We start from the raw sequence: 264,839 nt of genomic DNA, 5'->3' as shown, positions 1-264,839 counted from the left end.
TCAGATGTCCTATTTAGTGCATCCAGAATGCTAAGAGGTTCTCGTAAATATTTGTGGAGTTTCTGTGAGAGTAATTTTTGTCATCCCACAGCTGAATAGGAGTCATTGAAACTGTACTACCATGTTGTATTGAGATAATACTCCCTATTTCTCAGTAGGCCTCTCAGCTTGGAGTCCAGCTAGGATTCCTCAGTGCCAATCTGAATCGTCTCACAAAAAGTAGGAGGCAGGAATGGTCTAACTGCTCTTGTTTTGCAGGTGCATCCTGAATGCCCTACACAAACAAGTTTTGAGCTTTCTGTAGGCATTTCCACTGTGGTTGTGGCAGGTCACTGTAAAGGGAAAAGTCTGATCTTGTATTAAATTGCAGTTTGTTGTACACAAACTTGTGTGGTTGCAGCAACAGTCTCTCCTCCAGGCATATCTCTTTGATCAAGTAATAATTGTGGCTCCTGACAAGAGATGGTGCAGGTGTTATATGTGTATTATCTGATATGATCTTAACTAATAAGTAATAAGTGCAAGTTTGTTCTAAAAAATTTAAATCATAGTAGGAAAAATAAGTTATAGAGTCAGTGAAGAAGAAATGATCAGTTATTTGCCTTTAACTAATAATTGCTCAACAACCCCTATTAGAAACAGTTGCTATTTAGATGAAAAAGCAGTGAAGTATAGGAAATGGCAACATTAGAATCAATATATAACTTCAAGTGTCTTTTTATGTATATACATGGTTATATTTTGCTAAATTGTTTCACATCTGATTTTTTTTCACAAAATCTGTTTTCCCAGTGAACCATGAGATATATGAAGTTCACTTATTCTGTAGATCCTTTGTATTTTATTTTCTCCCAGATGTTTAGTGGAAGGATCTGCAGCTTAGTTATGCTGAAATATTTAAACCCAGCTCAAAAACTAAAAAAAAAAAAAAAAAGAAAAAAAAAAAAAGAAAAAAATTCAATATAATCTTTTTGTCTGTGGTCCTTTATCCACAATGTCATATGAGCAAAATTTATGTACATCAATTTAGTAGCAATCTCTAATCTTTTTCCCCACCAAACTTACTTGGAAACTAAAGCTACCAAAGTTTTCTGGTGTTATTAGAAATGCAGTTGGGTCCAGCAGTGCAAGATAATAGATTCATTACTACCTAATAACTACTTACAACATTTAGGCACTTATTTACCACTTAGGTTGTTTGTGGTTTAGAGAACAGCACCTTCCAAGAATCTTTAAAAGTCCTTAGTTCTCCTCTGAGTAGATATATTCCAGCCATGTCCCAGAACGATTCTTTCCTGTTGGATTGGATGAGGCACAAGTAGTCTGACTCTCCAGGTCCCATGCTTCTCTGTCTTTCCAAAGAGTGACAGCTTTAACTTCAGGGCAGTGGCTGTATCCATTTACACTACTGTTAAATCTGTGACTTTAGTCATTCTTTGGGGTCGTTCCAAGCATGTATTTGAAATTCTTCCAACTGAAGAGGGAATTGAATCCTTCTCTTTACTTTCAGGTTGAGCACTCTGGTCAGTAGGCTATTATAAAAGGGCTGTGTGCCTTAGCATTTTAAAACAGTGGTCCCCAGCATCTTCCTGTGAGGGCCAAGTGCATGCAACATGCAATAGTCATACTCTGGGAATGAGCTTCATGGGAATCCCCACACCTAGTTTTTGACTCCAGAAGCATTTGTCCAGCCTGCATGCTCCTCACACGGCAATGATTCTGTACATTTGAAGTCTAATTCTTCAAGGAATTTGAGTGTAGAGATGCCAAGTGTATTCAAACTTTCGGGTTAATGGATAGCTAGACGGGATTCCAGAAGGGAAATTAGCTTCTGCCTGAGAGCTTCGATATGTAATTATGTAGTTTCCTGGCTCATCGGAAACAAAGTAAGCTCAAAACCACGCACTCTCTGGGTCCCAAACTTGAGACATTTCAGTCTTCTTTTCAGATCAGTTTTTCTCGGGAGAAACTCTCTGCTACCATCTTGTGGTAATCTAGAGGAAGAGACATCAAAAGCAAACATTTTCGGTTTACATGGGAGTCAAGGGTTAAAATTCATTCCGTATTTGGACTTAGAAAACGTGGAGAGTGTGATGTAGCATTTCAGGAGAGGAGAGTAAACAGCACGGTGTGGTGGAACAAAGTAGTTGTCCACTTTTGTATATTGAGATTGTGTGCTCAAATATGCTGGATACATACTTGCTTTGTTATTGGGTTTGTGGGTTTTTTTTCTGTGAGGCAATTTGCAAGGGTGAAAAAGGAGCACAGTACTTCTCTCTGTGTGACCAGAACATTATTTATAGTAGTAGCAGGGCTACTTGATGACCTTTATGGTTACGTTAGACAGCACTAATTCTGGACATATATACAGTACATATCTGTATCCAGATAAAACTGCGTTTTTTGAGTGGATGATGGATTTGGGCATATTCAAAAGGAGAAGAAGAAGGTTCCCTGTGGATTTTTGCTGTGCTACGGATGTAAGAACAGATCTGCCTGATATCTGATGGAGAAATCATACTGGTGTTTGAACAGTAGTGCTTTCAGATGCAAATCCGGCATTCTAGTTGGAGATAACAGCCAGCAGGAGACGACACGAAGACACTTGTCTGTGAAAGTCCCCCTGGTGGCACAGGACTAGCCTAAAACCGTTCCTGAGTTCTAGGGCACAGCAATCCACTGCCAAGACGTGATGGAGTACAGGCAACAACTGAGACTGAGGCAAAGGACTGTTTTCCACAGGGTGAGGGTAGGAAGTGAGGTTTGCTACAAAAAATAGTTGTTTCCATAGATGCTCCACTTTCCTGAATTAATACTATGCTATTCTAGCTCATAGGACAATTATTTGCTTTACACACAGTTTCAGCATATGTCTCCTGTAAACCACATGGAAAAATCGGAATTAGTAGCTTGAATGGGCTGCTGCAACTAGATGGTTTCAGGCTTCTCAGCCAGTTATTTAAAATGAGCATGGGGATTTCCAATCAAGCATTGAAGACAGTGGGACAGCTCTAAACAAGTCTGGGTTTCCATTAAATATGATTACTAGAAACTGCAAAGTCACTTGGACTGAAGTTTAAGAAAACAAACAGAGGCCTGCAAGAGACAACTGGCATAGAAAATTTTAACCCTACTGAGTTTTTCAACTGAATAAATGACTGACAGTAGCATCTTGAAAAGGTAGTGCTACATTTATATGCCTGTTTTTCAGTTCACAGTAGTCAATAAAATGAATTGGAAGAGGACTTTATAAACCCACTGGTGATGCAAATGGAAAAAAAGACAGTTTGTTTTGTTCCATGTCTTGTCTTTGAATTGCTGTATTCAACGTTCTTGTAGAAGGTCTGTGAAAAGCAGAAACAAGCCTTAAAAGATGAGGTAAGTTTTCTCAGACGTAACTCCGAATACCTCAGCAACAATCAGGATCTTATCTTTATACATGATGAAAACCTACTGCATTTACTGGAAAAATGAAGAGAGTCAGGTGTTATGTGAATGTGCTAGAAGTAGAAATTCAAATTCCTGCCAATGAGAATTAATGAGTTATCTTTTTCCTCTTTCCCCAGAATGTAGAGTCTGGCTTAGGATGTGTGAAATTTAAAGGAATGGGAGGGCAGGAGGTCTTGAAATTTTAAGTATGTTAGTGTCATGTACTATATCTTCAATAGGCTGAGATGCTTAGATTTAAGTTATACACCACGAATAGTTTTATTACTGGTTGAAACTTGAGTGTGTATTTGGTGAATGAATAAGGTAATTAATCAATTAGAAATTAATCATAAGTTCACAATAGAAGATGATATAGTGTGAATGTATGATGTAATGTATAAAAGGCTGGCTGTATTATTTAAAGAAAATTGCAGCTTTGATTTTTTGGATGCTTAGGCTCGGTGGTTTGATGAAATTTAGTGCAGTATTTCCTGTCTGCACACTGAATAAAAGAATCTCTGGCAAGGCCAGTGTTGTGTTGTGTTGCACAGTGCACTTAGGTGATGCTGAGGCAGTCTGACTTGTGGAGGCATTAGAAGCACATCCTGGATTAGTGAACTGAGAGCACCAAGCAATCATTCCTAAGTGTGGGGTGCCAGGGGCTGGGAATGCTGTGGCTGACAGTGCCAGTTAATGACCATTAAGTAGGGAGGAGGCAGACTCTGCAAGGAACTGCCCAAAGAATATATGTCATTAGAGCTGCTCATGGGCATACTCTCAAGTATTGTCCGTGCCTCAGGGGATGGTGGGCATTCCGGCAGCCGCTGTTCCAGCCCTAAAGTTGTAACAGCAAGCCTCTCCTGGAGGCAGAACTTTGTCATGGTATAGCCTGAGCAGCTAAGCACTCACCTACCCCGCTCCCGGTGGAATGGGAAGGAGACTCAAAAGTAGAACTTGGAGGTTGAGGTAAGGAAAGTTTAGTAATTGAAATGTAAATTGAAAAGTAAAATGTAAAATATATGAATGATAGCAAATTAAAAAAGGGAAGAAACAAAACTCAAGGAAAAACAATTGATGCACAATAGTTACTCACCCCGCATTGAGCAATGCCAGACCCACTCCTTGCACCCTGATCAGCACTGCTTCCAGGTAATTCCCCAGTTTATATACTGGGTATGGTGTTCTATGGCAGACCTGAACTCTGTCCAGTTCAGGTCACCTGTTCTGGCTGTGCTCCCTCCCAACTTTTTTTGTGTACCTCTTCACTGGCAGAGCATGACAAAAAAAAAAGTCATTGAATTAGGACAAACATTAGTTGGCAGAAATCAAAACATTAGTATGTTATCAAGATGATTCTCATATAGAATCCAAAACACAGCATGGTATCACATACAGAGAAGAAACTAACTGTATCCCAGAAAAAACCAGAACAAAAAAGTTCTGTTTTCTTCACACTGCTTCCCTGAAAAAAAACAATTGTGGCCAGCTGGTGACGTAGGGAGTGTTTGCATAGGGTGTAGGTCCCACACAAGGTTGCACTTGGGCCACTTAGCAGCATGATGGTTTTTTCTCTGATGACATATGTATAGAGGTTTGCAGATCATGTCTTTTTCTAAAAGGGTAGCTTTTCTGATTTAGCTATAAAGCCTTTAGAGATGAGAAACACACGCTCCAAAATACCACCATCATACTAGGATGTTTCACCCATGGAAATACTCCACTGTGTACTCAATATTTAAATATACTTCTTGATTGATATATATTGTTCCATGACAACAGATTCCAGGGGAAAATGTCCTCCAGACGAGGCTAGGTGGCGCAGTAGGTCAATGCATTGAAGTTTTTCAGCTGTTTAAAGGTCCACAGATTCCTGTAAATTTCCACAGCCTCAAATGTTTATTGACATATTGATGCATTGATCAATGTGGAAGAATCTCATTACCTTTTGTGGCTTTTCTGAGTCATTATGTTTCATAATCATCCAAGTAAAAGTCCACATAGAAGAAGCTCCCAAGGTAATTTCTGGACTAAACAACGTAAATACTTTCCTAAGTTTTTATACCTTGCCTTCCAAGCAGAAGTGTAGTTGAGGGCAGAGTCTGGCTGCTTCTAATTTGGGAAAATTAGAGTTTATTTCATTCTTACTTCCCTCTTGAATACCACAGGAGTGTGTTTATAGATGTTTTGTATACCAATAAACCACTGTCTCCAAATACCTACCAAACATTAAAGAAATCTTCAGTGTCAGTTGTTTCCTCTAAGGAAAAAGAAAGATTTTTGAAAATACATTACTAGTGTGCCCTCTACTTCTTCTGTCTATGAATAAGAAAGCAGAGTCTAGTAGTGAAAATTTTCTGTTTTGCTTAGAAACCTCAGGAGAACTACCCAGACAGTTTTGTGAAGCTACTTAGTAAGCATTAAGCGGAATATTTTTTGGTTGCCAAATTAGGTTGTAGCAAACTGCCATTTTCTCAGATAGAGAATATTGTTTACATAAGAAGTCCAAGATAAGTGTCCATTTCATGCATTGTTATTTGCAGAAGATAACTAAGTCATGATTGGTGAGTTATTTATATTATTTAGAAGAGATCAGGAGAAGAGTTATTAATATTTGAGCAGTAGTATGTAGCATTTTAAATAACCCTATTATCAAAAAGGTTGAGGGTAACAGTTGGATGGTTAATGTACTGAGCATTTAGCATCTGCTCCTGTGAGGTGTCAAGTGCCTTTGCAAGGCTCTGAGTGCACTCAAATTACATTAAAATAATGATGGAACTCACTTCCTTACAGGAGATTCTCAGCGATTGACAGGATAAAGCTATTATCATGCAAGCAGTAATGGATAGAAGGAAAAAGCCATTTCCTTCTTTCAATTTTTTTTTTTTTTTTTGGTGTGTATTTAGCTTTCTGTTCCTGAAATGGCTTGTGGAAGTTACCAATGCTCTGTAAACACCAATGTGAAAGCTGAGTGCCTGCAAGAAAAGTATCTTCTGTCTGCTCTGAGACACAGGGTAAGCACAAAAGCTGAAGATAACAGAGGGAAACTGAAGAGAGCAAGAGGCCACGAAAACCTTTGTGTGGTAGATTTAAGCCCTGCACTGCAATCTGTTTCTAGCACAGTGTAGCTCCAGACATCTCTGTGCAGTGTGGCCACTCCTTTGCATGTGGACACATTGGTGGGAGCTCTCTGCTGCCAGTCTCTGCCCCGAGATAGAAATGCAATTGCTGAACAACGTAGCCGCACAAATTTCAGGAATCACAGCACACAGCTGACCAGCATTTACAGGTCATATTCCTGACTTGTTCCAGGATAATCCGCTTGTCCTGTCATGGGATTGAGGAAGGTGCTGGTTTAGACCCACTTTTTGAGGGTTCCTACTCCTAAAATAGCAAGCGCTGTGCCAGCTGCTTGTAGTATTTTCGATTGATACAAGACTGGTTTTGGAAGGTTTAGACCAGAAGGAAAGTAACAGCTGTATTCCACAGGAAAGCAACATCAAATGAAAGAACCTGAACAGATCTAAAGAAGTGTGAAGCAAGGTGATGCTGCTTTAGAACAGCAAATACCTTCTATTTAAGTATTTTTATTGAGGCAGTGTCCACACATTTCACACAGTGTAATCGTAAGAGACACATGCAGAAATGTGCAGGAGGAAATACTCGAGTTTGAATGGCACCCTGTTGTTTAAATTATTATGGAAGCTCTCTCCTGGAGCCTCAATCTCTTCTATGCCAAGTCCTACACCCATATTGGACAAAATAAATGCAAATTCCAAACAGATGTGGAAATTTGAAGTAAAAGACAGCTGATGATTATATGCAGAAAGGGGAACACAAAGAAACAATATCTTTTATGTGTTAAGTAGTCATAGCAGGATTATATAATACTCCAGCTATGGTTGAAATTTCAACCACTTTACGATATTGAGTGTGAAGTTGCTCTGGGGAAGCAAACAGACTACATGAATTTCTCAAGCTATTGAAGTATAGTGTCCATTCTAAGTCTACGTCATGTCACCAGGGCTGGGGTGGACAGGCTGCTGAGTATTGTCAGCTCCTCTCTGTGGGAGAAAGTAAGCCAGCAAGTGTTTCTGAAGCTGGCACTGTGAGACAATGCTAGGACCCAGCTTAGCCCCAAACCACAGACAGAATTGTGAGTCTTCTGGGGAGCTACTGTCATCTTTGTAGAATGATGTTCTTGCTCTACTCAGATCTCAGAGGGATATGGTGTCTTGTGGTTCCTAGCCCTCTGGTTTAAGGGTCAGCTAGGGTGTCTATGCTTGGGTTAGTCCATGAAAGGCCTTGAAAGACAAGGAAAGGAAGTCAGAGATGTGGTACTGAAAGAAAGATAACCAGTCAAAATGAAAGATAATGATAAAACACTGGCAATAACATTCGGGATAGATATGAGCAGGTCAATCTGGAAAAGGCCAGGGAGGAAAGTTTCTTAGGGACTGACATGAGACACAGCAGTCTTTTTAGAAGAGTTTTAGCTAGCTATGTAGAGGCTAAGCTGTAGAAATGTTATGTGATAACGATGCTCAGAATTTAGCTCTAACCTGCCAGTAAAGACATGGGAGGGTGTAGTCAATGATAATTCCTGGGTTATTGATGTGAAAGACTAAGTGGCATTCACATTCACTCAGAAAAGGAGAGTGAGGGCCACGTAGTGGATTTATGAGAAGGTTAAAAGTGCCATCAATTTACCCGGAAATGCTTTAAGATTGGAAAAAAATTGTGAGTAATATGGGAAAGTAAATATCAATTAAAAGAACTGGATAAATTTTTAGTATGTCTGAGCGTCTTCTGCTGAATGGGCCACACAGCAAGCTTGTTTTTACAGATTGGGTATATATGCCTTAGCTCATTCTGTATCTCTGCTAGGAATTATCCCTCATATTCTGTGGTACATGGTAGCATCAAGACTATACCAGGGAACACATGGTTTCTGAGAGTTTCCTACCATGGTTTATAACTCAAAACTTACCTGTTAAACCCATGGACATCATTGAAACACCAAGGCTTACTCACTGATGACACAATCATGTGTCATGCCCTTCTTTCACTTGCCCTCAACATCCTCTCATCTTCTTTGCTACGCTGTGTCATCTTCTGTTCAATGAGGATAGTGTATCATTACTCATCCACTGCTTCACTATCAACTTCTGTCTTCCGTCCCAGACACTGAATATTCTACTAATTACCAGCTTACAGTTTTACATGTATAATAACTTGCTCTTATTCTTAGCAGTGACAGAAAAGAAATGAATTCCTCTCAAATTCATGTCAATTCCTTTTTATACGAGTGCAAGTGATAGGTTTTATATAAAAAATAATTTTTTTCCTTACTCATTCTTGTGAGTCATTATCCAAGGATAAAAAATGAAAACTTCATTTCATCAGTCTACATAAAAGGAAAGTATTCCTTCAGCAAATTTGTGTTATCTACTGTTTCTGACCGTAATGCCACCTCATCTACTTTCTCACCAATTCTGTTCACCCTGAAAGTTTTCTGAAGGAAGCATAAATCCTACATAATACATGAATACCAGGTTGATGGTACCAGTTTTTCTGTTTTGACCTCACTGAATGTCATCTTGTAGCAATACCAAACATCCTATGTGGGCAAAGAAAGGGAATGGTGAGAGACAAGTTATTTCTTTCTTGTGTGGTTAGCAGGCATTACTAATTCTTTGAGCATCTAGTGAATGTTTAGATATACTTTGAAGACTCTGTGGTTGGACTGGGTTTGGTTAATTTCGACTCATGGGAAGACATCAAAGGATCATGATAACTCTGTTGTGGTTGCCCAGAGCTGCACGTTTTCTTTGTGGTGATGTGCAGTAATGAAATGCTTTGAGATTTGCCCAGTGGCTTACCTCGTGATGGATGTCTCACCTTGTAGCAGTGAAAATGAAATGCAGTTGGGTGAATGTTGGGTAAGGAGGAAACTGTGGATGAGAGACAGAAGAAAACAAAGATGTTACAAGACTAGCAAACAGTTACAGCAACATCTAGGGTATTAGAACTAACAATTGAAAGGAGATACATTATATTCAGAAATTTTTTGATCTTCTGGATTATATTCAGACATCGAAATCTGTATGACCTAATGGGTTAAAACCTCTTAATCTGCTTTGTGTGATCTGAGCTGCACAGATATATGATTTGTATTTTGGCTATCATTTTCTTCACCTGTCATAATCACCATTCGCAATGTAAGGATATAAAAAGATCTTGTCTGTGTCTGTGCTTTTCCTGTGTCATTTGAATCTCCTTCAGGTTAGCAAAGTGTGAGTGGACCATTAGGTTGTTATTACTACCATGGGTACTTGGGCCTTCCAAATCCTTTGGGAGTAAAAGGTGAGTGGATCCTTTGAACAGCCCTGTGATGGTGTAATAGTTCCATTAGTATGTGGTGTTTCCATCACCAGTCAAAGACTTTTTTGAGATACCTTTCTGTCAAAATCTCCTGAAAATGTGGACTGTAGTTTTACACTGATCTCATCATTTTATATATAGAAGCATGTGCTACTACTTCTCTCTGTTTGGATTCTTCCTCCTTTATTGTTCTGTCACTGTATCACTGAATTTCTAGTGAGTTCCTTGTCCATTTGGCCCCATGCCTTTTTCAAACTTGTTGTAGGACACTTTTGCCTCCTTTTGTTCACCTAAACCTGCTTAAGTTTAGAGTGTGACGGAATTCAGCTCACCCAAGTGATTTGAGGCTATTCTCTGCTTACTTTTGTTTTCACTTGCCACACCCCTAATTTTATGTCATCCAAAAAAAAAAAAAAATTGTTTTCAAGTTTAAATTCTTTCTGAAAATGTGAAATAGCATGTAGTAATGGAAAACCAGTGAAAGCAGTTTGGTGCAATCTTTTTTGAAATTATAAAAATGTTTTCTCTGCATCTGCAGAAAACATTCAGCAGACATCTTCTAACACAGCATATATGCCTAACCATTGTAACAGCTTCTAATAAGTTGAATGTTTACAAAGTGTTTCTGTATCACTTTCTAGATGAGCGCCCCTTACCTTCATTACCTTCTAGGGGGTTATATTAGTGAACTGATTAATACGTATATTCTTTGTTATTTGAGGTTTCAGTAATTCCAGAGTGATTGATCTCTTTCGTACAGGTCTTTCCCACTGTTCCTACCAGTTACAGGGTGGTTTTACATTTCAGTTTCCTGGAGTTGCTGCTTTAGCATGTGAGCAATTAAGAAATTTCTTTGTATCATTTGCCACAAAGATTCAGTTTCTCTCTTAAATACAGCTTTTTAGCTTGCATAGTACTTGATTCCTTTTTCCCACTCTTCATATCTCTGCCCTTTCCAGTGCTTACCAAAGATATCAGGTGCTACCAGCAGTTTGGACCAGATGGACTTTCAAGAAGCACACTGAAACAATGCAGCTGTGTTTGCATTTTACGGAAGACTTTTGGAACATTATAAAGCATAGGGAAGTCAGGTTCTGCCTGGAATTATAATCTCAAGCATAAACAAAAAATGCCTGCAGTCAAACTTTATCAACAATATCCTAATTGTACTGTATGAGATTAGTGATGCTACATTGAAAGAAACACTTTCTTTTTTTCTTTGTAGTACACATACACACAGATGCAATGAGAAGGCAAGCAGAGTTTTCCAGTGGTCATATTGTGCTTTGACACATAGTCAACTTGCTAACTTCTTATGGAGAAGATCAGCTTTCTTCCAGAGAAAATACAAACTTAATAGAGAGCATCCCGATTGTGCGTCTCAAGTAAGACATTAATTTGAACTTTAATAACCACAGCTCTGTCTCCACAAATCACCACTGCAAGCATTTAAGAATCACAGGCTAAAGTGGGAAGCACTGGATCGGTTTATTTCCTAGAGTAGAGCTGAAGGAAGTTTAATGGGTCACCTGCAAGTCTTCTGAGAAATTAGGATGTTATGGCCTGCCAGAAATGATTGAATTTTTTATCTGCAGTTAAACTCCCCAGCACAAATGTCATGTCTCATCTTTATCAGTGTGTGCATGTGTGAGTAGAGGATGCTACAGGATATGACTGTTTCTCAACTGAAAACATTAAGTCAGGGATTTTGCATGACATTTGTGTACACTGCAGACTCATCACAAGATGTCCAGTCTCAGCAGGATTCCTTTGCATTTGACCAAGATGTTTGGCAGTTGTATCCAGGTCTGCAACAGGGATAGTGCAGACTTTCTATGCTTTTTAGACAAGAAAAATGCAATGCAGTGAAATCACACAAGAATAAAGAACAGGCAGGAATGGATCCCTTGCCCTCTGCAATAAAATTTCCTCAGTAACTCTCATACTTTGTGTGGAGGCTGGTGTGCAACTTTGCACTTTCACAGAGGATCTTTGACTACCTAGTTCAGCATCCACATAAATTTGTACACATGAAATTGCAGTTTCATATATAGGGCAGCAGTAGGCAGTAGCTTCCACAATTTTTCATTACAGGCTCCAGTCACAGGCAGATGGGAAAGCCAGAAGTAGAAAGACCATGTTCAGAAGTGAAAGGCACATCTGCTGTCATCTATCTTGAGCAGAAGAAATGATTTCAGCTTCTCTCTACATACTCAGATCATTGCTGGGTCAGGGGATAGTTGGGGTGGAACAGGCTGCTCAAGTTCTCAAAGTTGCATGTGACATAGACATGTGTTTAATTGGTCCCATCCTGATGCTTGGAAAATGGCTTTGAAAACGTTGATTTTTTGTAAAGATTGTTTCTCTTCATTGTGGTACCTGAATCTCTCTTTTTGGAGCACTTAGAGGAGAAGTGCATGTAATTGTTAGAACTTGTGTGTCAGATCTGAGGTTGCAGTGAGGCAAAGCCTTCTCACAGCCCCTTTCTGATGGCAGCTTTATAATTACTGATCTTGCTTTTCTTTCTAAGTATGCTGTGCAGTCACAAAGATGCAGGATTTCTCGCCATAAACAGTTGCTTATGGCCATTTCTTCTGAGACTGAGCTAAGAATGGAGGATTTTTCAACATGAGTCAATGCCTCTATTTGAGAAATACAGCCTGCCTTTTGAAGTCCCCCTTATTGCAAACACAGGCTGTCTTTAAAACAGCAAATCTCAAGACCATAAACCATAGCTGACATGCCTGTGATCTGCTTTTGTTTAATTAGTCACAAAATCCTTCTGCTAGCCACTCACCCCACTTGCCATTGGTAGCAGAGATTTATGATGTTACGAACCACTTAAAATCTGTTTAAAAAAATAGGCCTGAGATTTTTATAGAAAAAGGAAAGTCTTTTGGGCCTTAGACACTACACTAGCAGGAGTGTATTTCCTGTTTTTACACTAGTACTCATAAGCCAGCCATAAGTGGGCACTCCTGAAGGGCAGCATGTGGTCACTCAAGTAGGAGACTCAGAACTAGTAAACAGGACTTTAATGAGTGAAATGGAAACATACTGCCACCAAGAATTTTTTTTTCTTTCCTTTTCCTTTTTTTTTTTTTCCTGAAAGAAATAGAAAGAGCATATAGGAAATTTTTCATTTATTAAAAAAAGCAAAATGTAGGCTAATTTCTAAATTATATTGCCAGCATTTGTTTTTTAAAATGATTTCTGTAAAAAAATTATTTCTAATTTTAGAGTATTTGGTAGACTTTATTGCTATTTAACATGTAAGACCTACATGTTATGGAGAGCCATTCAATTTCCACATCCTGGTGTAAAAATACACATAAGGCTCTCCTGTGTATTTTTCAGTTTTTTCTAGAAATATGAGTTTCTTTTGTATCTTGATTCTAAAAGCACTACATTCACACTTTTTTGGGGGTTCAGTTGTACAGTTTTCTTTGGTCATCAGTATTACTAAAACTTTCCATTTCCCTAGGTCTTAATAAATATATATATAAAATATATAAAAAGTAATAAAATAATGCAACTTAGTATGCAGTGTAAATCTATCTGTGATGTAATTATGGTCTTCATTAATCAAATAATTCTATTTTTTAATGTATCTTATAACCTATTTTGAATGCTCACTGCTATGCACAATTCCTTTCTGATATTTAAATAAGCAAATATAGTCTAATTTACATCATCCTTTTGCTGGTATTTTGATTTCCTTCTCACTACCTTTGTTTTCCTATGGACAGAGGGAGTAATTGGGGTTATATATAAGGACTGACTGGTTTTGGATTTGCTTCAACTCTGATTAGGAAATATGGCTTGTCTTTCTCACATGACCCCAAGCAAGTTGTTTTCCCCTTTCAGTTTAATCTTTGTGGATAAGACATTTTTTGTAACATAGTCCTTACCCACAAAATCTCTATATTTAGGTCAGTGGGGCCTGTTTCTTGGAAAATAACATTGATGCCACATCTGAAAAGCATTGATGCTAGGTTTTATGGCAACACCTGACATTTAGTTTCCAGCTGATAAATGTCTCTGGAAGCTCTGTTTTGTCAGCATTCCTTCACTGGCCATCTGTATTAGGAACATGAAGACTCAAGTTCTTCTCAGCATGAGAAATGTTTATTTTGGCCTGATAAATAGCCTCCAGCTTATTATTATTAGAAATTTAAAAGTTAATTTTCTATTTGTACCTGAGAACCTGTGCTACTTTTGATCAACCAGGATTAAGAAATGTTCTAAATGTCAGACTTTATCCATTTGGTTTTTTGCCATTGAAGTCACTGAAAAAGAGATCAAATTACTTAGTACAGGTTGCAAAGAAATTTATTGATTGATCTGAAGTCCTCACAATTTACCTTTTCTTGGGCCTCTTCTCTGACCAGCAGTCAAGTTCTCTCTCGCATGTAGTAAGACAGGTTTATTTGGAAAGGAATGTCGTCAATAAGCTCTGAATGTTTAAGTCTTTTGAGTACTAGAATAAAGAATAATGGCTTTTATACCAGAGGTTAATTTGTTTTGGCGACATAGCAGAAATGCACATTCCAGCAGCTTAACCATATCACAGGGATAAACTCGTTGATGGAGCTACTTTGTTGTAGCCTTGCCAATTCATTCTTGATATAATGAGCACCATTCATTAACTGGAGCTGCCCAGACTGTGTCATAGATTCTGGTTTTTCTCAAGATGTTAGGTGAAGGAGGTGGCCTTCCTTACTTATCAGTATAATTGGAAAAAAAAATTGTGGCACACCTTTAAATGGCTTCAAACTTTCTGTGGAACTGCAAAATCATTCTGATCTTCCAAAGAGAGAACAGGGAGAAGCCCAATCCAAATGAATTAGTTTATTTAGTTTCAAAGGTTTTTAAAAAACCAATTGCAACACTCAGGGCATCTAAATAATTTTGTGAAAATAAAGTTTGTACATATACTCTGACAAAATAGGTTTTCACAGTCACTCTGATAGTGCTCTTGTATCTCTCACTTTCCACTGATTTCAAGGAACTGGAACACTCTTCAAGAGTAAGACACAAGGCTCAAGCAGAGGACAGAGGCAAAGAAACTCAGGGGCAGCAGTATAGATCCTAACACTTCTTAATCCTATCTTCTGCATTTTTTTGTAAGATGGTCTTTTGGAAAAGTCTGAATTGAAGGGAAATAAATATGAGAAAATTTTTCAAAGAAAAAAGCCAAATTGTGGCTTAATTGAAATTGGAGTTGACAGCAAGTGAGATTTATGCTTTGCATTCTAGTAAGAAAGCATAGAGGCGAGGAGGCGTGAAAAATGTACAAGGACTGGAAGCAGGAGGGCACTCAGTGGTAGGTAAGAGTAGAGAAAAGAGCTCCAAAGAAAGAGCCATTCAAATTTGAAGAGATTAAGAATGCTTGTGATTCCAAAATTAAAAATAGAAATCTAGATGTTTTCTGACCCAAAAGCCAGATCTTGTTGCTTGCATCTGAAGGCAGCTGGAAAGGCAGTATTCAAATGCCTGTCAATAAGTGTTGAAAAAGGAGACTTAAAACATAATCTCATCTTCCCTCATAACATTTCTTTACAAGACCATTTTCCTTGTAGAATAGATTTGTGTTTACCTCCTAAGCACATGCCCTTTCCCCTGAATACATTCCTTCTAATACAGCCTTATTTTTTGTAATGATTTTTTTCTTTTGCTGCTGAAGTGAAGCACAAACACTACTTTTAAAAAGGAGTAATAACTACCTAAACTACCCATGGTTTTCCTTTTTCTTTTTTGAATGCTGAAACAATTTATTTGCATTTGTTCTTGAGATTGTCATGTGACCAGATATAGGTACTTGCTAAGTGTTGCTGCTGTCAACATTCAGAAACAGAGACAATGGCTTGGCTAAAATCCAGCTGTCATTAGAAAACTCTTTCTAAAAAGAGCTCTGTGGGATTTTAATTCCATCTGTCCTTCATCATGACTTCAAACAACCAGTATTTCTAAAAGCCAACTAAGTTCCTTTTAGGTCAGTCATGATCCCTAGGGACAAAAGTAAAAAAGAAAAGCTTTAGCTGACAGCTTTATCAATGATATATGAGGGAAAACAGAATTCAGTGTTGTTTTTTATAGCTGCATTAGTTATGCATTGATGGCAATTAAATATCATTTTCAGCAGTAAAATAAACGAACATAGCTATGGGTGATTTCTTCTCCCTTGAAAAGCTTTCCCATACTGATGAACTGCAAACTGCACAGTGAAAAGAAGAGAGCTGGTGGAAGAAATGCATGAGACAGAATGCATGGGACAGGACAGGGTGAGACAGGATGGGATGGTGTGGGATGGAATGGAATGGGTTGAGATGGTCAGAATCCTAGTGGGATCTTAACAGAGTTAAAACACTGCTTCACACCAGGAACAGATCTCTTTACAGGTAGTTAGAAAGTGATAATGGAGTAAGACAGTAAAACTTCCAGTGGTTTCTCTGGGAAAGATGCAGAAGTATCCTTTGAGAAAAGACTGTATTAGGGTTGTGTAGTTTCTCCAGGACCTGGAAGCAGTGTGCTGGTACCAGACATACACAGCCAAAACTGGGGTAGAACAAGGGGGATCTCCACATGCGTTTTTGCGTAAGGTTGGTGGGGTCCCTGACACTGGCTCTGAGTTATTAGCTAGTCTGTAGATAGGACATCCATCACTTTCAGAGGGCCTTACTTGAATGTCAGTAAACCAGCCACGCTTCAGATATTCAGAAGCTCAGCCCATGTGCAGTGAAGCAATACTACTTAAAATAGCCAGTCTACTGATATTCTCTGAAGATGGTATATTTTGAATTGAAGAATATTGAATAGGATGTAATATCCAAAGCAGAACAAGGGAATATGATCTAGAAGATACAACAGCTTAGTTCTGGTACAAAGCTAGGCTGCAAGTAATAGTGAGTAGCTTTTTACTTTTGCAGTTAGTATGATGCCTCATCATTTAGCTTTGGCATCTGGAAGCAAAAATTTCTGGTCCACAAACACAAGAATGCTCTTTAATTGTGTCAAATTTATTTAGTGTTGAAGAAAATGATCCTTTTCTTGGTCTTTTGTTCAAAGCTGTAGTTGCCTTACTTGAGGATTGAGGTAGTGTCAACAGTCTAAAAGCTGTGAATGAGAGAAAATGTGACACAGACTTTTGGGCACAGCCAGCTAGTGGTTTATGCTTTAGACTGGGCTTTCACAAGGGGATAATATTTCAATTTAAGCTTTCAGTTTAAAATTAAACTATTGTTCTGTCTCAGGATTGATTGAGCATTTGAGGTAAGTATTATATAGTAGCCTTCAAAAAAAGAAACAAACCCAAACCCCAATCTGATAAATGCAGGGGAGGGTCACTAGATTTTCCCAAGAAGACCAGAGAGAGAAGAGAAGGAAAGGCTATAGCTATGGGACCCAGTGAAATCCCTCAGCTGTTTTTTGGCTAATCATGACTGACTTTGAAGGGATTAGTTCAGTGCAGGAATATAATCTTTTTCCCTATCTGTTTAGGGAAGGTGGAGTTCAGGCTTTTAACATAGGATCAAAAGTTTCCTTGAAATCCCTGGGTGATGTTTTGAGATTTAAGGACTTTTGAAGATCCTTGTCTTTCTATTGCCTCCAGTTTTATACAGTCCATATCCATTGATGCCCATCTAAAATACAGAAGCCTTCCCATATAAATGGGAGGTGCTTATGCCATCAGCGAGGATGTTACAGTATCACATAATTTTGTCCCATTTGCTTCAGCAGGATATTTTATGGATTGAGTTATTACTTAACACACACATGGGTTTTTTGTAAGCTTTCAATAGTTCCACAGTTCTGTTAAGCACATTGAAGAAATAGCCATGTGAATTATTTCTGAGATCTGACTTTTCCTGAACAGAACTGCAGAGTGCTGTACCAGCCTGGCTATATCAATCACTGAAGATAAAAAAAAGTTAGGTGTCTATATTTAATGTTGTTCTGTGTTGAACTGTGCCTTTGCTTTTGGGATGATGTTTCAGAAATGCTTTCTGTCTTCTCACATAATGTTTCTAGAAATGGAGTCCATACTTGTGATATTCCGCCTGGAAGAAAACCACATATTCAAAATCATGACTGCCATCCCCAAGCAAGTATTGGGAGAATGAAGAACTGCCTGCTGTAGGACATGACTGGGTTCATGAACATCTAAGGAACATGAAGGTACACAATCCATGATGACTTCCTTGAGTCCTGAGGAAGTTACTAATCCATCAACCTTCATATTTGAGAAGTCACGGCAGTCTAGTCAAACACCCACTAGGATAATGCGCTATTTTCAAAAAGGGAAACAAGGAGCACCCAGGGAACTACAGGCCGGTCAGTCTCATCTCAGTGCTTGGTAAGATCATGGAGGAGATTCTCCTGAAAACTGTGCTAAGGTACATGGAAAAGAAAGAGGTGATTGTTGACAACCAGCATGGCTTCAGTAAGGGCAAACTGTGCCCGACAAATTTGGTTACCTTCTATGATGGGTTTGCAACAGTGGTGGACAAGGGCAGGGTAACAGACATCCTCTACCTGGATTTGTGCAAAGCATTTGACGCTGTCTGGCACAACATCTCTGTCTCTAAACTCTAAAGACGTGGATTTGATGGATTTTTAACCCCTTGGTGGTTAAAAAATTGGCTAGATAGTAACACTCTAAGAGTTGCAGTCAACAGCTCAATATCTAAGTGGAGACCGCTGGTGCCCCTCAGGATCAGTGTTGGGACACTATTTAACCTCTGCCAGTGACATGGACAATGGGATGCACCCTCAGCAAGTTCACTGATGACACTGAGCTCTGTGGTGTGATCACTACAGTGGAGGGAAGGGATTCCATCCAAAGGGACCTGGACAGTCTCAAGAGGGTCTGTACAAAGTTCAACACAGCCAAGTGCCAGGTCCTGAACCTGAGTTGTAACAATCCCAAACAGAAGTACAGTCTGGGTGGAGAATGGATTGACATTAGTCCTGGGGAGAAAGATCAGGAGGTGTTTGTGGACAAAATCCTCAATATGACTCAGCCATGTGCACTTGCAGACCAGAAAGCCAATTGTATCCTGAGTTGTATCCAGAGCAGTGTGGCCTGCAGGTTGAGGCAGGTGATTCTCTCCCTCTACTCCGCTCTGGTGAGACCCACCTGGAGCACTGCATCCAGCTCTGGGGTCTACAGCATAAAGACTTGCTCTGGCAAGTCCAGAGGAGGCCACAAAGATGATCAGGGGGCTGGAGCACCTCTCTGTAAGGAAAGGCTGAGACCTTTGTGTTGTTCATCCTGGGGAAGCGAAGGCTCATGTGAGACCTTACAGCACCTTCCAGTACCAAACTACCCCTACCAAAGGGGTCACAAGAGAGCTGGAGAGGGACTTTTTGCAAGAGAGTGTAGTGACAGGACAAGGAGCAATGGTTTTAAACTGAAGGAGGGTAGGTTTACATTAGCTATTAGGAAGAAATTCTGTAATGTGAGCATGGTGAGGAACTGCAACAGATTGCCAAGAGAAGCTGTGGACTTCATAACCCTTGATGTGCTCAAGACCAGGCTGGATGGGTCTCTGAATAATCTAGCCTAGTGGAAGGTTCCCTCTCCATGCCAGAAATGTTGAAAAAAGTTCATCTTTAAGGTTCCTTCCAACTCAGGCCATTCTATGATTCTCTGTTTCTATGATTCTATGATCTAAATTGAGCACCAATAGCTTGCCATGCAGTTTACCTTCAAAAAATCCTAAGATTTCAGCTTATGATTTTACTTGCTGGGCTAAACACCAGTTCTGTGTCTCTATTTTCCAGACTTTCAAGAATCCATTTTTCACTTCTATGACTAACATTAATGCTACTCCTGACACCGCCTGAATTTCTCTGTAAATGTTTGATGAGAGAAGGAGGGCTTTTAATTTGCCAAACGGTAGTTTCATAATGCAAAGTTTAGAGATAAATACCACTTCCATCTTTCAAACATCTGAAGTATAATTAGACAAATCTTAAGTACTTCTGAGCACTCCGTTCTAGGATGACAGCCCTGATCCCATGTTAGAGCACAACTAATGCAAGCCTCGACATACTGCCTTTGAAAAGTGGAAGAGGTTGGAAGAAACATCAAATAATGATCCTTATCTCTTGGACCACTTTTTGGCTGTAGATAAACAGAAGTTCTCCAAGTATTGTTGCAGCATACTGAACTACAGATGATAAGCACAGGTACCTCCTCCTTTTTCTTACTACTCTGGCATTAACATTAACATTAACATTAACATTAACATTAACATTAACATTAACATTAACTAACATCTCCCAGGAAATTGGTCACTCTGAGGAATCAAAACTCCTCCTTGTTGGATGCAAGGTGGTCTTATTTAAAGGAGTTTCTTCTTTTTAGAAAACGTTGGAGCTCATAATGCCTCACTCCAGGCAGACACACAGAACAGAGACTGTTTTGTCTTCTCTTGAATTTTGCTTTACATCCTATCAGAGGATAGGAGAGAAAACACAGACCAGCTAATACTAGGAATGCTAGCCTGCATACAGATTTTGGAAGAGGTATAATTAGAACCATGTCCTCCTACACTGCATGTAGGCAACTACATAGCTTTTATCCCTACAGGCTTCTCTGTATGCCAGGAAATGCCTAGGAGCAGCTGAAGGCTTCTGACAACTCCTGCAGAGAGATAGCATTTCATGGCTCCTCCAACGCCTGTCAGCTACTAACACAGGTTTCACTTCCTTGTCCTCATGTTCTCCATAAACCATATTTCTTGCTTTTTTCTACACAGGAGGTAAAGATAAAAGGGTTGATTCTCAGACACTCAAAGATCCATTTCTTATAGACTTTGAGAAGTAAGACATCATCAAGCTACATGGTGAAAATAAAAGTTAACCCTGAAATATTTCCATGTGTTATTATTATTGGTATCAGTTCATTATCTATTATTTTAGAAGTAAATATGTGCATTAGATGCAGCAGTTTCCAGCACTAGTTTTCAACTCTACTTGATTCCTGATCTATTTCTGACTCCTGCTTTTTCTCCCAAATGGAATGTCCTTCAGCATCACTGCCTTGTCCCCACTTGAACATTAAATTTAGCACTTTTGGCTATAACCAAGAGAATCAGAGCATACTTAGAACACCAGCAACTCCCAGCAAATCCTGTCTTGTCCTTAAACATCTTCAGAAAGCTTCAAAAGTTTCAGAGAATTAAACAGTTCTTCAAAATGGCTTCAGTTTGATCAGCACATTCCTCCCTCCAAAGGGAAGGATGAAGCTTCAGGTGTCCCAAACACACAGAATTGTTCTCAGGCAAGATTGTCAAAGCTGTAACATAGGAAAGCTAGGACAAGCTTTGCCTGCAAGACATCTAGAGCTTTGCAATACATCTTCTTTGTTCTGGGAAAATTCAGACATGGAGGTTATTGCTCTTTTAGGAGAAATTCAGAACCACCCATAAAACCATGGGTATTTTCTGCTGTGCAAAAACCTCACAAAATACGATTAGTATTTTTAATGTGGTGTAGCCACCCTATAGGAACATCTTCATTTGCTTTTAGAACAACTAGGATTTTATACAAGTTTGTTCTGCATCTGGACTAACAGCAGACTGAGTCAGAGGGTTCAAGTAACATCACCTTTAGAAAAAGAAAAATAATTTTCTGAAAACCTTAAAGTAATAATTTGCTTAGAAATTCCAAGACAACGCAAGTGAAAGTAATGAGTAAGTGAGTGTTCTAAGAGAGAACAGATCTTGTGGGAAGGTCTCCTGGGAAAGAATTGTTCCAGGCACTGAAAGCAAATACTGTTTAATGTTTAAAAACATGTTTTATTTCCTTTGGTCTGGCTTCCCTCTAGAAAAAGTTCCAGTGCAACTGAGTGGTAAGGAAAAGAAACTGACTGTTTTGGAGCAGTTTTATTAGGTTTTGTACAGCAAATATGTACTGGACCATGGAAGTGCACAAGTAAGATCTCACTTGTGCAGCAGAGATGAAAATACTTTCTATCCATCTACTCTTACAGTGATTTCAAAGTCATCCACCACTGCAGTAGGAAGTAGCTTTCCCATTTTCTGTATATACAGACAGCCTAAAATACATGAATCAGAAGGTGGTGTTTGAAATTAAAGCCCCTACGTGTCTGCATTCTGGTTCTACTTCGTGCACATAGTTTCTACCAATTTGTTTCTTTAGAGCAGCCAAAATGCTAAACTCGGCATCCTCACCAAACCCATTACTTTGATTATAATGCAGCACTACCTGTGTTTCATCCTCATAAATCTGTATGTTTCTCTTACCCCTCTTCAACCCTTTGGAACTCATTGCATGCATAGCTAGAACTACCTAGCACTCTTAGCAGTGTTCAGCTCTGATCTCTATCCATAATGAAAATTTCAGTGTGCTAGTATGGAAAACAAAAAGGATTTCAGGAAAAGCCATTGAACTTGTCAGACCACAACAGGGAGATTCAACTCTTCTCCAGGAGAGCTGGAAAGATGCCAGGGAGAAATTATTAAAAAACCTTTGATCAGGCTTTCCACCTGAGTGCTGCTGAGCGATTTTGCACAAACAGTATATGAAGTCAGGCACCTGTCAAGCCTGCAAAAGGGCTTCAGCTATAACTCTGGATGCTATTAGATGTCTATATAAAGGACCATGGGAATTCCCAGTAGGAGGTGTGTGTGGCTTGGCGGTGCTATGTGCTGCTCAGATATATTGGGAAGAGGATTAAGAAGTTTATGATGACATCCAACAGATGATTAAAACAAACAAACTGGCAGGCTGAGGATGAGGAATCAGCAACACAGGAGCATGGTTTGTTGCCTCCACTGGGCAGCCTGTCTAACCTTGGTATATCCGAGTTACATAATTTCAGGGAATAATGTCCTTGAGTGATTAGTATTGCAGTAAAGTTACAGGTCAAAAGGTCTGAAACATGACCTGTTTGGAAAGATGGAAGAAACAGCAGTTGTTTAGTCTAGAGGAAAAAAGACTGTGGGAAGGCATGGTACAGCTTCAAATTTGCAGGAAAAAAGGAAAGCAATACAATGTTGCAGAGAAGACAGGAAGTAGTGGGTATGAGTTACAACAACAGAGATAATGTGGTAGAAGCATTAGGTAATCTGTCTCTGGCTTAGGTTTCCTAAGATAGTGTTGAATCCTCATCAATTAAACTAAAAATGAATTAGACAAGTATCACCAAGTGACATGGATACTGTAGATGGGCAGGGAGATGACCTAGATGAACTCGTGCTTTATTCTGGCAGTAATTTGAGTAATTTTGTGGTATCTCTGCATACTGAAAGACACAAAGTCTGTGTATTGTAGTAGTTATTTATGAAGGGCCTCTCCTAATCTCTAGGGCTGCTTGATTTTAGAGAACTGCACTGAACATTTTGCACATAACAATGAGGTTTTTTTCTCTTTCAACCTTTTTCAGCATCCCATATTTGAGGAGAATATGGTAGAGTTTTGCAATTTTATCACTCGTGATAAAAGCAGATCATTGTTTTGTTTCCTTCTTTGTGTTTGCACCTCTTGAGTTTGTTTTGCTAGCATTCATTGCCAACAGACTCAAAGCAGAGAAGCTAGTAAGAAGAAACCTTGTAAAGCATTGGCAACTGTTCATCATACAATATCACTAATTGCAGTCTGTAAGGTTTTTCCTGATTCTCAAGACTGTATATGATAAACAAACATACAACTACAGTAATCAGGGCTGGTCTAAACCCAGCTGGCCCAAATGTGTAGAGATTCACAGGGAGCAGAGCAATCAGGGAAGCAAGCAGCTGTCTAATTCTATAGTAAAGTAACATAACAAGAGTACAGAACTGACAGCTTGCTTATCACTACTTGTTAGTGTTTTACTACAAAGAAATAGGTCTCCTAGCTGTTCACTGCAGTCTTTTCCTGCACAGTCTACTTCCCTTCTGATCTGATGATTCATGTTTATGAAACTTTTTAAATTAATGGTGTGACTTTCTGCTTAAGACTAAGGCTGTCTGCCAGCTCCAATTAGGGGAAGTGCTCAAATGCATACAACCAGATGGTGCTTGCTTGCTTTACTGATTGCGCAGAAATTTAGGCAGCAATAAGGTGCAAATACAATGCAGTGCCTCTCAGAGACAGGGACCCAAATAACCTTGTTTGCATGGCACTGCATTGTGTTCAGACTTAGCTCAAGTGTTCCTATATTTTCCTATAAACGGTATTTCTATTAGTTTGTGATTTGGTCAAATCGGGACAGATTTTCATGCAAGTAACACAAGATCTAATATTCTCAGATTGCCCCTTATCCAATTGCAAGACTAAGTCTAAATCTTGAGGGTTTTGAAATGAATTTTTAGATCTGATACAATCTGTTTTCTCCTTAATTTACTCTCAGGAATGGAGGTGGTGTTTTGCCAAAACCAGGAACAAACAAGAATGTTGTAGCAATGTTCCTAAATTATAAACTTTTGGCAAAAGAAAAAGAAGGTATGTAATAACATAAATGAAACTACTTTATATTGCCAGGTCTCTTGCTTATGGTCAGTATCATTTAAGATCTTTATTTCATAGAGAAAGGACAACAATAAATCAATTGATTTCTGGTTCTTAGAAATGCTGATAACTTTAAGTTTATATCTTGCTCTGATGAAAAGTAAAGTTTGAACATGGTACCTTTGCATTTCTTATAACAGCCAGGTAAGCCAATCTTATTAATAACAAAGTATTTATAAATGTTGTTCTTGTTCTGGGCTGAGAAGTGGCATGTACTGTGTTATCAGTTGGCTCTCGCCTGCATACCTTCTTAGGGAAGTAAAGAGCTGGCACACTTGGAAACCTCTGGTTAAGATAATCTGGGGACATGAGCAAGGAAACTGGAGGTGTTGGAGATAGACAGGCATGATATCTGGCAAATACCTGCCTAAACTATTTGTGGTTATAGTCTTTGCTTTTTATTCTTCCCTAATCACTAGCCTTGTTAAGAGTTTTAGTGAAAAGTTAAAGGAAAAGGTTAAGAGAAACTCCTTTCATCTTTTTTGCAGCTGGTAGTTCTAAAACATAAAGAACTCTATGACAGTGTAACTCAGAGAGAGGAGAGAAAGAGAAAATGTAAATCAAAAGGACAGTGACATTTGCTACTAGAGTCTTAAAAAGTACAAGAATATTTTAAGATGCCTTTGGTGCATGACCACCTTCTAAAAAATACAGAAGACCTTGAGAGTGAGTTTCCAAAAAAATTTTTAAAAGCTAGCCACAATTTTTTCCATTTTTGGTGTATTCTGCGGAATGTATTCTGATGTGCTCAGCTACCCAGTCTCATCACAGACACATTCTGTTGTCTGTCCCCCAATCACAGAAATACACATGTTTTATAAATCAGATTCTCACAGAAATGAGCTTAGCACAATGGCCTCTCTCCTCCTACATGTACAAGATGCAGCTGGTTGGTCTGATTTGTTTGCTCCTCTAATCTAAGCACTCAGCACCTGTGGCCCTGAGCAGGGTAGTGATCATTCTAAAGTGCTGTAGCCAAGGCAAAAAGGGACAATTTTTCTGTACCTCATAGCATGTCCCTTGAAATAAAAGAGCCTTGCCAGAGACACATTGAAGAGCTGCAGCCAGACTCCCCTGTGCCATGTGTGGCATGTGCCCTGTCTTTCAAGGAAATACTCCCCATCATGAGTCCTAGCATGCCTCCATCTGTGAATAGCGAAGAGAAAGTCACCTGCAAGGTCTACAAATGTCTTGTGGTGAACAGCTGATTTTCCTAAACATTGAGTCCTTCCTTTCTTCTTTCAGAGAGTTCTCAATAAGACCACTCTCTGACTTTTTCCAAAGTAAATGGTACATTGGGCTTAATTCCCATATTAAGTATGAGCTTCATGGGCTGTGTCAGCCACAGGTTTTACTTGTGATACCTACAGTCTAATGTAATGTAGCTAAAAAGCTACAACTACCTAGGAAGAATAAAAAAAACTCAACTTGTTCTGGTATAGATTTTCTCATGCCTGTACTGGGAAAATTATAATAAATTGATAATCTGTCACTTTGGGTGGATCTCATGTCTTTCTTTTTTTTTTGAGTGACAATTTTTTAAAACATATCAGGTGGAAAAAAGGTGACTTATCTCTTCCTAAAAATAAATGCATGTATTATTAAATGCTGAAAGACCTTTTATGCACAATTTGCTGTGCCCCAGTACCAAGTAAATATCATAGAATCATTGCATGAGTGCACACAAATGAAAAATTATGACAGGTGATCTCTTTCATGTGTTTTGCCTTTGGGTAGGGATTGTCTTTGAGAAGGGTATGATTTTCTAAAACTGAGTCATCTGTATGCAAAACAGCTAGAAATAATATTATAACAGAGGCTTAAGATAACAGCATTCATATATTTAGAAGCTGTTTTCTTCCTAAGAGGCCAGTGTTTATAAACACATGAAAATCCTTATAACATGCCTAATAATAAGACTACACTTAAATTTGATATTGGTTAGGTGAAATTACGGGCCAAGGTCTCCCAAGACAGAGCACATCTGGAATTCTTCTACTCAAACTCAACATGATAGACAAGATGAAGAATATGTTTTCCCCTTCCTCCTTCTCTCTTGAAGGTCAAATCATTACTCTGGTTGCTTCATGTGAACTGTCATGCTGACAAGCCTGTTAAGTTCTGACAAAACCTCTTGCCCAGTATCCTGTCTCTTACAGGGAGCAGTAACAGATGCCTAGCAAGGGCTTGAAAAGCGTGACCTGCTGCCAGGTACACTGTCCTAGCTGTTGGTCTTTGGCAGCCTAATGCCTTCCTGAGCCTGTGGCTGTATCTGGACAGTGCCTGACAGCCACTGACAGATGCAGTAGTGTACTATTTTTCAGTCTTTTCTTCAGCCTGTAAGGGTTGCAATTTACTGTAACTTTCTGTGCATTCCTCTGGGAGATGCAGGTCAAATAACAGAAAGGATGTCTGCTTTTGATGGCCAAAAAAGGGTCATTCAATGCCCTCTTTTCTTGGAGAGCACCTGAATGTGCTTGACGGGAGCAAGATAGAAAGATGGGCAAAGAGTCCTTTCCACAATAGGGGGTGGAACAGGCAGAAATGAGTCACTAAAGCCATGTTTCTGTTTCTAAAAGAGACTGACTTAGGAGAGGAGCTTAGCTGCTAGCACAGTCTGGTACAGCTGTAGCCTGTGTCAGCTAGCTCCCTCTGAAATACTGACTGAGCATGGTGCAGGCTATAGCACGTGCCAGGCTATTCCCAAGCTATTCCCAATAGGCATTCATATGTTGAATCCCTACTCTTGAACACAGTCCTTTTTCTAGTTTTAGACAACTTACTCTGAAAAAAAAAAAAAAAAAATTAGAGCTGCATAATTACCACATGGAACACGAAGGGGACCCAGAGCCAGCTCTGTGTAGTGTGAACCCTGCCATTTGGCACAGGGTATGGGAACAGTCCCTGCCCTTGTGTCACTTAGCAGAATGAATGAATCCAGAGAGACTGGGAAGCTGATGAGAAAATCAGTAAGCACACCCCAAACAGAACTCAGAGATGGTAGGAAGAGTGAGTTTTTTATGAACTTGAGTAGCTCTATGGAACTGGTTGTATGTTAGAAACCACCACACTGATGGAGTAAGAGGAAGTCTGAATCCAACACCAAGATAATTAGGATACTTCTAAACCTTGTTGTATCTCTTCCATCTCAGTATGACCTTCTCTACTTTGAAACAAGTTTATTCCCAAAGTTTATCATTAACATCCCAAAAATGTTAAAGCTTAGCCAAACTCAAATTAATGAAGCCTTCACAGAGTCATCCTGAGGTCTCCACTAGACCCATGCTCTGACACACTCAGGGAACACTGGAAAGAGCTGTAAATTTCAGCTGTTCTGAACAGGACATGTACCTTGCTCCACAGAATGTACTACCAGTAAAATTTTACTCACTTTTCTCTATGTGAGTTGTCTTCTATACTACTTCCTTGTAGAGTGCTTCATTTAAACTTCTGTTTCCATTAAACTTCTATAGCATGGTACTCAGGAATAGGGCCTGAGTCACACAACATATGTAATGTAGTCTTCAGAGGCTGATAGACAAGAGCTATAAGTAACTTTTCCTTAATTAGAGTTACAGTGGCCATAAATTTCTCCTCAAAAGGACATTGGTCTTCCAGATTGTCTCTCATCATAATCCTGATTCAACCAAGTTCTGCCAAGCTGTGGTAAGCACCATTTTCGGACAACTCAGCTTGACACACTGAATTTAACTCCATCTTTTCCAGATTCTTCCTACTGGCTAAAACAAGCTACATGTGGTTAAATACACATTGGTTCTATGAGTTCCTTGTTTTCAAAAATCTGAATATGTTTTTTCTGAAAATGGAGAAGTTACCTCTCAGCAGACATAAATTCCTGTAACCATATAATCTGTCATTGAATCAATGCATTTCACAGTACAACTTATCTCATAAAAGTTGATTTCTCATCTCTTTAACAAGAAATATTCAATCAGGGAGAAGAAACAAGAAATATATAAGCCTTTAAAAGGAGAAGATATGGTTGCTGAAAGCACTGCATATCATACATATTTATAACAAATATTCACACTTTTCATTTATCTTCTCAGTGGCCGCTTCATTCCTACAAAAGATAGAAGACAGCCAGGATAAATATAGATATGTAATCTAAGAAAACAAGAAATCTCAAAGGTGCTAAATATATATAAATATATAATCACTTCAGATGCCTCTTTCTCTAAATCCACAGCCCTGTCAGTGCTTTCCAACACTTCATCATTTGTTGTGGACAAAGGAATGGAATGCTTACTTGGGAGGGTTCCTTTTTTTTCATTGGCGTTTCCATTTCCATTTTCCATTTGTCCATTTTGGTGCCAGTACATCACTCACCCCCTAGGTTGTCATAGCAGAGATGTCAACATACCGAACTTAGCTAGACAAATTTGGGGCCTAATTTGAAGCATTCAGCTCAGCTCTTATTCCACATGTGGAATATGCATAGTGAGAACATTAATAAAATTCATGAGCATGATGAGAAGAGGCAAAACCAATCCCTTGAGTAAAAAAAATGAAAGGAATTGGCTCATTTCCTGGTTGAGAGTGGTTAACAACATACAAATTATTTTTCTCTACTGCAAATGGCATATCCTAACATGCAGGTCAAAGCTGACTGATAATAACTATATGCTCAAGAAGAAAGGTTTTAGATGTTCAGAGCCTATAATAGGGTGAAATCGCTGTTTTCACTCTCTTCCTCAATGCACCTACAGAAGCATATAGCCATACTTCAAAGAGTAATTAGCAACTTGATGCACAGGGACTTTACACTGTGGCACCAATTAAGCTTAATAAGAGTCCTACAGCTGAATTCCCTCATGCCTTCAGCTGAAAATGTACTTCTAATGTGTTTGAACTTATTTCCCTCTATAAATTTTTCTCTGTAAGTTTTTTACCTTTTATGGTATTAAAAATTGCAGAACAATTTGCATATTTTGCAGTCACTGCAAATGTCTATCTTTCTTAATCATGTGGTTTTCCTCCTTAATTGAATTTCAAGGGAATTGCTCTGCATGCTGTCATGGGTAGGGCAGAAAGTATTGACATATGGCATTGATCTCCACCACCATCACCATCTGCCAAATTGGATCCTGACTTTGTTCATTTGTGGAAGGTTCTATTAATTTATTTACTGCCTTCACTTTTTTCTGACCATGTTTTGTATCTTGTTTTTCTCTAAGTGCTCTTCTCCTCCCTGCTTTTTACCTACTATCTCGATTTTCTTCTCAACTGCATAATCAACAGAGTATTTTCTCATTATATATTAATGGCCTGCATGTTTCAAAAGCTTTTATCAGATCTTTTTAATTGAAAAAAAAACCACATGGGGAAGCCAAATTACAGGTCTTCAAAACAGAGCTCTTCCTTTTTATCAGTGACACCTACCTTGTTCATTTAACCATTTACGTAAGGTTATATGCCATTCTGGACAAATTTTGGCTTCTCATAAGTTTCATTGTGTACAGGAGAACTTCAGGAAACTTCTTTGTTTTTACAATGCAGATGTTGAGATTGCAATCTGACCAAATGTTGAAGAGAAACATGCAAGCATTTATTAAAAAACCACTAGTTTGTGTTTGATCTAACATACACTCATTCTAGTAGGAGAAGAATTCATAAAATCTGGCTCTGTCTTTTGTTCCAAGGAATATCAAGAGCATACCACTGTAGAAGGTAAGAAAAACCAAGACAAACCAACCACAATAGGCTGGGCAGAATGTTCCATCAACAGCTCCTCACCTGGGGAAGAGATGAAGAGGTCCAGGAACCATTCAGAGAGTCTCATCAGGAGCAGCAGGAGATGGGATGAGGGAAAAGACTAAACTGGGCTACAGCATAGCCCCAAGAGTCATTTAGGAGGCAGGGCTGAAGGCAGATGTGCTAACAACCTAGCTCAGCCAGGGAATGAAAGGCCCAGGTCTCAGCCTACAGGGAGTTCCTGGATGTGGGCAAAGGGTGGAGGTCCAAGATGATCTTGTAAGATCTACTGGTACTCACAGTCCTGACAGTGGGGTCTTCCATGAATTTCCTAGTGCCAGGTTTTTCATCTGTGTCATCTAATTCCTACCTACTTCATAATTAGAATCTAGTGAGCTCTTTAAATGTCTTTAGAAACTTGGCTGCAAGTGCAAATGATACTCAGCTGTTAGGCACCTAAGAAGCTTTCAAACACATTCCTGAGGTCAGTGAGGCCATTTAGCTGGTCAGCAAAGGTTTGCATTGCATTTTAGCTTTAATCTCTCTGTCTCTTAGCTTCGTTGTCTTCAAGATGGCATTCTCATGCAGATTAATTAGCCCACACCTGCATTGCAGGCTAAGCACAAAAAATTTCTTCAAACTGCAAGGAGTTATGCTAGGAGTCATTTTACATGCTAATGCTAACATTAGAATTGATCTTTACACCATATAAACTGGTAAAAGAGACCAGTAGTGGCCATTCAGAATTTCTCCACTTCCATGTGCTTTTGCTTTAATCAGTTTTTCTGCACTAACAGTCATGTGGAAAATCAAAACCAGAAAAGTTTCCTTACAGTGTTTCAATAGGTGAGACAGAGGAGCAGTGGCAAGTAAGCATGAACAGATATGTGAAACTTGGTAACAGATCTGTAGTTTTTTGAAATAAATAGCCTGAGCCCCCCCCAGTGCTTAATGAACCCTCTTGGGATAGCCGGAACAGAGCATGTGGGAGCATGAATATGAGATGAGACTGAGTTCAGGTGGAATGTACTTCGTAATGGATAGGGACTGCTCCTCAAAGTCCATGTGACAGATTGTTTTGCAGTACTGATCTTGCAATTCCAAATGCCATTATTCTGTTTGACTGAAAAATTGCAGCCGGCACATTTGGCAGGGCATGGAGGACTTCTGTGGAAGAAGAAGACTGTCATACTCGAAAAGTAAAAATGGCAAGGAATAAAGATAAGCTTCTGATGCATTCCTTGATGTCTGTATCTAGGGACTATTATGCATGTATTTGTCATTTTCAAGGTTCATTTTGGATTTTTAACAGTTCAGCTATGTGGCTGTATAGCTGAGTTACTAATTTTGTTGTAGTGCTATCTTTGGACGGTGAGCCATTACTAGCTGATTGCTATAGCAGTATGTTGAGCCAAATTTATTCTGACATGACTGCTTTGCTCATAGCAGCCACAGAGGTCTGTTTATGAGATTTTCAGACAGCAATTCACATCTTCGCAATGCTCAACAATTTCTATTTCAGGTCCCTGTATCCAGGCTTGGCTCAACACTGCATTACTCCGCAATTATGCTGGTAGAACTACTTTGGACAAGTTGGTATAAACTGGAAGAACTCAATGATAAAATAGGCTTCCTATTCTTATTTTCAAGACAGTAAGGCTACCATCCTATGATAAGGATGAACAGAAATATCCTGTTCCAAATTACTTCCTCAGCATGTGTTTTTCTCTTGTTGTTTTGGACCTTTGAAGCTTTTAAACATTTGCTGTATGTTTGTGAGCACCCCTATTGGATTAATCTGTTTTGGTTTTTCCCACAGAAAACTGACATTAAGTGGTTCTTTTCCCAGCAATAATAATCTCATTTACTATAAATTATTTTATTTGGAATGCCTGGAGACGCCCTAATGCTTTTACATAACGAAAGGACCATTTATTTCCAAATATTGTAAAGCTTGTTTTCAATTTTTTCTCCTCATTTTTAAAGTGAAAATAATTGAATTTGATGGGGAAGGAATTGCTTTTACAAAAGAAATCAGTTATACAAGTGTATGTATAACTTATGTGCAGGCAGAGATACAAGGAAATATCTATTTCTTAAACATATAAAGGGAAATGTGAACTTGTATAGATAAATAAAGTGAAAAGTACACAAAACAAGTGAACTATGCATTAGGTTGAGTTTCCTATTGACATTTACATTAAAGTGTACAGCTGTCTGCATGAAAGAGATATCTGATAATAAGGCATGTTTTTGAAATCTAACTTGCACCAACATGACTTTGATTTTTAGGCACGTCTGGCAAAGGGAAGAAACTTCAAAACCCAGTTATAGAGGGAGGGTGAGGTAATGATACAGGCATTTATATATTTTTTTTTATGTAAACCAAGCAATAGAGCAGTCACGTAGAACTGTTCACTGTATACTGGAAAGAGAATATGCAAGGCACTGCAGCAGTGTAAAAGTAAGGGAAAACAATTTTGGTTCCCTCATCTTTATGGAATACATTGCAGATACAGAATTATTCTGTGACCATCTGAACAGCCCCAATGTATTTTCTGGAGAAAAGAACCAGCTGGCCCAGTCCAGTTCCATGGTTCCCACTGAGCTGCTGGGATCTGCTTTGGCAGCGTGTGCTAGAGTGTGATTTCCAGAGTATGACTCTAAATAAACAATCCTCTCAAGCTGCATAGATGACAGCTGGGAGGTTAAAAGGATTAAGCACTGTCCGATGAGCACTTCTTAAATCCAGGTCAAGTGTAGAACAGGTGCAGATGTTGCTTCTTCAGAAGACCCTGTGACCAGTGACTGTGCAATGGGAAACTGCATGCCTAGGTATGGACCAGGCAGCAGTGAGGCAGTGGATCATCTTATGGAAAGGGTGGATTGTGTAATATGGAGAGGCTGAATGGGGTCTGGGCCAGGGATGTGAATATTTTTATATAAATGCCATAAATTTTATTTCTGATTATTTGGTTCCTTGTAGCTGCCTTCAGTTCAAGGCTTAGACCTAGACAGACTTGAGACATGGGCTGCTCTAAACCATGTGACATGGCCTGGTGCAAACGACCTGAAGTCCAACACAGCCAGGTGCCAGGTTCTGCACCTGGATCAGGGCAATCCCAAGGAGAAATATATGTTGCATGGGGAATGGACTGGGAAAAACCTTGCCAAGACAGACTTTGGGGGTAAGAAGCTTGACATGAGCTGGCCCTGTGCACTCACAGCCCAGAAAGCCAACTGCACTGGGCATCCAGAGAACTGTGGGCAGCAGTTGTGGGAGAGGATTCTGCTCCTCTGCTCCGCTCTGGTGAGACTCACCTGGAGCACTGCATCCAGCTCTGGGGTCCCCAATGCCAAAAGAGTGTGGACCTGTTGTAGTTGGTCCAGAGGAAGCCAATAATATGATCAGAGGGCTGGAGCACCTCTCCTTGAGGACAGGCTGAAAGAACTGGTGTTGTTCAGCCTGGAGAAGACAAAGCTCTGGGGAGGCCGTATAGCACCTTCCAGTACCTGAAGGGAGCCTATAAGAAAGTTGGAGAGGGACTTCTTAGAAGGACATGTAGTGATAGGACAAGGTGAAATGGCCTTATGCTGAGAGAAGCCAGGTTTAGGTTAATGATTAGGAAGAAATTCTTTACTGAGAGTGACGAGGCACTGGAACAGGCTGCGCAAAGATGTTGTGGATGCCCCATCCCTGGAAGTGTTCAAGGCTAGGCTGGATAGAGCTTTGAGCAAACTGGTCTAGTGGAAGGTGTCCCTGTCCATGGCAGGAGGGGTTGCAACTAGATCATCTCTAAGATTTCTTCCAATCAAAGCCATTCTGTAATTATGTGATTGTATGATTTGATACCTAGGAGAGAGCATGATAAATATGTGTAGATGCATACAGGAGTCAGTTTTTTCTTTGAACAGTTATTAGTACTGTTCAGCAAATGCACTCTATTCCCATCTGACAGCAATGAAAAGCCACCACAAACACAGATTGGTGGATTTGATGTTCTGGGCATACAGCCTTTTTTTTGGGCCATTCCTAATTGAAAGACATTGTCCTACTGGTGATTGTCAAACCTCTTTTTATGTGAAGGGCTAGCGAAATTGAAGGCAGAATTATAAATCAATGTTTACCCCATGAGTCATGGTACACATTAGAAATCATGCATGACATTATCAAAAAACTGCCTTTACTTAATTGGCAGTAAAGCTTGAAGCATAATTAATAAAAAGGTCAGATTTCCCAGGCTGTAATGATTTTGCTTTGATCAGTCTACCTTCCTGTCACTTTGATGATGAGGTTGTTTCCTATGAACCTTCGATCACTTGATTTTTATGGAAGTGGTTGCCAGCATTTACATTTGTTCTTATCTATCACTATCATTATCCTTTGATATGACTATTTTTTAAATTATGTGTGTATTAAGAGTGCGGTGTTACTGCTGCAAAGCTAAACATCCCATGTGAATTATAAATAATTACTGGTATAGTTTGTCTTCCTACGTACTTGGAAAACATGTACATTTTTCAAGTTAACTGACATGATTCTGGGTTAGAGGAAGTAAATGCAAAAGTAATTAGGAACAGTTTAACAGTGGAACTGGAGGATTTTAATGTCACTGTGATGCCTTTTCCTGGTCTTAAAATCAAGAGTCAAACACGGTTAGAAGGGGAAAAGGGATTTTACCTTGGTATTTATTTTAAGGATCCTTAGCTGCACACATCCAGGTCAAATGCACCAAAAATGCACACCACAATGCCCACCTCCAAAGATCTGGTATAACATTATAGGTCTTACTAATTAGAATACCTATCAAAAATTCCCCAGCGAGAGGCTTGAATGAGCCCCCTCCCCAAGGAACCTTCCCCTGGATGGTTCTTAGTTCACAGAGTGTGTTCTGGAGAGGACCTTGGGGTCTGGGGCACACTAACCCCTACCTACAAAGCTTCTAGAATGTTTAGTCTCCTAGCTGAACAAACGAATCCAAGAATGTAGGCAAAAGCACTAAGAATACAGAAGTTGTAAGAAGGTATAACAGGGGTATAAAAGAAAAGGTAAAATATCTTCATGGCATCAACTGGATCAGTTTTGCAAATAGTGTAAATGTCTAAGTTTCAACAACTGAGCGGGCACATAAGTAGCAGTGGAGATGCTCTAGGAAGCTGCAGTACACAAGAAATAGAATCTCCTCTACTCGCCCAGCAGTAGATGCTGCAGTACTGCCTTTTACTTTGTGGAGTGCTGTCAAAATAGTGTACAAACCTTTGCATTCAATATATGTGCTACGCAGAAGATACAATTAAGAGGAAGAGCCACATTGATTTTTCCGGTAAGAATTCTACTTCTTTTAGTCTTAGCTCTGAGAGAGCCAAGTTATTAGCTATCGGTAGAGGTTGCAGGACGTTTGAACTCTGCTTTTTAGTGACAAGAAAGTGAGATTAATGGGAATTCTAGTATATCTCTGCTGAAAAAAAGCCCATTTTCATTTTTGCTTTTAAAGGAAAGAGCCACATTTCTTGTAATTTGCAAGACAGCCATCAGCTACATATAAGGAAAAGAATATATATTCAGCCTCCCTTCTGAGCTATGGCATCCTGGTTGTCACACTTACTGGCAAAAGAGCATTCGAAAGCACTGCACTGCTGTGTTTGTTGAGCAGTTAAGTGCAGACTTCAGAATACTGGGACTTCATAACTCACGCATTCCACCCTCCAATTAACCCACATGTTGACTTTGCATTCTCCTCCTGGGCTTCTGTCCTGCATGTTTTTCCTCTGCTGCAGATAGTTTCACTGAAATATGTGTTGAAACAAGGTCAGCCCCTGTGTCCTTCGTCAAACACTTCTTCCCAAGTGAAGCTTGCCTTTGGGAGCTTGGGCTGTGGGCAGTGAAACACTGCACAAACTGCTCTGTGTCCCACCGGTTTGTGTGCACAGATCAGTCATACTGACTTGTATTTGCCCTGAAAACTTGTCTGGCACCTTTTGATTGATTGTGCAATGACTAATTTCCTCTTTTACTTTTCCCAATCCACACTTACTGGCACTGACAAGAGACTCTACACAAAACTTTTTAGCCTATGTGTTTTTTGTAAGGTAGTGCATACCTCCGAGGTTCCTGTATTTCACAGTCATAGAAGATCTCAGGTTGGAAGGGACCTTTAAGGATCACTATGTCCAACTCCCTGATCCTCACAGGACAACATAAAATCATATCACTAAGAGCATCATCCAGATGCTTTCTTGTGAACTGTAGGGGAGTTCTCAATAACAAGCGTATTGAAAGCCATTCTTGGACTGCCATACCTAGAAACTACAAGGTGGAATGGAAAGGAAGAAGCTATTTATTAGGAAGTGGATGAAGCCTCATTCTGGCTAACTAAGGCCTCTTGGTGCACTCATGGCCCTCTAAGGATATAATAGAAGTAGTGGTGAGTACTGCTAGGAGAAAGAGACGTTTTAGACTGTTGTGGCAGTGAAGGCAAAGAGTTGGGAAGAAGGGAAGTGGTGTATTTGGGACGTGCTGTGGAAAGCATGCAGTAAGAGCACAGGGGAGATCTGGATGGAAGGCATAACCTTGTGCTGAGAGCTTGCCACCTTTACTCGCTCAACTTCTAGTGATAAAAAAGCATCAGTGAAATACTAAATGAAACACCACCATAAAGTTTTTGACTGTTTCATACTGGAGATCTCATTTGCCTAACTTTGGTCTGAAAAAGTTATCCATAGAGGATAACCTAGAGAATGCTGCAGATGTACATAGTTTCTAGTGGGATGGTCAAGATCTAAAGTAAACAGTTTCTAATTTTTGTTTCGCTGAAAGCAAAACACACAAACTTAAAAAAAAAAAAAAAAAAAGAGAAAAGCAAAAAGCCATGCTCAGCCAAGTTTTGTTATTTCCATACATGTTTTCTACAGTCACTCTCTGCACTAATTTTAGTCCCTTAAAACAATGGGAGGAAAATTGTACATGGCAGAGTATTGTAGATTAGGCAGTAGGGAAGATTTTGCAGCCTACCCAGCTTCTGAGTCACAAATGAGATATCCAAATTTGCCATTCTTCAGAATTCCCTTTGCTGTTTGAGTACAGCTTCCCTGACATTGCCCAAGTCTGAAATTTTATTCTCTCATACAACATTGTTATTTCTACTACCTAATAAATCCCCATGGCTTAGTACATTTACTGATCTGCTTAACAACATTTTGATACGTTGTGCTGAAGCATCTCTTACTGCATCTCTTAATGCAGTCATCTTTACTCAGAAAGTGGCCTCAGATTAGCCCAAGTTCTGGACAATTTTAGCTTTCCTGTTATAGTCTAATAGATATAAACCAGGCTCTTCAGGCCTTATTTATAGTAGTTACAGTGGTGCACTTCCTCCCTCAGGGAAAAGATATGTACACTGGCAAATGGGTTGTTTTGCTGTTACTGCCCTTACCAGTTCCTGGAATTCAATGACTTTACTCACTTTTAGGCTGGTATGACCATGGCTTTAGACCTTGGGTCAACCTCAGTGAAAGGGAGCTAAGATGATTCAAACTACCTTGCTTCTCATGCAGGCAAACCATACACAGACAGCTGCAGTTATGCTGCTTGTTTTGTCTATCTAGGGACTCCTCTGGAGTGTCTGCCAGCACAGTTGTCAGAGAGGTGTGTGATGGTTTTTCCCCACACTCTTAACCAGCATCTCTCTGCCAGTAAAATGTCCAAGTTTAGACTGGCTGTGGTGTGAATGCAGCTATATCAGTAAAGCTCATTTCTGTATTAGAAGAGAACAGTGTTGTACTGTTGTAAGGAGCTTTATCATCACACTTACATTAGGGGCTGTATCAGCATAAGCACTTTGGCACAAGTGAGAATTAGGCCATTTATCTAGTGCACACCCCACTCTTGACGAAAGGGCCCAGTTACAATCATCTCTGAACGTCTTAGGAAGAACTGAAGGATTTGGTGATTGAGGCAAGTTAATATATCACTAGAGAGATTCACAGTGTCATGCACTTTGAGTGGTGGTTTTGAACAAAAGCATGGAAGCTAAAAAAAAAAAAATCTAACCATTACCATAGCAACCTGATGGGCCACTACATGTTTCCTCGCTGGTGGCATCACCCTTGTTTGGCGGGGCTTGTTGAGCTGGCCAAGTTTTTTTGGTCTTGATCATTCATGCATTTCTTAATAAGATGTGATTCTGAGACAACCTCAAAGGGGTTTTTTTAGCTGGAGACAAGGCTGCACCTAGATTTGATGCATTTTATTTTCAGTAAGGTTATTCAACAGGAAAAGACTCAGTTGACAAAACACTGGAGTGAAAGAAGAGCATGACAGAATGAAGAGACATGCATTGCCCTAAAAATTTTAGTAGCTTTTCTATGAAGTTATGTCCCTGTAGTATCTGGCTGTGTAGGCTGAGTATCTTTTCATTTTATGTCCCTTACCTGTTGTTGAGGGGCACGTCGTGTATGTGCTTTTTATGAAGACTGTGAGGGATTGCAAAGTATTTTAGTAGTCGTTCTGTGTACTCTGAAGTTGAGTGGGAACTGTTTTCTCCATTTTCTGGGGAATTCCAAAACTGCATTTTCAAAATTGTTTCCATCACAAAACAGTTCAGACAAACAGGCAAATATCTGCCAGGCACCAGAATTGTCCAAGATTTGTCCTTTACCTGAGAGCCTTAAGCCTTGAGTTTGAAGAGTTTTCTGGCAAGTACATAACTTTTTACTCAGTGGTTTCAGTAAGACATGGAGAAGCTGAAGGGGGCAACATATCTGTTTTTGCCATTGCTCACACAAGAGGCTATATAGAAGGTATTTGCAGCAGTAGTACCTGACCACCCTCAGAAAAAGATTTCTAAGCCTTTCCTAGTACCCAGGGTGTAGGCCCTAGAGATGCTGTTTCTGATACACCTCACTCTCCCCTGTCTGCACACAAAAGATTGCAGTAGTAGCATTTAATAGTATTGTGAGGAATCATCTATTCCTTTAACAGAAATGCTTTGCAACATGCCAGTGCAGGGTGAATCGTGCCTCAACCGCGCCAGGAGACGCTTCAGAGACAGAGTCAGAGAAGCGGGTATTTGCTTTATTTGGCACGCTGGGTGTGTGGGGATCGCTCCTCCAAACACACACACCTGGTGCTCTCTACAGCACAGTATTAAGGGTTAAATTATGAATATTCATCACATTCCTTGGGACAGGTGTGGTTACACAAATTATTTCTCGGAAGTCATTAGCATATGGGCCACGCATGCGCTGTGTGTCCTGGTGGTCGCACTGAGGAAGGCCTCTCCTCTTCCTCGGGGGTCTTTCTGATGAAGGCCAGTACTCATCCTCCCAGTGAACTTTTCACCTTTCTCCCTGGGCATGCGTAGTCCTTTGTGGAATGATTCAGCAGTCTCTGAGATGATCCTTGTCCCCTCTATCTTGACAAGATTAGGGTGAATTCGGCTTCTCAGGCTTTGTAATTAACATCTTCTGTCTGAACTAACATTTGCTGTCTCCCAATAGTTCACTTGTGCTTACATGAGTTAGTTATTGACTGCCCCTTCTTCAAGGGTCCTGGGAAAATGTTTAAAAACAATTGGCTCTTGTCTCCCTTAAGCAGTAGTAAACTGGTTTGGATGGGCAGTAGCAGGGTTTAAAGACAAAGATTGCCATTTATCTGAACCAGCAAAACTTCTGCCATAGTCTAGGATGAAACCAGACACATCCTAAACTGAAATGGGGGAAGCCCAAGAAAGTATTTGCTTATCTTGCTTGACTCTGACTATGGAAGTGCACTTCAGGCTCCCACCTCAGTACCCCATCACAGGCTGGGAGGTAGTCAGGCATGTTCTTGCTTTGCTCACAGAAATAACATAAAACAAATCTACCAGGAGAGTTAAAGCAAAGCCAGCAGCTGAAATGGATTCACTAGTGTTTCAGTTTGGTTGTTAGCTGGTTTGGATTACTTTTAAAAGAAAAATACGACTGTCTAGTTCTCCTTCTTAGGTGAATGAACATCAAATGATGAAATCTTAATGATTTTTTTTTTCTCAGAACAGAAACGCTGTCCATCATGTACAACAAACTAGGCAAGTTGTCTCTGGATGTCTCCACTCATGAATTCAAAACACTTTTGCCCTGTCTTACATAAACTTGCTATGGAGCAAAGGCAGAGACCCTCAAGAGTCTCCAGGGTCTTCCCAGGCCTTAGTAAGTGCATGCAGGAGCAGGACACCCCATGTTTCTGGTACTGTCCTTGGCACTCAGGTGGGTCTCAGTTCAAGCACATGTTGATAGTCCATCACTAAAAAAAGACAGGTAATACAACACTGAGAGCAAGCTTCCATGTCTCCATTTTCCTCCTCCAGGTCTTTGCATATGAGGTTCTTTTTGGTTGGAGCAGAATTTTAGAGGTCATGTTGTTTCAGCCCTTTGAACCCCAGTGTTCTCTATGTCCTTTGAAACATTCTGTTCTTACACACAGCTTCCAGCCTCTTTACATCAGGACATTTGGTCTAGGAATCTGCTCCTTGGATGTCAGTAAATATGTCCTATCTGAACTTTCAGGATGACCATTTGTTTAATCATGAATTCTCCAGTCAGCTTTTCTACTCTAGACCCATTTCTCAGGGGATGAAGTGGAAAAAGCTAGTTTCTGTAAATGCCTGGAGCTGGTCTGAGGAACTTGGAAAAATTCAGGGGATTTGAATATAAAGGCTACAGTGTGTTTTCTGCTTTTGATTTTTTTCTGCCTCTACATTCATCTATAATTTGTGGCATCACAGCTAAATCATGTTATGCCACTGACATTTTTGTATGGTGTAATCATTCCTGATTGCTGTCTCTGCCCTTTGCTAGCTGGTTTCTGTCTACAGTACAGCTCTCTTGAGAAACCACAATTTAAGAAAAAAAAAAAGAAAGGAAAAGAAAGGAAAGGAAAAAAGAAAAGAGAAAAGAGAGAAAAGAGAAGAGAAGAGAAGAGAAGAGAAGAGAAGAGAAGAGAAGAGAAGAGAAGAGAAGAGAAGAGAAGAGAAGAGAAGAGAAGAGAAGAGAAGAGAAGAGAAGAGAAGAGAAGAGAAGAGAAGAGAAGAGAAGAGAAGAGAAGAGAAGAGAAGAGAAGAGAAGAGAAGAGAAGAGAAGAGAAGAGAAGAGAAGAGAAGAGAAGAGAAGAGAAGAGAAGAGAAGAGAAGAGAAGAGAAGAGAAGAGAAGAGAAGAGAAGAACCAGAAAGACAATTTTTAAAAATTTCTGAATCTTTGAGTAAAACAGGTCTTCCATGGAAAATAAAGCCACGTGAAATACTGAGATAAATTTTGGGTCACCTTGTAATCTTTTTTACTGATTTCTTACAAAGCAACAAAAACTTGCTCTCATCAGCAAGTCTTAAGAAACATTGGTTCCTGGAAGGGACTCAGTCTACATTCTAGTAAGGCTTTGCCTCACCATGAAGGAAATAAAGGAATGAATCACATAAAATCAGTTCTGTTTCTGCATTACACTGTGTGAACCTCTCTTGAACTTCTGGCAGGGGCATAGCACATATGCCTTGCTCTTTCCAATTGCTCTCAGTGTGCTGGGCTGGGCAGGTAGGCAGGTCATGAAGGAGCCTGTCCACCCCTACAGACAAAACATTCTGACACTTCTGTCCTATGGCTGGCCTCAAACAGTGCAGCAAGGAAACTGCTTTCTGAACAAAATAGCTCATAGGGAAGATGAAAGGCTGTGTTGTGGCCTGGCTCTGGAAATGTCAATTGAGTCTAGCTGGCTTGGAAACATTGGGAAGCTTTCTCTGCTCTGGCCATATGCCCACAGTCTCCACTGCACTGCTGTCCCTATCCAGATACCTGTATCTTCAGGGTCAGGAAATCAGTAGACAATCCTAGAGCCAACAGTGTTTGCTACTTTGGAGGCATTGCTTAGGACATACAGACAGTGTTGGAGTAGGATTTTTAGAAAGGGGTAGTGTCAGGTAACTTTTAACTCCAGATGGGTTTTAATCATTAGTCCAGCACATCTGTCTCTAGAACAAAATAAAATGTGTAACATCTTTTCCATCCAGATTCTACAAAATGGTGAGCTGTGTGTAAGATCTTTTCAATTGCACTTTTAAACAAACACATTCTGGCCTATCAGCTTGGTGATACACCAGCTGAATACCTGCTCGATTCTTTCTGAGGTAGCATCTCTTCAGACTCAGCCAATGTAATCCAATAAGTCATTAGCTGGAGCATTTGTGTGACAGGACTGTGAGCAGCGGTGAGAGAATTCACTGACAGCTTACTGTCAGTAGCTTACAGGCACTGGTTATAGCTACAGTCTTATGTAACTCATCAGTACGGAAAGCGGCAACCAAAGGTGCTGAAGTCCATTATCACAGAGCATTTCTCCACAGCATGGAAAACTTTGGTCAGTTTTCATGTGTTTATAAGTCAGAATCATTACACAACTCTTCCCTTTGGATGATTTGTTTAATGAGAAAACCTCCTCATGAGATTATTTCAAGATTTAGGTTTGTTTTGGTTGGGTTGGGTTTTTTTTGACTATGGATATTGTATAGTCCTAAAATTTAGCTTTTGCTCATTTTTAGCCACACTAAGTTCTTCCTGCAAATTACAACATCCTGCATCCCTTGTCAACTTTATTACCTGTACTAGTAGGTAATATAAATAACAAGTCTTTCAAAGAATGTGTTACCTATATCAGCCTCATAAATTTGAAAAATCTGATCTTTATTATCGCTGTGCATTAATTCTGATTTGTAAAAACGATGAGATCTAATTGGCCTCGGTAATTTCTTTTTTTTTTTTTTTTTTATTAATAGAAGCCAGATGTGGATGGGACTAAATTACTTTAGTAAAATCTGGTGTTTTGCAGATGACTAACTGATGTATGGAGCTCTGATGTATGAAGACCATGGGGAATTAATTTTGATTAATACAGTTAAGGAGAAGTATAAATTCCTCCTTGCAGTTGAGCTATACCTTACTTTTCAGAAAACACATCAATGTAAAGACCTTACAGGTGAAATTTGTTTTACATCATTCCAGCTTTAGTGTTCAGTGGTTGTATAGTTCACTCTCCAGTTAACAGAGAAACAGGTATTGAAGCCTGACATTTCTAAGAATGATGGGCTCTATCACCTCAAGGGCCATCTATCTCTCCCACTGACTCTAGAGGGGACCTAGACAATTAGTTGAGGACAGATTTTCATAAGCAATAATGTTAAAGGCCACCCCAAGTGCTACTGTGGGAATGTGTCATCAGCACTCTAATGACTGTTGCTTACATATCATATTTTAATTCTTTCTAATAACAACTTCCCACAACAAACACTTGCCCAGCCCCCTGATATATTAAATTGTGACTTAGGTAAATGAGAACTATCCTCTTTGCGGTACATCCTAAGACAATGACCCTGTGGAGTTCCTAATCTCTTTCACAAATTTTGAAGATCAATTTCTTTTAATCTCCTTTAATAAGTCCATTTTTCCAGGCTGTGTATCACCTCTGCTGACAGAGAAAGAACCTGAAAATAATCTTGCAAAAAGACCCTTAGAGGCTGTTTCAACCTTCTCTTTTTCCTGGGTTAGTATAACCTTCTTCCTTAAGACAGAGCATTTGCCATTCCTAATAGAAATTTTCATAGCTTATTTTTAAATCATCAAAACATGGAGATTTCACCATTGAATTCTGTAACCTAGCCATGCTGTATCTTCACAATTTTTCTTAGAAGAAATTTTTCCTTAAGATTTAAGCTTCATTGTCGTGGCTACACTTTAGAGTCCATTGTTACTGCCTTTGTAGTCTCCCACTCCCAGGGTATAGAACAGTCGTGCTTTTCTCAGCACCATACACAGGACAAACCTTACTTCTCCCCCCTTCCCTTGTTTCATAGAAATGCAAAAAATCATGAGTATTTTCTCTCTTTACTGTTGTTGTTTGGGGTTTTTTAACCTCTATGCAGAATATATGTGTTACCTGACAATGTAGCTGTCTGTCTATGCACCACTAACACAATTCCTTGTTAGTCTTACACTGAGGAGAAACTGAGGTATACATAGGTGAAACAGTCCTCCTAATGCTGGGATGGACAAAGCATGATTAATGGTTCTTAATAAGGAAAGGCATAGTGGAAAAGTAGCCACCAGAATAAGTAAGTATAGAAATAAAAGGCAGGGCTATGGAAAAAAGCATTCTGCTGATGGGTTCAAGTCTGATTTCTCCAGAAAAGAGTGTCAGACTGTAGCAGCTGACAGGCTATTGTTCTTTACAGATATAGAATCTTCTGAGATGTGAAGGAACGTGAGGAGATGGATATCTAAGTTTTAACTTGCATGCAAAGCACTGCCAGGACAAACAAGATTTCTGAATCATTCCCTAACAAGAAATCAGGATATTGTTTTACTTCAGGGATATATTAACAAGAGAAGGCTGCTGAACTAATGATTTCCATGTCATACACAATGCCACAAACTTCCAGAGTTGAAACAAACCAGTGAAAATTATGGTGCTATTCAGCAGAGAAAATGCTTGACTATATCCAGCTAAGGTGCACTTACACTATTTGGCTTACGTTTCTGCAGCTGTGTGTGGTATAAATGGAAATGAAATGTTTTATATCCCTTCTACTGTGCTCCTTCTGAGTGGTGTAGCAGCTGCAGCTGGATGTATAAGAATATAGTAGCTCCTAAAGCTCAAAATTTATCTTTGAAAAAAAGATCTTATTACGGTAATAAATCTGCAAGTTCTCCCATTCCTTTAACCTTCAGCCTATGTGTACACTGGCAAGGGACAGGGTCTTCTGGAGCAATGCCATACACCCTGTGCCTGTGTCATACAAATGCATAAACAAAAGAGATGGTGCTTGGTATAACTGGAAGCATCTTGACATGAACTGTATGTTAATAAACACGGAATCTTTGTAACAATTCCAAAGTAAGACCCTGCATTCTTGAACTCTTGATTGTGTTTAACTCTGAATGAGAGCCTGAAATGAGAGTGCTGACTGTAAATGCTACTGTGAAATACTGGGTTGTTCATTTGGAGACTCAAACCAGACATGCTAGAAAGAACACAGGACCAAATATGACAAAGCTGTACTCACACAAGACCTGTTCTCAAATTCTTTGAAATTTAGAGACAGATAAAACAGCCTTTTATTTTTGATTATTATTCTGAGTCCTCATTTTCTTCTCTGTCCCTGCTGCAGTGTTACTTCTGGTGCTCCTGTCATGGAGAGTCTGTTTCATTATCGAGGTCATGGCTGAATACCATCATAAACCCCTTCTTTAGAGCATGCAGTAAAAAACAGAGCATGCAGTAGGTCTGACCAGACATCTCTATTTCTGAAGAAGTTTTTGGCTGAAGCTTGCATCCAAATATTCACTGGTTGAAGACAATTCTTGAGTGACAGATGGCTGATTGACTGTGAACAGTAATACATCAGATAACTCAATCCACTAAAAACAGTAGTATGGTTATAAGGCCATGGAGAAAAAATGTTTTCTTTTGCTACTGAAAATTATTTTTTTTCCAATAATGTCAGCATGAGAGTGAATGAGCAGAAGGCAGGAGTGAGTCAAACTGCAGTACAAAAATAGTTAAGGAAAAATCAAATCACATCTTTAAAATATGCTATACATTCATTATATAAATAAACTCATAATGCAAAGATTTAAAATATTATACGTGGTTTATATTAAGAAATTATACTAGCAGATGATGAATTTAGGAGGAACTGACTCCTCATACATGCAGGATCAGTAGTCACAGACTGAATTGCTCAGTTAATCCTCAGGACTGTGGCTACTGAGACAGGATCTTGTCAGTCCCCATGGTGTACCCAGAGCCCTTAACTGCATTGGCCAGCCTCCCCTGGGGTCTCCAAAACACTCTGCCCTTGCAGCTAGGTTCCTCTTTTAAGCTCATGTCAGGGATTTAGTCCCTGCTGGAATTTAGTCCCAGTTGTGGGAATACTGATCTCTACCTCAGCCACAGCCCAGCCTAGCAGTGGATCCCATTGATCCTTTTCTGCAGACTGACTCCCTCGCTTGTTCTCAGACCTGTCTCATTATTCTGGACCTGCTCCATTTTTGCTGAGCTGTGTCCTGCCCTCATCAAATCTTATCCTGCTCCTGATCTCTGGATTTACTTTGTGGCTTGACCTCAGACCTGCCATATTACCATGAATTCACACGATAATCTGGATCCTTTGCTGACTTTGGCTACCATCTCTGAGCCCATGCTGCTCATCTTCCTTGGCGAGTGTGGGATCTGAGCTTTGCCCTGACAGTCTTGTATTATGCTCAACTCCTGGCTTCCCTTCCTTCAAGGAACAGCCAGTCCTCACTGTACCCTGCAAGGTCTAACCAAAGCACTGCTACCACTGTTGTTTTTCCAAGTGACTCTGTTCCAATCACAGGAGAACTCAAACTATCTATGCTACATTTCAAAGACATGATTTCAATCTCATTTCTACATAAAATACTGCATAGACTTTATTGCAGAATATTTTAATGATTGGTAATGAACAAAATGCTCCAATACAGTATAATTCTGTATTCCTATTAGCTCATATGGGGCTAAAACCAGTGCATCCTAACTCTTGGGTTGAATATACTGCTATTTTGCACAGATTATTATCTATTCTTTTTTCCCTCCAAATATATAACTCTGTGTGTGCCAGTAATGAAGCCCCATTCTTTTAGCCAGAGTCCTACAGATTTATTCTTGCCTACATCTGTGATACTTATGCTGGTAGGATGGCACAAGTTGCTTAAATGAGAAGGAGACAATTAAACTGACAGCTGTCTACTGGAATGTAGTGGAGAAAATAACTGCCTGTACTTGAAAAAGAAATTGTGATACAGATACATGACAACATAGCCAACCTCCTTGAACAGGGAGAATAAAAGCTGCCTGTTCCCTGAATAGTGTCTGACTATATTGGAAACATTCAGGTATGACTTTGAAAGCTGTGGCTTCAGCAAGCAAAAAGTGATCACAGAATAAATAAAGAAATGAAAATACACACATTCCCACACACTCAAGCAGAACAGGGAAAATAGAAAGGATAAACACAGAGTTCAGTTTATTTACTTGGTTGAGAATGAAAGTCAGTGTCATAGCTAAGAACAACAAGGGCCTTGGATTGTTTTTCAAATAGGTGAGGCAGTCTTTTGGTTAGAACCAGAAGAGAAATGGTTTGAGCCTCAAGAAATAAGCCAGACTTTCAGCGTGCCCAAGTCTCACTTCAGTTTAAAGCCTTAATTAAGTCATTATGTTACGGTCATTACTGGAGACTTCTAAATTTAAGTACTTGGGACTAGCAGTTATCCAAAGTAATTTAGGTCAATAGCAGCTCCATGGACTTCAGCAAGCATCAGGTCAGGTCCTTAATGGGAGTTTTTAGTTGCTATGTACATACACAGAATAAATACATAATATATGTGTAATGCATGTATTACTACAGAATAAAGCTATATATTACACACAGCTTTTCCCTGCCTACCTAGCATTAATAAAGAGGGTTAAGCATGCCATTTCTCCTTTTTTTTTTTCCTCCTACGACAACCCGTTTCAGATATGAACAATCACATAGTTAAAGATTACACAGTGAGTTATTAACTTTAAACACCCTTCATTCCTGAAAGCTATGTGGTAGAGACATTTGAGGCTGGGGCAACTCCTCTTACATAAGTGAGTTTTTCTGCCAAGTTATTACCTCAGACAGTTTTTGTGTTGTAGGTGAATATTTGTATAGAGATTTCTCCTCCTCATACAAGGGCTACTTGAGAGCTTGGCTATCCAGAACATGGCAAAAGCAGAAATAAGGCAGTCTTGGGCTTGATAAAACTGAAGAAAAACATCTACAATGAGAATAGACAAAAGGAAACCAAATGCTGACTTGTAATGCTGTCTCCTGTGAAGCCCTACTCCCTCCTACTGCTTCCAGCATAAGCAGAGATCTCTTGACACCTTGCAGAAACATAGGAGTACCTGGCTGGCTCTCAAGGGTAAGTCTCAACTTGTCTATGAGTTCACTAGAAAAACACTAGCATGTTGTTCTTTTTCCACCTGATATTTCTTTTCAGTTTGCCTACAAAGGCTCTGGTCAGTGCAGTTTCTACTTCTCAGAAATTCCACCAAATAAATGCTGATATGCTTGACTTGCAAGTTAAAGTGCCAAGTCAAGCAGCTGTCCTGAAGGTTTTGGCTCCCTTGGGTGCCTGAGGTTTTTATGTCCTTACAAAAAGAACAGAGAAGATGACAATAATACATATTCCTTTATTTTTCTCTTTTCGCTGGTTTGTTGGTCTGGGGACAGCATGTACTAGTTAACAAGTTCTGCCCTTTGCTATTGTTATCCTAAATTGGTACTCTTTGGTCAGACAATTAGATCTGGCAACTAGAGTGTTCTGTTGTTAGGCTCCCTTCTAATGTGTATTTAGATTACGGGCAGCCTAAAAAGATTACAGTGGGTGTCTGTCTAGATCCATACAATAGCTTCAGAACTACTCAGTCAAATTCCCTCTTTTCCCTCCAGTCACTAAGAAATATTAGGGTGCTTAATGGAGAGGAAAGCGAGGGGTTTCTCACTAAGGTGTAGTCAGACTATTAAGGAGTGGTATCTGTGAATGAACTGAGGGAAGGCTGAGAATTCCTGCAGAAGAAAACTGCTTTGGTCCTGAAAAAGAGGTGTGAGCGAAGAACCTTTCAGACATTGGCTTGCTTCTCACTCCCACTGGAGTCAGTGAAGATGCCTGTAATTGATTTCAAAGGGAGAAAATCATGACAGCATTTGTACAGAAGTATTTTTTGTATACTTCAATACATGGGACCAAAATTCTGGCCCTTCTGTAGCTTGTGTAATTGAGTAATCTCCAAGAAAAGGGAAAATTGGCTGCTATATAGACATGGAAATATTCATTAATCATTGGATCAGCACTCTAAACATTTCCTGTTTATATCCAGAGTAACACATCTTTAAATGATATTGCCAGCTTCAATTTGGCATCAATGTCTTATTTTGTAAAAACAAGCTGTTATCAAATTTAACAGAAATAGAACAGTTTCCATGAAGAAAATTATTTTGAATGGCCTTTGGTTCAGATCTTGTTTCAGAAAACAAACTTTCTTCAAAAGTTTTGATCCAGTCACCTCAGGCTGAAAAAGTGAAGGGAAACTGATTGGGAAAAAAAAAGTTTGGAGTTGTCCTGCATTGTCCACTTCAGAAGAAAAAAAAAGAATTATTAAAGAGATGTGCAATTCCCTGGCTCATAGTAAATGAGCCTGTGGTGGATATTTTTCTGAAAAGAAACTGCAGTTGTACTGCTCACACACAAAAATGTCCATTCTTATTATTGCTGTTTGTCACTTCTGCTCTCTCAGGATTTCCACGATCAGCAGTTCTCGCTATGTCCCACCCCCAGCCCCCTAGACTTAAACCTACCTCCTTTTTCTTATCAGGACCCAAATAACACACAGATTTTAACATATTTCAGACCACTGCATGACTGTACAAACAGATTTTGCAGGGAGAGAGAGAGAGCAGGAGGAATCGGGGGAAGGAAAAAAAGCATCTGAAAGCTAAACCTTCTAATACTCCATTTCTGTCAGTGTCTTCAGTATGACAAGGCCAGGCTTTTCAGGCTAAATGTATACTAGCAATTTCTTATATTAGGAAACAAAAAGCATTTTTGGCACTGAGTTTAACTGGTGCAGAACAGCTATGTCTATGCAGTTAAGTAGTTTTGCCCTCCAACAACGCATGTTGGCTGTATCCAGACCACTAGTTGTGACTGATTCCTGGAAGCATACCTGGGAATTGTCTGGGAGACCCCTACCTGGCTTCAGCTGAAGCCATGGCCCACTGCCCAACTGCTTGAACAGTTAAACAGCGAAGGCAGTTGATCAAGAATCACACAAGTTTCCTGGATCTGCTTAGTTTACTGGTGTAAAGACAACCTAGTTATCCCCTGGACTGCAACCACTAAGGACACTATACCTAAAGAAAAAGTGCAGTAAAATTTAAATTATAAAATATTCTGGGTTCCAGGGTCTCTGTGTTGTAATCATGAAGTTTCATCTAGACAGTCTGATGTATCTCTCCTCTCCCCCTACACACCTAGCCAGGAAAGATCCTATATGGTACTGGGGGCACTGGCAAGCTCTGTATTCCCTAGGCCTTATAAAGGAAGAAGGAAAGGAGTTTGTGAGAGAATATAGTGAAGAATGCACCCACCCTCCCAGGTCTTCCCTTGCCTGTGTGTCTTAGCCATCACGTCAGTGCCCGAAACACCATACCTAAATATCAAACTCCCATATCTCTCACCCCTTGGAAAACAGGTGGATGACTAATGCACCTAAGGCATGGTTGGCTAAAATATAGTAAATACCAGAACACTGTGTCTGTTCCTACTTCTTATCTGTTCTGCTGTTTCAGCACATGAAAGAAACAGGCTTTAGTGGCATATAAATTGCTGATGAAAGTTGTGTCTCCTGTCATATTTTGTGTGAAGTAATGGTGAATCTCAGAGTTCTCCTTGCAAAGTAAAACTCTCTTTAGTAATCTCAGCAGAAAATCACTGATGTGCCAGTGTCACGGCATTTTTAAATCAAGTCATAAACATTTCAATAAGGAAGGATGTATTTTAATCCCAGTGAATTCTTTCCAGTGTAAGAGAAACAGTTTTAAATTCAGTGGGTTGTATCAAAAAAGTCTACAGAATAACTTAATCTAGTAATCATTTGTGAAGTTCAGGTCCCAGGATACAGCCAGCAGAACTGTAAAACTTTGGCTGTCTGTTAAAGCTGTCCTGACATACATTACCCACAACAAAGCATTTGGCCTGTCCCTTTACAACACTGGCTTGTTCTGTGGCAGAGCCAGGAATGTAGGAATGTGGCTTCCAGCCAAGCTGGTGGGGAGAGAATGCCCTTGACCTGGAGGATTCTAGCTCTCTCCATGTCTGCATCTTTTATCCAGCACTTTATGCCATTTGAAGTGGGTGCTTCTCCATGCTGCCCACAGCTGCTGCCCTCCCTCCTGCATCTGCCATTCTCACACTCCCAACCTGGGTGGTCATGCTGGGTTTGTGCATTGTGGGCTAGCCAGGATGTGGCTATTGAAAGGGCAAATGTGGGGAAGGCCAGAGCTTGGCTATATGTGCGTAATAGCAAGTCAGTCAGTGTTCACAGGCTGAGAATACCACAGTGTTTGTAGCTAAGGGAAGCTCTTTGTTTGCTTTTCCTTGCACTAGTGACTGGGTTACTGCAGCCTAATAGAAGGCTCTTTATTTTATTTTATGCTCTGTGAACCTGACAGATCACAAATCAATTACAAAAAGCTTATAGGTTCTTTCATCCTGCTCCTCCCAGGAAGGGCAGCTGAGAATAATTCATGATGAATACATCTGATAGTTCCCAGAAGACTGTGCTTAGTGAGCTTGAAGTTCTTCCTTCTGCTTCAAACATTCACTGAAAGAGAGAGTTGAGTTTCAGGTGAGGCACTGGTAGTAGAAGAAAATATGTTTTACACTTCATTTTTACCAGTGGTCAATTTCTGACTGTCGCTCTGATATACTCTGTAACTTTGGAAAGCATCATCACCCAGGGTCCTCCAAGGAGGTAAAGTCAATAATAACCGCAGTGCAGCAGGGCTCCAGACTCTTGCTTGACACTTCACAGTTCACCCTGGCATGTGAATGTACCAGCTTCTGGAAAGTTTAGGGTTAAATAAGTGAGTAATTTATTCTGTTGTAATGACAAGAACTATTGTGAATTCATCCTGTGGGTGTAGGTCCAGATGTTAAAATTGACTGAGGCCCATCTCTAATTCTAAACTCAGTGGTAGTCTACAGAAGAATTAAATTTATCAGCAAGAATTCAAATTACATCTTTTTCCAAAGCTTGTTTATATTCTTTTCTTTAATCGTACTTTCATTGGGCCAGCAAATAATAACATTGCAATAACATTGTGCCAGATAAGCCACTTCAAAACCAGGAAGAAATAAAAATTACAAACACTGAACTGGCAAAGAAGACAACCACTAGAGATTGCCCAAATGGTGCCACAGTGTCTGCAGACATTGCAGGGAGACAATAGGATACTGTAGAAGGGATAAGAAACAATTCTGGAGGCAGGCTGTTTGTTCAGGACATGGAGAATCACAACCTCTGAGATTTCTATTTCATGTGCCTTATTTAAGGCCATGTTTAAAAAGTATGTAAGTATCTGAAGAGTCAGGTTGAACTTGTGGGATTTTAGATGGGAGATGTAGATGCTTTCGAGACCTTACAAGTCACTATTCTGCTGCTTTAAATACTTTAGGAGTTTGGCTTTTTGAGACTGAGGGGTGACATGAAGGTTGCATAAGTACCAAGTAGCCTTCATTCCCATTCACACTGATGGGGGTATGGAGATCCTGTCCTCTCCCTCAGTGTTGCTTTGACCCATTACTTAAAAACCCTAGACCCAAAGATAAGCTCTGACCTACATAAGATTCCTCCAACAAGTGATGGTTTGTTGTCAGCTTTTTAGTTTCCTTTCCACCTTGCAAGGGTGTTGTGATACATAATTTGAGTTTGCAAATTACTCTGGCAGGAAAGCACTCTGACAAGCAATATTTTGTGTATGCACAGCTTGGGTTTAGGCCAAACAAACAGAAAAGAAGCAGGAAGGAGATCAAAATTTTATTTTATCCCTTGTATTTCTGAATCCATATAGAAAGCAGCTAGGTGGGTCCAGAAATCTCTGTATGCTGGAGAACCTGAAAATAGTCTTCACTTCTTTTTTTTCACTTCACTTTCACTGCTTATGAAACTGCATTGGAAATCTTTCTCATGCCATTTAGTCTTGCAGGTCCAACACACTTAGTGCCTCCAGCCTGAGAGCAGAGTGAAGCTTAGGCTGAATAATGCAGATTGAAGAGATGCCTCAAGGTGTCAAGGGAGGGTAAGTCCCAGAACCTTCACCTGTTGAGGACTGCACACTAGCCAGGAAAAACACTGAAGAAGCCCAGAGGTCTGGCTGCACCCTCTGGTTCACGGCGGCTTCACACACAAAAAGAGTTCAGAGAGAGTGAGTTCCTCACCCAAGGGAGCTACTCCTGAGCTGGTTGTCAGGCACGCAGGGGGAGGCAAATAAGGAGAGAGGGGACTCCTCGTGTAGATTCCACATAAAGGGTTTACAAACATGAAAGGACTAGGGACAAAGAGCTGAAAATACTCAAGGGACCAGGGATTCTATACTGAGGGATGGAAAGGCGGGGATAAGGGATACAGTCAATGGGACAGAGGGAAGGAGGAAGGGCTGAAGCCAAGAGAACCAATGGGAGCAACACATAGGCGGGAACAAGGGAAGTAACCAATGGGGTGTCGAGGAGTACAGTACTCTCTAGAACTAATACAGAGTTAACTAAGGGAAATGAATACTTACAACTTCATACATAAAAAAAAGAGAGGGGAAAACATTAACCAATCAACATAGAACATGCAAATAACTGCACCAAGGGGTGATAGGACCTCGCCCTAACCACAGAGACAGTCTTTGGACATTGCTCCCTGACCACCAAAGATTAGCTTCTAATGCTTTATCTGAGGTCAGGGTTGTTGCAGCCGCCTGCACTGCCACAACCTGTTTAAATGTATGTGACTGAAATGGGTAGATTAACTCCCAAGGCGTAGGAAAGGGTAGCTAGTTTACTACTAGAGTATAGTGAAGGAGATATGAATGTTTGTGTGAGAAGACAGCAAACACAGCACCCACAGCAAATAACCTCTGAGTTACTACATGGTTATTAGCTAACTTCTTTAACTTAAAATTTCTTCTCAGTTAAAGGGAGAACACTGGAGTTTGGAACATTTGGAGCTTGTACATCCTTACGTCATTTAATAGAGCTCACAAGGAGGTGTGCTTAAATTCACTATTGCAGCATGGATATCCAAGGACTATCTGCCTTTTATGCTAATTCAAACACTTGTTGCTGTCTTGATTTTGTGCTTAGGCAGTGCCAGTAACTGAGTGAAAGGCGAGCACTGTTGCTAGCAGTTGAACCTCCAGGTTAGCAGGTGTGAAGTTGGAGGACTTGGGCAAGAGAAGGAAGCCTGATCTGTTGCCTTTCTTCTCAGCTTTGAAGAATGCACATAATTTGTAGCACATATCAAGGTCACTTTATAAAGAGAAATCTTTGGCAGCAAACCAGAGGGGAAAGGGCTCATACATGTGAACTAACACATACATACGTGTATGTTACCTCGGAATTAATTGTGTGTGTATGTATGTAGGCATGTGCCTGTGTGTGCCTATGCTCACACACACATGCTTGTGCCATGGCTCTGCCAGGAAAAGCAGGGAGGAATTCATAGCTGTCTCTAATACAGATTCCACAACTAAGCTAGTGACTCCACACTTCCTTACAATCAGTGGTGAGAAACAGGCACTTAGCAAAGCACAATTCATCTTATCATCTGTAAATCACCTTTTTAAAAGGCTGTTTCTGTCCATTATCTGAAAATGAGCAGAGATCCATGTTGCAGAGTTGTAACATGAAGTGAGATGAATCCCACCTTTCCTGTCTGAGCTCTCTGGAGTATTCCATACTCAATTTACTTTATAATATGTTACTTGGAGTGCTCTCTGTGTGACCTGAGTGTTCACTTGCCAAAGCCAATGAGTAAACCTGATCTGAATCCAGCTGAAAATTGTAACAGATTTTTCCACACAGCTACCTCGTTATTTATGACAGTGGTATGTGCTTTCTTAAATACAATCTTCAGTGTAAGAGATTTTGAAGGGTTCTTTCTAAAATTAGTTGTTCATTGATCTACATTATAATATGATTGCACAGACAGTAGCGTTAGCATAATCAAAAGAGCTCTGGACCATGTAGTGGGACAAGAGGCAGGAATCTCTTAAACCAATATTTCTGCTAAAGTTTCTGTTACTAGAAAAAGTGTGAAGAACTGATTTGGCAGACAGTTGTTACAAGGTGAATGAATTTATTCATCAGTAAAATAAGCAGAGTAGATACCTGCCTCCTGCAAACACAGCTGGCTAGAGTATTAGAGGGCATCCCCCAGGAGGAGTTAAATAAATGGTTTGATGCAAATGTTCATGTTTCAGTAGCACTGATCATGGTTTAACGTGACAGAATTGTTGCCCATGGCAGAGGGCTTGGAACTATATGACCTTTAAGGTCCTTTCCAACCCAAACTGTTCTGTGGTTCTGTGATTCTATGAGGTACATCTCAGAGATGCTTAGTGCAGTTCAGTTCCTCAAATGACTCAGAAGAAATGTCAGATGATGCCAACCTGGTTATACATCCTTTGCTTATTCATACACAGAGATAATGATATAGGTGAAAAACAGGGATTCCTGAGACACGCCCAGATTCATCCTACCTAGCTTCAGATGCTGAGATGTCCAAGTCAGAAGTCCAGCTGTTTTAAGTCACTGTGGATTTAGTGGAGAAAGAGACAGCCCCAAAGACCAACTCAGATTTGGATTTAAATTGCTCTCCCTAGGTATCTCTCTCCCCTGATGATAGAAGGAGTCTAGAATAAATAAGTACCAAATGCAAGTGCTCTGGTTAAATGGATTAACATATTTCTGTTAGCACCTTAGCAGTCCTGTACGGCATTCATAGGGTCCTCAGCAAGTCCATCCAGATTTGGTATGTCAAGGGAAGAGCATATTTTTCCTAGTTACTCAAGCACAAGTTATCAGTTGCTGTGTTTGCTAAAAATCTCAAGATCTCAATCCTGAGAGTGCTGACAGAGGCATTTGTGGTGCGGATCTGAGGCTGTGCTAGCTAGAGAGAACAGTACTTACAAACAGTTCATTAACTCCACTTGCATTAGGTACTTACACAGCGGATGTTTAGAGGCTGTCTTGGCTCGAGTTGTAATGGCAAGTGGTTGCTAGGAGGCAGGAATGGATTAATCCTAAACAGAAAGGAAGACAAGAGAATCAGATTTTGAAAGGGCAAGAAGGATGACCATGGAAACTACAGGCCTGTCAGTCTCACTTCAATGCCTGGTAAGGTTATGGAGAAGATTATTCTGGGAGGTTTTGAAAAACACCGGAAGGACAATGCAGTCGTTGCTCATAGCTACCACGGCTTCATGAGAGGCAGGTGCTGCATGTGGAAAGCACTACTGTCTGCAGTGCTGGAGAATAGACCACTGCATCAGGAAGACACTTTAACCCTCCCTTCCACTACAGAAATTAATTAAGAGGGAATTCTATAAACCCTACCTCTTTCAGCATGTTTGTGGTAGAAAACAGAATTTCAATGACCCCATAGGGTGCTCTTTGCTGTTGCTGGAAATAAAGAGCCTTGTGCAGAACTACTGGAGAGTCCAGAGAAGGACCACTAAGATGATTAATGTGTAAGATCATTGCCCCTGTTAGGACAGGCTGATAGAGCTGGGAATGTTCAGCATGGAGAAGGGAAGGCTCATGGAGGGATCACATCAACGTGTATAAAACTGTAGGGAATCTGTAAACAGGGTGGAGCCAGGCTTTTTCCAGAGGTGCCCCGTAACTGAAAGGAAATCGGCACAAACTGAAGCACAGGATGTTCCCTCTGGACATCAGGAAAAACTTTCATTTTTTTACTCTAAGGTTCACTGAGCACAGGAACAGGTTCCCTAGAGAGGGGGTGGAGTTTCTAGCCTTGGAGACTCTGATAGTTTACATGGTCCATGTAACTCTACATGGTCCATGTAACTCTACATGGTCATCACAAACTGCTGACCTGCTTGTGGGAAGTTGGACCAGATGACCTCTAGACGTCACTTCCAACCTTCATGTGACATGATTCATTCTGATATTCTGTATTTGTTAGCCTGGCGGTCATCTGTGGATTTGTGGTTGTCAAAGCTCAAGGGAAGAAAGCTGTCCTTGCATATGTAAGAGGATGTTAGTGGGGAAGAGATCACTTCCAGCTTATCTTTGGATGCCACTGTCCTTGCAAGCTGTTGAGGAATTAACACACATGGCAGCACTAACATTTGCTGGAGGATTTGGGGTCTGTAGAGCCACATGCCTCCTACGCAAGAGGAATAGCTGAGAAAAATTGTTTCATTGTTCCTGATGCTTGTTTTCACACTCGGCAATCAGCTTCCCTTGGCATCTTTCCATCTCTGGGACCCAGCTGCCAACAACCTGGTTTGGGTTTAGCTGACCTATTGTTTGCTTGTCATTTTAAATATCATAGACCAAAAAAAAAAAAAAAAAAAAAAAAAAAAAAAAAAAAAAAAAAAAGAGGATAAGGGTAATTTCACTACAGAAATGAATAAGTGCTAACTAGATTTTCTTTCATATGTGGTATGTTCATACCACGTGTGTTTGTTACATACCTGGTCTATATCCTCCTTACATTCACCCTTGAAAAGAAATGCTGTAGGTGCTTTTAGGTAACTCCTCTTTCTCAAAAGTGGCAGCCTGTGATCCAGGATACATAGCAGTAAGGAGACCTGCTGGATTTTGCAAGGAACCTTAGATCGTTTCCATAGCCTTTCCCATGCAAATTCATCAGATAAATAATAAGCCGTAATTTTGCCTACTTGATAGGAAAAAATAGCTTTCATAAAACTTTCAAGTAAATTGACATTCTATTTGTTTAGACTGAACAGGAGAAAAGAGATCATGTGAAAATGACCTAGGGATAAATCATTTTGGGGGCTCTGGTATGAGGATGTAGTAGTTTTCTTACTGAGCAGAAGCAGAACAAACACAGAGGAAGATCTCAGATTATGTGGGTGAAATAACTCTGCAAGTGGTGGACCCCAACAATCCTGGCACAGCACACATCTTTCACCACCAGTTGCTCTCAGAAGTTACAGTTCTCATTCTCTCAGTCACATCCTCTACAATACAATCTTTTCAGCATGATTCACATGCCACTTCCCAAGTCAGAGACCTTCCCAAGCAGTTCCCTAATATGGAAAGTATATTTGAAGAGTGGGCAGAAAATGAAAATGTTGTGTGGTCCAGAATCCTCTGTTTTCATACCTTATCCTGTTTATATGTATATATATATATGTATAATGTGCCAAATCTGGTTTCTCTGTATGAAGTGAGCATTGTAGAGTAGCTATGATTTGTGTAGGGTAAATGCTTCCTGTTGGTATTTTAAAGCATACAGAGGCAGGCTTAAAATAATGCACCAGCCCAAAAAGTTCTTTAAATAGCACAGGAAATATTATGAACTCTGAGTCCACCAGTGACAGTACAGGAAAAGGAAAAACAGAGATCAGATAAGACTTTGGTAACAGGAATGACAGTGAGATTATATATTCTTCCAGATGTTATCACAAGCTTGATTCTGATACAGGTAGAATATCACTAATAAAGAGAATATTCTACCAGGACGGGTTATAATCTCCTAATTATGGAGCTGTTTCTGTGGCAACAGACAGAAACCACATTTACCCTGGTTTTGGTGTCTTGTATATCTTTAATGATATGCTTCCAGAGAATTAAGGAGAAAATGAACAGTGACTTGTGGAAAAGGTCAGCATGGGAACACTTTTTGTCCTGTTGTCTTGCTTGAACACACTGACTGCTGGACAGAAAAACTCTTGGTATCAGACACCATGCTTGGTTACAGTTTTAATTATAGTCCTACAACTAGAATAGTATTCCAGTTGGGAGGAGAGGGCATGGGAGGGGAGAGCCTTATTCTTATGGCTGCTACATTGCTGCTATTAACAGTTACTGCAGAGTCCATCTCCCTCCCCTTTGTTTGTTCATTTATGTGGGTGTTGCCAAGAGAATTAGTTTATAATCTCATTATATATACCTAATCCTGTTTACTCCTACAAAGGAGACTGGCAGATCTCCCTTGTTTTGCTATTTCTCTTTTCCTTTAGTTATTTCAGAGATATTCTCTATAAAGCATGGACTTTCAGAGTGAATGCTTATCCTGTTTACTGTCCTTAATTCCAGACTCATCAAATTCAGCACCCTGCCCTATCCCTTTCAGTAAATATTTTTTTTGAGTCAAGCATAATACAAATATTAGCTGTAGCTCTTCTTATGTTCAGTTCATGTAATTGCACTATTCTGAAGCAATTAAACTTCTCAAATGACATTTTGGGTTTACATTATCTTTTGTGCCTTTAAAAAGCAGTCTCCCTTACAAGATTTCTTTATGGGCAATGCAGTAAAGAAGACTAAAAGCTGAAAATGTCTACACATATTTTTGGTACTTGAATACTAAGGTGCTTAGTAAGGTAGATTCACTTAATTCAGAATATTTCTAAAGCACAAAGAATCACAAGTATGTTTTTGGTGACTAGGAGTTCTTAACAAAGTTACTAAAAGCATGTAAGGGTCGTTGATGTGAATACAGGCATTAGGAGCATACCCACAGTAAATATAAATCTCGAGAGCAGTTGTAAGGCAAGATAACTACATCTACCTGTTTACCTTTTTAAGTACTAAATGTAGTTAACAATAGCATGTTTGACTTGATAAAGATTTGCATAGATAGGCTTAATAATTTTTGTTTTACCTATTTAGTGCTTGTGAAAAGTCCTAAGGAAAATGAAGACTTTATCCTTATTTATATAACCTAGACAGTGAATAAACCCATTTCCTGAGTTCATTTTAATCAAATAATCCCATTCTGAAGTGATGGCTTTCAAAAGTACTTCAGTACACACTATTTAGCATAATAGGTTTTGGAGGAAAGAAGGCTCACAAGTTCGTAATGATTACTTTTACATGGTTCCAAAAGCTATATTACAGCTAGCTATACTGTAATCCTTCATCATTAGCTATCATAGAATTTCTATGCTACATGGGTCAAGAATTGTAGGGGAGAGTAGCATCACATTTTTGGCTTGAAAAAGCAGATGAGCTTTCCTGGAATGGAACAAGACAGTTCTACTCAAAAATCTTATCTTCAAACTTTGGACCAAGATATGTATGTAACAAGACTATTTGCAGCTTAAGCACTACATATGTCTTACTTAGTTACTTATTTTATGTGAGAAAACAATTTCAGCATAGTCACACGCAAGCTGCCATTCCATCAACTTTCAGCAACCAGTATGTCAAGACTGCCTGCCCAGAACTACCACACTAGGCATTAAGCATTGTTGATCATTTTATTGCATTTAGGAACACACTGAGGCTTTGATAAGGATCTCCACCAGGTAAGTTTTTAGTCTAAATACGAATGATTATCTGATTGTGGCAGTGCAGAATCTCACTGAGGAGGGGAAAGAAAAAAGTTTCAGCGCAGCCTCTAAAGTTACAGAACCTAATGTTAAGAGAACAATAAAGTTCCTATATTTTAGGCCCCAGATTTCAGTACCATGTTACCACTAGGAGCTTCTAGAATCAGTTGCTATGTAATTGTTTATCTGCTTAAAATCACTGTGTTTGACCTCCTGCCTTTAACATTTCTGAAATTTCCACCATCAGGCATTAGGCCTCTCTATCGACCTTCACTCAAAAATCAGATAGCAAGAAGAAGTCCCTGTAAATGGAAGAATTGGTTCTACATCCAAAGCATTTAAAGAAGAAAGATTTTTCCATTGGTTCCTGCCCTGCCCCAGCTGAGGTCTCCAGTCACTGCCCTCTGAAGCCAATACTGCTTCTCATAAAATGCTGTAGTACCTGCTGGGAGGAGGGATAGGAATCACAGCACTCCAGAATTGTGTCCTCAGCATCAAGACACAGAAGCAGTTCTCTTTTTCTTGCCCAAAGACTATTTCCAAAGTTTGTATGGAGTGAGGTAACTTCTACAGGAGAAATGGAAGACAATTGCCCCATTTGACATAGGAAAGATCTGCTCTCAAATTTGAACCAGAGGAGATCCCAGGTCACAGGCTGAGTGTTTTAATTAACAGGCTATTAAGTTATTAATGGAGACTTTTTTTCTTTTTTTCATGAGAACAGCTTATCTGGACACAAATGGATCCAGCTGAGATGCTGATTCACAGAAATTGGAGGTATACACACACAGACTCCCCCACCATGTGATAGAAATACATCTCACTAAATGGTGCCAATGGGAGGGACAGTGAGGCTGTGACCAGTGCTGTCAATACACATACTCTTACTCTTTCCTAAGCTCCAGTCCTCCTGGCTCTCTCTTGGCTGCTGGACCTCCAGTTCTTGGTTTGCCACATGCAAAAGATGCTGGGTGTTCAACCAAAGCCTATTACTTTTATCTAGGTGATGGAGAAGTTACTCATTCAGAATGGTGAACGTTGTAGTAGTATTCAGAATCAGTGATGTTCTCAAAGATTTACAGCTGTGGAATTATGTAAAGCTGTGCCCAGACCTAATTTCCATGCCAGTTTCTTATTCTTTTCCTCTACTCATCTTGTTGTCCTATAGAAATGATTCTTAAAGTACAGAGACCAGATTTGCAATCAAGTATATCCTGTGGTTGTATTACTGTATAATAATTTACAATAAGAATCCATTAGAAATGCACCTATTAAAATGGCATAGGAACCATCCCAAGTACATATCCATTTCCAAATTTTCCTCAATTTCCCTTGTTTCTCTCCTTTAAAATTTGAAAGCTTTTAAAGCACAGAATGTGAGCAGAGCATATTCCCTGGGTACTTCAGGATGTTGGCTTCTGAGGTAAAGGCTTTTTGAGACAGCTGCTGTTCCTTCTGCTGCCCCTCTTGCCAATGCCCACCTGTTTACCTCATCTCCCTTTGCTTTTACCTGTAGGAGTCTTGCAGAACTCTTCACAGCTGGGCAGTTAAGAAGCAGAGCCAAGGAATCTTCTGCAATTGATGCCTGGGTGACAAACACATAGAGAAGCTCTCCATGTGCAACTTAGGGGTTGTAACTTGGTTCAGGCTGCAGAGTGCTCTGTAGCAGACTTTGTAAAGTCTTCTCTATTGCACTGAATCATTATTAGTTTTGATATAATGACTCAACAGAGCACTTCACAATAGATATATGCTTTATTTTCAGATCCATCTGTGTTCAACAAAAAATCTAAATAGCCACTTGAGTTAGAAAATGCTTATATAATTTGCAATCCTTTACAAGCAGACTGATTTTACCTTGTGCTGCTTCTCTTCCTACTCCATTGTAGCTGTGATCCTGGAATCTCAACTGCAGGAAAGTACGGCTATGCCCTAGGAATACAAACAATGGAATTTGAGATAAAAAACCTTCTGAGGAGAAATTCTAAGTCATGGTTTCCTTTCATTAATTAAATTAGATCTACGGTGGCAATACCACCCTGCAGATACACATAGCCAGACACAGATATACAGACAGATATCCAGAGAAATGCTGGATGAGATATCCAGAGAAATGCTCTTTTTACTTAGCAGGCCACATAGTGATTTTTTGCTTTGCAGGAATTCCCACAGACTTCTAGACATGACATGATGAGAGATCTCTTGCCTAAACAGTTTCAATTGATTTTATTATGAAAAAGGAATATTGGAATAATAACTGCTGTAAAAGGCAATATGCCTCTTATTCTGACATAAGTGCTGACAGAAAGAGCATGAAAATGTATTTTCTGTAAGGCATCTCAAAATCTCTGACAGCTGCATTTAGTGTTGTGTTTGGGCTGTAATTTTCAAAGGGGAGCAAGGACAGAGGTACTCAAATTCTGTGGAGTGTGGCCTTCATTCATTAGGTGCCTTAGAAGCTTAGACTTACTGTTCCATTCAAGCTGCAAGAAGTATCCTTTGCTGTAGAAATCCTAACCAGGCATGCAAGGAACATTGTTACCCGGGGCAGGAGTACTCCAAACTATAGTGCAGAAAATATAGAATGACATGCATGTGACAGCCTTGTTAATAAAGTTTCTTAAATCCATGCTGATTTTCTCAGACAAAACAATCAATAGTGTAATTTAAATAAACTTCATGGTGAGTGGTGCCATGAAGAGCGAGATATCATTCACAGATTGTTCTAAGGGAACTGCCAAATGGAGGGTAAGGTATCCAAGATTACTTCTGCTTCTTAGGGAGGATCATTACTATTTTAGCAGCAATGGTCAGAAGAAGGAAGAAAGTAAAGGAGGGTAGGATTATGTCTCCCTATATTGCCACTGATATATTATCAATTCTCTGAAATTGTATTCTCAATTTTTATAATATTTGAAGGAAAAAACAAGCAAACTGTCAGTACCTCAAGCCAGTGGAGCATCCCAAACATTGGGAATATAAAAATGTCCTCCCAGAAAAGAAATCCCTAACAACTTACAAGATTAATTCTACCTGATTGTGATAATAGTCTTCAAGGGTATTGCAAAGCGTGGTACCAAACACTGCTGTATGGCTCCAATATGAAAGTAGTAAAGGTAGATGTGGAAGACAGGGAACTAATGTTTATTAATTGTTTTTGTCACAGTTAAGGATACAGCTGAATAGCACAAAAATGTTCTTAATAAAAATGTTCTCAAGCATATTCATTTATTGAACAAAGTGGTTCCTACTAATCAGATTGCATATTTTATCTCAAGAAGCAAAGGAGAAGAGTGATAGCACAAAAATTGTAAGAAAAATCAGTAGACAAGTTACAGATATAACACAACTTTCTGGACGTATCTGTAAGACAGGCTGAAATAGGCAGCAATTGAAAACAGGCTTCAGAAGATATCATGACAGACCAAAGAAGATAATGCAGGAGCATTCTAGGTGTAAGGTCAAAGAAACATTGAAAGAGCTCATGGGAATATAACTGGAGACAGGCATGTAACAATGAGTATAGAACTCCCAAGCTGCTCTCGTGCTGGGTGTGATATAAACATGATAAGGCAAACAAGCATCTAGAGGACCATGCAGGGTTTTCAGGATTTGGTGAAACAAATTAAGCAAGAGGAAAAGGCATGAAATGTGGGAGTATTTAATGAGAGCTATAACACATGGAGACAAGATCAGCTGTGTGTGATAGCAAGAATGCAGTTATGGACAGAAGGAGAGAGGGAGGGAATTTTTAGTGACTTTCTTAGTATAGATGTGTTAAAGATAGCTGAGCTTTTTGAGGAAGATAAGTTAAAAAGAAATTTAAAAGGCAGTTTTAAGCTCTCATTAAGAAAAAATAACAAAATGTGGGGAATTTTAGAACCGAATAATTGTAACCAGAGAGATGATGGAAAGGACTTTGTGGGATGGTGGGATAAGATATCTTAAAGACTACTCAAACTGACTTTGTTGGACTGCAAATAGTTTTTCTCCAGCATAATGAGCAGTGGAATTGTCATAAAACTTCCTGCTCATTGTAAGTTCCCATCTGTGACATTGTATGTACCTTTTCCTTACACAGAAGAAAACAGCTGAATAGAAATGTGGTTCCTGGAAAAAGGAGTGGGAGTACACAGAAAAACTGACTTTGTTGTGTCTTTTTAAGATGTCATGGGAGTCATGGCACAACTATAAAATTTTCTGGAGGAACAGAAATTAGGTGATCTTCTGTAGTCCTCTGATGTCACTAGTAATTTTGGTGCTTGCAGAAGAAAGAAAATAAGATACAAAGGGTAATTGGACACCTCAAGGAAGTAGAAAGAAAAATTTGACTTAAGATAAACGAAGATAAAGCCAACTCTGATAAGAAAATTTTAGACAAGATTGTCTAGCAGCTGATAACTGTAAATACCAGAACATTGATAGCTAAAGTACCTCAGATCATTGACCATCAGAATGTCAGTGAGAATACTGATACTAATACCAATCTGAGGCGGTAAATGTATTAGGAACATGTTACTTTATTTTTAAGTCAGAAGACCAGAATTTATAATATACCGGACAATTTTAATGCATCCTGTTTTACATAGAAGTGACATTTGGTCATTTACTAAAAAGACAAATAAAGGAAATAACTTCAGAAATAAAATACTGCTCAAGGATGTGTGGGTAAGAAAATTAATTAGGAATAACGAGGGGTCAATAAAGAACATGAATAGTCATTTAATCCCCATAGCTTCAGCGGTCAAAGTGTGTGGTTAAGATGACACAAGGCAGATCAAGAAGCATCTGAGTAAAGCTCTTTCTGCTGCTGCTTAAGGCTGGTCAATCAAAAGGAAGCAAAGTGGAAAGACTAAGTTAAAACTATGTTCTTAATACATGTGACCAGCTACAGAAAAAATGTGCCCTAGCAGAAGGAGTTTGGGGCAAACTGAGAAGTCATGAGTCATTATGTTCTCTAAATCCATGAAGGGGGGGGAGGCAACAAGAATGTGGGAATGAAATGGACCACCATCAGAGATTTATGCCTCACAGTCATACCCACATGCTAATTGAGACAGGTGTGTAACAGATGAGTACATTGTGATGATGGTCTGCCAAATGGTGAGCAACCCAGATCCTAAGCCATATCACCATTTTCATCATTCCTGAGTTTACTCATCTAGGTCTCAAAATAAACAAAGCAGTTCTACTTCACCTTAAACAGAAGTTTGAACATATTCCCCAAATCCAAAATGGTGCACGGAATGTCCAGTTCCCAGTGCCTCTGAGGCAAAAGTGAGCTGTGCTTATCATGCACACTCTACTGCTCAGCTGGCCCGACACACAGGATTGAAAGTAATAACAAAAATTGAGATGTAGCTCACTGCTCATTTGTTTTGTGCTGGAGCTCATCTGCCCAGAATTACCAAGCAGTCTGTGGATTTCAAGCCAGATTTAATTGCCATTATGAAGGAAAAGTCCTTCCCACTTATTTTATGGAGAGTCTAGCTTTTTGCCTGAGTATTTGAAAATGCACCTACTGCTGCCCTGAAATACACAGTAGTGAATAATAATGTTCCTGGTTCTTGCATTTAAAACATTATGCTTGGTGCCAAATGGTACCTCAGTAGCAATACGAGCCATGAAGTTACATAGCAGTTTTCCTAATGCAACCATGCCACATGCCCAAAATCAGGAAAAATAGGGAGTTTTAAACTTCAAGAGCATGAATAAATTTTGGATGCTCATGCTTAAGGATGCTTTCCCATGTATCTCAAGCAGCATATAAACTGTTCTGGTCCACTAAAATGCAGCTGATCACTATTAATTGCCAAACTCTTTATTCCGTATTATTTCATTGAACTATTGAAGAAAGTGGCACCTTTAGGCTTGGAAATTTAGAGAAGGGTATTTCCCTCCTGTAAGTGTTTTTATAACAGAATTATTTTTAACTCAGATTTCTGCTAAGTTTTATCTACAATTGAAAACAGAAATAAAAGATGCACTAAAGCCTTCTGGAAAGAGTCAGAAGCACAAAGAGAAAATAAATTATTTTACAAATACCTTCCAGATTTGAAGACAGAGTGCATCAAATGTTACTATAAAAGCTGAAGTTGAAGCTAAACCTGTATTTTAAGAATACGAAAACAACTTTGTGTGAGTCACTGAGGGCACAAAAGCAACCACAAAGTTTGTGCACAGTCTATACAGCGAGCTTGACATGATTTCCAAAACCTTTAATTTCTGTTGGTTAGGGGAGCTAAATACATCCTTTAAACAAAATACTGTGTTTCTGCAAAGCTTATGCTTTGCAAAAATGAAAAAGTTACTGAAGACATTAACTCTTCAGTGCTGTACAAATATGGGAAGGATGTGTACTGCTGAAAAGCTTGCACAGATCACCTTGGGAATGAGTGTCTGAACTATTGACCTGGGCTGCAAAGTATTCTTTCAAGAGAAGGAATATTTTCCAGCACATTTTTTTTAATAGTTTGGCGCTTTTCTTCTGGTTGTATTTCAAGATACAGTATAGTGGAGTAGATATTTTATTTATTTCATAAGAATTAGATGCCTAGCTTGCACCAGACAACCCTGAGCCCTAGTGTGGCCACAGACTGTTTATTTAGGCTGTTATAATCAATGAATCACTAAAATTTCTCTTTGTGCAACCTTTGTCACCTACTGAGAACATATCATGGCTTCTCTGCAGGTACTTGTCCAAGTTAATGAATCTATGTTAGCAAAGAAAGTTTTCTGGCCTCAGAGCCCAAGGAGCTTATCCAAAGCCTGCTGGACTCAAAGTGAGCTTTTCCATGACAAAGATTTGAACAAAGCCTTTAAACAAAACATGAAATCCTGGAGGGGATGGTTGCTGTTCTTAAAGACATATTTTACCAGTATCAATGTTGTTGTGGTGTCAATGGTGTCAATGCCTTCTGTGGATGAAGGCTGGTGAGAAAGCCACCATTAACATAAAGTATTTTCTGAGTTGCTCTGCATGAAATGAAGAAAATAAAAAATCTGTCATAATAGTCTTCTAAAAAGAATAAATTGCATTTAAGTGGGTTCTGTCTTAAATGTGGTATGAGCACAAGTTAGTGAGGATTACATCAGTGAAAAGAAACAAGCGGTGTAATGAAAAATCTGGTGCTCCTAAACATCAGTAGAAATTCTTATCACATTCTCTCCTATTTGTCTGAGCCATGAGTGTATCCTTTCTCTTTATAAGGGGAATGAAGATCTTTCACAGATGTTACAGGAAAGGCTATATAAATTTTTCTGCACAAGTCAGCAAGACAGTGCAAACTGGAAATTATATATTTATTATGATTATTCAGAATACGTATTATATTTTCAATGCCATGGGTACATTGAAGTGTAAAGTGCAGCTCTCTTTTGTGTAGACTGTAAAGGAACTAGTGACCTAAAGTGTTCTACACATTTGGTAGGAAGCTGCATATACAAGGTAGGTATTCCTTAAACAGTGTGTGTGACACAGGCAATCAATGTCTTTTTTTACTGCTTCTGTGAAAGCCAAGTCATTCTGCAGAAAGACTTCAGGTCTCATCAAGCAGGAAAAAGACAGCAGTAATGCAGTAATTGTAGCACTTTCACAGACTAATGGAACCCTGCGTTCTGCTCCTGCTTAAAGGGCTATTTATGTGAAATAGTGAGTGGATTCAGGGCACAGTCCTTGGAGCAGGGGTTAGAATTCAGATCTCCTCTTCCTCTGACAAGTATTCAACTTAACACATTCTGGTAAGAATCTGGAGAAATCTGTGTCGTTCTTGTTTTGTGTTGGCTATCTTTAGGCATCTTTTGCAATGAGAATGCTGACTGAAGGCACTTGCACTCAGTGCTCAGAGAATTATTTATGAAAGCCAAATGCTCAAGGGTGAGGCCATGTGTGACTTTGAAGCGCCTAAGAAAGAAACAGATATTGGAAGCCACACTTTCCAAAAACTCTCTCAAAGCCTCTTCCAGCCTCAGTTCTGTTTGTCTCTGTAGGCACAGGAAAACAGCTCACAGTATCTGGAACAGAGTAATTTCCTGTGAACTAATACTCAAAACTGTAAACCTACATGCATGTTATGTAACTACGTGTATGACCCTCTTACTTGTAAATTCCAGTCTGTTATGGATAAGACTGACAAAATTGTACAGATACTGCTCAGAGTGCAGGAGGAAATATGCTGAAATAGGTCATTACTTGGCCATTCTCTATGTAATGCAAGGGCCAAAAATGTTGAAAACAGATTATTTCTCCCTGTGTATATTGAAGAAGAAAAGGTTACCCAAGGTTTTCTATGCATTTGGCTCAAGGATGCTGCAATGTGAGAACATGTGATTTGTTAGGGAAATCCTATGTGACTCCTCTACAGCAGCTAACCAAGTAAACAAGAAGTGAGCTGGAACTTTCTGTACAAGGACTTTTACTGGAATCATTCGGAAGCTTCTGAATATACTTAAGCTTCCTCGGGAGGTTCCCTCTGTTGCTGCAGGCATCATCTCTCAAACAAATGAACTTTGAAGAGGTCACGATTTTTAGATCAAGGACTTCAGAAAAGTTTTTTCACTCCCACAGAAGTTCAAGGTCATGTTATTGTAATTTCTATGAGAGTTGATAGACTTTTACAAAATACGCTCTAGACTTCTATTTTTTAAAGGAAATAAATAGCATAAATATAATTTAATAAGCCTTTGATCTTAATCTTGCTGATAATCTTAATATATAATATGAGTGTCTTTTAAAGGCATTTTTTTGCGCATCTCCACGTGGCTGTTCAGACATTCAAGCTGGCACCTGTTAGTGTCACTAAATATAAAATGATTCAAAACTTCTGATCTTATTCTAAGCCTTCATCTATGAAAATGACCAGTGAATTCCTTTACTTAACTCCAATGAAATTCATATGGGATCACTGAATGCTGAATGCTCAAGTCTATCATGACCAAATTACGTCACTCAGGAGAAGTCAGTGGTAATATCTTCTTAAAAGATCACAAGCAGAAGACATAAAAAGTAGGATTATTGCTGGGGAAAAAAAAAAAAAAAAGAAAAGAAAAAAAAAAAAAAAAAAAAAAAAAAAGCTGGCCTCATTTCATTCTTACAAATTATTTCTTTCTGCACTGAAATTTCCAGAGGTACATCAGTATCTCGACAGTATCTGTAACAGAATCTGGACATTTAATTACTGTTAAAAATTATTTTAAAATACATTTTCCTTGTTCTAATATGAAAATGGTTTTATTCAGAAGTCGGTGACAGGTGCATTTGGGTGTATTTGCCCCTCTTTTATTCCCTCTCTGTTTCTTCTTGCTTGGTTTTCCTATGTAACTGTTTTCACATTATTTCAGAGGGGGGATCTCAACTCAAAACTGTTGGTTTGTGACTGCAGAAACAAGTATGAGCAGTGAATGCCCATCACTTTGGAAATTCATCTCCTTGTCTTTACAGTGACTATGCCTATTTGGCTAAGCTCAGTGACAAAAGCACAACAATATTTCATGCCAGAATTCAGTAATCATTGGATTTGTAAATCTGTGGCCATTGTCCTGTGAGTAATCTTCCACCTTTGCCGCTTAACCACTACAACCCCATGCTTTCCATTAGTTTCCAATACAGAAACTCTGTGAAAATTACTTCTCATGTCATATACGCTGACATCTCTAAATCATTTGAATGAAGCAGAGAAAACCCCCAAAATCTCTTCAAATCAGCTTATACAAGACTTATTCATAGATGAAGACTGGACGCTGTACTTATGTTTTCAGTTCAGTTGCCGGCTCTTTGGTAGCAATAACCATTCAGGATGAAAGCAAAATGTGACATTGAGCACCTGCTCAGTGTTCAGGAGTTGTACTTTGTATCTAGGATATTCCTATGATTCATGTATCCTATCATTCCTGTTAGTTTTGTATGAGCCTTACAGGTAATATTTCTGCTCGGGTCCCCCACTTCATCTGAGCAAGTAACAAAATGCAGGCTGTTGTAGATGATTTATATTCAGAGAAGAAAGTAGTGACAGAGTCAAGACCTTTTGTGATGCATCCTAGTTTACTTGCAAAGATCCCAGTAAGCCTGAGTACATCAGCCTCTAACAGCTGGATTCTCTTCCACTTCTCCTAAGTCCCTGTTTCTTTCAGCCAGCACTCACAGGAGCTCTCGTCTAACTTCCCATTGCTCATGGCAAGTGCTCTGCAGTGACATCTATTTCCATGCTACTTTCTCTTCCTTCTCATTTATTTGTTTGTTGGCTATCCAGACCTTCAAAAATAGGTATCAGAAAAGTCCTCCTAGCAAAATTTTGGGGTAGAGAAAATTATTTTTGCTGGTTTTTTTTACAAAATACCAATAGACTCACATTCCCTGGACAAATTTTGGTTTCAGTTCTGTTATTCTGAAGCAGTGGGAAAACTGGTAAATGTCTTAAGGATACTGGAACACCCCAAGACAGTACTGTGACTTCACTGGGAAACAAATAATGCTGTCTTTTATATGCCTTTTGAAAACCTGAGAGATCAGTTCCAAAAGATGTACTTTGTAGAAATTCCATGATCTTGTCATCAAAATCATGTCAAGAGGATCACAGTCCAAAGAGCATCAGGGAGGTAGAGACTGCTGATGCCTAAGGCAGCTTTACATGTTTTCTCTAAGTCTGGATCTGCATAACTTCTTTTGCTTTTCATAAGCCATCAGGACCTTGGATTTTGCTGGATGAAAGAGTCATATAAAAATAGTGTAATGGAGATTCTCTTCTCTTCATAGAATGCCACAGATTCTTCATTATCTAAATAATTTTGGATTATTTTAGATGCTCTATGTTCATTCTTCAGAACTTATTAAACCTAAGTAGGAGATTTTGAAGGTCACAAAAAACATAGACTGTAAAACTAAAACATTGTAGAATATACTCCCCTGGTAGAGTATTTGTTGCCTCTCTTTCTGAGTTTTGTAAAACCAAAATGAATATTTTTTTAATAATAAATCGAAAGAACACAGAAAGTTTGCCAGCCAGGAAAAGAAAAAAAGTTTTATAATAGAAGTGATATGTGCAATTTGGTTATTGATTGCAATTTGGATATAAATTGATCAGCAATTATTACTAATTTATCAAGATTATTCAGAAGATGCCCAATGTTGTTTCCCTTTTGACTAAAAAAAAGTTTTCATGCATAAAACCCTTCCTCAAGAAAGATCAAAATGGATCTATTTTGAATCTTGCAAATATTATTCAGTGTTGCAATAATTTCAAAAGCAAAATTGCAAAATCACAAATCACATGTTAATTACATTTTTTTCCAAAGCAAGCATCAACACACAGCCTTTAAACATCATTAATTGGCATTTAGGACTAAAATTATGGGGAAAAAAGAGTCATAGTTGTAAAGTAACAATCTTTCTAGAGATAGTGTCACTACAGTTATCCTCTCTACTCCATTCATCTTTTTCGGGAAAAGTTTTGTGACAGTATAGGTCTTATAGTATAGAGTTCTTTTCCCACGAAAACTGACAGCAGAGGTTTGCATAGGCCTGACACGCTCCTGAATACATCAAAGACAAGGGATTTGTGCTCACTTTGCTGGCCAGATTTGATATTGAACATACATGCTAGTAAATATGGAGCTGGTTTATGTCCCTTAATAAAATTTAACAGTTACATAGCTTTATCTTTCCAAACTGCTGTAAGCTGCAAATGACTAGCTAAACACAAAGATAACCCTCTAATCTTTAGAGTGCCATGCTTCCCATTTGTTTCCAGTACAGAGATTTCCTGGGAAAGTTATTTCTCTGTACAGCACTGCAATTAGATGAGAAAATTTAAGGCATCTCTGGGAGGCTATTTAGTGGGTTGGTTCTGCAGCTCGTGGTTTATCTCAAAAGGTAAGAATAGCATCATATTTGGTCAGTGACTGCTGCAGGATGCAATGAGGGGTAGCTCCCTGGAAATTTCTATGACTCTTGGAGCCACAGCCTATAGTCCTTCATAAGAAAGTGCTAGAGTAGCCTTTAACCAGCTTCAGAATAATTAAACAAAAGAGCAAAGGAGAAGGGAAGGGAGAACAAAAAAGGAAAAAAACACCGTCTAAGCAAAACAAGTAGAGAAATAGAGAGGCAGTATTTGCAGAGCTGTGATAGTTAGCAAAACTAACATTTTTTAGTGTTTAAGGTAACTGGCCCCCAATTTTCTCTTCTAAAACTGAAATGCTTGTTTCTGTGTTAATCTGAGACTGTGCTGAGTAGCTCCCTTTGGAAACAGAGTTATTGGTGTACTTCTTACCAGCTGTGAGAACCCATCCCACAGGCAAACTGGTACAAATTCCCCCCGAAGCCTTTGGTACACTCCCTCTTTCTGGAGTCAGAGCCAGTTGCACTACCAGAACAGACTTCACATCCATGTGCAATAACAGCAGCCTGCAGTCTCTCTGGCAACCACTTCTTGCCAAAAAAAGCAATGATTTATGCAACCACTGTCATCTGTGGAGCATATAAGCTTATCTCTTAAGACCAGAGCCTCTCTCTGAGGTTGTGGGCACGGAGAGAAACTTGTTCTACTATCACTGCAGGACAGTGCTGCTCTGTACTCCCAGCTGGAAACAGAATAACCAGCCCTTAATTCCCGAGAGTCACCTTTTCTCACTGCTACGAAGCTTTGGCTGGCTTCTGTAACTCCTGCCTCCTCTGGATGTGGGGAGGCTAGGGAGAAGCTTTTACCACTTGGACGCCAAAGGAAAACGTGTTAATGGCACAGCTTTGTGTTAAACTGTTGAAGAAGTGGGAATTTCAGGAAAGTCTTTCTGTCCAGGCTTTCTCTTCTGCCAGTGGGAGGAGTCAAACCATTCTGAAATAGCTCAACACAAAGGGTTGTGTTCCCGTGAAGTCCGGGAAAGTGGTAGGATTGCACAAGACAGTTGTCAAGGTTGCTGCCTGTAATAAGGGACAGGGTGAATCATAGTGTGTCTGTCACACAGGCAAATAAAAGTTTCTTCCCAACTGTCTGAGAAAGCCTCACTGTTCTGTGTGAAAAACGCACGATTTCTGCACCCAAATACAATGAAAAAAAAAGCATGCCCTGGAGCAAGAACCTGAAGTTTGCACTTCCCGCTCCCTACCCAGGCACTACTGTTTGCACAACCACCTTCACTCCCGCTTCTGCGCTTCCTGCCTCCACAGCTTCCCTGTTGGTTTTTAGAGGATGTCCATGCTTCAAAATCAGAGTGGACAGTGCCCTCTAGCCTAAGGAGGTGGCCAGAGCACCCTGCGGTCATGGAAAAGAGCGTCTGGAGCACCCCTGCCCATTGATCCCCAGCCCTTCCACTTCCCAATCAAGCCTTTAAAACCTGTCCGTACATTTATGATGGTTGTTTTTCTCTTATGACTACAGAGAAAGAAATTTCCCTGGTGTTTAAACCCAAGAGAGGGTTTCAGGGCCACCTATGCCAGTTGAGTGACACTTGGTAGAACTGTTGAGGAGGTAGGGCAAGATGTAACAAAAAAAGATTTATGTCAATGCCATCAGCTCCAAAGCCAGGAAAGACTCCATCTAAATGTGACTTCACACAGTGTGTATATTCTACATCTTACAGGTTGAAGCATTCAGAGTCTTCTTGGCATCAGTTTTGCTAATTACGGGCATGAGAGGGAAGACTGCCTGTCAGGCCGGGGATCTGGAAGAAGGCATGGTGGAATTGCTGCCTGTTAGTACACGAAAGTCAAAAGACAACAAAATCTCAGCTACAGAGCTGTGTAGGAAAGCAAAACTGAGAAAACAAATGAAACAACAGGAATTTCCTTTTGGCTAGAACAAGTGCTCTGTGATCAGCAGGTTGCTTCCTGTGAGCCTTTTCCCATGTTCACTAGATGCCTATGTGGATGTTTTATTATATATTTTAGGTTCAGCAGAGACTGTGTCAGGACCTTGACTTTTAAGTTCGCAATTTTCATTAAAGTGAAGGAGAGCTAGAAGCCTACCCAAATGTGAGGAACATCAAAATACCAAGTGCTGCATAACTCATGCATGTTCAGCTCCAGGCTGCATTTCACAGCAGCCCCATGCATTAAACAGGGGAGAGGTACAGGACGAAGAGGCATTCAGTACTTGGAGAGTGCAACAGCCAGCATGCCAAAACCAAACACCCTTACTGGGCCTTCACAGAACTACCTCTAAAATTGCAGTTAGGAGCTTAATAAAAGCTTCTGGCATGTATGTTCTCCTGAAAGTCAGGTACTCCTCCCAGACAAGTTAATTTCCTTGTTCCAGTGGGTATCCAAATGAGTTGGTTACAGCGTTTTGTGGAGGATGAGCTCTGCTGTCATGGTCAGATGTGGGCTCACAAAGAGAAGAGTCCAGATGATCTTTGCAATTAGGGACACAGCTCACCTCCCTCAACTGTCACTGTGATGCTTCAGACAATGGATAGAAGGCAAGTTTCCTTTTTCCTCAGGTTCCTACTGTCAGTTCATCCTGGCTATTGCAACTGTGTTTGGGTCCCTGGCTGTGCCTGAAACACTCCAATCTAATGGCTAAGGCACAAAGCTGAAGTTTGAACTCAGCACCTCCACCAGAAAAAGGTCAGCCTAGAGCCCAAGACTTTGACACACAGCAGGAATGCTCCTTCAGCTCTTGGATGTTAATTCCAGCCCTACAGCCCTTTAACCTTTGCCCTTGGCTGTTTATTCCTGTTTATTCCTACCTCCTACCAGCCTTCCAGTGGCTTGATGTTTGTACTCAGTGTAACTCACAGCAGAGAATCTACTCAGTTAAAAAGCAACTTGAGGGGAGATAAAAAGAAAACAGAAAACAGAAAGGAGAAAAAAAGAGAAAAAGAAAAAAAGAAAATAGATAAATGAAAAGAGAAAAAAGAAAAAAGAAGAAAAAAAAAAGTCATTGTTTCCTCAATGTCTTACTGTGTGGATGTATGCAAAGCATTGTGTTAACACAATTCAGGACCACAGAATAAGAGACATAGGATGGATGCTGAAGTTCATACTGGTGGCAGAAAAAGTACCTGCCAAACCCTAATCTAGGCCAATACATGCATTAACTCAGCCTGTGTCTCATGCACTCACAGAATCTGTCTGAAGAATGTGCTTTGCAGCCTCCCATGTGAGCTGCGTTTCAGAGCAAGGAGGACAGAACAGAGACAAGTGTGAATGTGGACCCATTTTAGCTCAGTGCTAACGAATGTGGTTCTGTGACACTGTGTTAGTTGTTCTCTGCATCTCATGTGACCCCAGTGGGGGATGAAGCTGCCTAGACATCGAGCTTGGCCAAGAATGGTAACAAGAAAAAGCATGCTCAGTCACACAATTTTCAGCATGTACGTACATTTCTGGTGTCTCCACTGCTGTCCACACGTGTTTGGAAAAGTGTTTTACAGAAAATTGTTCTCTGCCTGGAGAAGCTTAGCCTTGCAGCACAACAAATCAGACCCCGTGCAGGCAGCTCCTTTGGCTTTACCAGGTTGTGCAGAGGCAAATTATTAAATTGCCATTAGTCTTCAAACTAGTGAAAACAAAAGTGCTTGTTACACCAGAAGGGAGGATAATGTACACAGATATGTAATTAAGTTGATACTAGGTTAGAATTGTATGTCATTATAGAGTTATTTTTGTACTATAATAAAAACAGAGAACAAAAATAGGTCCACCTTGATGGAAACTCCTGGAATAGATACAGAATTTGCTGCAATAATTAACCTCATGCAAACAATTGACTACTTTTATGAAAACTTCTTTCAACCTGACTTCGAAATATGCTGAAATTATCTGCTTTACTAAAGTTAGCACTTCTGTTTTTGTACAAATACAGACCTTTTATTAGCCTACAAGAGAACTGAGGTCAAATGAAACACCCAAAAAAAAAAAATAGCATTTCTTAAGTCAGGCCCAGAATAGACAAAGTTGATTCTCATAACTGCATTTTGCTATCATATCCTCCAAGGCCACACCTTGAGGCATCTTACTTGCGCATTGTTTAATACTATAACATCCCAAGCTCTGATGAACTTTGTCAAGAAATATTGAAACCCACATCTGAAAAATGACATGGAAAGACTGACAGGAGAAATGCTATGAACCATGTAAATACAGAACTTCCTGTGCTCCTGAAAAGTATTTGTTACATATCTCTACCTCCTCTCTAGTTGAGATGTCTTTGTCTCACTACTTCTATGCTGATGCATAGAAATTTGGTTCCAAGCAGTGAGTGGGCTAACAGCTCAGCCCAAGGATAGTGCTGGAGAAGTCATATTTCTTTCCCTGGATACAGTTTAGTGTGGGTAGGGGGTGTTCCTGCCTGGAAGGTTTGTGCAAGGAGAATTTTGAAAATTCTAGCCACTTATTTGGGATTCACTGAAACTGGCAGCTTAGCTTGAGTTATATGAATTCTAGTTGAATGGCTCCTGTTGATGTGGAGATCAGCTCTGGAGCGCATCTAAAGTTCATAACAGCTTAGAGTACTCCAAATTCATCCAACATTCATCAGACGTGTTCAGGCCATGGACTGATGCACAGAAAATCTGAAGCAACAACTTACTAAGCCTCGTAGTACAGAGGGCATTTCTCAGTGAGATCTCTTAGAAATGGATAAAGCATGGCAATATCTAGCTGATAAATTGGTGATCAGTAAAGTGTGACTGTCAGGAAAGGCACTGCATTGGAAATAGAGCCAACACAGCAGTGACAAAGAGTTGTGAAATAAGGAGCATAGTTAAAAGTTGCACAGAACACGATAGGATGTTTGAATGTGCTGCTGTCAGGGAGCCAGTGAAGGGCCTTGTAAAATTATGAGCATATGAATGTCCAAGATGTTCTTGATATCTTTTATTTTCAGATTTCTGTGCTTCTCTGACTATTACAAACCTAAATTGCTTCTGACTCTCATAAATCCTCTTTTTTGTGATGTAATTAGGCCTTTCCACTACTGTACAAAGTATGCCTCTTCAATTTCACATCCATAAATCACACTTAGTTCTAGGACTGATTCCACCAACTCTTCCACAATCAGCAAGATTGTTACCATTTGTTGGTGTTTCTTCAAAAATATATATTTAGCTTTTTTCCTTTCCAAGAATTGCTTTTGGTGTCCTATTTCACTGTATGATGCATCCAACGTGATGATTAAGCATGTGCTGTGCTTTACACTGCCAGTATAACCACCTGCATGATGGCACAAGTGCTTAGATCAAAAAGCAGGCCTGCAGCTGTTAACTGGTTACAGCATGGAGATTGTTATAGCAGGGGAACTTCAGCACCAAGTCCCTTCTCAGGCACCAGTTCACTGTAGCCCCTGAAGACATGTTTAACTGAGTTATTACAACTTAGCTGAATGAAATACAAATGGAAATGCCTGCTTATGGGAGCATCAGAGGCCACACTAGAGCAAGGGTGGAAAGAATGAGCATTACTAGACATGGGCATGAACAACTGTAGTCAAAACAAAGAATGGTGAGGAGTGTGCTAGTTACACCAAGATCACAAGACCAAAAGTTTGGTTCCCTTAGCATAGGCTACTTGTTACCCCCCCCCCCCCCCCCCCAAAAAAAAAACAAACCCTGTGTTCTGATAACATGGGCTTGGATGATGTCTTCTCAACAGGAAGGCAGACAGTAGCCATAAAGATGTGAAAATGAGGAAATACGGTGATGTGTCACTGCTATCCGCAGGGATGGCGAGAAAAACAACGCAGAATCCAAGTCCAGGATAAATGGAATTACTTAATTAATTACAGACTCTTGTTCACAAGAGTGGTATAACGTTATTGGATGTTTGACCATACACCTCCCAGAGTGATTGGCTAAATGCTACAACACCCATTTCAAAATATTTTCTTCAGTGTGGAAAACTAGACTGTGCATAACAAGTTTGCACCTGTGAGATAAAGTCTTGGTTTACAAAACCCTCTACACTGTTTTCAGCTAGCTTGCATGAGAAAGGAGACTTTCACAAGCAGCTGTAAAAATGGGAAAATTTCTCTGCCAGTGTTTTTAGCATCTACAGTGACGGGCAGAATCTTTTCCAAAGGCTCTGTAGAGTAAGGCAAGGAAGGGTCTGAGGCAAGATCATTGCACAGCTGCTTGAATCAGGAAGATATAAAAGACCTGTCCAAAAGAATTGTTTGTAGCTGCCACTGAAGATGGACTCAAGGTACTCAGTGAAGACTCAACAGTCCATACCCTCGTCCTCTGTCCTACACACAAATGACCCTGGTCAGACACAAAGATCTTGGCATTTGGCAATGTGTGGCAATGTAATCCATCTCCTGTCGCCTCTGTAATGCGTGTGAGAAATTTTACTTTCACTGCCAGCCATGAGGGTCTTATTACTGGCAGTGAATCCAGTATTTCAACACCATGTATTTCCCAGGCATCTGAGGTAGATTTTTTTTCCCAGTGAAAGGAATGTGAGTGCATTAAATTTAATTGGTTTTGGCGAGTAGTGTTTTTCTTCCAATTTCTTTTTAAATTCACTGCACTATCAAAGTTAGTGCAGGTCAGTAGATCAAAGTCCTCCATTACTTCTCCCTGCAAACACAAAAACCACAATAGACTACATGATTTTCCTGCAAACAAGAGAGACCAGGGAATTTTTTGAAGCCCTTTAGCAATATATTACCAACATGTCCCTGGGTTTACAGGCATAGATCTTTAGTGATAAAGAAAATTCCCTGTATTTGAAAATTATTAATTACCAAGAATTTATTTCTCTGGGGTCAGTGTCCTCTTCCAAGAAAAGCTCTGTGTCAGCTTGACAAGAGATGCTTCCACTGAGACTTTGTAGGAAAGAACTGTTGCATTGTAAGTGCACAAAAATACATACGCTATCCCCAGTACTCGAGGTTATTCTTGGCATGAGCAGAGGTTACTCCTGTGTTTATCACAGCCAATCTGAGTTTTGTTATTGGCCTTCCAGAACACAGTCAGTCAGACCCAAATTTGCTTTGTTGGTTGTATTATATAATTTTGTTTTAAAGAAAACAATAGATAGCCCATAAAAACAACCATTGACAGACCTTTGCTGGCAATACTATATATTTGCAATTTCAGGCTTTTGTAAATGCTGGTAGAAGTACTACGTTCCAAACTTCTGGTTAAACTGTATGGTCTGTAAAATGTGCACACAACTTCTCAGCAGAGGAAGTTCTTAAATATTCTTTATTGGCTGGAGGAAAGTAGGTGCCAAATACAACTGTGAAATGGGAAACAATGCACAAAGGAAAAGTTCCAGAACATCAACACATCCGTTCCTTTTCTCTGCCATAAATAACCAACACACCCTTAAACACAAGACTAAATGGCTCCAGGAAACTCTCATTAATGAAAATGTCCTAGCTGGCCTTCTCACTTTCATTTAGAATTACATGCCTCAAGAACTTCTTTCTGACCTAGACAGCAGATCTAGATCTGCTCTCCTCTAAGTAATACTAAGAGATTACTGAGATAGACTAAGATAAACTGAAGCTAGCCTACTTTCCAGAGACTTACACCTCTCCCTCTCAATGTCCAAAATATTAGTGTTGAAAGGCACAGCCCTGTTGCTGTTGACATAAATGACAAGATCTTACACTGACTATATAAAAACACAGTTGCACTTTCCAGCATCTGCTCTTCAGTTTTCTGGAAACAGAGATAAGGCAGGAAACAAAACAAATGGCCTTCATGTATGTACTCTATGCAGATAAATTTCCTAATAAAATATAGCAGGTACGATATTTTATGGAGAACACATCATGTTGAGACTGGATGCGTGTATGGAATACTTACTGCAGATCAGAAGTAGCGGAGTAATTATTTCATTTATCTCATTATCTCATTTAACTATGGGATGTTTATATTAAAATTAACATTCTTCATTGTATAAAAAAAAGAGATAACTGGTACAAACCATCTGTAGTCTTATCATCTTGAAACCTGTCCTATACAGATTTGTAAATTGCACCAGACCTAGAAACTTCTGTCTCTTAACTTCCAACCAAGTAACTGAAAATGGACCCATTATTACAATATCAAAACATTAAAATAACTTCAGGAACTACCCCTACCTCTGTTTTCTCCTGCAAGCTTCTTCTAATTTTACAATCACACTTTTCTGCTTAAAAAAAAATCAAATAAACACACTTCCTGTATGAAATGTCTGTGAATTACAGGGAAGGTACCTGGCTAATTAAAAAGAGAAAACAGTAAAAAATACTACTGCTTGGTTTTGTGATCTAGAAAATTTGCCAAATTTTCTGCCACTACTGATGGTACCATGTACATAGTACAGGGCTTTCTGACAAGTGAGATGCCTGTGAGCCTTTACTAAAGTTGAAATAACATGAGCTGCAGAAAAGGAAGGTGGTATAATTTCTTTTAACATTTTCAATGCCTTTGAAAGACAGTTCTTGTCTCATTTTCATGGATGGAAACCTGCATTTGTGTGTCTGTCATCCATGGCACAAGTGCATGCTACAGCCTCATGAAACTTGGATGCAGACTCTAGAGAAGGCACCAGGCTCTAGTAAATGAGGTCTGGAAACAAAGAGGCAGTCTTCCCTTGAATGGGTGTGTGCAATGAAATGTCCACCTTCTCCTCAAAACTTATGGGGCTATGGGTTTTCCCAGTTTCATTTTGATTTGGCTGCTTTTGCATGGAAAGAGGGTACAAGGGCTTCTGGGCTAGAATGGGAACTAAATGGGAAAATGTTCTTAGGCAGTTGACATATCAAACCTCTTTGTGCCTGCAGGGAAGTCTTCAACACAGAATTGGCTGTCCAGCAGCCTTTCCAGTGGGGAGAGATTTGGTACTGTGAAAGGATGACTGATGTGCTGGAAAGACACCTGCTTAAACCTACTAAATAGAAGATCCCTAATAGGGTCTTGTCTGAAAGTCTGTCCATCCTTGGAGTCGTGTTTCAATGTGCATCAATGTTCTGCTTGGGAGTCATAGCCCATGGCTTCTCTTCAGACCAGGTCAAAAATAATCCCGGAACGGTAGGTGTATAAAGAGACTTAATCCTTCCTCTTGAGATGACACAGACCAACACATAGACAAGTATCACAGAGTTCAAGGCCTGAGGTCAAGTGTGTTCTTGAGCTAGAATATATCTGAAGTCATATCTTGATGCATGACCAAATCACAAGGTTCACATACATCTTGCTGGTCTACTGAAGCTCCTGTTCTGTTTGCACTAGTAAAAATGCTGGAAAGGAGATAGAACAGTGGCAGATTTCTTCTCTACAGAACAGCCTGTGTTCACTTAGACCATGCAGGCAATGTGCAGGATGACAGGAGAGTCTGTATTTGGTGACCTGAAATCATCTACTTAGCCATCATGGGACACAAGTTTGGCCCAGGACTTCCATGAAAGTATTTGCAGTTCCCTGTCATCTGGGTTCTGAGACAAACAAACAATCTGCATCAACTTGGAAAACCACACTAAGAAAATGTAGGCAAAAAAAAAATGCAAGGAAAATCTAGCACTCACTTTTTCTCCCCATTCTCCTGTGGTTGACTGGGGCACAAGAGAGGAGCCACAGGCTTGCCAACTCTTCTGATTTTATGGGTCTCGTGGCATATTTTTTTTTTTAATTGCCTGACTCTTGAGACTGTGGGATTGTGAAGATTTCAAGTTTAATTTAAAAGAGAGGCTGACATGCAACAGTTGTGGCTTCAAATAAATGCTGGAGGTCAAGTCCCAGACCTCAAAAACTAGTGGCAAATACAAAGATAAAATGTATCAAGAATCGCCTGGGTCTGTAGGGCCAGGCCCACCACGTCCAACCCTGGAGGTCTGGCAGTGCTGGAAGCGTTCAAGGTACTTTCCTAAGAAGGAAAGCGTCACGGAGAAAACCTGAAAGGGCGAGATCCGCGCCTTCACCCTCCCGGCAGTACACTCGCCGCAGCCCGCTGGCGACCCAGCCGCACGGCCGGTGCTGCAGCGTCCCCGGCAGCTCGGCCCCCGCCACACGGCCAAGGGCGCCGGCAGCCCGCAGCCCCGGGCCGCTTCGGCCCGGCAGCAGCGGGGCTGAGGCAGCGGGGCTGAGGCAGCGGGGCCGAACCGGGCCGTGCCGGGCGGCGGGAGGCGGCGGTGCCTGGGGCAGGGCCGGGGGCGACGGCGGGCGGTGCGCGGCGCAGGCTCCTCCCGCGGGCAGCCCGCCAGCCCTGCTCCTCCATCCCTCCCTCCCTCTCTTTGCCTCCTTCCCTCCCTCCCTCCGCGGCTCCATCCCTCCTTCCTGTCGGCGCTACGCACTGCTGCCGCCGGAGCTGGGCCGCGCCGCGCACCGCCCGCGCACCCGCGGCATGCGGCCCCCTCAGGGCACGGCCGGGCGGCGCCGGGTGAGTGCGGGACCGCGCCGGGCGCGCACTCCCGGCCGCTCGCACCTGGGAGGGGGCGGCCCGAGGGGCGCGATGATGGATGTTCCCTTCATCCCTCCCTCGCTCTGCCCGCCCCGGGGAGGTGCCGGCCGGGAGGGGCGGAGGGGGGGGGGGGGGGGGGTTGGCAGCCCCGCCGCGACCCAGAGCGGCGGCGGGGATTTTCGGAGACCCCCCCCCCCCCCCCAGCTGCCTTACTGCTGTGGTGTGCGGCTCGGGGCTCGGCCGGGGCTGGGGACAGGTGGTGGCGGCGGCGGCGCGGCGAGGGTCGGAGCCGGTGCGGGCGCAGAGCGCGGCAGCCTCCCTCGGGGGCGCGGGGGGAGACCGGCGGCTCCTCTCTGCCGCTGCCCGGAGCCTGCGACTTAAATAGAGGCTGTGTTTTGTCAACAGCTCATTCTGCTGGCCGGCAGGTTGGCTGGCTCAAGGACTGAGCAGCGGGTAAATACTATTTATGCCTCTTTTTGTGATTTATTTTATTTTATTTTATTTTATTTTATTTTATTTTATTTTATTTTATTTTATTTTATTTTATTTTATTTTATTTTATTTTTAAATAAGTAGCACCCTTTTGAAAAAATGGACCTTAGGAAGGGACTCCAGAGCCCCTTCTGTGTTTGGGGAACATGCAGACATGCTGGGCGCCTCGCTGCGCACTGGCTGTACAGGGACTCTGGCACAGTAGCAGCTGTGTCTGTTTTGAGTAATTGAATTTGTAACGTGTGTAGATATCGTATTTGAAAACGATCTCTCCTTTGAGGTAGTTCTGTAAAGAACATTATTCCCTTGTTAAAATTCAACATGTAAATTTGAATTGAGTATGCGGTGCTGGCATGCTGTGTGTTACTTCGGTAGGAATTGGTTATTGGTTTTTCAATTGTCCTTGGTGGTGAATGCCTCGGAAGATTGCTATAAATGAGAGCAAAGATCTAGATAGGTGTTATAACCATCTAATACTGGGGAGACTGCGATGGTGAGCTGTTGTGTAGGAATTGTCACTCTGATTCTTTTTGACAATTACCATTGCAAAAATAGTCAAATATTTATATTCCATTATCAAGGCAATGCCCTGTCAAATTTCTTTCAGGGAAGCCTGGGAATTGGGTAGATTTCTGCTGTATTTGAAACTCAGCTTGTTACCTAAGTAAGGCAGTGTGACTCGTCTTTGGCATCTCACCTGGAAGTCCATTCTGCCTTTTTTCCTTACTATTCAAAAATTCTCTAAATTCTTGCTAAACCCTTAGTTCAACCCCACAGCATGAACCCAGACTGTTAATAAGACTGAGCAGGTTTAGTAGCTGTGGGAAAGATTAAACTCTATGTCATGCCATGTTCCTTCTCAAATCAGCATGTGGCAATGCCTGCTGACACGGTATGTTTTTTTGGTGTAGATCCATCAGTGCCCACATGCTTTATATGTAAAGCTTTGCACATCATGTAGGGAAGAATGCATGAATGCCTTGATATGCAAAAAGTCTGTGCTTGTCCTTAGCTTATCAACCATTTTATGCTGCACGGTTTTGGTGATAAAGATAAGCTTTGATTTCTGTTGATTTCTGTACATAAAGGTGAGAATAGACATAGAAATCTCCTGCGTTTGGCCACAATGTGAATCAAGGTCAAAACAAAAAAATATCTTTGATCAGGGGAAGGATTTGGAAGAGACAGGAGCAAATGCCATCAGTGTATCCGCAGAATGAGTAGCAAGCACCATATCTGTACTTGACTGGTATTTCTCAGCATGAGCTGCTGGCCATTAGCTGGAGATGGGTCTGCAGATAACTTCTGAGAGGACTAAGAAAAGACAGTCTAGTGTCAGTAGACTGCAGGGCTGTGATCTACCCTGGAAAATGTTGCAGAAGTTCACAAAAGGAAAGCTGAAAAATCACTAAGTTAGAGCTGGTTTCGAACATAACTTTTAGGGAGTCAGTAGATCACCTGATTCTGTTTGCTTTCTGTTTACTAAGTCTTTGCATCCTTTCATCTTATCACTGTTTCACCTATTCAAACTTTTATCAGCATTATTAAGTGATAACAGTTTCCATTGTGCACTCTCCAAATACGCCACTTTAGTCACCTAGAGCAACCAGTGGCAAGCATTATCTGTGGGTTAGATTGTGCAAAATCTCTTTACAGGTGTGCTGAGGAAAGGGAGAGGCTTAACCTTTAAGTGAGGGCATTCTTGCCAAAGGCAAATCAGGAATACATGGGAAAAGCCATATGGGTGGAGATGCTCTTCTGAAAGAGAGGAAGACTTTTTCACAGGTGGCAAAGCTGCTGCTGCTGCTGCTGCTACTCTAGCAGGTATTCATAGGGCTCCAATTTTCAAGTGCTTGTTGAGTTACAATCTGTGGCTGTAAGGTCACATCTATTTCAGTGTCATGCAGCTCAGTGCTTTAGAAAAGGTTAAAAAAATACCTGAATTTATTAACATCCATAGGTAATGCTAGAACAGAATCTCTTAAGTGTATTACAAACAGCTCTCTTAGAGTATGAATGTTGGATTACTTAATCCAGTGAATGTCTGACAGCAAATATTGTGCTTTATGAAGAGGATATATTTAAGCTCTGTATATTAGCAAGAATTTCATCTGAAAGAGGAAACCTCTAGAAAAAAGTGTCTGTCAGTCTTAAACAACCTAGATGTTTGTAAATACTGACTCTATCTTGCAGAGTGCAGTATATCACAAGGCTGATGCAGATGGATTATGTTTTTCTTTTCCCCTGAGGTTTAGTTATGATTACTTTTTGACTATTAGGCATCAAATTTCTGTCTAAAAATAAGAAAAATAAATTGCTTCTAGATAAGACTTGAGAAGTGCTATATGCTCCAAAGCTGGTTGATGCATTTTGTTCCATAAACAGTTCAATGTAAAAGAGGAAAATAATCCTTGGGACCAAGACCTGGAGACCATGGTCCCTCACTTCCAGTGAGTGCAGTCTCACAAGGACATGAGTTCTGCACTGGGTCAGTGGTTACTTAAGCTTCAGAGAGAAATGCCAACGTCAGAAGAGCTGGAGGAGTCTTCATCCTGACTCATCTGTCACTTTGAGAAACCTTGGAGGGTGATTAGAGATGTTTCTGATACCCCAGCAAGTGCTGCAGTGGCTGGGTTGCCTCAGAAAAAGGAACACTCTTCCTGCTTTCTTCTCCTATATCTTTAACCAAAAGCAACTGCTTTTCTCTCTGGAACCTAATTCTTTGGTTTTGTGCTCATTTTATCTGCAGATGCATGCAGGGAGTAATTGCTTTGTGAATCTTGAGTGTTTAAGTATCAGGCAAGTGGTATGGCCCTGTCAAAGACAACACTCTGTCTGTGCGTGCTGATGCCTACAAAATTTATCATCACCTCTCCTTTTATTTTTTTTTTTCTCTCTAATATTTACCTGCAGCTAAGTGGGATTTTGGAACATGTCTCCTTTAGGTTGAAGCATCAGAAGTCTGGGTTTTAGATCAGCCAGATATATGATCAGCCTGGGATCATCAGCCAGAATCGCATGGATTTCTTCCAGAGTCATTAGCATGGTGATGATGAGGGCCATATAAATTCCTAGATAAACAGACCTAGATGAACAGACTTGCATTTTGAGGGCTTGAGGGACAACTAGGGTATCTATTACTAGAAGCCACAGAAGTTCCCTCTATTCTTTGCCTTCCTTCCTTACTGACTTACAAACTAACAGATTTTAATTAGAATAAATGATCTTTGGAAGTTCTTATCTGTTCCTGAGAAATATATCCAGGGACTGTTTTTCATACACATCAGTTTTTTTGCTGCTCACTGCTATCCTCCTTCCTCTGGAAAATTTGCAGTCCCTACATTTATGGACTGTGGGAGCCCTCCTGCTGTGTGTCCGTAAGGTCCTTGAACTCCTGCAAGCACCAGAAGCTCAACAGGGGCTTTTGCCACTTCGCTGCTGTCTGCCTTTCCCTGCTGCTGTCTGCCTTTCCCTGCTGCTGTCTGCCTTTCCCTGCTGCTGTCTCTTGGAATCCCTCCTAGTAGCAGGTTTCACCGTAAGCAGAAAGTGCTTAAGCTAAAAATAACTTCTAAGCCATTGGTATGAATGTTGGTCAGGGTGTAAGGTTTTGAAGGGCATATGTCCCCCCTCCTTTCCATGCACGGTCTGGAGCTGGCACTGGAGTGAGGTCAACTGTTGCTACAACAGAACCAGCTTTCCCTTATCCCACAGGCAGAGAACTGCTGAGTTGTCAGCTGTTGAGTCCAAATTGTGCCTTTTACCTCAGGGAGCACAAGTTATAAAAGCACATGTCATGGAAACAAGGACAGCATTGTGGCAATTCCCTGCTCTTTCTGCCTCACTTTCTACCCTGCCAAAAATCAGACCCTCAGCACAGGGCACAGCAGAGGATGGACTGCTGTATTGGCAGGTTGGTTTTAGGACCACCTCCCCCCTCTATTGGGTGATGTGTTGTCAGGGAGCAATGTCCTTTCTCATCTGTACCCAGCAATTCAGGAGCAGTTTCCTGCAAAACGAAAAGCACAGCCCTTCAGCCAGCCTCAGTCTCCTGAAATTTCCTTAAGTAGAGAAAGTAGTGTTTTCTTGAGGTTGATTTTATGTTGCAGCATTCCCACCCCAGCCAGCCAGTTTCAGTGATACGGTAACACTGGTTAGGAAATGACATGAGGTGTTTTTTTAGTTCTTGGTTGGAGTTTTTTAGTTTGGTTTTTTGGGGTGTTTTTGTTTTGTTTTGTTTTGTTTTGTTTTGTTTTGTTTTGTTTTGTTTTGTTTTGTTTTGGAGGGGGATGGTTCTGTATCGATGAGTAATGTTATGCTGGTGTTACCTGCCAGTATAGCTTACTGCATTTTGGTCATCAGTCAAAGGTACTTTCTTTTGGAATATACATATATGCCAAAAATAGAGGTATACCTTTGTGCTTGCTTTGTACCTACAACTGCACTACAACAGCTTTATAATATTGACTGAATCTCAACAGTTTCATATCAAGGTTGCTTGGTAGTTTGTAGTGAGTAATCATGAAATTTAAATAAAGCAATGTATTTGAGTGTTTTCTTTAGGTGATAAACACTGTCTGAAAAGTATGCTGGAATACTTCTTATGCTTGCATAATTTTGTCATTATTGCACAAATTGCTTAAAGGTATAATAAAAGTACAAGTAACAGGAGTGGTTGAGGGTGGTTTACACTGTCAATCTGGCTCAGAAATAGTCCATGTTTTACTTCTGGGCCTCAGCCATCAACTTAAGTGAGTTTTGCTCCCTGAATTAATCAGCTACTTCCCTCCAAGAGGAAATGCAGGCTCAGTTGACTGTACATAACTCAGGCACAGTTAAGCATTTTTTCTGGATGGTGTGGATATGGCCTATGGCAAGGTTGGCTAGGGCAGTGAGCAGAGCAAGCCAGCTCTCTCCTAGCTGGCTTGATGCCCTTGAATGCCCCCCACATTGTGCCTTTGGGCATCACACATCTTTCAGCCTAAAGCTTTAAAGATTGCTCTTTCTTCATTTCAAACACTTTGAACATAGAAGCACAGTAAAAGCTGGTTTGGAGCCAGATGGTAACCCAGGCCACTTACTGCAAAATTGTCTAGGGTGGTCTCAAAAAGTGAGAAGGTGAGCACATCTGCAGCATTTAGGCTGTGGGTGAAGATACCTCCACACTGCAGTGCATCAGGGTGGTCTGAGAATATCTGATATTCATATTTTCTTTACCTTTATTAGCTGCATTTCAAATTACTTCCATGTTTGAGAGTTGCAAATCCCACATGCCTTGGAGAACCCAGAGGAGAGGAAAATTTGAACAAGGGGAAGAAGAGTCTTGGCTCTGTTCAGCATGGGGCAGGTCTGCCTTTGGGGGTTATTTGGTGGTATCTGCCTTCTCCTGGCAGCCGTTTTCCTTTCCAAACAGGACTTAGCACAGTCACCCAGAAGCTCTTGTGCCAAGACAGCAGTGTTGCTCATCATGTGATTTAACTCTGTTTGTATGGCAGATCATGGTTTTGCCCTTCTTGAACTGGGTTATCTAACGGCCTCTCTTAAGTATAAAATCAGTGAGGACAGAGATTCAAAATATCTTTCTTAAATAATTGGTTTTTATATTACTGCAGGGCAAAAATGCTTCCTAAATCAAATGAACTTAGGAAGAAAATTATAATGGTCAGTATTATAGGTGGAGCTTCTGCAGATTCTGAAGCCCAAAGGTGAATGTGAGTTATAAGTATTCCAATTGGAACTGATTTTCACAATAATTCGTATTTTGGATCAAGTTCAGCACTTGCGGCAAGAGATGTTTGACCTCTGAGGTTTTTACAGCTACTCTGAAGCTAAAACCAAGGAGATAAGCTTCTAATGTTTAATCCTAGGCAGAAAAAAGAGAGGAGATGAAAGAAAAAAAAAAAAAAGAAAAGAAAAACTGATTTATTTATATTGTAAACTTCAGTGTTGTCTTGAGTTATGTGCAACAAAAACTGAAGTACTGTGTGTGTGAGGTGAACATAAATGTCAAACTCTTTTAGGGCTTCTCCTGGTTGTGAGGATAATAATATCTGTTCCCTAGAGTTTACCTGTTCCTCTTCCTTTTCCCCTCCTTCTCCACACATTTCCAAAGGTCATGGCTGTGGGAAGTCTTTAGTGCACAGGTCTCAAGGCACGTAACTCATAATTCATCTGCTAGAGCAGCATTGTCACAATTCCCAATATAGAACAGCCTTCTCCAAATTAAATGTGGTTGGTCTGTTTCTTTCTTCAAGATGATGGGAAATTTTTGACCAAATGTTGCCTCATATTTCAAATGACGGGATCAGTCTGGATGTAAATCCAGCAAGATGTTATATGATCCTTATTTTAAATCTTAGCTCAAAGTCTGTATTTTGTCTCCTGTATGTTGTCTTCCTTCAGCATTCAAATCTTTATTAAAGTGAGATCTGTGCATGACTTGTGCTAATCTGGTCTGACATTGGAGTCATGTGAACTAAAGTCTTTAATATAGGAAGACTTGCATTGAACCCATATTTAGAATTTCTTGATAATAGATCCAATCTTATTTTTTATTTCAGTCAGTTCACTCCTCCCTTGAAAAGCTTTGCCAATACTTAATTAGTTTTATTTCTCACAATGTTCACTTTTCAACGGAGGTCTACTACATGGCATTTCCTCTCATGTCTTAACATGGTGGGTTAATTTTAAATCCTTTCTCTGTGTAGGTAATTGAGAACTGTGACCAAGTAACCTCTCTGAACTAAATGGTTGCATTGTTTTAGCCTTTGCAACAACAGACCCAAACTTCTCGAAGTAATAATTTGATCCTGAGTATAAATCGACTTTGTACTGGATGAAACCTTTTCCACTGCTAATGAATGGCTAGTTTTTCTCCTGTGCTGTTGGATCAAGGGCTTTTGTAAGGTAGCCTGACAAAAAGTTGTTACGACTTTAATTTTCAGTATCTTTTTTGTATTTATTTGCTTGAGCTGTGATAACTGATACTTTGAAAATTGAATGTTTTCCAGTTCCTTCCTCATATTTCAACTAATGAGCAATGCAGCTGGTGTTAATATGCAAAGAATGTATCCTTGAAAACGTTAGATTCTTGTCTGCTATCCTTTTGCCCTGGTGTATGCGTGGTTGCTAATCAGTGTAGGTAGCTCTGGGTTGGAATTTGGGCAGTGATTACTGCAGGCAGAAATGGGAGCAAGCACTCAGCATTACAATAGCTGCCGTGGAATTAGGTCACTAACAGGCTTTCAGCAAAATAATGTTAATTTTCCTCTCCACACACTCAAACATAGAATGTATAGTTATAATTCCACATCTTTTCTGAGTGATCCTCAAGTGTAGCATTCTTAGCAATGGTTTTTATATGAGTCCTTCAGGTGCCTCATGTGACTGCCCTGCTCAGTGATCACCTCTCCAGTACTGAAGACTAAGGAAAGAGCTCATGTAGTTGGGCTCCTGCCAGCAGTGCAAATATAAGTTTGTGCGTACCTTCATTCATAAGTTAGAATTAGTCATATACTTATGTGTTTGCAAATTCCAGAGCAATATGTGTATATATGTGGTTACTGAGGCTTATTATCTTGCATAAATCTGCAGTGAGTTAGCCATGAGCAGCTCTCCTTGGCTGTAAAATGCCCTCTCATCAGAGGACACAGGTGATCTCTGATAGCATTTAGCTGTTTGTTTCATGAGACCTGAGAACTAAGATGAATAAGATGCTGCAATCTAAACCCAGATTTTTGATGAGCTGATCACTTTAAGAATTTAACAAGTGTTGGTAAAAATTGTCTCAATTTGATCTCTTCTTTTGAAGCAATGAATTTTTGCCATCTTTAATGATGGTCAGTTGTTTTGGTTTGGTTTTAGTTTTTAAAATTTTCTTATTTGGACAAAATATGATATCTGTCATTTGCATTCCTAATACCTACACATATATCTGATCTTTTTAAGCTCTTCTACTGTGCCTTGCAAATATGTTCTGTATGTACTATTCTAAAGTCAAATACTTATATCCTTGAGGCACGTGCATTGGCATCTAAATATGTTTTGCACTTATAGTCCTTGTGCAGATTCTGTGAATAGTATGGGAAGTTACAGAAATGGGAAAAGCAGAGTACTCTTCAAAGATGTTTCAGGTGGTGTTATTTGTATAATGCTTTGTGAGTTCTAATGACTTGCTTCGTGGTGAGATTGGCACAGGCTTTTGTAGAAGAATATTTCACACAAGGAAGAAAAAGTGATGTGTTGGTGTTTCATACCATAAAATTAAAAGTTCTGCCAGTCTCTGGGTTTAGAAAGGTGAACTTGTAAGGATGTGCTTGGCCTCATGCATCACGTGCTGTGTGTCTGGATAGACCTCATTAGATGCATGAAGAGCAGAACTTTTCCTAAGGAATAGAATACTGGAATAGAAACTAAAAATAAACTGAAACAGAGTGTGTGATTCATGTAACTACACCCAGATTTTAGTTCTCCAGTTCTCTAGCTCTTCAGGTTCCCCTTGCCCCTGCCTTCTCTCCCCCATGTCTGGGCAGCCACCAGAAAGACCATTGAGAATTGTTGCACGTCTCTCTCTCCTGCAGTCAAACTTGCTCAGCACTTTGGAAACAATAGCTGCTTCATTGCTGACTTGTGAAACAAAAAAGTTAAACATATCAGCAACAATGCATGAAAAATGTGATGAACTGCCTTCCACAGGAAGAGGTTTTTCATTCCACTGTGTAGGTATACAGAATTTATTGGTGTCAGAAGCTAATAAGTAAGAAATCCTTCTTCTTTTGTGCTTTATCTGCCAGCTCAATACTGAGAGAAGTAAGATGTGAGATTTACTAATAATAGCAGGAAGGAAGAATCCTGTTAAGCAGAGATAGAAAAGTTGGAATGACTTGTGTGTGTAAAATCCAAGGTTGTTTTTTCCTCTCCTCAGCCTTTTTTATAGTCACCCTTCAGAAAAGAAAAAAAAAAAGAGAACTTCAGGAGGTAAATCTCACTTTCAAAGGAGGATTGAGAGAGAAGAGGCAGATGCAAGTTACTGGTGCTATAATGGTGGTCATGTGAAAGTGATGTGAAGATGTGAGATGTGGCCTTGAAAATTTCTGGTTTGTTTCTTATTCGAAGCATGAATCATGTCAGAAGAGACTTGTGGAACTGACTCACTCTATGTCCTATTCGTAGCAGTCTCAATCTTGTAGGAGCTGCTTTCAGTTTTAAATGAGGTGCAGCATCATTACCCTTGCGGATGCTGCTGTCTCAGTACTTGCTGGGGGGTTATTTACAAGGACTCAATTCTCCGTTTTTCTTAGCTTCTAAAAGAAATTGCAGAAAAGCATTGTTTCATTTTACAGCAGTAAATATCATGGATCCTAGCCATTGTGCATATTATTTAAAAATGTTCCTATCTTCATTGCTTTGTTTCTTTTGCTGAGCATTATCTTAATGGTGCAGAGTTTGCTTAAGTACTTTATCCCTGTTGAAACCAGGACAACATCCCTGCAAAGTACTTTCATAGCAGTATTTTCCATTCTGAGATGCTCCATGAAACACCTAAAGGGCTGGTAGGTTTTTTCACATCAAGGAAAATAAAGAAACTTTATAAGTTTTTATAGAAAAACCCATCCAACAGACAAAATACAAACTTCTCATTTAGATTATTCTGAAAAAACGTAGGAATTTTAATTTTTCGCATCTTTGTTTTCTTTTTAGACAATGTGCTGCCTAAACTGAATGGTCAGTCTAAATTATTTGGAAGGGAAAGCTGGGTGTTAATTTAATTGTAAAACAACTACATCTTGTTCCTTTGGCATTGCGATAAGTGATTTGTTTTGGTTAGGGCAATGCATTTAAGGAAGTGCTGCATGTTTGTAGAGGGGATAACATGAAGGAACACACTAAAAGGGAGGTGAGGCTGTCTGTTTCCTGGAAGCATCAAAGTCTATTAGATGGGTAGAAAGGATGACATAAAAGAGTCAGTTTATATTAAGACACTGGTTCGCTGTGCTGCTACAAGGTCTACAAGTAGACCATAAACCCTTTGCAGGGATCTCTGTGAGAGGAGCAGAGCAGAAAAGGAGGAGTAGTTGCCCTCAGACAGCTAGATTAGTGTGTCTGCATGTCTTTTGGGTCCTTGGCTACAGTGGAAGCTGTGAGCAGCACGAGAATGAGGGAGTATCATAAGCAGGCATGAGAGTGAGTCCATGTACGTGCATGAAGTACATGGTTAATATTAATTTCTTATAGCCTGTGTCTATGAGATTTGATTAGGAAAGAGACCAGCTCTGAAGTATATCAACTGTAGAAGTCAATATTTGTATTTCTGAGCACTTAATTCCCCCACTTTGCCACCTTAAAAGGAGGGATATGCATGTATATATGTGTAAGTGAAAAAGTCCGGGGGGAAAAATATACAACTAAAACAGCATGTGAAGGAAATAAACAAAGGAAGTACAACTGCTATGTAATTGCACATGGACTGACTTGTTCTGATAATGTCCTACTGTATTGCAGACCTTCCTCCTTTGTCAAGATTGGAAGGGGAATGGCAGCATTGAGGGCCCACTTGAGAGCAGAGCAGACAGGAAAGTGTTTGCCCACCCCAGTGGAAGGGTGGTCATACATGATAACATCCTTCAGTATGTCTTCATATGATCTGTCAGCTACTTATTAAGAGTGGAACTGCAACAGCGAATGAGAGCTTTTAGTCTCAATAAAGATTAGTACAACAGGAATTTGTCAGAAAATATAGATCTATAGTTTCAGGAATTGCCCATTTCCTTGATTAGTAAAAAAAATCAATTTATTTCTTGTAAGTGACTCTCATTCCTTACATTCACTCTAAAAGGATATCACATAACTGTTGCTCTTTATTCTCAATATATTATTTAATGTGAAAGCCACATTTCAGTATTTGATCTATTTATATTCTCCTTGTAAATATGAAGAGAGACTTTCTTTGGATTTGGTTCATTCTACCTTAAAAATAATTCGAATACCACAGGTTTTGTTGTAAACAATGAAGGATTCCAACCCTTGGGTCATTGCTGGTTTTTAAAAAAAACTTGGAATTGCTTCAGTAATTATCAGTGTTCTCTTATAAAACTAATTAGGCTTTTCCTGTGTTGGAAAGAAGATTAGAGGTCATATAGTTCAAAATAAGTTTTTGGACATTTCCAGATTAAGGAAAATAAACTCTTTCTTCAATAAGGTCAGCTTCTTTAATGTTTCTGAGTTCATAAGGACATATGAGCTGAAGAGAACTGGCAGGGACAGAATTATGACTCTTCTAAGGAACAGCAATTTTATTCTGCAGTCTTTGTAAAGTCTGAGTGATGTGGTCTGGCTCTTGAACCTGACATTGAGTAAAGTGCAGTTGACAATGTGGGCAAATGGCATTTTCCTCTGAAGACATGCTGTCTTGAGAACTATACAGTGGCTAACAATATCCTCCAAAACTGAAATGTGCTTTGGAATAATTGGATTATGTTTTCTTTCAGTTATGTGTCAGTAAAATGCAATCAGTACTGGAGACAGGGGAAACCTTCTCCGTGTGTTTTCATTGGATCCTTGGTTTATCTACTGAAAAAAAAAAAAAAAGGCTGCCTTTTTTTCTATGCTTTGCACCTGTATTAAGTATTGAAAAGGCATAGTGGGTAGCCATTGGAGTCATGATAAAAGAAGTATTTTTTAGTAATCAGGCTTGTGTGCCTTTGCTCACTGTGGTTGTTCCATGCTGCATTGCAAAGCACAAGAATTCAAGGAAGTGTGTTGATTGTGATGTCACCAAATTCAAGCATATCAGGAAATGTGTGTAGCTGAATCAGATTTATACAAGTACATCCTTCATCTCCATACAATATTAATTTTCCAGTTGTAGTAAGTATCAAGAAAATTTTTGAATGGGTTAAAACAGAAGTGTGCAAGTGACTCTGAGTTGTTTCCTTCTCCTGCAAAGCATAATAACCTAGAAGATCAAAAATTCTCTTTTGGCCAGTAGTGTTCCTTAACCTTCACCCCTTTGCTTTGTTCTTTGTTCAGATGATTAGGTGTTTTCCATCTGCACCTCTATGGCAGAAGAATCTGTGCTTGTTAATTTGAGCTGACTTCCTAAGGAAGCTGGGCTTATTTGATAATGTGTTGTCTGTCCTCTCACCCCTGCGGTAACCTTTGAACACACTGCTCAGGTTCACTTCAGTCAGGACGAGGAGGTGAGATCTCAGCATACTGTGTCCTTACAAACTTGGTGAAACTCTGCAGCTGGATGGAGAAACCCTGCTGAGGAAATGGCTGCAGAGTGAAGTCAACCTTTACTGGACTGCAGTTCAGACCTCTCTAGCATGCCTTTTCTGATATCTAATAAGGCCTAGGGGTAATCCATAATGATATTGTCTTAATATGTAACAACAATAAATCATGAACAGGCTTGCAAATATCCCAAAACATATTTAGTCTATTTTTGGTTGTATTCAGGTTCACTGTGTTTCTCAGAAGAGTTTTTTTGTTGTTGTTGTTACCATCTGGAGAGCAGTGTTGTGCTCCTAGTAGTCATTGGTGTGCTTGTGTTTAAACATGTACTCGATGACTAATTGATATGGCAAGGATTTCCAAAATCAGGAGTGAGATGCCCAATTTTCCTTTGAAAGTGTCTTGTTCTTTTGAGAATCTCACGCTAGGAGCATTAAATGCAATGTCTGGCTTGGGAACTACTCATGTGGGGTACACTGAACAATACATGAAAAAATTACTCTAGTAAGACTAAGAGTTTTTAAATTAGCATGCAGTTTAACTGAAAACAGGCATAAATCAGTGAGAGCAAAAGGCAAAGTGTGCAAAATGCATATTTTGCTTGAAAAACAAGAAAGTGACCGAATAAGTTACCTTTCGATTGTGGTAGAAATAAATCATCAGTTCCTACAGTGTCTCTTTGCTTTGTTCTGCCCTTTCAGTCCACTGCTCTGCCTGACTGCTCCACCTCTTCAGTATCACTGTGCTTTTTTTGTCTCCAGCTCATCGGTCCCAGCAGGGGTATTCTTCCCAGTGGTCTCTGTCTCGTTCTTGTTTGGTGGGGTTTTTTTGTTTTACAGCAGTAACACAAAGGAGTCTTCCATTGTACTTTCCAAATCCATCTCAAAATTGTACACATTGCTATGATTAAAGCATTTGATATCTGCTTCTGCTACGTATTTTCCTTTCTTTCAAAAGGCAAGTCCTGGGGTCTCAGTTTCTGTGTGTGTGTGTGTTGTATTGTCCAGCAGGTACTAAATACTTTCATAAAATCACCCTTGACTTGTGGCGCTTGTTCATGAATTTGTCATCTCATGTCCTTGCCAGGTAAAGGTGCTTCTCATCCAAATCACTACCTGGAAATACCCTGCAGCTCTTCCAGTCTGCAGCTTGCTTATTTGTATTTCCATAGTGTCTGACGTCTTTGGATCAGAAAAAAAAAAGGAAGAACTGAAAATACTGGAATGCAGGTGCAGTTGCAAGTCTGCCTTACAACCTGAGACTGGTGACATACCTACCCTGTCTGGGGTGCACTTTTACCCTTGTTGGTAAAATTGCTTGCTAAAATGCTTGCCTCTGTAGGCAAGCTTGCTCCTGGTTGAGACCAGGAGCTTTAAAAATGTTGAAGTGTTGATCCTTATGTTGAGCTTGTGTGTCGTCTCCTGACTTCTCACTTCACCTTGCAGAGGCAGGCTGGGTGCCTGCAAGATTAACTGCAGTGGCTTTCCAGTATCTCAGAGGTGATGCTGCTGTTTGGCAGCTAGAGGAAGCAGTGAGGAGGGAATTTTTCTCCTTGTGCTTGACAGGAAAAAAACCCCACCAAAACAAATGTCTCATAAGACTGAAAGTTTGGCCTTGTGTACTCCTGCACATTTACTGAATAATATATTAACACCCTGTCTTTGTTTTCTTTTCTTCCCCTGCAGATTAGAAGACATTTGGTGCAGATAGGAAACTTAAATTATTTTATCAGCTTTCAGAAAGAGAAATAGCAGATTCTTAAATTAATTCCTCAAAACTGGGGAAAGCCAGATTCCCAAATGAGACTCAGTCTTCATTTATAAACGCATTTCAATGATTCATGTCCTGCAAATCTTTTGTAAAGTGGAATGGTGCCATGTTATAAAACAGAGAGGGAAAGCCTGCATTTAGATTACTAGAGATTTTTGTCTCAATTTTGGAAATTTTTTCAAGGAGGTGGAAGAATGTACTCTATTGAAAAACAGCCAAGCTCCCTCTGCCTCAAATAAATCTTATTATTCTTTTTTTTTTATTATTATTATTACTCAACTGGTTATAAAGCCAAAGATTGGAGGCCGTGGGATCAGCAAATCTGTTCTAAAGAAAGCCAGTTCATCTTCTGTTTCTGTGTTCATTGCCTTTACTGTCAGCTGTATTGGCCATTTGCTTGGTTTCCCAGAAATGTGTACTTCTGGCACGGTTTTTCAGATAGGGGAGGTTTTTTTTTTGGAAGCTTTCAGTTGGCAACAGTAGCATGCATAACTTGAATATGCATTTTTACCTGGATGTAAGTGTGTTTTCTTTCACTTTGAAGGTTGAAGTAGTATCTCTCAGCAGAGACAAGTAAAATGAGCTTTCTCCACCTGCTCAGCTGAGTAGTTTTTCTTCTAGCAAGGTTTGATCTAGGCACATACTTAGCACCTGCATTTCTGCCTGACAATATTTGGGATGATGGCTGTCTAGTATTGCCAAAAATTCAGCCCCTTATCATTCTCTACAATATTTTGGTGCTGTGCTCTGTAATCATTTTTCTTGAGAGCTTTTAATGTTCCATTTGGTGGCAAATTATTGTGATGATACCTTTAGCTGTGGAGGCAAAATATAAATTGTAGCTGGAGAAAATTTATCGACCATATGACATTTTCTTTCACATTTAATACATATATTTTTACTGTCTTAATGGTTTCATCTAGATTTCTTCACTTAGTTTCCCTAAACTTTTTGTATAAGCTGACTTTTTAACCGTTTCTTTTCAGGTATCTGCTTCTGGAGCACAGTTTTTTATATAAAATCTCTGGCAAATAATCTTCAATTCACAGACATTTCTAAAAAACAAATCTGGAGGCTTGTGACTGTCAAATCAGGTTGCAGGCAGAAAGCAGTCTGGAAAGATTATTGATTTTTTTTTTCTTTAGATGTTTTGTTTGTTTGTTTTCAAAGTGGTTTCCAAGCACTTGACAATGAAATAAGTTTGGAGACCAGAAAACTCAAAACTACAACAAAGCTTTGCAGAACTTTTGTGCTTAGAGAACTGATCTGTTACAACTGACTAAGAAAACACTTTTTTTTTTTTTTTTTTAAAAGAGAATTGAGCACTTGGTCAGCTGTGCTTAAAAAAAACATAACGGAACCAATTAAGCCAAGAAATATGTAGTAACAGAGTCAGAAAGAGAGATACCAGTTTTTTTCTGATTTCTCCTTTAAGAGGTAAAGTCTAAAGAGGCTGGTAATATCTTAGCTGCCCTCATTTTCTCAGTTTGTCATAGAACTTTTAACCTTCTTTTACAGCTGACAAGGTTTTAAAGCAAAGCTGTCGACACGTATTTTCCCATTATTGCCTTGGAGAGCCTTCCCTTTCTGATCTATCTGATCACCAGTAGGTGCACTGACTGCATCAAAACATCTTTAAAAGTCATTTAAAAGTCTATGATGGCTATTGAGCTCTTTTAAATATAGGCCACCAACTGCTGGCTTCAGTGGTTAAGAATATGAATTTAACTGTTCTTTTACTACCTTGTCTGTGTAAAAAGAAATTTAGAATTTCTTTTTTCTGACCACAGGCACAAGGGTTGTTCCTCTACATGACATAAAGCCCTGGGCAGAAGTAAGGACATTCCCATGTGCTGTACCTTCCAACAGTTATTATGGAATCCTGCTTGTAGTAGCTGTTCTTAAAAAAGGGGAGTATGCACTGCAGCCTATCATACCTTTGCTGTTGGTATGGCATGAATTTGCATGTGAATACTTTTTATATACGCCCACAGTTTTTTTACTTAGCTAAGACTTATTGGAGGCTCTTTCCATATTTTAAAATTTCAAAAGAGAAAGACCTTTTCAGGCAAAGGCTTTAAGATGAATTTGCTGTGCAAATACACTCATGCTCAGTGAGGAGATTTGCAGTCCATTTGAGGATGAGATTGAAGTCTGAAGTACTAAATAAACAGCTATGTGTCAGCTTTGTACAGTATCCAAGGCTGGATCACACACCGAAATTAAGTCAACAAGGTCTGAATGTAGGAGAAAGCAAATACAGCATGGGCTGTGTAAACACATAGGTTTGCCTTAGGAAAGTTCCTTCATTGTTCTTGATAATGCTCAGGCCTCAGGGCAGAGATATTTCAAAACTGTGGATACAGCAGCTTTGGTTCACAGAGAAATGTTTATTCCGGGAATGATCAGAAATCTAAAAAGTGAGACTGTGAAATGGTGAAAAAAATTGGAGTTTTTAAGGGAGGAGCTATTGGAGAGCTGATATCAGTCATCTTCTATGTAAGAGGTTGCTGCAAGGCAGAGGATAAACTGTTCTTTGTCTCCTGGATATAGGACAAAGTAATGTGCTTAAAATGGAGCAAGAGATAGTTGTGGAGCACATTTGAAACACTGATGATCATGCCAGTGAAGTGATACAAATACATTGCCCAAGGAAATGAGATTGTCATGGGATGTGCCATTGCTGATATTTTTTTAAGATGGACAACTGTTAAAAGTGGTTTAATTCTAATAGCTTTTTCTGGTGGAGACAATGGGCCTAGCCCCCTTCATACCATTTTTAGAAACAAAGACCTGCAATGTAAAGACATTTACATTTAGTAACAACTGCTCTTGTTGCGCTCCGGCCAACAATGGTCAAGGTTTTGCCTTCTTCTGACAATGGTGAGCTTTCTTGTCCTACATAAATATCCCTTACTCCTAAGAGTACCTCTGTCTAGAGGATAACATGCTTTTGATATCTTTCAGGGTAAGGAAAAACATCCTTTCCTTGTTTGAGTTAGTCTTGAACTGATGGAAGGCAGCTTTCATCAAAAGAAAGGAAACTTCCTATTTTTAAAGTACTTCAATTATTTTGTAACTTTGTAATTAAAACAAGCTTATAAATGGGAATCTTCTCTCCTGACTAATGGCATTTAATTATGTGACGTGAGGCTTCTAATTGCCAACTTTTCAGCAAGTTATAAAATGTGTATGAGAACACAAGAGCCAGGGAGTCTATTCTTGTTACGAAAGTTTGTGGTTTGCAAGACTCTCATCATACCCTGCATGAGACTACATAGGTTCACTTCTGTGCCTGACTCTGAAACTGAAATTAAAACTGTGCTTTGAATTAGGAGAACTTGGTATGACTCAGATTTCTTGTAATGCACTGCTATGATGTTACTCTTAAAAATTTTTCAGTAGGAGGACAACTCAGTAAGCTATGTGTTGAAAGAGGTACAGAAAACCAGATTTTGTTAGAATACACACACACACATTGTTGCTGAATCTACCTCATAAACCTGGCATGACCAAACAGGTTTTGCACAAATCTACACAGGTAATGTGTTTAGAGGGTTGGGAATAATATGAGAGGCTTGGGATTTAATTACTATCACAGTTCTCTCTCCTTCATATGGCATCAGGGCTTTTTATTCTTTCCTAGACTTTGCCAGCTGATAGGGGTCTGTCAATCAATTGTGATATAGAGCTTGAAATTTTGGGTTTGGACTTTTCTGCAAACTGGAAATAGCCTTCAAAGAAGTCCTCAGAAACAGATAAAATTTACATATACTTCATAAATATAAATCAGTCATTTTATTCATGTAACTCCCAGGCCTGTCTGAGTGGTCTTCAAGTTTTGTATGAAGTTAAAGTTTTGTGAGCAAAGTTTAAACCTGGAGATAACATCCCATATTTTCATTAATAGCATGGAGAAATACAGTATGAAGACTCTGAGATACACCAGAATACAGTGGGGGAATTTGGCACAGAGATTAGTATATTTTATATGCTCGTTGGTTCTTGATTCATCTTTTCCTGGATTTTTCAGCCTCTGCTCCTGATTTGGCTTTTAACAAGTTGCACAGCATGGATATTACAAATTAGGAATATATGAATGATACTGGCTGGGGGCAGTGTAGCTTAAATTAGTGTGTGTTTAATGAGGTTTTCAAATGGTTTGAGAACATGCTGAAATTAAAATAACTATTATGTTTTATGGGTGTCCCTCCATATGTAACAGTGGTCTTTTCCATAGCATTTCTCTCATCTCTTGTGCTGCCTGGGCCTTTCCTTCAGACTGGTTATTGCAGACCAAGAGAAAGAAGAGAAATGGCCTCTTTTGAGCATCTCTGGATTATTTGGCATAGTGCTGCTGTGTTTCTCCTTGCACAGTGCAGATTGGTAAGGGACCGAAGAGTACTTCAGCCATTTCCAGCTGTCCCCTAAGGGAGGATTCCTTACAAAAATAAACAAAAACAAAAAACCAAACTAATGAAAATGCATAGTTGTATTGCAGGGATGAGGGAGCACACTCCTTGTGGCACAGGGGACTTCAGTGAAAAGGGGTTTCTTTTACAATTACAGAGGCTTTTAGACAAAGTTTGTTCTGCCAGTGATGTTCATCTGGCTTTGGAAGATATTTCTCAGTCAAGGTCAGGAGCGTTTCAAAATCGGAGCCTGGACAAAATGGGAACAAAGCTGTAGGCTTGGTCATATTCTCACATGAAAATGGCCCAGCTCCTGCTGTTGGTTGCTGAGAGAAGTCCTCTTGCTACCTGGGAGTTATGGTGTCTGGAAGGGTGCTCAAGTCTTCATAGATTTCAGGTAGCAGGGAAACCATGCACCAGGAATTGACTGAGCTTTGGATAGGTTTTCCTTCAGTTTTTCCTTTTTGAGAACAAAATCTGAAGGTGGTTGATGTATGGGTGGAACTGAATGTGTTGCCTGGGTCCTGCCAAACAGCTGAACTTCTCCTTTTAAAACAAGAAACCCGTTAATCTTCAATGGGCACACTAAACATCCAGATAAGTTTTTACTCTAAGGTCAGTAGTTGCAGCGACAAGTATCTTTTGATAGAGAAATGGCTCACTTTTTTTTCCCCATTATTTTTCCTCCAGGGGTTATTAGTTAACACTGTATTGAACCAGTGATCCTGGGTGATAAGGTCTGGTTCTGCAATGTCTTGGGCATTCCATAGCTTTGAATAGCAGCAATATGAAAATTGAACAGAGGAAAGAAGAAAACAGATGGTATGTTTGGTCTTAAGTGTGTAAATGAAGTAGGGGACATTTCCATTCACGATATACAGTATCTTTTGTGGATATGGCATTTCATCTAAGATGAAGAGACTTATTCTAGGGGAATATTCTGCCATGCCTGTTCTGTTCTGATATTAGATAGTCCTGCAGAATACCTATGGACTATAGAGTTTTATATGTCTATGATTCCTGAAGAAATATCTTACTGAAAATGCATGAATCGAGGAGTTGTTGGGACAGAGAAGAGGTTTGTTTGACAGATGAAGAAAAAGGAGTTGCTATGCCTGGGAACATGACAGAAGAAGAAAAGTATATGGAACAAAAAGTGGCATTTGTGGCATACCAGGTCTAGAACTTAAAACTTTGGTTTTTTTTTTTTTTTATTTCTGTATTTAATTTTAGAACTGACCGGCTTGTTGGAAGATGACGTTTACTCCCGCTTAAAGCTGCTATTCTTAAAACAAACAGTAGAAGAATGTGGGAGAACTCAAGCCTCCGCTGCCTTTTAGCACTAGCTATTTTGTGCTCAAGAAGCTTAGTATATAGCCAAGAGATAGGTAAGTTTATTGCCATGTAATTCACTAACTACTTTTTCTCTGTAACTTCTGTACTTTGTAATTGCATTGCTTTCCTACTATATGTATGTTCAAAACCTGTCTCCTCTGTGGCCCCACATCATCCTAGGGATGGAGGCAGTGCCAGGCCTGGTCTCTGCTTTCCAGCACCCAGCAGCATCTTCTAAACCAGTGAAAAACTGGGCGTTAAATTCTCCATAGTGCCACTGATAGTCTGCATATGCATTGGTGTAAATGTCTGCATTGAAGCCTTTTGTTGGCTCTCTTCAACCATTTCACACGTTATCATTAACTGCCCTTCTGTCATTAATCGCCCTCCATGTATGACATGGAGGAGAGCAAAAAATCAAAGCTTGTGGTTTTGCCATTGGCCCAAAGCCTGCTTATTAGGCTAGGCAAGGAACGGGTATTGTGGCAAGAGGCAGCTGCCTCTGTTATACACATGGGTATAAATCCAGATCTCTGGTCCCTCTAGAAATGAGTGAGTCTGTGGCTGTCTAACCAGGCACACAAATCATTCAACAGTTTTAAAATACTGGCTAGACATGCATGCAATACAAATGTAAGAAGAATGGTTATAGATGTGAAAAATAGCAGTTGTTTTACAGTTGCTCATTTTTGACCTACAATTTTTGACTGTATTTTGACAATTTTTTTTCTTATATGATTTCAGGCTCTCTAGGGGACCCCCAGAATTTGAAATGTGTAACGCACAATTTACATAAAATGCTCTGTACTTGGGATGTCTCTTCTAGAGGAAGACGTGGACAAACTGACTTTTGCTATGCTACCAAGTAAGTCCCCCCACATACCTGGTTGAAAAATACCAAATGATGAAAATACCGTTTTTCCTCAGTCACTGCCCATGGAAATTGTGATGCTGTTGTTTCCCAGCATCTCCCCATCAGTTTTCCTTGGGTGGTGCTCCCCCTAGGCCTTGTTAACTCAGGCAATGGCAGCGTTTCTGGCAAAACTGTTCCATGCTAACAATTTGCCTGCCAAAATCTGTTTGCTCTGTTCAAAGGACTGGAAGATGCTCTTATTTACTCAGACTTCTCTGTGTGTCTGCCTATCCCTTGCTCAGAGTTTTCATGAGGGATATCTTCAAAAGAGGTTCAGTCCAAAAGGAAATTAGAGTTGGAAGCAGTGAATCCTGATGTTGTGATCCAAGGCAGTAGAATATATAACACAAGTGTTGAGATTCATGTGGATTTCATGTGGAAAAACAGGAAAAATCTTTCAGCGACTGCCTTACAACCTTTGTAAATTTTAAGCTATCTGAAGAACACTGTATTAGAGAAAATGTAAAAAGTATTTCACAATTAAAACAGCTTTTCTGAAGTGAATGCAAGTTGAGAATTTTGAGAAAAGTTAAAAAAACTTAAATCTTCTGTGTGTTTTTCACTAATGAGAACTACATGTTCAATTCCCCATGCTGTGGGTCTGCCAAATACTTATCATGGGCTAGGGATGAGTTCAAATCCATTCTGCATCTTAATCCTGCCCCCAATCCAGATATTTGTACTGTCTTTTTTTCCTGTAAATTCTGCAGGCAGCCCAGACTTTTCCTTGGGGTCCCAGGGCTTGGCTGCACTTAGTCCACCTACATGCTTGATTTTCTGTGTCTCATTATTCCTGCTGCATTGCCAGCTATCATTTCTATTTAAAAAAAACACCATATATATGACCCTGTGGCGAGAGTTCAGAAGTGCAGAGTTCATGAGGTACTGCCCTCTGAACAAGAACAATCATGTAGCTGCTGCTGTCCCTCCTTAGCAAAGCAGGACAGGCTGGGGTCCCTGAAGCAGAGAGTCTGAGATGAGCTTGGTGCAGACATTCCTGAAGAAAAGAGGTTTAGTTTTTCAGTTGCCCAAACATCCTCTAATAATATATCAGTACTGAGGAGGAATAGCCTTTCTGAGCACTCAAGTCTCAGCTGGCCTTTGCTAGCCCAGAGTCTTGTGTGAATCTTAAGAGTTCAACCCAAGCTCTTGACTCCAGCCGATGGGAGCTCCAGGGTCCTGTTCCAGTTTCTAAGTGAGTAACAGTCCCTCAGCAGGAAGTCTGGCATTGTTCTCTCTGCTTTCCTTCCTGCCGTCATTCCCCCAAGAGGAAGGTCTGGATTTTTCCAAACTTTTTGCCTTTCTAGTTGCATATCCGTGATAATGAGCAAAAGGACTTGACCCATCCATTATTGTTTCCTGTATATATCTACAATTTGAAGACAAAAGCCAGATCATGTTGTGCTGAGCACTGCACAAACATTAAGCACAGACTGCATTTTCACCTGGTATCTTAGGAATCCTCTGCCCTGCTATCTGCTCTTTCCTTGTGAGCTGAGCAACAGAAGGGAGCTAAAAGATTTGTTCAAAGATGTGGACACAGATAGTAAACCTGCCCTTTCAACCCATATGCCCTTGCTTTGAGAAGACATGGAGGGAGAGTGAGTCAGGAAACACAAAGAGAGGGGGCAATACTATTAGGTTTGGTTTGGGGTTTTTTATTTTTCTTATTTTGAAATATTGATTCATGGTGACTAGGTTTCAGAAACATGTCTTTTGTTGGCCTCAAGTTTAATATTAAGAAGATAGTAAAATATTAAGAAAAATTTTTGCACAAAAAGGGTTGTAAAGCATTGGAACGGAGTGCCCAGGGAAGTGGTGGAGTCACCATCCCTGAAGTGTTCAAAAAACATGTGGATATGGTACTTAAGGACATGGTTGAATAGTGAACATGGTGCTTGTGCTAGGTTAACAGTTGCTGACCTTAAAGGTTTTTTCCAACCTTAACCATTCTATGATTCTATGATTTTGGTTAAAAAGCAAAGTGAAGTGTTCTCTTAACAACTAGGTGGTCGCATTATACAGCCAGTGCACAACCTATCAGTATGATAAAAAGTGACTTGAAAGGTGAGGGAATGCCATTAATCTGAGATTAAAGCCTGTCTAAGGCTCATTTCTTCACAAACTTGATATGGAGTTTTCTGTTTATTACAGATAATTTGTGTTTTGTTAGTGTGCAAGAATAGGACTTAACTTGCCTTAGCTTCCTATCAGCTGAAATAACTGCTTAATCCCCTCTGTCTTTTCAGTGACCTTACCCCTCAAGTGTGTTTTAAAACTAAGGAGAGAAGGGTTGAGATTCCAGTCCCAGAGAGCTCCATCACAGTGACAATCAAAAGCCCTGGAACTGCTTTTGCCACCAAAGAATTTGTAATTCACCAGAAAGACATCTGTAAGTATCAGGTCATATGTGTACCTAAGGCCTTTATACTATGTTTAACAACTCTTCAGATGTGTATATGCTTGTAGGTTTCTTTGGCAGCATTCCTGTATGTAGAATGTTGATATGCTTAGTCCATATGAGGCTACCATATATCATTGTTTTCTCTAACCTTTCAAGAGAAAGAATACTCCACGTACCCATAGTTCATAGCAAAAAAACCAAGGGCAGAATGTGAGGAGGAAAACAAAATACAACGTTACATCCCTCACTCTTTGCCCTTTTTTGTCCTACTTATAAATTAGGAAGCATTTGTAAACAAATTCCTAATCTACATGTTTAAGTAAATTAGACTTTTTCCCACTTCCTTCCAGGAAAAGAAGAAAGTTGTCAACAGAAGATGGCAATGACACAATCTGCCATCCTTGCTCTATTTTTTGCCTTTGGTTTGCTTGCTTACTCCTTCAGTGTAGTCAAATTCTAGTGTCAGTAACACTTCTTATCCATGGTTCTGTTTACAGTCAAGAGCAGCTTATGAACTTCAACAAAATGCAACTCAAAAATATTTGGTCAACACGATGAGTCTCTCGGGTTCATCACAGGTTATCATGGGCAGTTTGATTGTGCTGAACACTTTGCAAGCTCTCAGATTCAGGAAGTCAGGAAGTGGGATGTATCACACATTTTTAAAATGTTTTTGCTTGCACCAGGCCCAATGAATGCCATAACCCTTGTATTACCAAGGTTCTTCCCTGTTTCTCAAGCTCTTGCTGACCACCACACATTTACAGATGAGATGCTTCTGTTTAATCTCCCTGTCCTGTCCCCTCTGTGATCTCATGCCCTTAGTACTTCTTGTAGCTTAAAATCACTTTCCCCATGATCATCTTCAGAACCTCATGTGAGCTTCTTCCATCTTGTGCTCTCCTTCCTTGCCACTCTCCCTTTTGTTGCAAGTCCTCACTTCCCTACTGCTCTCCAAAACATACTTCTTCTTCTGGGGATGTTTTTCCACCATCGTCCCTAGAAGTGTTCTCATGTGCACTTCAAAGACTGCCACCATGTTTCCTTTATCACTGTGGCATTGAAGGGAGGTTGTGAAAGATGGGATGTGTTCCCTACTATGCATTGTGAAGAGTCCTATTCACAATCAGTTACTTGCCCATCTGCAAGCTGAGGTATTAAAAGAAAATGCTACCTGATGATTCACCAGCACCTCTGCTTTCCTGAGAACTCTCATGCTCAAGTAGCCACAGAGACTTGTTCTAATTACAGAGGTTGAATTATGTGTTTGTATGGCTACTAGCCAGTTCAGAGCAGAAAGATGTGGCTGTTAAAACACCTGTAGGGCTGGTGTTGCTGACTAATGACCTGAATATGGCTTCTTCCCCCTGCCTCTTTTTCAAGCCTTTGTTCCTGTCACGCCACACATTCTTAGTTTAACGCCTGACTTTCCAACTTCCACATTAAATCTGAAGTGGAGTGATAATGGATTGGTCTTCCCGTATGGACTGGATGCCCTTTGGCAGATTCAGATACTCCGAAAAGAAGCAATGGAAGAAGTTACACAAGTAAGTCCCTTTCTTCCTTTATGAAAAATATATGTACAATTTCTGCCCTTGGTAATGTTCTGAGATGTCACTTGAAAAAAACTGAGAATGATGAAGATAGTAGAGCTTTGCAGGACCTGAGTGTAGTCATGTTTCTGGTAGGTAACTTCTTGTTAAATTTCAACATTATGGCAACACTGGCTACTGTACTGTTGATACTTAGTCACAGCAGTTTGTTTTTTTCCTGGTACAAGGATTTTATAATTCAAACTTACTTATGAATTTGGCAGATACTTTACACCATTGTCTCTATAACTCCAGCAGTGTCTCCTGTCTTGGTCATCTTTGAATGCTCAGCTTGCTTTTTTCTTCTTTTGTAACCGGAGTTTTTCCAGGCCAGTTTGTAGCTCTGTGCTATACATTTTAGTAATGGAGAAAAGACAAAATGTGCAGCCTGGGAATAATATTAGAAGAGTTTTATTTTGGAGAAGTTGGAACATTTCCCTGCCTGGGAGAAGCCCAGGATGCAGTGTATACCTCTTTACATGCATGGAAATCTTCCTGGTTTCCCTCAAATATCTGCCCTCTGGTATTTCTGGCTGACAGACTACCTAGCTAGTGGGCTATTTAGCAACTTAGGCTTTTGTCCAGGTAAATTAACAGCACAACTAAAAGTTAGGTAGAACACTGCAATAATTTATGAGGATGTTATGATTTACTTCGCCTAATTTACCATTCTGTTGACACTTGGGAGATTATATGTCATTTTTAGCAGGTGTTCATAAGCTCTGTCTTGGTTGCTTTCTTGGTGCAAAAACTTTGCAGGTTACTTACTACTCAAAACTGACTCATGAAGACATCATTCTTTCTTGGAACTGGACATCAGATATGCCTTTGGAGTGTACTTCACACTATGTGAAGATTCGCTGTTACATTAATGCAACACAGTTTGTTGGCCCCAAGGATTGGAGTGACTGGAGCCCAGCAGAAGTGATCCCCGGTATGTTTGTTCCCTTGCTACCATGCGGACTTTTATTTCTTTATAAGAATTAAGCCAAAGTCAGAGGAAGGGCATTAGGCAGTGATGAGCTGCTGCCTTTGAGACTGTTTTGATTAGAGAAAAAATACTATCACTAGTTACTGAAACCTAGCATACATTTATTTGTGTGCATTGGAGTGCTCCTCAGTCACATTTTAGCTGATCACATCATGTTTATAGCAAATTGTTCATGCAAGGTTTCTTGGTTTTTTTTTTTTGTTTGTTTTATTCCTTCTCTGCTAGGAAAAGATACTGAGCCCGGTGGAAGTGGAGTGTTTCCTCTGGACACTGTGGTTGCAGTAGGTTCAGATGTGACATTTTGTTGTGTCCATGAAGAAGATCAGCGCATAACAAATATGACTTATGGATCAAAATCCTACACAATGATGCAACTGAGCAGTAGAAGCCATGCCATCAGAGTGCTAAATGCCAGTGCTTCTAATAGCAGCGGGACAAATGTAGTGTGCAGACTCGAAAATGGGATGGATGGATCTGTCGTGTTTGTAGGATGTATGTATCATGTTTACTAACCTTAGAAAAATCAAAACAATTTTGAGACTCTTAGAGTTGTGCTAGGAAAAAAATACTATTGTGGCTTTTTTTCCTCTTGGCCCTTGGTTTTGAAGTTGAACTGGGGATTGTACTTGTTTGATTTCACTGTGAAAAGGCCAGCTCTTGGTGGAGGCACCAAGTCTGGAATGATGAGACGGTATGGTGAAGAGGATGAGCCATTCAGGGCTTGCTTTAATTTTCAAATTCCATGTGGAATTCATGCTAAAGGGACCATTTCCTTGACACGACTTGTTTGGAGAATTCAAAGCAGTGGTGGGGCTGGCATGTTAGAAAATGTGACGCACAGCCAACAGCATTCCTGCATTGCTCAGCAGCTGAACTGATGCTCAGACTTTAAGAAAACTCTTGGCAGAGTTTCAGTGAAACACTTCCAGGTCAGAGCCTGGAGCTTGTGAACATGTTTGCATGTGATTTGCCAGATTACCCACCCACTTAGAATTCTCAAGTCAAGTGTTAGTCAGATGGGGCTGATAATAATTATCCATCTACTTTATTGTCATTTTTTTAAAAGCATATTACTTCTGTGATTGGGGTGTAACTATTGCCATGTATTTTTGAAGCACGCAATCTAGGCCCAGCAAAACAAAAGAGCCATGCTTTCAGGAAGCCAGTGACCCAAATGTCACACTGGGATGGGAAAACATCAGCTAACTGATTTGGTTTCCTTTCATGCTACAGATGCTCCTGATATTCCCCAAAACCTCAGCTGTGAAACATCCAACTTTCTGATAATAAAATGCACCTGGAAACCAGGCAGGCCCAGTGGACTATATGGAGAACGAAAAACAAAGTACAGTCTGTTTGAAAGGTAAAATTAATCAGCACTAAAAGGAGTAAAAGGGTACAACTCAAATACCTCCATTGCTGCCTGCGACTTACTGCATTATACCTATTTAAATGTGATTGCTTAGAGCCTAAAATACTTTCCAAGAGTTTCTGGGAGCTGTACCTAAACTAAACTTGGAAAACCCTTATCTAGCCCAGCAAAATTCCAATGGGAATTAAGGATGACTTTTCGCTAAGGTTTATACCATTATGAACTCACAATTAGATAAAGGCCTTAGTGTCTCAGGTTGCTGCCAACATGTGGACAAGGCCAATATGAAAAAGGGAGATAGGAGGAGTCAATCACTAATTTTAATTTTTTTTTTTAATATGTAACCTGGGTCAGATTGTGTCAGACATTTACTGAACTTCTGCTAAGCAGGATGACAGAAGTTCACTGAGAAACAATTGTAAGGCAGGTCGTAGGGCCTTTCCCAAATGCCACTAGGGAAAATAGCAGTTGGCCTCCATCCGTTCTCCTCTCAGCATTAAGAATTAGAGCAAGCAGAGTAAATGTTACCCATAAAACATTGAAAGGGACAAATACTGGTTTCACCCACAGAAAGCAGTCACGTAGTGTCCTACTACATTGTCTTACACCACGTAAAGCCTTGAAAAAGAAGAAATGTTGTTTGGAATAGCACGTGCAAAGTGCAAATCACCTCCTGGTGATTGTGATTAGAAGTTAGTGAGGAGCTAACAAAATTCCCATGGTGAGGAGGCTCCTGTGTCATTCCAAAGGAGCAGTCAGGGAAAGAAGCCAGGAGAGGCCTGAGTCACACAAAATGATGAGAAATGGAGTCTCATGGTTGCTTAGAAGCATGCTGGAGGCAATGAGGTTTGAGTTACAGTCAGAGATGTCATCTAGAGTGCCAGTGCTAAAAAAGCCACTGGGTAGGGTGCAAAGAGATGGACAAAACAGAGCAGGTATTCAGAGGAAAGGCGCTTCAGTCACTGCCTATATTCATCTTATGAGGAAGGATGTTGTCCAGTCTTGTTTTGCTCAGCCCAAAGCTGTGAGATTATTGTCATGCATTTCAGGATAAATACTCTCATCCTTGTTCTCAGCCCACACTGAACTATTGAAATAGAGAGTGTGGCGTGGAGGGAGATCAGAGCTCAGCTAGAACATGATAAAAATGCCCAAGGGAACAAGTTAGTTGTGCTGCTTGAATGAGAGGCTTACACAGATTGTAATTAAAGCAAATATATGTACATGCATACAGATAAACAATTTAGATTTTATCCCTAAAGATGCACCACTGTTCTTGTCTGTTATCAGACTGCCTGTCCTACTCTCAGTTAAAAGACAGCTGGGACTAGTGCATGTATTCCAGGTAACAAACCTTAGTTCAGATTTGACAGGGCTTTTAGGAAGACAATATGTGTAGCATCTTACTAGTTCAGAAAGCAATTAAGAAAATTCTTTAAATGTAAATGTATGCTGATCTGAACAAAGATACTTTAAATCAGAATCTGAGTTGTGACTTGTGAGGTGGTTTTACAGGACCTACCTGTTTTCCAGGCTTTTGGGAAGTGAGAGAGTGGAAATGTTATGCTAGTGGAAGAGGAGAGTTTCACATGAGAACAGGGCAAGTCATGACTGATGCCACTTTAACCTGCTTTGTGGTGTTAGATATGCCTCTGCAATCAAATCATTCTGTAAGCCGTGTGAACTGAACTCATTGTTCTGTATCATGTTTTTGGTCTAGATTTCTGACTGTTGCTAGGAATTAACTTACTCAAAGATTAAGCTTTTCCCTCCTCTCTTTACTTTGTAGAATATCTAGTAAAAATGTTTCATGTGAAGTCAATGAAATGAACAGAGAGCGTGTCTGTGGCTTTCCAGTACTGCCTGATCAAAAAACCTATGATTTCATATTAGATGTCTCCAATCCTATTGGGCAAGCACAGTCATCTCTTTTGGTTGATATAACTCAAAGAGGTAAGACTAATGAATTAAAAAGGGAAACAGATATGTTTAATACATGCTAACTGTTTATTGGTTTTGGGATTGAAGAGCTCTGACATGGTATACTTTTCATTATCTTCCTTAATTGTCACCAGATTATTGCCATATTCAATAATTTGAACTTGACTCAGGGCATGTCCTGAGGCAATGATGAGCTGTACAGGGAGATGCCAGTTATCAACACCAGTGCTGCCATATTTGACAGACTGCTGTGTGATAAATGCTAATACGTGATCTAATAATTAGCCAGCTGCTGTTTATCATGGAATCCCAGAGTGGCTTGGGTTGGAAGGGACCTTAATACCATTTAGTTCCAACACACCACATACACTCCCCATGCCCCCTCCTCCTGCCAGGGACAGGGATGCCATGCACTGGATCAGGTTTGCTCAGGGCCCCATCCAACCTGGCCTTGAGCACTTCCAGGGATGAGGTATCCACAACTTCTCTGGGCAAGTTTATGTTTTGTCTCATATTCTATTACACATCAATTAAAATTGGGGTGAACTGTAAATGACCCTGTATTTCAGTGTCTGCTTATAGGACAAAATATCACACAGTTTAACCGCAGCAGGATTTGGAGCATAAAAGTAATAGCATGAAAAGACAGAAGGTAATATCTGGACTATTGCATGCTATTGGTAATAGCCATGGTAATCTGCTGTCATGGTTTGGAGAAAGGAGTAACTTTTCTCTTTAGATCTTCAGTTTAAAAAAGGAAAGGGAGATGACCACCTCTCTAGCATTGCCACCCTTTTCTCCTCCACAACGACAGCTGAGGTTTCAGGGATTCCTATTGGTTGCAGTATTCTGCTGTTCTCCAAAAAACTGAATTTAAGCATGAGGATAGTGCATTGTTTTTTGTCCAGATCCCAGTTCAACTAGCCTGAGATTAGAATTGTCAGAGTAAATTGGCAGAGTTGAGTAAAACATAATTTGTTTCTGTTGATTATAAAGTGGGCTGCTTCACACTCAGGTGATATGCTGCTATTTCCTATTTGTTTCCTTTTCTTTCTTTCCCACAGTGTCCACTTAATTCCTGAAGCAGACTACATATTTCCTTAAGGGTAACTGGACCAATTCCAACAGTAGACTTTTTTTTCTCTAATAGCAGTGAATATTAGTGCTGAATATTTTTGAAAAATTCTGTGAAGGGAGTTTTGGGGTGGAGTCCTTTAGGAATCCTTCTCCATCCTAGTCTGCAGATTTTAAGTCCTGACTTTAAAAGTTCACAGAAGTTGAACAAGTTGAGTAAATTTCATCCATCACTGTGGTCATCTAAAATAGCTGATGTTTCACTTTTTTGATAAAATCAGTAAGAGGGAAAATGTTTTTCTGTGTCTCAACTCTTTATTATATGTTCCAGTATAGCCAGTCTTAAGTAAATCTGTTTCCATGTTTGATAGCTGAGAAGAGAGTCAGGAATGAGACTGCTTGCAGGTGCCTTCCCAGCACCAGTTTTCCCAGTTGCTGATTGAAACACTTATTCTCTCTCATCTTCTAAAATAAGATTTTTCTGAACTAAGTGAGGTTTTTTTCTTATAACTGAAGGCTTTTTCTTTCCTTTTTAAGTTCATCCAAAAACCCCAGAAAAGTTAACTGTTACTGGAAACAACTCTACAAGCATCCAACTGCGTTGGTTTATAAATGGCAGCTTTGCTGGGATCAGGCTTCTGTGTCAAATTGAAATTATCAGTGGTCACTCTGAGAAAAAACTGGTAAGTTTTAAAAGATCAGCATTTGTGCCAAAAATTATCTTTTTCACTGAACTAATCACATTTCAAATTATTTTCTGACTAAGAGTTTCATTCTGATGATCTTATTAAATCATCAATGTAGTAATGAGTAGAAGTTCATTTACTGAAATCAAAAATATTCCTGCTCATCTCTGTTGTTGCCTATTTTGGGTGATTTTGGTTTGTTGGTTGGTAGGTTGGTTGGCTGGTGTTTTTTTATTTTGAACACTAGAGAAAAGTCAAATTACACACCGTGTTATTTGGTACTTGAAAGGGGTGCATAGTGCTTTGTGCTGACCTCTTAGGTAACAGTCCTTGTGCTTTGTCCTTCCTGGTGCAAGCTGTATTAACACACTCTTGTTCCAGGATGCATTGCTGCCCTGCAGACTTCCACAGTGGCTGTTTCAGATCTTGCAATCTGCAGCTGAATTTCTCCCTTTATTTTTTCCCCTCAGAGAACAGTTCATTTGTTTGCTGTCAGCAGTTGACATGCATGTGGCCATAATGGGCAGCTGCTAAACCTGTCATATCTCAGTGATGTAGAGACAGGATAGGGAAGGATTCTCCCATGGGATGTATCAGTAAGTAAACCCCAGTGAGGACCTCTGCAGCAGGTGATATTTCTGGGTGGGGTTCAGATTTTCAGCCATTCAGGCTTCCAGCTGCTGCCTGGTGCTCTGCATCACAGACTGGAGCTGCATATTTACTCTGCAGACTTTCAGAGGAGCTTAGGATACTAATTTAGACACCAGCATCAGATACTGGGTGTAGGTAGTGTGAATATATCCTCTTCTGTATTGCCTGACTTAGCATGGGGTGACTTGTCCCACTGAGGAAGCCTAATGAGGACTGCATTTCAGTTGGCCTGAGATTTACCCCCAGTTTCTTTGTGCATACATTTCAAGTAGGCACATAGTGAATTCTTAGGTCTTGGTGCACAGAGCCTGAATTTTTAATTTGAGCACATTAACCTCAGAGGCTTCTTTTTGAAATGCTTGTTTGATTTTTAGCAGTATTCTATTACCCTCTGCATTTAGTTGCCAGCTGGGCACAGCTGTTGAGCACAGCCTTGAATAACGTAAATCGAGCCACAGAAATGATGCAGCTAAGACTGAAGATAATCATTATGTACATGCCTCCAAAATAATAGGGTGCATGCTCTGTGAGAGTATTTTTAAAATACTTTCAAAGCACTTAATGAGTACGGAAGCCTTAAGCTTTCTTATTTTCTCTGTAATTACATGTGTCAAGTAATACCAGAGATTAAGTACTACAAAAGGAACTCAGATATTTTTGGAGTACACAGCTCTAAACCTGGGGCATGCACTCGTTTGTGAACCCTGCTGCTGGATCAATCATCTAGGGTAGTGGGAGAGGATCAGGACTTATGCTTCTGTAGCAGTTTGATTCCCTGTACCTCTATCAAAGCCTGCAGCCACAGATATTTTGTATGCAGCAAACAACTTGGCAGAAGCTTTTATTGCTTTGTTATATGGTTGCTGGTTGCTTAACAAAAAACTCCAGGAGTTCTCTGTCACAAAAGTAGCTGTGAAATTGTTATGGAGTTTTACATGGCATTTTGAGGATGTTTTCAGAAGCATTTCCATCCATATGAGAGATTGTTGGCTTTTCTAGTATTTTTCAAGTTGTCATTTGGCTTTAGAAATGCACAATTGGTTGCATCTTAAAGTCACTTGGAGCCCAGTTTTTGGCAGCTGTGATGCACATGTGTTATAATTAGATTCAGTAAAAAAATATTCCCAGGCTTAGGGTTTCTTTAAGTAATTGTGAAACAGAAATGCTATGTAGAATCTTGCCGCTTTAAGAATAATAAGAGAGACTAGTCCTGTCAAAGGAGCTGTGAACAGAGATCACCTGGATAAGATCTGGGTACCATCTTTTGAAGGAAAAATGAAGGAAGCAGACTGCATGATAAATATCTTGCTCAAACAGACCGTCTTTAGTGTATTTCTGTGCATGTCTGGTAGGACTGTCCTCACAGTCTGATGTGCATGTGCTCAGTGGAAGTGCAGGTTCTGAATACTAGAGGGGAAATCCTGGCCTGCCCCATGTGAGGAGCTTTGCTGCATATGGGAGAGAGGGACACTGAATGGGATAGATGGGAAGCAACCACCTGCTGCTTTGTGCAGAGCTCAACCTGTTGAAGGCTCTTCAGTGTTGCATCTCCTTTTCACACTCTACATCATCTCAAAGGTGCTGCCTACTGTCATGCTTCAATTTCTTTCTATACAGGGCTTTATTTTGGTGCATCTCTGAAGTTTTTTTCTTTGGCTGGGGTGACTGCATAGGAAATATTTTTATTTTTCACTATTTTCTTCATAGAGCTTGACTGTAGCTTTGATGCTATCAGTATTCTTGGGGGAAAAAAACCCCCCACCTTTTTAGGTGTTGACTAGCAGCATAATCAAGGAGAAAAAAATGCATGTATCATGTCTATTTCTGTAAATTTTTAACAGCAAAATGTCTCCATGCCTGGTCGGAAATCCTCAAGTTACACAGCTCAGCTGAATGAGTTGCACCCAAACACCAATTACCAGTTCAGGGTGCGCTGCTCAGCTGCTGACCACTTCTGGAGGTGGAGTGACTGGAGCAGGGGAGTGGACCAGACAACATCAGAAGCCCGTAAGTTCATCTATCTCTTGATGACAAAATGTTGAATTTGTGAAGACATATATTTTAAAATTAGTCATCTAAAAAAACCCAACTTTTTAATAGATGGTAAATTGTCTACTATGCAACTGGAGAAAAAACCTACCACTCTTATTTTTTTATTTAGCTCCTTCAAGAGGACCAGATATCTGGCGACAGAGAAGTCCTTCTGGAGAAAGCCTAAAAGTCTTCTGGAAGGTAGATAGGGCACTTAAAAGAATATGTAATGTAATTGTACAAAAAGCTATTTACTTACACTTTTATAAATTAATGAAGTTTATAGTCAATAAACCAGACTGCTTTTCTAAACTTTCTATAGAACCATACATTGAGACAGTATTTTTCCCCAAATGAAAATGTTATTAATGTTTTATAATTTAAACATTGCATTGAGAAGCATTTCATATGAAGAATTAAATTTTTATACATCTCAGTTGGAAATCAAAAACTTAGAAACTTGCATGTTAATTCTCAAAGTCACACTTGAGTAACTTTTTTGTCTTGTACAGTCATCAGACTAGATCAGGAACAGTAAATTTGTATTATCCTATGTCTTCTTCTGTATATTGCATTTTGATTTTAATGCGCTCTTTGTCTGTTCATAGCCCTTATCCCTTTCTGAAGCCAATGGAAAAATAGTGTCTCATGAAGTGTCCTGCGTCCTGCTAGAGACACTACTGGAGCATAAAGTAGTCACTGAACCCTCAAACAGTACCGAGATAAAACTTGGAAAAAGTGATTGTATAATTAGTGTTGTAGCCAAAAACCATGCAGGCTCATCTCCCCCCTCAAGGATAACAAGCGTGGAACTTCCAAGTGGTGAGTGCTCCCAGCTGAGAGTTAAACACCTTCAGAGCTTGGGGAATACCAGGGAGAGTAAGTTTATTGAAAAATAATGTTTTGTTTGTTTGTGTTAATTTCCCCACGCAAATCTGCTGGGCAGGGAAAAAAATGCTGCTTTGCTTTTGGTGTGGTGTCTCACCAATTAATTGTGCTCTTTACATAAAATAAACATGATTGCTTGCAGTCTTTGCAGCTGTTTGCACATTTCTGGACACCTCTCAGGAACAAGAAGAATGAGGCTTCAAAAGCGTTGGTCTGGACCCCTGATATTTAGGGAGCTCAGTTTGTTTCTGTGTGTTCTTGTTGAGACACTGAGAAGTGTCACATGCTAAAGAGATTCAGAAGTTTTGGAGGTGTTGTGTGGCTTTTTAAGGCAAGAATTGTCAGTTCAATGCCTGTCAGCTCTGCAGGAGAATATTAATTGGACTGGTTGGTAAAGTGTTGGCATCCTTGTGCTAGGGAGCTAGTATTTGAAAAGGATGTAGGGCTTTAGCTTCCCAATTAAAACACTGCCACTCTTGCTGAGGGTTTTGTCAAGGGAAGTAGCTGAGCCAGATAATGATTTTCTGCTCCTGAGACTGAGCTTGGAGAGTAGATAATGTTGTGAAGTGGTTATTGAGAGTCCACACTTCCCTTCACGCCAGGAAGTGTAATCTCACAAAGCACAAACCTTTAGCTCCAGATCTGGCTGATGCTCTGCAGGGAGGACAGATTTACACAGCAAGGCCCCTCCCTGGTTGTTTGCCAGGAGTGTTCATGGTTCTGCTTCTCCTTGCCCATTTGGAGAACAGGTGTCTCAGTTGCTTGTGTGGCAGCTCAGGTTTTGATAAGACATGGCCATCTCTCATAGGAAGAAATGTGTTTTGGCTGAGATCCACAGTGAGATGAAAAAACAAGTTTGTTACTATGTGAAGGAAAACCATTGTAAATAATGTTTATTGTGCTTCTACAAAACAAAGATTCCCAGAATGGGTCAGGTTGGAAGGGTGCACAGTGAGTTTTCTGATCCAGCCTCCTCACTCAAAGAGGGTCATCCCAGAGCACACAACGCAAGATTGTGTCCAGATGGTGCTTGGGTATCTCCAGTTAGGGAGACTCCACAGCCTCTCTAAGCCTGTTCCAGTGCTTGGTCACTGCACAGTAAAGAAGTTCTTCCTCATATTCAGGTGTAATTTCCTGTGCATCACTTACTGCCCACTGCCTCTTGTTGTATTGCCCAGCACCACTGAGCAGAGCCTGGTCCCTCCTCTGGCCCCTCCCTGCAGACACTGACACACATTGATGAGGTCCCCCCTCAGTCACCTCTTCTTCAGACTCAGCCTTTCCTCATAAGAGAGATGCTCCAGTCCCATAAGCATCTTTGTTGCCCTCCCCTGGACCCACTCCAGGAGCTCCACGTCTCTCTTGTTCTGAGGAGCTCAGAATTGGGCATAGCACCAATGGTAATGCCTTGTAGTATATTCTTAGTCTGCCCATTGGAGGGAAAAGTAATTGTATGGGACAGTTGATTTGAAATGCTTTTACAGCTCTCCTTCAGCAGAGAAAGAATGAGGCTCTGGAAGTCAAAGAAGTCTCTGTAATAGGTTTGTGATGTGGGATAGCTGATGGCAGCTGGAGCTTTGCGTTCATTTATAGCTTTCTCTCAGATGTCTTAAGGTTCCCTTTGGTGTTACCCAACTTGTACTCTCAAAGATTTGCTCCTGAGTTGGTATAGGAATTGAGTCACTGACTGGAGTCATAGAAGATGATTCATTCAAAGAACTGGATGACATTTTTGCCTAGACATCTTTTCTGGCTGCTTCCTGTGTGCCGTCTGTAAGTGCTTTTAATGTCCATAAGAAAGCAGAGGATCTGAAGCTGGAGATCTGCTGAGGTTTTCTGAAAACTGAAAACACAAACAAAGGATACTGTGTCATAATTAATTTGTCACTGTCTCTGAAAAGTGCTCTGTAGAGAGTTGGGGCATATAATCTGTCTGATCTGGGCTTCCTTACCACAGTAGCGCTCTAGTGCTAGTAGTTATTTGTTCTTCTAGTCTAGGTTGTGACTATAAATACACCAAAATGAGCAGTACTGCCCATGGTGAATTTCTAGTCATCTAGCTCAGGAAATAAGATGGAGTGTGGTGTATTTAAGTATTTTTTAGACAGTATGTGCTTACTGTCACTAAAAGCTCTTTTCTGTAAATAGGAAAATTAAGGTCTGCTAATTAGAAATATGGTCTTTTCCGGCATCATAGCAATGTAGTTTCACTGGATGCATAGTAGTTTTTCTGGGGAAAGTATCAAAACCATTGTGGAGTTGGTTTGCTTTTTTTATTCAGTTGTCTTTTTCTTGCCATGAGCAAGCTACAAAAGGATTGTACACTTAACTGTATGTTAAGATTATTTAGAAATAGACAGTCCTTCGACATTCACAGCACATCTGTGAGAGTAAAGTTTTCATAGCACTAGTTCTTAAAAACTGTCCTTGCCCTTCAGCCTTCCATAGTTTATGGCTTTAATAAAATGAAATAATAGACTCAATGGGGAGCATAAATGAGAACACTGAAAAAGGAAAACTGAAACCCTGAGATTGTTTTTGCAGATCTGTCATGGGGCCACTGCTTTTGTGGTGGCCTTTGGAAACCATCCCTTAGCTCTGCGGGGTCCCATCTGATGGACAGCCATGGAGGGCAGCTGCAGGAATCAGAAGCTGTTCCCAGATCTGATCACTTCAAGGGCAGCTAAACCTTTGATAATCAGAAACAAGGAAAACAGACTAAAGGCAGAGATTTTTTTTTCCTTCTTTCTTGTATAATTTACCCTTGGTAGACTGAAGCCTCCATAAAGTTTACCAGGGACATGATTATTGCTGTTGATTCTTCATGAAAAATGGTTGTCTGTGGTTGGGCGAGTGACAGCAAGACATTTTGAAGGAAACACAAAGCAAACCATTTGATGAAATGACAGCAGGAATTTATAGCTGGAGGCTCCTGCCAAATTGGTGTCAATTCATATTTGAACCTGACATCTGCTGTAAATCCTTACCTTGAAAAAGTGCTTTTTAAGCCAGTCCTGAGCTGCTGCATTTCTCGTCATCATACTTAAGGCTGGCTAAGGATTTGCTGCAGGCTGTGTCTGAGTCTGAGCACTCCAGAAAGCTCAGCTGAGTGCACTGTTTTGAATTTCACAGTTCACGCGCACCTCTCGTTCTTAGAAATGACTGCTGTTTATAAAGCCATTGTGCTCTGTCTGGAAGGCTTTCTTTCATCTTGGGCTATAGATAAGTGTCTAGTCTTTGATGGATTTTTGTGTCATCTTTGTTGCAGACAATGTCACAACAGATCAGGCCGTGGCAATGGGGAATGGAATTAATATTTCTTGGGATTCTTACCCAGACATGACCTGTGGCTATACAGTAAAATGGTGCCGTTCATCTGGGTCTGAACCATGTAGTGTGGACTGGCAGAAATTTCCTTCAAATACAACAAATGCAGTGATAAAATCTGGTAAGTCAAAAATAATTTCTTGTGACTTTCTGGTTGAGACCCTGAGCAGCAAGTGGAATAAGAGCAGCACAAAGCTATAGGCTGCAGATTGATTGCTGTGTACTTGTGTAAATAAATGAAATTCTTCTTGGTACTATGTTCATTTTAATTTCTTACACAGTCTTGCCAAATCCGAGAATCATCTTGACTTAACTTCTATCATCCTGTGTTTATTAACTGTTTTGAAATAACCTCTTCTAGCTGTACCCCACAATTTCCTAACTCAGCCTAATGCATAATGGTTAATCTAGAGTTTGGGGTTTTATTTGGATTCTAAGCATAAACAGTGCTGCTCAGGATGGGAGAAGACTAATCCGTTGTTTTTACATCAGGCAGATACTTTTAAGTGTGACCTCCATGTGTTGGCTTGCTGTCAACTATTGAAATTTCCTGGAACAGGGCACATTCCAGGTCTCTAGATGCTGGTGGGCAGATCAGGGAAATGAAACTCAGCTGTGGTGGGACTAGTAGCAGCAGAAGAGAAAAGAGAGAACACTCTAAAGATGTAGGATTTTTTTCTCTGCTGTCTATAAGGCCATATATTTGCTTTTTAGAAGAATTTAGTATTAAAGTCTCCATTCACAAAAACAACTTGGAGCTGTGTACATAGGAAAGTTGAGGGGGAGTGGGACCTGGGAGGGTGGGAGCAATATGTTTTTCTGTCTGTAATTACAATGCTGTGTCCATGTTGTTTTCGTTTGTGCTAGCTAGAGATTGCTTTTTTTAAGCAGACAATACTGTGTCTGTCCAATGATGCACTGCTTTACTCCTGAGCTCTTCCCTGGGATGGTTCTTGCAGAATGTGACTCTTGTGTGCGTTATCCAGTTGCTAGGGCTGGCTCAAGCTGGGAAATCCACCTCTGCTCTTAGTCTTCCTGGGAGAATCTCTCAGTCTGGACTTGAACTCTTGCAAAACTCATTTGACTTCTGTATAGTTTCACAGGGGCATCTTGTTTAGAAAAAATCTTGAAAGTAGTGTACAGCCCTGACTTGAGAAAATCCTAGAAAGTGGTATTTACACATTATAGGATCAAACGTCTATGTTTCCATCAAAGACATGACAAGCATAAATTTAATGACTATCTGTGTTTTGTAAAGTCAGTTCAGGACTGAAGTTCATTGCTAAGTTGCTTCACTGTCACTTTTGAGAGTTTTCTGCATATCTTTTTTGCTCCAGTAAGCCTGGTTATTTCAAAATACATTTCTATTTCTGAGGAGGCAGGATCTACATGGCTGCTGTGGGAGGAAAGGAAGGGGATAATTTCTGGTAACTTCAGTTTGTGTTTCCCCATGTAAAGGGCAATTTATGCAATTTGAGTAGCTTGTTTTGAATCCTTTTTGTTTAGTACTAAACTTTCTCTGGAAGCTAGATTTGGTTACTGCTTCTAAACCACATCTGATGGCACAGCTTTTGTAGGAATTAGAAGTAGGGGTGGTATTTATACGATTATACTTTGAAATTTTTAAATACATATTTATATGTCTGCATAACGTGAAATCTAAAAGTGTCATTCTTCAGAAGTGAAATATTCTTACAGCAATTTTCTCTTGCAGCTCTGTTCAAACCTGGCGTGAGATACAACTTTTCACTGTATGGCTGCAAATCCACTGGATATCAGTTGTTGAAAAACATAACTGGGTATATAAAAGAGCTGCGTAAGTGCACTTTTATCACTCAGGATCTCTGCAAAGTGAACTTAGTCTGTGTCTATTTTTAGTTCAGTGTTGGCAGAAGAAGACTGAGACCAGAATCCCAATGCAGTACTACTGACTTCTGTTTGTTCTCAGTCTATAACTGTGATACATTTCTCCAGCCACTTCCAGTTCCAAGCGTATGCAATAACCCTGTATTCTCCAGCTTGTGTGGTGGCACAGTGTGTCACAGCCATTTACACCCGTAACTTGAACCACATGGCTGTGGTCCCTTCTACAGGACAGAAGGCAACTTTTTTGATTCATCAAATCAAAGTAAACTTCCAAGCACATTTGGTACAGCTCAGCAAATAAAAAAGTATCCATGATATTTCTGTTTGAAAGCACTTCTTAAATCTCAACTAGATTGTAGAGCACAAACCACCTTGAGAATTGCACTTGTATTCTCTCCCACACCAACCCTGTCTGGGTAACTGGGGTTTGATCCAGCGCTGAGCTTTGCTGGCCTGAATATGCATTAGTGTCTGAATGCTTTCTGTTCCCAGGTGTCTGAACATGACTTTACTCTTTAACACCACAGCTGTATTGTATTGTATTGTAACTACAGCACCCATTTCACTTTGAAGTTCAATGTGTTTTCTGCTAAAATAGTTTGCTTGGAAAACTGAGCTGCTGACATAATCTGAGTCCTTGGAAATGATGTTATTTATTTCATCGCTAAGGTTGAAGGTGAGGTTAAGGCAATTTTACCAGAAACTCAATTTTCAGCCATTTGAATATCTGAACAGTTTATCTGAACAGAATTCTGAACAGTTTCCCAGAAGAGTTTTCCATATGTGTTATGAACAGATCAGACAGAAGCTTTCAAGATATAAAGACTTTGAGGGACTAAAAATGCATTGAATGTGCAGAAGAAACTTATGAGGAACTGAGAAATGCACAAGAGCATAGATTTATTCTAAAACTTCAGATTTGCCTTTGGACAGATAATCATCAGGAGAAAAATGGATGCATTCTTAAACATGAATTCAGCCCTGCTGGATAAAAGCCAAATGTCAGACTCAGTCCTGGTGCGCATGACCTTAAGCATTATCTGCTCTAGCACTTTCAGTAGGCTTCACATATTGGAAAAAGGACTTGTAAAAACTTCTAAGAGTAGTTCTTTAAGCTGAGATAGAATTCCATGGTAGGAATGTAGAGTTTGTTTAGTTTTAAGACAAGCTATGAAGTCACAGAGTTAAAGCCTTTAAAAGCTAATTTTTATCCTCTGAATGTTTATACAATCTTTGGGGGTTTGTTGCAGGAAGAAGGGTATTTACACATATGGGTCTGTAAGAAGGCTGACCAAAGAGAAATTTTTCTTCTAGCACCCCTTAGCAGATAATACTGCAGTAATTAATAAGTCCGACATAGCTGTGTTTTTGTAGTATCTCCTGCTAAATTTTTCACATATACTTTACAGTGAGGAATCTTGGGGAAAAGGTTGGAAAATGCTAGCCCCAAAATAAAACTGATGGAATACTTACATGGCTTCGGCATTTAATGATAAGGTAATTTCTTACTAGTTTCTTCCTTCATAATTCTCCCTACAGCTCCAAAAACTGCACCAAATTTTATTGTTGAAGAAACTTCTTCAGATTCTATATTGGTAAAATGGGAAGACATTCCTGTTGAAGAATGTCGAGGCTTTTTAAAAGGATATCTTCTTTCCTTTGCAAAAGGTGAAAAAGATGCTTTAAAGCCCAGACTTTCAGAATCAGGTAAATTAATTGTATAGATTGCAACTTCCTTACTTACACCTTTCTTTTTTGTTTTTTAATAGTTTAATTTCACTTTAATAAAAAAAGAGTCTTTAATAATAATTCAGTTGCATTACTCACTGTTATAATTGGCCCCTGATATGTGACAAAGGCATTTAAAATAATCAGCTCCTTGTGTGGTTAGAACGCAGTTGTTTTTTAATATAAAGCAAAAGTTGGAGAAAACATTGTCTCACTGGGGCCATAAAGTAATGCAGTGACTAAGTGGCAATGTGTCATGCTGTCGCCTGCTCAGATAGCCTGGGCAGATGAGGCGGGGAGGTTACATGGTTATATTTAATAGGGTATATTCTTCCAGTGCCTGTCCTGTCAGGAGTGAAGGCTGACGCACATTCATAAGAGGATGAGCAGGGGGGTAAGGAAATGAAGTCAATCTGCAGCAGCACCACCACACTCCTGTGCTGTTTGGTGCTGGTAAGCAAGCAGCATTGCTAGGGTTCTTTATTTCAGTTTTCCTTTCATGGACTGTTCTTCAGGTTTCATATGCTCACTTCATGAAAGTTTTGCAAAAGCTGAGGTTGTCTTTTTGAATCCTTTCTTACAAAGTTATGCTTTTCTTACTGCTTCCAAACAAACAGGGAATCCAGAACTTAAAGTTAACAATATCACTGACTTAACAAAGAAGTCTATGAAAATACTTGATCTTCAAGGCAAAACAAGTTACCAGCTGGAACTACAAGCCTACACAGCTGGTGGGTTGAGCCCTCCAAACAGCCTCTATGTGGTGACAAAGGAGGACTGTAAGTTGATTTTCCCTGTGCCCTGTCTTTAGCACAGGGGCTGTACAATATGTATAAAGCTGAGCTTATTTTGTTGGTTTGTGGGTTTTTTTCTCGTCCTGTAGGTAGTCTGGGCCTACAATCTAATTTTTTCCTTTATTTAGCTGGTTATTTATAAATACAAAAACTGGTACATTTCAGAGTGAGGGAAAGATCCTTTCCTATTACAGCTGCTTTGTAGTTCATGATAATGTATGCAGAAAAATAACTTCTAACCTACTACTAAATATAGTGGAGTCTGAGCTTAGTTTTCTCAAACAGCCAGTTGTTTTTGTCAGGGTTCCCATAATGAATATCTGCTAACACATGGTGGGAAGAAAGACATTGTGGAAATATTTATCAGTTTCAGAATTGTAAACAGATGCCTCTCTACTTTGAATTCAGTTTTATTGATCCCCTGACAGAAGCAAACACAGACAACTACAAAAAAAAAAAGATATTGACTTTGGGGAATGAGAGAAAAAAGTATTTCCTATGAAGTACTAAACACTGGGGTGCAACTAAAATACATGAAAAATCAAACTTGAGGCATTTAATATCAATGGAAGAAGGCACTGGAGATGTATTGGAGCTAAAGCCCAGGGGTTGGAAGCATTGTAAAGCATATAAAAGACAATGATGTTTGTGCAATGAGTTGTTGGCCTAGAAGAGTCATTACCAGAAACTTGGCCAGCTCAGGTAGCATGAAAGTGCAATTCCAGAGCTTAGTGAGAATAGAATCACAGTAGCAACAAGTCTTGAGCTGCACATGAAACCTTCTGCAATTAAGCAGTCAGAGAGAAATATCTGTTGATTCCTGTAGTTATCACTGAATCTGTTTATGGATGAACTTTGCCTGTCCAGCAAAGGGGAAGGGTAATGGTGTAGGTCACTGTTTGCAGATCACTGCACTAGGTGAGTGTAATGGGATGGCCTTTAATTGGTGGGAATGTTAGAAAAGGCATAAAATTTGCTGGTAACATTGGATATATATTTACTGTCTTTTCTTTTTTTATCCCCCAGCTGTAGGATTAATCATTGCAATTCTCATCCCCGTGGCAGTGGTGGTGCTGCTTGGAGTGTTGGCCAGTATCTTCTGCTACCGAAAGAGGGAATGGTAAATGCCTGCCTCATGTTTTCATCTTTTCCTGGAAGTTTTTGCTTAGTGCTAGGGTTTTGCATTATTTTAATTACTCCTTTGTTTCTCTAACTACCCAAAGATGTTAGTGGGCTTTGTTTAAAGGTGGGTGGCAAAAACACATTGTAGAAGGTGAGGGAGAAACTGAGTTGGAGAGAGGTCCGAGGGACGAATGCAAAAAGTTTTTGCAGGAGCCTGTCTCCCAGTGAGCACCATTTATAAATAGTGGAAATAAGCTGGCAACAAACTGTAATTTGTGTGCCCTCTACAAACAAAGGTAGACATACCATCTTCAGCTTTTAATAAATGTGGAGTATTAAATTCCCCACTTAAAAAAAAAAAAAAGGTTGCTGTTTTTTCCATTATACTCAGTGAAACTTCAACACACTAAATCTTTGCAGCAGTTGTCTTCAGTATTCTGAATTAAAGGGAGATGTCCTGACTCCTTTTGTGTATTCACAATCTGTTTCAGGCCTAGCTATCTTTATAATAGTTTATTCTTTCATCTTTAAAGGATTAAAGAAACATTTTATCCAGAAATCCCGAATCCTGAGAACAGTAAGGCACTGCAGTTTCAGAGGAACATCTGTGAGGTAACCCTTATTTTAAATCTAGTATTTTAAGCTTCTGAAAGATAAACAAGTTAAAGAATTCTTTTGCAAACTTAATCTTGACTCATTTGTTCCAATTGTAGAAAAAACTCTGTGGCAGGGGGAAACAAGCCAATTTACTGAGTAACTTCTGTCAGGTGCTATCTAGAGCTTTGTTGTTAATGTAGTTACTTGCAATGTTTGATCTAGGAAAGGACTGCTTTGTCAAAGTGTTAGAAGCAGAAAGTATGGAGGTGTGTATATGCTACCTGACCCAGAAAATTATTAACACTTTCTTTTTTTTTTTATGTATTGGTACTAATGGCTGTGGGATGAGTAATTTGGGCAAGTTGTTGCTTTCAGATTTTCCAGATCTTTTAGCTTAGTGTCTCCCCCTTCTCCTTTTTCTCATTTCAGGGGAATAAGACACTTAAAACACTGGAAATGAACCCATGCACCCCCAACAGTGTTGAAGTGGTGGAAACACAGTCTACAGCTCCAAAGATTGAAGACACAGAGATGATGTCCCCAGCAGCAGAGACCACTGTGCCTGAAGATGGCTCTGACTCAGAAATGGAGAACCATGTTGTTGTGTCCTACTGCCCCCCTATCATTGAAGAGGAGATCTCAAATCCCCCTATGGATGGACCTGGGGGGTCATCTCAGGTGGTTTACATTGACATCCAGTCAATGTATCAGCCTCAAATTAAACCAGAGGAGGAGCCAGATATAGACTTAGTGACTACAGCAGGCTATAAGCCACAAATGCAGCTGTCTATCAGTGCTCTGAAAATGGAGGGTCGTTCATCTGTGGAGGAAGAATTGGATAAAACCACAGGTTACAGACCTCAAGCAAACACAAGCGCCTGGAACATGGGCACTCCAGACTCTCCTGGATCAGTTGAAAGCAACAATGAAAATGCATCTTTTGGGAGCCCATGTTCAATTAATTCCCGACAGTTTCTCCTTCCCCCAAAAGATGATGAAGACTCTCCTAAACCCATTAACACAGGGTGGTCCTTCACACACTTTTTTCAGAACAAACCAAATGATTAACAGTGAGTCCTCACTGAACGTGAACTTGCCTTCTGAATAAGCTTTTATTCCTGATGTTGTAAAGAAAGGAAGAAGAAAAGTGCAAAAGGCATGAATTATTCTTGGAGACAGTCAGCAGAAATTCTAGTGAGCTGAATGTTACCATGTTTAAGATAGTCGAAGTGTTAATATTCCATTGTAATAGAGGCTGAGAGGCCAAAATTATAGCAATTTAGTTATTACTCTAGTAAAATATACTGGATGTAAGGGGTACTGAAGTTAAAGCCCCTGAAAATTATATTCAAAGAACTGTGCCTACCTTCACATAGCGCTCCAAGATTAACATGGTCTCATGCAATTTATAACTTGGAAAGGTTGCTTTGCTTTGTTGTAGTTGTTCTCAACCATGCAGACTCAAATGATGCAGCACCTACAGGTTTCCTTACTGAAGGCTTAATTTATCACAAATCTCAGCCTAGGACACGGAAACAATGTGGTTGGAAACTGTTGAGATCTTTTACCTAGTTATAAACTAAGAACAAATGAGAATGCTATTTTTTTTCTTCTCCTCTATGGAAGGTTATTGTCACTGTTTAACACTTACAAAGCAATGGCCCTTCAAATCTGTTGCTTTTTAACTAGACACTAATTTCTGTACCTACTGTACAATGTTTATTAAATGTTTGACTCAGGGGTACAAACTTGGGGAAAAAAAGTGTAACACTGACTCAAACCTCAACAAGAACTGCATAAAGTTTAAAACTTCCTTTTTTAAAAAAAAGCTTAGAATGCTCTATATTTTTTCTATCCTTTGGTTAAGGATTTAATCTTTCCTAATGTATTGCACTAATTTTGTATTTCATAGCTTCTGGTCCGGATCTCCTGCTTCGAAGTGGTACAGTAGTCCATTCACCCTCAGTGTTCAGCAGTCTTTGCACTATGCAGTAATGTAAGCCATGGGGAAATCTCTGTCTACTCACCTTAGCTGCCACTAGAAGCAGTTTGGCACATGAAATTGGAGGTAGTAGGACTAGCTCCTTGAGAAAAAATTGCTCTTTGGATGGTCTTTATTGTATTAACTTTGTATTACCTGCTGCCTGGCTGATCTTAGGTGTCAACAGGACCTTCTGCACAAATCCTGCCTGGGAGTACAAGGTAGGATTTCCCTAGTGGCAGGGAGAAACCCAGGGAGGTTTTAGTGCCGCTAATTCTACCTCTCCTTTACCAGATATGTGATGCAAAGAAAGCTTAAATGATGTACATTTGTGTGCTTAAAAGAGTGTTTAGAACAATCATCTTTTAAAATGCTTGTTTTCACATGTGCCTCTCTAGACAGCTGTAACTGTAACACTTTATTGTGTAAATTTCAGGCTGTAGCATACATGAAGTTCACTAGCTCACAGGAGAAACTTTTCAGGAAACTTACCCGTTTCTTGCTGTAAAACACAGTGGTGAGGCATCAGACCTTGGAAGAGCTTGATTACTTTGTGTTTTGGTTTGGTTTTGGTTTTTTTTAATAAATAAGACATGGGAATGGTTTTATAAACAAAACAGATACGGAAACTGAATTAGCTAGGCTGCTAGTTGAAAACGTGTGAGAGCAGACCAGGAGGATGACTATCGTGACAGAGATTTGGTCTCCAAACCACATGATCTGGCCATCAAAATAAAACCAAGCATTAGGTTAAACCTAATCACAGCAATGCATTGTGCAGTTTCAGAGGCTGGCATGTCTCTGCCATCTCCATAGAATGAAAGTGTAGAGGTGTTTCAAAACTGACAAAAAGGCAAAACACTAAATAGTTACCATAACCAGTAACAACTGCCTGTGTGCGCCTCCTGGAAGAGTGAACTGTGAAGAAGTAAAAAACAGACCAGTCTGCAGGCCTGGCAAAGTGCAAGGTGTCTCTGAAAGAACAGAAAGTGCACATTACATTCAGCTATTGAGCCTTGGAAATAGCTAAGCTACGAGTGAAAAGACAGTCAGTGCAAAGCGCTGACATCCATTTGTGACCAGGAATCAGCACAAGGGGAGTGTCATAGCCTATTACTCAGAACATTAAACCAACACATGAAAGGAAGCACTTATACCCTTTTTGATTGATTGCTGGGAGGAGGCTAAATCCTAATAGTAACAACTGGTTTTCATAATTCTTTTTTAGAGTATTTCTTTTCACTAATGTAGATTTGGCTTAATGTGTCTATCTCCTAAGATGATTGTTAGTTTGTGCTGCTATATGCTTTTAATTGAAAGCAGATGATGTCATGGACAGCGTGTATGGGTAGTGGTTTGGGGTTTTTTTTATAGAGCAGTTTCTCAATGCAGAGGAGCAATCAGTATTGTGTGGTGATCCAAATGAAAAAAAAAACCCCTCTGTAGCGGAACAGCTGACCATGAAGAATAACTGCTTTTCATATGGCTGTGTATTGCTAGAAACAAAATCAAACTGTAGTTTGAGAGTACTAGCAATTTTTAATTTGGAGACTGGAAATCAGGGCAGCTTCAGAGAATGAACAGAGCTTACAGGGAGCAGTTCAGGACCATTCAGAGTGTTGACATGGTGAGTCAGTTACACACAAGCATCACATACTCAGGTTTCCCAGTGTGCTGCTCTTCCTATTCAGTAAAGACAACAACATTTTAAATTGCTTCATTTCTTAGGGATTAGGTAAGGAAAAGCTCCACAAATGCATGGTCTGCCTCAATGTTTATGCTATAAACTCTCTCTTACCAAATTATTCATCTCTTATTTTTCTTTTTTTTTTTTTTTAACTTTTGACTATACATTTTTTTGCCTAGTGTAGTGACTTCTAGGATGCAGGGCAGAAAGGTCCTGTTAACAGCAATGGCTTCAGTAACAGAAGAGTGGGGTACATGTGGGAGAGACACAGGCTTGTGCAGTATCTGTAGCATCATTGTTGCTTAATGCTGATGAGCCAGTAAGCAGTTGTCAATCCAGCACTTGAAAGTTCAGCTGCTTCACCTCTGTGGTTTCCTCTGAGCCTATCCAGTGCTGCCTTTCAAATGCTTATCTCAGACTTCAGCAATGCATTCAGATGTGTAGGGAGAGGTGGTGTGCTAATGTTGTGATCAGGTGAAGCCACCCCTAGGTGCATGGAGCAGTAGGGATGAATGACAAGGACTGTCAGGGAACAGACTTACTTTCTGAGCCCAGGTACCATGTTAAACCAGTGAAGCATCTTTAGGAATGTCTTTGAACCAAATACTCTTTCAAAGCATGGTGCTCTTTAGCCTCTAAATGCTTTGATAACAATTGTAAGCTTCAGAGGGGATCAGGCTCCTTGTACTAGTGCCTTCTAGCTTCCTGATGAGCCTCTTCGGACAAATTTTTTTTGAAAATTATCTTAGGAATCTTAAACTGCATTTCCTTACCATCATTTTGTGAAAGATCTTATCCTTTATTGAACATTTATTTTGCTTTAGTTCTTTTGGCTTTTTACTCTGGTTTGTAGAAGAGTTGAAAGTGAAGATTTTAAAAAAATAAATTAAAAAAAAGAACAAAACAAAAACCAAAACTCAGCAGCTTCCAGAAGGGATATGACCAGAAGGGATTGTGTCCAAATTACTATTATGCCTAACTCAGTGCTTCAGACCTCCAGGATCAATGTTCAGAGAGGTAGGGTATTAATGCTAAGCAGTTGCTTTCTGAAGAAAGTCATTAGTTCTGCTGCTTTTTGTTTTTGAGCCATGCCTGTCATATGTGACAATTTAAGTTTTTTAATGGGTTTTTGTACTGATCACTGTATGCATGGAACATTAGTCACATTTGATGTATCACTGTACACTCTCCTATTTGACACATTCATTGTTTTTGTTTTTCTGGCATGCACAGAGATCTGGGATCTCGGGTTTGTGTGTTAGATTTTGGGATGGTAGATCTGCATGTGATATACCTCACAGAACTACGAGTTAATATATCAACAAAATACTAAGCTAATATTACAGGCAGGCAGAGAATTACCTCCCTTGCTAAGCAGTGGCTGTATAGGCAGACCAAGAACCTGATAACTGAGATTTGCTGTGGTAGCTTCTTTATTATCTCTAGTTGCTGCTTTCATGGGTAAACCATTTCCAAAGGGAACCAGTATCTGTGTTGTCCGTCATGGCTCAATTGGCAGATGGCGCCGTGTTTCTTCATCTTCAGTTTAGGTGGGGGACCAGAACTTTCCTGTGCTAGGAACATGACAGCAGCACACTCCTGCTGACCTCCAGCTTTAGGCTGCTCTAAAGAGGCATTTTCAAGCCACCTTTTTCATTGCTGCTGATAGATTCAGCTGGGTAAAGCTTAGAGCTGTGGTGTTTTCTGTGACCATGTCCTCCAGGAGACTCAGTTGAACATAAATAGCAGCAAAAATGTAAGCAACTGGGTGCATTGGAGAGAGAAGGTGTTTAGATATCAATGAAAAGGCAATGATCAATTGTGTGCCCTATTTTAAAATAAATATTGCTTTGTAAATACAATACTTGTATCCCTGCAAGTAGATAAAAATATAGCAAAATAATTTGAAATATATAAGAAAAATGTAACATTTAGAGAATGAGATTGCTAACAGGGCTCTGTGTACCATAAACCTATGAAGAGCTTCCCATGTAAATAGCATGTTCTGTTCTGCCACAGACTTTGATGAAGGCTTTGGTGTAAATGACATTTAATATTTATAACACCAAGTTCTAACCCTTTATGCACACATGTGCTTACATCATCATGTGCCTAGGTGCATATGGCAGAGGAAGTCGGCTTGCAATTGCTGAAGTGATTTTTTTGGAGCCCTGTGTGTGAATATATACCTTCTGAGACAGTTTTGTCTAGAGGAAGGAGCTGCCATCTGTGCTCCTCCCAACACACTTCACACCACTTGTGGTGCTGTGCATTTAATGGTGCCCTACATGGCTGATGCTCAAAGATGCTGTTCACAGTTTGCAAAATTTGTTGGTTTTTTTACTTGCCTTTTCCTTAGCCAGCCTAGAAACACAGTCCCAGACCCCAGATGCTAGACAAGGATTCCAAAATGTTAGTGTTTAATTTCCTTATGTTTAAGACTGTCCTAAATATCTCATTAGGAGCTGGAAAACAGTTTCTTCAACCACAATTTTCTTTCCCCTCCCTCATTTATATAACTCTGGATTTTCCCCAGTGTTTTTAAGATAGCCAGTGTTTGTTTCCTTTTTGCATGTTATACAAACAAACCTCAGATGATATTGGCAGGCCTTCTGTAACTTTACAAGTTGTCCCAGGGTGCGTGACAATACTTCTCCCCCACAAAACATCTATTAATTCCTTCTGCTTTTACAACTAAAAAAAATGCCTCCAGAGGACTTTTGCATTTTGGAGGGCAGGGGCTCAGCTTCCCCATGCAGGTGAGCTGGTCAAATGACAGGGTGTTTCATGAGAGGATGGCATTAATCCCTCTCCAGTCTCACCCTCTTCTTGCAACAGCACTGCTCAGGTGACTTTGTGGTGCAGCAGAGCAAATGAAATCCTTGTTTTTTAATATGATACCTAACAAAATCTCTAGGACAGTCCCAAATCTGTACTTTGACTGAAAGCAAGCTTCAGTGGAGGTGTATGCACAGCTTCTGCTGGAAGGCTCAATACCTTTGCAACTCATTTGGTCTCATACTGTGCAAAAGGTAGTGAGTAAAACTAACCCAGAGACAAAGCAAGAAATGACGTGTTCTCATTTTCATTACTTGGATTAAGAAAAATTTAAAAATAAATAGCTTGAGAAGGGCAAAATAAAATAGAAGGGTCACTCTCTTTAGTAGTAATACAATTTAGAAAGAATCCTTGAACATCATTTTGTCAATGTTTTCTTAATGTGGTTCAAGAATGGCTTTGGATGAACATCTTATGTTTCATAGCATGTCAAAAGTTTGTAAAGCTGGGGATAACAAAAAGAGAAGACAACTGAAACAACTCATGTCTGAAATCCTACTTGAAGGTAACACTAATTTGAACTTTGAGCCTGTTGTGGTGCACAAAACATCAGAACTGGTGTAATCATACAGGTCACCTGAAAAAAACACACAACATTGTACTATAATGCTGTAACTTTAAAACATATACTGTGAATAGGTTCAATGTTTTTTTAGCTCTTTTTATACCGCATTTTTTACAGCATAAATAATTTGCTTAGAGATGTTTTTTATGTTCTGTTTTTATGAAAATTTTAATGGACTTTTGTTTAATACTAATGAAAATATTGTTTGCCAATTTCAAATAGTCATCTATAGAAGTTAATTCTGAAAACAAATCAATAGACTGAGATGAAAAAAATAGTCTTCATAACACACTAAATCCAATAAGTCATTCAACACATTTTTGTTGCTGAATGATACTGAAATTTTCCATCTTCCATGTCTGCTATTGAAAAATTACTTCTTTCACAACTTTAGCAAAATCATCACAAAGGCACTTTAATGAAGCTGTAGCATGTCAAGTAAAATACTGTTTCAACAAAGTGTATCAATATAAAAATTTATCAGCTGAGCAGTTAAACAAATGCATGCTTAAAAAAGGAAGCATGGGATCATGTTGGGGATATAATATTTCAGTGTGGCAGTTGACATTTAAGACTAACCTAACACTAAGATACAAACTCTGCATATATTTTAAACCTAGTTTGCTTGCTTGTTGTAACTCTTGTTGTATTGCTTGGGTGTCTAAAAGTAAGCATGTGTTTAACAATTTTGCCATAGTATTGCCATGAAATTTAATAAATATATTTTCTTACACTCTTATATGTCTTCATATTCTTTGCTTTCCTACTTATTTTTTAAGTAAGAGTTAAATTTTGATCATGCCTCAGTACAAACAGAGTTATTTGAATTTTGTGCCAGAGTAAATAACCACAGGATCTAGCAAGAACAGCCTTGGCTTCCTGATAGTCAGAGTGGGTAGTAACAGATACTCCCCAAGTGGCTTCTCCTCAGCACAGCACACCCTAGCACGTCCAAGGCCCCCTGAAGCCCTCCTGTTGTGATGCAGTGATAGGAAAAAGTCCCAGTCACTTACCTTTGTCCTCCTCAGCTTTTGGCTCTAACACAGCTGGGGGCTGATATGTGATCCCCCTGCATTCCTGGGCTGAGGTGTGCAGACATCAGTCACTGGAGACTCTCCAGTAGTTCACGTGGTGGATGTGTCTGCATGGTGGACGTCCCTGTGCCAGGATGAAAGGCGTAGCGGCAGGATGAAGGGGCACAGGCTGTGCACTGTGGGGTTGGTTTGAGTGGCATAGGACACTTTCTCAGCATGTTCCAGTGGAACAGAGATGACCAGCTAATACAGTGGTTGTAACATGGGACTTAAGTTTGAGGTCATTTATGTCTTGTCATTGTGTCCTAGTGCCAGCCAAGGAATTTTGTGGCTCAGCACCTTCGCTTGGGAATGGCACCTGAACTTAGCAATGTGTGAAATGACAGGTGTCACATCACAGCATGTCACATGAAACCATCGTGGCATGGTGGCACTGTGCTCTCTCCATCTCTTTGGAGGCATTCTTGGAAATCAGAGTCAATTCCTTGCCTCACAATTCCTTGCCTGCTTGGTGTGACAGCACCTAGGCAGGATGTCAGACCTCCTCTGAGCACTGGGGAGGTGTGGGATTAAGGACTTTTAGCCAGACTGAAGAGTACTGCTCTGAAAAGATTGAAACACTTAGAGCTGTGGAAATGAGGAAAGGCTTCAATTGTCCCAAAAGTGAAACCCACAGCTGCCCTCTCCAGCCCTGCTACTGCTTTGGTCAGAGCAGGGACACCAGGGAAGAGTTCCAGACAGGTCTCACTCCATCATCTGTGTCTCAGGTCTAAAACAAATAACAGGATGATGGGTTTGCAATATTTTCTGAAGATATTGAAAGTGTTCAAATATAGCTCATTCAATCCTTGGCAAAACCAGGCTAATCCAGTTGGGCTGGATATTTAACACAGCTCCTGGACAGCCAGAGTGAGTAGAGGTACAATCATCATGGAGGTACTCATGCAACAGCAGCACCAGAGGACCATGAAAGCAGGAGGTTTTTTTGCAGGGACCAAGAACTGCCCCATATGTCACCACCACAATGAGGGTGGAGAGAGGGAGACACCATCCATGTTTTCTGTCCCTGTTCCACCCTGTTCCAGCACACGTCCTTATCTTCTGCTTGATTCTCTCTGTGCTACCAGTGCTAGTGTCTCCCAATGTGGCACTGGCTGTAGCATTAATGTACAGCACTCCCCTGGATTTGCAACCACAGAAAATTTCTCTCAGCACAAAAATAAAGCTTAAAGTCCCTATGTATGAAACATTTGTTAGCTATTAAAAGAAGTCTGTGTTTTGGTAAGAACAATCAGTTCAAATGAAAACTGCGTAAACATGATGATAAATTGGTGATTACATTTTTGCATTCTGCTTTGCTGACACTAACACTGAAAACTGTAGAGAGGGGAAAAAATGGAAGTAAGTGAAATGGTAAAGAAAATATTAGATATTGCTCCTCCCATGTTTTCAAAAGACAGAAAAATTTAGAAAAATTCCCCCATACCCACAAAAAGTAATGACCTAGGCTGCCACTTCTGCCAATAGAAACCATTTAAAAGTCTGCAAAACAAAACATTAGGTTGGAAAGCTGCTGTTTTGTGAGACAAAGCATAGCATGTATGTGCTCTGCAGCTCCATTTCTTCCACGATTCCCCATACATCTCAGTAACATAAAGTGCTGGAAAACATGGCCTGTGGGGACAGTGCTGAAAGAATTGGCACAGTTGTTTTCCTAGAAAGAAAGACTGAGGGAAGATTTTAAAAGAATGAGCAGGGGAAGAGGAACAATGTCATCTTTGTCTTGTGCACAATGAACAAAGAAAAATGCAGTGGTGGTGAATGGATATTCAAAAGAAATCAGGGCAGTCGGTCACAGCACTGCCAGGCAGTCTCCGTCACAAGCAGTTTGACAAGAGGGCACTCACAGATGAGTCGAGTCCTGTCTATAAGGACAGGGACAGAAAACCAGGACCTTGCATAGCTGCAGTGGCCACAGGTGCTGGCACCAGGCTGTTATTCATGAGTGAAATGCCCAATTGCAGAATCAGGGACAACATCACTTGAGTTAAACCAATAAAAAAATGGAGTGGGAGACAGTAGGTGAAGGGAAACACCACCCCCTCCCCCCCCCCCATACATACACCATACAAAAAATAAAACACTGATAAAAGATACATCTATCTGATGGGATGTGGCTGTTACATGACTGTACTTTATCTAGGCCTTTAAAGTGAGGAGATTTGGCCCTTGAGGGGTGATTGTGTCGTGGAGGGAGCTGAGTGTGCAGAGCTGGAACAATATATTTCCCACCCAGCTTATTTTGCTGTGCAAATTGAATGAAAACTTTTTCTCAAAAGGAAAGCCTGGCTGACAAAATAATAACTCTTAACAGGCATCTATTGCAGGGTAATACTCCATCAGGGAATGGGCAACTTCCCAACACTGGCAGCCCCCTCCTCCTCCTCCTCTTCGCTATTTTGCTCCCTGGGGCCAGGCTGGGAGGACTGGGATGGAAATGGGCACCTAGTTGACTACCCAGCTCAAACCAGTGCAGCAAGGATTTGCCTACCATTGCTGAGTCTCATCTGGCTTTAGAACCCCTTGACTTGCTTTATTTTCCTTTTTCCTTTTTTTCCTTTAGGATGAAGCACATTAAACCCAACTGCTGATTCCCAGTAGCTGCTTCCTATTGAGATGTAGGAGTAGTAGAGAGCAGCAAGACACACTTTGCCCTGAGCAGAGCAAGGGACAGCCAGGAAGCAGCTCTGCCCAGCAGCCAGAGCTCAGCACAAAGCTTGACTCAGCCCTCCAAAGCCGGTACCAAGGCAGGAGTTTAGCCCTACTAAGTGGAATGTTATGTATTTTGGGATTAATGTGGAAAATTAGTAAGAAATATAAGAACTGCTATTTAAGGAAGGAGATTAAATTGCAAAGAGAGGTACAAGCTCTTGTGACTGCTGCCTTCACTGCTGGTTTGCACAGGTACCTGCAGCAAAAGGGACACGGCTCTGCCAACCGGCAGGAATTTACCCTGTTCAGCGCTGGGGTCATGCATCGCGTCTGAGTCAGCTCGAGCAACGAGTAATGTGCTAATAAACATTCCTGGAGACAGCGAGCAGCATATGGAGGCCAGGAAAATGACTAATCATTCTGCCATGTCCTGTCCACCTTTCCTTTCTCCTTCCTGACCCAGCATCAGTGGGGAGGGCGGTAGAAGGCGGGAGACAGAGCCTCCACATGTGGCCAGATGTTCCTGATTTTCTGGCACCTGACTCCTGCTCAGCCCCTGGAGCGGAAACCAAAGACTCTCTCCCATCCCCAAGCCTCACCAGGGAGAGCAGAGATGTTGATGAGGGATGTTTCTCAGATTATCTTTAAAAAGAAGGCAGAAAAGATTTTTTTTGTTTTGTTTTGGCTTTCCTTAAATGATTTAAACCTCTCAGCATCTTTGCTATTCACGCCTCCACCCCCCGCCCGGCCGGCACGGCGCAGCTGTGCTGCTCCGCTCAGCCTACAGGGTTGCAGCATCACGCTGCAGGGTGACGTCGCCTGCCCCGAATTCTCGCGCTGTGATAAGCAGAGTTGGAAACAAGCATTTGGAGAGCTGCCGTTTGCTGCTCTTCTTTTTCCACGACAACAACAAAGGTATTTCCTACCCACTCCCCTCCCTACGCTGCATTTCAAAGAGCAGCTTTTGTTTTGGCAAAGTACAGCCTTGTACCAAAGCGCCCGATATCCTGCAGTAAATTATCTTAAAATAGAGACCTCTCCCGCCAGATGTTTGTCTTGGAACTGGTCTCCAAACCCTGTGACAGAAATGAAAGGATGGGAACGGCAAGGCATGTAAGACAGAGCACAGGATGATGCTGTCTGTGGATCACGGTAGTGCCCCATCAGCAGCAGCATAAGAGGTCCTCAGGATGAGGGGTACAGCCATTCAAACCTCCCTACTCTGTGCCGGGTCAGAACAGATCATTAGCATCTGGGAAACCCCTCAAGCTCATAAAATGTGAGTTTTCTCCCTCAAACAGCCAGCAGCTCAGACAGGACCCAAGCACAGGCTGTGTCTGGCCACTGCCACAGGGCTGCACTGAGCAGGCAGAAAAACCTTCAGCCTCCAGAGGTTTTAGTTTTCACACTTCTCAAACCCAACACATTTTCCTTTTACATCCCAAGGCATCAAATTCCACTTACTTTCATTTTAAAGGCACATCTTGATCCTGTATACTTTATCCTTCTTTTTTCCAGCCATGGAGGTTTCTCCTTCCCCATGGGGCTCCCCAAGCCAAACCAAACTTTGCTTCTCCTGGGAGGAGAACCATGAGTGTCTCCAGCTCCTCTGCAAGCTGCCCATGTCTTCTACAGTCCTTTTCTTCTGAAGTATCATTTGAGCAGGGGGCAGAGCACAGGTGTACATTATGTGATGGCACCACCATATATTTTTCTGTTGCTTTCTGTTTCTAATAAGCACCTGCATTTGTTTTTGACCATTGCTACCTTATCTACAAGGAGCACAAGATCTTTCACCTAAGAGATCAGGGTGTCCCTTTAGCATGCAGGACAGGAGCTGAGGTGTCCTTGGCAGGTATTTGCCTGTGCCACTATCTAGATTTGCTGTAGGTGGGATGAATCTAGGGAAGATGCTTGATCTCTCAGGGAGCCAGGAGCACTCTGAGCACAGTAAGAATACAGCAGAAACCTCCTCACCTCCATTGCTTTCACCACATCAGGTCCTTTTAGTTCACAGGCATTCAGGTGAACCTGTGCCCCTGAGGAAGTTTGTGCTTTCCCTCCCACGGGCATGTGGCAGGCTGTGGGGTGCCCTGCTGCATGGTTGGTCTCTCTTTCCCCATCCCACCCACCAAAGGCTCACTCATCCACTTTGAATAAAGAATTAATTCATTAAATTCTGGACCTCTCTTTCAGTGTCTCAACAGCACTCTGTTTGCCTGCTTAAATTACACTTTAGCAATCAAGGTTGCATAAGTGCCGTTCCAGTGCCTAGAAAACATAACATTTGAAGAGGACTGTGACCTACCAAGGTCTCTCGCACTCCCTTTTCTCATTTTTCCAACATTAAAAAAAAAAAAAAGTGATTTATCATACCACAGTAGCAAGCGTTTGCTCTTTTTTTCCTAATCTTTTAATCTGTTTAAGACAGGAAAGCTTCATAATGTACAATTTTAAACTGTCAAAATTTACAGAACAAAAAGAGTCAGATGTAAAACTGGTCATAACTCACAAATATCCCCATTAAAACTGTATAATACAGACATTAAGCCACAGGTCCATTTTCTATTTTTAGGAAAGTGTGCAAAGAGCTAATTGTATAATACATGTAGATGTTAAAAGTGATGCCATGTAAGCAGGTCTGCTGCTGCTATAAAAAATAGACAAGTATAAAATTACTTCTACAAAATTGGTTCATTGTTTTTGTTGCTTGTAATAAAAAAGTAGACTTGTAAGAACGTTCCTCCTCAACAAACAACAATATTTTGAAACCAGTCATTGTAACTGTTATCCTGTTACACAAGATGAAACATAATTTAGCTACATCAGAGAGTGGTAAGGAGAACTGCTTGTTCCAGGACCTACACGTGAATGCAGAAATATGCTGCCTGATGGTGTAGTTGTTGAACAGCACAGTCACTGTAACACTGCAGGGTGGGGTGATTGAAGGTGTTTCAAGACTGCTTTCTCTGATACTACAAAAGATAACCTAAGGACCACAACACAGTCATTGAGCTACTTGTAACATCACACTTTGCCATTTGCACAGATGCACAACCTTTAGCGTTCACTACACACTTAAGGGGTAGAGGGCACGGTTCATACACAAAATACTTGGTTTCATTTGGTCAGGAAAGGAGAGGAAAGGAGAGGGAATGAGAGGGAAAAGTGTTCTTCTTTTTCTTTTGTTTCCCTTTGGCTTTATCACCTTCCCAGATGGCAAACACGGTCCGGCTGTAGAGGACTGCGTCAGCCAGCTCTCGCTCAGCCACACACACAAGCACACGACGGGTCCTCAGCACCGGGATTCCTCTCTTGTCACTTGGTCCCACACGTGTTGATGTTCTTCCCGTTGGTGGCATCCTCCACCAGCGAGATGTGGTAGTCGGTTGAGAGCGTGAGGTGGGAGATGCAGCCCACCAGCCCCCGCAGGTATTGCCGGTTCGTGTGCAGGGCAATCTCCTTCATGCCACCTGTGGGAAGAGCAGCTGTGAGGAACCCTTTAACAACATGGGCATTTGCTCCTGCTTGGCAGGCTGCACACCCAGCAATGCCATTAGCCTTCCTAGTGCCCCTCAGAAGGGAATTCTAATTTACAGGTTCCTCTGTGTTGTTTTAAATAAACATTTTCAGCGCTTGAAAGTACAGAGGGGATAAGCAGGAGGTAATGAACTAGGATGCTAATTATTTGTTCCAGAAATTGTAGCATCAGGAAGAGATGAATAAGCTTGTGCCCAGATCCACTAAGGTGTGGGGTTTCCAGCTGCCTCTTGCTGTTTCTCCATGTACATGCCAGGAGTACCATAGGGCATCCCGTGGTGCTGGTCCCTTCTCATACCGATTCCTCCATCCCACTCAGGGAGGCCTCCTCACAAAAAACAGGCTGTGGAGGACTAGAGGCTGCTGTGTAACACCTCCACCAGGAGCTGGCCAGAGCTGGAAAGCCCTGCCTTGCAGATGACCTTGACATGTCCTGAATGTGAATAATTAGCACTCACCTATGTAGAGATCTCCATTGATATTTAGCTGCCTCATTTTCCCAGGGGATTTACCAGTCCTGGCACCATAATCGTCCACGGTTACTTTGCCAGACTGTCCATCCCTGAAATGAAAAGCAAAGCACTCTCATGCATCCAGCCTACAATCAGAAGGGGGGAGGAGCAGCAGCCAGGAGACCAAGGTGAGTCAGAGCTTGGAAGGGTTAAAGGTGAAGGCTTGGGACTGGGAAGCCCCACAGACACAATGTTCTATGGCAATCCAGACTTTTCAGGTTTTAGGATTTGTTTATAGATGTCAAAGACCTGTAAAGTGTGCAGGATGCATTTGAAGAGCAGAAAGTGCTGGAAAATAATCAAATTTCACAGCTAGGGGAGAGGGGAGGATGGACACATTTTGACCTGTTGTTAAAAATCAAAAGTAATTTAAAAGTAAACAGCAGAAGCTTCAACAGAAGGGAAAAAAATAGGCAAGCTAAGGTAAAACATACTTCTACGTGGGGTATGTCCAGCCCCTGCCCTGGAAGGAGGCCTGCTGAGATAAGGAGATTGCATAACCTCCCAGCAAGATCCCCTTGGAAAAGGCAGCACTTCTCAGTGAGGGTGAGAGAAAACAAGAACCATGATCCTCTGGGAGACCCTGTGTAGAATCTTTGTAACCCATTGGCTTCTACCCTCTCACACCGACCCTTGTATCCCTGTAAGATCTACCCTTCTCCCCCTTTGAGTTCGGAGAGCTCATCCCTGGCCTCCCCTTCATGGGGTGCAGACTAGTAAAGCTGCCTCATGCGGAACTGCCAAAAGAGCCTCTCGTCTCTCTCTTCCTGGTCCAGCCTGGGGTTGCAGAACAAGAGCTGAAATCACTCTCGCTGAAATCACTAGAGAGCTGACAGCCTGCTGAGACAGGCACCCTTCTGCGAAGGCACCCCGGCGGCCGAGGGATTGCCACAGGCCTCTGGGGGACTGTCCCTTGCGGGACACTCTCTCTGGAGCGGAGCCACAGACCCCAGCCCGGCTGCAATACTTCTAGGCAGCTTTGTTTCTCACTAGAGCCATATTACACATGGTCAATAACAGTACTGACAGAAAAGCTACTTGATGGGTTCCTATTCTCACCGAATTTGGTAACGAGCTGTGCTAATGTTAGACTGTGATTTCCAGGGAACCAACCTCTCATGAAGAGAGGGATGTGTGCTTTCCCTGCTGAACACACTTGCCTCCCATGAGGTAATGAGTTATAAATAAGAGTTATATATACACTACAAGATGTCTGCACCTCCTCCAAATAGAAGAAGTAGGTTTGCACTGTCTGTGCTCCAGTGCTTGTGCCAGCCCGCAAAATGCTCACTAGGGAATTTCAAAATGCAGACATTAAAGAAAAATACTCTTAACCCAAATGGTATGGGTTTAATAGAATGTCTGTCAGAACCCCAGAATAGCCCTGCATGACTTTGGCAGCCTGCCTTGAGCTGTGCCGAGCTGGCACTGTCACCTCAAATACAGCAATCTTTGTGTACATCATCCTCAAACAGCCAAGCTGCAAACAGTTCCACTCCTAGGCAACATGTGAGTGCGGAGCCATGGTGATTCACATCCCACCAGCACCCAGACATGCCAACCAGCATCTTTAATGGCAGGGTGGCCCCCAAGCACCTCCCAGATGAAGCCTGTCCACTTACCGAACAGCCTTGACTCTGTGCCACCGGCCATCGCTGAAGGAGCCGTTCACTGTGATGGAAGCAATGCCACTGCCCAAATTGTAGCTACAATTTAAAAAAATGGAGGTGTTACTGATTTCCTTGAAAGGACTGGTTGTCTGCCAAGTTTCTCAGGCCTCCTTACTCCCTTTTGGCTCAGATTTTGGGGCAACCAGAGGAGTCCTTTGGAGTCTCAGCAGCAGAGCTCTTATTTTGCAAAGTCAGTCTCATGGGCAAGCAGGCAAAACTCCCTGAGTCAGGGTGGGTACCATCACCATTCCCATGGGAGCAAGAAGAAAGCCTCTGCAGGGTCATTCTTCCCCAAATCAGGGGATTATGCAGGTCAGACCTTTGGACTAATGGGAGACAGCAGTCTCTGCTGGACTAATGGGAGACAGCAGTAACCATGCAAACATGGTTAATAAATAAATTTTTACAAAAGCAAATAAGCATGTGACCTATAATAGATATACAAATCATCTGAAATGTAGGGAAGGTTGGGACCTGTGATGTTAGAAAAGATGAAGTCAAATAAATGCAGAGATAATTATGAAGTTACCTGTTTCAGCTGCCACTCTGATTATTTCTTTGTGTTTGCTTCTACTAAAATTACTCAGCAGATATAATGTCCCCATCACGTTTACACATCAGGCACCTTAATTTCTGGGTCCCTGAAGCTTGGACTAACCTTAAAAAAGGAGAAGTAGATGCTACAGCACAGTGAGCTATTGGGTCCTCAGAATGAACTGGACAGAGCCAGCTGCTGCTGGACTTCAGCCCATACCAAGCAGGAGGGATTAAAGCCAGCATCACTATCTCTTCAAGAAAGACTGAACATGGAATGAACTCATCGCCAGCAAAGGCTCTCAAAACAGCACATTAAACTGTGATCTGCCCAGAGCAAGTTGATTTTCCTAAATTTGTTTCCTGGGGGCTTAAGTGAGCCTCAGGCAAGCACCCGAATTACGCAGGATGCAGATAGTGGTTGAAGTCAAAAACAAGAGGATTTAGGTGTTAAGGATTGCATCAAAGTGTTAGACCTTTGATTACAAAAATGACATTCATATCCCCAGTGAATCCCTCTACAATAGATGTCCCCCTACAACAGTGAAATAACCTTCTACAGAAGCAGGGAGCAACATAAAGGATTTACAGCAGCAGGTACACTGTACAGGGAATAAGATGATAGAAAATGGGAAAGAAAAGGTGTGTTTTGAATTTCAAATTGGATCAGAACACAGACATCTAAACTTTACCTGCAGGAAAATACTTCTGACCAATTCACAGCCCTGATAGTCTTTTGACCTCACCTCTCAAAAGGTGAAAAACTAGCACAAGGACCAAGCTTTTGGAAAGATTATTTTTTTTCTGCATTTGTCCTTTCACCACCTTTATTGTTGCTCCCCTTCAGTAAGCAGTGATTGCTTATGAGAGTTCTATTCTGGTAACTCAATCTTTCACCTTCTTAAACACATGTGGAAGGTACAAATTTTTCAGTAAAATTCAGCTGGTTTGTTCTAAAGCCTTTGAGTATCTTCATCTCCGGGGAAGAGCAACAACCCTAATAAAAAATGTACTGTGCCTCAAAAACAGACTGAATAGGTGTACTCTCATGCTGGTTAGACATAACAAACCCTCTCTAGGTTTGTACTTCAAGGACCTTGTTGTCCCAGGCCCCAAAATATGTAAACTAAAGCCTTTGAGAGGAGGGGCAAGCTTGGGATAATTGCATCACTAACTGAAATTGTAATTGGAGAATTAACCCTGATATGCAAATGGACCAAACTTACAAAAGTGTGAAGAACCTGTGACCCAGTGTCCATCTTGGGTGGAGCCTCTTGACTGCCTAAGGTGTACCTTTGAAGGTACACCTTCAACAAATACCTACTTTTATTCTCTTCATCTTGTCTAGCCTCTGTTTTCAGGTAGCCACTTTGAGGCATCATTACTACCACAGATCTTGGAAAGGCAGTCTCTCCCAGAGACATTTAAAAACTGCACCACTTTTGCAGAGTCAGTTCCTTGTTTATAAAACAATGAGAAAACTAAGAGTTTTTGCCAAGTTAGGCACTGATAAATCACATTTTAAAAGAAGCTTACAATAAACTAATTTAAGTAGAAATGTGCAACTTATCTATACATCCATGGTAGCAAAGAACAGCCAGTTAAGTAAAGTAAAAAAAAATCAGCTTAAGTAATAAACTCTCTGCTACATAACAAATAGTGTCTCACAACAATCTGCAATAGTGATGGCATCTGTAGTTTGCTGTTTCAGTGTTGGTCTTACACAACCTAAAGGAGCACCATGAGGAAAGACAAGGCTTTCAAAACACAAGAGTCCCAAAACAGCACCATGCAAAAACTTGCACAGGGTCTGCCTGAGTGTCTTCAAGGGAGAAGGAGATTCTGGAGCAAGAACCCAAAATTTCCCAATACTCCCCAATTCCACCATTTCCACAGCAGTATTACTGCTTAATTAAGTGATTCTGTGGATGGTGGCAGAAACAAGGTGTGGTGACAGCTGTGTGTGTGCTTCACAGAGCTGGCAACTTGAGGGTTTGAGACAGTGGAAGCCCTGCTCTCATGTGCACTCTCTGGCAAAGAGAGAGCTCACAGTGAGCACTGGCACCATCAGAGCTTGTCCTCAACCCCTGCTCCCTCCACCAGCCCTACCCCGCTCTGCCCAGCTGAGATGGCTTTAAGAGGCATGTGGGGGGATTACCAAGAGTATTCAACCCCTCATAAGAAACCATTTAGAAAATGACAATAAAGCCCGGATGTTTGGAAAGTTGGGAAGGAGCGATGCAAATCTTCCAGCACCTTACCTCTTCAACTTACATCCTTTCCCAGACAGCAAATGGGACCCATCACTTAACAAACCTTTGAGGATGTGTCTCACACTGCACCAAGGGACAAGTGCATTGGATGTGTTGTAGCAACTCCTCTGAGCCCTGTGTGCTACACAAATAAGGGAGAGAAAGTTTACCTGAATATTAACGCTCCCTCCTGAAGGCCTAGAGAGATGAAATCACTGTTAGGTCTCATGGGACTGTTTCCCCTCCACATCAACAGACCGTCCTTCATTGTGGTCTTAAACCTCATGAACACGTTTGTTCTTGTTCCTGACACCCTGTTTAATGTAGAAGAAGGAAATAATCATAAAATACTAAATTGCAACTGTTTTCTTTTAAAAAACCACAAAAGATAATGCAGTATTTCTTCTATGTTGGTCGGGTGGGTTACTGTCCTGTAGCTCATCTACATGCTGATGTGTGAAGGATTCTGGTTCACATCCCCATTCCCATCATTTCAGAGCACAGCAACTGAACTCGTCTCTCCAGAATCCCAAACACAATAGCTGCTAGGTTATTCCACACAAATAAGAGAAAATCCTTTTTGTCCTCAAAACTAGTGTGAAATCCAGCCCAAAAAGCATATTTTGAGAATGTCCAGTAGATGTGGTGCCCTCAGAAGCCAGTGGAAGGAGCATAAGAAGGGCAAAGCAGAAAGTCCCAGTAGGTGAAAGGCACTAAATGGCAGTGAGCACAATGGTGAACCCTTCTCTACTCAGTGGCTGAAATAAAGGTAGATGGAGGAATTTGTTGAAACAAGCCTCAATTTGCTGGAATGTGGGGATGTTCTATGGTACAGAGCAGCCAAAAAAGTAACTTTGAGGATCTACACGTTAGGCTAAAGTAGGAGTTCGAAAGGAGTTAACGTCTTTAATCTCCTTAGAGGCTCTGTATGTCTGTTCTTTGCCCTCAGGGAAGAACCAGTCTCTCTCCACGCCAGATGTACATGTGCTATTTCTTGACAGGCTGCAAGATGCTCAAATATAACAAACTAAGCCACCAGTATATCCACTTAAAATGTATTTTCCCATAAGTTTAGACATACTGCAGAAATACAGCTAGAAATACTATAAATACAGCTTAAAACATAATATAAACAAAATATAGTACACCCTCCCACATAAGGCTGCTAACATTATTACATTTAAGAAACAGACTACTTGGGTTCACAGGAGATACTTTACCTTTTCAGGATGTCTGGATTATCATATGTGAGGTAACTGCGACCAATAAATTGTGGGATTTCAATTGCTTCTGTAATGGCTGAGAAGTAAATACAAAAAATTAAGAAGCATGTCAGATAGCTGACATGGAAATGGAAAGAAAAAAAAGAGACAAGGCTGTTTTATTGATTTACTCCTGCAGTGGTAGGTACCTGCCAGTGGCACAGAACTGAGCTGAACCCACACTGCTTCGCAAAAAGGCACTGCCAGTTTTTACCGAAATGTAGGGGCAGTAGTTAAGGGAGTTTAAATTGCTGACAGTCCCTCTGTTTACAGCATTCCTGTCATGAGCCTAATGTATTGCTCCAACACAAATGGGAGTGCAGAAGAATATGAAGTATTGGGAAAACATTGCAAATTTTATCTTTACCCCCATTTCCACATTCCTCAATTCTCCATGTGGTTCAATGCTCCTTCCTGCCAAAGTTTAAGCATTAGCCACCCGTGTTTATAGACTAAGAAACTCCTCCCCAGCTCCTAACAGAGCACCACATGCAGAGCACATTAGGAACCTCTCACCCTGCAAAGGGAGGCTGAGACGCAGCACACACAACCTGTTTCCTCCTTCAGTGTATGTGACTTTGCACAGAGTGGCTGCTGCCTGCTCAGAGCTCACCCCTGGGGTACAGTGTGGGGGGCAGATTATCTCCAGGGAGGACTTATGGGGTGTCCCAGATAACTAGGTCTGAAAGCAACTGAGACTACACTAAAGGCTGCATGGCAGAGGCTGTAGAGCCCCTTGGTGTATCCAACACTGCAGTGCGGCCTTGGGGGTTGTTTTCTGTGTCCCCCATACAGCATTTCTCTAGGGACAGCCCCAGCTACCCCTGTGGTGTATGGCTGGGACAGTGGTCCACATCAGAGCCAGACCTGGGGTTGGTGCACTTCTGCCCACAGATAAGACTCTGGCAAAATACTCAGCTGTGTGACATAAATCACTGAACATCCCTGATACAGAGCCCCTCACCAGGCTATGAGCACTGGCCTGAACAGATTTTTTTGTTGAGTGAACATCCTACAGCTTGTTGCTGATCTCCCATAATTGGCTGCTGCATTAATACAAGCCAGTTGTATAAATTACCGAAAATAGATGCCTCCATCCTATTTTCTTCCTGAGGAATAATCCCTTCAACCACAGCTAATCCTATCTATATAAATTTCAAGCTTTCCAGGGCAAAGATGCTCACTTTCTTTATGCAACACAGGGTCTGCCTGGGCTTTTAGACCTCACTGTGACACAGATATGCAACAATTGGTGTAGTCTGGCAGACAGCAACAGCAATATGAAATTTAGCTCTAGGTGCCAAGACTGAGAATTTTAGATAGTGACAAATGACTGTTTTCATCCATAGTGAAATCTGGAAAGCTGCCTAATGTGTCTAAAGAAACCACCACAGGCCATGTCCAGCCTGGAGCCTGCCAACATCGTTCAAGACTGCAAAAGTTGTGTTATGCTCACCAAACACTTCTCATCAGGTCTGACACTTTCTGCACTGGACAGCCTCTGACAGCAGCAGAACATGGAAGGAGCCCTTGTTCCCCTATCACATCCTGCACTAGAGCCCCAGTGCTCTCGCCTGCAGCAGGGGAAGGTGCCTGTGTTGTGCACCAAGCCTTGCCTTTGCCAGTGTACTCTGATTTCCTCCACGGGGCTTAATGGGCATTTACCTCTCCTTGCTCTCCATTTGTTTCACTGACTCTGACTTCTTTGCAGAAAACCAAGCAAATTTTAGCAGTACTCTCGATGCATCCAGGATCTTTGCAGCTGGAAGGGAGCTGGGCCAGTCAGGAGATCTAGGACTAAACACCTCCATTCTTTGCTCATCAGCATTCAGCAGACAAGCACCAAAGCTCTGATGGCAAGCAGGAGTGAGCTCTGAACTGCAGCACAGCCTGAAGTCACACCACAAAACCCTCAGCCAGCTGCCTGGCTCCTCTGCTCTGCAAATACAGGGACCAGCTCTACAGCCCCTGTTCTGAGCTTGGCAAATGCTTTGGATGCAGTTTGAAATATCAACAGCACAATGTTTAAGGAAGTACCATATAACCCTAGAAGATATTTTGGCTTTATGACAGAAACTTGCCAGGCTTAATGGAAACCCAGCATCCAGACAAACACACAATGACAGAGCAGTTTTCACATAATTTGCAGTACTTACTGTTGAGGCAGTAACTTCCACACTCTGCAGTGAGTCAGCACAAAACAAAACAAGAACATTCTGGATTTATTATTCTAAAGCTTAAAAATCTCCCATAGTCCAGTTTCATACCCACTTTTCTGCAAAAGTGTAACCCTCCACCTAGCATTTGCATAAATGACTACAATCACCTATGAAGGTAGCACCGGTTTTATTATTGGTTTGCCCAAGTATGTATATTTGTCTGCCCAAAACACACAAAGGTACAGACAAGTGGGACCAGTACCAAACCCTTCTGCTAGTCCTGCTTCTCAAACCCCAGTAACTCATCAGGTTTTACTCAGGGGTCAGCTCTAGACAAGGGAAAACAAAGGTTTGCTGTTCTACTCCATCTTACGGTTAAAGTATAAAAATACCTTTAGCACTTCCACAGCTTGGACAGAAGATATAAAACCTAGCAATGCCAGCAGAAACTATTGAATCCTCAGCTAATGAACCACTACAATATGAATCAATATCTCATATACCTCATACCAGCACTACTTGAGTTTTTAAGTGGTGTGTATAATTTTGAAGAATGTGGTGCAGTCTTTCACGAGCACTTTGCTTTTTAGGGCTTTTTACAGCAGCCTGCCACCAAGAAGGTTGGAGACAGCACCTTCACCCCACATACCCTCTGAGTGCACTAACCAAAACCCTGTTGTGAAACAGAAGTGGACACAGACATGCATCTCACCTTAACCATGTCTACACCCCTGCAGAGGCACAGGTAAGGATAATTTTGAGGAATCTGTTTCAGGTGGTTCTCCTCAAGGCTGTCATGGACTGAGGTTCAGGAGCAATCTCCTTGATCTCTGCACATCTATCAGAAAACCCTTCAATTTTTGGTGGCAGCTGAGGCTGCACAAGTGCAGGGAGGTTGGGCTGCACCTGAACAGGAGCCATAGGGTGCAGGAACAGAAACCAGATGACTCATGCTTTTGGACACTCTTAAAAATGAATAAAGGTTGGATTCACATAGGAAGCACCACCCAGGATCTGGCTAAAGGCAAAAGGTTCTTCAGACTGTCTCTGAAAGCCTGGACATCCACTGAGGTGACAACAGGGAGGACACACCAGCCAAGTGGCAGCAGTGCTGGTACTATGAGCTTGGACACTGCTCCCTGGGCTCAGCACAGGCCAGGAACCGAGCAGAGGCAAGGAGCTGCAGCCCCAGAACTGCACAGGAACTCACCAAATGGGCAGGCAGTCACACACCCAGGCTGCAAAGCATTCCCTTGACTGACTGCCCTGGGAGATGTGTCAGTACAGCTGCAGATACCGTCTTGAAGTCAGGAATTTAGCACCCTGTACATACCTAGGAAGCCAAAATCCCAGTTCTCCCTCCTCCCTACAAAAAAGCCAGGGTAAATGACGTTGTTTCAGCTCTTAGTTAGACCACAACAACGTAAGCAAAGGGGTTTCTTGCATTGTATTTTAATATGACACTTTTGTTCTAAGATATTGTCTGTTTTGAAGAAAAGGCCAATCTATTCATCACAATTTAACCAAAACCACTACATTTAACTTTGAAGTTTATGCCTGTGAGAAATGAAGCAGTGGGTGAAGACAATAATGTCAGCCAGCTCTTCTGAACTGAGTTTACTGCTGCATTACAAAACCTTCCCCTAGGAGTTTTTCAAGCTTGACAGAAGTGAAACATCTCCATCTAGTGGAATAACCCAAAGCACACTTTTTAAGCCCTTTCCATGCAATCTTTATCACTTTCCTGACTCTAAAGTTTGAACTGTTATAGTGGCTCTGAAGAAAAGAGAGTGATGTGCATGCGGATGAGTCTTTCTCCTTGGTGGTCTGCTTCACCCCACCAGAGCGGGATCTCTGCAGATGGTTAAATTACCAGCAGAGGAGTCAGTGTCTAAAACAGGAATAGACCTTTCTGTGTGTGAGAACAGAGCTTGCTGTCAGCTGTATGGAGGATAAAATTACAAGAGTTATCCATGCTCACGCTTCAGGATGTAACATAACTGCTGGCTGGAGGACCCTGGCAGAAATTCCCCTACTGTATAGCACTGCACAATTAAGGAGGTGTATGAAGTGTTACTGTTTAATGTTGTTCACCACAAGCAACCAGATACCAGGTTGCTATCTATGGATCCTAGCCTTGTGCTGGGATAACAGTTACTACATTCCTAAATAACAAAACAAATTCTTCCCTAGATATAGGGAAAGTGTACAGATATAAGGGGAGCTCTGGCCTCTGGGGTTTCTATTTAAAGGGATGTGTACAGCAGTGGTTGTAGATGCTAAATCTTCCTTATGTTTCTGATCAGCTCCAGAACCCTGGGTTGATATCCAGCCATTGTTACCTTTTTGGCAATGTTGCCCATCAAAGCCCAGGGGACAGTCACATTCGTAGCTGTCCTTCTTGGGAATGCAGGTGCCTCCATTTGCACATGGTGAGGTCACACAGGGGTGGGCAGCATTGCCGAGGTTGATTCCAAAAGTGAAATCCTGTTTCACATCAATTGTCCGGTCATTCAAGATAATCTACGTGTTAAAAAAAAAAAAAAGTGTGAAAACACATTGTAAAAACTTCCACATTCAGAGTATCCTCCTGCTAGTTAGAAGATTCCTCTGAAAGACTTCAGAGAAATGTAACTTTAAAAACTTGGCCCAAATCCTATTTCTTGTGTGTTTTCCAGTTGCAGAGGTCCAACCCACACTTTTGCTCCGCCGATCCACTGGAGATTAATCTCTTTTGTGTCTTGGGAAACAGCCTTAGGCAACTCCTGTATGCGGTGAAGCTGCACAGAATTTACCAGGTTTGTGCCTGAACACTGGTGCAACACTTTGTAGCTGAACCATCAGCTAGGATGGTAAAATTAGATGAGTGCTGCTGAGGAAAAGCATTTCTGAGATCAGAAAACCTCCCAGGAGATGAGTGTTGACAACAGAAATACTAAGCAGAACAGCTTCTTTTTCACATTTACCATTGCTTTCTAGTATCTCATCTCGTCTGAAAGAAGCTAGAGTTAAGATGAATTAAAAACATAAATAATGACTTCACAAAACTGTTTGTATATAAATGGAAGAGAACTGCTAAATGCTGGGATTTTTCCAGTATGTCAGGAGCATATGTTCTCCAAAATAAACCTACATTGGTATGATCTCAGCTGACATCTCGGCAAGAGAGATTACATGAGGGCACAGCATCTGATCTCAGCTACATCAAAATAAGTACATCTTAACAAACAATAGATTTTAAGGCCAGAATCGAGAAAGGTAATAGTTCCTCTGGCTCCTGCATAACTTGGACTATGCACCTAGGGGATCCTACCCAGAGAAGGGGTTTCATCAAGCACAACACAACTCCAAGCGCAGAAGAACATCCAGTCTTGTCATGTAATGGACCAGGGAAGACTCCCTTATGTTTTCAGCTCCTTTCTAAATTTTGACTACATTATTCCAGAGGCTAACAAGTCTCCGCTCACAAAAACATGTCTTTTGTTTCTGGTTTTAAATTTATATTCCATTTCCAGCCCTTGTTTCTCACCACATCTTTTTCTGCATAATTCCAGCACCATGTATCCAAAGAAATCTCATCCTCATGCAGGAACTAGAATGCCATAATAAAGTCACTTCTCAGCCTTATCTGACTAAACTATATAGATTGTGATCTTAGGTCTTTCTATATGCTGCATATTTTCCAGTACTTGGTGATGTTTGCAGCTCGCTCTCTATAGTTCTCCAAAATCCTACTATGTGCGAAGCAGGCAACTAAACGTTCCCAGTGACCAAAAGACATGCAATATTCTTCCTTGACATCCCATTCATGCCTCTGAGAATACAAATACACCTTGCTAAGTACATCAGAGAGATAAGGGCTCACACTCTGCATTTCCCAATCCTTATCAGTGCCTTTACTCTAGCTACAACACCTTACCTTGTAAGTGTAACCTGCATTCATTGCCACTAGGTTGTCTTGCAGCCCAAAATAGATTGTGTTTAGTCAAATCTACCTTCCCAATGATGTCGTGTGTCTGACCTGTTCCCATCACTATTATTCACTACTTCAGTTTTCCTTAACTTCATGTTTTCTGCTGGACAGCTGACAAAGACAGTACAAAATGTCAGACCAAGTGATGAAACCATTTATGCTGAGCTACCATTACTGTTATGTCGTGGAGCAATTGTTAACATGATCTGCTAGAGAATTTTAAATTTTTTTTTAATAAAAACGATTATTAAAATTTTGGGGTTATTTGTTATTTCTTTTCATTAATCTGATGCAATAATTCACTCTTATACAGCTGTGAGGATTCAGGACCAACCTTCCAACTTTATCCAAGCTATTTTAAGTATGTTTAGAAAGAAAAATGTTAGCTCAGTTTGAACTTTACATTGGATTACTTACTAGGACTGATTATGAATTTACATTTTCTAGAAAGGAACTGCACTTATGCTCAGCTGACCACATGGGAACATCATCCCTAATGTCTGCTAACAATGTAAAACAGCTCCTCCATTCATGTGCCCCACATAAAATTGTAAGAGGGGAGAGCAGTAAGGTATGCATCTCCATTGTGGTGTAAGAATGCACTAGGTGGACTTTTCACTGTGAAATAATAATTTAACCACTTCATGGTGGGTTCCTGAAGTGAAATCCTAGATTATTTTGATTATTTCCAGCTGAATATGGACAGGTTTCCACATAAAGCATGCACTGGATGCAACAGAAATTAATGCCCCCAGTGTGTTTCTCTGGGCACACACCTTCTGGATGCTCCCACTGAAGGGTCTGAGGATCCCAGAGTTCTTCTTCACATCATCATAATTAGGGACTCCACCAATAAATATTTCAGAGCTGCATTTAATCTGTGTAAAAGCCCCCTGCAAGAAACATAGAATAACATTTCATTAGAATAGCTGGAACCAGGCTTGCATCTTCAGACTAGCCTACATGAGTTGTTATAGCTCTACTTTAGATCTTACAGCTTACTTCAATGCCTCTTCTTTGTACAGTCCTATCAAAAAAGCCATTGTAGGACATTCTCAACTGACTTGATGTTATCCCAGTCAGAAGTAGCTGAAAAATCTCAAGTATTTCAAAATGGCAATACTGAAGGAAGAAAGAAAGGAAACTGCCTCATTGTGTTTTCTGATTGCACATCTAGCTTTATTTGCAAAGACTTGAGGTACACTGATGTAAATCTACAACCAGAATGAGGTTCTTAAAGCTAACAAATGGAGCAAAGTTCATGCAACAGAAACTCATTCAGTATTTCCAACATCTAGGAGATAACCTACTATAAGTTATGGGGCTAAATGAAAGAAACACAGTTTGCATTAATTATCAGCAGCAGTTGCTCAGGATACCTGATGGGAATATTCAGGGTCCTGGAGCAAACTGAAAGACATTTAACAGCTAAAGACAGAATAACTGTGTAATTCCAGTCCTGCAGAAGCTTCTGTGCTTTCATGGTTGGCAGCTCCCAGCCACTCTCCTCCTGGAGCACTGCACTGCAGCACTTAAAAGAAAAAATGGGAGTGTTCATCTTAACCCATCTATCTAAAGAAGTCTTGAGTGCTCCAGTCAAATGTTTCTCACTCAATTTGTTTCCTGACAGACAACTGGAATTTCAATTTATTTAAATTTTTGAAGAAAATAAGAAAATTTGAAGAACTTTGATAAAAGTTTCCCAGTTTGCTGAAAAGCCTGCTATGGGATTTTTCCGCTATGGGGTTTTTCTTCCATGCGATCTGGAGTCTGGTTTTCTGTCTGCACTCTCCACTAGGAAAGAATAATAGAGATTTTCTATGCAGGTCTAGCCTCGGGTTCTATCAAGATGGAAAATGTACCTCTGTGCATGCATTTGAGTGCTTAGAGTGAATATCCTGCTCGGTACAGGTACAATTTCACTTTATTATAAATTTGCCTCACTGTGATCACTTGGTGAGCAAAGAACAGAAAGCAAGCCATCAACTGTCTGATTATTCCAGCTCCTACTCTGGCCTCCAAATTATTTTTGCAAGAAGAAGATGACAAAGAAACAATTTTCTTGTGGCCTACCTTTCCAGGACAATATTCAAAAAAAAGATTAGGCACATACTTTTCAGCATCATACTTCTCTAAATTACACCTCTCACAGTGCACACATTGCTCAACAGACTTAGCCACAACAAGTACAAAGAAAAGAACCTCAGGAATATATATGAAGCAGACACAAAAATGTGAGTCCAGTTACATGTCAGGAGCAGGTACAGTCAGATTTCATCTGGATCCCTGCCTTTACAGGGATCCTTGTCCTCAGAGGGAAGACCTTATGCACAAATTCCCAGTTCTGGGCTTAAGAAAATGTTGCCCTAATGTGTGTACTGTTTTAAGCTAGCAAGAGCTTTGAGAGCAGGCTGTGCAGTCTACCACACAATCATTTTACAGTCCAACAGCTGCATTCAAGACAAGTCTGCCGTAAGCTCACCTCTGCCATCCCTTCCACTGGCTTCTGTTTGTCCACTTGTAGGATACCATTCTTTGCCGTGCGGGACACTCGTAATTCATGCCAATGACCCAGACTGACAGGTTCTTCGCTCCTGTTTTAAGGGCAAGAAAACTTTCAAGCATGTAACACTGTGCCTTTCTGATACTCCGTAATGTTAAAAAGTCAAGTCCTCTGGGATGATTTTCTGAATAAAAAATAAATATCAGCCACTATGATTCTTCTCTTATAAGGAAGTAACAATCTTCTGAGCAAAGACCATATTTCCAGAGCAAATAACAAGCACTCTATTTTTATTTATAAATGAAACGCTATCATCAGCACACACTTTAGCTACCTCTGTGGTAGTTTTTCTGCCCAGCCATTTATAACATGTAAAAATGAATTTTTGTCTCAGCTGTACATCCTCATTTCACTAGAAGCTTCCCACTTAATGGTTGGTCTAGCCCCACATTCTTCATCCTCTTTTAAAACAGAACTACTTTGTGTTGGCTTATCAGTTCTATTTACGCATCCTGTTACATTGACATCTACACACACACACACGTGCGGCCCGGATGCTATACATAAAACGAAGTAATTAGAATATGATCCTAATGATGTGATGAGATCTTGGCTAGGAACAATAATCCCCAGTTGTGCAAAGTATTCACCAGTCTCAAAGGAAGCATTTTTAAACCGTTCTTACAATCTTTACTGGTGCAGCACTAATATGAATAGCAGCCTGTATGAAGGGCAGAACCACATTCCCCTTCACGAGTTCTGTAGATCTTTGTATCTTGTTTTCAAATGTCATTTTACTACACTGGCTAAAGCATTTTATGTCTAAATGAGATGTTGCAGTCTTTCCTCCAGGAGGACTGGAAACTTGTGTTTGATGACTAGGCAAGCTGGAAAAATCAGAACTGTGTTATCTAGGACCCCTAAGATTTTCTAGCTTCCAGTGAAAAAATACAGAATTTCTGGGAATGAAATAATGCTTTGTATATTCAGGATACTTACATTTAAAAATAAAAATCTCCCACATTTTGAAATGAGAAAAATGGAAAAAAAATGTAATTTGAAATAGTGAGTCAATAGTGATTCACATACTGATTAAAAATTTACATAATTTTGAAAATGTGACAATAGCAATTTCTTTTTTTTTTACCTTAACTATCAACATCAGTTTTGAAACCTTTCTGCTGTATTTTTTTTGATACTTTAAACTTTCTTAAAGTTCATCTTTATCTATTTTGATGATGCTGGCAATATTACTTGACACTTTTGAATGACACTTTGTTCAGAAAACCTCCATAAAAAATACCATCAAGCAATGCCAGTCATTTATCCTCATTCTTATATAGCACCATTTAGGGTTTAACTATCTTGGGTAAATCAATAGCTAAGGGAATCTAATCACCTTGAAGAAGTCAATGTATACATATAAAAGAACCAGATAGATTTGGCTACATAGTAAGCAGCAATACAAACATCATCTCCTCTGCTGCTTAGGCCATCATCATGCTAACCTTCCTGCTTTGCTAGATTTAATTACAAACTGGGATGATTAAGCCTAGCAGAGTCATCACTTCAGAGCTGCAAGCTATTTCTTGGAATCATGGGCTTTTTGAAACCAGCATGGGTTTTGAAACACTTTTATCCAGTGTTTGAACACTCCTGCCTCTTCATGTGCTGGGAGGTTACTTTGTCCCATGTAAACCAAAGCTTAAAAAATACACCAGATCATGAAGATCACAATCCTGTGAATGCTTGGCCTAGGAGAATCTCAGGGAAATCCCTCTGAGATATTTCAGTGCTCAGGTTCTACATCTGTCCACCCACTCAGCATCCTTTCTCCCTGTGGAGCCCTCAGAGCACACTGTGCTGCTTCCATCCCAGGACACATCAGGAAAAACAAACCTTCACCAGCAACAGCTCTCCTACTGCTGCTGCTGACATACAGAGATAAGCTTGCCTCATCCTAATTATAAAGACATTATGCCTGTGTTCTGATTATATTATAGTATCTAACAGCCTGGTAGTCCTATGGCAGAGGTTATCAGGATGACCAGAGCTACACCTCCATTAAAGACAAAGGGTAGGCATGAAGCAGTATGATGAAGACAGACTTTTAAGAGGACATTGACCAGGCAGGCATGAAAAACAGGGAATCTATTTATCTTATTTAATCACTGACAGAGCTGATGACAGGGTGTGAGTTGCACTTTTTTTTCTAGAAAAAAGAGGTAACAGGACAACCTGAAAACTTTCATGAAGCCTGATGGTCTCACGAGTCTCACCCACCACTCAGCTATCTCACCACACTCTTTTTCCTCCAGTGCATGTAGTTCAGGCATTAGCTAGCATCCAGCTTGCTCTTCTGCTTTCCAACAGAAAGAGGCAATTTCCACTCCCAGGCATATGCTTGTGACTCTCGCCACATTTTATAACCCTACATATCAATTAAACTTTAGTACAAGGTGTTTTGAAGTGCTACAATATTCTTGGAAGAAAAAATATTCTGCTTTAATATCTTACAGTTGCCAGTAACAGGAATTAGAAGGCTGCAATCAGTAAAGATTGAAGGCTTTTGTAAGAAGGGCTATTCTGAGTTGGAGAAAAGGTCTCCAAAATTAGCTATTTCTGCCGCTTTTCAGCAAGAGAATAGAATAGGGCAAATATGAAGTGATTCTTCCCTTGATATATCCTCCCAGCTTCTGGCAACTTGTCATTTAGCAATTTCCTGAGTCAGAGGCTGCATCCGTACAATTGTGTTTGATCTCCCTCAATGGATCTTTCTTCAAATTTGTCCAATTTTTTTTAACCTATTTATAGTTTTGGCATTTGTAACTTGCTGTGACAATTAGTTTCCACAACTTATTTATGTGCTGTCTGAAAAAAAAAACCCCAAACCCAAAGAAAAAAGTCTTATTTTCTTTGGTTCCTTATTTTCTTTTCATATTGAAAAAAAACAGAATACTCATTAATCTTCATGTCATTCATCATTTAAAAAACTCTATCATACTTCCACCAAACTCTTTCTTTTCCAGGCTGAAAGGTCCTGCTGTATTTTGTGGAAGCTGTTTCATTCCCTCTCCTGGATCTCAAAACTACTCTTTTTAAATTTTGCTAATTTCTTTTGAAATGAAGTGACCAAAAAAGCAGCAAGTTTTCAAGACAGGGTGCATTGTGGGCTTTAGCAGAGACATTCTTCCTTATTCCATTCCTAATAGTCCTCTGCACTGTACTTAGGTTTTTGTATTTGTCTCTGAGCAGTCTGCTGTTGCTTCCACAGAACTACCCATGACGGCTCCCGGATCTTTCTCTGTCTGACAACACTAACTGTTTTTCCACAGCTGTGCATTGTTAGGCTTGTGCATTATTTTGCATTTGCTCCCTTGAAATTTCATCTCTCATTTTGTCATCTGAATGCGTTTGTTTGCTTGAGTTCTCATTCAGTATAAAATGAGTACATTTCCCCTAATCACAGTAGAGTCAAAATTCCTGATGTCCATCCACAGGAATCATTGGTATGCAAGACTTGCAGACAATGTACACATTTTGTATAAGCTTTATATAGATCATTTCTAAATATCAGGTCAGCCTGGTCAAACTGGCAGCCTCCTGGGCCATATCCAAGATACTGAGTGCCTCTGTTCAGCCCAGTGCCTTTTCAGAAAGCCCGGGAACAGTTGCCCAGCGACTGGGCATTCAGTTACACAGGGAGAGGGAACAGCATTTTTGAGGCATTTCATTGCTTCCATCCTCCTAGACATTAATTTTAGGATGCAATGAATCATTCTCAGAATGTCTGTCTGGGAACCTGGGTGACTAGTTTAAACCAGATTTTTATCTTTTAGACAGCTTACGTTATATAAATTGGATACTTGCCCCAGGTCCCCCAGAAAACAGCACTGTGAGGAAGCGTTGGGACCTGGAGGTGTATCTTCCTGTGCCACCTCCAGCCAGGCACCTACCGCTTGGAACAGGAAACCGGAAAGGAGGAAGCTTACAGAAGTGCCCAAGTGTGAAATCCTGTGGCTAGAAAGTATATGCATAAAACATTTACAGATACCCTAATTAGCTATGGTGCAATGTCACGGGGGCAAGAAGGGAATTACTGCAGTACCATATAGACACAAATGTAACATCTGCAGTAAGATAAAGCACAAAGCTTTGAAACGTAAACTGATGTAGGACAAAAATCCTGTCTCCTTGACCACATTTCTGGTGCTTTTGTACTTCCTTAGAAGTAGGCACTAGAGACCAAGGGACTCGCAAACCTCATCATAGGCTGTGTCTTTCCAGTCCACTCTTCTCCTCGATCAGCACCCTGGCACTTTGGGGAAGGAAACATGAGCAACACCATTTACCTGATAACAGCTGTTCCCGAGCCACAGTCGAACCTGAACTCCACGTAGCCAGCCACCATGTTAATGGAAAGGAAGTCCTTGCTGTCTGTGTCGTAGCTGTACAAAAGGATACCAGTCTCTAAATCTGGACGAAATGTCAGCTCAAACTCCATGAAGGAAAGGTAATTCTGTGGTTCCAAGGGCCAGGGTGTGCTAGCAAATGATCTTAAGGATTCGTTGAACTGAGGTATGGCCAAGGTGAGTGCTGGAAATCCAGAAATCATAAGCAGGTCACTTGAGGCTCAAATGACTGACCCCTACCAACCAGTGTTCCTTTTGTTAAATATTTAAAGCTAATGCTTAGCAAAACAACCTGAATTTTTCTTCATCTAAATTAAAAATACTTTTTAATCCTACCCAATACTGCTTAATCCCTTCTTTTTCCAGGGATGTATTTGTACTAGAAAGCATTGTGTACCTTTTCTTTAGTGATTCATAATAGTGTTTTTCAAATTAGCAAGCATACAGTGGGTGGTAGCATAAAAAGTTCTACAGCATAGAAAATAATGCTGCACTTACTTTACTACTGGTATCTATGATTTTAGCAGGAAATTGACATTGTGTCTTTTACATTTCAAAATATACAACTGACACTGATCAGGAGAAAAGTGGGTATTTTTTTAGAATTAATGTGCAGCTGTGGAGTGGTACATTATTTTAACTTCTGAAAAGGAATTTTGAGATGCTTAAGTACAGTTAGTTTAAATAAACAAGGAGGTTTGAGAATCACAGATTATGTAGAAGCTGGATGTAGCTCCAAAGCAGTAAGGGAAGGGTTTCAGCATGTGACTTTAAAAAGATGAAGTAACAAGTATTCTCTTCTGTCAGTGGAACAGGATGAGACCTCCTCAGCTGTCTCTAAGTGGAAAACACATTGAAACACTGAATAACACACAGAAAGAAATAGAGGCATTCCAGGATCCACTCACCTTCCTCACAATGATGACCTTTAAATCCAAGAGGGCAAAGGCAAATGTAAGAATCTGCTTTGCTCGCAGTACAGGTGCCACTGTTGATGCAGGCTGCCTCATCACAGATGCCACTGCTACACTCACCTAAACACAGGAGTCAGAACATCAATTTATCAGAGACGTTTGTCAAAGATTTATTTGGTTGTTGATCACTGCTACTAACCAATGCAGTTTGCTTTTCTGTCTAGATTCTTTCCCAATTTGTCAAATGGTGTGCAATTTAGACAAGGGAGATTGATTATGAGTATTTTTTTTTAATATCAGACCAGCAAGAGACCTTAAAAATAGCAAAAAGTAGCCCTTACAAGCAAACCATGACAGATGTAACTTTCAATCATTCCCTGGATTACTTACTATCTGCTCTTCTTCCTATTTATTTTCTCATAAAACACAAATTTCACTAGCTTGTTTACAAGCACCATGCCTTGTTTAATTTCAATTCTCTTAAGTGCTTCTTTGTTCACAGTAAATTCACACATGCTGAGCATGGGAAGTGTTAAGCATCATCAACTAATCTTATTATCCAAAATGAGGTTGTTAACCCTCTTGTCCACACTAAAAGGGATCCACATCATCAACATATGGGCTTTTTAAGAAGCATCTCTACTATTCTGGCACATCAACCTAAGTAAGAAGGAGATTGTTTCTTCTTGCTGGATTTTAGCTGAAATTCTAGAACAAATAAATTCTCATTTGCTCCTTAAAACTGATATCTATAAAATCAGATTATGCAACCATCAAATGTACCTCTGATTGAAGTTCTTGTTGAATTTATTTTCTCCTTTATTTTAGTTTCTGATCAAGTAACTCTCTCCTTGTCAATAGTAACAAACTGATTGTACACGTTAAGAAGATCAAGTAAGACTTTGGTGGTGTACAACTGTAAGCACACCATTTGGAGGGGCTTAGTGTTTTGTGGCAAACTAAGAATTACACATTTATTTTGAGGTACATTTAAGCATCACCTCTGAGATGACAAAGGGTTCATGAGACAGCTCTGACAACAGTGTTGCAATTTGAGATGATTAAGAGAAGTCTTGAAAAGCTATTGCAAGAAGGGGATATGCCCTTTTTGTTGTGTTTAAGCACAGCACTTTGATTGCAAGCACAGTTTCCAGAGCAGGTCTCCACACATCTTCAGAAAGACACCGGTGTTTGTACAGCACCAGCTTTACAGTTTGAATTTCCATCCCACCGCCAGAAAGAAAACCACACACAAGTATGCATATGTAAATGGATGATGTGCTGGTCCATCCCAATCACTCTGCTGTCCACAGTGGAAAATAACCTTTTCTAACTAACTCAGGACAACTCACAGGTCATCTGGTACAACTCTCTGCCAGACCAGATTGTCTCATAGTGCACATCTACAAATCTCCTACTAGGCCCAGTTTTCATTGTATGGAGGGAAGGTCTGAGTACAGCAGCCATGACACAGGACTCCAGAGCTAACCTGAGGAGCACAGACAAAACATGCACGTCCCCAAGAGAGGAAAAAATGCTCCTTCTCCATGGAAGGAGACAGTTACATCTTCCCCATGCCCAGCCATGGGATCAGGGCTGCTGGCAGTGCACATTGAGCTATCTTTTTCCCTTCTGGTCTGCACTGTAATGGCCACAAGTGAACCAAAGCAGGAGAGGTATCTTGTTGCTCAGATCCCTCATATACTCACCCATTATCGTGACACTGACAGAATAGCACTAGCTGTGTTTTACAGGCAAGGAAACAGAGCCAAGACATGTGTGTAAACAAGGATCTCTGTGCATCAAGTGAGAAGACACAAACAGAAAACCAAGACAATGCTCATCTTTGCTGTATCTGCTGCAGTGCTAACCAATGTTGGCAGTATGTTCAAACAGATCAGAGTCAAACAGATCAGAGAAACAGAAAAGAACAAGGAAGATAACGGCAACAGGACCAGTCACAGGATCACTGGTTTGAGAAACAGCTTGAACTGGAACAGTCTTGGTATTTAAGCACAGGCTGCTCTCCCAGTGTCCCAGTGATGTTTCACAGCCTTTGGGCCAGCACAAGTGACTTTGCTGAAGAGGCAAACCACAGGTGTGATGGCTGCATATGCTTGGCTGCAATGGCAGATGAAAAAGAAGGGAAACTGCAGCAGGAGTCCAGGGTCCTGCCATGCCCGCTCCGAACCATGGGTGCTGCCTCCTCTGTTGGTCCCTCAGCTCACAGTCCAGTGGGACCTCTGCTGTAGCCAGAAGAGAGAGCACAGGGAGGGAAGGATCCCTCTCCTCCCCAGCCTCAGTTCTGTGATCCATGTAGCACAGCACCCCTGATTTATACACTGTGCCAACAGAAAAATGCTTCAAGAGACTGACTGGCAAAAGTCATCCCTAAATCCTAGCAGAGTTTACTTGCAATTTTTTTAAGTTAAACTTACATGACCTATTGTTTGCAAGTCTCTTCTGGTACAGTTTCATATAAATGTGTGCAGTCACACAAGGACAGTAAGGCTTTATCAGTCAGTTTCGAGTCACACATGGCAGAGCACAGCATTTATTTTCATTGATGTTAATTGTTAATGCAGTAGTATGTGGAGCATTCATGGATGGGAATGAAGCTAGCTGCATCCTAAAAGGCAATAGAGATTAGGGCTCAGAGAAGCTCAGCAGGGCTTTCACCTGTCTAAATTCCATAGATTCTCACTCTATCATGAAATTACACTCTGCTTCCAAAATCTTACTCTTTTCAGCAACTGTTTTTTGGGACAGTCTGTTTTACCCCAACATTGCACAGAAGTTTGGGCATGGTATCTAGAGAATATAGAGCAATTCTTAAGAAGTTTCTCATAATTTCCATCTTGGGATATCAAATGCACAGCTATAGAAGAGAAGAAAGATGACTTTGTGGCTGAGGCATGGCATGGAGATTCCAGCGATATGGAATCTATTTCTCACTGTAACCACTTGCCTTCTGTCTTGGGTTTACTCTTATTCTTAAACCATTTAGACTGGGAGATCATTAAAGCAAGGACTTTGTTGCCCTGCCTTTTTTCAAGTGCCCATTACATGGATGAAATAGATGAATAAATGAGGCAGGACTAGTTAATTACCTTCCCTACTTCTTCATCTTTTACTCTGAGAATAGAAACTAATGTAATAATAACACTTCATAAAGCTGATGGAAGTATTTATTCCGAGCTATTTTTAAATCATACCATGACTCTGGATAGTAAAAGAAAGGATGGCACACAGGAAAGCCTATATGCTTCATCAGTGCTTGGGTGTAACACAGAAAGCCCTCTGTAACAGCCACAGGACTGCTGTGGGGCTGAGAGATTCATGTATTACTTTGGACAAGTGCAATTATGTCTTTAGGCAAAACACATTTAGTTGGGTCCATATTGTTCCAAATGCAAGCTCAGCATACACACTATTGATTTCTGATGACATGACTGTGTCAGTCAGGGGCATGAAGAGGTGTCCTGAGAGATGCTGGCAGAAATACCAGCACAGTTGTAATGATATCTGCAACACAGATCTTACTGTTTGCTCATGAAAATGGGTTTACTATTTACTGTGAACAGGAAGTGTGTCCACAAAGGGCTTACTTGTGCAGTGCGGTGAACTTTTCTACTACAGACCCAGCAAGAGCAATGTGTAAAGGAACAGAGGAAAACCAGGCCAAAAATAGAGATCACACCTTCCACCTCTTAAAACTGGACCATCGCTCAATTTGTTCTAGCAGCATAAAAGGTAACCCCGGGTTAGTCACGTATTAAAGACCCCACACCATTACACTTACCCACGTCAGCACCACTGAGAGCTTTCCCTAATGGCCAGGGTCTCATATCAATTATCTTTCCATTGATGCTCAGTGACTGGACACAGCCCTGGAACCCGCGGTTGGTGCTGGTGGCCCTGACCAGCCAGTACACGCCGGGAGCACCGCCAACGTAGAAGGGAGTCTGGAATGTGATTTTGCTGTACTGGCCCTGAAGGGAGAGCAGAGCACAGTATGCTGTGTAACAGATACAACACAGGACAACTCATTAAGCCACAGTAGTTGACAATCAACTTCTTTCCTCCATGAAGAATCGTGGCAGGGAGTATGTGGGTTGTTCATTGGTAACTCCTTCCCATTAGTCATGCCCCAAATCAGTCCACCATTTGAAATCAACCTTTTTCACCTGCATCCCATCATGATAACATGAACTACTAAAAGCACAATAAAAAAGACTAAAAATCACTGTTTTGAGGAGAAAGCGTGGTCTGTCCTTTGCTTCAATTCCTTCATTTCCTTTTGCGAAAAAATTGCTTCTCTTCTAAACCCTAAGCCCTGAGGGACAGAGACCAATGAGATAACTGTCTTTTGGACAGAACCCAGCAAGTGTTTAGCATTGAATAATAATGAAATGGCAAAAAAAAAAATAAAAAGGATAAAAACAAAGAAAAGACAAAAGCCAGTAAAATCACAACTTCAGTAGGGTTCTGCTCACTTTGCCATTGCTAAATTTACTGCCCATCTCTTTTTTTGGCTTAAACAAGCCTATAGAAACCTACACACACAAGTTTACTAGCATCGCTACAGTGCACAGGAAAGAACAAAAAACTTGAAAAATGAACACAACCTTTTTGGACCACTGAATCAAACTCCATGCTACTGTGGCCAACTGAGTCAAAATTCCTTCCACAAATTGCTCAAAATATGACTTTTGCCTCCTACTCAGCAGTTCTTTCAAAAGTCACGGACCTTTAGAAGAAAACACTCAAAATTCTCAGTTATTCAGGGCCAGTTTTTACCAACCTGTACTTCTGACAGCCCTGACCTCTAGCCTAAGAGCTTTCTGGATTTTTCACCCCTGCCCTGTTCCCATAGTGTTTATAACAATAAATTCTATCCCCATAGCCTGTATTTTGCCATGCTAAATAAGCTGAGGTTATTGAGTCTGCAGGTGTTCACTCACACAGTGCACTGCAGAAACTGTGCACATCTCTCCTGATTCACATCTGCCCTTTGCATGGCCTCATAGCACTGGTAACAGCAACACATGATACACTGAAATTCTTTCCTCTGTCATTTCCAGCTGATGAGAACTCAATGCACTGCAATTTTTCCCTTCGGTGCCTGCACATGAAAAGGGAAAATAATAAGACGTCTGAAGCTGCTTTCTTTCAGGGCTATGGATGGCATGCTAATAGTGGCCATCAAAGGAAAGACATCTGAAACAATTTGAAACTGCCTTTTCTTCCAGTGCCTTAATTTTGTTTTTCTGGCCCAGCAACAGATGAGCAAGTCAAGGCATCCTTCTCCATTATATTTTATCTTGTCAGCCTTGTATGAGCTTGCTGGTGTTAACAAAAGTCAGGGCAGAATGTCTATCTTCATTACTATGCTTAAATCTATGTCCAGAATTGTTGGGGTTGTCTCCCTGCCATGTAGTCCTGGGAGAGGGGCCCTGGGGGGGAGGCACGGGGTTTCCCTGCCCCTGGTCAGCCTCGTTCCCCATTGGTTGTTTTGTGTTCCCCTGCGCGGGCAAGGACCCTCGGGTCCCATGACTGTGACAGTTCCTCGGCAGAGCCCTGGCCATGTGGCTGGGGAAATAAACATCTCTGAAACATCTATCAAGAATTGGTCCATGTACATTCCTTTTCTACAGGCCTCATTGATTGATATGCGTGTTGCAGTACCCATACTGTAACACAGAATATGCATGTAATTACACACCTTGTGTGGATATATGCATATTATACATAAATATATATTCATATACACATATGCATCTAATTTTTGTGTCTGAGGAAGCAGAGCAGCTCTCTGAGGCTTGAAAAAGAAAGCAATCAGGGACAGCAGCAGCTGTACAATCCAGTAAACTTCTAATAGCCTGTATTTGAGACTGGCATAGGGCAGCAGAAGAGTAGCAGAGCAAACATGGAGGACAACAGGGAAACTGTGATGGAATTCAGCCCTGTGCTATTTATCTCTGTGATTTCTAGACTACGTATTTGGAAGAATAATCTGTACACTGATCCTAGTTCACTAAATGTCCTAACACCAATAAATAAAACTGCACCTTTCAAATCTGATCAGAATTCTGGTGGCAAGAAAAGAAAGGTCATTGTAACCTTGAGTGACCCCAAGATTGAGCCTCAGGGGCAGGATTACCAACCTGAGATTTTCCTGTCACTGGAGCATTGTTGTCCATCCTGAGCCAGCCATTCACTCCATCTCTGAACAGCGTGACACTGTGCCAGTTCCCCAGCTTGATTTTGTTTTCACTCGTTATGACTCCAACTCCAGTGCCACAGTTGAACCTAGGAGCATGAGACAGAGAGGGCAAGGTGACAATCTTCCATTAACCAGATAACCAAAAGTTGGTTTTAGACTCCAAATACTCTTTTTGCGCTCTCTGTTCCACACTGCATATTAGCACAGGAAAATTAGACAGCACGTCTACTACATATGATCTGTTCCAAGTTTCAAACCTCATTATCTATCTTTCTAACATGGAGAAGATTTTGCATTCTCTGTCCATACCAAGTGCATTGCTAAGCTTGCCAACAGCTGAAACTGTTTCCAGATGGAGGGTATTACAATCTGAGCTCCTGCCATCACAGTAATTTCTCCTGGGAATTCTTCTAACTCCCTGGTGAAAGTGCTACATTAATAACTCCACTAGTCTGTATGAAACTCAGCACTGATTGACAGGAAGACCTCCAGGAGAGCTGAATGTGCACAAAATGTGCCATTTTCCCTGATTGTCATGCAGTGCAGGTGAACAGAAACACAGTTAAGGCACATCACCCACTTTGTTATTCCCCATTTTCAAAGGACTCACCCTCACAAGTAAGGAGATCCTGGAAATACTCTTTCACTTGCTTCATATCTATCAGACTGCAAGAAACACTCTCCATTTAAAAAAACCTGCAAGTCTCATCTAAACAAGGTATATAAGGTGAAGTTCCTGGCCCCCTTGCTGGCATTACATTCTTTATTTTGCTACATTATCTGCAAGTCTTTTGCTGTGAAGCAAAAACACTGACTCAATATACCATCAATACACCATCAGCTTGGCAAATACAGTGGCTCACTGGCATCTCTGGCAACATAGCTGTGAGCCCCAGACAAATGCCTTAAACAAAACTGATCATTTTGCCTTTACACTGAGATCTAAACATAAGAGCTCAACAGGGCACATGTTCACAGACTAAAGGATGAGAGAAAAAAGTATTAAAGAACTCTTAAATAAAATTATACTGTCCATTTTGTGCATTGTATGAGGCAGAAGTCAAAGACACTGGAGATATTCATCACATATACTGGTTCCAGGAGGCAGAAATAGCCCCTTCTCTTTACATCAGATTTAGGATGGAGGTTTTACCTGAACTGAAGGCTACGTCGGATAATTGCCAGTGACATAAAATCACCACGACCATGTTCATTTTCTCCACAGTACAGCAGCAACCCATCTTCGGATTCAGCCTGCAATCATTGTGTCAACATGAAAAATCAAAGCCTCACAATTGCAGACAAAAGCAAGCAGCAGTGGGAGACTTTTCATAATCTTTCAGATTGAGCTTTTAACTTGCAGAATCAGAAAATGTTTGATCAGTTCTTAATCCTGCACTTGAAAAACCTAGAAAATCACTGCTTTAATGGTTAAACAATTTAAGACCATCTCTTAAAGTATGACAGTACCAGACCTGAAAAAATGTCTGGAAGTATTAAGGACTGTCAGACATGTCCCATATGAGACTCCTGAGTAAAAAGTCGAGCAAGACTGTCCTAGCAAGCCCAGTAAGTGTAGACACATCAGACTCACTGCACATGAATGAATACATACACCCTACTTCACTTGTTCCATGAGACTGACACTCCTCAGGCCAAACAATCTATGCTGGCAGCATTTCTCCATATGTGTGGAGCAGCTGACACAGTGGCTTTTTGCTGCCATCCTGCATTTTAAAATGAAATTGCCAGAGGAGGGTAAGATCACCACTGAGGCAACGCACTGCTGCTGCTTCAATGACAGTCTCCTTCCCAGACTGTGAGGCTGGTGAGTCTGCTTTATATGGGAGTTGGGGTGCATCCAGGAGTTTGGCCACCCTCCCTAGAGGCAGCCCTACATGTTCTGCCCATAATGAACAGATAGCACTAACACTAGCCAGCGTGGGATGTACCCCCACTTTAGACCTGCATTTTAAGTGGTATGTATCCTGAATATATTAATAGCCCATGTCCCAAACTTCAGAAGTGGAAAATAATGTCCACTTAAATCCTGCAGGGTGGGAAAGGAACTCTACATATAGGGCAGTGTTTTGCTCAGTATGACAGGATCATAGTTTCTTGTCCACAAAAATACTGCATACTGCTTCCAAACTCTAATTCACAAAAATTCTGAGTGTTCTTCAGCCTGTACCATATCCACGTGACAATAACCCTGCCAGCATACATTGCTGCTAGTCCACAATACCACTATTACTAGTCCCAGGGATTCTCTCATGCAGTGCCTACCAATAATGGATGAAAACACTTCAGCTGCTTACAGACTTCATTTACATTCACTGAAGGTTAAGACAGATCTCTGCAGATGAAGGTTATGCACAGGTTCACCATAATTACACTACAAGCTATGCTGAAGCTAAGTTATTGTTCTGTTGTCCACTGCATCAGAGTAAGTAAATAAAATTTAAAATGCCTATGTGAGAATTGCTTAAACTTACCCTGAATTCAAGGGTAATTTGAAATGTCTGATAGGATTTTTTCAGTGGTTCAAAGGTGATATATGAGTGGCCAGAGAACTGAGGATACTGGATACTAATGTCTGAAACGCAAAGAGGGAAGCATGTTATTTAGCAGTTTTCTTCTATATAAAGATCAATATACACATTTAGTACTAGAGAACATCAGGTGGCAAAGAAAGGCAGAGTACCTCCAGAGACAACCATTAGTCAGCAGCAGTTAACAATCAGTTAACCTATTGCCTTGTCCTCCCACCACTTTTTACAGCTAATTCCTTTATTCCCAAGGACCTGGTGAACTTGGAAAGAAACAGGATACTGAGGGCCAAGTAATGCCCAATAGTTTAATCAGAGAGTTCAGAGGAAATTTCTCCTTGTTATAGAAGGAGAAATATATCCTTGTTATAGAAGACAGAACCCATCAACTTTATATTTATCTTCTTTTAAGAACTTATTTAACAAAGAGAGGGCAAAGTAATTTTCTGTTCTGCAGGATTACAAAAACATATGTGGGAAATATGGCCAGACTCTAGGCAGCATTAGTCACTGCTGCTCCATAGCTGCTTCATCCAGCATCTGGAGAATCACTGGATGTCTCGTAACAGCCCAGAAGCTTCCAGCACTTCTCTGAAGTCAGCTCAGGGCAGAAGCTAAAGGGAGTGATGGGGAGAAGAGTCCATGCAGGCATCTTTCCAACCCTGGCTGCAACAGTGGCTCTTTTTATTGCTTTTGTCAAATGGCATTATCAACCCTCACTCTTTGCTGTCTTATGTTAGACCCTGACCCTGAGAGAAAATGAAAATCAGAGATGTCCTACTGCTAGCCACTGTCAGCTGTAAAATTACCTTTGCGGCTAATTTTCCTAAGGAGCACTGAGGACAGACATAGTTTTTGCAGTGGATTTAAGTCTAATGAGGAAGGAAGGATCAGGAGTCCTATTTCTCTTTGCTATTTGAATATTGAGTGTGTTTTTTCTCACTCAGTTTTTGAATCTGGATAGAGTTCTCTCAGCGTTTTTGCTTGCAATGCATACATCTTATGCTGAGATGAAGGGGATTGGTGCTATAAACCTGAATGCAACTTCAGCAGAGAACAATTAACTCATGTCCTGATCACAAGCAGAACTGACCGACTTCAGAACAGAGTGCCATGCAGCTGTTGACTGTGAAGAAAAGTCTGTTTCCATTCAGATTAATATATTATTTAACAATATTGGCTACTGAAGATAAATTCAGTACAAAGGAGTATTGGCACATGATGCTTAGTCTGGAATAACACACTCCCCTGTGAAAAAATGAAGGGTTTGGACTGATGTTAACAGACTGCTTTACAAGTAGTATATGGCCATGTCAGTTCAAATAAGTCCTCAACTCTCTGCACTTGATCAAGGCCTAAAATCACATCTGCAGCTGTTCCATGTCGCTGAGTCACAACAGATTGTTTTCAGAAGGAGCTCTCTTTGTTCCAGCACTCCAGTTTGGAGAAGATAAAGCACCCTTAGTGTCTGTATCCCTGAGGCATGACACTGTGCAACACGAAGGTCTAACATGACCCTGTAGAAGAAACATGGGTCCCTGATGCCCTGCTGCATGGCAGGGTCTTGGCAGATCAGATCAGCATGCAGTGGGACGGACAATCAGCTCTGTGGGGATCTGTTAACCCACTGCTTTTCCTATTTCACATGTTCCCCCTGTCACCCCCTCCCCGACCTCCCAGCCTTGGCCACTCCCTCGGTTTCTCCCCATTTGTTCTTGTACCCCAACCCCGCCCAGGGACCGCCCCTGGGCCCCTGACAAAACCATCGCGCACCCAGACCACGCTGTCTCTCTACCTCTGAACGTTGCAGGGACAAGATGTGATTAAAGTCATCTCAATCCCTCATGAGAGACCCTTCTCTACCTTCTTTACCATCCACTGCCTTGTAACACTGCTGGCTGCCGGAGCCACATCGCGGGGCTGTCCGAAATGGACTCCAGGATGCGATTATCACATGGCCCTAGGAAACCCTCGCTGAGCTTTCAGGCCACTGCAGCCTGCTAGACAGAGTCCAGTGGTTACAACACAGCTCTTTCTTAGCTGGAGGGACAGCCACCACATTTGTTAGGTCTCTAGAGGGAAAGAACAGGAAGGCAGCAAGGGAAGAAGCAGGACAGCCTCCTTCATCTCAGCAAGCTCTTGCCATGGTTCAGCTGCCCTGGAAAAAGGCAACGGGATGGGTGGCAAGTCCTGACTGAGACAAACACACCTCCTCACACTGGCCCAGCCTTCAGGTCATGCTCTCTGAACTGGGGATAAGACTTTGTTCCTCCCTTGCCCCAACCTGCCTGACGTAAGTGCTGCATTGCAGACCTGCAGACCATGTGGAAAGCCTCCTCTGGAGGTGTTTTTACAGTGGGAGCTCTCTCACATCCCTGCTGTGGGATCGGCATCATCTGATGGACCACACTTAAAATGGGGGTGGTTCTGAGCTTCAGCTGCTACCAACAGGCAAGTGTTAAAGAGGGGTTGAATATCTTCAGCTTCCAGCTGTGGGTGCCACGATTGGATCCTGCCACACCTGGGTGATTAACAACATACCTGCTCTGTCATCTCCTGACTCTTAGGTGGGGGAGGGAGGATTAACCTCCCCTGTGCATCTTTACACAGGTTCTGTATTCAGCTTTATTAAAGAATAACTTTTTCCACCTCACTGAGGAAAAAAAAGAAAAGGGGATGATGCCTGAGCTGTGACTTGCCGCTGGAAGTTGCTCCTATCCTTAGAGATCCACTAAATCCAGGTGTCTATTCCCAAAGTGCACATTGGTTGGTTCTGTCCTTGACCCAGACAAAAAAGCAGCCAGCAGCAGTGGGCACACAGAAACCTACCTTCCTCACACATGTCCCCTCCCTTGCCCAAGTTGCAGTGGCAGCGTGAGCCGCCCCGGTCATAGTCATTGATGCAGAAGCTGTCTGCAGAGCACACGGCCTCATCGCAGGACAGGTCGAAGAGGCGCGCGGCAGAGGACATGCTGCCCCTCCTCGCTGCCCACGCAGTGGTCGCCCTCGCTGTGGTTGAAGGTCGTGTGGTGGTAGGAGTGGAAGTAGTGGGTTCAGAAGTGGTGGTGAGAACCCGTGACAGGAGCCTGGAACTAGACCCTGGCGTGACCTTAGTTTCAACCAGAAATTTTCTGTTGCCTCCTTTAATAGCAGGAAGTGGTCTGAGCTGAAACAAAGAAACACCAATTCAGTAAATCTAAAATGCTATGGGGAAATTAAATTAATACCTTTCAAGATACAGATCTGAGGCAACGAACTCACCCTCAATGAAGAAAAAGAAGTGCCCACATTACTATATGCGAGCACACAATATCAGATATTAAACTTCCTGACAGGACCAGACACTTTTAAAACATCCAGAATATAAAGAAAACAGAAGTGCCAAAGAGAAATCTTGACATTTACCTCTTCTATATAAATGTCGTAGTCTGAATCATCAATATCAAATCCATCACCATCACCAGTCACTGTGTCTGTGATGTACTGATGCCCATAGCTTCCACTTCCTAACTCATCAGAGCCTGAAAAGACATAACTGGCGTATTCAGTTCACAGAGTTTGCACACAGCAATTCAGATCTTACCACCCACCCCGATTCACAGCACTTAAGTCTGAAGTGATGCTAATGTTCATCCTGAACAGACAATGCAAGTGTGGAGATGGCAGATGTTGTCCAACTTAAAACACACTTAAAGTGAAGACCTTCATTTAGTGACTTACTAGGTGATTAAACAAATAAAGCAGGCAAAACTCAGTTCTCCCTCTGCAAACTGACTTGTATTCATCATTTTTCCAGGAAAAAGGTATCAAACTTTTTTGGCATGGACAACATTTCAATGACTTAATTGTTTTTAGGTCAAATTTTTCCCTTTTGGAAATACAGTCTTTTATCTGCCTTACTGGCAGCCATGTAAACAGGAACAGCAAAAGAGATGCACACAGCTAGGATACATTCTATTTAGGACTTAAACTACCTCCACTGTCTCCAAAGTTCCTGAAATTAGCATCCTTTATGTATTCTTAGACTATTTTTTAAAATCCAGTTCAGTACCTTGAAAAAAGAAACATGTACAAACATCTTCACCCAGAGCGTGGCTGGGCACTGGAACAGGCTTCCCAGGGCAGTGGTCACAGCACCAGCCTGACAGAGTTCAGGAAGCACTCAGACAATGCTCTCAGGCACATGGTGGGATTATTGGGGCTGTCCTGTGCAGGGTCAGGAGTTGGACTCAATGATCCTTGTTGATCCCTTCCAACCCAGGATATTCCATCATTCTATGACCATGTGTTTTTCACGTACATAATCTACTTCTGCCACTCCCCAGAGCACTGAACTGTGCTTTGAAGGACTCTGGGCTGGAAATGGACAGTTTAAACTGTTCCATTAAGGGGATCCTCATTTCTATTTCATAGAAAATACCTGTACTTTTCTGCACTTTACATAGCAAATTCTGCCTAAACAATGGTCCGTGCTTTTTAGCTATTAAAGTTCACCAGGTCATGAAGAAATATAGTAAAAGCAACCACATCATTGCAGTTACTCATCATTTCAGCAAGGCTAAGAATAGATATCATTAAACTATTAAAACAACAGACTTATGTCTCTGCCTTTTCCATGCAATATTTTGCCATGACTTAAGAACAGCATAGGTAACCTGCAGAGTTTCTCTACTAAGCTGACCCCAGCTGCCTGTGTATTTTGGCAGCCATAACCTGTCCATATCTTCTGGCAGTTAGCAGGTCCTTTACATTGCAACATGTAGAGATGCAAAGTCTTGCTGGGCAGTGACTGTCTGCAGAAAGGAGACTCGGAAAATGCCACTTGATGGTAGTGAGAGCTTCACTGCCAGTACTAAGCAATCCGATGAAGCCAGTGAAGTTAACGAGGCTCAGCAGACTTTCAGAAGGAGCAGCGTGGGCACAGTGCTATTGGGCTGTTTGAGTCAGTCTAACTGGGATCAGCCATTTCCCAGCTCAGTGGACAATATAGCAAAAATGTTTCACTAAACTGATACAGGCAGGAGTGTACTTACCTAAATCTTTTTGTACTCTCTTCTCATTTGCTGTGATTGCAACCCAGAAGTCCTGGCAGACAGTAATGAAATCTAACATATGTGCACCAGAGATGAATGTGTGCCCTGGCTGACTAACTGGCTGCACTCCACATGCTCTGCAGGGGTTACTTATCAATGGGCTTTGCACATTACATCAGCACACAGAAAAATTAGAGGCAAATGCGTAGAGGTAATGAGGCATACACACCTGCAACCAAGAAAGCATGCTGGACTGGGACAAAATGTGTATAAGCCTTTTCACGCTAACATGTATACCTAGTCAATCTGTAAATAATACATTTTATCTGTACATTAAACAGAAGTATTCAGCCCTGAGTTCTACCAAATGAGCTAAGCAGATAACTCTATACTCTATGACTGGTAACAAGATGAGGCAAACAGGAAAAACTACATCCAGATTATTTATGCTACTGACTGTGAATGCACAGGCAAAGGATTAGTGTTAGAGAATTAGACTGCACATTTATGAACTGGTCCCAGTCCTGCAACCACTGGAATGAATTTCACCATATTGAAAACAATAGGTACTATCAAAACATAAACAAAACCTCTTAATTCTAGTATTCACTTTTATAGTCACTCTGGTTAATCACTATCCGGAATAATTTTACTCCAGGTAGGAAGCTAGGGTGAATAAAGCAGAGTAGAGTAGAGTAGAGTAGAGTAGAGTAGAGTAGAGTAGAGTAGAGTAGAGTAGAGTAGAGTAGAGTAGAGTAGATTATTCAGTTGGAAGGAACGATCACCTAGTCAAGCTGCATCTTCTACCCACCACTGCATTAGAATCCCCTTCTTTGGTAACAGTGATTCTGTAAGATATGCCATTCTACAAAACAGTTTCAGTGTGTAAAACCATGAATATATGCATTACAAATATGATTTGCAGTTGTATTGATTTTCCGTGGCCTGGGTTTGGTAGGAGGATGGGCTACAGGGGTGGCTTCTCTAAGAAGCTGCTAGAAGCTTCTACCATGTCTGGCAGAGCCAATCCCTGGTGGCTCAAAAGATGGAGATGCTGCTGGCCAAGGCTGGGCCGATTGGAAACAGTGGTAACACCTCTGTGAGAATGTATTTAAGAAGAAGTCAAAACAAAGTTTGTGGCACAGTTTTAATTCCATCCAGAGAAGAGTAGGAGGTGAGAACATGCAAGAGGAACAGCCCTGCAGACACCAAGGTCAGTGAAGGAGGAGGGGGAGGAGCTGCTCCAGGTGCCAGATTCCCCTGCAGCCCCTGGTGCAGCCCATGGTGAGGCAGCTGTGCCCCTGCAGCCCAGGGAGGTTCATGGGGATACAGAGATCCACTTGCAGCCCATGGATGAGCCCACCCTGGAGAAGGTGGGTGCCTGAGAGAAGTCTGTGGGAGACTTGTGGGAAGAGGGCCCAGCTCCCAGGCTGGAGCAGCCTGTCCTTGAAGGACTGCACCACAGGGAGCAGTGACCCACTGGGGACTGGTGCCCATGGGATGGACTCACATTGCAGCAGTTTGCAGGGAGCTGTTGCTCATGGGATGGAGCCATGCTGGAGAAATTCATGGAGAGCTGTCTCCTGTGGGAGGGACCCCACGGTGCAGCAGGGGAATGACTCCTCTCCCTCACCAGTGAGAGAAGCCCCAGGTGATGAACTGACCACAACCCTCATTCCCTGTCTCCTTGCACTGCTGGGGTAGGAGGTAGAGCTGGGAAGGAAGGAGGGGTGGGGAAGGTGTTTTTAAGGGTTTATTTTGCTTCTTATTATCATGCTCTGATTTTGTTACTAAAAAATTCACTTCATATCTCTAAATTGAGCCTGTTTTGCCTATGATGGTATTTGGTAAGTGATCTCTCCTGGTCCTTATCTCAAACCATGAACCCTTCATTAAATTTTCTCTACCCTGTTCAGCTGTGGAGGGGAGTGAGAGCAGCTTGGGTGGGGGTCTGGCATCTGTCCAGGTTAACCCAGTCTTTTTATTGGAGAATGAGGGCAGTCATGAGGATTTTGAGATAAGGATACTAATTGGGAGAAGTAATGGGCAAAACAAGTACTGGAAAGTGCTAAGTGTTAAACAGTAGAATGATTGTGGGGGATTTTTATTGTAATTGTGGTGAAGGATCAAGGGATGGATTTTGTGTAAATTGTCTATTTTTGTTCTGTGTTGTGATGATTTTATTTTGGTTTTGGTGTTGGGATTTTTTTCCTTTTGTTTAGTTTGATTTTTTTGTTATTCTAAGTGAAGCTTGTGTGATGAACGTGGATTTTAATGATAATTCTTAAATATGTGATTCACAGAGGTGAGAGGCATATGGTTTTGCATTGCCTGGTTTTGGTAGGGGGTGGGGTTACAGGGGTGGCTTCTGTAAGAAGCTGCCAGAAGCTCTTCCATGTCCAGCAAAGCCAATCCCTGGTGGCTCAAAAGATGGAAATGCTGCTGGCCAAGGCTGGGCTGGTTAGAGATGGTGGTAATGCCTCTGTTAGAACATACTTAATCAAAACAAAGTTTGTGGCACAGTTTTAATTCCATCCAGAGAAGAGTAGGAGGTGAGAACATGCAAGAGGAACAGCCCTGCAGACACCAAGGTCAGTGAAGGAGGAGGGGGAGGAGCTGCTCCAGGTGCCGGCACCAAGATTCCCCTGCAGCCCCTGGTGCAGCCCATGGTGAGGCAGCTGTGCCCCTGCAGCCCAGGGAGGTCCACAGGGGTGCAGAGGTCCACCTGCAGCCCATGGATGAGCCCACCCTGGAGCAGGTGGGTCCCTGAGAAGAGGGTGAAAGCCCACAGGAGACCCAGGGACAAGTGCCCAGCTCCCAGGCTGGAGCAGCCTGTCCTTGAAGGACTGCACCCGTGGAAGAGTGACCCACTGCTGCAGCAGTTTGAGGGGTGCTGTTGCATGTGACTCATGCTGAAGAAGTTCATGGAGAACTGTCTCCTGTGGGAGGGACCCCACGGTGCAGCAGGGGAATGACTCCTCTCCCTCACCAGTGAGAGAAGCCCCAGGTGATGAACTGACCACAACCCTCATTCCCTGTCTCTTTGCACTGCTGGGGTAGGAGGTAGAGCTGGGAAGGAGGGAACAGGGTGGGGAAGGTGTTTCTAAGGGCTTATGTTACTTCTCATTATCATGCTCTGACTTGGTTAGTAGAAAATTCCCTTCATATCTCTAAGTTGATCCCGTTTTGCCCACGATGATATTTGGTGAGTGATCTCTCCTGGTCCTTATCTCAAACCATGAACCATTCGTTAAATTTTCTCTCCTTTGTCCAGCTGCAGGGAGGAGTGAGAGCAGCTTGGGGGGGAGGGGTGGGGGCGGGCATTTGTCCAGGTTAACCCAGTCTTTTTATTAGACAATGAAGGCAATCATGATGATTTTAAGATGAGGATACTAACTGGGAGAAGTAACGGGCAAAACAAGTACTGGTAAATGTTAAACAGTAGAATGATTGTGGGGAATATTTGTTTTAATTGTGGTGAAGGATCTAGGGGTGTATTTTGTCTAAATTGTTAATTTAGTTCTGATTTTGGTTTTGGTGTTTTTTTCTTTAAAGTTCACCAAAAAAGGGATTTATTGGTATATCATATACAATATCTTTTAGTATCACCTACAATATCCTTACTTCTGCCTTGATTCGGATTTGGGTTAGGGTTATTAGATTTAGATGTAGAAGCTCTCAACAAAGAAAGCCAGCACCAGTTCACAATCTGCTCCTGGCATTGCTCATTGGCTTCCTCCATTCTCTTGATCAAGAGCTTTGTATTCTGCTGCTTCCTCCTTGCTCTTTTGAGTGCTCTGCTTCTTCAGAGAAATATGCCTGCGCTTGTGCTGCAGCACTCGAGGAGTCCCTAGTCACTGGATCTTAGGAGCCTTGGTTCTGGGTTTCTCGCCCATCTTGTTCACAGGCTTCCTCACAACGTACTGGTGAGCGTCATCCTTCTTAGACAGGTTGAACAGCTTGCAGATTCTGCAGGTCCTCGTGGGACCAAGATGACAAGGTTGTGTCCATCAGCCCAGCAATGTCCTTTTCACCCTTTTTTCACTATGACAAGTTCAGAACACTCAAGTTTGCATCACTGATGCAACCGCGAATGGATTTGCGCTTTATCTCTCCAGTTCTTCTGGGGCAATATCAGGAATGGCCCTTGCTAAGCAGAAGGCAGACACGTCTGTGAGGCAGCACACCTTTATGGAGAAGCCTTTGTCATTGCCACCACTGATCCTGACAACATATCCCTTCCACTCCTCAACAAGGGACTCAGACAGGACCTCTGTGGCCATTTGTTTCTCATAGAATGTTCTTAGCTTGCACCCAATGTCCACTTCAATGAGCTTCTGGCAGCCAGTCGCTGGGAAAGAGATCTTCAGCTTCATCCTGCTCGTGCCTTGACAGTGCTGGAAAGGGCAGCACTAACTCAGCTTCCAGCATTCACAGCAATTTTCAGCTCACTGAATCACAGAATTAACTAGATTGGAAAAAAGAACTTTTAGATCATCAAGTCCAACCTACGACCTAACACCACCTTATCAATTAAACCATGGCACTAAGTGGCACATCCTGTCTTTTTTTAAACACCTCTAGGAATGTTGACTCCACCACCTCCCTGGGTAGATGATTCCAACGCCCAATCACCCTTTCTGTGAAGAATTTCTTCCTAAATGCTTAGCTTAAACTTCCCCCGGCACAGCTTAAGACTGTGTCTTCTTGTTCTGTCATTGATTGCCTGGGAGAAGAGACTGATCCCCTGCTGCCTAAAACCTCCTTTCCAGTGGTTGTAGACAGTGATAAGGTCTCCCCTGAGCCTCCTTTTTTCCAGGCTAAAACTAAATTTCCATGCATTTTCAGTGAGCTTTTGAGAATATTCCAATTTGGCCTCCACTCCCAGCTCACCTTCTGGGGGTGGTTCCAAGAGTTTTTTGTCGCAGTCCTGATCTTTAACTTTTAGAATGAATAACAATAATCTGGGAGAAAGCCAATGGGGTATCAGCTCCTTCTGGGGCATTGTTTGGAAGCTCATCACTTCCCCCAAGCTCCCAGTATTTTTATCACATGTTGGAGTGGGCAGAGGGATCAGTTCCCCCTCCCCAACAAATCCAGTTGCAATCCCAAACAGTATGCATTCTTATTAAAAGACACAGCTCTTTGCCATGTGCTTTTTCTTCAGAAAGCTTTATTTCCCAACATCAGTAGAATTTTCAAAAGTCTCTGTCCTTTGTAACTTAGTTAATTCTGTTGCAGGGTGTGGTATCATCACCATCAGCTCCACTCCATCATATGCTAATGCCTGAAAAAAGAGCAGGCTTGATGCTGATTATCAGGGGGTGGCTCCAATGAGTCATCCCCCTCCTCCAAAGTGTGAAGGGAGGTGACATCAATGACCAGGGAGTCCCGCCTAGCTCTCTACCTCCTCACCTTTTACAAGTGGGCAGAGTTCAGGGTGTGGGGAGGAGTCTGGCTTTGGTGCAAACTCCTCCCCAGGGGTGAGGTCATGCTCAGGGTGGCCCAGCACCACCCCCAAATTGGCATGCATGCTTTCCCTAAAGATGGTAATTTTCTTTTCTAAAGCCCTGCACAAACTGGTTTAACAGGTTTCTCAGGTTCTGGGCTAGTTGTTTTTGGGCCATCAGCCCTGCCTCAGCCCTGAGGCAAGCAATTGTTTCAGCCTTCAAGGCAATTTGCACCTTTACCAGCTCCTCAGCAAAAATGTGCTTCTCTTTTTGGGTAGCCATTTCAGACTCCATTATGGTTTTTGTCCCTTTTAGGACAGCCATCTTAGACTGACCATGTGCTCTGTGGGCAGCCATCTTAGATTGACCACATGCTACCTGGCCAGGAGGTTTCTTTTCCCCCTTTGCCAAAGTTCCAATTCTCTCTGTTGCGACTTGCGGTTTTTGCCAGTTTTTTCTCAGAGACAAACTTTACAAGTGTTCAGCAACTTGGAGAGCAATCCAGGTCTGCCCTTGACCTTATTGCTGCAGAACATTAATTTTAACAAAAAACTTTCTCTCCTTAAATTGTAGCTAGCAATAATCTCCACACAAAGCAACTCTTTGCCAAAACTCAGAGTATCCAGCATGTCTATGCCAATATCCCTTCCACTCCTCAACAAGGGACTCAGACAGGACCTATGTGGCCATTCGTTTCTCGTAGAATGTTCTTAGCTTGCACCCAATGTCCACTTCAATGAGCTTCTGGCAGCCAGTGGCTGGGAAAGAGATCTTCAGCTTCATCCTGCTCACACCTCGATGCCACAGGAAAGGGCAGCACTAACTCAGCTCCCAGAATTTGCAGCACTGAACACTGTTGCTTTTACATCAGGTCTGTGCTACTGTCACCAAAACTGCTGAAAAACAAAAACTCTTCAACATTTTTTAGTGTTAGAGAATTAAGGCATTTTTTATTTTGGCCAGGATGTTGTACTGGCCAGGATGTGCAACAGAAATCATTTCATCCGGGCATTGCCCGGGTTGTGCAGAGAAAATCATTCCATCACACATGGCTCTTTACTAGATTTTTCACATACTTATACAGTCAAAACCCAGAGAAATCCATTGGTTCAATGTTCATTAGTACCAAGTTACACAGTTCTTAGTATTTGGTTTTCTATTGGTTATTGATCCCTTCGCCTTCGATGCTAATTAGGTCCTCATCCTTCATTCTCTTATTGATCTTTTCCCAGACTAGGTGTCTCTGACACACCAGGGAGGATGATCGGGCATTGACATTCATTGTGGTCACTTATATCTTGTGCATCCCCTGGCAGCTCCCAGTCCATTGAGATGTTAAGCTCCTCAGGCCCTGCCCAGGGAACAGATTCTCTTGAAAAGAAACTTCCATTCCCTTCCTTCTGGGCAAAGATGACCAAAACCCTCGACTACAGTTAGTTAAAAATATTAGAAGTTGTATCATTTCCAACGCTACTACTCACTGCCTTTTATGTGTCTGAAAGTATTTCGGAACTAATTTAGTTCTTTTAATGTATAAATTTGCCTAAGAGCAATGGAAGCCATAAGGATAATTTGGGAGTAAAGAAAGGAAAAATCACAATCATGTGTCAGGGGCAACAATCTAATGTGTACCCAAACAAGCTGTGATGCACACACTCCATTTTCTAACTTGGAAGTCATAAGCTACAAAATAAATATCTGTTATAGTCAAAATGCTATCTTTTTTTTTTTTCCAGTCAAACTTTCTATTGGCTTAATGGGATGTAAGTTTGATAAGGATGGCAAGAGTGAAACAATGCAGAAAATGAAGTATCTTTATATTCATCATAGGAGAATGTTAGGTCTCGAATTCACATTTAGATAAACACATTTGCTTGCATATATGGATGATTTTAATGCCATGCCAGTTTTACAGAAATGTAACTCTCCTGATTTGAGTGGTTATCACTAAAAATACATTAATAAGCACCACCGTGCAATGAAACATGGTATCTGAGGAGAGACTGGCAGTTCCCCAAGCAGCAGGTGTCCCTCTTTCATCTGGCAGATCAAAATGTTCCATGCTTTCCCAACAGAAGACGTTGGGAGACGAAATGTACCCACTATTTTAAACCGGACAATGGTTCCTTTCATGTTACTGTACTAGTAACATTTTAGAGCCTGGAGAGAGCAAAGAAGGTACAGCTTATTGTGTCTGGTAGAAAGACTGCTTTGAGGCCCTTCTTCAAAGACGTTCACTATGTAAGGTTGGCGTCACCAGAATAAGTGTGACTTCAGAAGGTGTCCTAATATCCACAGGTCTCCAGATCTCCAGTTTTTCCCCTTCCTGACTGTAACTGAATTTCAGCCAGCACATGCTACATTGCTCTACTTGCTGATCTGTGAGCAGTTTTGGTAGCATGCAATGCACTCAGGAGCAATGGAGCAATGAGATGCATTCACTTCTGACCATGTCTGAATTTATACAGGTGAGTACACATATGACTGATGAGGTATCAGCCCACTGGCTTCTCAGTTGCCTTGTTCTTGCCTGCTTTTGGCCTTTGCTCACTGGACATTACATGACAGTCACATGTAACATGATGCAATATTACTACAAAACAGGATGCAGAGAAATTAACAGGACTTTTTGTAGATAAACCCCCACATCAGCCCATCTCTTAAGTGCTTTCTGTGTTGCTTTCCTGGAGAGCTCATCTCATAATGGGTGGTAAATCAGGGACAATTAAGCAAAGTGGTACTCTGCAAGCACCAAAACAATGACTGTAGAGATTATAAGCAGGCTGTATTTAATTAAATCAGTGTTCCAGTGTACAAGGAGAATAAGTCTGATTAAGACCCTCTACCAGGTTCTATAATCCTGTTTTATAAATAATTGAAGATGTTGAGGGGGTCATGAACTTAAGACAGCCTCTTTCCAAAAAATTAGGGATTAAGTTATACTAAAGAAATCTTTCTTAAAACAAATATAAAGCCACACAATTTTTTTTTTTTTTTTGCTAATTAGGTTGCCATCATCATACTGATGAAGGGACACAAGGGAGTCTCAGAGGTAGAACAGGGGGCACTGCAACACAGGCAGATTGGATGGAAGTGTTAACAGACTTACTGCCTTCATGCAGAACCTCCCACAGGTCTTAACCCAAAATACAACAGGAGCATTTAAAAATTAGTTTTATGCTTTTCAGTGACTCGCAGTGTGATGATGCATGTCAATTGACCTGTCTCTTGCTTTTTGTCACTGTCCCTACAACTACCAACACTGCTTTTGTAACGTCTCTGGAGATCTGTGGGGAACAGTTCTGTGAAAAACCTTCTCCATTTACTATCTCCAGGACACATCACCACCATTTAAATCAAGGTTTGGGCCCCAGAGACTGCCCTTTTTCTGTGCCTGAGCCTCAGCTGACACATGCAAGCTCCATGCAGAATATTTAAGCACCTATGCCAATGCCCTGCTCTGTGTGATCCTGGCAGTGACAGCCAGGACCAGAGAAAGGGATGTGCCCTGCTTAAGCAGTCACTTCTGTCACATTTGCTGTGAAGACAAGCAGGAGGGTATTTTTAACAGAGGACACTTCCTCTGTTGGTCTGGCAAAGCACAAAGCTGGTGACCTTGCAGGCACAGTGCAAACCCCATCTGTTTCCCGAGAAGATGAAGGGTATTTAAGCAATGCAGGTGATGACATTTTTTTTTTTGTTTGATTCTTTGGGACAGTTTATTATGTTGTTTCTAAACTGAGTATATGCAATCTTTTATTTTCCAGTGAATTGTCCATGACATTTTGAAAGATTTTATACAACAAAACCCAAACAGCCATGTAAGTGAAATACCCACAATGTGCAACTGTAATTAAGAAAGGCAAGAAAAAAATTGATTTATTGCATCATTTCCCTCTAGAAAAAAATTAATGAAACCAAATCACAAATAAATTAGAACCCTTGGGGAAACTTGCCCTCTCTTTCCTCCCTGAAAATGGAGCAATTAACGAAGCATGCATTTTTTACTAGGTAAGGGGGTAACTGCTTATAATCAAAGCCACATGTTCTACTCTCAAGGACCTTGGGAGGTCTGTCACAGTAGGTGACACTGTCAGCATCCCTTTAGTGAAGCAAACAAAGACAATGTTTTCCTATGCTGACCTGAAACAATGCAGTCAAGAGTACTGCAAAACCCCCATTTTAAAAACAAAATGAGTGAATTACCTGTGAGAATGAGATAAACCACAACAGAAAACATCCCTGAGTAGCATGGACTCATCTCTGCCTCAGCCTGCCTACAAGAACTCTGTGCAAGCCAACATGGACCCTGAAGATCCTCTGCTTTTGAGGTAATGTTGGGAATTCGTTAATCAGTTAAAATAAGCATCAGAACAGCACTACTTATTTCAAGTGAGGCATGAAAAATCCAGCATATATAAGCGTAAAACTACAAATTTTTGAATTCCAAACGCAGTAAGGACCTTAGTGCCAGCACCATGTGAGCTAAGTGTAATGCAAAGGAGTCAGACATTGTATAAACTTCTGCCAGCTTTCTAAGATATTTCAGGAATTCTGAAGAATACATAGGCAGGCAGAAAATAGTATGAATAATCTGTGGCCTGTAGCATGTTTCACTGCTTAGGTGGGAGGAGGAACCATGGTAATAATGACGGTCGTAATTCTTATGATGTGCACTCTGAAGGATAAAGGTGCTTCAGTTTCAGAGATGCCAACTGTCTGACACCTTTTCAAAAACACAAGGTGACTAAGGTGTATCTGCTGGCACTTTGGGAGAGTCAAGCAACTGGTACCACCTGAGATACATCACCATACCTGAGACAGCTCCAGGAGACTGTCAGGTGTTTATGAATGGCACATGCACTCCTGCAGTCACTGTTGAAAACCACAAAACTATGAGGACCTCAAGTCTGCTGAACACTTACACTTAAGCAGTTGAAGTGAGTGATTAACTGAGCCAAAGAACTGGGTTTTCTAGCTGCTAAAAGCAGGAGGGTACCTTCAGATACATAATGTGAATTAGGACTGAGTTTTAATTGGATGCCCTTGAGTTTAGTGTTTCATTTGGGGTTTTTTTTCTGTACTTGAAATTTGTCAGTGGTTTAAATCATTCTTCAGAGGTTTTTAATGTTTTGGAGAAAAATAGATGTTCAGGCTATGCACAGCTTTAATGAAGAACAATTTTTTCCCAACAAAAGTTTAGCTTTTCTACTAATGTACAATGTATTTGTGTGTCTGGTTAACATCAAGTCAGTCTCCTACACAGACATCACAAGTAAAGACAAGTGAGAGCTGCTATCAGCTAGACTATCATTTCAGCTACACTCCTGCCTTCAGAAAACCAAATAATTTATTTCTAAAGGCACTCATCCCTGATGCTTTTGAGCAACACTCCTTGCTCTGCAAAAATCTGGTTGTGACGACAGGTATCCGCAAGATAACACAATGTGTAGTTTCAGGTATAGTGCCTATATGTAGTTTTTAAGCCTATTTTCAAAGAGCACACTGGCAAAAGAACAACATTTGCATTTGCCAAAGAGTCCAGAGTTTGCCAAAGTAGCTCCAAGTACAAGTACCCTGGAGCAGGACTGGAGCAAATCACAGACATGACATGGTCCTGGGCTGCAGGAGCTCTGCTTGGTCATGAAGGTCTCTGCCAAGTACTGCCAGGCCCTTGGAGCAGGGAAACCAACCTCTCAGCCACTGCAGCACCCATGTGCCTACCCTGGGCCAGCACGGACTTTTTAAGCCCATTCAAAGAGCAGTGAAAAATGCATAACATATTGACTTTTCAGATCTCATCCAGGCACAGAGAACCAAGTTCCCATCCCTTATGAACCTCTCCAGAAATCAGTGCTTATACGCACCAGATGTGAATTTGTTTCCAAGCACTAATGACAGAAACCCATGTTTTAGAGACATCTTGGCAGGCCTCTGCAGAACAAGCATTTTCCAAAGACAAAGTGCCTTCCCTGGAGTACTGCACAGCATGAAGATGATTCCACCCTTATTAATAGAGCTAAACACTTTATGTTTTCGACCAAAGAATGCAGCTGCTAACATCCAAAGATAAACAAGATACCAAGGAACACACACGTGTGCCTGAGGCAGCAGGAGCTGACCCTGGAGGATCCACAGGCCAAGGAACTCCAGAGTATGCTGCAAAAGGTTTTCACAAACATTTACTTCAGAAGTTAAACTTTTGAGCTCAGCAGCCATAGCAAACTACATGCAAACTGTTCAGGTGGCTGAATTTAGGACAGAGAGACAAAAAGAATGAAAACTGCCATATAAGTCAATGAAAACAGGGATTCTACAACAAGGAGGCAGTTTAGAAATAAATCTTTATCAGGTTAAATTGGTGGATCACTAAGCATGTTGTTATGTTTCTGCAGCATGTAAAATCTTATTGCAGAGCTCACAGTCCAAATATTCACCTGAATATTTGCTGCTCATTTTTACTGGTTAATTAGAGATGGTTTGCAATTGAGAGAGTGAGAAAAGAAAAAAAAAAGGCACTTAAAATACTGATACACATTTCTGTATAAAAAGTTTGGAACACTAAAGATATAGCTCCTTTAGCCCAATTTAGGCTTTGGCTCTCTTTCCTCCATTTCTCTTTGTGACATTTGGTTTTTTGCTGTTAGAAAATGTGATTTGTGTGATTCCCAGCATACTCTGTGTTGCCTTGGTTGGGATTCTCACATACAAGCTGTGACTTCGGGTGTGATGAGGAGCAACAGCCCCTCCAAAATCACCCCACAGTGACACCAGCACTGGCAGAGGATTGCATCCTGAGGAAGCCCAGCAGCAGCTGGACCAACACCTACTGCAATGTGCATGGTCTATATTGCTACACAAATGTAATTATAATAGTTAACATGTTGGTATGTCAGCATGTTCACCTAATATTTTTGCTATGCAACTTCTGATCAAAAAGGGGTGCTTACTTCTTTATTTTTACTATTTCACTTTATTTATTTCACTATTTTCACTTTATTTACACTATTTTCATGACTGTGTTTAATAGTTAAGAGTCTTACTCCTCAGAAAACTGTACAGGTTTGATTTGGTGTTTCTGAGTTGCTGATATTATATATGTAATATATAAGGTTCCGTTTCAAAGAACAGAAAAAATGAACAATATACTCATCTCTCTCATTTCTCCCCATGATACTCGCTTATCAGTTCTGCATGAAGCCAGCACAAAATTCAGAAAGTAGCCATCCAAAAATACCTGGCAATGACCTCCAGAGTGGAGAAATGGCATGAAAGTGATGCTGCCTGGGTCTTTTCAAATCTTTGCTTGTGGCTTGACTTTCACAGGGTGCTTGCTGCAAACTCCTCAGACAGGACTGAGAGGTGTGAGAATGGGGGTGACTCTTCCTGGAGTGCAACTCTTCCCACCAGCAGGCCTCCACAGCTATCCCAGATACACTTTATTTACAGATATACTTCATTTTTGTTTAGCTTTGATTACAAGAAGGTGGTTGTACTCACTGAATGTGCGGATGACATCACTCGGTGCGCTGGCAGGGCTGGATCCAAAGGAGTTTGCTGCTCGGACGGCAAACTGATACTTTGTGTTTGGGAGAAGTCCTTTGAGAACCATGGACTCCATCTGGATCTGCTCTCTTATTACCGTCCAGTTGCTGTCAAGGTCTGGCCTTGAGGATCAAACAAAGACCACATCTTTAATAATTAAAGCTGGCTCTATAAATTAGCTGCCTTTAAATTTTTCTATGGAATACACTAATAAAGGAGACAGAAGTCTACTAAATCACTGAAACCCGTCACTCTTAAAGGGTCAGACTGTGAAACCCACAATTACCAAGCTGTGAAGCCTGTGATATCAAAACTGTACAATCATACAAGCCCAATACTCAGATTTTGGTTATAAAGCCAAGGAGGTTGTTTAGAGGACTGACTGACAAATCCAGTTATGCTTATCTGTTTTGTGGATTTTGGGTTAGTAGTTTTCAAGTGGGGGTCTACTACCTGTAGTTCCCAACTCCCTCCCTGTATGGCTGTATAAAGCAATAATTTGCAATAGAGGGAAAGATCCTGATTTATTACTAAGAATTTGTGTTCTAATGCCAGTAAGTCCCTTCAAACGCATACAAGCATTAGCAAGATGAGAATCCATCATTTGATCTCCCAAGTAATTAGGTTAATCCACTCAACATAGGAAATACAGATCCAAAGTCTTTTCAGAAAACAAACAGACAAAAAAACCAAACCAAAACAAAAAAACCCAAAGCAAGCCACCAAAAAACCACACAAAGACAACCTAAGACCCACAAAACAATAATGCAAAGTGTGGCCTATGTGCATGGGTCTTGTAACCACATTCCTGTAGCTGCCTTTGGACTATGTCTAGTTAACTCCTGATTCATAGTGGAAGCCAGCTGCCAACAAGTGCTTCTCTAAGTGCCATTATAATCCAGCTGAAACCAGTATAACCATTCACATGGCAGTTTGGTATCAAATGTTTTAAGTTCATACATACAGGCACATTGTAAAGGGGTGGGCGATTTCAAGTACTTTGAGAGAGTATTCTGATGCTTCTGCACCATTTCCACTCTCTCTAAAAGTGGCCTCTTCTTATCAAAGAGAGAACAAAATAAGAAGCTAAACAAATACAAACAAAACAAAAATGTAAACATTCATTCTAGGCCACCCAAAACACTAAAATTAAAGTTTATGAAAGTAAAATAAGGACAGAAATGGCTTTCAGAGAAAATTATTCCAGTGTTCTTGCAATATTTATTACAGGAAATAACCTCCAAGTGCACCCTGAATCTACCAGTGTTTACATAGGACTAGCTGCAAATGTCTCCAACAGTCTTCAAATTAAAAATTATAGCACAAGGCAGGCATTTTGTATTTGTTTATTTTCAGCTGGAAGGAAATGCCAAAGTGAATATATGTTTTATTTTAGTGGTCAATACAAGATTTATTAATCACTGAGGTTCCATTGCTTTGTGCCAGCATGGCAAATGCAGTGGCAAAGCAGCAGTTCTCAGCTGCCTGTCCCAAGTGCACAGTGGCACATGGAACATGAATATTTCATTGTCTTGCTAAAAATAAAAACAAAATCAGACAAACACACAAGATGTAATGATAGCTAAATAGACCATCTTAAGTCACCCTTCACCACCATTTCCGGGTAGACAGGAGAGCATTTATTTTGGCTACTCTTCCATTGTTTCCCTCCTCCGAGCTTTTGATGCCTGGGCCAAAATGAAAATATATAGTGTTTTCCAAATGAAAGCTGTTAACATTGCTTCCTTCCAAAGGCTTGCTTAGTAGTGTTTTCAATTTTCCTGTACACATCCTTTTTTGGTTCTAATTCCCATCCAAGGAATTCCTGCTAACTCAAAAGCTGCCTCTTTGCAACAGACCTTGACGATGTGTCCACCCAAGTGGAAACAACACGCCTTTGATGAAAGGACCCAAAGGAGGCATTGCACCCTAAAAATATTTAGGAGATAACACAAACAGCAGGCTAGCCTTCAAATACACTGACTGTCCCTCCCAACATTTCCTTCTGCAGAAGTCTGTAATAAAGGAAATGCCTGCAAACATGTAAGGATCTGCAGCTGAAGGAGAGGGAAAGAGGGAGATTTATCACTTGACCTTTGCTACTTCTCCAGAACACTCCCTGTGTGAACAAAATGGTATGAGATGAAAACATGGCAAACAGATGGGGAAAGGAACACAAATTCAGCTGGTGACTGCATCCAGGGCCAGCTAGCGCCCATGTTCCCTGAGATGAGAACAGAACATTTTCTTGAAAACTGTCTCCATGGTCCATTTTTGTATGTCAAATGATTTTGTGTTGTCAACTTTTACACTGGAAGGGCTCATTTTGATACCACTTTTCCCATTTTCCTGCAGCCCTATGTTCCAGGTCTCACTGCCTCTGGCCAAGACCTTGCAGGGTAGCTCCAAACGTATCTGCGAATGGGGAGATCAGACAACTTCCATGGACACTGCCTACTCTTGAAGCTGCAGCTGTGCGTCTCCAACACATAAATGCTATTCAGCAGGAATCTAACACAAGTCATAGTGGTTTTGAGATAATAAATATATGGCTAAAGTCAGTAGGACTGGATGGGTATAAACCAAGGGCAGAATTCCGTGCCAAACTTACCCAAAAAGTTTGGATTATTGCTTTATGTTGTAACCTGGGGACTGATTCAATTCAAGAAGGGAATTCTTTGTGATACAGAGAACGGCAATTTTATAGTCACTTGAACTTCCTTTTAAAATCTCCTGGAAATTATTTAAGTGTGAGGCACCCACTAACAATCCAATTTTTCTAAGGTTTCTGATTGTTCTTCTGTGCCATATTTGTACTCATCTCAAGGGGAAAATTCATCTCTATAATGGTTTTTAAAAAATATTTCAGCAAATAATAAATATGATAAGTACAATACATCATCATTCACTATGGAAAAATCTCTTGTAGATATACTGCACTATAACATATTATTTTTAGTAACAATTATATTTCACTTTATTGTGACACTTTCCACAAAATATATCAACCAATATGCCAGGTCAGTTCTGAGGAAAGGAAAAGTGGACAATTTTTGTAACTCATTCTCTTGTTAGATATTCTTCTAATGCTATCTAATGTTGTTAAGCACTTCCTCCGTAATATCTTTTGTTCCTCTTTCTTCATCAGTTACCTTTTCAAGGATTTAATCTCACAAGCAGTGAGGTAAATACTGAGGCAGACATGCCTATTTCATGCAATAATCAGGGAAACAGTATTTAAAGTATTTTTCCTAGACATTAGGAGGTGTCTCCCTGGTCAGATCTGTTGTTTCAGGTTCTTTGCAAACCAAAGCAAACAATGACTGTCTGGTTCAGTGCAGTGCCAAAGACAGACAGTTCAGCAGGGAATGGATTTAGGGATAGATTTTTCTGGGAAGGAGAGGGAAGGCTTCAAACTAATCAAGAAATCTGTGCACACTACCATACTGAATCCACACCACCCTAACATCTGAATACTAATAAATCTCCCAGTTTTATCAGCAGAACATACCCAGTTCATTGCAGCAGAAGTTTCATGTCACTACCAAGATACTGAAAAGATTCCTTTTGCATGCCAAGATTAATATTAAAAGCTTTTGATTTCATCTACATACCAATGAGATGAAAAGAAAGTGACCTGATTGTCTTAGGGCATGTGCTGCAGAAACACTTGTGATTCTGTAGCTGCTATGTGGGTATAAAAATTTGGATAAGTTAGTCACCAAGTTTAAAAGATCGTGTAGGCATTGAACAGATTAAAAATTTGAGTATTGGGAGTATTTGACTGAAAACACCCAAGATATTTTTAAGAATTAATTTTGTGTAGCATCTTTAGGAAAAACACCCAAACTCAGATGCTTAAGTCCAGGGTCTTCCTTTAGCGGCTTTCATTAAAATGTAATTTTTCATTAAATACTTCTTGCCATTAACCAACAGAATATTTACACTGAGCCTACAAAGTTGCACAGACACTATGTATTTTGGTTTTAACACATTCTATTGCACATTCCTTATGAACTGTCCAGTGAAGAGTGAGTCCCACAGTCTCCCTCCTGACTTCCAGCATTTAGACAAGTTGAGATTGTCATCTCCTTAGCATCCTCTTTTAGTCAGCAGCAGAGCAGAGCCTGAATTAGCTCAGCTCATCCTACATCTGAAGCCGCCTGCAGCCCTCCAATGCCTGTAGTGAACCAAAGGTTCCCAAGGGAAACCCCTTAGGCAAGTGCTTAAATAAAGCACCACAGGCTGCAGGCTAACTCTGGTTCTGATTAGATTCTGGTACCTCAAAACAATTAAGGTACTGAATTTTCATGAATATACTGAATTTCCCCAGTATCACAGCTGAGCAACTGAGAGGACTGTTTTGTCCCAACATGTTTTTCCTAGGGTTAAAGTCATAAAGTTAGTTCTAAGGAGATGGAAATTATTTAAAGAATGTCATGGTTTTTAGACATTTGTGCTGTACCCAAGTGAAATTACACATTTGCATTAGAAAGTTATTAATTTTGCAAAATCACAGGATAATGGTGTATTTCTTTGACATAAGAGGACTCAATTCTAGATTTACTTGAACTGATTTGTTTTAGTTTTACATTGGTTTAATTTACTGGCCTTAACTCATCATAATACATTTTATAGTAATTAAAACTATATGCAGCAGAAGACAATGAGGCTTAAAGTTAAATGTTTACCTCTTACTGCCATTAGGGCTTATGGCTCATTGAACTTACTCCAAATATATAACCAAGCTTCCAAGTCTAAGAGAGTGTAATCCCAGAATTAAGAAAGGCACTTTCTACTTAGCTCTAAACCTCAAACTAAACAGTGCAATCAAAACATTTTGCTGTTAGCAAATTCTTTCCCAAAGTCTAAAGCTGATGAAACACTTAAATTTCAATCACTCGCATCTTTTGACCTAAACAGCAAAGGCAGCTTTCCACTCCCTGGCTGAACAAAAACATTATGACTGTGTCAGATGGAGATGATGGTGCCCACTTCTTCCATTAGCCGGCTCCTGGTGCTATGAAGAAGTGTACATAAGCCTCCAGGTTCCACTTTCCAGTAAAAGCACGGAGGTGATAGAAGTGCAGTCAATCAGAACACAACAAAATCCCTTCCCCATCAACTGAGCAAATGAGAGAGAAGTGATGGAGGGAGAGCAAAAAGCTCAGATAAAAATTGTGTTAAAGAAATAGATATTGAAAAAATTTCATTGTAGGTCTACAGCAGACATTAAACGAAGGAGATAAGTATCTTCAGCCCTCACATCCTGCCTTGCAGTGCCCTGAACATTGGATGGCCTCCAACTAAATATGGGGCATTTCAGTCCAAACACAAAGTGCATCACTTAAGTAGGTTTTCAGTCTGGGTATTCTTTTTGCTATATCAATATCTTTTTGGTAGATTGTACCCATACTTTGAAAAGCAGGTTCTTCCTGTCTGTTCTAACAACAACAATTCTTTTTAAAAAATGACTATGTTTTCCCAAAGAATGATTTTTTTGACTTTTACAGATTAGAGTAGCTAAAGAACCCATTCTCTCTTCTTTTACAGGAACCTCAACTAAAACCTGTCATCAAGTATTCGCTCAAAGGATTAAAAGGCTGAATTTTACTTTCACTGTAAGGATAAACATTGAGGCGAATAAAAATACATAGATTTGTATGCAGATATTAGCTCACACAAGCATATGAACAGTCAAGTACAAATACTTGTTTATGCTTGCAGATACAATCACCTCCTCCTGACCCTTCTTATGCAGCTTATAAAAGCAATTTGACTGGCAACTTCTGTCAGTTTAGTGCTACTGCTGCGAATTTTAGAGTTCAATAAAAGTTCAATAAAAGAAAAAAAAGGCCCCACCAACACGCCACTTTCCCCCCCAAATCTAAACAGAGAGATCAACATTTCATGTAAACTTGATTAGCATTAGCATAACAAAGCAAGTCTAAATCCTGCAAGCTCAAGGCCCAAATGACTTTGTGTTCAAGAGGTGTCTGGGTCTGGTACTGTGTGATGTGGTTTAGGGGCTACAGTGGTAGTGTTGGGTTGATGATTGGGCTGGATGATCTTGAAGGTCTCTTCCAATCTCGATGTTTCTATTCTATAACTTTTGTCAGGTAAAACTGTCCAACATGCTGAATTTTCAATCCTTGAATTATTGTCTACAGGCAACCCAGGGAAACCATTCTCTCAAACACTCTTTTCTCAGCATGGTTTGACAGCACTTGTTGACAGGAGAAACTTAAAGCTTCATTCACCCAGGCCACTAGCAGAGGGAACAGATCAAATTAGACCTTATTTCTCTTCCATCAGAAAGTACAACTTATTGGTGATTTTGTAACAAACTGGATCATTTCTGGTTTCATCTTTAAATTTTCATGGTAATTCAACACACACTGAGAGGAAAACTAAGCATACGATACACAGTAAGTAAATAAACCATATCTATATGCAGTTTCATAGAGCAGTTTAGGTTTAAAAAACCCCAAAACACTATAGTGCGCAAACACTGAAATTCAGGCTCCACTGGCAAACTTGCCTGATAAACTCCACTGTGTAGTACTGGATGGGAGAACTTCCTTCACTCACTCCAGGTTTCCAGGACAACGCAACTTCTGAATCAGAAACCACCACGATCTGGGGCTGATAGGGTGGTGCAGGGGGCATGCACTTATCTAAGAAGAAGTGCAAAGGAATAGCATTAGAGAAGCAGCTGCAATGCCACACACAATAACCCAACACCCACAGATTTAAATCAAATTTATAGCTTTCTCCCCTCACCCTATTGCCCCTCTAAAACCATACATTTGTGGAAAAGTAACAGAGAAGTACTATGATACAGCACGTGACAGAGGTTAGGTGTGAGTGCTAGAGACAACTGCCCTGCCAGTTTTGCAACAGAGCCCTGCAGGCTGGGTTACCTTGGGATAAAGTTGTCACCTCTCTGGGCATGCTGGGCCGTCCTTTCCCTGCCCAGCCGTACGCTCCAACGCTAACGCGGTGTGGGGTGCCTGGCTTCAGGTCACCAATAACAACATCCTGCCAAGTCAAGAGCAGACAAGCACATTGTGACAGCAATTCTGTGCAACTGGGGATGGTGCTGTGAGCTGGGATTTGGGGATCTTACATGGTGTTTTCCATGTACTGTCCTAGGAAGATTGTCCCCAGCCCAGTTGCAGCTCAGAAACAACAAACACAGATAGAATCATGTTTCCTCTCAAGCTGCAGCTTTGCCCCAGGGGAATCCACAAGGCTGACCTGGACCCATTTCTCAGCATAACTCATAAGGTTGCAGATCATTTGTATTTGATATCCAGCTTTTTCACTGGTGAAGTCAAAGTCACATACTATTCCCTCCCTTGACCCAGCTGCTAGCATTTGGTATCAGTCTGGTGTGTTTTGTCCTTTTTTTTTTCTTGTTTGTTTTTATTTCTCTTTTAGATTCAGAGGCCATAAAACCTCCTGAGAGTGAAGCAATTCGATGCAGTGTGAACTGATGATCCTTAATTTCTCACAGAGCAGAGCTCTATCCCATCATCTCTCACAATTTTACGAGCTCAGCTAACAGCCTTGACCTGAAGCAGGCATTTCCCTTATTTGTCCTTCTGCCATAAACACAGAAAGATTAACCCACAGACAACTACTGTAAAGGAGGCAATGCTCAACTCCATGTGAAGAGCTTGTGCTGATGAATACTCTTCAGAGGAGCCTGTTCAATTCTCCCAGAAAATGGAAAATGTCACCAAAATATTACATTTCATCACTGGCTGCTGCACATACCATGGATCAACCTCAGACATATAGATCTCATGGATCTTTAATGGAGAATGTGTACATGTGTACAGAAATTGAGTATACTTTACCTGCAGCCTACCTGGAATGCCTGTGTTAATCCCAGATTTATGAATTTTGACAGCATACACAAGTAAACAGAAATACCAGGTTCTACACCACAGACTGTTCTGGTGTGAAAAATAAGCACTTACAAAAAACCTGCTTTACAGCAATTATTCTTCTGTTTTTCATTCTCTGATATTAAGCACATTAGTCACAATGCATTTGAAAATGCGGAGTTATCCTTTCTCTTCATGTTGGAACAGACTTTAAATCTGCACTTCCAGTTGCAGTAAAATAGTAAACAATCCCAAAATTTTATTAACTGCTAAATTTCCTTTTGATGGTCATTTGGAAAAAAACACTTCCTCTCTACTCTTTGGGGAACCTACATTACTACTACAATGTTGTTCGGCAACACCCTGCCATCTGTCATTTCTCTGGACATGGTTTTGGAGCACTAACACTGATTTCCTATTAACATGGACCACCTGACCACTATCCTGTTTTTCCATCATTCACCCTTGATGTGTTCGAATGATCTGGACAAATCTGGGACAAATCTGAGATGATAACAATCCTGGAAAAGTAACTGTCCAGAGAGAGGCAGCAAGAACACTCACTCTGAAAGACTAATCTGGGTCTTTCAGTCTCATGGCTGAAGGGACTGAGATCTTTCACAATGTGATCTGAGAAGCCAGTTGCTGAAAACCTACTACCTCCTCCTGGTGACAGTACTGACGCCTGTGCTCCTGCCTTTCTATCCTCCATGCCATAGGTATTGTCTGTCTGCCATTAACTCTGTGCATTTGTTCCTGCCAGTATTGCTCTTTATTACACTCATTCTTATAAGGAAAAAATCCATTATTTGTCTTTTTGTTTTCACACTATTCAGGAACTTGGTGCTTGCAGAGAGTTGGATATTCATGTGCATGCCTCATACTATTACCTCCAGACTCAAGTCTACAATAAGCTAAACAGAGGGAATCTCATTGAGTGCCTGGCCAGTCAAGATCAAAGCCTTAACATCTACTTAAGTATTTAAGTTCGACATGTGTGCCCTCAAAACCTCAATAAGGTGCGCTCATGCCTTACACACGTGGCTACCTGCCTCCTTCTGGCAGTGCCCTCTCCATGAACAGAGCTCTGGAACACACAGTGGCTATCTCTGAGATCAAGCCTCTTCTAATCTTCAAGGATCAGGACATCAGTGAATAAGTAAAAAATCAGGACGTCATCAAGCTACCCTGACCTGTGGCAATGTCAGGGAATACCCACCTCACACCAGGAACACTTTCAAATCAGATCCTGGAAAAGAAACACATTTCCTTGTCCCCCATTGTCCAGCAGCCTGGGAGTACATGTTTCATTTCTTTTTTTTTGCTTGTATTTAGAAGACAGGTCTTAAACCCAAGTTTTCTCCCTCTCAGAAGAGACAGAGTGGCCTCACAGATAATGAATTTAGGTAGTATGTGGAAGAGTTATCCCCATCATTTTTGTAGTCCTCCCTCCACTCAGATTACCTCTATATTTCAAAGCCTGATGCCCCAAACTCAGCACTCAATTGCTGATGATGCTTCAACAGTTACCAACCTCAGTTTTTTGTCTTGCCCCTCTTGCTAAAATCCTAAAAAATTACATTTGATATTCTCATTACAATCTCACACTGTTGAATGGGGTGAGGCAATGTCATACCTTTTCTGTGGTAGGGGAGCCAATTCCTTGTAGATTATCCCATATATCCCTCCCTGCCCTGCCATACAGCTTGCCTTCCCTACAAGTGTGTTTAAACTGTTTTTGAGGCTCAGTAAGCTGCCTCACAGACACCAGGATTACAAATTGTTTTCCAAAAGAATGTCTGTTTTCTGTTTTGTTTTAATCAAAAAAATCATCAAATCCTGGATTACAACACAGCTGCAGGAACTGAGTTGGGTTTAATGACACTCTCTCCCCTGACGACAATTCCTTCTCTGCACTACTGGTCTCAGCTGGTCACTTCCCATTTTGTACTGGTATGTTTAGTGATTTGACAGGGAGCAGTGTTGCTCTCCACGGCTCTGTGCCCAACCTAAAACCTCCCACCTTTAAAGCCTACTAATTTTTATTGATTTTTCTTATTTTTTGCATGTGCTGGAGTTCCTGAATATTATGCCCAGTTAGAACAACCGCCTTACTAAATGGTACTGCATCTGCACTTCTCCTAGCTGCTGTCACTTACATGTTCTCTACTTTATGATGATATAATACACAATAATCCATTATCCACTTTCTTAACACACAGGCACATGAACATAGGCATGCACAGAAACAGGCGGTGCAAATCAGCTCTTGCTACAGCAGTCCCACATGACCCAGAGAAGCCTCTAAGAAAGCAGCAGCGTCATGCCCAGCACCAGGAGAGGCTTAGTGATGGAAACATTAACTATGCAGACTTAACCACAAAACTATTGCAGATTTCTGTTAAGTTTGGTATGAATAAAACAGAAAGCATTTCATCGAGAACACCACTTCCTGGAGGATTAATGACAGCTGGGAGCTGATTAATCCCAGCCATTCATACTTCTCCACAAGTACCCCTCCGAAGTGTTATTTTTATCAAGCAGAAAAATAGGGCCCAGCGTGGAACCTCAACTCTGAGATGCCATAATCCAGACTCAGCTCAGCTAGGATTGAACCAGATAGTCCTGGTTCAAGTGCATCCTGAGGATTCAGCCTCCTATACTACAACCCAACTTCCCTTATTTCAGGCCACAAAAGCTCTGTGAGCTCCACCAACTTTGTGAGATTTCTCTATTCCTAAAATAGCTCTCAGAAAAAAAAATTTGCAAGAGGCTGTTGATGTTAGGGATTTCAGTTAAAGACTGAAATTGCTGTCCTTCTCCTACCTAAACTCAAGCACCTCCTGCTTGCTTCCTGCTCACAATAAACCCAACCTGTTTACTGCTCACAGGAAGCAGAGTGGACTGAGTGCAGGACTGGAAATAATCAATTTGATTAATTCACCAGCTGCAAAGCCATTAAGGGAGTTGGTATTTCTTTCAAACTTGTTTTAGACTAGTAGCTAGTCTCCCACTCCTTCCTCCTGGGTGTTGCAAGGCTGGCCTCTTCCTGTGCTCTTCCTCCTTCTTGGCTCTCTCTGGACTGGCTCAGATTTTTCCCTCTTCATCTCCTCTCCAACTGCCAGACTTTGTTCTTCCCTTTTACTGTCTGTCTGACTACTTGACTGTCCCCATCATCTTTAAATCCTCCCTGCCTGGATATATCTCATTTTTTGCACAAATATACTCCATCAATACAAGACATCCCTAAATACCTCTGATGACTGAGAAAAAGGTATGTCCATTGCTAAAAAGGGAGCTACTTTTCCTACACATGTCCGCCTTGTTCACCTGTGGATTTTGAGCTTTTTGGGGCTACTATTTGCTACATTTTGACCATGAAAGGTCCTGTGCTACATAGTGCTACATAGAATCAACATTTGAGATGAACTTTTGTGTGTGAGTTTGTGGAAAGACCAAGTCAGAAACATTGAATTTCATTTTAAAGCACATCTGTGACCAAGTTTCATGTGAAGCAATACTTACAAAAATTGCTTGTCCTTCAAGCTGACCCTGGGAAAAAGCAAATAGGACTTGTTAAGAACTAACATAATAAAAAGTGGCAGCAAAAGTACATAAATAATGGGTCACGAATTAAAACAAGACCTATATGCTGCAGCATGTAGTAGTCTATGTGGCTGTTAATCATCTGCATGAATACTGGGATACAGACTCTCCTCTCCCAGTGATTAAAAAGTACTGCTGTTAGGATTAAGATAAAAAAACAGTGTACTGTTTGATCTTTCTTGGCACTACTAGTAAGAATGGGTTTTAGGAAAAAAAAAGGTGAGAGAGGAATACAGAGATAAAGATAAGAAGGGAGAAAATAATGCATAAATAAAGAAATTATATATCATGACAGCAATATTGTTTCATTCACTGTGATCCCAGAATCCTGCAGAAGTCAGAACTGACAACCAGAGTGATGGAAAACTGCAGGAAATTTGAGCATCCTCCTCACTCAAACTTCTAGTGAGGAAGTGGGGCAGAAAAAAGGAAGAAGGAAAGAAAAGGGGCAAATGAAAAAAAGCCCCAAAGCAAGAATACAAAGGAGATATAAAAGAAAAACATAACTTAAAGAAACAAATTGAGAGCAATAAGAAAAACTAGTGTATTCAAGAACAAAATAAACACCAGCATCTAGGGGAATCTTCTAGAATATGAACTTGCAGAACTGCAACTAAAGCAGCCATACTTCAGAAGGCCACAGTCCCACACAGAAGCATAAACACTCTTTAACTCACACAGCTGTATCAGACACTGCAATACACATACACTGATAGTGCAACTCTCTCTAACTGTGCATAGACTTGCACAGCTCCACCCCTTCCATGTATGAAAATGCACAGAAAATGTACATTCAAGATTAAAAGTTCTATTTTAGTAGATGTCAAAGGTCAGTACTTGGAAGCTGAGAGCAAGTCCCAATAGTTTTACATGATAAAACAGTCAGACAAGAAGGAGCAAAAGTGCATCATGCAAACAGAAAAACATTGTGATTTCCTTTTGCTCAACACCCCGAGCAGATCTGGGGCTTGGATTGCAAGTTTCCACTTGCATGTTCTGCTCCAGTGCTCTGATTGTTGATGAAAAGCAATACTCACCATGCTAATCATATCCAAACTCAGGGGTACATCATGTGAGAGCTGTTTAACTGCTTTGTCACCTTCAACTTCTGAGTAAAAGACCTTGGGAAGAAGATACAGTCAAACCAGTTAAAGCAATAACTCAGTGTTTCAGAGTTTCTTAAGAATGAGTGCACCAGTGCACCATTCTCACTCTGAGGACAGCATCTGAGCCCATGATCTCTTACCTTTTCAAATGCAGGAAAAGGTAATATTAATATTTAATATTCCTTACATATTTGCTAGAAGTTGTCAGTGTGACCAAAGGACACCATCACAAAGTGTATACACTTATCTAATGTGAAACGCAGTTGTAGGGTTTGTAGTGCAGACCTGAGCTGACTATTTTCATTGTGCATCATTTGTCTGTGGTCAGCATGGACAGCTAAAGAGTTGTGGGACCAGTCTGCACCACTTAGACACCTTACTTCATGTAAGGAAGATGTGAACATTACATGATTATGACATTATAAAAATTGCTCTATCGTAAAATGTCTCTCCATGTCTGTTGCCATGTACTGGAGACTAATGAGACAGAGAATCTGCTTTCCCATGCACAGAGAACCAGAGATGCCAGAGGGTCAAGATACTACAGTGAAAATGTTTTAGGTTCAACACTATTGATGCTGCTTGTCATCAGTTTTATTATCATGCCACACACCAGCTCAAGGGTTAAAAAAAGAAGTGGAGCTCAGATGCTCCATCTGCGTGCATGAAAAGTGAAAACTGTTTACAACTTAAGACACTTACTCACCACACCTCTGTTTTCACAGAGAAGGATGGACCCAGCTACACAGAGCCCACCTGAGACAGGTCCTGGCCACAGCCAGTGAATTTTGGAGTTTTAGACTACTATATTCTAGTTCAGAGGACTTTCATAACAACAAAATCAACTCTGCAGCTGGGCTGCACTTGTGTGATTTACAAGACTGTGGGATAAAGGAGCATGTGTACCAGAAATACCTGTTGCACGGAATTGTCTCACCCTTTTAGTGTACATTAATAATAAAGGTATTCAGTGGTATTCTACTTCCCCCCTTTTTACATAAAACTGAATTTTGGGTATTTTATTCCTGGAAATTTCAAATCCCTCCATAGAAAATGCTAGTAAGATCAACTGCTATTTGTTTTTTTTTTTTGTTGAAGGTGAAAGCAATACATTCTAGTCAACATCTCGCATCTTTGGTGCTAATTTCCCACTGACTAAAACTTCCGTTTTGGGACTGAGTTTCATTGCCATGGAATACCTGTTAAAGCAAGACCTAACAAAAATGAACGAATGGCATGTTAGTGCTCATTGTTTTTCTTCTTGAACACTAAAACATAGTAACCCGTTTAGCTTAGCCATTCTGTTTTGCCATATAGTCAGAAGGTAACATGGCAGAGCCTTGATGGGGGTCAGAGGCTTCCCTATAAAATTGCTGAGTACAACAGGAAAATCACTCAGCTTCTTTAACAGAAACTGACTTCTGAGGTAGGGGGGAATAAAACAAAGTCCTTTTGATATTTAAGGCTGTTGGTGGTTTCCCAGGGATTCTATGCAGTACAGTACCTATCCAGGAAGAGACTCCATGAAAGTGACTCCTTCCATTGTACCTGCTACCAGTCTGGGAAGTTTTAGAGGCTTAGTTTGAAAACATATTCTAAAGTTGAAAACATATGCTAAAGTAATCGTCAGGCTGGATGTAGAAGTCAAAGGAGCTGGATGGCCCTCATTTGCACAGTGTAATATTGACCTGTTCTGCTCTACCTTACTGTTTTATCAGCTGCAGAGAGCACTGAGAGCTTTGCAGGAAAACCACAACAGTTGCAGGAAAGCAATCTACATCCACTGCAGGCCCTTGGCATCCAACCCAAATTCCCATCATAGCTTGTTTCTAAAACACGAACGGCTTGTTTTTTAAGGTTACAGTTCAATCCACTCAAGCCCACTGTCCCCTGGCCACTTTCTGGGAAGTGGCACTGTGTGTTAGGAGAAGGGGCTGTCCCACTGGTTTCTGTGTGTGCAGGCTGAGGCAGCAGCAGGGAGCATCACTTACCGTGTACCCCGTGATGGTGCTTGAGTGCTGCTTTGGCATCTTCCATTGCACGCTGAACGCTGTGCAGTTCAGTGAATCCAGGAGAATATCCAAAGGAGGCCCCAGCCTATCTGCTAAAAACAAAATGGCATTGTATAAGGAGTCATAGGACAAAAACCCTCTCCTGTAGCTACGTGGCAGGTATGGCTTTGAAAGTAGGCCTGTGCTGCCCTCATTCCAAGCTATCAGCTACTCAGATTTTACTTTTCCCTTTTCCCTCTCCAGTTCTAACTTCCAAGGTAGCAGTGGAACACCAGGAGAGGGGGAGCAAAGGAGGACATCTCCTCTTCTAAATGGGCAAGCTGTTGCTCAGCTCAGGAGTACCCAGTACTTCAAGCAATTGAGCAACTCATAGGCTTTAAATGTGTTCCTGAAATGCTGGGTACTACCCAGGACCCAAACACAGGGACATTCACACATTCATACTGCTTGTACAGTCTGTGGCTGTACAACTGACTACTGGAAAGGCCTCCCCAGAGCGTTCTGGAGGACGGCACAGCTCACCCACCACATCTGTAAGTCAGTATGGACATCTTTGGGGAAGGAAAGGAGTTCAACTGTGTGGATGAGAGCCAAACCATGCCATGTTCCCTGGGCCCTCACCCATTTTCTTCATTAGCAGGGAGGGACTTAGTCCAATGGATTCCTGCTTGGCCCAGGGGCTCTGAACACAGCATGTGCCACCTCCTAAGCTCACCTCCTGCCCTGCACTCAGCAGTAGCTGGAACCACACACCACCTGCTACCTAAAGGAGTGGCAGGGATGAGCAGCCAGGGCTGGGGTATCAGTGTCCACTTTAGAAGCATTTTACATTCAGAAAACATCTTTCCAATATCCACAACACCCAGTGAGACAGATTAGCATTTCAGCTGCATTAGTAGTAATGAAGAAAGAATACCCCCTAAACATTCACTCTTAACATATTCATACCATCCTTGTGTTACTTTCTGGGGAAGCTCTATGAGGCAAGTTTGCTGGAAGGCACAGTTGCTGAAATAACAAATTTTAACCAGCAATGACAAATAGTCATGTAAGGCAGGCTTCGAATTCATATTCTGAATGCACTATAGGCCAATAACATTATTTACTGAAAGTATTTGGTGAATAATTTGGAACAACAAATAAATTTGAACAAAATGCAATCCATTTGCAGACTATCTGCAAACAGAGAGGCAACATCTGTTTAATAAGGAGCCACATAATGAATTATTCACCCAGCCCTAGAAAACACTACTATCTCCAGGATGCAGATGATGAAAGAGACACAGAGAGCCAAAATTGACCTCAGCTACACTGGCCTATAAATTGTCACTGTGGAGTAAATATAAAGCCCTGGCCTAAGCCAGGGAAAACAAGAGCAAGGAGCCAGAGAGGCCTGTATTTCTATCCTCCTTGTTTAATTCTCCCTAGAAGTTAGGGAATTCCCCTAACACAACAGGGATATGGCTGGATACATGCTTGGGAACCATCAGCCTTAGCACTGTCTTTACAAGCAGCCTCAGATGATGGCCAGAGCTCACCACACCACTGCATCCTGCCCTCTCTGTGACAAAGCCATGTCACAAGCAGGCACATGGCAGTCACCCTGCTGGGGACCTGCTGCCTCATGCCCAAACCAGGAGCCAAGAGGACAAAGAAAGCCAGTGGCAGCTGTGACCCATGCACAGAGTTATTTCCTGGGGAGAATAGAGGGCAAGGCAGAGAGGAGTATCTCATGCAGCATGGCAGTCCCACGGTCCTCTGCTGTCACCACTCCTGGCCTGACAGCTCAGTGATGTGCGTCTGGGGATTCAGAGTCACTTCTGGTTGTCAGGGTCTGAATTTCACACAGACCAGCAGAAAGTAAAAAATGTCCATTTCTGGACTGAACTTCCCCTTCACAACCATGGTGAAGTGATGGCAGGATCTGACACAAGCAGGTTTAAGGCACTGTGCTGCAGGAGATGCCATGGCTTTTGAGCAACCATATCAAAGCAGTTTGTCAGCTGATCACAACTGCTGCAACACTTGTCACTGCTCTACTGACAAACCATTTTGAGATAAATGTGAGCTTAACGTATTTTGAATGATTTTACAGAGCATCATGTATTAGGCACACTAAAAACAGAGATTGACACTGGTCTAAACATTTATGTCTTTATGTCAGATGTCATGTTTAGACTATTAAAAATAATAAAGAGTTTTCAAGGGTAAAATTCTTGGGGTATTTGTAGTTTCTCCTACAATTGGGGTCAGAAATACATCTTCTCAAAACTCAGTGTGAACTCTCTGTTAACCTGGTAGCACCACGCACAGTGCAAAACCACAACAGAACCTACTCTGAAGCCTGTGGATTGGGAATCTGCAGACAAAGGGGTGAGACATATCCACTACTTGTGCATGCTCTGAAGATCTGCCTCAGTAATGATCCCCCTGCCAATGTCCTCTGCAGCTGGGTCCAGTGAATACCTAAGAAGGCATGGAGATTTGCTCTGATCATAAAGGACAAGGATCCAATTTATATAAACAATAAATTTAAACATGTTTTGTACAAACACAGTCATTCTCCTTTCTGGCCCATCAGGCACAGAAAGTTCGATATTGTCCAAAATGCTTTTATGGTAATGGAAGCAATGACTCCAGTGCCATGCAAAGAAGCCATTAATCAAGAGAGAGCACTCTCACATGTATTATGACTATACATTGTGAAAGTATATCAAACACAACTTAATGAGGATTTAGCCATAGGTAAACGATGTTGAGCTGACAATGTTGTGTTTACTTTTCTGCTTACAGCTACTTTCCTTCTCGTTTATACGTGTCTTTGACTCTGTATTTCTAAAAACATGCAAAAACCATCAAACCAGTAAAGAAGTCACCAAACAAGGCCTCCAACTGAGCTGAAGAATACATAAGCACTCTCCCTGAGATGGAGTAAATTTTGCCTGAAAGGGAGTAAAATTTGCCATTTCAAAATAATGACCATTATTTTAATTTTTGCTTCACAAAAGCAATACAAATTAAAAATGGTGAAAATGCTTATGCCATCAATACAAGTGTCACTTCCATTGTGGCTCTCACTGCTACATACAACAGTCTCTGCCCATATATTAAACACCCATGGGCTACCATCAGGGTGGCCACAGGCTAAATGTGTGCCTCTTGGGAATGGTCCCCGGCCTGGGCCAGGCAATGGAGTTATCCTTTACTGTAAGGAAGAGATTAAATTCTTTGCTGTGAGGGTGGTGAGGCACTGTCACAGGTTGCCCAGAGAGATTGTGGATGGTGCATCCACACCATCCACCATTGGCAATGTTCATGGCCAGGTTGGATAAGGCCTTGAGCAATCCAGTCTAGTGGAAGGTGTCCCTATGGCAAAGGGATTGGGATTAGATGGTCTTTAAGGTCCCTTCAACGCCTTAACCTTCTACCATTCTATGATTCCATATACCAGTGCCTCTGAATGCTCCTTGCCATCACTGAATCCACCAGCGTAAATGTCACTTCCATGTCTGCCCTTGTGATTTTGTGCAGTTACCTTGAGTACACAATAGAAATACTTCCAGTGAATCTACCCTCTGCTCCCAGGACACCCATGCTGGCCTTGTGCAGGGCTCAGGAGCAGCCACTTCAGCCTGATCCTTTCCTTCAGCTACTGAAAAAAATCTGCATATGTAGGCACAGTTCTTCCTTCCTTCCTTCTAGTCATGGACTGATACCAAAATCTTACTACAGTGATGAACAGTTATGAGAAAAAAAATGCTGCTTCAAACCAAATACACTTCTAATGTCCACAAGCTTCACACTTGAAGCACTTTGGATTAATTGGATAAAGCTCATCCCTATTAGTACGTACTACTAGTACTACTATTTTAGAGCAAATTTCAAAACTGATTCAAATTTTAAATTAGTTTAAAATAATAGTGATTGAAAACTAGTTTTTATCTAAAATACTGATGAATGGACTCTCTGAAAGGATTTGTGTTAGAAATTTTTCTTTCAGAATTTTAATTATATTTTGAATTTAATCTTTTATTTTTAGGTGTTTTTGCTGTATCAAGGCATGCAGGTAGTCACAGGTACTTGCAGATCCTGAAATAATATTAAATAACTCAAAATCCACATTCAATAATATGGTAATACATTTAAGAGAAAACAGGTGGTTAATTTCATCTTTACTACTTTGTAGTTTGGAAAATAAAAATCTTTATACTACATTTTCTGTACTACTCTTAATGACAGGGCATACGCCAATGGAAGGAGATAAGCATTTCACTATTTTACTTTTAAATCTCTGTGGATAACGGCTAAGAGGTACTGACTAAAGGGCTCCTTATTTTCCAGGTTGATGTGTCTCCTATTTGTGTTCCATGAAACAAGTGAAACTTGTTGATGCAATGCCAGCTGTCACTACTAACATGTCACAATGTAAGAAAACAGGAATAAAAAAGCTCAAGAAAAACAATTCAAACAAATTCTAAATTGAAGTTTTCAAAACAAAACACTTTCCAGAAATACCTCGGAACATTATTTGTGTTCACCAATTCATAAAAAAACTCACTCTGAGTTTTATTAAAATAGTATTTTATCATTGTAATAGCTGTTTTTGAGGCAAAAAAGCTTGCCCACTCCTAGCGGTGAAACAGTCCTTCTCTCACTGAAATACTGGTGAAATTCTTATCTATAAAACAATAAACAGTGATAAGGTCTTTTGCTTCCCTTATTTTACAGACCAAAAGTTATGCAAACACCACAGTGGAAGGAAGACAACATGACAAACTGAAAAGCTCAGGAAATTCTAAATGAAAAAAATATGCCATATTTAAATTTCTTTGAAGCCTTTTCCAGCTCCCACTGCCCAGCAGCAGTACGTAAGAGAGCAAGAATTTCACAGCCACAACAAGTACAAAAGACAAGGACTTGAAACTGGAAAATCTCAGCCAGCCTGTCCTTGTTGTGCACCCCAAGCAGAAACATACACACACACACACACACAAAAAAATCTTGACATTCATTCCTCGGAATGAATCACCTTCCACTGCATCAGATCCTGACAAAAGGAAATCCTCTGGATCATCTGGACACTGCCCCACTGAGTACCAGAGCAGAGATGGCAGGTAACCTGGCCCTAGAGAGGCATCATTGTTTTTGATCCAAACCTCAATGCACAAATCTTTGGCGAGACTAACCTGACCTTTATTAGTCCTTTAAAAACACTGCGAAAGAAACCACAATGAAAAAAATCCCTCAACATTTTAATAAATAACAGGCTTGGACTCGTGATGTTTTTCTGATGCTTATATAGCATCTGTTATCAGCCCCAGGGACATCTGAGGTGATTGTCACTGGGGTTTTTATAGCCCAGGGAAGGGTAACGAAGGAGACAGAGCTCAGAACTTAAGCTGCAGTGCAACACCGCGAATCCCATTAGGAATGAACAGGCATAGTGTCACTGGTGACTTTGCCGTGGCTTTTCCTGCTTTACCTTGGCCCTGCAGATCACTGAACAGAAAGGCAGCAATGGGAAGCCCCAGTTCTCTCCTTACCCTCCTTCCTGGAGCAAGGCTCTGCTCCCAGGAGGGCTCCAACTGCAGAAAAGAGAAGGAGAGAGGAGTGGAGCTCTTCACACTGCAACACTGGCTTCCAGGAGTGAAAATGAAAAGGAGTAACTGCTTTTTACAAAAAAATTTTTGAAGATATATATATATATATATATAAAATTTCTAGCTGTGGATGGTTATGCCCTGCACTCACTTTTGGAGAATTCCTAGTGCTAAAGGTTATAAAAAGCAGGGGACATCTTATCTCTGAGCAAAAGTCTACTTTGTATGTCTTGGCCTAGTCAAGAGGAGCACATGGGGCAATCTCTAGGTAACTCTCACAGGCTTGTGTTTTTAATAATTACTTCTCAGAGGCCAGTTTGATTCACACAAGTGCCTACCTGCATACCCTGAATCTTCACCTGGATAACTTGGTGAAGTATTTCACCTAATGGAAGCATTTTCCACTTCCAGGGTAAATGGAGTATAGGTGCCTGTAAAAACCCCCACCAAGACACTTCACTTGCATAACTTCCAGTGCATTTCTGGAAGTCTGAGTCAAAATCTAACGCTCACTCCCCTAAAACCAGGCTTGTGATTTGCCCACTGAAGCCCCAGTGCTGGGGCATGGCTGTCCTAATTCCTGACATCTCTGCAGCACCTTGGCCTGGCAGAGGAAATCGGTAGCCTGGTTCCTATTCCTGGAGAAGGGACGACACTTAGGCTCGCCCCTCCCTACTCCAACCTAAAAGCTGCTTGAAAATGCAAAGCTCAATATTTTTCCTGGCTTGGGATTTCCTGTCTGGGCTTCAACCTGCCTTGTCCCAGTGGATGTGTCCAGTGACTGGCAGGCTGCAGCTAGCCCTGCCTGCTGCCAGCACACTGCCTGCCCCGCCATGGCCTGCCTTCTCATCAGCTGCTTCACCTCTTTTCAAATAATTTTTTTAAAAAGTGTCTCAGAGATACCATTTAAGTGCCAGAAGGTAGCTGAAATCAAGCAGCAGTATGTTACCATGTCTCTGTAATAGGCATTAGTAATCAGTGGGATGGGCTGCTTAGGAACCAGCATGCCAGAGGCATATCCTGGCATCTCCTCCAACCTTGTGTCCCTTCATGGTTTCCTATAGTGGGTCTACACTGTGAACATCCATCACTTAAAATGCCACTCAGCTGATGGGCAGCATCAAGCAGCAGCTTCCCAGCCAGGCAGCCTGGTGGGTCGGCACAGGCTGCCAGGCTGAGGCACACACAGTGAGCTGCAGGAGAAACTCTGCACATGAAGGAAACTGTGCCTTCCTGCTCTGAAACTAAATAATAAAAGTGAAGATAAATGTCACCCTGCTGCATTTTCTGAGCATTTATAACATGGGTACAATACATAAGAGAACCCCATGTGAAAGACTTCATATTTATTATCAGAAAATACAGTTGCATTATATATATATAAAGTAAAAAGGCCAGTGAAATTGTAAAACTGCCAAATAAATAACTTGAAAATTTATTTTCCCATCAATCAATATCACTTATTTTTCAGGTGATCTCTATCCAAATCTTATTATCTCAATGGAACACATGGCAAAGTTGTTCATGATAGTTGAAAAGTGTTCTCCTTGATGTCCCTTAATCTGTTCGCTTTATCTACTACACCTTTTTTTCTGGCTGAAACCCAGAACAAAAGAGCTCTTGAAGAAGCATCTTACTTGGTGAAGGAAAGAAAATCAAGGGGAGCTTCCTGAAAAAAGGTCAGATAGAAAAAAATTACAATCAGACAATTGTGTGTGCATTATGTACACACATGCAAAAAGATAAAAGAGGACAAAGCTGACCAGGTGACAGGCAACAAATGTGCAGGGGGAGGACACAACATGCAGCATTTGGGTTCACACAGTCCCTCCAAGTCCTGAGTGATTGTTTTGAAGTTCATTATTTGTGGATACAAATGATCTGGTCCCATCCCAGAAAGCATCACAAAAATCATTGTGCAGGTTGGTTATCCCTGAGGGTCTCATAGAAAGGCCTCACAGGCCTCATAGAAAACACAAAGGGTAGCAACCTCCCACCAAACACTTTGTACTGATCACAACACCAGCAAAAACTCATTTCTCTGTAGAAAGCAGAGTAGTTGGTCCAGTTGGTGTTTTCAGTCCATGACAGGGTGGAGGAGAGTTCAAAGGCAGCTGAACCCGAGAGCTGAAACAGACATTTTCAGGAGATCCTTGTGACACTCTGCAAAATCACAGAGGGAGTGAGACTGAAAGGCACCTTTGGAGATCACCTGGTCTGAATCCCTGCTCAGAGCAGGCTCAGCTGCACCAGGTTGCCCAAGGCTTTGCCTAAAGGTGTTTGAATATCTCCAAGGACAGAAATTCCACAACATCTCAGGCTAAATTCTTAGTCACCCTCACAGTAAAAAAGTATTTTCTCATGTTAAGGGGAATTTCCTGCTTTCCCTTTGTGTCCATTGCCTCCAGCCCTGTCACAGGGCACCACTCAGAAAAGCCTAGTTCCATCTTCATTACTCCCCCATCATTTATATACATTTGTATGATTCCCACAAGTATTTTACTTCCAAAGCTTCATTGTTCTTCTTCACCTCTTCCCATTTATTCACCTTTGTGGCCCTTTGCTGGACTCGTTCCAGTATGTCCATGTTTCCTCTGTTACTGGGCAGCCCAGAACTGGACCCAGTCCTGCAGGTGTGTCCCACGAGTGCTCTGTAGAGAGAAAAGATCACCTCCCTCAACCTCCAGGAAACACTCCTCCTAATGGACTCTGGGATGGTGGAAGAGCACGTCCACTGGGGCTGCCACTGCACAGTGACCCTAACCTGCTCAATTGCAACTGTGATTTTATTAAAGGCTGCTGAAGGCCACGTCAGGGAAAAAAATCTGACATCTACTCAAGGAGTAGGAAATTCTTCCCCAACTCAGTTCCTCCATAAGAAATGGGATAATTTCAATACTTTTTGCAGTCAGCAAGTCTCTCCATTCACTAGCACTATCAGTAAAGCCAGAGGAAATTCTTTGTCTCCACTAAGTGACTGAAATAGTTTTGGTTTTTAAACCTGAATCCCTGCACTGATTTAGTGTGGGACATGGCCTGTGTATTCAAAGAACCAGTAACAAGCAGCAGGATGTGAGAGCTGGGAGACTGACAGGAGACTGACAAAACCCTCTTTGGTGCAAGAGACAGTGAGACGTGGAAAATATATCACAGCATAAAGAACGAATACATAGGGGAAAAAAATAGCACACGGCCCAGGCACAGCTATGATGTCCACACAGCTAGTATCTAATGCTTGCTAATCCTCTCAAAGCATTCCCTGCTCCACTGGCACATTGTCTTCTGCAGGCTGTAGAGTCCAACCCTTTGACCGAAACCTTTACCAGGCCTACCTCATGCAAACCATGCCCTTTACTTGGCATCAGCTGGTCTGAACAGCTTGCTTTTTTTTCCCTTTTAAACCCATTTTAGGTGCTGTCTTGTTCTTTATCCAGAAGCCCCTGAAAGAATTGCTTATGTTCTCCAGGTTTCTTCTTCCATCCTATGATCCTATGGCTCTGCAGGGGTGAATATCTGAAGGCCCCCATCTCACCCTACTGAGCGAGTCCTTTGGCACACACCTGGACAGAGAAACAGTTCTTGGCTGCAAAGTTCAACTCTGCCATTGTGACTGATCAGTTATGATGGCAACATTAGCAACCTGCACACCACAGGTTCACATGGAATGAGAGCGCCATGAAATGGGAACGGGAACTAAAAATGCCAGCAGGACACCAATCTCCATGCATGGCTGGAGTATCATCTGCAATGCCAACATCCCTGTAAATAGTCATGTTCTTAAAATGCCTGCTTATTTTTGGAAACATGTTACCTTCTCCTGTAATTGTCTAGAAAGCAGAATATGAAGGAGACCTCACATTTCAGTTCCAAGGAACAGCTTCTGGCTTCTGCAATCTTTAATTAAACCACAAAAATTTTGGTCCTAGACACGTACTTTCTATCATTTACAGTTTGACAGGTTTAGTTCAGGGTTTGGCTTCTTTTTTCCTACAATGATATTCTAGTTGAAATTTTTCATGCATAAAAGCAATTAAACTTGAGTGAAATACTGTATAATTTTTGCCCTTAGGATTTTTTATCAGAAGATTTTTGAGCCAGCAACACAAAGCCAGCCTTGATTTAAAACTTTGTATGTGCAACAATACCTCTGGCACAGCAGAAAGATCAGAATGATTTCTGTATTTGAAAGAAGCATGATCAACATTCACAGGATGTTCATTTCCCATCATTTTAGAAAGACAATTTTGCAGGTTCCAAATGTACATAGGTATTGATGTATACCATCATTTTCATAGATGCCAGCAATTTTAAACTACTTTTAAAATTGAGCGAGGTGTGAAGAATAATCTGGGTTGGGATTCTTCCAGTTTCAGAGATCTTTCTGTGCGAGTTAGACTGAACTGACTATCCTCTGAGGATGTGGGGAAACTCAGAACCACTCAGTGTCCATTTCTCAGAACTGCTCTTGACATGACTTCTATCTGCACTGTTGTATAAAAAGTGTTTATTAGCTGTAAGGTTAACATATATAAGGGAAAAGACACCCTATCACTACTTGGGGATACACTCAGAAAGCCAGGTTCAGATGTTAGCACCTGCATATGGTTTATATTTCCTACCTCTAAAAAACTATCCAGAATAACTGAGTGAGAGATCTTTTTAAGAAGAAAAGCCAATGTGTTTTGGCTATCCAACTAGAGGGATCCAAGCCAACAGAGGAAAGGGTTTCTCCCATGACCACATAGCTGTCCTCTTTCTTTTGAAGAACTGGCTCCCTTTGTCAATATTGTGTGGATTCCTTTTTCATTAGAGGCCAATATCCTGAGGGACTTTCCTCAAAATTAGTCTTTACTCCTGGGTGTAGCTACACAACACTCAGTGGAAGAACTGGCATGAACTTGGTGTATTTCACAGTATACAATTCTCACCTGCAGAGTTTTATGGATCCTCACACACCGTATCATTATCTAGATTTGAGTAAGGCATCTGGTTGTCCTGGAGCTTTCCCCCTAAGCCTCCAATTTTCAGTGGCTTATACCCTCCTGAAGCAGTTACTTTCAAAGATGAATTCTGCTGTGCTTGTTCTCAGCTCAGTGACTCTGAAAAGTCTAAAAAAGTAATGTTCATCTTTTGCTGTGGTTTGGATCGTCATGTTATATGAAATAACTACTTTAGTTTTCATGTGTAAGCATCTTCACTAAAAGTAAAAAATAAAAAGAAATCAAATCTTGCCTAGCCTTACTGAAAAGGCTTATTTCCTTACTTATTTCCTTTCAGTTGGAATTAGTTATGAACAGGTTTGGGGATTTGTTTGGTTTGTGGCATTTTTTTTTTAGATAGATCATTTGTTTGCACAGAAAACAATTAAGAAATTTTATTCAAGGTCACACAGCTAACATAATCTCCCATGTGCTGTGATTTAGAAAGTCTTTTGTGATGTGATCATAGACCACCATTGCACATTCACTGATAAATATGGCACCCAACCGTACACTCAATAATGAAATAATAAACTCTGCAAAGACCTGTTCATGGCTGTTCCCTTAGATTACAGGTATCTTTAATATCATTTAATGACTTTTTAATATGGAAAACTTTCTATAAGCATTTTAGAGTTTCATTTCCTTGTGATGGGAAAGTTGTGAAATGGTCCTATCAGTCCTGCTTTGAGGATATGAAGCAACATTAGTCACCTTTTTAAAATTAATTTTGTTTTCAATAAAACCACATTAAAAGAGCATAAACAGAAACATGCAAAAATTTGAGTCCCAATATAAGCATGATCTGAGGAGTTAGAAACGTCCAAGTATACTCTCAGCTAATCAATGAGTTTGAGGGGCACTGAAGAGAATTCATGCACTGACATTTTCTGGTTTAAGACAAGGTACTATTCTGCTCCACAGGGTGCCTTTTGGGTGACTGACACTCAGAATCCCTGCCATTAAGTTTAAAGTGAGTCTGATTGTTGGATGTGTTCACTCCTAATGAGCTGCACACAGTACACAGTGCTGTGTCCTGTCTAGTCCAGTGTCAATGAGAGAAAAAGAGTTATTTTTTCTGCAAGGCACACTAGAAGACACTGAGAAAATCACCTACATATTATCACTCAGCTAAAGCCTAGAAGCATTGACTAAAATTGGGGTACAGCTGTGCTGAGCACCCTACAGGAGTCTAATTGCTGTCTAAAGTGGCATAGTTGGAAAAGGATAAAACCATAAAACCACTCCAATGCCATTTTAAAAAATGAAAATCTGGTCTCTGAAGGACTGGCAAGCCATCAAAGACAGTCTGTGACAGCCTCAAGGCAAAAAGCTTTCCCAAAGATCACTCTAGTGCCCTAACTCCAAAACAACCCCTCATCTCCGAAGCATCACTGTGAACCCCAGTATCTGGTATAGGTATAATTCCATCAATATTTAAAATGTCTTGGTTACTTTTACCTTTCTGAATACTGGTGGAAGTCTGAATAGTCATTTCAGGCATTGGCATTGGCAAAATGGTGCCCAGGAAAAACATTTACTGAAAGTTTCCTTTTACAAAGGAAGATGGCAATTTCATAGTGGGAAGGGCACAAGATATTTTGCTGTGAGACTAACTAAAGTCAGAAAACATACTTCAAAATGAGTAACAGTGACATACAAAGTAACATGCTCAAGTGGACTAATTCACTGCATTCCTATTGCTGCCCTGGTGAGTATTACTGGAATGCTCATATCTGCATGATCAGTTTTCAGGATTTACCAGACTATGGACCCCAGAGGTACAAGAGCAAGTCCAATCAAAATGAGAATGTCACATAAAGTCGCGATGCAACTTACACCTGAATGTGACAAACAACAAATACATATATAATTAGTGCTTGATTTTATTGGTGTTGAAGACATTTTTGAAGCTATAAGAGGATGATACTACTCTTCCCCCACATAAATCATTCACATCTTCTTTATTAGTTCTAGCTCACAGATATGCACTCTGACAGTTCTACATCCCTCACATTAGGAATCATTCAGCTTCAGAGTCATTCCTCTTCTCAGACACTTTGCATTCAGCAGCAAATCAAACTTACCCCTGCATGCTTTACGTGTGGCATTTATTATGACAGTGAATAAGAATTCATCCTATCGTTGTTCCAAAAAATTGTAATATTTGAAAACTCAAATATGCACCTTCTTTCCCAAAGAGTGGGATTTTTCACATTTGCAGACCTGATTTCAAGGCAGTTTGACCTGTTTTGATACATAAATATAGCTAGACTTTCAAAAGTGTTCCATATCTAGCAGCTCTTATTATAGTCAGATTTTCTGAAGAATTCAAGTATCCTAGTGCCAAATCCTTTGGAAAAAAACCTAACTTACTGTAGTGCTGACCAAGGATTTGTACTCTTTTGAAAATCTGGCCCTGATATTGAGTGCTACTCTCTTGTAAAGTCTTCAGACCATAACTGGTCTGATTCCTCCAGCATTTACACAGAAAGCTGGTGATGTCTACTGCTACAGACATCTGGGAAAGAGATACAAGCCAAATTTTTTATTTATATTAACTGGCAAGCATAATATATTTATAAAAGGAGAAGCATTCCTAAGCATCAGATATGATTATTTTTATTCTCCATGCAGACAAACTTACCCATTTTATTATTCTACAGGGAGTTGGAATTTTGCATTCTGTTACTAAAGAAGCATCAATGCAATACAGTGCAACAACTTTATGCCATGAACATCCACAGGACTGGTCAGCTCTTTCCCCTAAAATTCTCTAAAATCACACAACCATTAAAATTAAATTTTGTGTTCATATTAGTAGCAGTGTAACATATTGGGAGCTAGTTTTAGACTCTCTAATCTTCGACCAGCTGAAACTTGAAACAGATATGGTGAAAACCTGTGTCTTTGCAGAAGGCAAAAGCAAGAAAACAATGTAAAAGCAGCAGTATGAGTGCCAGCTTCTGGGAGTACAAGATACAGAGAATCCCAGGCTAATCTGTTCCCAGCTATACTATTCACCACATGGTGTCTAAGGATTTGTTTTAAGCCCTTCCCAAAGAGTCTGTCATCCCGTTTCCTTGTCTCCAGAAAATGTCTTATGTAACTGTAAATAAATGTTCAAATGAGTTTAGCAGTCATCAGGATGTCTTGTATTTGAGCACTATAGCCTTTTCCCCTGAAGATTGATTTAAGAAGTTGCATTTGTGGCCATTTTACTATATATTTTTAATTTCACAGATTTCCCACTTTGCTGCTTTCCTGGGATTACAAAACTGATCTTTGTAAACTAAACCTTGAACTGAAACTTGGGAAAAATGGAGATGCATTTTCCTATCTTTTTTCTTTTGACCCACAGGACCTCCAAGTCACCTTCTGTTATGAACTGTTTTTTTGACTTCTCTCTTGATATAATCTCTTGCTTTCACCTCAGTTACAATTCCTGTACAGGTCTCACTTCTATCACATTAAAAGGGCAAAATGAAAGAAAAAAAATCCTTAAGAACTTTTTACTATCTTATCTCTTCTTTACTCATTGAATATGTAATTATGGATGTGTGAGTAAATGATTATTCTTTTCCACTCTTAACTGCCCAGCATATGATATGCTGCAGAACCAGGCAGAGATGCTCCAGCTACCTGGAACTACACCTGTTCTCAGTGTTTTGAGAGCAATATTTCACTGTAAGGACCCAGTCATGGGATTCTTGGAAGCTCTCAATTCCAACAGCCCCTGGCAAAATGCAGATGGGATTTAAATCATATATATACTACTGCACACAAACTGTCTGGGGGATTTCCCTCTTCACATCTTGCTACAAGTGAATTTTTAAATGTTTGCACAGATTTTGAACAAACTGTGCCAAATAAAATTCACTACTTCTTATTCAGCAAAAGAAGCAAGAAAGGAATGATTGAATCAGTGAATCTGAAGCATGTTATAAAAAATTAACATAAAATGTGTGCTAACAAAAGTAAGGTAAACACAATACTAACATATTAATTCATTTCCTTCACAACACTACAATTAGTTTCCAAGCTTTAGACTGTTTTAATTTAATGCACAGAAATACATTTTCCCCAGGACTGCCATTCCGCTGTGAATAGGGGAAGCAAGTACACCAGTATGTTACAGTCAAGGACTATTTAAAAATATTTACACATTTCTCTCCCCAACTTCACATATCCAGCATTTTTAATGCAAGCTACTAATCATCTCATTCACAACGACTGTCTGCCTAATTTACTCAAGTACTTAATGGTGGCTATTATGACAGCCAAGGATCATGGGACTAGATCCCTAAGAGACAAGGTCAGACCAGTAAAATTAGCCATCTGTCCAGTAAGGGTTTTAAGCTCAGGCTCTATTTAAGTATTAAGTTTCCAACTGTACAGGCATTTGTTTTCTTTTCATGAGCAAGAAAACGCACAATAGTGATTCTAAAAACCAGCAATAAAAATCTTTCAGTACTGTGGGATAGATACAAAAAGGATCTGAAGCTACAAACACTTTGTGAGATGAACTTACTAAACTTTTTGTATTTTCAACTGAACTGATCCCAGTGAACTCAGTGATAAGAGTCAGTGTTGGTCACAAAGACTCCGGGATAGTCCCAGTGTTGGAAACAGTCTCGGGCATAGTTATCTTCTCTTAGCACCTCAATTTGTAAAGTACACAGAATGTCAAACTTCACCATGCACTGTGTCCCCATCTCATTGTTTACATTTTACCGTACTGTTTCATACGCTGCAGACTGTAAAAGGGCTGTAAAAGCTGCTCAGACTCAGGGTTTTAACTTTCAACATCTAAGGACCGTGCACGACCTCCTTGATCAGCGCGCAAACCTCCCGCCGACAGCCGTGGGAACTCTCACACAGGACAGATAGTGCTCAGCGAGGACCAGGAGGCTCACCACATCATACTTGGTACACAATAGCTACATTTTTGGGACAAAATCATTGCTTCTCTAGTAATTTTTCTTTTACATTTACTACTCTATGTCTTACATTATTCGCTGCCACACACATAAATGTCACAGCCACGGCACGGCCTTCCCGACAGGTCACCTCTGACTGCCTTAGAGGTTCACCAGGCTTCTAACTCTGCTCACGCCGCACCACAGGTAACGGGATCCAGGGAAAAGCGGATAAAATCTTTCCCAATTTCTTCCGCAGTAGCTGCAGACTGGTCCTGGTCTGTAACTCGAGTGCGCCCACCGGCACTGGGTATAAGATGTTGGAGAAAATGGGTCGTACACCGATCCCGCAATTTCACGGGTCCCTGCCATTGCCGGGCATCCTGTCCTCCCCGTGAGAGGGCGTCGGGGGCTCGCAGGGGACGGCGAGGAGCGGCGGACGCCCCGCCGGGCACCCGGAGCTCCCGGACGCGCTCACTGCTCGGGGGCGCGGCGGCCCGACCCGGGGCACTGCCCCGCTGCCCACCCGGGGGCTGCCGCCCGGCCCCGCTGGCGCCTGTGCCCCGTCGGGGGCAGCCCCCGTGTTAAAGGGACGCGGAACTTCGCCGGTGCAAGCGTGTCGCCGGGCGGGCACCCCTCGTCTGGCGCTGCCGCCCGTCCTACCTTGCCGGCGGGGGATGTTCCTGCGCGGCGTGGCCGCGCACCCGATGCACGAAGCCAGGAGCAGCATCAAGGCGAGGCAGCGGCGGTGACAGCCGCCCGGCACCTCCATGTGCGCCGTGTCCCCCCGACCGAGCAGGGAGCTGGGGCCGGTGGCCGCGGGCGAGGGGCCGGGCGGCAGCCGGGTGCGGAGCGGAGCCGGGGCCGGCGAGGAGCGGAGCGGAGCGGACAGCGGCGCTGGAACTCGCGCCGGGCAGGGACGGGGAGGGACGGAGGGAAGGGGGGAGGAGGCTGGGTCCGGCGCTTTGATGGGATTACGGCCGCCCGGCGCGGGGCACGGCTCGGCACCTCCCCCGCGGGGCGCCGCCGCCCAGGCTCGCCCGGCCCAGCCCCGCCGGAGGGGTCGCGGCGTCCCCTGCCGGGAGCCCCCCGTGCCGGCGGGGTCGCTCGGCAGCCCGGCCCTGCCCGCGGGAAGGGTGCTCAGGACCGACCCCCGGGTACCACGGGGCAGTGTGTCACCCCTTCCTCAGCGAGAACCCCCGCCCGTCCCTGCCCTCCCCTCGCATTCGGCCCCCTTCCGCCTTGAGGAACACACTCGAGTGCTGCCGTCCCCAGGGAATATCGGCATTCGACACGGGTTTCTTCCCTTTTTTTCCCCGAGGGTACGGGGCTGAAATGCTAGCCAAATGCTGGGGCGAAGGCGAAGCTAGGAAGAGGATTTGGTGAGGAAATTGTTGCTGAATTAAGAGGATAAATTAAGTTTAATCCCCCCCAGATGGAGGCTGAGACCTATCCAGCCACTCAGACTAATATAGAAACCCCTGTGGAGATTAGAGGGGATGGGGAGAGCTGGGGGAGGAAGGCAAAGGGATGCGCTGGAGTTTGACGATCCCACAAAAAACCTGAGATAAACAGGAAATCCAAAGCATCCCTTCAGAGCAATAAAACCTTGGTGGGGTGAAAGACCAAATCCATTTGGTTTAGTATACCATATTTGAAATTTAAAAGACAGAAGGAAGTGCAGAAACTTCATATTAGCAGACATGAGATTATCTGCCCTCTGCTCCAGGTCTCATCCTAAGCTTGGTTAGTTAGAGATCAGCATAAACCCTGAAACACCAGAGTTGTTATGTCTTGAGGGTTTGTGTGGGCTTTGGTTTGGAAATCAGCTTCATTTGTTTATTTTGCTGTTTACTTTGATAACTTTCTGTGGGTTTGATGTCCATATAAATTATGTATGTTTATAGAGTCTCTTTGTGAATCTGTAAAACTGATACTCTGTTCAATGAGTTCCATGCTGTAATTTTATGACATGTGGAGAAAATACAGGAAGAGATCAGAAGAAAAACTGTCTCTCTGTGGAAATAATGCGGATACAGGAAAATAAGGAAATCTGTGCCCTTTTAGGGTATAAGAGGAGACAAGGAAATGGTGATGAAATCCTTTTGGACAGAAGATCAGAGGAAGGGAGTTTGAGCCCCTATCCTGTAAAAGCACTGCAAGTACCTCATGAAGAAGTTGGAGACCGTAATCAAAACCCTTAGAGAAGACAGCGGAGAGGATAGCCCCTGCTTACCTCGGGGACAAGGAAAGGAGACAGAAACCTGGTCCTTTTAGAAAGAGTAACATCCAAGTTTCACAGTGATCACTGCCAGGAGAGTATGCTTGAGGCTGCAGGAATTAAAGTAGTTTTGTTAAGCGTAATTGGGATGCCAGTGGTGTGTCTATCTCACACTCTTATCAGCCTGCCTTTGCAGAGACAGAGGAATTGCAGTACATGTGGGAGAAGTGCAGGACTCATTGCAGGAATTCCTGGCAGGGTCAGTAACTGTGGTGTGCTGTGAAACTGCAGTTCTCAGGGCAGAGAATGAACTCTGGACTCCATGTTTGCCCAAAAGGCACATGGACTGCTAACTTGTTGGCAAAAGTGGCAGGCAGATCACAGCCAAGGGTGGAGAAAAGCAAAGCCTGTCCTTTATATACACTCCAAGTAATTGTTGTTTGTACAGTGTGCTGTCATCAAATATATTACTATTTCTGCTTTTCTTCTTACTTGATCTCCTTCCTCCTTACTTTCACTCCCCCATTTCTTTCCTCTGACTTTCTTTTCTGGCAGTACTGATAATAACCACTGTAGTTCATCTTGTCACATATGCCTATCTACCTAAAGTATTCTGTGATTAAGTTGTAGTTGGACATATTGAGGCCAAACTGACTGGAACACCAAAGTTGATACTGCTGAGTTTCAGGCAACTGCCTGAAAAGATTCAAGACAGATTTTGTAATTTTAATTACAGTTTTGAGAGATTATCTCTGCAGCCATGCAAGTTGGCAACTTGCCTTCTGCTGTGATGAAGTGGGATATTCAGTTCTGGATGTATGGAGAGGTGCTCTTCCTGAAAATCCTACCAACAAAGGTAATCCACCACAAGCCTGGTGAATTCCCTCTAAATAACAACATGACTCCCAGTGGCTTTCTCACTGGTAAGATTTTTACACTCTCCTCATTGGCAAAGTCCCTGTTGTCTTCCAGTAGCATATGTATTTAAATTAATAAAACTTGGCACACATTTGTTAATGCAACCTCTCTCCAGAGGAACAAGCATTTTAGTGGAGTATATACAATTAAAGCTTAGAATTATGTTTAAAAGATAAATGTGTGCCTTGGTGTTCATTGATCTGGGAGATGGCAAGATGAGTGAAGTGTAACATGAACTTTTGACAGTGCTGAGTTTTGGGATGCTAGACAGTTGCTGAGTTTTGTGCCAGCTTGTGAGACACAACATCATCTTACAGATGGAAAATTACCTTTTTCATGGAGGACTCACTTGTACCGGAGAAGCAAAGTTACTAATGATACATCTTGTCTGCATATTTATCCAGCTGTTTCTCCTTGTGCTCACCTGAAACTTCTGCTGTCTGGATTTGGCTTTAATCAGTGGTGTGTAGTTGGATCCAGCTCAGAGCCATCTCTATGCCAGTGATGAGACTTTTTTCTGTCTCTGAGAATGTGTAGATGTGTAAAACACCCATCATGTGCCTGGTTCTCCAGTGGTTGTAAATACTTGTTGATAAGGACTGAGACACAGTCTTTCAAAAGTCCGTAAACCCAGGAGTCTAGTGGTGGTGGAGGCGGTTTTCCATCATTATCTCCTGAATGTGTTCCACCAGGGAAGATGCTTACTAAGCCAGCACATGGATTTGGATATACTATCCCTGTGTTCAGGTCAAATATTCCATCCTTTCTCTTACTCTGTAGCACTGGGAGAGAATAAGTCCAATTAGTTTCTTGCTCAAGGAAGCAAAGAGGATACAACACAGAGCACAGAATTTTCCCCTCATTTATCTTCCTTTAGAGACAATACATGTGCATTCAGCAATAGGGATGCAAGGAATGATGTCCTGGGAAGGCAGGAGAGACACTGTGTCATGCTTCAGTGTACCCAGACCCCTCTAAAAGCTCACATCCAGGAGGATTGACCTGATTCAGCTTGCAACTACATTAGCCTGTTACATCAACATGTGATTTGCAAGTGTTGAAATCAAGAACCACCCCTTTTCCTTAAAAAGATAAAAATAGGTATAAATGCAAAGCACCAAATTTTCAAGCATGGCCATAATCTCCCTTTCAGGTCTTGGAGGTCCAGGGTAACAGGACTTGATTTTTTTTGTAAATTTCAAAGTTGGCACATTAGGACTCTCAAAGAAAAACAGTGTGTTCAGTAGACATCTAGACCATACTCATTCATAGTTAAAAATAGATGCCTACGCTTATTTTCAACACCTGATTTTACAATAAATCACTGAGGAAGCATTGTGCTGTGGAAGGACCTAAAACAGGATGTTTTTCCTCAAAACTATTTGGTAAAAGCAAGGAAACCTTTGTGTGCAGTTAAGTGAGCAGATGGAGAGACTGGATAGCATAAGAACCTGGCCAGTGAGGTTAGCAGGCTTTTCCACTGTGATTCATGAGGGTAAAAGAGCCTTGTCTTTGCCTTGGAGCTTGTCTTCACTTGAAAGAGGAGTTATAACATTTTCCAGAGTTGCTCCACATGTGGATATGTTTAGTCCAGAATAGGATTAAAAGAAAACCAGTGAAAATTGAGGGAGAAGTATGCAAATGGAGGCATCTACATTGAAACGGGGTATTTTACACCTTTATTTTTATGATGACAGTATGGGGGGCATATTAAGACATTAAGAACCTATACGTTTTCATAATTATGAAGAATGAATTTTTTTCTCATTAACTGAAGCCTTAAAAATTTTGTTGTTCTCCCTCTATTTTTTTTTTTTAAATAATCAGCAATTTTTAAAAAACAAATTCCAGATACGTAGCATTGTGTCAATTTTTCATGATCCACTATAGATTTTTGTCAGGAGTTTTTCATAGGTTCTTCTCAAAGGAAAAGCATAAACTTTTGACCTATTTAGGTCCTTTTAATATGCCAAGGTCACTCTACCTATTTTACCATCCTGGTATTAATTCCAACAAAATACTGACTAAGAGTGATACCAATCTATATAGGTGTTAAATAGAATTATATAGAAGTGAAGATCTTTTTATTGACTTTAGTAACTTCATAAATTTATGGAAAATAGAAGGACCATTACTCACTAGCTTTCAAAATTAAACCTCACAAATGTAGTATCACTTAAAACCAGCAAACTTTAATTTAGCAGGTCACATGTGGTTTTATAGCAATAACAAACAAATCACGGTAATTTGTATCTTATTTTCATTAAATTAGAAACCAGTGCTGTTTCATAAATTAATATATGTGTTGCTTCTACTAATCTTTATAATAAATAATTGTCTGACTTACAAAATGCCATAGATGTGCATAGAGTGCATATGACAATATCTCACCTAAAGCCATAACTCTTCCGCATACCCTGTTTTTTTCTGGCTTAACTAAATTGAGTGTCTTGGGTAGACCTGTTTCTGATACTCTACAGCCAGTGTACATCTCACCAGGATAGGAAGTAAGTTCAGGCTGCCCAACAAACTTGAGGGGAAAGGGTCATGGAAACTAGTTTTCCTGCAGAGTTGTTAGGGTTTCTTCCTGAGGATATTATTAGGAAACACACAAAGGCTTATGTAAATTTAAACTACTTTGAAACAGTGAAGGGATGAATTTATCCTTTTAGGTTCTTAACTTCTGACACCATCTACTTATTTTAGATCTGGGTCTGAACTGAGCCTTCAAGGCTCTTTCTATCGCTCTGTTTTCCATAAAACAGTCTATGAAGACCTGATTTGATTAATTTAGGAGAAGGAACCCAAAACAATCCCTGCCCACCATTTACTTGTATCTTAATATAGAAACAGCAATACATCAGAGACATACTACACATGGGCATGTATTAAATGCTGAAAAAAGCAAGACCAAACAAAGAGCATCAGATGTCTCACATCAATAAATATTTGGCATGTATTTAGTAGCCAAACTGACAGTTTTAAGTCCATCAAGTTTTCCAAGGTCTCATATTCTTTCTGCCCCCCATTTTCTCTCATACAGAGTGGTTGTAGCATTGCCAGAAAGCACCATAAGCATCTGCAAGCAATGACTGTGCTACAGAGATGAGAGTCTTTGCGACCTTCATTCATGTGCTGTCAGGTCTTTCTCCTAATCTCCCTGTTTCCTGCTGTATTCAGGTATTTGGTCCCTCCATCTCTTTGCTTCCTACAACATTTCAGGATAGTTTTATTAAATACATTTCACTGGTTACTTGTACTCCATCAGGACTTACAAACCCCAGTCAAGACCAGTAGCTCTACACACAGAGACCAAGCGATAACATAGAAAGGCCTTGTTGTGGCCTAGACTTTCAAATGGGCCACAAGTAAACAGTGAGAACAAAAGTGGGGAATGGGAGGATGATGAGCAACGAGAAAAATAGTGGTCATAGCCCTGCAGTCACCTGGCCAGTATAAACCATTACATTCCTCATTGTTGTCTCACTCTTTTGCCCTCACTCATTTTCACTTTCTTTTATGCTGCATTAGTACTTATCATGTTATCAAGTGTTCTTTCCTAACACACTATAAATTTTTTATTAGTCACAGACTGACACTTTGCAGTATATTTATGATTAGGAACAAGTATGCACTAAACTGTTAAAACAATAGGATTACAGGGAATAAACATTTGATGTTCCATTTGTGGGTCAACTTTATTACTTTGTTTGAAATTTAAAATAAATGCAATCAGGAGTGAACATAATCATTCATTTGTGCCAGCACTCCAAAATGGATGTTGCAGTCTATGTGTTCAAATCCTAAAATTTAATCCTGTAGTTTCTTTTGGTAAATATTACTTTTTCTGACTCCTATAGCAAAGAATTTGACAGCTCTTTGGTCACAGATTAGGGTGTCAGTGTGCTGCAAATGTCCAAGGTAAACTCCAAAGACCACTCAATCTGAGTAAATTTAACTACAAGATGGGAAAGTTCGTAAGCAAAGTAGGCCCCGTGGAAATAGGGCCTAGCCACGTGTGGTAGCTTGGAAGAGCCAAACCTGACACTTTTTATGAGAAAGCTATTGAGTTATTCTTTCTATCAGACTTGTTTGTGGATTTGTAGGTTCCTGTTTTATTAACCTTGTTTTCCTCCTCCTTTTGTCTTCTTTGGCTGTGTTTTGGTTAGGTGGAGAAAGCATTGTTTTGAACTCAGAATGTTCTTTATAGTGTCCCTTATTCAGCTCACAAAGAAACAGCAGAAGCACAAAGACCAAAATTTAAAACAATTCTAACCTATGAATCTAAGCATATTTTTATTCATCTCTCTCACCTTTTCATCTCAGGTAAGTCAATAATTCCCAGTTTTATTCCTGATGAGTTAGCAGAGCAAGTTCTTCTCTTGCCAAGTCAGTTCTTGACAGACTTTGGACCTATGGTAAATGCAGTGAAAAGCAGCAGAAGGAAGAAATGTCCTCTTTTACAAACCTATATATATTTTTAGGCACTCATTCTCTTGGGGTGATTTTATGAAAATACTGTATTTCCCTATCGTCTGCTTTATGCCCAGAAATGGGTCCCATAGCTTTTAGCCGGGTCCAGCAGAGGGGGGAGAGATGCCAGGTGAATTCTTCGGCATGGTTTGTGTTCAAGGACTCACACACACTCCCCCATGTCCTCACCACTGCAGAGCCGAGGGAGCACCTCTCTGCTTTTAGCCAGCTTGTTAGCTGAGGCAAGAAATTTTCCTATACCAGCATACCGAAATCCTCTGGTAACTTCTTCTTCCTCTTCTGGAACTGTTTGGCCTAGCTATGATCCGAGAACCAGATCATCTCACCCCGTGGACTGGCAGGGAGGCTGCAGGGACACCGCATCCCAGCCTCTGGCCTCAGGAGGGGCCGAGCCAGCTAAAGAGGGAACTCTCAATCCACCAGCTTTCTCTGCATCAAGGAGGTTTAATATTTTAACAGTTATTCATTTTTCCTGTGCCCTGCTGGCACTTTTTTGTCAAGTAAATAGTTTTTTCACTTTCCTTCAAGAAATTCCTTTGGTGTTGGTGGGGGAGGGAGTGCAGAAACCTGCCTTCTGTGCAAGAGACATATCTTCCCGAGCATTTCCCCCTAAACTTGTCTCAAACTGAAATATTCATAAATTGTACATGCAGCAAATATCAATATTTATTATTTGTAAGTGGGGGAGATGTTGGAAAAAAGATGCTTTTTCCATCTTTTCTCTTTATGATGATGATATAAAGAAAAATTAATGATCCACAATGCTTCGAGGAGTTAGGTCACCATCTTCATATTTGTTTTCCCATTTCAGTCCTCTGCTCTCAAAAAAAGTGACTTCAAATATTGTCTTTCATTGTTTTTCTATTTAATATAATATGTATCAACTCCCCACCCTCTCATCTGTTAATTTCAAAGACTGGTATATAACTCCTGTTTAGGATACAATTTCCCAGGGTATTTCCCCACATTTGTGATCAGGATTTCAGAATTACAGAATCACAGAATGGGTCAGGTTGGAAGGGCCCACAGTGGGTCATCTGGTCCAACCTCCCTGCTCATCCCAGAGCACACAGCACAGGATTGTGTCCAGGTGGTGCTTGGGTATCTCCAGTGAGGGAGGCTCCATGACCTCCCTGGGCAGCCTGTTCCAGTGCTTGGTCAGTGTCACAGTAAAGAAGTTCTTCCTCATGTTTGGGTGGAACTTCCTGTGCATCACTTACTGCCCACTGCCTCTTGTCGTATTGCCCAGCACCACTGAGCAGAGCCTGCTCCATCCTCTGACCCCTCCCTGCAGACACTGACAGATATCAGTGAGGTCCCCTCTCAGTTATTCCTTCTTGAGGCTGAACAGAATCAATTCTCTCAGACTTTCCTTGTAAGAGAGCTGCTCCCGTCCCTTCATCACCTTTGTAGTTCTCTGCTGGACCCACTCCAGGACCTCCATAATCTCTCTTGTACTGCAGAGACCAGAACTGAGCAGAGACTCCAGGTGGGACCTCACTTGGGCTGAGCAGAGGAGCAGGATCACCTCCCTTGACTGCTGGCATTGCTCTTCCTAATGCATCCCAGGATTCCATTGGTCTTCCTGGCCACAGGGGCACTGCTGGCTCATGGCCAGTTTGTTGTCCACCAGGACCCCCAGGTCCTTCTCCACAGAGCTGCTTTCCAGCAGGTTGGCCCCCAGCCTGTGCTGGTACCCAGGGTTGTTCTTCCCCAGGTGCAGGACCCTGCATTTGCCCCTGTAAAATTTCAGACAGTTCTTCTCTGCCCATCTCTCCAGCCTGTCGAGGGCCCTCTGAAAGGCTGCAGAACACTCTGGGGCATCAGCCACTCCTCCCTTCTTACTTTCAGAAAGAGCAGTAAATGATGAATTTGCAGAAGGAATGACATTTCTGGGAAGGCCATTGAAGAAGTGGAAGACTACAAGATCTGCTAGTTCTCTTTCACTCAGTCAGTCTCTACTCCTCCTGCCACAGGGAAATATGACCACTAGAGGAAAAAGCAAAAGTTTTAAGAAGTTGAATTTTTCTTTCCAAATTTTTCTTGAGGTCTGGGTGTTCTAACACATTGCCATGGATATAACATCATATACCAGTTCACCTCTGGAACCTGACATTAAAAAACCCTCTTGTACGTATCACATGGTCTCCCAGTTTACATGAATATAAAAGATAAGAGGTCTCCAACTAATTTTGTGCATTGATTCACCTAAGAAATTCCTCCCCTGTCTCTTCCCAAAGATCACTGAAAACTTCACTTGCCACAGATTAATTCACTGTCTTGAAACACAGAGAAAATACCGCAGAGATAACTCCAGCTGTCTTGCAGCTTGACAAGCCTCTAAGAAGGTTTTGAAAATCATAAATTTTTGAAAAGATGTTTAAAAGCAGTTTTAAGTGTTTCCCTAACAGAGTAGTAATATTTATATAAAAATAGCTGGTAGCAAGTTCCAAACAATACACCATAAAGGCATCGACAGCACTGAGATAGGATTACATGGTGAATAAGTTGTGAAACCTTTTAACTTTCTCATTTTTTGACTAAGAAAATACAAAAATTATGTGTTATTTATTTCCCAAGCTTGACTTGACATGATTTTACATCTTTCTTGTCATTATGAGAGCCCCCTGCTTGTGTAAATATGAAAACAATGGGTTAGTGAGGTACTCATCCTAAAACCATGCTTCTTATTTTTGGAGTGAAAGATGTTTTAAACAAGACAGCAATTTCCTTTTGCTTCACCTGTGTAGGGTAATATCTAGGTTCCACAAAATTCTAGAGGGACAAGTTCAACTGTGGCCACTGAGGGCAACTGCTCGGTGGCAGTTGCTGGCGCAGGAACTGCCCAGGATCTGGGAGATTCTTTGTTTCCCCAAGAGCACATGACCAAATGAGCTCTTGAATAGTCATAGAGCAGCAGATTTTATGGAGTAGTAAATGCCATCATCCGGCTTATTTATGTTTATAATGACTATGTTGTGGATCCATATTTCAGGTCCCAAATGGGTGGGCTGCAAAACAGTACAAGGAAAATGGTGCTGATCTCTCAGGCAGATTCAGAAGATGAGGGTACTATTCTATTGATGTAACCATAACTCTGAAGGTGTCCAGTGGTTTCTGTGCAGGGCAGCTGTGGACTCACATCACGTGTGATATCCATGGTAGTGTGTGTAAAACTGTCTCAGGTCTTGGTCAGTTGTGCTGCCCTCTGGCCTGTTAATGCATCTCAATTTCCTGTGGCTTTGAAATTCAAGGCCAGATTTTTCCAGCACAGTTTTATAATGGCAAGGCAGTTTTGACATGCATTTCCACTCAACAGTCCTGTTACATTGCAGAGTGGGTGGGGTGCAGGATACTGTGTTCCTGTCCCAACGTCCATCTTGAGCTGTTTTCCTAAAATTGCCCCCCCAGTTTCAATGCTAACTATCTTGCCCTTTACTTCTCTGTTACTCACTGCTGAGATATGGCATCCCAAGCGCAGAGGTGAAGCTGCTGTGAGGCAGTGGTTTTGGACTTGAAGTTATGCATTAACTTGCCAGCTGTTCCCTTGCTATGGACATACTAATTTATTTTCTCTCAGAGACAGGGAACAGAAAGCTATATTCAGCTTGTAATTCAAATATGAGTTTTCAGTCTGATTTAGCATTTTTTACTATGCATCTAATACAAATAAGACACTTCTTTTGTAACTTAGACCACATGGTTCTGCAAAACTTATTAATGCAATTGCCTTACTGGACTGGAACCAAAGCTGATAAAGTCAACTGAAAGCCTTTTAGTGACTTTAGTGGATTTTGCATTTGTCAGATGAGCATTGAGGTGTTCAGGCATGATTTTTAATACCTCTATGCATGGGGATACATGAAGCTGCAACCACCATGCTCCTGCTCAAGGCAGAAAGGGCAGTAGCTGGGAAACTCTGCTTTGTATTCTGATCTATGCATATATGTAGGACTTTGTATCCAGCTTCCAAACAATATGAAGGTCTCTGAGCTACACTGCTCTTGTGTAAGAGCAAAACTCTTGTGTTGTCTTAGTGAGACTGGAAACCTGATGTGGACACGGTAAGATCCCATCAAATTTACTTTCTAACAAAAAGTTAAGAAGCAACAAATTATGCTTTGGCTTACAAGATAGGAGAGAGGAAGCCATTGACCCAGCCCCCTAGAGACTGCCCTAGTTCTTCAGGTGCACATGACACAGATTAGTAGGATTTCCTACACAGTCTTAATATCTGCACAGATATGTTAAAACAAGGATGGTAAAGCTAAGGCTGAACTAAATCAGCTGTAATATTGAAAATAAAGAGCTAAAGGGAAAAATAAAATAATAAGTTTTTTAAAAGAAAAAAAATTCTTTCATAGGAATTGAGAACTTCATGTTTTTGAGAGACTTCCTTACTATATGCCACGTATTTTTTAAATTGTTTTGACTTACAGTACTCTGTAATATAATTTCATTAGTACTACTGTGGCTTTGCCCAGGCTTTCCTTTCAGAAACACATCTCTGTGTGCATGGCATAGTGCCTGCTCTGCTGGTATAAAGAGCATGTGTACCAGGTGGGATATGGATACTTAATGAGTGTCATCAGGTCTGCTGCTTCATTAGGCCTGATACTGAGGGATCCTAAAAAATGTGCAAAAGTCCTTAAATTCTGTCCAGATAAAATTTCCAGACAGAACAAGAATATCCAGAAAAATGGTGGCTCTAACTACATTGAATAGCTGCTTATTTCATGTTTATATTCTAGTAAGCAATTGAGCTCTATCAAAAATTAGATAAACTGCTTTCTTAGTAGAAGGAAGTAAATACTGACCATTACACAGTTTGAAAGTGAAAATACAACATCTTATACTCAGAGTAATCTATCCATCTCTACCCATATCTGTGGAACTATTCTGGATTTATATTACCATTTTTCAGTTCAGGATCAGGCTCAAGACAGAGCAGTGATAAAGGACATATACATAACTACAGATTAAGTGGAATGAACGAGGCTGTATTTCTGTATTCTACTTACTAAAGGACCCTCCATATAAAAGAGACAAATCTCATAGACACTGGGTGCCAGAAATCCAGGGATTTTATTAAGAGGAGATACTTTTTTGCTACGTAAGTCTAAACTCATTGTTTCATCTGAAACTGCTGTAGCAACAAAGGCCACTGTATCTTTGCTTTGCAGACACATTTCCTGAGGTCACTTTGCTGCTGTCAAACACACAGATGACCAATAAGTATATAAATGTATGTCCCCTTTACATCAACCATATTATCTTTTGTAAAATATTAGGTCAGATGTAGGTTTGAGTCAGGACAGTTCCTAGGAGACTCCATCAGCTTCAGAAAAACAGTCTCCTATGGTGACCAAGGGTCTGTCCCCAGCATATTACCTTATAGCAGTATGGGGAGTAGGGAGAGTCTGCTGATGAAATAAGATTCCAGTGTTGATGTAGCTTGTGTTCTTCTCAAACACTTCTTCAAAATCATCAAGGCTTTCCTTTTCTCACTCATCCAGGAGGAAGACGATGACTGAGTCTTCCTATTAATTAAAAGCATTCTAACATTATATTTAACATATAAACTATTTTTACTTTTTATTTTACACGGTGAAAGAATATGTGAGTTTGTTCTCCCTTTGTCCACCATGAGGAAAAAATATCTTCAAAAGAAAGAAGTAAACAAGTGATGCCCATAAAAACTTCTCAGATCTTTAGGGACATCCAGATGCACTTTGTTAACAGAAATAATAGAAGCTTTCATCCTGTGTATCATATCTGTGAGACATCACATTGTTTCTTGGATTAAGCCAATTTAAAAGGTATTGAATGCTGCTTTGTTGGTATCATATTTAGATATCTTTCCTCAAAAATACAGTTCTGTATCTTCCTAGAGTAATATTTCTTTGATTTATTTCTATTCCTGTACCAATCCCAGAGGTAAGCCGTGCTATTTTCTGCTAAGAGAGCACTGCTTGGACCCATCTAATGTTGTCTTCTTTACATGCAGTAGAATGGCAGTTATCCCAGGCTTACTCTTTAAACGTCTCTGACCAATAAACTCTATACATTTTCATCTTCTGTAGCCCATAAATTTGTAAAAATCTCAGTTAGCTAAATCCATTGTGTAATGTCAGTGTGGCATGTAATTAAGAGCCTAAAATGTTTTCATGTTCATTTTGATAGGTATTCTATTAATATGTACTGCTGAAAACCAGTACTGTAACCTTCCTTCTCACTAGTAATCTGATGCTGACTTTATGTAGAATTTAACTCTTAAATAGGTATTATTTTTTCTGTCCAGCACAGCCAAAAAGGCACATCAGGAAGATGGTGTCTGCAGTATTCTGTCTCTGATCTCCCCAGAATGCTCAAGCTTTTGGGCTGTGGTTCTCAGCTGCACTGCAGCACCACTCACTACCAGAGTCCAGAACCCACACCAAAAAATAGCAAACTGTTCTGCAACTGTTCTGGCCCCTAACTTTGAAGCAGTTGTGACAGCACAGACATCTGAATCCTGCTGACCTATCTGTCACCTTTGAGAGCAGTAGAGTTGGTGTCATTATGATTGTCACAAACCATCCACACATGCTCAGCTGCTGGTTATAATCACATGCTGTAACCACTTCTCTTGCTATTTGCAAACCCATTGTTTGTGAACTCTAGAAAAACAAAAATAAAAATTGGTTTAGGTGGTAATAAACATTGCTTAGTTTTCTCCGTATGCGCAAGAAGGATTTTAAAAACAATTGGGACTTAAAAATGCAACCATGCACTGGAGTCTTGGCTGAGGAACTCTTTAAACACTTATGAATACCTAGCCATGTTATAAACATTTAAATTCCCTGCCCATGTTGTGTGTACACAAGATAGTTTGAATGTCATACAGATCTCTTAGAAACAAAATGTAAACAGACCTTTTCAATTAGCTGCAGTGGGAGTCTCAGAATTCAAATGCCAAAATGCAGGCCTGTGAAAGCTGTAGGGGATCACTGGGGTTTGTTTATTGGCTGGTGTGACCTGCTGTCTGAGAACTAAATTGACACTGCTCCAACTTAGTGGGTGAAGGAAATAAAAAGACCTTCATTCTCCTCACGCTATGAGGAGCAAAGTGGTGACTTAGGAAAAAGACAGCAGTAGAACAGAGAAAATCAGTGCCTCCCATTCCTGTGGAAGCCAGCCACTGTCGGGGGCTGATGGTAAAAGGGCATGGGACAGTGTGGTGCAATTCTGTAGGCTGGAGATATGAGCTTTTCCAAAACAAGTGAGGGGGCAAGAGGTAAGGATAAAGCCTGTACTTTGATCTCCACTAAAGGTGGTGCTGCTCCTCCCATCCATCTCATCTTAGGTTTGAAATTCACAATCCAGCCCTAAGGGGCTCTTGTCTAAGATTTGATGGGTCAGTTGGGATCTGGACAGCCTGGGTCAATGGCCCAAGGCCAATTGTATGAGGTTCAGGGAAACAGGTCCAGCCCTTGGGTCCAGCCCTTGGGTCACAAGAACCCCAGGCATTGCATAGGCTGGGCTAAGTCTGGCTGGAAAGCTGCTGGGTGGAAAAGGATCTGGGAGTGCTGGTCAACAGCAGCTGAATGTCAGCCAGCGTGTACCCAAGTGGCCAAGAAAGCCAATGGCATCCTGGCCTGTGTCAGCAATAGTGTGGCCAACAGGACCAGGGCAGTGATTGTCTCCCTGTACTTGGCACTGGTGAGGCCACAACTCACGTTCTCTGTCCAGTTCTGGGCCCGTCAGTACAAGAAAGATGATGAGGTCCAGGAGTGAGTCCAGAGAAAGGGCAGTGGGGCTGAGGAAGGGTCTGGAGCATGAGTCTTATGAGGAGCAGTTGAGGGAGCTGGGGGTATTTAGCCTAAAGAAAAGGAGGCTCAGGAGAGACCTTATCACTGCTATAACTGTCTGAAAGGGGGTTGTAGCCAGGTGGGGGTCAGCCTCTTCTTCCAGACAACCAGTGACAGGAGAGGAAATGGCCTCAAGCTGTGCCAGGGGATGTTCAGGTCAGACATCGGGAGGAATTTCATCACTGAAAGTGATTAAGCATTGAGATGGGCTGCTCAGGGTGGTGGTGGAGTCACCATCCCTGGAAGTCTTCAAGAAACATGTGAATATGCACTTGAAGACAGGGTTAATGGTGAACATGGTGGTGGTGCTAGGTTGGACTTGATGATCTTAAAGACCTTCTCCAGCTTCAGCAACTTTATGATGCTTTGAATGAAGCTCTACCTTGGAAGATGTTAGAGAGGATGCAAAGGAAAACTTTGATGAAATAAGCTCCAGAAAAAACTTGCACAAAAAGGGAAAATAGTGGATAATTAGAAATTTGAAGGACAGCTGCAGGTAACTGGGACATTTCTTTTCCAGAGTAGTTCTTGGAAACAAAGGGAATGAAACCTTCTACTGTCTCCTATCTGTGTAAATAAATTAAAGGGATGTTACAGTTGTCCCAGCCTGGCACTATCTGGTAGGTACAGCTGGTGCTGTCTATCCTGACCACACTGCAGTGCAGCAGCCCAGTCTGAGGTATAAAATTACTTTTGTGATGGTTGCTGTTTCTCCCATGCAACTGGACAGAGAAAGGATGGTCAAAGATGGAATAGTACAGCTAAACTTCTGCCCTTTGAAATGAATGAAGTGGTGAGGAGAAAGGACTCTACACCAGCAGTGGCTGTGTTATTCCTCCCTTCCTCCAAGGAAAAAAAGAGAATGATGACTTAGACTATACACCGAATCTTGCAAATTCTTCCTTGCTAATAGGATATTAGGTCTATAAGTTGTCCTTGACCTCACCAAAATGATGCAGCTGTCCATTTCTTCCCTTGGAAGTCTGTGTAGCTCAGTAACTACTCTTTGGTAAAATGGATGTATTTCTAGTAGCTGGAGAAGTGAAATGCCTAACTTCTAGAGAGTGAATGACAGGATTTTCAGTGTAATGAGTTAATCTCTTAAAGAGCGAGAGCCATCATTTCAAAGCAAGATTAATATGGTCCAATTGCCTAAATTGTATATGTAAATGTGGTCAATGCATAATCAAGGAAATAGCATACCCAACATAAATCACTAGGAGGATGGAACAACAACAAAAAAATAGTAGTGATGGTTGTGTGCAAGAAAGTGGTACTAGCATTCACAACACCATAATATGGCTGCATTGTCCAGAGAGTCAAGAAAACGCTTCATTAGAGATGAGTGCAAGAATGTTAACACAGCCTTGACTAAACATATAAAGTGTACAAATACCGAGGATAAAAGAAAAGAAAAAGGCGACTAAAAAGGAAGATAAAATCCGCTTTGTTTGCAAAGCAAAGATAAAAGTACATGGATACAGGCCTGAAATGGGTTTAGCATAATGACAAACAGGAAGATTTGAGATGCACACTCAAAAAGAGGATGTACCTTGATAGACAGAGAGAGTGAGTGCCAGGGAGAAGAACCAGTGAAGAGCAAACTCCAGGGGAAAAATCTAGAGCCAAGTATGTAAACGTGCAGGGTATGTAAGATCAGAGACATGAAATAAGTCTAGGGAGAGTGCTAAAGATAGCACGTCAAGGATGAAGATAAAGGAACCAGCTCAGAACTGCAGTTCTATTGAAAAGCTACAGGACCTCTGAGTCCCTCAATTTTTAGAGGAAACATCTGGGGTGACAATTTGTGCATTGTAAAACTTCAGCTCCTGGAGTTACGTGATCATACACAGAATTAAGGGTTTAATTTAAAACTCAGTTGTTGTAGTTTAAATTGGAGGAAAAAGAAGTGTTCTACATAAATCCTAAAAGAATCCAACAGCGAAAGGCAATCAGTGGGATGGAAATTTATTCATCTGGGCATTTTTACATTATTTTAAAGCAAATAATATTATTTCTGAACACTCCCAGTCTTCCCTATTCCCCAGTCCCACTTTGAGGACAGAAGTCCAGGGAATCAGGAGAAACCTCTCCAGTCCTGTTTCATAGTTCCTCACAGCCCAGTGATGACTACTTGCCTGACATAGGTGTTATGGTGTTTTACATTGGAAGCAGAAAAAAAATATTTTACAAGAAATATCCTGATAAAAATCACAGAATCACTGAATAGTTTGGGTTGGAAGGGACCTTTAAAGGTCAGCTAGTCCAACCTTGATAAGCAGGGACATTTTCAACTAGACCATTTTGTTGAGAGCCCTGTCCAACCTGACCTTAATTGTTTCTATGGATGGGGCATCCACAGCTATTCTGGATCACCTGTTCCAGTGTTTCACCACCCTTAGCATAAAAAATCTCCTTATATCTAGTCTGAATTAACCCTCTTTCACTTTAAAACCATTATCCCTTTTTCTATTCCTACAGGCAGTCCTACTTGAAAAAAAACCTCTTCAAAGGAGACATCCATATACAAACTTATATTCCTGGAATTTATTCCAGGAATATATTTTTGTGTTTGAGGAGAGGGGATGCTGTAACAGAACACACACAACCACACTCCCTCACAGGCCTTTGAAGTGGGGGAATGTGAAGTGTTGGGAATTGTGCAAGAGTTAGGATCTCCCTTATCCAATACAACTTAGTGCTTAAGAGAAAGAGGCCTTATGTCTTCACAAGGAGGTGTTTGTGTAACACCTCCAATAATAAATAAAATAAACCACTGAAAGAGAATGAGTGATGAAGAAACAGGATGTCCTAGTGCTGTACTGAGCTTGTCCAAGGTGGCCCTGGGGCTGGAATGCTCTGTCTGGCACCCAAACAGCCAGATGTGGCTGCACTGACTCTGCTTTTGCTCACATGGCCAAATGACAGCATAGTCCTGAAGGATGAACCTTCTCCCATTCTGTGAGGAAATGACAGTCTAACCCGGGATATCTGCAGCAACTGGCAACTCCATTTGCTTTTCACTGTATTCCAGGATATCAGTCTTATTTTCTACTTGGCTACCAGTGTCAATCAGCTACTAATAAAAAATCAAAATAAAGTCCAGATTTGTGATTTCATGCTGTGACAGTGCAAAGCTTGCAAGGTAATACCTGAAGGGAAGTGACACATTATCCCAGGGGAAATCTGGATTCTCCTGTGCACCAGAGAATCAATACTGACTTCTTGGCTGTAGTGGACTGTAAAGCACAGCTGGGTGGAACATACGGAGAGAGACTGTAATTTCCTATCAGCAAGTTCAAGTTCAGGGGGCAGGGAGTTAAAGAGCAGAGAAATGAGCAAGAGTAAATATCATTTGTGCTATGGGCTTAAGCCTGGTGCAGACCCTGGCACAGTGTGGTGGGGAGGACACTGAAGCTGGCCGGAAAGCCAAGATTGATGGCTACCTATCTCTTTGGTAGGGCAAAACAAGGACGAGGTGAAACACAGACAGTGTAGTTTGTGAAGGACTGAGTTAGCCAGTGATTTCTTTATATATATATATATATATATATATATATATATACACACACACACATATATATATGTAATTAGGCCTTGTGCAGTCCTTACTACACTGGTAATCCCAGTGTCTGTCAGCACTGAGGCTGAGGCAGTGAGTTTAAGCATAGCACATCTCTGGCAGACAGTTATCACCAACCTTGTCTGGCTGCTTTTGGTCATCTGAGGCATGTCCTTAGCGTACCCAGCTGAAACAAGTGGCTTCTCCGGATGAAAACCATCATGTAAGGTTAAATTCCAAATCTTTAGCTATGAAACTGGAACAAGATGAGACCGACTTACCGTATTGGACATTAGAGCTGAGCTTCTAAGCTTAGCAAGATTAGTATCAGCTCTGTATCCAGCACAAGGGGGCTGAGTTTGTCTGGAGTTTTTTCACCTCAGGAAAATCTGCAGAAAATTAGACTCTGTGCAGGGAAGTGATGGCCTTGAAGCAGGAAAGAGCAGATATGTGTTAGACATCAGAGCTCTGAAACACGTGAGTGACACGGCTACAACTGCGGCAGCCTGGAACATGCTGAAGAGCAGCAGAAGGTCCTGGTACTTTCCTGAGGAATATTTAGTAAAAACCCGGTAGAGTGAGTGTTTTAATCTACCTCCCCTGGATGTGCAAAAGTCCTATTCATTGGCTTATTAAACATTGCAGTGAACTGGACAAACCCATTTTGGTTCTTTGCACTGTGGCAAAAATCAGGATATCTTTATGCTAAGCACTGCACAGATTTTTCTGTTTCTGTTCCTGCTTTGCAAAATGCAGAAAATATATAACATGAAATAATATTGCGCAGATGGAGGGATACACTGGAGTTTATTCTTCTTTATAGACACTCAGTTTTCGTTCAAAGAACTGCCTCTGCAACATTCTCAAATTCCAAAGTCAAGTAGACGAATTAGTGGAGGAAAAAAGTTTCCTGCATTTCCTAATTTAAAGAGTCCCATCCACCCCTGGGAAAATACCAATTTTGATAAAATATTTCCATTTTTCAAAACAACATTCTGAAATTAACCAAAGTGCTTATTTCAAAATGTCAATGCTTAGTTTGGAATTTCTGTTTTAACTCAGACTTAATTTTCTCTACTGCAATAAGGAAATTCCCAGAGAGAAAATGTAACTCTTGTCTTGATGTTTGATTTTAGAGAAATCTGCAAAAGAGTAAATTCCAAGGATAATTTACAGTTCAAGAACACAAATTATTTTTTATGGAATATATAATTATTGGTTTTCCTCTTAAAATTTGTGCCCTTGTTATTTCATTTTGCCTTTTTAACATTTCTGTGACATGGCCTCAAGTTAGTAATAATTTATCTAACCTCACAAATAAGCAAAGATCTAGACTAAAGCCAGTGGGAAGTTTGCCATCAGCATTGATAAGGACGAGGTGCAGCCTCAGGTTCATTGCTTCTATAATTTACTTTATCAGTGTGTTTCAGCTGACTGGATGTCACCTGATTCACAAGCTGATGATGCTGGATATTCAGTTTCCACCCTTCTCTTTAATTCAGGCCATCAGACAGTGAATTCATCAGTGAAAAGCCACTCATTTTGTGTCTGGAATTAAATCGCTAGAAAAACCTGTGTATTTTATTAGGAATTAATCAAAAGAGCAAGCCTAAGAATATGATCTATTTCTTTATTTTGCTAGAGCATTTGTATTATTGTTCTCTGTTTCTCTGTTTTCCCTCTGCAGAAATAAACTCTTTTTATTTTTGAGGTATTCATGTCATAAAAATCTAATTTTTTTCATCACTTCAGTTGCAATTTCTTTCATTATTGCACTGTATTTTGTATGTTAGATTCTCCAATTCATATAGTAGGTAAGACAAAGACAAAAGAGTGAATCCTATCCACAGAGAAACTTTTTCATTGAGTGCAAAGGACCACGAAGCTATGGGTGGTGTAACTGTTTAAATAATTTAAAAGGCAAAGAAAATAGATGTGGAATGCAATTGCTGAATGTACACATTCTGTCAGATGTTTAATAATTTTTGTCAAGGGAATTAAGTTAGTTTTATTGTACACTCAAGCTGCTAAAAATACACACACACACACACACACACACACACACACACAGAGTCGAACACATACAACAGCATATGAAAGCAATAAAAGATGAAAGTACTTTCCTGTATTAGTTGTGCTGGTTCCAGCCAACTGTCCCTATCTTTGGTCGGCGTCTTCATCAGTGCATCAATGTTATATTCTCTAAATTTCTAGTAATTTAAATACACTAAGCTAGCAGGTAATGTTACTGCTGGAAAATGTATGTGAAAAGCAGCTTCAGTAGTCTGGAGAAAAATCTCCTCTCTCTTCTCTACCTTCTGCTCTGCTAAAGATGCTGGACATAAGTCTGGAGCTGCATCCCTGTGCTGCAGCAGAAAGTTCCTGCCCTCCTGTACACAGATGCTAGGATCATGAATGTGTTGCTGTGTGCAGCTGTTTCTGTGCTGCAATGATGAGCAATAATGAAAAATCTTAGTGTAAAACCCTGCATAAGGAAATGGAAGTTTCTGTCACAGATCAGGAGTGCAGGTGGGGCTTTGGACACACAAAAGATGTGGGTTTTTTCGGTTTTGCCTAGAGGAGCCCAGCTGTGCACGGGCACACTGTACCAGGACACCAAAGAGGCCCTCTGCCCAGACTTGACCACACACAGATGCTCTTCAGCCAACCTTGTGCAAATTTCTCTGCGGACGCTGGTATTTCAGCCAAGGATAGGCATGTTTGACACAAGCAGTTAAAGCAGTCCTCGTTTACTGGGACAGCAGACACAGATGGTTTACAGCAAAGCAATCCTAAACACACATTTCACTGCACTGGTTTAAGATCATGCTGTGAAGAAGGTTTGTCTTCCAGGAGGGTCACTGACTAGCAAGAGAATTGCAGTATTTTGGTTATCTCACGTTAATCCTCCTGTGGGTTCTCATCTCGTTTACACCCTGTGGAGGAAATTGAAGATATTGGTGAGTTATCACCTCATGACTACCCTGTGGCACTCAGCTGGATGTGCTGATTCCATCATCAGAAGACCTCACACCTAGACCTCTGCATGTCACCTTCCACCTAGGCCCCTAGTCCAGCTTTGGCAGAAAAAAGTGAAGCATGACTGATTCTCATGTGGAAAGTGACCATCAAATAATAAGAGGGATTTAGTAGCATTTATTCTGAAGGTAACTCTGAAGTCTTCAGCCTCAGACTTCTTCCCAGATTCAGATTTAAAAAAACAAGGAGACTCCCATCTCCTTTCTTACACAGTTTGTGTAGCAGTGGTGTAGAGGCAAAAGAGATTTCTGTGGGTTGTGTGAGGAAACTTGTTGTTATTGATATGGGCATTAAAGTATACCCCTGCACATCCCATGGATTGATCATCTTTGTGAAAGGTACTTCTGAGCAGCCCGATTACCTCCATCACTCCAGAGCTGATTTCTCAGAAATCTCTGTGTAGGCATTACTGGATTATCCTTTCTCCTATGGCACAGGGCCTCCCTACTGCAGAAGGATGGAAAGCTGTGCTGTATCCAATTTACTGTATTCCTTCTGTGTCAGAACATTTCCAGCAATACATTTTCAGGGGGCCTGCTCGTACTGAACAGGCCTTTGCATGACAAGATTAGCTGTTATGAGATTTGGTCCCTGTGTCCAAGAAACAAGTTTTGTTCTTGGTCGGAGTTTCCATGCCCTGGTCCCCTTTCTGCTGTCGCCTATGGCTGGTAAAATGCATGGTGTTGTTCTGTTAAACAGCTCCTGCAAACAGCCTGACTTTGTATTCTGCATATCCATAGGCATTGCCTGATGAGAGGGGGCTTTGTGCTGCCAAGAGCTGCTGGTTGGAAAAATACTTCTGATCATGTATAGTGCTATTGTTGCTCAATACCACTGCTTGATCAGCAAAGCTGTATCCTAACTTCTGCAACAATATTCAAGGAAAAAGTGTATGTCAGCAAGACATCCTGGGCAATAAACCCTCAGTGGCTCAAGAGCTGGTGAGCAACAGAATCCTGCACAAGATGCAAAATTCGCCCACTTCAAAGGAGAAGACACACAGGAATATTTAGAAGAACTGGGAGTTTTAATTTCCTTTTCTGTGAACATCATGTCAGGTGCTGAGGAGGCACTCACCTAATGCACTTCAATGTTAATTGAGCCTGTCGAAGTCAGTCTTCTGTGGGAAATGAGAAAAAGACAGTAGCTGACGACAGCAATGGGGTGAGAAAGGTATTGAGAGGCCAAAAGAAGAACAGAGCACAAAGACAGAGAAGCTGTGAAGTAAGATCTGAGATTTCAGCTTATTTCAAAGTGGAGGCTAGGTATTTAAAATTGAAAATAGTGATGAAAAAGAGGAAACCTTTGGAAGAGGTGTTAAGCCTAGCAACAAATGATCACAGGTGTAGGAGGATCCAGTAAAACTGGAACTCAAGGAGAGTTCTTGCCCCCTGGATAAACTAACAATTCATCTGATCTTCATTTGTTCTTCAGGAGTACCTGGTTCAATCCATATTGTAAACATCACAATACCACACTGAGAGCCCTATGCTCCAGAGCCATGAGATAACTCAGCAATGCAGCTTGCATTGAAAATAAGTAAGGCCCAAGCTTCTGCAGAAGAAAAGCTTATAAACATTAAGGTAACTGATACAAGTAGCTGGAAAATGTAGTTATGAAGCTTAAGAGCTACCCCCATATTTCAGTGACAGTCTTACTTCAGCCCACTGTGTGTGTCAGGGAAAACATCCATGGTGTTGTAGGACAAAAAATAGTTCAAAAGGGCCCCCAGGACAGGCTCAAAGGACTGAGAGAGTCCTTCTGTATCATTCTTCTGGGTATCAAAGGCAATCATGGAAAAAATCTTCCATGGCATCAACGTTCTTTGGCTGCCAGGAAGACCTGGCTACCAAGAGCCTAGCTCTGCCTATCAGTATCAGATATGACAGATATAAGGTCAATTCATTGAAAGAAAGGGTATTGAAAGAAGGGAATATGATATTGTGTTTAGAAGAACCTTGGTCTCATTTGGCAGTAGAAGAAAACTCTCTCGGATCAGTTTCATGAGGGTATTAGTGAGGGTCTTTGACTATCTTCACACAACTGTTTTATGTCCAGTGCCTACCTGCAGTGTCACTGGAATATTGTGGACACACTCTCATGCTGCATTACAGCCTGACAGTCCCCAGCTCTTAGACCACCACCAGTGAGGCTGAAAGTGTTTCACTGGGAAGGGGTTACACCCACATAGCTGGTGAGAGAACTGAGCTATGGAGAAGTGACGTTCTGAAGGCCACTCAGCCACGCACGGTCAGAACCACTCAGTGGAGTCCCGATCTCTGGGGTCTTCTAGGACTGGATGGTGCTTCTGTTCCATCTGTGCCACACGAGTGGTTTAAAGCATCACAGAGGCCGCCTCTGAATGTTTCTTGTGTTACAAAGAGTTCCTCATCCTTAGCATAGGAGATCTAAAGGCAAAACTGGAAAGTTTGAGTATAAGCATTTGGGTTAAAACAAGCATTTGCCTGTAGCTTCGTGGAAGGATTCCAGTACCTGAAAAACTGCCACAACTGTGCCTCAGTTTTCCTGATCCTATGCATGTGTCTTTTCCTGTCTCATTCCTTTAGAACCCTTCAAATCTGCTTTTCAAAAAAGGCTGGATAAAACTCTGTTGAAATAAAATTAAAAAAAACCCCAAAAATAGCTCAGATTAACCCCGGGTCATTTTGCTAGCAAGAATGGAGGAAATGAGCCGTGGAAGAGAAGGATGGATGGGAAAGGGAGGGTGCTGGAGAATGATACTTCATTTTACAAACATCAAGATACCATCTGAGTGTTGGCAAGACACTCGAATTCCTAGGACTCCTCTGTGGCGGATATGTGTAATGTCTGTGGTAGGAATAATCAAGAGGCTGCTCTAACACTTGTGTGTCATCTGCAAAGCAGTCACATCGACCCTCATTGCCAAAGCTAGTTAACTTGGATACCTAAGTCAACAGTCTGTCTATCCACAACCATTTCCTTAGATGCCGTTCACCCACCTTCACATAAAACATAGACATAAAACTTACCATACCTGTCCATTGTAGGATATCTGGGTAAAAATTGAAGTCAAAAACAAAAGGAAAGGCCTTATTCAACAGGAGCACAATGCTCCATTTTTCCTTTTGTTTTTAAATGCAGCAATACAAATATTTATTTTGTGATGGATTATGGATGTACAACTGCTAGCTACACAGTGCAATGAAAATTAAATCTTCACCCAATGGGCTTAGATGGAACTTGCAGGAAGCAACATAAATAGAAAATGTATTATTCATTACTTCATTGCTTATTTGCTGTGAAGGATATAGGAGTTTGCTCTTCAAGTGGCTTATGATTTCATAGTGCAATAAAAATGAAATCAATGGCCAATACCCCCAACATTTAAAAACAATTCTTTATGAAATAAAACCTTATTTCCTATGGTGCCTTTCATACCAGCTATATTCCAACAAGTTATGCATACTGAAAGAATCTGATTACAGAGATAATAAATAGGAAAGGGGAGTGTAATGAAAGAGATACTGGGAGACAAGGGGAGAAACATAAATAATATGCAACAGAACAAATGTTTCTCTTACTTAGCTTTGTGTATAATGATTACCTTGGTGGGATGCTGTTGGAAGTGGTAAAAACCCCAGCATGGTCCATTTCAAAGGCCACAATCAGCAACCATTTATCAGCTGCTGCACTGAAGGATATACTAATGTTTAAAGGGCATCAAATCACGCCCATAAAAGCTAATGGAAGGGTTTTGCTTTCTCTGTGTATTGGATCAGGCTTGAGTGTACATATTAAACCAATAATATACATCTCTCTTTTTTTTTATCTAGATCTCTACATCAAAAGAACAAAACTCCAAAAGGACTTTTTCAAGAATGGCAACAAATCACCAAAGGAAGATAAAAACTCTTTTAACTCTGCAAACTTGATGTCTTTCTGGCACTTTTTACTCGGGTGTCATTTCACAAGATACTTGGAAGAAAATGTGTTTTCAAACCATAAAATAAACTTAGTGGGGCAAAAAAAAGGAAACTACTACGTTTTTTCTGAAATGCAAAATGCAATACCTGAGGTAGTTGACTAATTGAATATTACTTCAATCAGGCAAATATTTTCTAATATGAAAATTTAAGTCCTCAATCCATTATAGTGAAAAACAACAAACAAAGTATTTGCAAAGAGAGAGACCTGAGCCGAATGTAAAATAAAAACAAGTGTTAAAAATACTGTCCTTAAACTAATATGTTTCAGCTTAAAAATCTACTTTACAAAGGCATGGGACAGACTCAGTTTTCTATCTGGCAGAACGAGTATGTTTACAGGTACCTGAAAAAATTACAGTAATATAGTCTCATTTCTTTTTAAACTCATTATGCCAATTTCACAGATAATCAATAATGGTTTTCAAACGTTTATGAATGTACCAGATTTAAATATAAGATGTGCAAACGAGGCATTTTTTATACAAAAATGAGAGAGATTCTATCCTACTGGAGTGGATTAAGTACTCTAAGAAAATCATGTGTGAGACAATAATTTCTAGGATTATACTCTAAAAGTAAAAATGAGGGAAAGTAAAAAGTTTTTTAAAATAGAGGGCAGCACTGACATAAGGAATGGGGATAAGGAGATAAGGCAAAAAAGAAAAGTGTATGCCTAGTGAAAGCAAGGTTAGGTGGTGTGGAAGAAATATGCCACAGTAGAGAGAAAATTCATGGGGCCAAAATTCAGCTGGAGTAGAAGCTGGACAGAAATGTGGGGGAAAATAAAAATACATTACTGGCAAAAGTCAGTGCAGAAATAAATAACATCAGCCTGTTACAGGATGAGGATGGTCACTTCACAGACAGGGACGGATGTCCAGATGATGGACTGAGGGGATCCAGTGCCCTGAGCTGGAGGAACATGGCTGTAAGAATGACCAAGTTTTATTGACCATAAAGTAGTGTGGGATCAGCTGCTCCAGATGGACCCTTATAAATCTATGGGGCCTGATGAGATTCATGCGAGAATATGCAAAGAGCTGGCTGATGTCATCACAAGGCCCCTCTTGATGATTTTTGAGCAGTGTTGGGAATCTAGAGGGGTCTCAATTGACTGGAAGTTGGCTAACATTTTCCTAGTTTTTCAAGAAGGGCGAGAAGGATGACCCTAGAAACTACAGGTTTGTCAGCCTCACTTCAGTGTCTGGTAAAGTTACAGACAAGATTATTCTGGGAGGTATTGAAAAACATCTGAAGGATGACACAGTCATTGGTCACAGCCAGCAAGGCTTCATGTGGGGAAAGTCCTGCTTATTAAACCTGATTTCCTTTCATGACAAGGTAACCCGCACAGCTGATAAAGAGAAGCCACTTGATGGAATCTTTTTGCATTCCAGTATATCTTATGACACTGTGTCTCCCAGTGTCCTTCTGGACAAAATGCCCAGCTCACAGTGGGACAAACACATCATGTGATGGGGGAGCAGCTGGCTCATGGGTGGGGCACAAAGGGTTACAGTGAATGCTGGTGACCTGTCACTGGTGGGGTTCCACAGGGCTCCATCCTTGGCCCTGTGCTCTTCAACATCTTCATAAATGACTTGGACACAGGACTGAAACGGGTACTAAGGAAGTTTGCTGAGGACACTAAATTGGGAGGAACTGTTGACTTCTGCAAGAGCAGAGATGCCCTGCAGGGAGACCTTAACAAATTAGAGATGGGCAATCACCAACCATGTAACAAAGACAAGAGCTGGCTTCTGCACCTGGGATAGGGCAACTCTGGATGTACTGACAGACTGGGGAATGAGATGCTGGAAAGATGTGCTGGGGAAAGGGACCTGGGGGTCCTGGTTGATGGCAAGTTGGACATGAGTCTGCACTGTCCTGGCAGCCAGGAGGGCCAGCCCTGTCCTGGGGGGCATCAGGCACAGCATTGCCAGCTGGGCAAGGGAGGGGATTGTCCTGCTCTGCTCTGCACTGGGGCGGCCTCACCTCGAGTGCTGGGGGCAGTTTTGGGTGCCACAATATGAAAAAGACATTAAACTGTTAGAGAGCATCCAAAGAAGGGCCAAGAGGAAGGTAAAGGGTCTGGAGAGGAAGTCATTGAGGAGTGGCTGAGATCACTTGGTCTGTTAAGCCTGGAGACCTCATTGCAGTTACAACTTCCTCATGAGGGGAGGAGGAGGAGCAGACACTGATCTCTTCTCTGTGACAGGACCCAAGGGAATGGCCTGAAGCTGGGTCAGGGGAGGATTAGAGTGGGTATCAGGAAAAGCTTCTTCACTCAGAGGGTGGTTGGGCACTGGAACAGGCTGCCCAGGAAAAGTGGTCACAGCACCAAGCCTGACAGAATTCAAGAAATGTTCAGACAATGCCCTCAGGAACATGGTGTGATTCTTGGGACTGTCCTGTGAAGAGGCAGGAGTTGGACTTTGATGACACTTGTGGATTCCTTCCAACTCAGGATATCCTATGATTCTGTGACATAAGAAAAAGGTTGCAAACAGTGTCAGAGCACATCTAATCTGAAAATCAGACCATTAGAATCAGTAAAGGAGTAAATGTCTGAGTAAGTCTCCGACAGGACCAAACATAGGGCAAGACTAAAGATGTTTCCACATGTAGCTGGACTGGGTCTAGGTGAGGTGGGGTACCATAGTGTTGGGGTTTTTAGTTTAGTCCTAGTTTTTTTCCTGTTAAAGGAATTTTTTCCCATATGCATGTTGCTAGGGGACAAATGGCCATACTTAAGACAAAAGGGCTTGGCCAGGCTTTTGTTTTCATTTGAGTGTGAGTTCAGTTCGCTCTCAGCACCCAGAGAGAGAGGCTGCAGAGAAAGGAGCTGCTGGTTCCTGTTTTCGGCCGTCTTTCTTTCTGCTGGAAACAACGCCAGGATCCCAAAGCTGCTTTCCCTGCCCTGCTGGAGGCTGGGCTGTGGCCGCCCGCCCCGCTGCTGCTTCGAGCCTTCGCTACGCTGTAGCCGTGCTTGCCCTGCCTGCCTGGACCTCCGGGGGGTTCCCCTTTTGGATACATCTCGTCTGCCACCCGGGATTTGTGTTTGTGCCTGCCGCTCCGGCCTGCCGTTCCAGCCTGCTGTTCCCGAGAGTCCGGGATCAGCTGCCCAGGGGTTTGTGAAGCTCCTTTGTTCCATCCCTTCCCCGGGATCCCAGGGCACCAGAGCAGCCGCGTGCTCCCCGAGCTCGCTCTGGAGCGCCCCCTGCAGCCGCGGGGGAACCATCGCACCTGCCCTGCTCACCGGGAGCCGCCAGCGCCCCTGCCGGCTGCGAGCGGAACTGCACCCGCGGGGAAAGGGCCTGACAGCCGAGAAGGCCGGGACTGGGTTTGTGTTTGCTGTTACTGTCATAGTTGTTGTTGTTTTGTTTGACTGGTTATATATCTATATATATATATAGTAAAGAACTGTTATTCCTATTTCCCATATCTTTGACTAAAAGCCCTTGATTTCAAAATTATAATAACTCAGAGGGAAAGGGGTTACATCTGCCACTTCAAGGGAGGTTTCTGCCTTCCTTAGCAGACACCTGTCTTTCAAAACCGAGACACATAGAAAGCCAGATCTACCGCCCACAAACGTCTATTCCCACCATTGTTTCACCTTCCCAAAATACTGCTGGACAGCTTGGGTCTGTTCAAAACCTTCCCAACTTCAAGAGAATCTTCTTTCCATTCTTGTCTCAACCATCTTTCACAAGCTCTTTGTTTCCTCCATACTCCTGGATTTCCTTCTGCTGTCCTAGATTTTGTTGCCTTCAAACTTGAAGGTCAGTATCTAAACCATTTCCTCAACTGCTCTCTTATCACTACGCAGCAAATTTCCCCTCAGTATGCATTGTGCAGCCATAGTCTCCGGTGCCTTTTTCACCCCAGGCCTGCTAGAAAGTCTCCCCTGAGATATGTCATAAGTAGAAATATGAAGTCAAAGAACCCCAGATTTTGGCAGTAACCACTGAGAACATGCTGAAAATATGAAAATATTTTCATTCTCCAAAGGGAAGACAACTTTGTGATATGCTTGTGAAGGAGGGGGGAAAAAAAAAAGAGAAAGGAAGCACTAAAAATCTCTTTGCCAACAAAGAAGACAAGCTTTGTTAATCTATTTTATTTTAACACTGAAATAGCCATAAAAGTCCTAGTTAGTTATTTTGGATTATCTTAGTTTATCTGGTTATCTGAGTTTACAAAGACACCCACTTCCCAAAAAGACACTGTGGTTTTTAAGAAACATTAACTAAAGAAGACAACCCTCTGTCTTCATTTGAACTTTACCAAAGGCGTTGCCAGACAGGGCTGTGGAAACACAAAGGTTTTCCTTCCCACTAAAACACACCACACTAAATAGTTTTTCTTTTATTTTCTCAGCCTCTAACTGAGCAGGTACTTAAAAAGAGAACCATTGCAAGTCATCTAACAGTCAAGACCTACGTTTCCTCCTACTAGTCCAAATCTAGTTTCTGTGGACTCCTCTCTACATCTTTTTTAAACTAGTGCCATGTAGATACCCTAATGGGCCTTAAAGTGTATCACCAGTTAGAACAAATAAAGGCCTTGATATCAGTTCTGGTGGTTTTTAGCCTAATACTAAAAGGCATAATCATGTCCAGGGCCTGAATACAGGTGGGCAAATTCCATGTGGAGAAATCTACACATTTTAAGTAATGAGAGCAATTAGTTAGCAGGACAACAAGCCTAGGATCACAGTGGATTTTACAGTCTTTCTTGCAGGTTAGGTATCTTTCTAGAAGCTGTGTTACTCTCAGCAAGCAAACACTTCAACTGTTGAAACCTTTCTAAACACATGCATTAGCAACAGTATGGCCTGTCTTTCTGGTCTCTGCTATAAGGCATGTCAGAAGAAATGTTCTTATGGTTCTTTGCATTTATAAAATAAACTAAAAAAACCCAAACCCAGCCTATTAAGCCATTTTTGAGTATTGTTCCTCCTGCAAAAATGAAAAAAAATTATCTTTTCACTCTAAATGTAGTTTATCAATACTTAGAACAGGGTCTCCCAAATTCAGCTGCCTAGATAGCACAGAAAAGAAATTCCAAGGCACTATGCTAGCTGTAGCATATAATTGCAACAAGTTTTAGCTTTTAGCTCACGAATCTGGTGTTCTCCCCCTCTAAAGCAAGAGCAGCAGCTCTTGGCTATTGTTCAAATAATAAAAACCGACAGATACCCAGGCAGCTAAATCTTCACATGCTCAGTGGAAGAGTAAAGTGGATCTTTGTATGCTAAGCAGAGCAACTTGCATATCTGTGGGGGTCTTATATATGTTTAGAGAAAGAAGAGTTGAAATTTTGGAAAGAAAAAGCCTTACTTAGAAAGGCAGTACCCCAAAAGAAATAAAAAGCCCCAAACACTATTAATAACAAGTTAGGACCAGCTTTGTAAAGAACCCTTGTGTGTGAGCTATGAATAGCTTTACAGCCTGAGAAGCACCAGATCCTAAACTGGTTTGTTCATTCTTATCCCCTGTGGTCCAATTAAACTTTCACAACTTGCTCGACTTGAATCCTTGAAGGAAGCCCAGCTTTTAACGATAAATTCCCACTGAAATCTCGTTTACTTAATGTATTTTTGAATATTAAGCTTCCTCTCCAGTACTGTCTCAAGGATCAGAATACAGATTAATAAAGAATTTACCTTTAGTAGAACCTTTTATTTTAGAGGTTGTAAACTTTTGTGACTGAAAGAAGTGCCAGTTGAGCTGAATGACTCCAATCGCTGCGTTTGTGGGACATCTAGTGGAACAAAAAGGTTACTGTCATGGGTATGCAGTCTCAGACACACTATTCAAGGAGAAAGATAACCCTGCAAGCACAACATTAAGCGGTATTGTGAGGAACATACGGGTACTTGCGCCTGAGTGCCTGGGGAAAAAAGTCATCTGCTACTCTGAGCATGATTCCCAGAGCATAAGTGCTTTCTGCTCTTCCACTGCAGTCTGGCAGCATATGCACAATAAGAGAGGCATTCCCTCTGCTGGCTCTGATTTTGGACATGGTAATGTGGTTCAAACAGTGGCAAAGGTAGAGCAGCCCAGATATCAGCATGGGCTGACAACTTCAGCATGTTACCAGAATCCTGAACAGCCTATATGTTCCCATTGTTATTTTTCCTGGTTGTAAGTCAATGACATGTGGTGGGTCATCCTATAGGTTTACCTAATTCAGCATTCCTCTCCTGAAACAGCCCCTGAGGAACTACAGGTCTTCTCAGTGTACTTTCCCAGCCTCCAGACATTCCTGGCACAGAAACAACTCTGAGCTTTCTCTTCGCATCAAACAGAATTTTTTTCCATTCAAGGTACAAATCTATCTTTAAATCCCCAATACCATCTGGCATTCACAAAATTCTGCCAGTGTTTTCCGCACTTCAGAACCCATTATGAAATACCTCGTTTTGATGTTAGGTCTGGCAATACTTTGTTTCATTTAACATCTCTCAGTTCTACGTCATTATGAAAGAGAACCACAGAATCATTCAGTAGTTTGAGTTGGAAGGGACCTTTAAAGGTCATCTTGTCCAACTCTCCTGCAATCACCTGGGACATCCTCCACTAAGTCAGGTTGCTCAGAGCTCCATCCAACCTGACCTTGAATGTTTCCAGAGAAGGGAAGTCCACCACATCCTATTCCAGTGCTTCACCACCTTCCTTGTAAAAAAAGCTTTCTTCCTTATATCTAATCTAAAAAGACTATCTGTAGTGAAACCCCTCTACCACTAGTCCTATTGCAAAAGACAATTTATCCCCAAAGATTAGACTCTCTTTCCACATACCTTCTTTGTGTTGCTCTGTTTAGACATCTCTTCTTTTTCTCTCTCTAACATACCTTTTTTTGTAAGTAGCAGAACCTTTGCCTGTTCAGTTGATCTTTGAACTGATGCTGTTGCAAATCTTGGTTCATCTTTGCCACGTGCTTTGAGACTTCTTTTTTTTTTAGTTCTGCTATGTCCTTTCAGTGACAGCATTTCTTAGCTGAAAACAGTGGTCAGGATATACTCACACTGAATTTCTGTAGTAACATAGTTGTATGTCCCTTTTATTTACTTTTCCTTTCCCACTATGCTTAACTGTAACTGCAAAGTGAGTTGACATTTTCACAGAAATATGTTATGAGTCTCCTTCCTCAGAGATAATAATTAGAGCTGGATCTGTCATTGTACCTGTGGTTTTTTCCTTCAAATGCATTTCTGCATGTTTGGCAGCACTGGATTTCACCAGGTATTGTATCCTCTAGCCTACCAATAGCATGAAATCTTTCTGCATGGCATGTAATCCTGCATAGCTGTTTCTTGTCTTTCTTGCCATGAGTAATTTATTATCACATGCAAAATTTGCCATCTTCTTCTGACTCCCTTTTCCAACATCATTCATGAATACGTCAGATAGCAAGGCCCTAGGATCCCTGGAGGATTGAGAGAACAGACTTTTATTCCTACTCCATATTTCTACCTGTAACTAGTCATCAATTTATGAGGAACATTTAATATCATTCTTTTACAGATCAACAGGTTTTTTTGACATTTTGAGAAACAATGTTGAAAGTCTCCTGGAGATAAGCATGTGCTCACATAACCAAGAGCTTCTTCAAAGAGGTCCAACACAACCTTGAGGTGCTACTGTCTTCCTGTAAAGTCACACCCAATCCTTCTCCACTATGGCATGTCAATTCATGTCTCTACTAAATCTAATTTGCAGTGGTGCCATGGAGACTGAATTGAGTTTCCCTGGGCTATCTTTTCTGTCACATTCTTTTGTATCATCTCTCACAGCCAGTGACTGCCCCAGGCAAGAGCAAACCCATCCTGGGGCTATCACACTGCAAGAATAGAGGCTCAATAGCAACCAACTTATACAGCCCTGATACTGGGATAAATTAATGGTGGGTATTCATGTCTGAATTCATAATTGGTGTCCCTGGTCCTTTTAAGATCCCCATCCTTTTTCTCTTAGAAATACCTTACCATTCCATCAATGGCCACTGGGAACCATCCCAGCTCAGGACATGACACTTTTACCTTATTTAAGCGAGCTAATAAAACATAAACTTTACCTGTTAAACACAGGTAAAGAAAAGCAAAGTAAAATTAATGAGAGCTGTTCCTGTTCGTGACCTTGAACAACTCTCTTTTCAGTTTTGTATATCCCAGTTCTCCTCTCCAGTTCTCCTCTCCAGTTCTCCTGCCCTCAAATCTGTCTTCAAACACAATTCTTTTAGAATCAGATCAAGCTTCACTTCTGCACGATTTCTCAAGTTCCCCAGGGAAACATATGGGTTGGGATACTTGCCTGTCTTCATGAAACAGCTGATATTGGAAAGAGAGCCCTTGATTTTTTTTGTATATATTGTAAAGTCAAGTAAATGCAGGTGTGTAATTTCTTTCTTTCTTATTTGAACCTGTTCCGCAAGACCTTTCTTTCCTCTTAAAAATACAGTTCATGAAACAGGAAACTTTACCTCATTTCTCACAGTCCCTGCACTAGCCAGGTTCACTAATAAACACTGATATGTTAAGATTAAGGAAGAACACTGCCTGAAAGATCCACTTTGTAGCATGCTTTGAAGGTGACAACATCTGGCTTTGATGGACTGTCACAGAATTTCTGGGATGGTTTAAAGAGGCTGCCCTGACTCCAGTTGTGAAGAGTACTCATTTACAGGCAGCTAGCTATGTTGTATCTGCCTTTTTGCCACTAGTCACAAAAAAAACATTGGCTGAGAGATATATTCAAGTAATTAATGGAGCATTGCTTGTAATAAGAGGTGTTTTTAATGCTAAGAAGTTAGCCACACTACTGCTAGCAAAGGGGAATTCAGAACATGCCCTCATACATCAAATCTCTGCTATGTTGTTTATGAGCAGCAATTTGAGACCAGGATTGGATTTGCAGAGGTATGTGAATTGTAAACAGTTTGCAGAAATGGCAACCCAGATTCCAGTATGCTTACTGTAGGCCTGGAGAGGTTTGTGAGGCCTTATTGTTCTTTAAACTTAATTACCAGGTACAGTTAAATCCTAGGCCAGATTTTTATCTTACATCATGCAAGGAAGGCTGAATTTGATCTTTTGGAGGCATGTCAGTCAGTTGCTGGGAATATCATATGCATGGTCAGCATCAGATATGCTCGCTTATGCTATTTCAACACTGCTAAAGGAATCTCTCCTAGTATTTTGTGTTCAGCCCTGAGATGAATTCAAATAACTATGGTGAAGTCCTTGTCTAAGGTCCTGTGTAGAGGACTCTTCTCACTCACAAAGCTTAACCAAGAATGGAAAGTAAGAACTCTCTCATAATGCTTTGGAAGAAACTGAAACCATTGTATGTAGTAGTACAGTATCAAAACTTGTAAACTCGCAAAATACATTATTTGGGAAAGAAACAACATAATATGATCATTTCGATCACAGCAAGTGCTGGAGTTCAACCTTTCAGTTCATTGAAAGACCACTAAGTAAAACAGACTTCCTGCTAGTGGGTTTAAGTTGAAAGTGAGAGGTTCTACTTGTCAGAAAAAGCTGAACCCACCCCCCCCCCATGCTAACATATTACCAGATAAGGTCAATGCTTTTAGCGTTCAGTCTCCCAGGTTTTACACAAACTTGCAGTAAGCTCTAAAGGTATGAGCTGCCATTTGAAGAAATTCATAGCAGCATTCAGAATTAGAGTTGCACGGTGTGCAGCCCTGGCCAGGGATTCTCTTGGTGCTTCCCCTCTCTGTAAAAATCTACACAAGTGTGCTGTGACAAGAATATTCAGTCAATAAATGGGGATTTGTAAGTTTAAAATAGCACCAGCTGAAATAGTAGGCTAGCATCCTGTAAACGTTTTTGCACTTTAAATTCTGATGTCAAGCTTTTGGCAGTTGACACGGCCAACATTTTTTCAAGCCACTTATATAATGCAGGATAAGTACCGGACTTAGCAAAGAAACGGAGAATGAGTTTGACAGCTGAAAATTGCTGCTCCAGAGGAGTAAAAAGAGAGACGCAAGCAGGTTTAAAGCGCGCAGTGAGCAGAACCGGGCGAGGTCCGCAGCTCTGCCGGCAGCAGCGGAGCGCGGCTGCTCCCGTGGGCGAGCGGTCACCGGCGGGGCAACAGCGGGGGCGGCGGGCTGGTGGCCGCCAGAGGGACCCCGGACCCCGCCGGACCTCTCTCCGTCCTTTACTCGGCTCATCTGTGTTCCCGCTCCCTGCACTAGTCCCTTTCCTGCGCGCTACTACCTCACAGGGACGATCTGTTTGAGCTGGTCTCAAATGCTAGAGATGTTGCTTCAGAAGGCAGATGGTTGCATGAGGTGGGAAAGCCATGTTACAAAAACAAAACAGAAGAAAACAGAAAACAAAAACAAACCAAAACAACAAAAAGATAGGATAAAAGTAAAAAGGTAGACACCTGAAATAAAACAGTTGAAAAGAGCAAGAAGTCCGAGGGCACACACAGGGTGGGGGGTGAGGAGAGAGGGAGGAGGTGAAAAAGCACAACAGTAGCTGGCTTAGAGTGTTGTTTGCTCCACTCTTACTAGAAATAGAGGAACAACTAGGAGAAAATCTGAGCAGGAGTATAATTACAGAATTTTTGCAGATGAGACAAGCAGGTCAAGGGAGGTGATTCTGTCCCTCTCCTCTGCCCTTGTGAGACCACACCTGGAAGGGAGCCACATCCAACTTTTTGGTATCTAACATGAAAAAGACATGAAGCCGTTGGAGAGGGTCTAGAGGAGGCCACGAAGCTGATCAGGAGGCCGGAGCACCTCTGCTGTGATTACAGACTGAGAGGGATATTGGGGATATTCAGCCTGAGGCAGAGAAGGCTCCAGGGAGAACTTACTGTGGCCTTTCTGTATTTAAAGGGGGCTTATAAAAAAGATGGAGAGTGACTTTTACAGCAGATAGTGATAGGACAAGGGGCAATAGACTTAAAATAAAAGAGGAGAGATTTGGATTAGATGTTAGTAGAAAATGGATACTCACAGGGTGATGAGGCACTGGGACAGAGAAGGTGTGGATGCCCCATCCCAGGAAGTGTTCAAGGCCAGGCTGGATTCAGCTTTGAGCAGCCTGGACTGGTGAGTGGCATCCCTGCCCATGGAAAAGAACTAGGCTGAAACCAGATGATCCTTAAGATCCCTTCCAACCCAAGCCATTCTCTGATTCTAAGTTTTAAGATGTCTATTTTCAGCTACTTGTAAAAATTTTACCCTTTGTTCTCATTTTTCTTACATTCATTAAGGAGAGGTTTTTCCTAAGAATCCCATGAATTGCTGCTACTAGATGGGAGCACTTTCCAGATATTTTACATGAAGCTGAATAATTTCAAGATGGTTTGGGGTTTGACTTCCCATGGTTGAGATTCTCATATTACTGAGACAGACCTTATTTTCATTATAAGTTCTTGGAAATGCATGGAATTGTTCCAAATTAAAATTAGTTTGCTCAGAAACTTTGTTTTTAGACCAAAAAAATAGAGTTAAGAATTATTAGCAGGATTTCAAATATTCTGTTCTGTTGTTCTCTTGTGGAGTAATGTGTCTGAGTCACATAATTATGCTTTTTATGGTCCAAATTTTTTTAAATGTTATGCTAATATATAACCCTTGCAATTCTCAGGAAAATATACTGAGGATCAGAGCTGAGTAATGCAGTTATGTCTTCAGAATTTGCCAAGGATTTCCCCCACAAACGAACTTAAAAACTAGTTTTCAAAGGCATTAATTGCCCCATTTACTTCAATAGGTTGAGTCTGAAATCTGCTGTCAACACTCAGTGCTGCTGCACTTACCTCGCACTGCCTGAAGTGCCAGAAACACTACCTGCCAAAGGTCTCCAGATTCACCTCTTCTCTTTAAAGTTTTAATTACTACCTACTAATACAAAAATACCTGGGCTTACTGCAACAGCCAGACCAGTCTAGTGAAACATGGTGAAGGACCCACTTTAGACACTGTACTTCCATCAGGGATAGAGCTGAGCAAAGTATGAAGATTATCCTGCATTTGAAAGCCTGCTTGTAATCTTACAGTAGCTGGTCATACCATAAGGTGCTTCCTAAGCATGTTTTGGATTTAACAGCTCTGGACTTCTTACATTTTTGCAGAAATTGAGGTTGTAATAAAGACTGGAAAGGGTGTAAAACAACAGTGCTAAATATACCAGGAACGTCAATAATTCAGTATGCAATTCCTTCAGTTAATACTGGCTTTTGCAATTATTTGTGGTACCCATGCAGGTGAAGTCTTTTTGAACAGAGAATAGAAAAAACACTGGATACAGCCTTTGCATGCATTGTCTTTCTCAGTCATACTGCCCACTCCAGTCAGCCTCAATTTTTTCAAATGCCAATTAACAGGTGTGAGAAATGCTACTTCTTACCCTGGGACCAATGTCTGCATCAGTGATACTATCTTGGCAATCCAGTCTGCAGCATAAATATCATGGTGTTTGAGCCCTCGGGGCCTGTGGAGTTTACAACTATGCTGTCAAGATCTCTTCGTTGGGATAGTCCTTGAAGTCCTGCCAAGATGTAGGGGACTCGGGTGCTTTTATGTGCTCCCAAGCACAGCTCTGGCTCCAGGAGTCAACACTCTTGTCAGGCTGAGTGATGGTGTGAATCTCAACTCGCGAGCTGAGATTCCAGCAGGGAGTGTGACAGTGCATGCTTGCATGATGATGCCAGAGAAGCAGGTGACACTGGCAGATAGCTGCAAGGAATAGTAACTGGGTGGCTTCTTGTTACATATCCTCAGAACTTCACAGGATGGAATTCGAGAGAGAGGAACAGTTATAAAATGAGGTTACAAAATCCGGATGTCCTGATCAATTCGAGACAGTTGTAAGGTACCTAACACTGCATGCACAGGCAAGAACAGCATTCAGCACTGGGTCAGGATCTGTTTGCATCATATTTTGACTAATCCAAGGATTAATCACATTGCAAGTCAATGAGCTGTTACACTCTTCCAGGCTCTCCAGAGACTGCCTGGAGAGAAAAGAAGGGGATGGTATGTCAAAATAGTGACACGAGGAGGCGCAGAGCGAGTATGTTTTCCTTGTAATAAAAAACTACACAGGCCCAAAGTATTTAAACACAGCTTGTAAAGAAAAACAAGAGTTAAAAGGACAAAGTTTATCTCGGCCACATCCCAAAAAAATCAGGAAAGTTGGACCAGTTCTGAATTTGTCCTTCTACAAATACAATAAATGGAGAGAAAGAGCGGTAGTTTGTAGTCTGAAGAACTTCACATTTGGTAGCTCTCAGGCACCCTGAAAGCCTTCAAAACTGATGGAACTCTTGCAATACAGGGTGTTACTAACAGGTTTCTGTGCATCACATGCATTTCTGCTGCAGTTAAACCACAAATATTTAAATAGCAGCATGCCTGCTTTTCACCTGGGTCAGAATTCAAAGGCAAGTTCAAACAGCATTTAAATGCCCATGTTCATTCTGCTGACAGCTGGGGCTGATTTTGTAGTTATCCTCAAGCTCTACTACCTGCCACAAATACATGTACTAAAATCTTTTAGCTTAGCCACAGAAGATCTGCTGAATGTCAAGTGGTCATTCCACTGTCTTGGTTTTCCAACTATTTATCCAAGGGTATAACCTTGTGAAGATTTTTGTATATGCTTTCATTGGCACCAGCAACTAGCCATACAGTTCTAGAATGGTGAGAGAGGCTGTTAGACCACTCACTGCTTCTGAAAAGCTTTTCTCCTGTAGTTCACCCCTAGCACAAGGGGCAGTATCCAGATGAGACAAAAATCAACAACAGAAACCATATTTGAGGGACACCATTAGTGGATGTATTGTACCTTTCCCTGTGCTGACCTGCAGGGACAAATGCATTTAGGTAAGTGTTTGTTTGAAATGTTTTTTTGCAGTAAACAAGGCTGTTAAGTTTCACCATTCTCTTTTAAGACTCCATGAAATAAATCCATGCTCAGGATCAGTTCTGCAATTTACTCAGTGTCCTTGACCTCTCACAGAGAATGACTGTTTTAATGAAACACTTCTGGCAGGGTTGTCCCAGCTTCAATGCATGCTGAGCATCTTCTGTTCACTGAAAGCAGCAAAAATTCACACAAATTACATATTCAGAACAAACATTGTTTTCCCTGATAAGATTAATTTTGAGCTCAATTCTGCAAGGTATTGCCTATTTACTGGAAACCTCTGGTTAAGAGAGTTGATGGTATTCAGTAGCCCTTTGTAAACTGAGCCCCTATGAAAAGCCCTTTAACTGTTGATTTCTTAATAAATATGAAATAAAGCAAAAATGAATTTGCAGGTCAAAGTGATTTCTCCATAAATCATCAAGGAAAATTACTCAGTTAAGTTAAGCCTGTGAATAGAAATCAGTGTTGTACTACTCAAGGACAAGGAAGGTTTAACAGACACCTTTAAATTCCATTTAAAAATTTAAAATGACGGGTTTGTGCCTTATCACATGGCTCCTAATGAAGCAGTCACACACTGTCAGATGGAGATGAGATGGAGGTAACCTGCAGAGGAGAAGCAGTTTGGTACAACCTGCTGTTCTTGATGTTTGCAGTAAACAGGTGTAGGCCAGTCGTTAACATTGGCTTTTCCCAGTGACAAATTGATGGGTTACAGTTACAGGATTCAAATTGAAAGAGTATTCCCAGCACTCTGACAGTTGGAAGAGTAAGTTTACAGGTTGAGAGATTTAGCTAAACCAAGATCTTCCATGAGCTTGTGTGAAGATTCGGCCTCACAAAAATTCATGGTCATATGGTCCTGGAGTAATAGAGAAGATGCCCACACCAAGGAGCTGCAGCTGCCTTTTCCTGCTGTCACTTGCCCTTGAGCTACCTCTATTTCTGCCCAGCACAGCTCAAGAGCTTGGGTATATCCCAGCCACCAGCTTTGCTTTTACGTCTACAGTCAGTAGAAGTTTGCACTGTCCTGAAGTACTGGGAACAGAGCTCTTTCCTGTGAGAAAGATGTGCTTTATTTATTCCTTTCCTTTTTAAAAGAATTTTATATGGAAAATGTTTTCAGGTTTGGTTTCCTCAAAGATGTTTGTAGAGAAATCTGTGCTGGTCCTGTTATTCCTTTTATTTCCCCTTCCGGATCTATGTATCTATTAGCATGTTAAAAGAATTTTCTTAACTTTCTTCATCACTACCAGTTTGTATTCTGCTTCATTGTGCTAAATGAAGCATACTGAATACAAATATAGAGAGAAAGCAAAATCAGCAACCGATTTGCAAGCACTCACACTATGGTCTCAGGTGGCTGCAACCAGCAATCTGCTCTAATTATGTGATCCTGTGTGGATCATAATCTTGAGCAGACAACTGCTGCTGACACTGTTCAGTGTGTGGTGTGGTGACTCCATCCCGATGGCAGTGGGTAAATGATACTGCCACCCACAAGCACCTGTTCTGCCCACGTGGCAGCCTGCTGAAGCAGTCTGTAGAGACATGGCAGCCACCTCCAGGCACAGGACAGCATGCCCTCTGGAACAGGGGCATGTCTGCCTGTCCCTGTGCACACATACTAGTCTGCATCTCAGTTCAAACGTCCAGGCTATAATGCAACCCAGACTTAAAAACTTGTGCACCGCAAGCTTGGAAATGCAGATGAACAAAGTGTCCACAGCAATGCCTTCAAGGCTGAAGAAGCTATGACTAATCTCCATGCAGGGTCCTACTTAGGTTTTATAAACCCTAATTCTCTTCTCAAGCTGTCCCAGGACTTCAGAGGCTGCTTTATACAACATGGATTAGAATTGCTGTGCTCTTGCCTGCCAGGGGAGGGGAGACACAACTTCACAAGGTAAACCTGCACCTCCCTGCCTTAAGATTCCTCAGATATTCCTTCAGCAAAGAGAACTCTAAAAGCTATTTCCTTAGACTTGTGACAGCCTCACCACATCATTTCAGATGTTCCCAAATGTAGGGCAAAGTTGTTCTCAACATTAGGATATGAACCAGAAATAGGTTACTACTCAATTTTGTTCCTGCTACCACTGAATGCACTGCTGAATCTAAGTGGAAATTTTACATTATTAAAATGAATTCCTATAGGAGAAGTTTACAGGATTTTTTTTATTTAGGACTTATATTTCATAAAAATGAATACTGTAAGATAGTGATTAAATTATTTGTCCAAATTCGTTTCACCTTCTATCATAATTTGCATCACCCTATTGGAAGGGAAAGGAGCTATAAGGGTTTCCAAAATGAGCAGGTTTTAGCTTCAGATACTTCAGGCTGTTGTTCCCTGTTCCCAGAGACAAGAGTGCAGGCTTTCTATGGCCATAGGTGAGATGTGGAGAGGGATAGGGTTAGGAAAGCTGAAGATAAAAGTGAATGCAGAGAGGAGGAGCTGAGGACATCATGAAGTTACTGAAACTGTGCTATACACATAGGATGGAAGCAAAGTACTTTGGGATGTCTTTCATTCAGTTACTATTCCTAAAGTTTCATATGCTGTGCTTCCACAAAAACTCTTTTTATTCAGTTGTGACTGGACCTCTGTAGGATGGTACTAACACATTAGGAGGATCATATTGCTGGAATTAGAGTGGCTGGCATTACATCCTCAGTGCAGGGTGCAAGGTGCTCCTTTGAAACTCTCCAACTCAGCTTGGCCTAAGCCTCAGCTCAATGGAACACTGCCTTCCATTAAGAGTCAGAGGAAATCCAAAATTTAACAGTTCCTATCACTGAGATAGGATTAGGAGATTTTCTGGACTAGGAATTTCATTCTGAAAGCAGCCAAGCAACCATAGACTCTGTGGTCTTTGGGCCATACTAGCTGTTACAGGACACCACAGAAGAATGGTCAGCTGATGAATGATTAAGAGCTGGCTTTAGGCTACTGTGACACGGAACAGTTACCCTCTCTTTACCAAGAAAAAATTGGCCCTAGTCCATCCATACAGTTGCCAACACAAGGAAATTCCTTTGCTTTCAAAGCCAGGTGATGTTTGGCACTATCAGAGTGGAGTTGTTCTCCACATCATCTGCTCACTAAGCATTGCAATGTAAATTACACACCACCTCAATATGCAGTTTATTCCCTGCCCAGACCATCCCTCTGCTGAAATGGAAGCCTTGCTGCAGTCAGCCTCAGCAGGTAGCTTATGTTAGAAAGGGTGGTCAGGTCAGGATCACCAGACTAGCTGACTACAGAGATGGCAAGAGCAGCCCAGACCTCAGTTACAGACAAGTCTGACACAGATGTATGCTTAGAATGCAATTTTAAACCTCATTCAATAGAAAGAAAAAAAAAAAAAAAATATATATATATATATAGACACATATACGCAAGACTGGATTGGACTTGTTGAGGGAGAAACAGGTACCATATCCACAGTATTAAAAAAAAAAAAAAAAAAAAAAACAAAACAAGCAGAACTTCACTCATTTAAATGAGAAGATGAGGCTCTGACTCATCCAAAATGCATCCAAAAATAAATGCAAATCAAGACTTTTATTTATCTAGTTTGGAATTTTTACTATGTGTGGTCTACTGTGTGTAGCTGTACTGTGGTAGGACATTTAATTCTCTTATAAAATGAAAAAAACCCTTCCTAATTCAATTTTCCTTCTAATTCAATTCAGAAATTTGCATTCAGTTCCCAGAAGTGTTCTATCTTCGAGCTTTAGGAAATGAAGGAAGTGTTTGAACTTTAGAAATTCCTTGCATCATTAGTTTTAGCAGATGCACAACACAGTAATCATCACGAGTGCTGTAACACTCATGTAGCTGACATTTTATTAAAAAATGGAAATATACAGATGTGCTAATCCCTGCAAAGTGCACATGCATCACCACAGATGACTTTTTATTCTTAGGCCATGGTAACCAAGTGAACAAATGTGTGGGCATTAATGATTTCCCCTGCCGTGTGCTCCACTAGGTCATCACCAGCACACAGTGTTAATTCTGGTTGAATAAAATGCTCTGGGCAAGTAACATCAAAGAATCTACAAGGCTGGGAGTTGGGGCTTTTCTCTGTTCAAAAATGCACTCAAAGGATCGTTACTATCTGTACACATGGTCGTGTGAGATAGCCCCTGACTGATAAAGTTAGTGTACAAGCATCGACTGATTTCTTATAGAACTGCTGCTGCAATTTTCAGACATGCCTCCCAACTCTTCATAAGATATACAGCAGGTATTAGTTATACTTAAGGATATCAGGTCTGTGAAAAGTAGAAACATAAGTTAAACAGAGGTGCTGACATTTTGTCTGACATTGTGGATGACACAAGCAGCCAGATCACTAAGTGAATAAACAGAGCTTTTTATTTTCCCTGCAGCTATGTGAGCTCTGCTTGCTCCTGACACACCTGCAAAACCTCTGTGGAGCTTAAGATAAGTGTCTCACAGAGAAAGTTTGACTTAAACATACATTTTGTTCATGGGATCTGATTTTGGAAGAGATGGACCAACAGTACTATTAGAGAGACATACCAAAGAACTGTGAGCTTGTATATGTACCAGTTAACATCAAATCCCTTGTTTGTGAGGGAAAGGTTATGTGTGCATTCCTCATTAAAAAGGTAGAGCTGCTTATTAAGGCAGATAAAACCCATATTTGGCTTCATATTCTCTCTATTTCTTAGGACATTAAAAGAGAGAATCTCTGTTTTGCCCTATTGTTTATTCCAGAAATAAAATCATCACCACTTTCATGAAGACAAGTTACAAAGCCATTGTTCATAAAGAGCCTTTGGAAAATACTGGAACCATAACATAAGGACAAGATGCTGCTTCTGCTCAGACCCCTCAGCCCATGTGGCGCACCACTCTCTCCAGCACAATTCCTGGACAAAGCAAGTGTCATGGGTTGACCCCAGCTGGGAAACAGTTGTTTCTTTTTCTTCTTCTTCTCCTTCCTCTTCTCCGTCTTCTTCTCATTCTTCTTCTCAATTCTCCTTCTCCTTCTCCTTCTCCTTCTCCTTCTCCTTCTCCTTCTCCTCCTCCTCCTCCTCCTCCTTCTCCTTCTCCTTCTTCTTTACTAGAGGCTGAAGGTTTCTTCCTTCACTGAAAGAATAAACAGAGCCAAAAACAGCTGAGTTATTCATGCTGCCTCAGAATTTCTGAGTATGCCAGGTAATGTAACACAAGAGCCTTCTTTCTAAGGAAAGATTATCACCCTAATATATCAAAAAAGATTTGCTGTCAGACAACTTTTTCACCTCCCCAGTCATAAATGAAAAAATTTCCTTTAGATTTGATTAGTACAAAGAGACCAATTATTTTTGCTTGTAGTAGAAAGGGGGAGAACCTTCACAAATATATTACTCAGGTCCAGTTCCTTCACTACCCAGAGGGAAGCAGGCTGTTTAATGAGGTGACAGTTAACTAAACTTCATTTACCCAATAAAGCCTGTGGGAAGCAGTTTGAGAGGCAGAAGTGCAAATGCTACTGATGCTAACCCTCCGCTCAGCAGATAAAGACATCATCCAGAAATGTCAAATGGGTGGTTCTTCCATTTTCTGGTTCTTCCCCTTGGGAATATGTTATGGGTATGGACAGGATCTGGAGCAACAGGGAAGGGGGAAAGGCTAGAAATGGTGCTATGTGTTAATCACAGCCCTTCAAATCACAAGCTGTCTGCTATTTTCTTTCCTGCTCACCCTTAGGACTCTGACCTGGTTTGCAATAAATGTCAGGTCCCGAAGAGTTTCACCTAGTGACAGTGAAGCCAGTGACAGCTCTGCTACCATCAAAGATCAACTATCGTGCGTAAGAGTACTTAGTGTCACTTATTTAAAAAAAAACAACTAAACAAATACAATCTGTCTGTTCTCTTTTCTTTGAAGACCACCTGGCAATGACCTGTCCCCATGGGAGGCAGGAAGAGCTGCCTGCAAGTCCAGATTGTGACTGAAGATGAATAAGGATAGGGAGGATTGGGCCGAGGGCAATATTCATTCCCCAGCACTTCGACTGCTCTTCCAATGTGTCTGTTATTAAGAACTTGGTATTTTCATAACACTTAGATAATGGGCAGCAAGTGTTTCTGTGGTGACATATTGAGAACTCAAAGATTAATGTGTCATTTTATTAGTTCCATTCTGATATCTCTATGCTGATAAATGCTTGGCAATCTCACCATCCCATTAGTAATATTAAATACTGTGAACCTAGGGTTTCGAGAGATATAAACCATTTAAAAATTGAATATGACCAATAAAATGTTCTCTGGGCAGTTTTCCAACACAAACACTCTCCAAGCTCACTATCAAAACATGGCGTAGAAAAGAGCTACTAGACATTTCTTTCATTATTGAGACTAAGGGATGTGAGGTTTTGGGGTAGTCTTTTATAAAGAAGCATGGAGATGAACATGCAGATATTTCTGGTTTCAAATAATATTACGGCATGGATCAGTAACATCTGGAGGAGCTTCATTTAGATTTTCCCATCGGTGTTGGATTGAATCTCTAGCAAATGGAAGCCTCTGTTATATCACTCTGTTCTGACAAACTCCACTCCTCTCATCCATAAAAGATGGCATTGTTTTTGTCAAAGAAAACTCAGAGTAAAGCC

At 41.1% G+C, this 264,839-nt stretch overlaps 2 protein-coding genes, 1 long non-coding RNA gene and 1 pseudogene across 6 annotated transcripts; 1 reads left to right on the top strand and 3 right to left on the bottom strand.

Moving 5' to 3' along the window:
* Positions 1-27,561: 27,561 nt before the first annotated feature.
* On the bottom strand, positions 27,562-30,411 carry LOC138103688 (uncharacterized). The gene is made up of 3 exons (XR_011147812.1): positions 30,346-30,411; positions 30,088-30,236; positions 27,562-28,414 (listed from the first exon to the last, which is right to left on the bottom strand). It is a non-coding gene; the product is annotated as an uncharacterized lncRNA (long non-coding RNA).
* Positions 30,412-52,792: 22,381 nt separating this feature from the next.
* LOC138103902 (leukemia inhibitory factor receptor-like) lies at positions 52,793-134,561 on the top strand. Of its 3 annotated transcripts, XM_069002528.1 has the most exons (21): positions 52,793-52,974; positions 80,922-81,168; positions 102,673-102,827; positions 103,519-103,639; positions 105,937-106,079; positions 107,475-107,638; positions 108,443-108,617; positions 108,900-109,166; positions 109,908-110,037; positions 111,836-111,999; positions 113,599-113,744; positions 116,240-116,405; positions 116,560-116,630; positions 117,038-117,251; positions 120,586-120,765; positions 122,359-122,460; positions 124,050-124,217; positions 124,856-125,017; positions 126,059-126,152; positions 126,688-126,766; positions 127,181-134,561. In XM_069002528.1, the coding sequence occupies exons 3-21, from the start codon at positions 102,746-102,748 to the stop codon at positions 127,817-127,819; spliced, it is 3,267 nt and encodes a 1,088-aa protein (XP_068858629.1). In that variant the 5' UTR covers positions 52,793-52,974; positions 80,922-81,168; positions 102,673-102,745; the 3' UTR covers positions 127,820-134,561. The 3 variants fall into 3 exon arrangements, with proteins under 3 accessions (XP_068858629.1, XP_068858628.1, XP_068858627.1); XM_069002527.1 differs by lacking the exons at positions 52,793-52,974; positions 80,922-81,168 and adding an exon at positions 82,401-82,513; XM_069002526.1 differs by lacking the exons at positions 52,793-52,974; positions 80,922-81,168 and adding an exon at positions 82,796-82,987.
* A 5,397-nt stretch (positions 134,562-139,958) lies between these two features.
* On the bottom strand, positions 139,959-219,138 carry EGFLAM (EGF like, fibronectin type III and laminin G domains). Of its 2 annotated transcripts, none has more exons than XM_069001480.1 (23): positions 218,883-219,138; positions 202,701-202,813; positions 200,641-200,724; positions 199,523-199,549; positions 195,026-195,143; positions 194,644-194,779; positions 188,058-188,224; positions 173,480-173,595; positions 172,904-173,240; positions 170,021-170,121; positions 168,679-168,779; positions 167,467-167,611; positions 165,102-165,291; positions 161,294-161,419; positions 160,326-160,569; positions 155,953-156,064; positions 154,247-154,363; positions 151,840-152,020; positions 147,297-147,375; positions 146,247-146,390; positions 143,243-143,326; positions 141,567-141,670; positions 139,959-141,041 (listed from the first exon to the last, which is right to left on the bottom strand). In XM_069001480.1, the coding sequence occupies exons 1-23, from the start codon at positions 218,989-218,991 to the stop codon at positions 140,887-140,889; spliced, it is 3,090 nt and encodes a 1,029-aa protein (XP_068857581.1). In that variant the 5' UTR covers positions 218,992-219,138; the 3' UTR covers positions 139,959-140,886. The 2 variants fall into 2 exon arrangements, with proteins under 2 accessions (XP_068857581.1, XP_068857582.1); XM_069001481.1 differs by having other exon boundaries at positions 202,701-202,810.
* On the bottom strand, positions 178,606-179,507 carry LOC138103283 (small ribosomal subunit protein eS6-like; annotated as a pseudogene).
* Positions 219,139-264,839: the final 45,701 nt, after the last annotated feature.

This window comes from Aphelocoma coerulescens (assembly GCF_041296385.1).
Source record: "Aphelocoma coerulescens isolate FSJ_1873_10779 chromosome Z unlocalized genomic scaffold, UR_Acoe_1.0 ChrZ, whole genome shotgun sequence".
NCBI classification, from domain to species: Eukaryota; Metazoa; Chordata; class Aves; order Passeriformes; family Corvidae; genus Aphelocoma; species Aphelocoma coerulescens.
Note: the sequence above shows the minus strand (reverse complement) of the source record. Positions and strands in the feature narration are given on the sequence as shown.

Coding starts and splice junctions, on each gene's coding strand:
- LOC138103902 (XM_069002528.1), top strand. CDS start 102,746: ATGTGGGAGAACTCAAGCCTCCGCTGCCTTTTAGCACTAGCTATTTTG. Junction 112,000..113,598: donor GGTTGATATAACTCAAAGAG/GTAAGACTAATG, acceptor TTCCTTTTTAAG/TTCATCCAAAAACCCCAGAA. Junction 122,461..124,049: donor TGGGTATATAAAAGAGCTGC/GTAAGTGCACTT, acceptor TTCTCCCTACAG/CTCCAAAAACTGCACCAAAT.
- EGFLAM (XM_069001480.1), bottom strand. CDS start 218,991: ATGGAGGTGCCGGGCGGCTGTCACCGCCGCTGCCTCGCCTTGATGCTG. Junction 202,814..218,882: donor GAACATCCCCCGCCGGCAAG/GTAGGACGGGCG, acceptor TTTTGTTTTTAG/CAGATAGGCTGGGGCCTCCT. Junction 147,376..151,839: donor TGGGCAACATTGCCAAAAAG/GTAACAATGGCT, acceptor TTTACTTCTCAG/CCATTACAGAAGCAATTGAA.